The sequence below is a fragment of the Eleutherodactylus coqui genome, chromosome 13, assembly GCF_035609145.1.
Source record: "Eleutherodactylus coqui strain aEleCoq1 chromosome 13, aEleCoq1.hap1, whole genome shotgun sequence".
Classification (NCBI taxonomy): domain Eukaryota; kingdom Metazoa; phylum Chordata; class Amphibia; order Anura; family Eleutherodactylidae; genus Eleutherodactylus; species Eleutherodactylus coqui.
The window spans coordinates 54,916,267-55,204,624 of record NC_089849.1 but is presented as its reverse complement, the minus strand read 5'-3'; the positions used below and the strand labels follow the sequence as shown (position 1 = coordinate 55,204,624).

The 288,358-nt window shown below is 43.9% G+C and overlaps 1 protein-coding gene across 2 annotated transcripts; it reads left to right on the top strand.

Moving 5' to 3' along the window:
• The first annotated feature begins 94,475 nt into the window (after positions 1-94,475).
• Positions 94,476-286,465, top strand: RALY (RALY heterogeneous nuclear ribonucleoprotein). 2 transcript variants are annotated; one of them, XM_066588144.1, is made up of 10 exons: positions 94,476-94,589; positions 170,196-170,264; positions 247,286-247,555; positions 260,980-261,052; positions 268,846-268,893; positions 274,071-274,231; positions 274,314-274,427; positions 276,246-276,391; positions 279,368-279,407; positions 285,466-286,465. In XM_066588144.1, exons 3-9 carry the CDS (start codon positions 247,300-247,302, stop codon positions 279,401-279,403), a joined length of 834 nt encoding a protein of 277 aa, XP_066444241.1. In that variant the 5' UTR covers positions 94,476-94,589; positions 170,196-170,264; positions 247,286-247,299; the 3' UTR covers positions 279,404-279,407; positions 285,466-286,465. The 2 variants fall into 2 exon arrangements, with proteins under 2 accessions (XP_066444241.1, XP_066444242.1); XM_066588145.1 differs by lacking the exon at positions 279,368-279,407.
• The last annotated feature ends 1,893 nt before the right edge of the window (positions 286,466-288,358 follow it).

Below are 288,358 nucleotides of genomic sequence, written 5' to 3'. Positions count from 1 at the left end.
CTCAGGCAGAGAGTTCTACAGTCTCACTGCTCTTACAGTAAAGAACCCTTTTCTATGTTGGTGATGAAACCTGCTTTCTTCTAGACGTAGCGGATGCCCTCTTGTTACCGTCGCAGTCCTGGGTATAAACAGATAATAGGAGAGATCCTAGTATTGTCCTCTAATGTATTTATACATAGTTATTTGATAGGTAATAAACCTAACCTATGCTCGCTGTATTAATATCTCCAGCATTGCTGTCCCAATTGATGCTGGACACATGATCTCATGGTACCAGAGCCGAGGCCAGTGGTTGGCATCAGCAGTCACATGCTTAGTCAGTATATGATCACCTGTCCAGATGCAAATGAAGACTGGTTGGGAAGGGAGCAACGGGGTGGGAGATTAATGGGGTGAGCATATATATTAGGTTTATTATTTAAACCCTCCACACCTTTAGAGTTTTTTTCCCCCCGGACAACCCCTTTTAAAGCTTAGTTCCAGAAATCAGAGGAAAAAACTGTGCAGGTGATTTGTATCAAGGTGTAAAATGAAACAGAAAAATCCCATGTCTTTCTTTCAATGCTGTTATTTCTAAGACTACCAGATATAGGGATTTATATTGAAATGAGAGACGAATGAACTTTTGAAAAGTTCAGTTCGATGGTTTTCCGAAAAAAGTTCAATTCTGTCCGAATTGCTTAGAACCAAGCCGCAACTTGACCAGTACTCCTAAAATAATGATCTTGGGCAAATGGTGGTGATTCTCCAGCGGCTCAGTGGTTAGCACTGTTGCCTTGCAGTCCTAGGGTTCTGGCTTCAAATCTGACGAAGGGCAATATCTGCATGGAGTTTGTATGTTCGAATAGGTGAATATAGATTGTGAGACCCAATGGGGACAGAAAATATCAAGTGATGTAAAGCGCTGTGTAATATATATTATATATGTGTTAATTATGAAACACAGGGAGAGCATACAAACTCCATGCAGATGTTATCACATTTCAACCTAGAACCTCAGCAGTGCAAGCAGAGACGTAAGTTGAAGCTTCTGGGCCCCAATGCAAAACCTGTAACAGGGCCCCCAGCTATAATGTTTTATTCATAGTACTGGGCTCCCTATATTGAGAAGAGAGGCCTTATGGGCCCCTAAGGCTCCTGGGCCTAGGTGCAACCGCATCCCCTGCACCCTCTATAGTTACGCCCCTGAGTATAAGGCTATAGTGCTAACCCCTAAGCCACAGCACCACCCCACCAGGTTCAGCCCACCAGTGGTTCAGGTTCACCGCAAAGTTCAATCAAAAACAGGGTTTGACTATTTTGGTTCACTCAACACTAATTAAAACCAAAGGAGAAAAAACTTTTGGACTACATTTCCCAGTATTTTTTGGTATCTTTATGTTAAAACGTATATTAAAATCTTTGTTACTTATAGGCTATGAATTAGTTCTGCATGGGCTTAATACATCGTCAATGGACAAATACATTGATACTTGATCATTTTTGACAAGATGGAGGAGAGAGTTCTCTCACTATAAATGACCAAAATATGGGGTATGGGAAGGGGGAGTATGGTCTCAATGACCAAATAATCCAGAAAACGGTCCAGAAGTTCTTTATGAAGGAATTAGTCTACACTTGAGGTCTCTTGATCATTGGTGAGCAGTGGTTTTCTTTCCTCAAGTAACAAAGCAAAATCACTGTATGGTCGCAACTCTAGTCACAGATGTAAGAACCCTACAAATATCAAATTTGCAGATTCCTGATCCATTGCCATGGTGATGTATGGGATGCTGGCGTTAAAAAGTGAACTGTTGAATGTTGCTGGGAGTTAACATCATCAAGTCTCATTCACATGTGCCAGTTTTGTCACCGTCATATCTCAAAAATAGGATAAAAACTGCAAAAATAGGACAAGACTAAAGTTTACAGAAACACATGTGAACACAAGACCTTATTAGCATGTGGTGAATGATGTTGCGGCCACCTGGTGACTGTTGAGTGGGACCAATTAGCGCCTCAAAAATGCCCATAGTCTTTGGAAACTTGTCATAGTAGAGCCTGCCCGGAGTCTTGTTCCGATTAATGGACATCACTGTCAATTGTATTTCTCTCTTGAGTAAAACTGGTTGCCTCTTTTTAAATGAAACCCAGACCTGCGATCTGCTGATTGCTGCAAGCCCAGTTCAACACCCCTGATAATCAGCCAAATGATGGGTCCGACTGAGCAAGAAGTGCTTTTGTGATAGGCACTCCGCTTTGGCTCATACAATAAAAATATTCTGCAAAATTATACTTAATGATATTTCTCTATGACACCATGATGTTAGAGTCATCAGAAGAAACTAACGGTAGGTTTGCAGCATTTTTGTTGGTGTTTTTACATCCACTAATTTTTACCATAAAAGCTTTTCTGGTGGTCCAGAACGTATATTTCTGGCCCTTCCATAAATGTCATGTATTTTCTAGATGTGATGTGCAAAGTTGTCTAGTCATTTTGTCATTTGTATTGCACAGCTGCAGGGAGTGAGAGGTTAATGTTTACATGAGACTGGGAGATGCCTGCAATATTGTATCAATGTTTGTCTAGTCATGTGGTATGTGAGATTAAAAAATATGAGTGTTTTGGGTGTGGTAGGTAGTTAGAGAGAGAGATTCTTCTGGGTTCCTGAATAATAGTGCAAGCCACATGGGGTACTTTCAACCCTCATGTGGTGATGAATGGAAGAGGAGGAGCGGTTTTTGAGGATCCACATGCCAGAAATTGTGGAGGAGGGAGGGCCGGAGAGACCAGGTCGAGGTCACCATGCAGAGGTACTATAACCAAGAGTGTCTATGGAGTGTCCCTACTCTTATCCTCCTCCGGAGATTTTCCTCTTCCAGGAGCGTTGACTGTCAGATAACTTGGTCTGCAGGACCAATGTCATCCTGTGTTTTCCTCCCAGATCTTAAGTCTACTCTTTTCCCTGCATGGCCGTCTTGTATCCTTGTGCCTTGTACCAAGTTCATATCAAGTAAAGTTTTGCCAGGCCCTGAACATTCCCAGGAATCTGAGGTACATTACAGAAGTCTGCAGCTCATTTATTTACCACCGAGGGTCATTTCGGTGGGTAATGGAACAGTGGCGTCACCCGTGACAACCTTGTATCCTGTTCTCACGTTTATTTGCCATCCCTCTCCTAGGGGTGTCCAGAAGAGGCCCAGCGGTGCTCTGGCTGATGCTACATGTGTCCCTCCGGGAGAGAACCTGGTAAGTGCCGCCGTGACAAGCGTCCACCTTACGCTCCTCAACGTATGCCCTGTGTCTGGAGTCACCCTCAGGACGCTGCACTGTGAATAGATGTTAGCTGACAGCCAATGCTAAAATGTAAAATGCACTACAAACAATATTTTTTTGCTTGAGGATTGTTTGGCCTTTTGGTGCTCTTTTGGGGTCATTGGCTTGGTTTCATTTTTCTCAAAACGCGCCATACTCTGGGTAAGGTGTATTGTCTGGAATGTTTCCCCTAGGATTCTCAGTGGGACTTCACAAAAAAGCATGGTAAAAATGGCATAATGTGGGGAAATTAGCTTGGGATAGCCTAGGTCTAGGAAACAACACACCTTTAATTGAAGTATCTTTAGTCCGGTGTCACACTGGATATTTATGTGATGAGTGTTGTGATTTTTGTGCATACCTGTGTGTGTTTTACTGTATTTTTGCGTGCGCAAAAAGAAAATGAAAGCATGCTCCTATTAATTTTAATGGGCATTTAATTAAATTAATTAAATATGTGCTATTTTCGTGCTCATGCAACATACCCTTGGGTGAACTAACCCTTTGAAATCAATGGGTTTTATTCACTGCGCACTGCATATGCAAAACTCTGAGTACTTAGAGCTTATTCACACAAACGTGTTTGCACAGCGTATTGCATGTACAAAAATGTGCGCACACGATATGCAGTGAATAGAAGACATTAACTGGGTTTTGCATGCAAAAAAAGTACAATAAAACACGCCATGCTTGCACAAATTGACAATGCCCATTGCACAAATACGCTCCAAGGCAGAGAGAGAGAGACTGTACATTTCCTCTTTTACATCCACCCACTGGGGCAACTAACCTGCTGCCTCACAGAATGATTGGAGTCTGGGAGAAATATACCTCCCATCCACTACAACTCCTATCATCCTATCACAATAGTTTCAAAAAATGCTTAAACAATAAAAAAGTGGCATTTTCTTCAAGCCAAAACCAAAATACTGAAGAAATAAAACAGTGTGAAGGAGGCCTTAGTGTTCTTTTATACTCCGGATGTTAAACCAATAGGGATGTTTTGTATAGAGTATAAGAAATACTGTGGCTGTGGATTTCTGGATGATGCATGGGACAATAGCTTATAGAAGGACGCGAGATTCTATTATAGAGTTTTACACCTTTAATCTTTTTTAGCCTATAGCACAAAGATTCAAGGTTTCAGCAACTTTTGAACACTTGAATGGATGGGAATTGCAGGAAAGAATAAATCAGCGATCAATAAGACGGAGATTTGATGTTTCAAGTTACATAAGACTTCATGTTCCGACGTATAGCCACCTACTTCATGCCTTTAAATATTGTAAAACGTGCAAACAAAGCTCTGCATTTATACAGAAATCTTTGCACTAAAATATTGTGCTACATCTAGAGATGAGCGAGCGTACTCGGAAAAGCACTACTCGCTCGAGTAATTTGCTTTATCCGATTATCGCTGTGCTCGGGGCTAAAGATTCGGGTGCCGGCACGGAGCAGGGAGCTGCAGGGGAGAGCGGGGAGGAACGGAGGTAAGATCTTTCTCTCCCTCTCTCCCGCCCGCTCTCCCCTGCTCCCCGCTGCGACTCACCTGTCAGCCGCAGCGGCACCCGAATCTTCAGGGATGAGCACAGCGATATTCGGATAAAGCAAATTACTCGAACGAGTAGTGCTTTTCCGAGTACGCTCGCTCATCTCTAGCTACATCCAAACTAAAAGTAAAATACCCCAGTTTGGATTAGACATAATATTAAGTCCACATTGGATGAATATACATACAATGCAGATGCGTCAGAAACACAAAAACTAAATAATAATACCAAGAAATGGAGAAACGGGGAAATGTAACTCTAACCTACTAATACAATGACACCCAACCTAAAAGTGGAGTACTCACCATGATGAGGGCGACCCCATGTCAGGAACCTGGGGCGTCCCTGACTTTCCTTAGTTGTTAAAAGGAAAAATGCCAGCTACAATAACCAATCCGCAACACAATACTGAAGAGAAGACAAACCTGATAAATGGATGTTATACACAAGCTGAGATAACTAGTAGTCACCAAAAGTGTCCCAGATAGCTATAACATTGAGCCAACTTATTTGTTGATGAGCCCTGACTGGAAACAAGAGGACTTTTGGACATTCACTTTGAGAACTAGATGTCCAGCGGGTTTGAATCGAAGGCCTGATTTCTCATATCAGTATTAATATGGTGACATGACTGTTTCTGGAACATCTATTGGATTTCAGATGCCGTGCTGTTCACAGATGTGCTATAATGAATGTCATTCTGTTATTGGCTGGGACTTTTGTTCCCACAATGGGAACAATGGTTTTTGTATAAAAACATGAAATTTAAATAAAAACATTGTTTCTATGCTGAAATCCATGGAAGTGCCAGAGTTTTGTTTCTATAACTGTTTACGGTGTACCTGCACCCGTCCGTGCACCCCGCAGGAAGTGTATCCATGCAGTGAGCTGGCATTTAGAGTTGCACGTAGATTAAGGTAGACGAACACTTTGGGTAAAGCTTATTCCTAATAGAAGCCTAGGGGGCATGCATGACATGGGTATTCAGAGAACATCAGCCACAATCCCTATCTCTCCGTCCCTTAGCTAAAATCCCTCATCAAAAATCCCTAAGTCACCACCACTCAGGATTAAGGGCAGGGGTGTAACTATAGGGAATGTGGCTGCACCCAGGCCCAGGAGCCTTAGGGGGCCCATAAGGCCTCTCTTGTACATATAGGGAGCCCAGTACTGTGAATAAAGCATTATAGTTGGGGCCCTGTTACAGGTTTTGCATTGGGAACCCAAAGCTTCAAGTTACACCTCTGGTTAAGGGTACTTTTACATGGGACGACCTGTAGGGCCACAGATGCCCAACAGCTTGTCCCAGCAATAGTTGACTAAATGGATGGAGCCTGAGTGTGAAGGGGATCATTTCGGCCTGCTTGCCTTCATTCACAGTATGTAAGTAGCCGTTCATTAGTGAATGACTGCTTGATTAAGCTAAACGATACGTCGTTCAGTTTTCTGCATGCAGAAACTAAATGACGAATGAGAAGTGAAAGACTTCTCATTCAGTCGGGGCATGCATTTACACTGAACCATAAGCATTCAGAATCTCGCTGGAACGCGGGAATTCGAACAATAATCGTTCCGTGCAAAAGCAGCTTAAGACAGTTCATTAGTTTTGCCTGGAGGGCTCCTTTAACACTATATCAAAATACAGCAAAACTTGGGATGTACCAAGAAAGTTTTCAATAAGTCATCTTCGAACTCTGCCAAGTAGTATTAAAACTACTCCTGATGCTTCCAGACACAAACCCAACACTTCCTAGAACTACTATCACCCAGCAAACAGGTTACATTTTCCAGCCATTGGCCTGCAGATTAAGGAATATTTGCTGTAAAAAGTAGGATGCCGTGCCAAGTTGTCTACAGCGTATCATTCAGCCATGCACCTCTGACGCAGCTCTGGTTGTGGAGGGGTTAACAAGTTCCCATGAAACATCATCAGGACACACAATTCCCTTGATTTATATTCCTTTCAGGGTTTTAAGATCTACGTTATCACATCATACTGTATAATAACAGCGCAGTAATTGTTTTGGCGGATCCTTCCCAGCACTTAATTATGCTGCTGTCACTTGCTGGCCTCTGTCTCACACAATAACCTTGCCGCGGCAGAATAGCCAGGCGAGGCAATCAACAAAGGGATTCAGACTGACATGACAAGAAGTGGCAAATATGAGTCCTCTAAAGCTGTTTTAGGAATGGAGTCTTTCAATCCCTGTGTCACCCCCTCAGAAGTGCCAAAAGAATATTATAGGTTTATTTCATGGAACGATCAAAGAGCACAATTGAAAGTGATTTTTATCAAGAATTATGAAGTTCTGTAATCAAAGTATTCCTTGTCCGGCTGTCATAACCCGTCTTCATAAATACAAGGCTGGTATGAATCCACTGAATTATGTATTATTATGTTAAACTCGTCAGAGGGTGAATGTTGGCTTGCTCCATCATTCAATTTTGTTTGCAGTTTATTGATGACATCAATGTAACATCTAAACATCAGGATTCATAGTATTGCTGGAGCTGGCCTTGGTGCTGAAATTCACATTAGTACTGAAGGATTAGCTGTCTGCTGCTGAAAGAGGGCCTGTCACTGGAAGAAGTCAGCAGGGTAAACTACATAGCTCTGCAGCCGCAGCCCCGCTGACTCTATTCCTATCTACTTACCTCCCCACCACTCGCTGTCAATCAAGTCCAACATCAACCACTGGGAGTGAGTGGTGGGGACCACCAGTGCCGTTTTAACAGTATTATGGACCCCTGGGAAAAGCAGTGTACTGGAGCCCCTACGACAACTACTCACAGGAAAACAAAATGGGGATGCAGGAGGCATGGGATGACGTCAAGAAAACTTAGGAGAACCAGCAAGTTAGTAACCGGTGACCTTGACCAGAGAACTGGAAATCTAAGTCTCTAGGATCCATTTTCCTCTTGCACTGTAGACATCTCTTTGTTCATTGTGCCAGGCTACTTTACACTGGAAGGTAACGAGACGACGTACTGTGCTTCACATAACTTCTATCATTTTATTATAGAAGTTATGGATAATTTACAATAGGAATTATGGGTAATTTGAAAATGAAACAGAAAGCGTCAAAAGTAAAGTCTTCACACATGGCATAGACAGATTGGAGCCAAGTTCAAATCCCGCCACACAACATTATCATATATGATACAAGGTGCATTGGAATGTTAACATACAGAGATTAGTATGGGGCCACTATGCTTGTAGGGCCCCTGGGCAAGTGCCCATCAGGCCCATGTGTTAAGATAGCACTAGGGACCACCCATTTGGTACATTATGAGTGATGGGAACTAGACCTCAGAAAAGCCTATCTGGCTGAAGGGAGGGGAGTATGGAAAAAAAAAATGGGGATAGTGTCAGCTTTAAAGAAGTACTACTGATGAGCCAGTGCTGAGGATCCAATGGCTACCACCAGACTGTTGAAGGCAATCAGCAACCATTTCCCATATTATGACTTGCAGCATCTGAGTGGTGATGCCAGGAGTATGGCATGTGGAAGAAAATCCTGGCAGCATGTAGAAGTGCTATATAAAATGCACTCCTTGTTCTCCCATCACACAGAGACAGCAACGTTTTGGCCGTGAGGCTTGAGAAAGGCATCACGGCCGAAATGTTGCTGTCGCTGTATGATGGGAGAATAAAGAGTGCATTTTATATAACACCTCTACATGCTGCCAGGAATTTCTTCTATATTACATGGACTTCTGTGGGAGTGCGGTTCGGACTCTTGGCTGTTGCATTTGGTGGCCCTACCCAGATTGGGTTTTTCTGGTGCTGCTGATACACTTTGTTATTTTGCCAGTATGGCATGTAACCGCTGCAGCCACTAATTAGCTGCAACAACCATGTTGTAAGTCATTTGTAAGAAAAGACCTAGAGGACCGCAGGAGCTGCAGCTCTAGATAGCCAGGTGGATGAATAGATGAATAGCGCTTCTTTTATTGTTTTAAAAGATTTGTGGGCATTTAAAAAAAAAATGTCATAGTTGGATAACTCTCTAAGTGTGCTCACCAGCGTGGAAGTGGGGAGGTATTTGAGTTACCTGTGTACTTACCTTTGTACCTGGTAAGGAGTTTTTCTAATCTGCATTAGTTAGCGAAGTTGCTGTCTCTGGACCTTGAGAATTTAAGCGCTGGATCTGTGCCTGTATTATGTCTGCAGTACCCTGTTCCTAAAGCAAGTCCTAAAAGCTGTGTACTGGAATCTTACATCTGTGCTCTCTGCTGGTACCCCAATTTCTGCCTGCTCTGAGTTGCATACTTTACTCTGCTATTTCTGAAGTGCTGACTCAGCTCTACTACGTTTTTGAACCTTGAATCTTAATCCCGCATTGTGGTTCCTTAAAGGCTTTGTCCAGTTGTCAAATATTGATGGCCTATCTGTAGGACAGGTCATCAATAGTAGACTGTTGGAGGTCCGCCAACTGGGATCCCTAATGATGAGTTGTTGTCTGCGCTGATGGGCTTTGGCACTGAGATGATTTCTGTAAGAAGCAGACTGCTCCAGTTTCACTGCAGTGGCCAGATCTGATATTACATGCAATGTTCCATTGAAGTGCATGAGAACATAGTCTGCAATACCAAGCCTGGCCACTGCAGTGGGAACAGAGCTGTCTGCTTCCTGCAGAAATTAACTTAGTTCATGAGTGCACTGTCCAGAGAACAGCTGATCAACAGGGGTCTGGACAGTGGACCCCAACAATCTATTATCGATGGCCTATAAGCCATCAATACTTTACAACTAGACGACTCCTTTAACCTTAGGACCTGGGGGTGTACCCTGAATCTTGTAACCTGTGTTGCTGCTGAGACCTCACTGCAGAACATGAATTGTCTGGTTGTCTTCCGGTTGGTTGTTCTTGATCAGTGGACTCAGCTTTGCTAATCCCCCAAACATTCTGCACCCCAGCACTCTAAAGTCTGGACCTCTGCTATATTCCTTTTTCCTGTACTGTGTGTCTGAGTTAATCCAGAGACTGCAGCCATCTCAGTGGAAAATGTTACTCCAAAATCCCCTTGAAGTCTGGCTATGCAGTGAGCCAAACCATACAAATCAGACTACTTGTTACACACACGGAGACCATCAATGAGTTTCTAAATTCAAAATTCCTCAAACTCAGGGTTGGATGTGCTCAACAGATCCGCTGGTGAGTGCAGGCTCTGACATAATAATGGGCCCAAAAGACAGAAATATGGAGTTGATTGAATCTGCTTCCTACAGTTGACTCACACATAACCTATTTGACCTTATCGATGATCTGTTCTGCTTATGTAATGCAGTGGTGTACAAAGAAGAGAAGGGGCCCAGAGCAAACATACAAATGGGCCCCTTATTAAGGTGTTGGTTGTAGGCACTCAGGACAGAAGGGTCTGGTGTTTATTTACCTCTCCACTCTCTTTCCATGATCCTTAAGACATTTCCCCACCCCCTTGTCTTTGAGCACTTCAGTTCTTCTGGAGAGGGGAATCCTGCACTGGTTCCGGCCAACCAGTATAAATGGGGGTGAGACCAATAATCACCTCTCCCCATGAGCCCCATAGCACTCTCATGGTCTGCCTCTATGTATGCCTTTGCTGTAATGATATGATGCAATTCAAAATGGACATACACAGTTTTTGTATACTTAGAGGGTAGACTGTCAGGACCATTTCCTCTACTAAGCCCCCCAAAAAACAATCTAACATTGCAAACGTATAGACATCTGAAGGAATACATCAAATATCTAGACAAGTATATCTAAGAGTCAAAGCATGACTATGCAAGTAGAATATAAAAATGCTAAGCTCTGCCCGAAGGACCACAGGTTTGGCTAATGCAGGAAGTCTTGGCTTTTACTCTACATCCAACTTTTTCCCGGATGCTATGTAGTCTCTCAATGATAAATATTTAAAGTAATCTGTAGTACTGTGAAAAAGTTTTAGGCGGGTGCGGAAAAAAAAAGTTGAAAAGAGTTCTTTTCAAAAAAACATTGCGTCTGATTGGCTCCAAATTAATTCTGCAGCAAGACAACAAGAGTTGTTCCACCAATAGAAGTTATCACCTCTTCACAGGACAGGGTGCAACTAGCTGATCGATGTGGGATTGATCTCCAAGACCCCCACTGATCCTGAGAACAGGGGTCCTAAAGATCCCTACATGCTGGGCAAATATGTGCATTGCCACTCCATTTCACTGGGCCTTGAACTTGGCTATCTCTGGCAGTCCCAGCAAAAATGTGACCAGTCCTTTGGTACAGATAGAAATTTTTAAAACTGCAATACATTATGCCAAGCAAATAAGTGACTTTTGATGTGCGGAGGAGAGCAGCGCTGTGGTCTATGTGAAACCGTGACATGATTACAATGAATTTTTAACGAGTGGCTTCCAATTTCATATCGATGACTAAAGTGTTAGATCACTTTATCTTCAGTAGTCATTTGGCTTCTCCGCATTATATTATTTACACCTGGCACGGCGGCAGTTCTTGTTGTATTTTCACCTCCCTGTAATTTACCTTCCCTTCGTTAATATGCAAATTCTCTAAATTGGGTACTGAGAAAATTGGATTTCCAGCAACAGTTGGTCCAAGCATTACAACAGGCCGGTAAATCTGCATATAAATAGTGCTGAGAAAAGCGTGTAACCGATAACAATTGAGCACAAATAAGATGGAGTTCGGAAATTATCCTCTTGGGACAGCATTTGTTAGATTAATGCTCCACTTTTAAACAGTATAAAAAAACCAACATGGTACAAATGCGTATCACTGGAGAGCTGTATTTACCTCTTGTCTCTCCGTCTTTCCCTCTAACTTATTGTATCTGTGACTAATGTTCTTCAGAAATCTCCCGCACACGCTCCATCTTCACTCTACGCTGTTTTCTCAGAGTAATGACACTTTGTAACTACTATTGTTTCTGCATCCTTAAACATCCAGCAGCTTAGTTCTAGATTTTTTATGATCATCCTTAAATTTGGGCTATTATGCTTTTAACTAATTAAATAAGTCTTTAGCAATACAAATACTATATGTATGCCAATGTTTTCGGAGGATCTGAGGTATGGCGATATGTTAGATAACGCAGAAGTCATTGGGACTACTATATTTCTGGACTTTGAGTATACAATGTATTAAAAGGGTTTTCCAGGAAAATACTGTTGATGACCTATGATCAGGATAGGTTATCAATAATTCATTGGCTGGGGTCCACCGATCTAGACCCTGGCTGATCGGGCTTCCTGCTGTCAGCAACGCAAAACATATGAGAGGTGCAGTTACAAGCTGCTCTCTACTTCCGGTTGCAGTATCGATGATGTCCTGACAGTGGAACATGTGACTGCTGCAACTAATCACCAGTGAGCTGGTGGAAGAGGAGTGTGTGTGGTGGTGGTGGTGGGGGGGGGGGGTTGATTGGGTGAAGTATGACTTCTTTTAAGTTTTTCTAATAAGCTAAGCAAATTTCCAAAACTTTATCTTGCCTGGATAACCTTCTAAACTTTCCCTAGTGATGACTATATCACTAGTGATTATAATCATTAAGGGGTTGTACAAATCCCTTCCAAAACAGCTGATCACACTGACCTTAGCTCTCAGCATCTCCAACAATCAGCTAATTTTGCTGGGGGAAGGTGAGGTCAGCTACACATTTCCTCTGCGATGGCCACTATGGGGTAAATATACTTTTACAGGACAGCCATTCATTTGAATGACTATCCTGCAACAGCAGAATGGAGGAAGGTCCACCAGAAAGGAAGCCGTTCTTACAGAGCATTTCTCCATTCTGGGTCGTAAAGGTGGATTCCAAGCAGGGAACCCAACTCTACGATATTCATCTGCCCTAATAGGGCACTTAAACAAGAGATCCTATCTTGGCACAACCTCAAACTGTCTATGCAGTAAAATGTTACCCCTGGATAAAAAGATGGGAGCTCCATGTTCTATAAGGTTATGAAAAAAAAATTATATTGCAATTTCAGGTTTATTTAGAAAAATATATAGCGTTCAAGGAAGGAAATTCACTTTAAAGTTAGACGTTAAAGGGGTTGTCCGGAATTAGAGAAACAGCTGATTTCCTCCAAAAATAGTGTCAAACATATCCCCATTCACTTTAGTGGAGCTAAGCTGCTACACCGGACACAACTCATGGACGGAGATCATACATTTTGGACAATCCATTTTTTTGGAAGGGACCCTTGCTGATAAACTGATTACAGAGTCTCCTGCTGCTGGGAAACCCAATCATCAAATGTAATCTATGAGGAAATCTGGAAGTTAGCACACGGAAAGCAAATTTCCATACAGTAAAATCATTCTAAATAGAAATCACCAGTGAGGGAAAGATTTTTAGACAATTGCCATAAATATGCGGAGTAAAATGAGTCTCAGAGATCTACTTTAATTAAACTTTCTGGAGTTTTTGTTTTCATGTTTACATGGACAAGTATTATACGTCTCCCAGCTGAAAATGTTCCAACTTAATGGATTTGTAGAGAGGGGCCAATGGAGTTTATGGTTCTTGTTATGTTATGTTATGTAACATTTTGTTGAAGCAGTGTCTTACATTTGTATGTAACAAAAAAAATCATAATATTTCCCTTAAAGAATGGTGAAAGGCGTGGGATGCGTAAGAGCACGGCGCGGTGCTTGCACTGTACACAGGAGGACTGAAGTGGTTCGGCCACCGCATCAGAGACCCTGGGCCTGAAGCACACTATTGGTGTAAAGAATTCCTGCACGACTGCCTTGGACCGCTACCTACACAATTTTACCACAACAGTTCAAAAGTTTGGCATGCAACAAGAGCGTTATTTTGAGGAACGCCACTCCTGTTAGTATTTTTTTTACTGCTACCACATCAGCATACAGGATATTCATCTATACAGCAATGGGGCCATTTGGAAGAGGAGTTAGGTCACTTTTCACACTATCCCACCAAAGAGCCGAGCCTGCCCCTCGTAGAAGACTGATCCCCTGAGCCTATGTCAGACTGGGAGCCCATTCCATCTAGCCCACCACTGTCATTCACAGATTCAATGGGGGAAAAATAATCACAAAATGTTCAGTCCCTCTACTAATGCTCCTAATACTTCTACCTAATCCCGGAGCAATACCTGTATCTGTCTAGCTCTACTGAGTACACTGATTGCACGTATGAACACTTATATAGGACTTGCCATAAGTTTTGTATAGGAACAGACTTTTAACATTTTTTTCCCAATCGTTTGTTAATAACCCGGTAAAGTAGGATTTTCAGCAGACTAAATGAAACTCCGGATATTTGGCTCTGTTTGAAGACCCAAGTGACCGGTGTTCCCAATTACTGTAGCATCCAGATCTCACATTCCGGAGATGAAGCCATCATTTGAGTGTTGAAAAGGCTCTTGCTTTGAGGCTAAAGACTTTAATTCTGTTCATTGGTTTAAGTAAACTCAATTTTTCTTTCTCTTTGGGGTTGTGTTCACCCCATTAAAACTAAGTGGTGCAAAAATGCAACGCTACCAAAATAATAATCAAGAGGATTTAGTAATTAGTTGATATTTTGGCCAAAATACATAAGCTCATGACTTGCATTAAGAGGCTTCAATGCACTGGTGTAACTATAGGGGATGCGGTTGCACCTGGCCCAGGAGCCTTAGGGGGCCCATAAGGCCTCTCTTCTCCATATAGGGAGCCAAGTACTATGAATAAAGCATTAGAGTTGGGGGCCCTGTTACAGGTTTTGCATTGGGGCCCAGGAGCTTCAAGGTATGGCCTCTGCGTTAAGGGGTTAAGTGAAGTTGGGGGGCCCCAAGATAAACTTTTGCACCCGGGTCCATGAGCCTTTAGCTACGCCCCTGCCTCAATGTCTTGCAAGTCCCTACAACTACCAATTCCTTGCAGCATACAGAAAGGAAAAATGCTGTGCTTTTGTGCAGGGAATTGGTGGTTTTATGTAACTTTGTATCCCTGTATCACTAAGTAAAGCCCTTTTCTGAGATTTTTTTTAACTAGTTTGGATCCTATTTTCTGTAACATATGAAAAGTCCCATTCGCTGCAATGTAATTGTAACTGTGAAACAAGAAAAATTAGGGAAAAAAAGGAAGCCCTCATTCTAACTTCAAGGGTGTCCTCTGTCCTGTGTCCGGCCCTGTTAGTCACCCCTCCATTTATTTTCATTGACACAGAGAAGGATGTTCAGTGAGGTTTACAATCCCAGAGCTGCCTACTGCACTAGCAATATGGCGTTTGGATTGGGCAGGGGAAAAAAAACAGAAATTCTGCCAAGTATTTTTTAGTTGTCGTTCACCAAACTGGCATACATTTAACATGGCCAGTTTCAGATGAGTGTATTGCAAAACATCTGTGATACAAATCGGAGGTGTTACGCATGATATTATACCCACATGTCATCAGTATTTGATCTGTATTTGCTTTCTTATTAGATGCCATTGGTTATACCGTGTTTCCCCAAAAATAAGACAGTGTCTTATATTAATTTTTGTTCAAAAAGGTTTATCTTTTTTACATGTGCCTGGACACTATTTAAATTGACTTTTTTAATTAACTGTTAGCAGGGCTTAATTTTGGATTAGGGCTTATATTTCAAGCATCCTCAAAAAGCCTGAAAAATCATTTTGCATCCTCAAAAATTCTGGAAAATCATGCTATGTCTTATTTTCAGGGTATGTCTTATTTTCAGGGAAACAGGGTATTTTCTACTGGACAAATACTGATCTCTACTTGCCAATAGAAAATAAATACCAATACAGAGGCAAAAACAGACAAATATAGGTCATGTGTTTTTAAAAGCAAAATATGGCCATGGGAATAGATGCATAGACTTACACTCACTCCGTATTACAGTCTGCGAAAAACATAGAAATAAAATATGCTTCTTAGGGAGCAACTTACTAGGAACTTATTCCAGCTTGTGGCTGGCATAGATTTCCATCTGGTACACAGAGGTGCCGCCAGAAGAGCCAAATGTATTAAGAGGCTTGCATCCCTAAATACATTTGTTGCTATGAGCCCAGCGCACAGCTCACTTTGACTGGCGTATGAAATGCTATCCTAAGTAAATAGGGCCAATTGTTTTCTTTTTAATGTTTTTTAATAGAGATGAGCGAACGTACTCGCCCGAGCTTGATACTCGTTCGAGTATTAGCGTGTTCGAGATGCTCGTTACTAGAGGCGAGCACCACGCGATGTTCGAGTTACTTTCACTTCCATCTCTGAGACGTTAGCGCGCTTTTCTGGCCAATTGAAAGACAGGGAAGGCATTACAACTTCCCCCTGCGACGTTCAAGCCCTATACCACCCCCCTGCAGTGAGTGGCTGGCGAGATCAGGTGTCACCCGAGTATAAAAATCGGCCCCTCCCGCGGCTCGCCACAGATGTGTTGTGAGATAGCTGAGGGACAGTGCTATTGGTGCCGAAGCTGCTGTAGGGAGAGTGTTAGGAGTTAGTGTAGGCTTCAAGAACCCCAACGGTCCTTCTTAGGGCCACATCTAACAGTGTGCAGTAGTGTGGAGGCTGCTTTTAGCAGTGTTGCACTTTTTTTTTTTTTTGCTATATCGGCCGTGCAGAGCATTGCGCCCTGCAGTAATACTACAGGGACAGAAGTGGTGGTTAGGCAGGGAGAGTGTTAGGAGTTAGTGTAGGCTTCAAGAACCCCAACGGTCCTTCTTAGGGCCACATCTAACCGTGTGCAGTAGTGTGGAGGCTGCTTTTAGCAGTGTTGCACTTTTTTTTTTGCTATATCGGCCGTGCAGAGCATTGCGCCTTGCAGTAATACTACAGGGACAGAATTGTGTAGGCAGGGCCAGAAGACATATATAGATTGAATATACGCAGTGGTCCTTTTGAAAAAAATATTTGAAAAAAAACTATTTGGCCTGCCTGTCACTCTGCTCAGTGTTCTGGGTCTGTGTCTGCTGCGGGTTGTAGTTCTCCAAATAAATACGCAGCCAGCTAAGTGTTACAGCAGGCTTGCGCAAAATTATTTCCTGGCTCTGAAATCACCGCTCTGTTGCACTTAATAACAGAAAGTGCAACACTGCAGTTCCGTGACACACACATCAGGGACAGAATTGTGTAGGCAGGGCCAGAAGACATATATAGATTGAATATACGCAGTGGTCCTTTTGAAAAAAATATTTGAAAAAAAACTATTTGGCCTGCCTGTCACTCTGCTCAGTGTTCTGGGTCTGTGTCTGCTGCGGGTTGTAGTTCTCCAAATAAATACGCAGCCAGCTAAGTGTTACAGCAGGCTTGCGCAAAATTATTTCCTGGCGTTCCGTAAGCGAACTCAGCCTCCAACCACAGGCCAATAAGCGGCACATTAAATTACAGTGTTGTGTTTCTGCATTCCTGGTAATACAGCATGCTGAGGGGTAGGGGTAGGCCTAGAGGACGTGGGCGCGGCCGAGGACGCGGAGGCCCTAGTCCGGGTGTGGGCACAGGCCGAGCTCCTGATCCAGGTGTATCGCAGCCGGCTGCTGCGGGATTAGGAGAGAGGCACGTTTCTGGCGTCCCCACATTCATAGCACATTTAATGGGTCCACGCGGTAGACCCTTATTAGAAAATGAGCAGTGTGAGCAGGTCCTGTCGTGGATGGCAGAAAGTGCTTCGAGCAACCTATCGTCCACCCAGAGTTCTGCGCCGTCCACTGCTGCAACTCAGAATCCTCTGGCTGCTGCTCCTCCTTCCTCCCAGCCTCCTCACTCCATGAAAATGAGACATTCTGAGGAGCGGGCAGACTCCCAGGAACTGTTCTCGGGCCCCTGCTCAGATTGGGCAGCAGTGGTTCCTCTCCCACCAGAGGAGTTTATCGTGACTGATGCCCAACCATTGCAAAGTTCCCGGGGTCCGGGGGATGAGGCTGGGGACTTCCAGCAACTGTCTCAAGACCTTTCAGTGGGTGAGGAGGCCGATGACGATGAGACACAGTTGTCTATCAGTGAGGTAGTAGTAAGGGCATTAAGTCCGAGGGAGGAGCGCACCGAGGATTCTGAGGAAGAGCAGCAGGAGGACGATGAAGTGACTGACCCCACCTGGTTTGCTACGCCTACTGAGGACAGGTCTTCAGAGGGGGAGGCAAGGGCAGCAGCAGGGCAGGTTGCAAGAGGCAGTGCGGTGTCCAGGGGTAGAGGCAGGGCCAGACCGAATAATCCACCAACTGTTTCCCAAAGCGCCCCCTCGCGCCATGCCACCCTGCAGAGGCCGAGGTGCTCAAAGGTCTGGCAGTTTTTCACTGCAGACGACCGACGAACAGTGGTGTGCAACCTTTGTCGCGCCAAGATCAGCCGGGGAGCCACCACCAGCAGCCTCACCACCACCAGCATGCGCAGACATATGATGGCCAAGCACCCCACAAGGTGGGACGAAGGCCGTTCACCGCCTCCGGTTTGCACCGCTGCCTCTCCCCCTGTGCCCCAACCTGCCACTGAGATCCAACCCCGCTCTGAGGACACAGGCACTACCGTCTCCTGGCCTGCACCCACACCCTCACCTCCGCTGTCCTCGGCCCCATCCACCAATGTCTCTCAGCGCACCGTCCAGCCGTCGCTAGTGCAAGTGTTTGAGCGCAAGTACGCCGCCACGCACACGCACGCTCAAGCGTTAAACGTCCACATAGCCAAATTTATCAGCCTGGAGATGCTGCCGTATAGGGTTGTGGAAACAGAGTCCTTCAAAAGTATGATGGCGGCGGCGGCGGCCCCGCGCTACTCAGTTCCCAGTCGCCACTACTTTTCCCGATGTGCCGTCCCAGCCCTGCATGACCACGTCTCCCGCAACATTGTACGCGCCCTCACCAACGCGGTTACTGCCAAGGTCCACTTAACAACGGACATGTGGACAAGCACAGGCGGGCAGGGCCACTATATCTCCCTGACGGCACATTGGGTGAATTTAGTGGAGGCTGGGACCAAGTCAGAGCCTGGGACCGCTCACGTCCTACCCACCCCCAGAATTGCGGGCCCCAGCTCAGTGCTGGTATCTGTGGCGGTGTATGCTTCCTCCACTAAACCACCCTCCTCCTCCTCCATCTCCGCAACCTCTGTCTCGCAATCAAGATGTGTCAGCAGCAGCACGTCGCCAGCAGTCGGTGTCGCGCGGCGTGGCAGCACAGCAGTGGGCAAGCGTCAGCAGGCCGTGCTGAAACTACTCAGCTTAGGAGATAAGAGGCACACGGCCCACAAACTGCTGCAGGGTCTGACAGAGCAGACCGACCTCTGGCTTGCGCCGCTGAGCCTCCAACCGGGCATGGTCGTCTGTGACAACGGACGTAACCTGGTGGCGGCTCTGCAGCTCGGCAGCCTCACGCACGTGCCATGCCTGGCCCACGTCTTTAATTTGGTGGTTCAGCACTTTCTGAAAAGCTACCCTCGCTTGTCAGACCTGCTTGGAAAGGTGCGCCGGCTCTGCGCACATTTCCGCAAGTCCCACACGGACGCTGCCACCCTGCGCACCCTGCAACATAGGTTTAATCTGCCAGTGCACCGACTGCTGTGCGACGTGCCCACACGGTGGAACTCTACGCTCCACATGTTGGTCAGGCTCTATGAGCAGCGTAGAGCTATAGTGGAATACCAACTCCAACATGGGCGGCGCAGTGGGAGTCAGCCTCCTCAATTATTTTCAGAAGAGTGGGCCTGGTTGGCAGACATCTGCCAGGTCCTTGGAAACTTTGAGGAGTCTACCCAGGTGGTGAGTGGCGATGCTGCAATCATTAGCGTCACCATTCCTCTGCTATGCCTCTTGAGAAGTTCCCTGCAAAGCATAAAGGCAGACGCTTTGCACTCGGAAACAGAGTCGGGGGAAGACAGTATGTCGCTGGATAGTCAGAGCACCCTCCTGTCTATATCTCAGCGCGGTGAGGAGGAGGAGGGGGAAGACACAGCTTGGCCCACTGGTGAGGGTAGACATGCTGCTGGCCTGTCATCCTTTCAGCGTGTATGGCCTGAGGAGGAGGATCCTGAAAGTGATCTTCCTAGTGAGGACAGCCATGTGTTGCGTACAGGTACCCTGGCACACATGGCTGACTTCATGTTAGGATGCCTTTCTCGTGACCCTCGCGTTACACGCATTCTGGCCACTATGGATTACTGGGTGTACACACTGCTCGACCCACGGTATAAGGAGAACCTTTCCACTCTCATACCCGAAGAGGAAAGGGGTTCGAGAGTGTTGCTATACCACAGGGCGCTGGTGGACAAACTGATGGTAAAATTCCCATACGACAGCGGTAGTGGCAGAAGGCGCAGTTCCGAGGGCCAGGTAGCAGGGGAGGCGCGGAGATCAGGCAGGATGTACAGCACAGGCAGGCCAACACTCTTTAAGGCCCTTGACAGCTTTATGGCTGCCCAGCAAGACTGTGTCACCGCTCCCCAGTCACGGCTGAGTCGGCAGGAGCACTGTAAAAGGATGGTGAGGGAGTACGTAGCCGATCGCACGACCGTCCTCCGTGACGCCTCTGCCCCCTACAACTACTTTCTATTTTCTAAACAATTTTTATACGTTTCAATGCTCATTAAAGCATTGAAACTTTCACCTCAACCAATTTTTATTTTAACTGGGCTGCCTCCAGGCCTAGTTACCAATTAAGCCACATTAACCAAAGCGATTAATGGGTTTCACCTGCCCTCTTGGTTGGCCATGGCCAATTTTTCTGATGTACATTAGTACTGTTGATACAGCAATTTTTGTGGGCCCTCGCCTACAGTGTAATCAAATGAATTTTTAGCCCACCTGCATTACAGCTGAAGTTACATCCGCTGTATTGGGCAATGCAATGGGATATTTTTATGTACCGCCGGTGGCTTCCTGGCACCCACCCATGCTGTGGGTCCACAGGGAGTTGTAAATGCATCTGTTTCCACTTCTAAAGAACCCCAGTCTGACTGGGGCATGCAGTGTGGGCCGAAGCCCACCTGCATTAAACATGACATTACTACCTCAGCTGTGATGGGCACTGCAATGGGATATTTTTATGTACCGCCGGTGGCTTCCTGGCACCCACCCATGTTGTCGGTCCACAGGGAGTTGTAAATGCATCTGTTTCCACTTCTAAAGAACCCCAGTCTGACTGGGGCATGCAGTGTGGGCCGAAGCCCACCTGCATTAAGCACGACATTACTACCTCAGCTGTGTTGGGCAATGCAATGGGATATTTTTATGTACCGCCGGTGGGTTCCAGGGAGCCACCCATGCTGTCGGTCCACAGGGAGTTGTAAATGCATCTGTTTCCACTTCTAAAGAACCCCAGTCTGACTGGGGCATGCAGTGTGGGCCGAAGCCCACCTGCATTAAGCACGACATTACTACCTCAGCTGTGTTGGGCAATGCAATGGGATATTTTTATGTACCGCCGGTGGGTTCCAGGGAGCCACCCATGCTGTGGGTGCACACGGAATTCCCATTGCGTGTGCATTGCGGAGAATGAATAGTGTGTGGCACATAGGTTCCCCATTGCTATGCCCATGTGTGCAGCTCCAGATGGAGGTGTCACAGGATTGGATTTCTCATTGCTTCTGTACAGCATTGTGGGCTATCGCCCCGCCCCTTTTAAAGAGGGTCGCTGCCTAGCCGTGCCAACCCTCTGCAGTGTGTGCCTGCTTTTCCTGTGGCAGACGCACTTCTAAATAGACATGAGGGTGGCGTGGCATGAGGGCAGCTGAAGGCTGGGCAGGGACAGTTTGGTGTGCGCTGTGGACACTGGGTCGTGTGGGGGGGGGGTGGGGAATTGGCAGTATGTAACCCAGGAGAAGTGGCAGCGGAGTGTCATGCAGGCAGTTATTGTGCTTTGTTGGAGGTAGTGTGGTGCTTAGCTAAGGTATGCATTGCTAATGAGGGCTTTTCAGAAGTAAAAATTGTTGGCAGGGGGGGGGCACTCTTGCCGCTATTGTGGCTTAATAGTGGGACCTGGGAACTTGAGATGCAGCCCAACATGTAGCCCCTCGCCTGCCCTATCCGTTTCTGTGTCGTTCCCATCACTTTCTTGAATTGCCCTGATTTTCACAAATGAAAACCTTAGCGAGCATCGGCGATATACAAAAATGCTCGAGTCGCCCATTGACTTCAATGGGGTTCGTTACTCGAAACGAACCCTCGAGCATCGCGAAAAATTCGTCTCGAGTAACGAGCACCCGAGCATTTTGGTTCTCGCTCATCTCTATTTTTTAACTAAATTTTAGTTAACTTTTTGTTTTTACACATTTTTTGTCCCTCAAGGGGATTTCAAAATGTGATTCCTTGATCCTGAATATCTTATACTGCACTAGTTATTTATTGCAGTGTAATATGCTTTTGACAACTTTCCTTTTAGCCCTTGCCAGTCTAATCAGGCCTCCTCTTGCCGTGGCACACTGTGATGTTTTTGAGTTGAAGGTGACCGCAGGTGGCGAGTGCCCGTATGTGTGGTAGAAGGGGAGGACAGATCAAGTGTCACAGTGAGGCAGCGGACTTGTAGGACTGGTGAAAGTGTGCAGCCAATGATTGCAATTAGAGGCTTAGCTAAAGGCTCAGGGGCCCAGATGCAAATGGGGGCCCTCCCACAACTTTCCACCGCATCATTGGATTGCTTAAGAAGCCCATTGATGCAATACTAGCTGGCGGGGGCATTGCTAGAATCTGAAAAGATTAGGCAGATGCTAAATGTAGAGGGCCCCAATGCAAAATCTGTAACATGGACCCCCAACTATCCATGTGCCATTTATAACACTGGTGTTTTCGCACATGATAGAGGGGCCTTTGGGCCCTGTAAGGCTCCAGGGCCCGGTACTGACTGCTACCTCTGCACCATCTATAGCTACGCCCCTGATTGCAATTAATAAATCTGTTGGGGTTTGTTGAGTGCGATGAGGGGAAAGATAATAAGTTCTGTTTTCTCCATGCTGAGCTTTAGGCCACTTTCACATGACCGAGAAACTTGCGTGTGATTTGTGCGTTGTGAAATGCACAAATCTTACATGAATATGAACTCCATTCTTTTGAATTAGATCATACACATGAGAGATTTCTTCCTGCATTGTGCAGCAGAAAAAAACTTGTGGCCTTTCTTTGGGCGGTCCCTCGGAAAGCCTCGCCCATTGCTTAAAATGGGGCCGGAGAAAACATTGCATGGCGTGCGAGGTGTATGTGAGTGCGATGCGATGTTTCCATTGAAAACAATGGGAAACACTTGCTGATCCTACAACACTTGCCGGATTGTTCCTGCCCTGAAGTGATCCGAGTTGTTTTTTAAACAAAAATGCCTCTCATCCATGGGGACATTGCATGTGCTTGATATCGGACCAATAACGTGCTCGGCTATGTGAAATTAGCCTTAGAAAGAAGAAAAAGAAGAAGGAACATCCACTATCCTACTAAAAGTAATGGACACCTGAGCTAGATTCAATAGTAGTATTTATTTACAGATGTTAATACTTAATGTAGCGCCCTAATAACATCGGATACTCTCCATAGTATACTTTCTACTAATGTCTGATACACTTCAGCTGGTATTTTCTTCCATTCATCCTACAATCGTCTGGGGAGTGCTTTCAAGAAAGATGGATGCTGTCCATAATTTCTAACCCGATGTTCCAGTTCGGCCCAGAGATGTCCAGCTGGATTCAGGTCGGGACTCTGTGCCGCCAGCCCAATCATGGAATATCCATATCCGCAAACCAACATAAAACAGTGTTGTCTTCTTGTAAGTATGGCTGACCATTCCCAGAGTATTACCACATTGTTGTCAGCACACTATTGTCTAGAATGTCATGGCACACCTCCTATGTTCATGGTTCTTGCCACTACAACCAACAGACTGAGACTATGCCATACTCCACCATACTTAACTGTTGATGCAACACACTAAGGCAGAAGGTTTTACCCTGGCATCCTTCACCCCCAGGTACCTCCATCAGGTTTGAAGATGGAGTAGCGTAATTCATACCACCATAGAACGCTCTTCCAGTACTCAAATATCCAATGGCGACACCATTGTAGATGGGCCGATGTATTGTGCTTTGTGATGGATGTCTTCTGTGCAGCAGCATAACCCATACATCCAATAGTCTGAAGTTTCCACTACAGGCTATGGCTGACGCTTTCAAGGGTCTGCATCTTATGTACATGGCTTGGGACACATGACACCCTACTAAGATATAATCTATTCTACTGATAGGGATGTACAAATACTTTTGGGAGGATAGCGTGTAGCCAATAGATACATTCTGGGATTCTGTATTGCAGAGAGGTAACATTTCGGCCAGAGTGGTAAATTTGGGTGTCATCAGTGGTACTGAAAGTCATGGGATTGTATGAGCTGACCTAGACCAACGATCATAGCACCATCCATTATTACTATGTATCCACTGAGAGAATCATTCTCTATGGCACATTTCTATAATTCAGCTGTCTTTTTAAAGATCCAGTCATATAGAAGTTTTCATCCTGTGTGTGATAAATTAATGTGTGTTTTACTTTAATATCAAGTCAGTAAATTCCTGTTTATTGGAGTGCAGAGAAAATATTTGTCAGCTCATTTTGGCTCAATATTTACCTGCAAAACCTATTCCATGTTTCTGACAGAGGAGACAAGCCTGATGTATGAGTTCCTCTTACAAAATTTCCTGCTGTAATACAGAGAATCAAATTCAAGAGGCATCTCTACCAGTTCTTCATGAAACACAAGGTCTACAGCGAAGGACCAGATATCTCCAGGGACTGCCTGGGACTCCGGCACACGTCTCATATATGCTCTAAGGTAGAATCCATCTCTGATCTCCATCAGTTATCACTCAGAGCATGAATTTTTCATCCCCAGTCCTACACATACGTGACAATGTGCTTGGCAGCACAACCACCGCAGTAATATCACAGCTTTTACTCCACTCATCTTCTTCACTTTTAACCCAGGAGTTTCATATATAACTAAAAGGATCTCATTCCATCTAAAGAAATTCAATTAGAGCATATAAACTATCAATATGTGCACCTATATATATCCCCGGCAAACGTAAAAGCAGGAATTAGTCAAAAAGAAACAAAAAGGGTTATAAAAAAGTGCAGTAAAGATGTGAAATACTGTGTGGGGATATCAATGATTACAATAACAGGCTTAATATATGAAGTTGCCTTGCTCCTTGTTCTTCCTGTCCAATGGTCGGGGAGTTTGCCGGATCATGGCAATAATTTTGAGTGTCATTTATCAAAACCAATCAAAGTTCCACTTTCCTGGTTTTAGGGTGTTTTCACACCTGCATTGGGGGTTCAATTTCCTGCGCCATCCAAGGAACAGGAAAGGGGCATCCCCGTGGTGAACGGTTCAATCTCTAGATGGAACCGAACAGTGCTGGATGGACCCTATTGACTATAATGTGGTCCATCTGCTTTCCGCCCAGCTGCCCGGCTTTTGGACAGAAGAAAAAGCACTGCGTGCAGATGTGAAACCGGCCTTATTAAGACGTGTGGGTACGATTGCAATCCGTAAAGAACTGGCTGATTTTTTGTATGATTTTCATGTGTTTTTGCTTTTCTCATCCACAAATGTCATTCATGGGTCAGAAGGGGTAAAGTTTCTGCTTAGTGAAACCACCTACTAGGTGTGAGGAGACTTATAAGGCCATGCATGCTTCTCTTGGAAATATGCAAATGAGAAAAAGTCTGACATTGACTTACAGGAATGCAGCCTTCTAATAGGTGGTGCTGTAGAGGCTTTGTTCCATTTTTTATTTGCATACATTTCCCAAAGAAGCATTAATGTCCTTAAAAGTCTCACGCCTACTAGATGCTCTCCCTAAGGAGAAACTATACCCCTCCTGACACACGTCATAGGCCTCCCACCCAGCAAGCTACTACACACTGATGAGGGGCAATAACACTAAAGCAGTCTGTCTGTACATGGTTATCTTTTCCTCCTGGAGAAGACTCTGGCTTAGGCTTATATTCCCAGTCATTGTTACATGGTCTGTTAAAAGGTCTGACATTGACTTGCAGGAACCCATCTTTCTGATAGGTGGCGCTGTAGAGGCATTGTTCTACCTTCCCATTTGCATCTGTTTTTTCTGTGCATAATAAATTCTGCAGAAACAGGTCATAACTGGGAAAAGTTGACATGGTGGTCTGAGCCAGTTGGAGAAAAGAGAAACTAAACAACTTCAGATGGAGAGGATGCCACCTGTGATCATTGGGTATAATGGTATTGTAATCAATTTTATGAGTAGGTATACATTGCTATATGGTTACTGTACGGTGTTAATATTGGGCTTTGCATTATGTTTTTTTGAGTAGCAGAAAAAAAAATTGATACTCACCTATTCCAGCGTCTCCCCATCCAGTGATGCAGTACCAGTTGCTTGGAAACCTGAAAGAAGCATTGAGCAGCCATGTGCCATTCATTGTGCACGTGACTGTTCAGCCAATCACCAGCTTCACCTGTGTTTCTTCCATAACCTGTGATTGACTGATTGGTCATGTAACAATGAACGGCACATGACCACCTTCTTCTGGGTTTTGAGCGGCAGGTACTAGGACTGCAGCGCTGGATTGGGAAATGCCAGAATAAGTGTGTATTCATTGTTTCTTCATTTCACACTATTTTAAGCCCGTAAGATTTTTTTAATCTCCCAGAAAAGCCCTTTAAGCTTTTTTTTAATCCATTGAGCTGCATTTCCTCTCCCTGCCACCCTTATATGCTGATAATATTACTCAGTCACTATGTGGTGATAATGGTAGTGGTCTTGGTAAGGTGGTATTATTTGGGGCGCATATAATGGCCTTAGTGGTAATATTGGTCATTATATAATACATGTGGTTCAATAACAGTATGGAGGTAATGTTGTGTATCATATGTAAAAATACATAAGAAAATAAAATACTAAACAGTAACAGATAATTTGATCATAGACTAACAGAACACAAGTCTGAGAAAAAAACTGTGGCTCAAAATGAATTAGAAGTAGAGATGAGCGAATGCACTCGTTTCGAGTAATTACTCGATCGAGCATCGCTATTTTCGAGTACTTCCGTACTCGGGTGAAAAGATTCGAGGAGCACCGGGGGGCGGGGGGAGGCGTGGCGGAGCGGGGGGTAGCAGCAGGGAACAGGGGGAGCTTTCTTTCTCTCTCCCTCTCCCCCCCCCGCTCCCCCACTCCCAGCTGCAACCCCCCACTCACCCACGGCGCCCCCCGAATCTTTTCACCCAAGTACGGAAGTACTCGAAAATCGCGGTGCTCGAGTGAAAAAGGGGCGTGGCCGAGTATGTTCACTCATCTCTAATTAGAAGTGTTCCAAAATACTAATTGTCTACGAAAGGATACATTCAAGGCAAAGGAGCAGCTAGGCTTTCCTTCACATGAGGAATGGAAAAGTGCCTCTACAGCATCTATTGGAAGGAGACTTCTCCATAAGTTAATGTTTGACCTTTTAACAGGCATTGACAACATGACTGAAGATTAGAGATGAGTGAGCACGCTAGGATAAGTCAGTTACTCGAGCAAGCCTCGCTCTTCTCGAGTAACTGCATTTTTGTCCGAGTGTGCTCGGGGGGCAACGGGGGATAGCGGGGGAGAGAGTGAAAGAGACCGTCCCCCCCCCCCCCGTCCCCCCTCCCGAGCACGCTCGGACAAGAGTGCAGTTAATCGAGAAGAGCGAGGCTCGCTCGAGTAACTGACTTATCCGAGTGTGCTCATTCATCTCTACTGAAGATATAAGCTGAAACTAGAGTCCTCTCTAAAGAAAAAGACACCCAACTGTAGACAGGCTGTTTCGAGGTGTTTGCCCCTCATAACTTGAGAGCTGTGGAGATACAGTAGTTTTCCATCGCCTTTTTTCTTATTTTGCAATCTTAGCCGTGGCTTTCTTACTAACACTCTACCTGTCAAACCTGCAGATATGAGAAGTCTTCTCTTCACGGTTGAAATGGAAACTTGTTTATGTTTTGCTGTATTACGTTGTGCTTGAAGATTTTGTGCTTTGAGGTGCCGATCACACAAACTGTTGACTCTCAAAAAGTTGTCATCTGATTTTGAAGTGGCCCTTGGTCTGCCAGACTCTTCCTGTCAGAGTTTCCTTCAGTTTCCAAGTGCTTTTGATGGTATAGAAAACTGTACTGACTGCCACCTTGGCTTTTTTAGCTATTTCTCTTTAGACCTACCCTTTTAAGGTTATAATTGTGTGTCTTCTTTTGGTTAATTGCCTTTTTCTTGACATTATGATTGAAGAGCAAAACTATAGAAAGTCTACCTTAGAGGATGTTGTAATGCAGTCTGTTCCAATACTGGTGATATAGAATCAAAGGGTTTGAAAGTACTCTACAAAAGTTGACACCTGTAGGAGTAGTTTGCATCCAATTTCAAACCATAATTTGTTTTGTGTCGTGCAGAGCAGCTATCCCTGATGTGTCTCCTGAAAAAAAAGCCCTTTGGTTAAAATGATAAATTCAGACTATTGTTGCGTTTCAGGTTAAAACTTCATAATATTTTTATGTTTTTAACCTACTTTTGAACCTTTCAACCATTTCACATTGTTTGCTGGACTTGAATTGTGTTAAAGGGGTTGTCTCGCGGCAGCAAGTGGGGTTATACACTTCTGTATGGCCATATTAATGCACTTTGTAATATACATCGTGCATTAAATATGAGCCATACAGAAGTTATTCACTTACCTGCTCCGTTGCTAGCGTCCCCGTCTCCATGGATCCGTCTAATTCTGATGTCTTCTGGCGTTTTTAGACGCGCTTGCACAGTCCGTGCTTCTGGCTGGTGAATGGGGCCGCTCGTGCCGGAGAGCTGGTCACCGCGTCGTCATCGTAGCTCCGCTCCGTCACGTGTGCCGATTCCAGCCAATCAGGAGGCTGGAATCGGCAATGGAACGCACAGAGCCCATAGTGCACCTTGGGAGAAGACCCATGGTGCACCATGGGAGAAAACCGCAGTGCATCCCTGGGAAAGGACCGGCGGCCATCTTAGGGAGAAGATTTTTATAACTCCATATTTCGTCAGATCGGTGAGTAGCAAGCGGTTTAAAAACCGCTTTAAATTGCTATTTTATGCCAGGGGGGTGACAGGGGGAATGGGGTAATGTAAAATTTTGATGTTTGCCGCGAGACAACCCCTTTAATGTCAGAAATAAGTGGAAAAATTGAAATGTTCTAAAACTTTTGACTGGTAAGTGGTAATGTATCATACATGTAACATATTTACTGAAATATAGCATGCCTTCTACTTCTGTATTCCAACCTTCAGTTCTGTGTCCCCCATGCTTCTGAAGGACATATGAGAGCAATACAAATAGTGCATGTCAAGGTGAGGTGTGACAATGATCTGATCAGAAGTTTCCTCTTGCTAAGTGCATTTTCAGAAAGACACAGTAAGGACAAAGCTGGTGTCTCCAAGGAAAGTGTCCACTGTGCAAACAAGTACAGGACATATAAAGGGCACTCTGCTTTTACATCTGTGGGTTTTAATCTCATTACAAGAGGAAACTCCATGCATTATGTCATAACATATTGACTTTAGATGCATTCCTACAGTCACATTTATGAAGCCAAGCCTACAACATTGGTTTGCAATTTACGAGCCTAGACTCCAGTTTTACAACTTGCAGCAGAAATACAGTATTTGGACACAACGTACAAGCTGTATTATGTGGACTCTGACAGCACTTCCTCCCAACCTCTTCATACACATACACACTCAGATAGCATACGTCATCTTTTAATGGGGAATGGAGGATAAACTCTTCCAGATCCCTGTCACATCCACCCCGGACGCTTCCGCTCCGGAACCCAAAATCTTCACGTAAACGTACACACGCTAAGCATCAACAGTAAAGGAACTGCGGAACTACAAATGGTACTCATGGACAGACATAACTCATGACTAACAAATGCTCAAAACACTCACCTGCATATTTGCACACATAGCCAGATGGAATAACTATAGAATGTAAGAGGCATTAGTTCATATTTTGGCCAAGATACTTAAGCCCATGAGCCCACTTCAAGGGTCCTCATTGTCTCGCATTGTCCCTTCTCTCACAAGGCAACTACCTCCAGGAGTCCTGCCTGCAAGCGGGGCAATTGTCCCAAAATAGAGACGGACCTACACTGGAACCTAAGAACCTAACTAGACCAGAGATGGTAAATAAACCAAAGCAGGGCAGGATACAGTTTACACCAACACACCAGGGTTTTCATACAACACAGAACAGAGCTGTTCATAACACATGCCTGGCCACCAGCACAGACACACAACACATCATGCATGAAAGCAAAGCCCCAGGGTGTTAGGAAACCAGCATCCTCTAGCAGAGGGGCGGGTATATATGTGCAGCAGACCAGTGGGAATTAGCTGGCTGGAGACTCTAAACCTAGCAAATTCAATTATCCCTCAGCTGTGAAGCTGGAAACCCGTAGACCGATAGGTCCCAGCAGCACAACCTACCAATCCCTCTGGCACAGCACAGGAACGAAGAATTGGGTATGTTGGATTTTTACGAACATCTACCATTGGGTGAGGGCTTGGACAGTCTTCATACATGATAGTCGCCAGATTTCACCAAAAACAGTGGTCCAGCCAATTTTAGTCTGCTGTATATAGGCACCCTTTCCAATGATACACTTCTACTGGTCTGTATCTGATTTGGAAGTCTTGTATAATGAAAAACAACATGTGAATATTACCTTACACAAAAATCCTAGCGAAACGCCAAGTGTGATCATATTCCCCTGGGTGGTGCTTTCTGTCAGCTCACCTCAGCCTTTCTTGTTGATAAAGGTCGTATAAACCAGAACATTGGACTAACGCTTTGGCTGTTATACTAATCTACTAATTATACTATCCACACCTTGAATCTAATATTTCTTCAGATTGTGAGTGATATACGCGATACATCTACTGAAAAATAAATAATGCAAAGATGACGAAAAAGAAGCACCTGAGGTCCCTGAGAGGAAGAGCATTACTTAAAACAAGCCAAAACACTCACCCGAAAGAGCTGTGAACAACACAGCAATGGACACGCTAGTGACTGCTGGCGGCTGCCGGCTCCGCTCGGTGCTACGACACGTGTAGACTCCCTGGTGCGCGCCATCCTGAGCGCCCAGCCCTGTTCCCGCACAATGAATAAATGAGTGCTGAGGCGCGTGTTCTGCTTGTACTGTATTTGTTGCAGCCTTGTTTACAAACACCTGTGCATCTAATTTATTTGTATCAAGAATCTGTTTATTATTGCACTTACCGTTAGAAATACAGTGAAGAAACTTGCCTTTATGCACCTCGAAGCCAAAAGGCGCCAGTTCATATTGGGTGTTGTAGGTTCACAACTTCTGTAAAGCTACTACATTGAGGCCTCCTTCACACAACTGTATGCGTTTTTATGAAGATTTGCTGCAATCGAGTCCCGATCTTTATTCGCGTATTTCATGCCATTCTACAGCGTATAGGTGAAGAAATATGCCGCGATTGTCAGAAATCCTCAGAACGACTATTAATGAATAATTAGGCGAGCAGTCTTCTTTTTCCCATGTTGTACACAGGGTAACTCCCTCCCTCTCCCTTTTCCAGCTGCCATAGAAGTCTATGGGCAAGACCTATTTTTCACATGGTGTATAAAACCGGCAACCGAGAATGGTCGTGTATGTGCTATTTTATGCGGCAAACAATCGTTCATCTGAAGTCATTGAAATCCAATGCATCACATGGTCGCGTTTTTTTTGCCTCCCATAGACCTCTATGGCGCTCTTTGGTGTGCAAATGCGCATAATTTAGAGCAGATCCTTTTTTTTATGCCCATGAGAACTGCGCACGCCGAAAAAATAAATTAGAATAAACCTATTGATATCAACGGGTGCCATTCTCAACATTTTGCATGTAGGATTTTCCGTGTGCAAAAACGCGCTAAAATAACGCTTGTGTGAAGGAGCGCTAAAAGCATTTTTACACAGACGTGGACCCATTGCATGGCACACTGGAACACCATACATTACATGTCCTATTCGTATGTGAGACTTACACAAAAATAGGACCATCGGTCCAAGTGAAAAATAGTTCATGTGCATGAATCCATTCAAATGAGTGAGTTCTTTTCCAGTGCAAGTTCTATTCATATCACAATCGGATGGAACTCACGTGAGAATATTACCATGTGAATAAGCCTTTAAAGGCTTTACAGGAGTCGTACAGTTGTAAACTATTGATAGCCTATCTGTAAGAGAAGTCATAAATAGTAGATCAGCTAGGATTTGCCACCCATCAATCGACGATTCGCCGAATCATTGTGCTTATACACAAATCAGATTGCTACAGCAAGCAGACCGCTCCATTCTCACTGCAGTGGCCAAGCTTGGTATTACAGTCAAGGTTCCCATTGGCATGAATGGAAATTTTATCTGTAATGCCAAACTGGGCCACTGCAGTAACAACGGTGCTATTTGCTTCATGCAGAAATCAAGCACAATGATCTGTGATCAGCAGAAATCCCAGGTGGTGAATCCCCGCCAATCACTACTGAAGGCCTATTTTACAATTATACAACCCTCTTAAGCAGTTGTCTCATAAAGACAACCCCTCTCCACATGCCGTATTAGGGGACACATATATCATAGATGGGGTCCCATACTAGGCTGTACTTGCATTAAGTGGATGGCCATTCATTTGAATGACTGCCATGTAATACTACATTTCTCCAACAACACAAATGTCTTAGGGAACGGTTCTCCATAGGCAAAACCAGCTGTTAGCCATAGGTGCTGGGAGTGGGACCATTGGTCCCACTGCCTGCATTTCGCAAAGTGATGACTCTGATAAGACAGCCTTTAGGCTGCTTTTAGACGGGTGAAATTAGCTCACATTATGCACCACAAAATACAGTAAATTCCACACCAAAATCCACAGCCTCCATGCTAATTTTAATGCGGAATTGAAAATGGCTTAACCCTTTCCAATCCGCTGTCTGACATCTTCCTACATTTTGAATTTAGCTTGTACAGCTCCAATGTCAGAAGACGTCCGACGGGGTATTCTTACCGTCTATTGCCAGCCACTCCCCTGTCGGAGCCTCTCTGGCGCACACACACTGACTTCAGCCACCAGGTGGCACTGTTGTATAACAGCAAAAAGAGAAAGCCTTTTAGGAAACCCTGAATCCAAAACTGGATGGGCAAGGGTTAATTCTGCTGTCAATTTCACATCAAAATTTGCAGGTAGGCCTGCAAATTTAGTAGCAGAATTCCTCAGTGGCAGATTAAGCCATGTCTTTTGGTGCATATTATAGGCTATTTCTGCCCGTGAGAAAACAGCATATAGGAAAACTCCGCTCCCAAAATATTTCTCAGTTTACCTCTGCAGGAAATACTTCACTTATTCTGTGCCTGCTGTCAGTTGCATCATAGATTTTTTTTGCCATTCGTGTTTATAGCTGCATTAAAAAAAATGTATTAGTCGCCTCTTGGAAACAAAACAGGCTTCATTTTGCCTGCGCTCAGTAAATAGTTTTGTGATCGTAAATTGTACTAACTAATAACCAGAATACCCATAATGCATTGCACATTGCTAACAGAGAAATGACATTTTGAATGCCAGTGAAGTATATGGACAATCCATATAAGATAAGCAAGGGACAAGTTTGCAAACCGACTATAGGAAATATGAAGAGCTAAATGGTACGTAAAAAGCTGGAATAAAAAGGCTTGAAAGCAGTTTTTCCTTTAACAGGCTACAACCGTGTTCAGAGATGCAAGTGGAATGCAGGCGTTTTGTGGAAGCCATGCTGATGAGAACCGTTACATCATTTTCATCCATCCTCTCTGTAACACACTTAGAATATCCCTCCTGATGCATGTTTAAGAGCATTTAGGACTTCATTTATGGCGGAGTCAAATGTTTGTACCATAGGTGGTATAGCTCTTCTTCCACTAATGATCGCTTCGTTTTGGAAACGGATGCATAGGGTGTAAAGCTCCCGCCTTCAAGTGTGTCTGCAGTCTAAATTGGAAACTCACAGAAATGATTTTGTGTTCTGGCAGTCTAATTATATTTTGTTAAAGCATAGTTTATAGAAAACGTGTATTCCCCATCAGAGACGTAACTTGAAGCTCCTGGGCACCAATGCAAAACCTGTAACAGGGCCCTTAAGCTATAATACTTTCTTCATAGTCCTGGGATTCCAAAATGGAGAAGAGAGGCCTCATGCCGCCCCCCCCCCCCCTAATGGCTCCTGGGCCCAGGTGCAACTGCATCCCCTGCATCCCCTATAGTTACGCCCCTGTTCCGCATGCAATAGCAGTGCTGGAGGTTTGTGTTGTATGGTCCCTTTGTTGTGCCTTCTGGAAGTATAGGGATAAGTTGACAACTGGGTGTCAGCATTCTCCTTGTCAATGGAGTATGTTATACACACTGTAGCATTGTCGATACTAATGTAGAAGTGGAGAAAAGCAAATGGGCAGAGCGCCCGGAAAAGAGGCCAGTGAGAATTATTGTGCTTATGTATTGGAATAGGGTAGAGGTGAAAAGACAAAAAAGTATGGCTATGAGATATAGCAGGTCTAGTATGATGGATAAAACAGCGTCTTTGAATTTGAAAAAGTAGTAAAGAAAACTAGGATTCAGGCACGACCTACGGTCGATTTAGTCTCATAGAACTATGGAGTCCAAATAAATGTATCGGGTGCCAAATAACGGTTTTGTAGAATTGAGCCAATGGGGTAGAATCCAAATAACACTTTTATTTTGTAAAATCAAACCAGCAATATAACGCGTTTCGAGGTACGCAGACCTCTTCCTCAGACAGCTGGGTAACTGTTCTTTATAGAAAATTATAGTTATAGAGAAAAAATAAATGGGAAAAAAATGAACTTATGGACAGAAAAATAGTAACCAAGGGCAAGAAAAATCATAGAAAGAAACTGAAAAAACCCAATAATAATCAATAAAGGATTAGGCTAAAATAAATAGTTGGGTAAAAGTAAAAAATGTTTAGTTTCAAAATTCTTTATTCAGGAAGCAAACAAGATAAGTACAGCTTTACAGATTCTCTCAATTTGGTCTTCCCTCGCAGGGGATACTGTGGAATGTCCTACAGGCATCTTAAACTAATAAAAATATCTCTAATAAGTACTTATACTTAACCTAATATCTATTTCTTTTCTCTTGCATTTTAATTATATTAACTAACTTGTATAATATCTGTTTTCAAAGATTTTGTCAAATAAACCAATAAACAATAACTAAGTTCAACTTTGGTCGTCACTCATTCGTGCTCACAATATTGTGGACCTTTTTTCTTTTTTTACTTTTTTTTTTAATTACTATTTGTTTATGCAATTATTCAGGTCGACTGGAGGACGTGTCGGAATCCTGGTATATCTATCATGCTTATCCAGGGTTCCCAGATCTCCCCGTATTTTTCTAGTGTGTCCGTCCCTATTGCATGTAATCTTTCGTATAGTGCAATTCGGGAGACTCTCTCCGTAACCTCCTGAATGGACAGAGTTCTTTGCTTCCATCTGGATGCGATATGACTTCTTGCTGCCATACATATTACCTGAATCAGCTTATGTGCCCGGTATCTGACACCTGGTTGTCGGTCGCCGAGGAGAAACTCTGTTGGAGACTTGTGCAGGGGGCCTATAAATAGCCTCTGTAGAAGCCTGTGGACCTGTGCCCACAGCCTCTTCACTACTGGGCATGTCCACCAAACATGGGCTTGGGTGCCTACCTCCGCACAGCCTCTAAAACAAAGGGGTGAGACTGATTGGTAGATTTGGTGTAATCTATTCGGAACTAGGTGCGTTCAGTGGAGAATCTTTATGGATGTCTCCATCAAGGTCACCTGCTGGCTCCCCTTTGCAATTGTCTCGCAGCATTGCTTCCATCTTTCAGGTGGCATGTGTATATTTAGATCCTTCTCCCATTTTTCCATATATGGTAACCTGCCTTCTCCCTCCGGTGTGTCCAGCATGTTGTATATCATGGACAGGGCGCCCCTTCTCATCGGGTCCCTCATACAAAGTCTCTCGAACGCGGTTAAGTCCGGAAAGACTTGTGGAAGTTTGAGCGAGCCTAGGAAATGGTAAACTTGATTAATTCTAAAATTCTCGGATGTGGGGGGAGGGGGGGGGTCGAATTTAGTTTTAAATTGACTAACTGTCAGTAGCCTCGAATTTTCTATTAGATGGTGTATGTTTGTGACTTCATTCATTTTCCACCACTTAAAATGTACCAGATCTTTACTGGTGGGGAAGTTTTCATTTGTAATTATTGGTAGAAGCCTAGATGGGCTGGTTGACAGTTTGTGCTTGTGTCTAGTCTCCCTCCAGATACTCAATGAGTGATATGAGAGGGGGCTCTTTTCTAACAGGTTTGTTTTATAGGGCCTTTAGACCAGGTCAGTTCCCTGGGGGTGAGTGGATTTAATTTGGCTTCTTCCATGCTGACCCAGAGGGGTGCTTTTGCTCCCCCTAGGGTTTCAATCCATTGCGCTAGTCTCGCTGCTGTGTAATATTTCTTTAAGTTAGGGACTGAGAGGCCTCCCTGACTCTTATGGAGATACATGGTTTTGTTCTTTATTCTCTGTCGTTTGTTGGCCCATATAAATTTAAAAATCCTTTTCTGGAAGTTGCTCAGTGCCTCACTCGGGATGGGGATAGGGAGGGTTCAGAATAGATATAATATTCGTGGCAGGGTGTTCATTTTTACCGCGTGGATCCTACCTATCCACGAGAGCATTGGGTCATCCCATTTTTCTAGCTCCGCGGTTAGTTTCTTTATTAGGGGTGGGTAGTTGCATTTGTATAATGTGGAAAGTGAGGGGGTCAAATTAATTCCCAGATATGGGATGTACTGGGGTTGTTGTTTAAACCCAAAGTTTAAGTCTATTAATTTTGTTAGTGGTGTGGGCGTGTTTATGTGGGTTATGTCACTTTTATCCGCATTTACTTTTAGCCCCGTTAGGTTTGCCCATTTATCCAATATATTCATTAAGTTGGGTTTGCCCATTTATCCAATATATTCATTAAGTTGGTATATTCATCATGTTAGGGGCTGGGTGATTGTAAGCAGCATGTCATCTGCAAACAGGCTTAGCTTGTATTCGTTGCTTCCAAGGGTTACTCCTCTTATGTTTGGATTTCTTCTTATGGCAATCGCTAGCGGTTCCATGGCAAGTGCAAAAAGTGCCGGGGAAAGCGGGCCTCCCTGTCGGGTGCCTCGCCTTATGGAGATTGGTGTTTCTTTAGTTGTCGGAAGCTTAAGTAAAGTAGTGTGTAGGGAGTATAAGGATTTTATCGCCTGTAGGAATTCTCCCTCAAACCCCATATGTCTTAGCATTGTAAATAAGTAATCCCAGGATAAGGAATCGAAAGCCTTCTCAATATCTAGTGCTAGTAGGGTTAGTTGGCTGTTGTTCCTCTGGGCTTGATCCACAATGTTAAGAACTTTTCGAATGTTGTCCGGTGCCTGCCTCTGAGGGATGAACCCTACTTGATCCTTATGTATTAGTTTGGGGAGAAGTTGGTTCAGTCGTTTTGCTAATATACCCGTGAAGATTTTATAATCTAAGTTTAGCAATGATATCGGTCTGTAGTTTTTCGGGGATAGGGGGTCCTTGTTTGCTTTAGGTATTACGGTCAGATTAGAGTTGAGGAACTCTTTTGGTGGAATTTGCCCTTCCCATAGGGTTTGGAACATTTCTCTTAGGGGCTCAGTTAGTGTGTCCTTGTATTTTTTGTAATATATGGCTGTGAGGCCATCTGGGCCTGGAGCTTTCCCTGGTTTTAACTTATCGATAGCTTCCGCTACTTCTTCATTGGAGATGGGGATATTTAATGCTTCCCTCTGCCCTTGGGAGATGGCGGGGATTGGGAGCGAATCCATGAATTCGTTCCTTTGGCTTTCGTTTCCTCCTCTATGTTCCTGGTACAGAGAGGTGTAGAAGTTGACAAATGTGTCGTAAATTTTGTTCGGGTTTGTTGTTGTAGTGTTATGGGGGGGTATACAATTTGAATACTGAATTGAGTCCCTGTGTGTCCCGTAGTTTTGCAGCCAGCAGTCTATCCGGTTTGTTAGCGAATTTATAGTATTTGTACTTGGTCCACTGTAGCGCTCTCTCTACTTTTTCTGATAACAGGGTGTTTAATTGAATTCCTTTGTGGTTGCCCCTGAAGGGTTGCGCTGGTTGAGGTCCTCCAGGAGGAACAGCCTTCTCTCCAGCGCTTGAAATGCTTTTGATTTTTCTTTCTTTTTCTGGGAGGAAAGTTGGATTAGTTGCCCACGAATGTATGCTTTATGGGAAAGCCAGACCCATTGCGGTTTGGCTTCCGGGCCCTTATTCAGATTGAAGAATTGTGTGATTTGGTTAGCTATTTTATTTGAGCTAATTGGATCTTTCACTAGAGCCTCATTTAGCCTCCATCTGTATATGTTCTTTGCTATTCTCCCTAAGTCTATCTCACATAAAACCATGTCATGATCAGACCATGTGCATGGGAGGTGTCTAACGGTTGTAAGTTGTGGGAGGAGAGACGTCGATGTCAACACGTAACCTAGTCTTGAGTATGTCTGGTTGGGCACGGAGAAAAAGGTGTATCCCCTATCTTTACCTCGTATCTCTCTCCAGGAGTCCGCCAATCTATGTTGTTCTAATTTGCTGTCCCACTCTTTTCTTTGTTTGACTGAAAATCTATCTGGGGTGTTGCTCGATCTATCCAGTGTCCCGTGGAAGGGGAAGTTAAAGTCCCCTGCCCACAGTACCCTGTGGTGTGGGAATCTCGTTAATTGATGCGCTACTTTTTTCATCGTGGGCCAGGGGTTTTCCGCTGGGGCATACATATTAACTATCAGTAGAGGTTGGTCCCGTAGTAATCCCCATGTGAGACAATATCTACCTTCTTGCTCACTTTCTGAATGAATCTCCTGGAGAGGGAACGAGTTGTGCAAAAGTGTCATTACGCCTCTGTGCTTTTTGCCCGCTGTGGCTGTAAAGTTTCTTGAGTAATTCCGATTAATGTACCTGGGGGCCGAGTTGTGGTAAAAATGTGTTTCCCGTATACATAGTATATCTGGTTTATGTTTAGCATATGTTATGAGGGCCTTTCTCCTTTTGCATGGGGAGTTAAATCCTCTTACATTGTGTGATATTAAGCATACCATTTGTTGGCCTGGTCTAGGCTTGCTAGGATATTTTCGTCAGGGGCACCCCCTCCACACCGCTGTTGTCCTCCAGTTCGACCTTTTTTGTGAATGACGACCTGTGGTCTTAATTCAGAATTGTTAACAAACACATTTACAAATAAAACAACTTTTCCCCTTTGACTTTGGGAAGTCATTGGGGTACAACGTGACTTACATTTAACTAGGGTCCTAAAACCCTTTTGGCCAGAGAGTGGGTTAGTTTCGCCCTTCAGCGATTCGTCCATCTCTGGGGAACTCAACAACTAATATACCATCGGTACACCTAGGCATCAAACACATAAACTGGAAAAGCTCTCAACTTTAGTAGGTTCAATTTCGTTTCCCCTCCATGTAGAAGCATTCTTGAGTAATTTTCTAAGGGCTGTCCCCCGCCCGCTCCCCTGTAACTCTCACACCTGGATTTTTTTCATTTTTTTTATTTTTTAGCTTTTGCGTGTGTGAAGGGGGGTCTCTCACCCTCCCGTCTTCTTAAAGTCTCATCTCACGTCACCCCCCCTACCGGTTATCAGGTGCGGCCCCACGGAGAGTCCCAGACATCTGTTGCGATTCGTCTCACCCGAGGTCAGGGCTGGTTGGAGCCGCTGCTTCCTGAGGTGCGATCTCGGGGTCTTGGTCTGTCTTGTCTTGGGTGTGGAGTGAACCAGGAGCGTCTGGGGCGAGGGCGCACTCTTCCAGTCTCTTGTGATCTTTCTACTGGAATCTGCGCTCTTTCTAGGGCCTCATAGGCCTCATCCAGGGTTTTCGCTACGTATGATCTGCCAGGGTTTTGGAAGAGGATCGCAAAAGGAAACGCTTATTTGTACCTCACGTTGGCCGAGATTAGGGCTTGAGTGATTGGTCGGAATGCTCTTCGTTTTGCCAATGTTGATAGGGCGATATCCGCGTATAGTTGGACTGTGGGGGACATCCCCGGGAGCGGGGTGAGGTCTCTGGCCGCTGCCAGGAGCTGGTCTCTCACTTCGCTGTAATGGAGCTTGAGCACCACATCCCTGGGCATCTCGGAGTTCGGGGGTTTGGCCAGCGCCTTATGAATTCGATCAATTCTAAGTGACGCTTGATCGATCTGGGGCAGAATCGCTGAGAAGAGATTGGTTGCCGTTTCTTTCAGAGCTGTTATTGACTCTGGTAGACCTCGTATTCTAATATTTGATCGCCGGGATCTATTCTCGAGATCCTCGAATTTGGCCTCCAGCAGGTCGTATTTGGTCTCTAATTCCGAAACATAGCTGCGATCTGATTCCATGGTGTCAATTATATCTTCTGTTTTCTTTTCCAGTTCTTCAGTCCTCTGCCCCAGGTCTCGGATCTGTTCGGTGAAATCTTTTATCGCTGATGAAAGTTCTGTTCTGAAAATTTTTGTCATCTTGTCTGTCATCTTTTCTATCAACTTGGATTAATCTGAGGTGTCTTTCCTGGTCGCCATCCCATCTTCCTCTGCGTCGGTATCTGAGGGGGTTCTGGAAGTGGCGGGGGTGGGTGAGTCCATATGAGGCTGGGATGCGAACATGTTCAGTAGAGTGCCTTTGGATGGGGTTTTTGCTGATTTACCTTTGGTTTTAGTCATTCTTCTCTGCTAGTTAAGTGGTGTCGCCAAAGGATGCTGCTGGATCTTGGTCTAAATAACTTATAGCATGATGCAGGTGACCCGATGGAGCAGAGACTAGGGGTTCATTCTCCCGTGGATCTAGCTCTGCTTAAGCGTTGAGTGAGGACTTGTAGCTGGGCAGGGGGTTGGAGTCTGCGCTGTTGCATAAGCCGGCTGGCAGGGGAGCGTAGAACTTTAGTCAGAAACAGTCTATTGTGGTTTGCGTGCAGTTTCTCTTTAAAGTTTGTTTTATTGGGGGGTGAGGGTTCCCCTGTGTCAACGTTAGGGGTTTATGGCTGTTTGAGGTCTGCTGGTGGAGTGGCCTGCTTTCCCTTTAGCGACGGGTGGGATCTTTAGTTGTCTCCCGCTGGGCTTCTCTGAGCCCCTGGCTGGCCTCAGTGTATATTTTATGGCAGCTTCCCTTGTGGGGTCTTGGGGGGAGGGGAGGGGGGGTCTCCCTCTTCCTGTCGGGTGTTAATAGAGCCCCTGTGCCCGTTATGGGCTCCGATCTTGCCGGTGGTGGGGTGGTGGGGACTCCTCTTCAGCCCCTGCCGTTAGCCTCTTACACTGTCTTCTTCCCCCTCCTGATCTTCACCTTACTTCCCGCCTGCCGTGTTCTGCCGCTTATCCTCTCCTTCTGGTTTCCTTTTTTCTTTCTTCTCACACCAGCGCCTGAGCCCTGCAGTCTTCTCCGCCTCCCCTCTGCCTTGCCGACCGCTCTGACCTCTCTTCTAGGTGCCGCTGGGCCTCCTCCTGCCGTGGTGGGTGAGCGGTATTCTCTCGGCGCTTCTCCTCCTCACTTCCGGTTTCGCGGCCTCCCGTACTCCAGCCCGCGGCTTCTGGCCTGCCCGCAGGCCGCAACTCGTCTCCGCACGGATCCGGGCTAGGGTGGGCTCTAAATGTGCCTCTCGCTCTGGGGAAGCAGACCGCTAGGTTTTCGGTCGCTGCTTCCCGGTACAGCGCTGCGAAATCGGAGTTTTAGACTCCCTCTGTGGAGGAGCGCTGGAGCCCGCGTCTAGTCTCCTCTCCCGCCAAGCCACGCCCCGTAAAAAATGTTTAGACTGTAGAATGCATTTCATGTAAAACATAAACTGAATATACACTTCAAATAGTTACATATAAGACAAAAAATAGGCTGACATATGGTGTCAGGGCTGAAAATGTAATTAGGAGTTCCTTTGTTGTTGACAAAACATACCGGCTAGAATATGGTAAAATATTGCAAAGTATCTTTTGACAATGTGAGCCGATCCATATAAAGTATAAATTACTGTTACTGCATAAAATTACCTTCCCACAGAAAAAATAGTCAAATGGGTGTAATGGATTTATCCATATACAGATACTTTATATGGCTTCAAAACACTGGTGAAGAGAGGGGGTGGAGTGTTGTGGTAGTTGTAAATCTGGGTAGTCACAAAGTATGAAATACTTGGCAGCTACTTTATTTGATGCTAAATCATCTTGTCCTAGCACTCATAGTAAAGCATTAGGGCGCATTCAGACGACCGTATATCAGCTGGGTTTTCACGCCCAGCCGATATACGGTGTCTCTTTCTGCAGGGGAGGAGGCTGGAAGAGCGGGGATCAGTGCTCTGAGCTCCCGCCCCCTCTCTGCCTCCTCTCCACCCCCTGCACTATTTTCAATGAGGAGAGGCAGGATGGGGGCAGAGCTAATTCCCGGAACTTAGCCCCGCCTCCTCTCATTGCAAATAGTGCAGGGGGGCGGAGAGGAGGCAGAGAGGGGGCGGAATCTCAGAGCACTGCTCCCGGCTCTTCCAGCCTCCTCCCCCTGCAGAGAGAGACGCCGTATATCGGCCGGCGTGAATACCCAGCCGATGTACAGCCGTCTGAATGCGCCCTTAAACTGTGCAGAAACACACCCTAAAGAAAAATGGGATGGTAACACCCAGTTGTCAATTTATTCATATATTACCAGAAGGAATAACAGAATGGCCCTAAACAGAGTTTTAAGAAGAGATACTTTACAATTGTTATTTTCTAGTGAACACAAACATTTACAAGACATATCGGGAGAGCAGACATATCTTTTAAAATTTACTGCGGTTCTATCAAATAGTCATTAATGAAAATAATGTTGCTATATGAATGATTTGAGATATAATAATAATCATCATCATCATACTCATAATACAGGCGATTAGAACTAATGTGCTAAAAGCCAGGATGCAACAATCTATAATAGATGCAAAATGCCAACTCTGTAAAGAAGCCGAGGAAACAATTGGCCAAACACATTGCACAGATTGAGTACAAATAAAGACACGATTCGGTGGCAAAGATGATTCATTGGAACCTCTGCAAAAACTACTATCTGACCACAACAAAGAACTGGTGGGACCATAAGCCCCAAAAAGTGGTTGAAAGGGAAGCAATAAAAATACTGTGGGATGTCCGTATAGAGATAGGCAAAGGGCCCTTTCAGACTGCAGTCAAGTGAGAATCTGAACGATAATCGTTTAGTGCAAATGCCGGCAGCAACCCAACTATGAGGCCTCCCTCACACATTTTCAGTGTTTAGCGCTGCGCTTTCAGAGTGCAGACCAACAATAAGGGTAAAGCAGCAGGGAATAAGATAATTGTTAATGGTGGCTCTGCTGCTCCCCTAAAAACGCATACAATCGTGATCTGGCTAGACTAACTAACCCTGCCCATGCTCTACCTTTTATATTCGAAGTCCCCACCAATCTTAAGCTAAGGGAAAGCTAACTAGCCAATCCCAGATCTAGCTAGAGATGACTGACAGGTGTGAGAGCAGGTTAGGGTGCATTCTGTACAGTCAAACAGTGTTGGGTGGTAGGAACATCAAAGATTAACCCATTATCAACCATTTAAAGTAATACACATTCTGAAGATGTATAAGGTTTAGAGATGAGCGAACGTACTCAGTAAGGGCGATTTTGCAGAGGGGAGTGGGGGTAGCAGCGGGGAACAGGGGGGAGCCCTCTCTCCCTCTCCTCCCCCCCCCCACTCCCCGCTGCAACCCCCCGCTCACCCACAGCGCACCCGAGTACTTTTCACCCGAGTAGTGAAGTACTCGAAAATCGTGGTGCTCGATTGCGAAATCGCCCTTACCGAGTACGTTCGCTCATCTCTAATAAGGTTTTCTTTGTTTTGTCATTAGCATTACATGTATAACCTTAGTTGTGATGCATGCGTTCCTTTAGCTATACAACACTTTTGGGTGAATGGGTGTGAATGCTTCTTTGCTTTTCTCATTAGGCTGGCCACCTAATGCTTTTTCTATCCCTTTTTCTTTCCTGGGAACCATGTACTACAGCTAAGGGAAATGGTCTGAGTAAAATGCATTATGTTTTGTTTGAACTTACCTGCACTGGTGGAGCTGCAGCGTGATGTCTGCTCTGAGGATATAGAGGCAGACCAGGAGCAAATGAATGACTTTATAGGACTCCGGAAAAGGATTGTGGGAGGATTCACTGCTATAAAGGCTGAGCAATTAGTGTGGAGTTCAGTGCAGTTCTTTTGTTAGTTGAGCCAGGACTATGTGAGGAACATGTCTATGGACTTTCTGTTTGCCATGTAAAGATGGACTGCTTTAAATAAACGCCTATATGCTTTGCAAGAACTGGGTCTATGGCTCTTTGAATTACCCATCCTCACACACATATCTTTTCACACATTTACAACTATATATACACACTTTGCATGAGGTAGCAGTAGAATTGCTGTGGAACCCCCAACTCTGGGGTACTACACATACCCAATTTGACAAGAAGAAGATGTGGTTTGTCAACATTGCTCTACCTGGTGATGACAGAGTAGATAAGAAACAACAATAGACAATATGAAGATGCATCATCTTTGGCACAAGCGGCAGTGGTAATCCCAATTGTTATCGACACATTGGAAGCTGAGCCTGAAGACCTTGACCAACATTCGAAACAACTTAGTATCGACAAAATTAACATCTGTCAGTTACAAAAGGCCGAACCACTGGTCTCTGCAAGCATTTGACATTGATATACAACGTCATCCTAGGTTCCTGGGTGGTTTTTGACATGTTACAAGATCTTACAGTCCATGAGGAAATAAAGGTGACACATAGGACCCCGATGGTAATTAAATTCCAAGGTTGGTGCCCATTATTTATTTTTTACAAGTCGTACTAATGGCCGGTATAAAATAATTGATCCATGTGAGCACCTCGGCCAGGCAGCAGCCATGGCAGCAAGCACTTTACTCACTGAAGCAGGTCCGCTCTGGCCACCGTGGTTGTTGTACACAAAGACCTTGCCCTGGCATCTGGCTGGGTACCGTAAGTACAGGATTTCAGACAGGGGGGAGGAAGCAGGGTCTCTGAGTACAGTAGCCTTGGCAGACGGATTCAGTAAGTAAACTACTTCCTGCCATGCTTGTTGTTCAGGGCTGAGGAGGGCACATTATTACCATTGCGGTCACTAACAGTGCACTATTAGTATTGGCGCCACCATCATTGTGCTTGCTCGCTCAGTGTGATGCAGGTGCAGTGACGGTGGAACGCATGATGTCTCACTACTCATGGATGGATTGGCTTTTGAACAATGGATAGGGAGAGAGCCTGGACCAGAGGCCGTGGTAGATGGCTCATCAGACGGTACACCGCTAATCTGCATATGGCGCGGGCTAAACATAAAAGCTGATGTCTGAATAATGGAGACATTGTGAGAAGAATTAAAACTATCAGTATATTCAACATACCATTGCACATTTTATAGTTTTAACAGTTTATAGCCCAAACATAGGTGACATGCCTTCTTCAAACAGTTTTCGAGAAAGAAGTCTCCACTGTCTTGGGTCTACAGCGCAGCATAAAAGAGTCCTGTATACTCACAGTGGAATCTTACAACAGTCCCAGCCGGTTACCGGCAGTATGGAGAAGTAAAGACCCCAGAAGTGCAGAGGAGTAACCACTCTGACTCAGGAATGCAGGAAGGGCATAGCTCCCTACTTTTGCCCACAGGGCATGTAGAACTGGTTATCCATGCTTGCCTTCTGCTTCCTCAAAAGCCGCCAAATTCTGCCTTTCTCTCAGAAGCAAGTCAGAGATATCACTGCATGAGATGAGCAGCTGTACCTTGAAGTCCCTATTTGCACAACTGGTACAGACTCTATGGCATCTTAAAGAAACAGTTCAAACAAAACAAGACAAATAGACCTGAATAACAGGTACTCCCTTACACAAAGTGCATTAGGGTGTATGAGGTGGGGGTGAGGTACTGGAGGATGAAAGAATCAAGTTCTTAGACAAAAAGAGTAAATGGACTCAAGAGCAGGATTATGGAATGTGATCGGCCTCTATAAAGAAATGTGTTTTTAGGGCACACTTAAAACTGGGTTCTGGGAATCTGTACTACTACTCATTATGAATTGACTGTATGTTCTTGAAGGCTTCCCAGGGGAAGAGTGATAGTGATCTTAGGCCAAATGTAACTGTGATACACTTGATTTTGATTGATAAAATGCATTTGAGGAGTATTTATCACTTGCTTTGCTACTCTTGGCGGCCCTATACCTAAATGTTAAGGAGTGCCCAACTGACCAAGGGGCTGTGTGTGCGCCATCTGTTCTCAGGCCCTTGCGTATTGTCAATAGTATTTTATTCAATAGGTGAGCGTCTGACCGTTGTAGACATACTATACACAATCAAGTAAAATGAGTATGGTAGATAGATGGTCACTCTAAAATACAGGAGAGACCGATTAGATTCATATTCATAATATAACATTTCAACTATAACAAAGTGCTCCATAAATTGGATTTCCAATCAACAGATTCCATGCCTGTATATTCTCCTCCAATCATGAATAAATTAGTATGCGACTACTTTGTCCTTCCCATTTCTGCATGCTAGTGTTCTGCCTTTGTGTTTACTAGTCTCTGTTCCTTCTGTTTTCCTGCCAGTCTATTTTGGTGCCTGAGCCAGTCTATTTGTTTGATTGCCCGCCAATGCCAAGTTGTCCACAAGCCAGAGTCTATGTGTAAACATCTCTGTATTCTTTCCAGTCTTTCAGATTGTCTTGCATTGCAATAGCTCTGCTACTGTCCAAACAAATCATCATACAGAAAAGACATATGGGAAATATATTTGTTTTCCTGTCCATTGACTACTACCTATGGTTACACTGGAGCAGCTCTTGTTATACCGCATGCTGGTCATTCTGGATAACAAGCAGAACTCGGCACGGTGTAGAATTCCAATAATTAAACACTTGTTTCTAAAAAGTTGGTCTAACCGATAAAAACTCAGAAGCCCTGTCACGTCACACCTTTGCACCAGCCGAAGCGACATCCAGCTAATCAAACTTTCAGAGAGATAGTATATAAGGACATAACAAACGAAGTGCAACAATTAGTGATAACAGGAAGATACCATATATACTCGAGTATAAGCCTAGTTTTTCAGTACATTTTTTTTGTGCTGAAAAAGCCCCCCTCGGCTTATATTCGAGTGAGGGAAGGGTTAAAAAAAAACAACTCCATACTCTACTCCCAGCCGGCGAATGTGTCCCCGGCGGCGATGCGGCAAGCTGCTGGAAATCTCCCCGCTGTCATCCCCCGCCGTCCTCTCTGCTCAGCTCTGTCATCCCCTGCTATCAACGCTGTGATTGGATCGAGCACCAGCCAATCACAGCCAGTGCTTGATCATTCACAACCAATCGCAAGCTGCTTTAAAATTTTCCCCACTGTCATCTCCCTGCTCGGCTTTCAAATCCCCCGCTGGCAGCGCTGTGTAAGTAAGCACTGTGATTGGATTGAATGCCGGCTGTGATTGGCTGGTGCTCAATCCAATCACAGCGCTTACTTACACAGCACTGACAGAGATGGCAGAGCCGAGCAGAGAGGACGGCGGGGATGACAGCGGGGGGAATTCACGCAGGTTGTCGCACAGACACAGACACCAGCTGGGAGGTGAGTATGGAGGTTTTTTTTTTACACAGTATATACTCGAGTATAGCTCGGCTTATACTCGAGTCAATAAGTTTTCCCAGTTTTTTATGGCAAAACTTATTGACTCGGCTTATACGCGGGTCGGCTAATACTCCAGTATATAAGGTATATTATATTTGTCCCAGCAATCGAAACCCGATAGAACACATTTTAATGTTCTATCCAAGATATAACCCTCACCGCTTGCCATGTATATTTCAAATTTACTGTAGAGATGGAGTTTATTTTGGCTGTTAAGGTAAAAACTTTAGCTTTAGATTGACAGTATTCAACCCCTATAATGTACATGATGGCATAACAAAAGAGACAGATTGTCAAAACACGGACACGTGCTTAAAATTCCGGATTCAAGACTGCAGTCGGGAAAATGCTATACATTTTTGTAACTTCACTATTTGCTAAAAATGGCAGGACTTGGATTCTGTTAGACGTCCTAAAACAACCTTCTCTTTCAAAACCTCCTCTTATCTGTCTCGAGATCTGATGTCTTGTACTTCTGCATCTTCCAACTCTGACCTTTTGCTTCATTCCTGGTTCCTGTGCTTTCTCCCTGCTTGTACAGTCTCAGCTGTAAACTACCGATCCCGTCTGTTGGCCATATTTTTTTACTTTGGACTTCATCATCTGGCTTTCAGCTCTGGCCTCTGTCTATGTGTTGACCTCGCCTTTGAGAGTTGTTACTGTGCTGTGGTTACTACTAGACAGAGAGTATTGTAGAGACCACAACTTGGAGACTAACCTACTGTAAAGATCATATCTCCATGAGGAAGTTGGGTTTTACAGAATCAGAAAAACATGCCTACTTTCTTTCAAAACTAGTACCATACCTGTTCAAAGATTGTGAATGGTATTGCCGCACAGTTCTGTAAGACAATGGTGGAACACCTCCACTGGGATGCTGAGATTTTATATAAGGTGTCAATTAAAGGTTCTGTAGAATATTTGTGGGCCCAATTGTCAGGGTTGGGAAAGGAGGGCACACAAGCATGACAGGGCAGTGTGGGCATATACAGTACGGACGAAAGAGCATCGTATGTCTCATGTGTTGCTGGGGAGTAATATACATTGCTGTTGGGGCATACTAGTATGACACACTGTGGAAGCTTTCTGGAGTATCCAGAGAGAGGGTGGAGCAGTGGAGTGCCCTATGGCTGGGCTTTGGGCATCGGTCCTAATATAGATTCCCACATGGGTGTTGCTGCAGAAAGAGGCCAGAATCTGGTGATGCAAGGTAAGAGGGAATGGCATAAGGGTATCCTATACCACATGAATCCAGATTGTCAGACAGAGTCACATGACCATTGCGCATCTGTAGGCAAGATACTGAAGGGGTTGACCAAGGTGCAGGATGAGGTATGTCTCTATCAACCAGGGGGGCTACTGCCAGAGTTGCATCCAGTGAGGCCATGGCTGGAGCCATTGGAGCCTCGGTTGTCTGAGCAGGCAAATGATTACTGAAGGGTACTGTTAGGCGGGTACAGAGAAATGACTGTGAGTCCCTAAAAACCACCCACCCCTCTAACCCTACCTACTTGCCTCGCCCTGGCTAAACTCAGGGGGACAACTGGGCGTCGGTCCCTATACTGTCTAGGGATAACCTAATACTATAGGGGAAGAAGGAGCACAAAAACTAAGGAAGATACTACCACAGGGAAACACAAAAGGCTCAATAAAACTACAGCAAGGGAAAACAAGGGTTAAAGCACAAGGACTAAGAGGACCAGAGAGACCTAGTTAACCTCACTAGATAAAAACACTGGCAATAAAACTTGCCAGTTGCTGCCTCTTATCCCTAGCAAAGGGGCGGAGCCAATGACATGCTGGTGGGTGGAGGAAGAAGACCCATCCACTCATATCAGAAAAGGCTCCCAGAGCCGCGCGGCTGCCCTAAAGGAACGGGTGCCGGACCCGGAGGAAGAACGCTGGGCCTGGACCCCCACAGCAGGACTGGCGTGCTGCCGAGACCCGACCACGCTGCTGGTAAGTTTCCTCCTAACATTACCCACCCTTTTACTGGGGACCTCCGGAACCCCGATCATAGGGGCAGGTTTCCGAGGGAACCTCCTATGAAAAAAGCGCACAAGACGAGGAGCATGAACTTCTCTGGATGGAACCCAAGAATGTTCCTCCGGACCAAATCCCTTCCATGCAATGAGATACTGAAGGAAACCACGAAGCATCCTTGAGTCTAGTATCCTCTCCACCTCGTACTCTAATTCTCTCTGAACGAGGGTGGGCGGTGGGGGACCGGAGGTGGGCACCACCGCAGGAATGAATTCCTTCAATAATGTCTTGTGGAACACCTTATGGACTCTCCAGGTTTTGGGCAAATCTAACTCATAGGCCATCGGGTTGATGACCTGAGTAATAACAAATGGTCCCACAAACAGAGGCATGAACTTAGAGGAAGGTACCTTTAATTTAAGGTTCTTGGTAGACAAGTATACCAATTGACCCACTGAAAAAGGCTGAGAAATAGTACACCTCTTTCTGCTACGATCCTGCATTTCATTACATGCCTTTTCGATATTAATACACACATTATTCCAAATCTTTTGAAATTCCTGAATACGATCCTCTACTGCCGGAACGTTAGATTCAAGAGAATTGAAAGTTGAGAATCAAGGATGCAGACCGAAATTACAGAAAAACTGAGTCATCATGGTGGCTTTACCATCTCCCACCTGGAGGGTAACCGGGGACATGTCCAAGGGGCGCAGGTTAAATGTCCAAGGGGCGCAGGCAGACTATATTAAATGAGGAAACCCATGAGTGGATTACCTGAGCTCTTCTTGTCACCGTTCCTTCCTCTGTGGTGATCTCTCCGTAGAATAAATAAGAGTCCACACATGGGGTAGAATTCAAAAGGCCAAACTGGGAATGGTTGGTGAAGCTGTTTACTGAGAAACTTGAAATAACATTTCACAACAGTCCTTTTTATATGCACCGGCAAGAATAGTGAGGGTTCAGAACACATGAAGTGACAGGGCTGAAACATGGAAGAAACAGGGTGACTTACACAGCCTAGTTATCTGTGGTTCCCTGGTCCCGGACTCCATTCCTTGAGAAACTCCACCAACACTCTACCGGTCCACTCTCATGGATCTTTGCAACCTTTTCACCTCATACCGCACCGCAGGCAAACTCCATTTGTACTCCACAGAAACAGGGGAAGGAGAAGAAGGGGTTTGTGGCATCAATGGGGTATTCGCTTAGCCCCTTCTGTCTTTTCTTGTACTCAGACTAAAGGTATCTGAGTACAGGCCAGGCTCTCCACAAACTAAAGTCAACCCCAACCAAAAGAAAAGACCTCTCTCACACACCTTGCATCCACATATATAAAACAAGGTCACATGACATACAAATAGATACTTTTCCAGACAGTAACCCATTCAGTGCTGCAAAGGTGCAATACACATCATATTCATACACATAGAAGACAGTGGAGAACCACAAGACAACATAGACCATCCAGAAACTTCCAGAACACATGTGTACATTAACTTCTGTACACTACTCCAACAAGACAGGAGATGCTCTTAGGACTTAACGGGACTAAATCACGTCTATGTGATGTGGCCATGATAATCACGGCCACATAACGGGCCGAAACGAAACTATTAATTTCAATGGTTTTTTTATCATTAGCAGTTTTCTCACCCATTAATAGTACAGGTGAGAAAAGATGGGACTTGTAGAATTAACTATGTGCAGGAAAGCTAGGGCACGACCTATCTTTCTGCTGTTTTTTTCAAACATGTTTGCTATGGCGTGGAGTTTGAATGGCCCGATAATAAAAATATTTAAAAAGACGGTTTATGTGAAACTACGCTCCGTAGTGTTTTTGCCCTTAGAGTATCTCGCTGATCGCATGGTGGACCCTTTAAAAGTTGGACTGGCTAAGTGCAACATCCATCACTGTATGGTTCTAGGTTTAAGTTACCTAGATTGTATCCACCGCTTTATATGGAGCTACGGCTGACCCATCCATATCACGGCACATCTAGCTGTATCATGACCTGTTTATCTCGTATCATTAGAGTCTATGCATCAAACAATGAATCCAGCTGTAGTTTACCGATCTCTTCCATTGCAGATCCAACCCTACTACTCTCTCCTTTGCCCTTTCCATTCAGCAGGAGTTCACTCTTTCAGCATACACCCTGATATAAGTTGACTCCCTGCGTAGTCTACATCCTCGCTGCTCTTTCCATCTTGTTAAATCAGTGCTGATCAAAACGCAGCTATTCAATGCATTCGCCCATAATTTCCACTGTCACATCATTTTTTCTCATTTGTAATTTTAATTGCTAAAAAAATTCATCACAAAATGATGGGATAATAAACTAGCGAAAAAAACATGTGCCAAGGACATAAAAAACACGAACATCTGCAGCGAGAAGAAAAATCACAATTTAAGGAATTTGAGATGGCTCAGTTTGTTCAAGTTCTGCAAACTATTCATCAAAAGATTAAGTTTCTACTTAATTTATCCGCACAATTATTATGCAAGAGGAAAGAGACTTCAATGAGAAGAAGGTATACTCTCACTTGAAGTGTAACCACAGGAGAGCGGATAACTTGCTGCTCAGTGGGGGCCTCACTGGTGAGACATCCCCCCCACTGATCGGGAGAACAGGACTCCAGTGTTTCTTGTCATTGCGTGAGTTGCTTATCCCCCCACAATGATGTTGCTCTAAATGGAGTGCTGGCTGCACAAGTGCGGTCAGTGCTCTATTTATTTCAATGGGAGAGATGGAAATACCCAAGCGGATTGCTGCTCGGGTACTAGGCAGTGCCATTGAAAGGGAATGGAGCACTGGTTTGCTTGCACGACCAGCGCTCCTGGCAGTCTCCTCCTCAATGTGGCGGGGTACAATTGAAGCAGCCATAGACAGGGAAGGTGGTGGCGTCTCCGACAATGGATGGTAAAGCATGGGTTCTGCTTTTAATTTGACACTCCTCCGGGCTCTGGGGTCAGGTAGCCCTCCTGTCTCTCCATCTCCCTAAGGCAGCTGCAGCCTAACGGCCAGGTTGGTGTCAACTGTACGTATCCCAGAGCATTGGCATCCCTCTTCATGTAATCAGAGTCAGGACGGCCCGATTTCATGCTTATAAAACATAACTTTTATGAAATAGAATGGTGAGTATAAATAGTCTTTGGGTTCCCTGGGGCCCGTTATCTAGTTACTGTTTGCAGCAGTTAAAGATTTAACTGTTGCAAACAATAACTAGATAACAGTGCTAAACAAGGTCCCTTAAGGCCCATTTAGGCACAAAGATGATGGCTTTTGAGCGATCATTTTGCATAAACTACTTCTTGGTACTAATGCCTATTAGTACCAATTAGTAGCGTGTGAGCTGCTGGGAGCTGTATTCAGGGAACAGACCACCCGCTGTTCGCTGAATACTTTTGCTTTGTTCTGCTGGTGGGGCTGACAGCTGAGAACAGCTGAGGCAATGTTATCAGCTGTTATCAGCGCTCCTTGGGCAGAACACAGCCTGTGGTCCTGCTTATCAGCTCTTCTGCTGAACAACTGATTTCAGGCAGAACTGCATTCCATCGTTCGGCAGAAAACTGAAAGATGGGCACATTTAGACACAACAATTATTGCTCAAGAGATGGCTTTTGAGAGCATTTTGAGCAATAATCGTTGTGTCTAAAAGGGCCTTTAGTCAGGGTCTCTCCCTTGGGTTTTGGAGATGACGGAGTAGTCCCGCAGTACTTGTACCTCTGTTGCGGGGCTGCAGATGGGAAGGAGTTGGAGGTGTAGGACACAAACGCTCAGGCCACGCGCATTCCTCAGTATTGGTCAGCGAAGGTAATATCGCTTTCTCTGTACACAGTCACAAAACAGGGGCAAAGAAGCTGTTCCACCACCAGGGGCGTAACTATAGAGGATGCAAGGGATGCAGTTGCACCCGAGCCCAGGAGCCTTAGGGGGCCCATAAGGCCTCTCTTCTCCATATAGGGAGCCCAGTACTATGAATAAAGCATTATAGTTGGGGGCTCTGTTACAGGTTTCGTATTGGGGCCCAGAAGCTTCAAGTTACGCCTCTGTCCACCACAAATCTTCATGGTAATAATGTCTGATGCTGTGGCTAATAAGCCCCAGTTTCTGTGTCCAATTTTGGAAAGCCAGTGGTCATACGGTCAGTTAAGCTTTAGGAGAAAACACTACCAGAGGCAAATTGCTATCCGTGCGTCATTGCGGGTAATCACATCCAGCTATATGCCCAAAATATGCTCCAGGGCTAGCTAATACAACTTGAGCCCCCTTTAATAAGGGAGAGTGGCAGCTGCAGCCTGGGAACCTCTGGGTCCCAGAAGTCGAGTGTAGTAAAGAGACTGTCCCTTTTGCAAGTTTCAGAATTCCGAATGCTGTCTGGCCCAAAACAATGAGTCCCTGTAAATAAAGTGCTGCGTACAAAAATTGAACATGCTGAGATTTTTACATCTCGCAGCATCGAGACGTGTAAAGAGACCCACTGAAAAGAATGAAATCGCCCATGTGAATGCACCCTCAAAGGCACAAAAAATGCCACATGGCATGATGGAAAGCAGATGGACCCCACTGTAGAGAAACAACAATTTTGCTTTGGCTACGCCAACTGGTGAGGACAGAACATGCATATATACATGCCGTATTTTTCCGTGTATAAGACAAATATTTTGCTTGAAAATCGCACCCCGTCTTATACACAGGATGTAAGTTTTCGTTGGAAACGATCCGATGAAAACTTACATGAATGTCGGCTCACAGGTGTGCGGGAGCCATTAGGGCTCCATCAGAATACCGAAGTGAGGAGGCAGAGCAGCGGCGTGCAGAGCAGAAGCGTGGAGAAGCAGGGCAGCGACGCGGCTAGGTGAGTATGCCTGCACCCTTACACACACACAACACATATACAGTACATACATACATACATACATACAAACACAGTCTGCTCACCAGCCATCTCCTCTCAGCACTGCCTGGCCGGTCTTCTGTCTCCTGCGCTTGGTCCCCATAGCAACCTGTAAACAGCAACCTCTCGCGAGACAGCGGGGGTGCTGTGAAGAACTACAGAGACCTGTCAGGCAGCACGGAGAGGACGGTCCAGTGAGTATAACAGGGACCTATAGTGGGATATAGCATAGAACAATACTATGTACAGTTTTATGTTTAAAATCTTTTTTTTCAGAATTTTGGGTGGGAAATTAGGGGGTGCGTCTTATACATGGGGCGTCTTATACATGGAAAAATACGGCCAGCCGATATATGCTACCATGTGATGCACGAGCTTGATGTATATGCCGTTGGGTGGGGAGAGACAGCTTAGCCCTGCTAAGCTGTCTCCCCCTTCCCCTCACCGGCTCACCTCCTCTCTCCTCCCCGCTGTTTGCAATGGAAGTGGGTGGGGTGGGGCGGAGCTAAGCTCTCAACCCTCCCCTAGTCTGCAGCCAGCAATGGGAGGGGCTGAGCTTAGCTCCACCCCTGTCTTACCCCTGCCATTACAAACAGAGGCAAGGGGCAAAGAGAAGAAGAGAAAAGGGAGGGAGTTTAGCAGTCATGCTGCTAAACTCCCTCCCACCTCTCTTCTCCGGCCGCTGTCATTGGCTCCCATAGTTTCCTGCCCGGCTGGCTGCTTTTACACTGCGGTAATACGCTTGTGTGATCTGATGCATTGGAATCCAATGCATCGGATGGTAGCGTATATCGGTCGGCCATGAAAACGCCGGCCAATATCTGCTCATGTGAATAAGCCCTAAGGCTGTATTAATATGGGCAAGTGCAGTTTTCGTCAGTGAAACAGTGACCATTTTCTATGCAATTTTCAACCACATTTATCACACCCATGAAAAACATACGTTTTTATCCCGCGCTTTTTTCTGCTTTGCACTTTGTGGTTGTTTTTTTCATGTGTTCCTCATATTAACCTGCCTTAAAACTGCATTGCACTCGCGTTAAATTACATGCAAATCGCATGGCATGAGATTGTGAAGCTTTTTTTTTTTAACGCTCTCATAGAAAATAATAAGAGCTTCTTGAAGAAGAATCGCACAAAAATACGAAATTCAATTCTTTTTCTAACTTGGACTACCAGTCTGAGAAAAAAAATCGCTTGTGTGAATTAACCGATTCAAATGAATGGGTCCTTTTACCGTGTGAGTCTTGTCCATCTTAGAATCATGCAGAACTTACACGGGAAAATCACCCATGGGTACACACCCTAAGGCCAAAAACACATGGGTACATGGCTACCACACTCGCTGCTACAGAGCATAGTTGCGCATAAGCAAAGTAAAAAAAATTTTTTTATTGCGCATGTTTTAAAAAAAACGTGAAGAAAGGTCTTTCTTTTACGTATCCTAATCCTAACAATGGAGACGAAACCATTGAAATCATTCCGCATAATGGGACAAAATCACGCCCAACTGTTTAAGCCCGCAGGCCGCTGTCACGGGGCTGAGAAAATCACTCGCGAAATACACAAACGTAGCACAAATATGCATTCTTTTGAATGGAGTCATATACACGAGCGATGTGGTGCAGGGGGGAAAAAATTTGCTTTGTGACTCGCCCATTGTTTTCAATCGAGTTTCACGGCCCAATATCCCGCTCGCCTGTGTGTAGGTAGCCTAAGGTCATACTCACACGGGCGTAAGCGCAAAAACGCACATCATAGCGTGAACTTTTGCACAGTGAACTTTGCACTATTTCGTCCATATCAGCGCATTTTACTTATTTTTTGCACTACCGTGGACTGTTCACATTGTCGCGGATGATTTAAAAGGAACCTAATTAGTCCCCGGTGTTTTTGATTCCCTGTAAAATCGTTCAGCGTATTGCACAATTACGCGGGTATCGGGTGTCTTTAATGCGCAAAACACACTCATGTAAGTCCGCCTTTATCTCGTGTTCTCTGCATCCTCCGTGCATCATGCAACATTTTGTTACTTGTTTGCAAAGATGACTTTGAGCAGACTGTTGGTTTCGCAGGACATTTACCGGAAGGGCTTCTTTTAGCGGGTGGTTGAGAGCGTCTTTCGTAATCAGTATTAACTGAAGTCTATATCCAGCTCAATCACAGAGTTTGCAGGAGAATCGCACTCCTCAATCCATCATAAATAGGCCTTTATAATACAATATAATCCACTTCACAAGCTGCCTGACAGTACTTTGGCGGCTCCCTCCCTCCCCGCTCGCTCATCAGCTGAGGTTAGGAGGCTGACTGCAGTGTTTATGATGCGAAGGAGGACAGCTGGAACCGAGAAGACTTGGAGAATAAGGTACTAAAATAAATATATTTTATGGAACGTCACCATTTTATTCTCCCAGATGTCTCAAGCATAGAGAAGAAGCCATTGCATACAGGATAACCAAAGTGTTTATTATAAGGCCACGGTGTGATTACACCTCCGCTGGCTCCCAGACATTACACAGAAAGAGCATTCACAGCATGCAAATACAGAAAGCATAGACTGATTCCGCCATACTTTACAATATTGGTTATAGTAATGCCTTCACTGGGCACAATAAGCAAAGACCAGATGGCATTGGCAGTCTTGTATTACGGTCTAAATGTAGCCATTAGAAGGCAATATACATAACAGATTATCAATACAGTGGATTATGGGCTATATTAGTAAACAAGATAATAGGCATTCCATCTATCATACTGTAAATCCTGTACGTTACGCCAATTATATCCGAACATTGCAGGATTTGCTGAAACAAAAAAGAAACTTATTTGAAATAGATGTACAAGAGGAATGGGTTAGTGGACTTCAGGGCTCCATATTTAGTTGTGCTCTCTAACATCTATATTAAAATGTAACATAAAAACTAATTTCCTAAAGCGGCAAAGATAATTTACTGCATTTTGCGGATCATAAGAAAAATCCTACTATGGAGCGAGTGTCTCTTTAGTCCAAAAACTGGGTGTTACAGAGTGCAGGGATGACACCAATCACAAACGTCACCACCAGTATGTCAGACTTTTCGCGGTTAAACGCAGGCATTGCAAGGTATGCATTTTTGAATTTTCCTTCACACTCTCGGATACGAATTGCGTATTCCGCGAGTGGAAGAAAAATCACAGCATGCTCTATTTTACCACGGGATCCGCGTGGACGGCCTCCATTGATGTCAATGAGGGCATCTGACCTGCAGCCCATACACAATTAACATTGCGTATGGGCTGCGGGTACCTGCGTCTTTGCTAAGCGACGGTGCAGGAAATACAGACAAATAGAAAAAGCCCCTGTACTGCGCATGACTGCCCATGAGCCTCCGTGGTCATCCGCTATGAGTTAGGCTGCCTGCACACGGCAGAGCTGGATTCCACATGCAGAATCCTGCAGTGGAATCTGGCTCTGTGTACCTGTCAGTTGTCTTCTTTTTCTGTATTGTCGATAGTCCGGACGGTTCGCCGTTGGGCATGCGCCTTACAGATTTTGCTGCACCGTCGCGAGGCGATGACACGGGTCTCACAACCTTCCCGCACTGTTAAGGGAAGGGCCACGGATCAGATGGCTTCCATTGACTTCAATGGAAGCCGTCCATGCGGAGCCTAGAGGAAAATGGAGCTTGCTGCGATTTTTCCTCCAGGAGCGCAAATCACAATTGATTTCTGCTCGTGTGCAGGAAGCAGCTGTTCTCCTTAAGCCTCTTTCACCTGGCTGGCCAATATATGCTACGACCTGATGCATTGAATTCCAGTGCATCAGATCGCATGGCCGTATTCCCAAGGCATGAAAGCGCCCGGTCGGGCTAGTATAGCGCCAAGTGCTTTCACGCCAGCCCACATAGATAGTCCTGGAACTGTCTTTTGGGCTGAAATACATCGGCTGCTGCATGGGCTCCTATGGGAGCCAATGACAGTGGATGGAGAAGGGAGGTGGGAGGGAGTTTAGCAGCGTGACTGCTAAACTCCCTCCCTCTTCTCTCCTCCTCTCTCTTTCCCTCCAGCTGTTTGCAATGGAAGGGAGTGGGACGGGGCGTAACTAAGCTCCGCCCTGCCACTGCCCCCTCTCATTGAAAACAGGAGGAGACAGAGGAGGTGAGCTGGCGAGGGGGAGGGAGGGGAGGCCCAATGGCATTGCAGGTTCGGCATGCATGTGCAGGGCCCATGCTGTCTCAATGGGCACACAAACGTTTTATTTGTGTGCCCATTTACACGTTTTTATTGCACAAGTGGGCGCACGTGAAAATGCCTACAGCTGTGTGAAAGTGCCTATAGGCTGTAACAACCGTTTTTGTGGTGCGGACACCAACTGCAGATTCCACAATGCAAATCCGCCCGTATGTAGCCGGCCTTAAATGAGGTACGCAGGATCACCAGCTCGGCTCACAGCCAGAATCTACTGCAGGCCTCCTGCATGCAGAACCCGATCTGCTCGTGTGAGCCCGGCCTGTGTTCCAATTTTTTGTATATGTTTAACAAAGGGCATTAACCCAAAACGTTGCAACTGTGTACTTAGTGTGAACATCTGGACTGTTTCAAATAAACCTAATGAGCAATTAAAAACCCCGCAGTGTGTGCTGCCCAACTGTTTTTTTCTGATACCGATAGACCTGGGATGGAGGAACTCTGGGACACGGCACCACGTCTGATCTGCATGAGGGAGTGCTGCCAAACGCAGTTTTAGTCGGACCAAGATGTAATTAATGTCCACAATGGACCCATATAGACACATATTATATCACCTGATCGTGGTGAACACAAGATAATGGTAACAGAAATATGGAAATGGGATCACTATCCCTAACCTATTTGGGCATGGCATACACTGCCTAGAAGGAGGCCAGCCTAACATCAGGAACCTAGGTGGCCTAGTCTGTCCCTAGATGGCAGATAGGGAAGAAGTTTAATGAAGATGGAAAGAGCAATGTATAAACATAGTACAAGATAGAAGTGAACAAGCCCCACACAGAAAAAATAGCCACAAGTACTTACTGACACGTTTCCACTGCCTCACCAAACATCTCAGACAGAACAATGATTAGACCACCAGAGACTCAAATATGAATCCCCTTTTCTACTCCACACAACCAGAGAATCAAAAAATAACCTCCTCTACTCTAGACCACCAAGGATGGCATCTTACCCTAGACCATCAAGAACAAACATTAACTCACTTTTTGAATCAAGGACCACCAAAGAATGAAACAACCCTTTTTCTACACTAAGCTAGCAGCGAATCAAATGACAGCCCTCTCTTCTTCCTTAGACAAACAGGAAATGAATTATTAACCTCCATCATGTACACTAGATCACTAATGAGGGTAGACTGACCAACGCCACCAGGGAGTCAAGTATTAACCTGCTTTTCTATACTACACCACCAGAGAATCACATATTAACCACTTCTTCTCCCCTAGACGACCAAGGAAAGGGAAATTACCCTAGATCACAAGTAAATAACATATTACTACTCTAGATAACCATACTGTAGATGATGATAGTAATGCCACCACTATTTTAGACCATAAGGGAATTCGTAATTAGTCTACGTTTATTTCTTTATTTTCCAAACTTAGATGTCTCATTTAGTCCACTGTATTTAAAAGTATAAAAAATATGGTAGTTATCAATTGGTACAAGGATGAACTAAGAGTGGTCATGGGCGCCATAGTTTTAAAACACTTGCGCGGGTGTCATGTTACAGCCAGCACACTGTCAAGTCTTTGCCAACACACCTTTGCTTCTGTGGGTTCTATCCTGACTAGTTAGGGTTAACATCTCCTGTGCTTACTAGTTTAGGTTAATTAGTTCTGCAGCTGTTAGCTGATGTGTGGCTGGTGATTGACAGTTCTGTTAGTCTATCAGCTTCTCCCTCTTACCCATACAATCCAGCTCTTCCTGGCCGGTAGTTGCTGATGATTGTCAGTGTTCCCTGAGCAGTCGGCTTGCTCAGTGATCCTGTGTGTCTGGCTTTTGTGTTTGGGTTTGTTCTCTGTTGTGTCTGTTTATCTGGTATTCTGTTGTTCTTTTCTTTTAGTTATTGTCAGTCAATGTTTCTTCCTTGGTTGTCTGTACTCTGATTCCCCTCAGTCCTCATGGAAGAAGTGAGGTTCCCCCTTTCGGGACGGGTGCTCCACTGCAAGGTGCATTCAGTCTGAGGAGTTCAGAGTGCCCCATTCTGTTCATTCCCTCTGATTTCTGTTCATCCTGCGTCTAGCCAGCAGTATAGCAAGCTTACACGTCAGTTCTGGCTACCCTCGTACCACGTGACCTCAGGGTTTTGTAAGCAGTTCGGGATGGACGTAACAACAGGGTTAATAATAGCTTTTTTTTCAGAGAACATATCCTTTCTTCTTATCATTTTCCATCTGAGACTTATCAAACTGTAAGCTAAACATGACAGAAGCAACCACAATAAGATGGAAATGTAGTTTCTCTAGGACACAATAAGATCTACCTAGATGACCCAGAATGTTAGGATTTGTGAAGCAATGGGCATATGTCACTGAAGAAAAGAGGCAACTTATATCAACCTATGACTTGAGCTCACTGCTGTCATCACAACACTCACGTCTGGAGGAGGAATGGAAATGACATCACAGTATGACAGCAGATGGCTGCAGGTCACTGAACATGGGAATGCCAGGAAAAATAAACCAGAAGTCACATTACAAGACTTAATATATGCAACTATCAAAGAAATATGCTTATTAAGATTATTTTACAATTTTAGAATTATGCAGTCTGTGCAGTTATGGGCTCCATGGTATGTAATTGGTCAATTGGAAACATTTTAACAAGCACAGTATAATGTATTAGAGACAGGAGCAGAGCTCAATGGATACCCAAAGTCTTACGTGCTGTACATCACTAGTACTGTGGTATCACCATTCTTGTATTAGTTGATGACTGAGGAATGGGGTTCCAGGATGCCACCCTGCAGGAGGAGAAGGTTTCAATCAGCAGGAGCCATTATTTTGGTTCCCTGCTTGACTTGATGGTGGATATAGTGGTGCCAAGTGTACTTGCACTGCAGCCTCTGCTGGTGGAGTTTAGGCGCATCATTAAATCCATGTGTTTTTGTCACCTTCAGGCGGAGTAAGTGCAGTGGTATACATGCGCAGTAGGAAGAACCACTACTGAGAGATGACAGAGATCTGGGCCTGTTCACTCTCCATGGAGCATGTTGATGTTGTCCGGTTGTGAACTATTGATGGATTATCCTTGGAAGAAGGCTTCTTTGCTCACATATTGTCCCTATCCTTAGTATAGGTCATCAATGGTAGATCAGTAGAGTTCTGCCACTTAGGATCCCTGCTAAATCAGCTGATTACTGGAATGATGTGCTTGTACTGATTCTGATTTCTGCAGGAAGAAGACAGCTCTGTACCCATTGCAGTGGTCTAGATTAGTATTACATGCAAAACTGTCTTTCACTTCAATGGGAACTTTGCCTGCAGTAGCAAAATAGGCCACTATAGTGGGAATGGAGCTGTCTGCTTCCTTCAGAAATCCCCTCCATGGACAAACGTACCGGTCCAGCGAAAAACTAGTAGGCAAGGATCTCATGAGGCAGCCCCAACCATCTACTACTACTGGCCTATTCTAAGGATAGTTAGTCATCCAATAGTTTACAACTGGGCAACTCCTTTAAATTACAACACAACCCAATTCTGTAGTGAACCTACCTCCTGCGCGTAGCAATAGTGCAAGTATCACAGGGTGGTCAGAATGACAAAGCTTGTGCGACTACGAATACTGTTCAAGTTTATTTGCATGCTGTGCTATTACTACTAGTTAAAGTGGTACTCTTATAGAGGCAGCTTCCTCTGCAAAAGACTCTGGGCTTGTACTGTGTTGATCACATGCTAGTCAGCGACTACTTTCAAGTGTTAACAGTGTACATGCTACATGTGTGCAACTCTGGGTGGTAGGGAGTTGATCCTGAGCTAGGTAGTGGCCCAATGGTTGCAAAGACTCTTCGAAACTCCAGAGTAACCTTACACAGTGTCTGGTACAAGCAGCAAACAATGTCTAGGTGGGGTTTGCTGTAGAAGGGGTCAGCCTCTCTTTAAGCAATAGTAGCACTGTTGGTTCGGGGAGATATGGAAGCAATCTTGGTCACAATCTAACTTGCTTGTGGATTTGTGATGTGGCACAGCAAGTGTTTTCTGCAGAGTTCTACAACTGTTCCTCTGACACATTGTTTCCCACCTAGTGCGCATGTAGCTGCCTAAACATTGTACAGCTGTAAGTGGCTGTAATGAATAAGTATTAAGAAGAAATAAAACACTGTCGATTCTGCATAAATGCGTCTGCAATATTCCAGTGGGGTGTAACCCCATTACACACAGATATGAATGTGTAAATACATTGTGGCCCCCAAGTGCAATGACAACTGAACCATCTGCAATCCTTGTGGGTGAGTCATTTAGGACATTTAAATGCCACTGACGGAATTAAAGGGGTTGTCCCGCGCCGAAACGTTTGTTTGTTTTTTTTCAATAGGCCCCCCGTTCGGCGTGAGACAAACCCAATGCATGTGTTAAAAAAAAAAAAGTTTAGTACTTACCCGAATCCCCGCGCTGCAGCGACTTCTTCCTTACCTTAGTAAGATGGCCGCCGGGATCTTCACCCACAATGCACCGCGGGTCTTCTCCCATGGTGCACCGTGGACTCTGTGCGGTCCATTGCCGATTCCAGCCTCCTGATTGGCTGGAATCGGCACACGTGACGGGGCGGAGCTACGAGGACCAGCTCTCTGGCACGAGCGGCCCGATTCACCAGGGAGAAGACCGGACTGCGCAAGCGCGTCTAATCGGGCGATTAGACGCTGAAATTAGACGGCACCATGGAGACGAGGACGCTAGCAACAGAACAGGTAAGTGAATAACTTCTGTATGGCTCATAATTAATGCACAATGTACATTACAAAGTGCATTAATATAGCCATACAGAAGTGTATAACCCCACTTGCTTTAAGTTATCTGGGACCATCATGTATCTCAGCCTATTAAACATGCCTTGGGTATGTTTTAATAGAATGCCTGCAGAAATACAATATACTGAAATACTAAAGTATTACAGTATATTGTATAAGCAATGAAACAGGACTAAGATGGGACAAAAAAAGTAAAAAATAAGTGAAATAACTTTAAATTATTAGAAAAAATATTAAAAGTTTTATAAAAATCAAACAAGAAAATAAAAATATTTGGTATCACTGCATCCATTAAAGTCTAAGCTATTAATATAATGCATTACTTATCCTTAATGGTCAATGCCATCAGATTAAAAAAATGCACACGCAAACTTAAGGGCTTATTCAGACGTATGTATATCGGCCGGGTTTTCACACCCGGACGATATACGTTGTCCCTATCTGCAGGGGGAGGAGGTGGGACAGGACAGGAGCAGTGCATTGAGCTCCTGTCCCCTCTCCGCCCTGTCTCCGCCCCTCCCATTGCAAACCGTGGCGAGGGGGGCAGGAGCTCAGTGCACTGCACCCGGCCTCGCTCACCTCCTCCCCCTGCAGAGAGGGACAGCGTATATTGGCCGGGCGTGAAAACCCGGATGAAATACACACATCTGAATAAGCCCTAAAAGTGCTTTTTGGTCACCCCATCTCCAAGAGAAAAAAAGTGATCGAAAAGTCCTATATACCCCAATATGGTACCAATATAAACTAGAAGTCATTCCGCACACAAAAAACAAGCCTTTACACTGCTACATTGACAAAATTATAAAAAAAAGTTATGGTGGTCAGAAGAAGTTGACAGAAAAAATATAATTTTTTCTAGATTTTTTTTTTTAAGTATTCCAAAAAAAGTCTATATTAATTTGGTATTGCTCTAGTTCTAGCGAATAGAGAATAAAGTTGTCATTTTTGCTACAGTGTGTGTGTAAAGGGGGTAGAAGTTGTTAGTGTTCCATGCTAAATGCTGTGTTTCTTTTTTCTTTGTGCTCCTGTCTCTTTAAGAGGGAGCAAGAAGGAAGAAATAGAACTGTGCAGGAAGAATAGACAGGAAGTAGTTGAGAGAGGTGTTTGGTGTGGGACAGAGGTTGGAGCAGGAGTCTCTCCTGGCGTATTGCAGTGTCACAGATACAGTCCTAAGGACAGTTCCCTCCGGGAGAAAGAGATACAGTTTACTGAGAAGCTTGCAAAGAGTGCAGAGAGAAGCTTATCTGTAGATGGAGGGAAAGGGAGTTGTACCCAGTTTGTGCTGCAGTAGCAGTCACAGTTCTACGGACAGGATCCTCTGGATAAAGAGTAAGGCCGGCTTCACACAGGCGTATGTGCATTTGTTCAGAACGAACATTGCTTTTTTTGTATGCGCATCGGTATATTTTACTGTAATCACAATTACGCCTACAAAATTGAAATGGCTAAATAGTCTAATGAGTACAAGATGTGATTTTTTTCTTCTGCTCAGCTACCCAGTGTTTCACACATCTGCTAGCATATTGCGCATCCCCATTGACTTCTATGGGGAGTTTTAGTGTACAGATACGCAGGAAAATAGTGCCTGCTGCAAGTTTTTTTTGCGCGACAGAAAAGTGCAAGAAAAATATGCACATGTGAACGAACTCATTGAAATCAATGGATTGTATTCACTGCGTATTGCGCACGCAAATTTGGTGTGTGCAAATGCAGCCATGTCGATCAGCAAAAGTTAAGATGCCTAAAAGGCTCAAGGTGCAGCAGCTCCATTCCCTTCTCTCCGAGACGCTAAATCCACGCCAGCGGACTTAGAAGAGAGTCATTCCCGATCATCTGGAAAAAGAGTTATTACAGGTATCCCATGCTATATGTGTTCAGCAAGGGCTACTCCTGCGCCTATGTACAGATGACCCGGGGAGCCCCGAATCCGCTGCCTGCGGTTCCTTTTATGTATGCTACAAAAACAAGGTCCACCCCCCCCCCCCCCCTCCAAATAAAAAAAAAAAAAAAGTCACTCTTGCATTTTTTTACTATTGCACTCGACTTAGGGTAAGAAAATTGCGCAATATTCGCCTGATGCAATAGCCAATTAAAAAGCAGATTAGAAAACCAATGACTTACAATGGTTTCCTTCCCATCTGTGAAGTTTTCACTGATGCGATGTTGAGAGCACAAAAAAAATCACACCATGCTCTATCTTTCTGCATTGTGCTATTGTTTTATTTTTTTTATCTCCCATGTTCCCATATGGAGGCTTCTTTTAATCGCAACGCAACAAATGCGCCATGCTATTTTAACATTAGAAAGTCCCATTGACTTTTGCAATAAAAAATCGTGCAATTATAATCGTGGGTGGCAGCGATGCGATGCAAGATTGTTAAAAAAAAAAAAGAAACCATCGCTGGCGCTCAAAAATCCCGGGAAACAAAGACGTAATTTTGCCGTGATTTTCTTGCTGCAAAATCGCAATCGCCCATGTGAAACCAGCCTTCGGTATGTTAAATAGTACTACTAAAAAATACAACTCGTCACATAAAAAAAAACAAGCCCCCAGACATCTATGTTGATGGTAAAAATAAAAACGTTCCAATTTTTTTTTTTAATGCAGGGAGGAGAAAACAAAAATAAAAAAAATTATAAAAAATGCCCATGTCCTCAAGGGGTTAATTATAGGAATAAAGATGAGCAAATCCTTAAATATTTTATCTTTGATTTTCCAAACGTCTCCAACCCTAATGAATCCCGAGCCCCAGAGATTCTTCCCAAGGATTCAGTCTGTATGCGGTCTGATTAATTCCATCTGGTTGCTTCTCTGCGCACTTTGATCAGTCTATATAATGTATATAATGATTCCAGTGCCTCGTTACTGCTGTGTATTTGTTTATGCTCTTTCATTACGTCTTCCGTTGCCGCTAGCATTGTATGAGTGCAGCGCTCGCACGAGATACTTTTATCTTTGTGTGAACATCAGTAAAGCTGAGAAAACATATGCTGACCCTGTGGTTGTGGATCGAATTTTGCGAGTTGGCTGTGAAATAATGAAAGGTGCTGCTTGCAGATGACTGAAGAGGCTGGAGGGTCAGCGAGGACGCAGGCGGCGCTGTCACTTACTAATCACACACCTAAAGGTGTTACGTTTTATCTAAGTAAAGCTACATCACTGCATAAAAACTCTGCAATTTGCAACATAATTTCTGTTCCCAGCCGTTTCTGATAACATAAAGTAGTCGCGAGTTGTCACAGTGTATCAGTTTGCAGAATTCTTAGGGCAGCCGCAATTTGTGAGCACTTATCCGCTACCGATACAGTGCGACCACCTCATCAGCGCTGCGAATACTGTAGTTAGAACTCTTCTTCAGCTTTTGCTTGTTTGCATTCACAGATAACAATTACAGCATGTGTGGATTTCAACAGGGCCGACCTATTGTTCCCACTGAAGAGACATCGCCGCCAAAGTTGTCTGGCAGCAGCTAATTCTCCTCTCCCCATGCATGTCGAGCCGAGCGTGCGTGTTTATGATGGAGTCAAGAGACATAGCTATGCCGAAAGTGTGTACGGCCAACAGCTATCTCAAGTGTACGGCCAGCTGATGCTGCCAATAGACACAAAAGCTCACTGCTACTCTGATCTAATGATATTTGTAGTCTGTGAGACGTTTAAAGGCGCCGTCAATTGGGATGTCCGACCAGCTATCGTTGTCCCATAGCGATTCATTTGAGCTTTTGGCGGGAGATGCCGATTACTAAGACGAAATAACATTAGGGGAGATATCAACAGAGCGAGTAGGATGATCGTAGTTTCCCTTTTAGATGACCTGCTTCTTCGGCTGTCCTCTCGCTATGCGATCTTAGCACCCATCTGTGGAAATATCTTGCAGACAATATTACTTTCCATAGTCAGCATGTTGGACATAATACAGGGCCTTTATCTATGGTTTCCATGATTTTGACCCACAAATAATAGCAATGTTTAGGGTGTATTATCAAGGGGTATCCTCCAGGCTTCCCTTATAATGCTCCCCACCATTTTATTGTTATTCAACCTCTGTATATGTAGCTTTAAGGGAAGGAGTCTGGAGTCTCTCCAGGCATGTGGAAATGCGAGCCACACCATCTTGTAAAGTTCAATGGGCACCCGAACAGCTATAGAGACAGATGTTGGTCTTACAAAGCGAAGCACTTATAACCTGGTAATACCGGCAACTTCGTGAGGTACCGGTGGTATGATGGTTCACTTACCAATGATGAACCAGGGAGGAAGAAGATTTGAGCACCAGACTCAAATAGATCAGACGCAGGGTAGTTCCTATTTAAGGCTTCTATTTCTCAATGGGGCTTGGGTGAGGCTTGCTCCATGTCTGACGCAGTACAGGACCAGGACCAGAGGCAGGCTGTTCGAAAGGAGAGACTGATACCTTAATACAGATTGTTGTATCAGTTATCTCCAAGGACCAGAAATGGATTGAGCGTGTTGGTTGCACTTGTTGTGCCTTAGAAACATATATTACATGAACTGTACCCTGGCATCCGCACCGGAGCTTCCTAAGTTAACCTGTTCTGTTGCTGGAAAATAAAGTTCCCTAGTCTAAAAGCCACCATGCACCGCCCTGATTTCCCTTCTCTACCGGAGCAAGATGTCGCCAGGGCTAGACTCTGGGGAATATAGCTGCCTTGTAGAGGCCAAAGCCATAGATGGGCCACTGGTGCTCATCTGGGGTAATTGCCAGCGCACTCGACTAGTGCATTACCCCAGGGAAGGCCCTGCCCATCCAGAACTGGTGCCTACGGTGCCGTTACATGGTTCTGCAACATTATTTGTGATGTGATTTTGTAAACATCTTAGGAGCCAGCCGAGCAAATACTCATTTGTAGGCAGATTGCATCTTCTATCATTTATTGGCAGCAGAACTCCTCCTGTAGACAGGGGATGTGCTCCCAACAATAATAGAAATGAAGGGCTGCATGAATGATTGCAAGTCATGAAAGATGATGTGTGCAGCCATTTAGCTTGACAATGGCTCAGCGTAAAAGTTCTTTATCCAAGCCCCCTCCGGCATTCATTACAGGCAGTCTATCTGCCCCTGGAAAGTAGGGTCCCATGGAGCGGATGCCATGTGACAGATGTGGCTGGATTGCAGTATGGACAAGAGCCCTGCAATCCAACGAAGCTTCCAAATAGATTGTTAATGGTGTCTTCACTCTTAATGGCCGTTAGGTTTTAGGTAAACTGCACAGCCATTAACAACCCACAGCCAGGTAACGCTCAATTCATTTGCAAAAACGACTTGCATGATGGTGAGCGCCATACTTGCCCATGGATTGAATTTGGTATTGCAGCCTATCTCCCTTTCACTTCAATGGAGCTGAGCTGCAATACCAAACATAACCCTACGGACAAGGGTGGCGCTTTGTTTGCAAGAAAGCAGCCATGTTCTTCTAACCCTGGACAACCACTTTAACAATAAGACAAATAGTGCATCTGCACCAGGCCCTCTGGCAGCGGCACTTCAGTATCCTCAGGATGTTGATACAGTTGAAAAGTATTACAGGGCTCCAAAAGTAACAAAACAACAAATACTCACCTCTTGAGTGCTTAACCGCTCCAGTCTTTAGGTCTTTATTCTCTTTCTGGGTCCAGCGATCACGTGCCCATCTAAGCACATGACCATCCAGCCAACATTAGTCAAGTCACCTGCTTAGACAGCCACGTCACCATTGGACCCAGAAGTAAGTGGAGACTGTGGGGAAACTGGATGGGGTTGTGCAGCCAGCAGAATTAAGTGATTATATCTTTTTATTCTTTTGAGCTTCAAAAACTTTGGGAACAGAAGGAGTGGGACTATGGCATAGAGGGGTGGGGTGATGCCCGAGATAATATCCTTGCACTGGACCCACTAGGGTACCTAAAAGCCGCTGCAAGCAGGCATTGTATGCATGTGAACTTGAGCGGGTCTCTGGTTCTCTCCTGCTTTGTCTGCTGCAATCCCCTGCCAGCACCAATTCCACCCTTGACCGAGTCCTGGCACTGCTGACTCTTCCATGACCGGGCAAAGGAGAAATATCCAATCCAAGTATGGAGTAATCTTACAGCATATGCATTTGTTTAATTATGCAAAATAGCTGAGTAAGAATTATTAGTGGTAGCGGTCTCCTATGTTAACCCTTTCCAATCCACTGTTTGACCTCTGAAGACATTATGATTTAAGGCTGTACGGCTCCAATGTTGGAAGACATCTGTCGGGGTTCTCTTACTGTATATTGCCAGCCTCTCTGCTGTCGGAGCCTATCCAACGTGTCACCTCATGCAGTACTGGCTTTAGCCAGCATATAGCGCCGTTGTATAACGGCAGAAAAAGAGTAAGCCCCCTAGGAAAACCAGGATACAAATTGGATTGCAAAGGGTTAATACCATCAAATTAGGTGGCTATCTGCCTGGTGGCAATCCTAGCTATATCTATCTCTCCATAGATCAGTGCCGCCAACCCCCTTGACTGCTCACAAACCTATTTACTCATTATTTTGGTCCTGCTATGCGAACATTACCATTAATCTAGCCAACTTTGCAGACTGGTTATTTGCGAAGTATTTTTCTTACTGTAGGATAATTGATCGCTAACATGCATTTGCATTGTACACAAATTTAAATGTCAAGCAGTACAAAGCGTTCAGTCCGATGTTGACTTCAAAATTACTTCAGCAGCGAAAGGTTTAAGGTGCCAAGAAAAGAAAGTTTAATACAATCCCAGAGGAAAATGAATATAACAAAAGCCACTCCAGAAGGAAAGTAGGCTTAACCACCTTAATTAAACCTCCTCGTTATGATTTGGATCACTCGTGCAGAAGGAGATTAGGAGTGAAGAAACGGACGAGCGGGGGAAAAGAGATTCATTCCGAGGGATCTGTGACATTTCCGCTAATGAAGGAACCTTTCTGGGTGCTCCCCGTGCGGAATGATTTGAGTGGATTGAAATTGACGGGTGCAGTTCTGCTACATGTGTTGGGTAATTAACCCTTCAGGCTGGAGAAGGCGGGTGGCTTGTTTGTTAATGGAGCTGTCTCGGTGACGAGTGATGGCCACTTTGTTAGGATTGTTAACAAGTAGGAGTAAGAGAAGAGTTAGTCAGAATAGGAATTGTGTGTTGTGTTGTGCATTAATAGACTCTTAAAGGACCAAGCTAGAAATAGGATTTGAAGCTACATTTCAACAGACTGAAGATAGTCACCGAGGCTGTGTGGACATAGTGTTAATGGCTTGTGTCGAAGGTATACACTCATGATGTACAGTATACGTCCATAGAATGCCATCGAGTGGTATATGTTAGCTCATTGTAAAAAAAAAAAATGGATACTATACAGTGGTGGACCTCTGTATTCCCATTCCGGCCAACAACAGTTCCTTTAGCACCTGCTGCAGTTTCACCACACACTTCTTGACTGGCACCAAACATTGCCCCCATATAGGCACCCTTCCGCCCCTTTCTACCAGTGTTGGGGTGCAGTGTTACCTATCCAGAACTGGGCTTTTCCTGGACCCGCATTGATGCCGACTACCAGAAAACTACAATTTCAGCTGCCCATCTACCCCAAGAGGGCATGGCAGCGCCATCACATGCTGCAATCTGCAAGCCCACTGTACCATGGACCACAAAGTGCATAGATATTGTGGGGGCAGTACAATAAAGACAAATGTTCCTTTAGACATCTTTCATAAGAGTGTGGTGCAGGGTGACTTTTTTGTGAACCAACCTGTATAACGCCAATCAACATTTTCTTAAAGTGGTATGCCTACTGGATATCCCTTTTCATGAAGGGCAAATTGGTCTATTACTGCATCTGTATTAGGACTTTTGAACTAGCAGCATCATACTGCATATACCTGTAATGCTCTTAACTCGTGTGACCAGACTCACGCCAGGAACTGTAATACAGGTGCAAAAATGTGCTTGCATTACGCTCCTGTGAAATTGGCCCTAAGCTGGCCCTGCAGCTAAGATAAAAGTTGGGCTAAAGTCTTATTTATAAGCTTTTTTTTGCTGAGCCAAGTCAGAAAGAATAGAGTTCGGTCAACAGTTATTTCTGGTGTAAGGTCGGTTTACATACAGGGAGGCAATTTTAGAAAGAAAACTTTACTAAACGAAAGCAATGGTTAAATGATTGAGCCCCATATGAGGGCTCGTTATGCGTAAACATTGCATCAAACACACGGCATTACAAATAATGATTGAGCATATCACCTTTACATTACTTGTCAAGTGTGGCAGAAGCAAGTTACCTGCCCAACTGCTCTATATGCCTGATACCTACTCCACTACCTGTAGTCTATAATGCCCCATAGGAGCCGCGTCTCTTCACACAGGATGCCTGACATAATGTCTTAGCAGTGTGCACACCTATATGTCGGGGCCAGACTTAAGGCCCATTGACATACAAAGATAATCTTTCAAACGATTAAAAGTTTTACCGATCTTTTTGCATAAAGTGTTAATGACCACTGAGGGCCATTAACACTTTATCATCTTCATTTGCATGTAAATGGGCCTCCACCAGCTGTTTGCTGAGCCTAGCATTAATCACACACCCAGCTGTCTGTGCACACAGCTTCATGGTTCTCATTGGGGGGGGTCAGAAGAATACAATGTTAACTACCGGCTCCCCGTGGAGATAACAACATGCTGTCTACTGACAGATGAAACAAACTGCTTTATCTCCAGTAGCTGAACAATGGATTTTAAGTTCACCTTAAAAATCATTGCTCAAACGAAGTGCACGATGCCCGTGTTAACATGTAACGATTATGGCTCAAATTCAGTTGTTTGAACGAATTTTGAGCAATAATCATTGCGTGTAAGTGGGCCTTTACACTTTGTTGGCGGGAGGTATGACCTCGAGTGACTCCAATTACTGGTGCCAGGAAGAGTCATCGTCAACCATGTGCACTGCTCCTTGTTAGAGTTCTGATTCAGCTGCCCTGCTAGTTTGGGCCACAATGCCACTGCTTTCTTACTGGCTCCATGCTAGCCCAGTTCTCCCAGCATCTCAGGCCACACAGTCTATCAGCTCCCGGCTCTCCATCCTGTGCCAACTCCTCTCAGCTATTCCAATGAAAACGGCCATTTTGATGCAGCCAATATACCACTTTAAGGCTGCTGTGGTCTCTGCTGCCGGCATCCACACTGTCTAGCTGATCTGACTCATTCACTGCTGGAACCAATACTACTTAAGGTGCAGCTTAAATATTATTCATAGGACGCCTACAGCACCAAGACCATTCCCGAGTGTTTTGGACTGGGGTCAGGGCTGTATCTTTCCAGCACCTCTTCTGCTCGGCACTTCCAGTGCCTCCCCTCCTCTCAGCGCTGCCAGTGCTATGCCATTCCCAGCTCTTTGACGCCGCACAAGCAGGGGGAAGAGGACCTTCAACGGGCACTCACAATACCTGTCTCTTCAGCGGTTAGCTAAGTTCCTCAGTCTCCACATTCCCTTCCTGGCCTCATCACTAGCAGTAGGGCCTAACATGTCCTAAGCATCCGCTTGTCATGGCGGCCATGAGCTGCTAGTAGGAGACACTGCTCATTCCTCTTACAGTAGCACGTAGAATCAACGGCTCCAAGCTACAGAGCCAAAGGCACTCTGTGTACCACCGCATGGCAGCCCATATAGGAATGCAGTTGGAGTTTGGAAATAGCCGTCCCTAGAAGCAACAATTCTAGGGGAGAATGCTTCTGCAATACAACATGTGATGGAGAATAACTCCATATGAAATGGGAGGTATGCTGATACTGTATGGCCCTATTGAGTTCTACGGATGCCTAATATGACTGTGTTCATGAACTCTTAAAGGGATATTCTATTCTTGAACGTTTATCGCATATCCACAGGATATCCAAAATAAGAGTATAGACCAGCGCTCTTACATCTAGTAATATCCTGCTTTATTAATAACTTAAGACATACAAAGAGTAACGTAAACCAATAATATCATGGTCCCACATGTTTCTGTCTACATGGGTCCTTACTCATGGCTGACATGAATAACGACCCTTGTGGTCAAAAATGCATATACACATGACATCATCAGTTAGCGTTACTGTTAATATGTCCTAAATAATTAATAAGGAATGATTTTACTGGAGACAAGAGTGCTGGTCTATACACTTGTTTTGGATCTGTGGATCTGGCTGGTTGGAACACAGCTGTAGACCATGTACCTAAATATTGGTGAACCAATCCTTTACTTTTCTTATATCCACGTGATATGCCATAAAAGTCTGATAGATGCAGGCCCTAGTTTTGGGACCAGCAACTATCTCAAAATCTGAGCTCCCCAGTTCGGCTGTATGCAGTGGTTGGGAATATGGAAACAGTCACATTGTTTACAGAACTCCCCAAGAAGTCAATGTAAGCTATGCTGTTTCTGCAGCTCATGAGCAGTCCACCTCCGATTAAAGTCAGTGGGAAACCTGAGACATCCACGCCACAAAAAAAAAAAACACCCACGGAAATAATGAGCATTAGTTCTGTGGATTCTGAAAAAGTGGGTGGATTAGCCACACATGGATTAGCCCCATTGAAATGGGGCTAATCCTTGTGTGAATCCACAGCACTTCACAATGCAAAAATCCAAGTGTCAACCTCAGATTTCCACCATGGCTCCTGTAGTAAATACATCTCGGACTTGTAATATGCAAATTGGGCCAATGACCATAATAGCCTTGTTCAGCTCTATCTATATTCTCAGAAACCTGATTTAACTGCCTAGATGCCAGCTAGGAGAGGGTGCAATATAAATGACTATAGGCCTTTGCTGCAATGGAAAATGCAAAGCACATACCTATAACACAGACGCCCCACGTGCCGGTAATAAGAGAATTTAATGAAGCTGTAATGCGTTCATTTCTCCTCTCCCTGGGACCTTCCTTTCTCCCTTCTCTGTCTCTAAGAAGATAAACAGACAGATAGATTAAAGGCACGAGGGAGATGGAGGTGGACGCAAGAGACGAGAGCTTGGGAAACCGAGAGGAGAGGAAGGAAGAGGAGAGCTGGTGGAGAAAAGGGAGGAGGAAAGCTAGAAAGAGACAGAGATGGATAAACAAGCGGTGAAAAATGACACAGGAGACACGAAGAATAAGATGATAGATAATGGACAGAATACAGCAAGCCTACCACAAAGTATCCAATACATAGAGCATATAATAATCGAAATAAATATATTTATTAATTATAATATATATAGATTATATAATAAATAAGATAATATATATAAAATGGATAAAATGGATTTTAGCCTTTACAAAAGACTCATAGAGATGGAGATAAAAGAGTCCAAAATTCCAACACAATGCAGATCTGTAATGTGCGTAGTGCGAGGCTCCACAAAGCCTTATACAACAATAGTAAAGCGATACCACAAAGCCATTGTCATTGCGGGTCTATGTGATCCGTGTGGACGCTTGATCACGTCTCCTTCCACATGTATCAATGCAATTGTTGCATACAACAATAAGAAATGTGAACATAACCTTGATAAGCACGATATGAAAAAAGTAATTCAATAATGCAAAAGAGATATTGGCTGGAATCTGAAATGACATAAATTCAGCACGACGCTTAGAGAGGTATGATAAATAAAAAGGTCTTGACACATATGGAGTTGAAAGATATAGAGATGTATTCAGGACAAAGAAAATATTTTTGAAAAGACCGTAAAGGAAGGAATGCACATAAAAAGATAATACATATTAACACACATGAATGTCCTGTGTCCCTGGTGTGAAGTCACTATTCGTATCTCTGAAACTAAAGCAAATGTATATATACACTCTTGGCAATAAAATAATCAAACACCCCGGCGGTGAGCACTAGGCCTTGGCCTCCTTAGATGCGGCAAAGGCAGGCATTCCATTCGATTGAATGGCCCTTTCTTCTGCAGCTTTTACAGAGATTCGGCTTCATTCATTGGATAACCTTATTGTAAAAATCCTCCCTAGCAGCAATTTCTATTAATGGGTCCTGCTCCCCCTACTTCTATTTACATAGAGGAACTAGACAGGGGTGTCCCCTGTCCCCCATATTATTTGCTCTGGCCATTGAACCACTAGCTATGATGATACGAGAGTCTGGGTTATACAGAGGTGTCGATGTAGGGGATAAAGAAGGTTGGGGGGCTTTATATGCTGCCGATCTCCTGCTTTTCTTGGCGGACCCTGAGGCAACCTTCCCCCATGGGATAAACCTTATTAACATATCTGGTGATTTTTTTCGGGCCTGCAAATCATCTGGCTAAGTTGGCCCTGATGCCTGTTTCCAGTAGGAGCCACTTGGGTGATACTGACTCACTCTGCGGCCTCCAGATCTCAAAACAGTTTAAATACCTGGGGATACAGATAACCAATGATGTGGGAAGGTCTCTGGAGCTAGACGTATTCCCCCTAATTGACCTATTCAAGTCTAAGTTTAAGATATGGGTCTCTCTACCGCTCTCAATAGCAGGTCATATTAAACTTATCAAACTGATAGTACTACCGAAGTGCCTCTATGTATCCCGACCCACTTCTTTAAATCTATGCAGACCCTGATGTCCTCCTTTATATGGGGAAATTCCCGTCCCAAATTACGACTTTTTATGCTTCAGAGACTGAAGCAAGATGCGGGTGCTGCCCTACCAGACCTGTTCCTCTACTATGTGGCCAGCCAGCTAATTCATCTATAAGGCTGGTTGAGTGATGACCCCCTCCCCAACTTGGAGGCACATTATTTAAAAATCCCTAGATTGTGGCCCCTGTTGGAATCTCCTTCTATTCTAACAGGCAAAATGTTACCAATTCATAAGTTGGCCTCACAGATCTAGTGGCAGGCCAAGTCAATTGGCTGTTTCACAGACATAGTAGCTGACACTTGGCATAACCCTGGACTTCTGGAAGTGCTCCGACAGGAGGATGCCCGGGTTTGGGAGCAATACGGTATTCGACCCTGGAAGATCTCTGTCCAAAGAATACCTTGTCCGCATTTGAGCAGCTACAAGGCAAATATGGTCTGCCTCGCGCCCACTTCTATAGATTCCTCCATGCTAGACACGCTTTACAGGTGCAGTTTCCACCGCCCAGTCTTGCTATTTCCCATTATCCCATAATAGCCATCTTCTGTTCTCAGGGCCCCCAAGGCTTATATCGGTACTGTACTCCCACCTCATCTCACTACGAATCTCTCAAGATATACCCTCTGCCCTGTTGAAATAGAGGACACCAGTACCGACACTGAGGATACATTCCAAGAGCTCTTGGAATCTCCTCTATATGTATCTCCAGCAGCCAATAATAAAATGATCCAGCTGTATATAGTGGACCAGTGCTATCTCACTCCAGCAAGATTGTATAAAATGGGCAGAACACAATCTACAAACTGCATTAGGTGTTCCTGTGAGTATTCCGATTTTTGGCTTATGATGTGGGAGTGTCCTGTTGTTGAAAATTTTGGGGGCGAGATCACTGGTCTTCTCTCTGAACTTTCAGGGGTCCCTGTCCCCCCGAGCCCAGAGATTTGTCTTTTTGGAATACTGGACGAAGAAAGCTGGCAGCACCACATTAAAACTTTTTGAGAGTCATTGTTCCTCGCCAGAAAGACGATTGCATTGCAGTAGATGGATTGTAAGAACCCCTCACTCTCAATGTGGAGGAAATTAGTCAACTCGGTGGTGCCATATAATTATATAGTCTACAAGGGACATAAGTGTCCTGGGAAATTTGAGAAAGCGTGGTGACTGGGGTGTAATTCTCCCCTCACGTTATATTCACCTCAATTAATGTCTACATCTATCCAAAAGCTTTGGCGTACTCCCTAGAGGGCCTGCATTCTGGAGACGAGACCTGTGGCCTCTAGGACTTAGCTTGATTATCTGACCAGACTTTATGAACTTGTTTCCTCTGTTCTGATGTATTAGGGCTCATGCCCACGGCCGTGACGGACTCCGCCAGCGGAATATCACAGCGGAGTTTGCCACGGCCCCTCTCAAAAACCCCATACTTACCCCTCCGGATCCGCCGTATGCATACCGCATGGAGGGCCGGTGCGCATGCACAGTACAATGCATGACGCGCCAGCTGTATCAGATGACGCAGATGGCAGTGGGCGTCTATTGACTACAATGGAAGCTGGTCGGGCGTATTCCCGCGGCATTTAGGACATGCTGCGGTTTATTTCACGCTGCGGAATTCCGCGATGGAAATTCGCAGCGTGAACATTGAGCTATTAGGTTCAATAGAACCTAATAGCTGTGGGGCAACGCCATGGATTTCCACCACGTAGAATGTGGCAGAAATCCAGCTATGGGCATTAGCCCTTAGGGAGGCTAAACCCCTAATCGTACTGTAATGTGAATTACTTATGTGCTGCACTTGTTTATGCTTGTATGTTTTTATGCTACTCAAATTTCAATAAAACGAGTTAAAAAAAGAAAAAAAAACAGACACCAAAAAGTTGACATTTTGCTGCAAAACTCAGCATGCAATTACATCTCAGGCAGATATACAAATGATTAGAGTTGTGGTGTGATTAGTGGAACAGTCTTGCCACCTGAGGACCTAAATGTGTATGTACCATTTATAGCCACCCTCTGCTTTCTATCACTGACCAGTTATTTACCCTCTTACACACATTCTCGCCCAGACCAAGCAGTCTCATCTTATATACAACCTTTTATGCGGCACAGTATCAAACTCTTTGGAAAAATCCAGATACACAAGATCCAGTGACTCTCCCGAGTCCATTGGATGGAGCTGAACTACAATACGAGATACAGACCATGGACAGATGTGGTGCTGTTTTTAGAAACATAACAGACCCTTTTACATAATCCTGGATAAACCCTTTTAACTGGGCTCCTTTTCACTTTCATATGCTAGTCACAGACTGAAAAAACTTGTAGGCCAGAAGTAAAGGGCAAGTTTTTTAGTGAAGGTTCTGGGAAACTACTGGGTTTTAATGCCAAAGGAACGTCCTCCAGGATTTCTTAAAATAAGAATATCCACATTGAATTTGCAAACTCTAAAATGTGTTGGCCCAGATTTACTAAGATAGTTATTTCATTCACCTTTACTGATGGAGCCCAAATTAACTTCACCATGATAACTTTCCGCAATAAGTTATCTATCTCAAGCCATTAAAAAAAACTATATTAACACAATTGTAAAGAAATTGAAAGGGCAAATAAACTGTAGCACAAAAAGCTATCATGATGCATTTAGAGTCATAATGAACTTGTCTGCCTCAGTGTTACAGTCTTTTCCTGTCATCCAGCCAGTTTGTCCTTAAAGGGGTTTTGACCTAAAAAAAAATCTATACTTACCTATTCCTTCCCTGTCAGTTTCCCTAGCACATCTTCTCCTACCTGAGCTTCTGAAGTGCCCCGGGTCACCTCACCGCAAGCCCCAGCTGTCTTGTTATGAGGGCTGCATTCCTCACATTCCTTCCGGTTGGGTCAGAGAAGGTCAGGTCCCTGTGCTGTAGAGTTCACTGGCTAGGAAGGAATTGTAATCTATTTCAGAGTCAGCTCGCATGAGCAATCTCTGAAGCAGATAGGCAGTTCCCCTGCTGGCCTGTGAGCTGTGACCTAACGTACATTGGCTGGCAGGCAAAAGACTGCCAACCAATGTAGGTAACCTCACAGGAAGGAGAAGAATCAGGCAGATGAAGGTGAAGTGACCCCTCTGGACTGCAGGAGACAGGAGAAGATGGGGGAGGTGAAGATCTGGTAAATAGACTGATGGGGGAGGAAGAAATAAGTATAGAATTTTGTCTTTTTTAGTGACAGAACCCCTTTAAGTGTACAGAAGGAATAAGGAAGTATGAGTAGATCACAAGGCACACTGATATAATGAATATTAAAATATTATAGCCATCTATATTGAAACATGCATAAACCAGACATAAACAATCAAAAGCATCTTTATATAATAAATACGCAAGCCCAAGTAAAGCCACTTATGCGGTAATGACAATAGTAATAAAATATATAATATGCTACCATAAACTCCCTAAAGGCTGTTTTTTGGTTCATTTCTTATCATGTTTACTCAGGGGATCTGTTATCTCTGCGTTTGGGACTTTTTTATGTTTTTAATTGTTTATGCCTGTTTTCTTCTGTGTGTGTAATATATTGTGTATGACACATTTTAGCACCTATGGATTTGTTAGCTGTGCCTTTCTCTCTACATTTGTATTTAAGGCCTCATTCACACAAGCGTTGCGCTTTCACACTTGCCACATCCCGACCAAAAAACACATGAACGGGAGAAAACTGCGACGGAGGCGCGATCAAAATTTGCGTTTTCTCACCCATTCACACAAGCAGCTGTGGCGTATTAGTGAAACTATACGCCACAGCCCAGAAATCACTTGTTCTGCAAAAATCCTCGGAATGACTTCTAATGGCTTAATAGAGCTAGCTGTAAGCTTTTCACAGCATTGGACACTTCTAGACTCCATCCCCCTTCCTTTTTTAACAGCTCCCACAGGAGTCTATGGGAGCTGCCAGTGTATATTGGTCGAAAGATAGGGCAAGACCTATCCTAAAAATAGTTCATTAACAGTTGATCGTCTGGGATCCTCGGCTCAGGACCTCAACCAATCAGCTGATTGTGCACCCCCTGACAGCAATATAAATACATGGTGGTCAGAGTGGAAGCAGATACTCCCACTGCTGCACGGTGGCTGGTGCTCTATAAAGGTTTGTTGACTTCTACCTCTGCCGAAAGATCAGAAGAGAGACATGTATGTCTACTACCAGGATGCAAGAGAGATAGGTAAAGTGGAATACACAGGAAGTCCAGTAATTTTCCCATCTCGCCATTGACCCTTCATAAGAGAATTAGAAAGCACCTAGTGTCTCAGGAAGTTCCATCATCAATTACTTGGAATTTGCTTATGTTGTTCCTTTAGCATAAAGTCATTATAAATGAAGAGTAAGGAGAATTAGTCAACTTGTCTCTTCTTAAATTACACTTACAGTAAATGCGGAAACAAAAATATATGTATACTGTGAAGTCATTGTTGACCTATATATCGAATTGTGGACAAAGCAAAATTTAGTCTTAAGTAGGGATGAGCAAGCGTACTCGCTAAGGACAAATACTTGAGCGAGTATTGCCTTTTGCGAGTACCTGCCCGCTCGTCTCAAAAGATTCGGGTGCTGGTGGTGGAGAGCGGTGAGTTGCGGGAGTGAGCAGGGGGGAGAGAGTGAGAGAGAGATCTCCCCCCGTTCCTCCCTGCTCTCCCACGCCGCTCCCCGCCCCCCGCCGGCACCCGAATCTTTTGAGACGAGCGGGCAGGTACTCGCAAAAGGCAATACTCGCTTGAGTATTTGCCCTTAGCGAGTACGCTCGCTCATCTCTAGTCTTAAGGACCGGAGGAATGTTTCTTATCTCCTCGAGTTCCCATAGCCATAACTCCTTTATGTTTCTATTTTCATCGCTGCAGGATGTGTTGATTTTCCGAGAGAATTGTTGTAGAACTTTTAGACTTCTTCTTCAGGTACATTTAAATTAGCGTTTCGTTTTTATGATTTTTTTTCTATACTGGTGCCGTGCATTAAACTCAATTTGTAATTTTTTTGTTCACACCGTTCATTAATAACAACACATTAGCTTTAGAATACAGGGTTGTTATGGATACAAGGATATAAAATATGTATATGTCTTATTGTTTTTTAGTGATTGTCGCTTAATACAAATTGCTAATTTAAAATAATGTGTTCTTCTATTTTTACATGCACGATCAGGTTTTTTAGTTACATTATGTTTATTCAATTTTACAATGTATTTAATCCCAACAGGCAATTTTCGTATTTGTTATTACTAGCTGTAATGCATTACTGCCTATGCATGTTAAATGCATAAGTACTTGTTAGGGTATACTCAAGGTATACCTACCTGCAACAGGTATTATTTCTGGTCAGTCCTGTGTATGGTATTGAAAACATTCAGCCCTGGTGCCAACAAGGTGAAACTAAAGGAACCCTTCTCACTATTTACACTCCATTTGTGGTGCAATTGTGCATCTAGAGAGTTGATCCTAGCCATTATAGCAGAAGTTCGGCTATTAGTCGCAGTTGACTCTAGTGGTGATAGCAAGGACACAGCTTTAGTGCCTATATGATCATCAGGATATATAATTATGTCCTAATTATGGCCTCATATTTTTCATTCAAGTTCAAAACTGAGGACATTGCAAATGAGAGAAGAACTATGTACTGTATGTTACATCTCCCATCTGAATTAGCTAACGTAATTGCTCATATCATTGCTAGATCTCTTTAGGCATAAACACTACCATGGGTATAAACTCAAGGGTTATCCTACACTAATGGGGCTGTCTGGGAGTAGAAAAAAGAAAAGGTTTACTTTTTTCCCATATAGTGCAACCCTTCTGTGTGTTTGGTGTCGCCATCTTCACCACCCAAGAATGTTGCCCAGGTTCTGGATGGATTTACAAGCACCGCTTTGCTTTTGCGCCATAAATCTGTACAAAAAGAGTCATAAAACCAGTGTCTGTAAACATAACTAGACATGAGAAAAAAGGGAGTGTGGTTTTGGGATGTGACTTCAGTCTTGGATGTGATTTGCCACTGAGGATAGGAGCCTCAATCAGCCAATGTCTTCTCCTCTTCCGAATTCTGCTCTAGATGCTCAAGTATGTGTTGCATTGGGCCAATATCACGAAAATTATTGTGAATCAGGGCAGCCAATTCTGACTCCCACTAAAGTCAATGGTAGTAAAAAGTAGGTTCCTTAATTTGCCCTCCAGAGGGTCCCCAATGCAGCCAAAGCCCCCCAAATCGCATTGGAATTCAGCCACACATCTGGGAAACACTATGATCCTCACAAATATTGGTCAAAGTAGTGTACAGTGTTGTAGGGGTCAATCATAGCACACGTGTGTCACTGAAAACAGAAGAAGGCCCACATAGGGTCTCCTAGATCAAAAATTGTGCCATGGAAGGCAGCAGGTGGGTTGCTTGTTTTAAAAGCAATGTCATAAAGTTTGCAAAGGGCAAATTCTACCACATAAATAGACTAGCCAAGCATGGGCCTGCTCCAAGAAAAAGCTATAGAGCTATAGCTATTTCTTGTGCTTTAGTAATTTTTTTTCTGGGAGTTGGAGGAGGAGGGTGGTGAGGAGGGAACAGACGAAACATTGGACTATGACTTTCAGCTTCATGCCCAATCTGCAGGACATTGACCCAGTGTGCTGTTAAGGATATGTAATACCCCTGGCCATAGGTGTAACATAAAGCTGCTGGGCCCCAACACAAAATCTGTAACAGGGCCCTCAAATAAAATGCTTTATTCCTAGTACCGGGCTCCTTATATGGAGAAGAAAGGCCTTATAAGCCCCTTAAGACTCCTGGGCCCGGGTGCAACCTCATCCTCTGCACACCCTATAGTTATGCACATGCCCTTGGCCATGCTTGCTGGACAACATGTCTGTGGTCAGGTGTACCCTACTACTGACAGTGTTCTTCGATGCCAGGAACACATTATTTACATAATGGTACAGGACAGGGATGGCTTTTGGGGCAAACAAATGGCAACTGGTATTATTGAAGCATTATGTTGCGGAAGACATCTGTTTCAACTAGCCTGAAGGGCAGCATTTCCATTTCAAACAGCTGTTCTCGTAGATGGTTGGAGTGGTATTCTATTTTAGATTCCCATGGCTGGGAATGGAGGGCTGGCTGCTGACCTGGGATACACTAGAATATGGGGTAGATGTCAATGTCCGAGAAGGTGATGGTCAACTTTGCTTTCTGTTTTCCACTCCTGGCCCTGAAGCCTGCAACCCGATCATCAATCACAGAGGAGAGGCCTGAAGTGGTTGTGCTACTGCCCCTACACAAAACTGCCTCTCTGTGTTCAGAGGTTACTACATGAACATGGAGGAAGAGGCAGCTACAGCAGTGGAAGAGCGAGCAGGATGGGGCTGACTCTTTGCCTCCTGGCCCAGGTGGGCTCTCCAAGGCAGTGGGTGGTGGGAGTACATGTGACTGTTCATACATGTTGTGTTGAGGTTGTTTACGTTCTTGCAGTGATTTAAACACTTACAGCAGATCGTACAAATGACCGCTCTTCAGTCATCTCGTGTGATTTCAAAGAACGCCCAGGTCCTGTGACAGACCTAGCTGTGGGCCTGATGTTGGTGCTGCTGGGATGAGTAGTAACTGATGATGACGGCACAGCCCTTATGTTTGTCTGAAATACCCTCCTCCCTATCTTAGCATAGCACTGCCCCGAAACCCTTACCTCTTCCTCCTCCCCCTACGAGCTGCTATCATGACTCTCCCTGTCTGTCCATGTTGGGTCAAGAGCCTCATCATGTTCTACTTCCTCTTCCTCTTCATCGTCCTTCTCCCCCCGAGTAGACTTTATGTCACAGTGAGCCCCGGGAGCTGGCACCTCCATCTCCACACCCCTCCCGAGTACACATCGCCTGTGAAGGGCTGACTGTGGACACTGACCCACCCTCATCCTCCTTGCATCAGTGCATTCAGGTCTTCTCCCTCTAATTGTTTAGCCTGCCCGGTTGACATACAAGACACCTAATAATCAAACAGCTGCTCAGACTGATCCACGTGGACTGCTTCGGAGTATGTGAGGGATTTGGCACTGAGTGAAGTAGAGGGGTGGATGCTCATGGCCAACTGGTGCAGAATAACTGCTGTATGCCTGTGGTGGTACTTGATGCATGCTGTGTCATCCACTCTATGATCTGTTCTACATACAGCAGATGTAATACATTGGCAGAAACACTTCTAAGGAATGGCAGTGAACTTACCTTGCTTCCTTCAGAACATGGAGCTGTTGCTTCCATGGGAGCTGCTTGAAGTGCCAACCCATTGCTTTCTTCATATTTCCTTTTTATTTAGTTGACTGTTTAGTCTAGTTACATGTAAGCACCTTGCTGATTGGCTGCACGCTGAATTCTGCAGCAGGCATTAAGGGGAAATGTAATTTTCCAGTGATTTTAACCAAAAGTCAGTTTGGACTTACCAAATTCAATTTAGCTAAAATCGGGGCACTTATAGCACCTGGCCAATCAAAACGAGCAACACTAGTCACTGTGGCTCCTGGTCCAGTGACGTCACCTGTCAGAGGCTGTGGCTCCAAAATCACACTCGGTGTGATGGTAAGTATATTTCTTTCATATACTTTTAGGCACAGGATGCCCATAGCTACGGTATATAAAAGTATTATCTCGGACACCCCCTTAATGGCCTGTGTATAGCGTTGCAACTCATCCACATTTAATTGAATTTCATTCGAATAGCACAGCATGCTATTCTGCTTTGTCCTGGATTTTCGACCTGATCTGCCATAGAGTCTCCAATGCAGATGTGAACAGAGCCTAATTGTAGTGAGGTTTCTGGAAAAAAAATTGGCCCATTTTTCTAATGTCACACCAGCTACCACTATAAAATGTGATTGCATGAGCAATGTACAGTGTGAACACTCAGCCCCACCGCAGGATTACCTTACTGAGCGCAGCAATGTACTTCAGTACTTTCCGAGTCATAGAGACAATGAAATAAATGACAAAGGCGAAAAAATAGAATAAAAGCTTGTGCCAGAGCAGAAAAGCCAGACTCCACTGACTGCTGTAATAACTTCATAAATAATTAGCAGTTGGAGACAGACTCCAGAACACCGTCTGGGCCCTCTCCTTCCCGTCACCTCACCCATAGAGATACAAGGCCACATGAAGCTCAGGTCCCAGCTCCATTAACAGAGATAGCTGTAAGTGTCTCTATATAAGGCGATGACTTACATGCCTGTTCCTCCCCTCGATGGTCACGCTGTATGGCTATGTGACAACCTGACATGTGATCTGATCATTAGTAGGATTATGCAAAGGGTTTTATGTGCTCTGAATTTTCAGTAGGACATGAGTGTGAATTGGACAACATGGAGTCAATCATTCCTGTGTTGACAAGCTAGGGCTAGTAAAAAGCTTGAAGATGTCTTATTAGGCCTAACATACAGTATGAATTTCAATTGCCACAGTTGTGCGTACAACAAAGCAGGCATCAGATGCAACATTACTGGGGTGGAATGGCAGAAAAAATCATAGCCAACCATGGACCACACTTCTCCCCTACTCATAGGTCATTTCCTTCTTCTCCTTCTGTACCCCCCCCCCCCACCCCCCTCAAATCAATAAATAAAGAATGTATATATTTTTTTAAAAATTGCGACCATCAGAAGCATTCGATTCCAATGTGTTCATTCAGATGGCTGATTATTAGCCACGTGAAAACATCCGTCCGGCAAAAATAGGACATCAACGGCCGAATATGCCAGCCGATGTTTTGATGCAGCCGGAAAATATATGTCTTGCCCTATCTTTCGGATGTGATCAGCTAGCAGCTCCCATAGGCTTCTATGGTTGCTGTCGGCAAAGGAAGGGGGAGGGAGTTTAGCACACTGTTAAACCAAGTCAGCTGACTCTATTGAGCCTTTAGAAGTAAATCCAAGGATCTCTCCCAACCGAAGGAATATGGGCTACGGTGTTTATACACCGCATTCAGCCGTATGAACGCACGACAAAATGCAAATTTTCGCTGTTTTCCAGGCCTCTTTCACCGGACTGTATGCGTTTTTACATTTGCCCGATCGTGCCTAAAAGTCACATGAAAGACGAATAGCCGCTATCAAGTCCCAATCTTAATTAGCGTATATCGGCCATTCACATGGGGGGCTCTGCAGGAAGGAAATGCCTCGATCGGAAGAAATCCTTGGAGTAACTGCTAATGCTTTACATAGAACCAGCTGTAATCTTTTCCCAGCGTTGGACGCAGCTAAACTCCCTTTTTTCCAACTCCCATAGAAGTCTATGGCAGCCTACAGCGTATCTCAGCAAAAGATAGGGCAAGACCTATCTTTTCACACACCACATAAAACTGGTTGCCGTTTTCAGTCACCAATGTTCTATTTTTCCCAATGCGCCAATTTGTTTTGTGTGTGTGTGCCCTAAAATCGTTCATCTGAAGGAATACATTGGAATCCAATGTATCAGATGGTCACGATTTTTTGACGCGGCTACAATAGCTGTGTCTATACGGTCGTGTGAATAAGGCCTGAATGGAACAGAGCTGCAATACCAAACACCAACCATGGACAGGAATGGCGCCACTTGTGGGGAACTAGAAAATTTCTGCAGACAGCCATAGTTTAAAATACCAAATTGTAACACATTTTGGATACATACTGAGAAAACAAGTAAGAAGTTTAATCTAACAGGAAATCTAGGACTGACCTGTCTTTATAAGAAACACATTTCCATGCTTCCTTATAAAGGCCCAGAGACCTAACCTGTCAGGTACAATGTACAGAATGCAGCGAGCGTAGAGTACGGCTCCTATTTTTAGTACATACCAGCAGAATATAATGATTGTGCCACTATAAAACACTGTTCATCTTATGGAGAAGTTAATCATAATGAGGATCAGATTACATTTCAGGCAGAGAGGTGACTGATAGGAACTGGAATATACAGGATTTCATTTATGAAGAAAAATGTGTTAGGCTGCTTGTCCACGGGCGTTGCAGTATGTACCGCTGCCCCGGAGCAGGAGCCGGCAGGCGCATCCCCGCTGTCAGATAGGCTGCCTGCAGAGAATTGCGGCAAATCGCAGCATGCTGCGAATTGCTGCCCGCGAGTTGAGAATCGCAATGATTCTTCGCTCGTGGACAGGGGGGGAAACGCTATGGAGAGCTTTCACTGTGATCCCCGCGGCCGGATTATCGCTGCAGGGAACACAATGAAAACCCGCCCGTGGATAGGCAGCCTTAATCTCCAAATCTTAACCACCATAATGTAGTATCATGGTTTGTAAGGCTGGAAAATGACATATGGCCATCTATATCACCTGTAGAGGACCTATCTCACGGGCCGGAATAGGGCGTACGGCGCATTGCAAGCCGCAGGAAATTCTGCACCAAAGTTTGCGGATTTTGATGAGGAATTAAAAATGGCTTAAAACCTGCTTGGAATTCTACATCAAATTCGCAGTTATACCTGCGGCGTAATTCTGGCCCGTGTAAAAGTCCCCTTATCCTACGATGTAGGGATGCTGGGTTAGACTGCCATTACAGATGAGCGAGTATACTCGCTAAGGCACATTACTCGAGTGAGTAGTGCCTTAGCCGAGTATCTCCCCGCTCATCTCTAAAGATTCGAGGGCCGGCGCGGGTGAGAGGTGAGTTGCGGTGGGGAGTGGGGTGGAGAGAGGGAGAGAGAGATCTCCCCTCCGTTCCTCCCCGCTCTCCCCCGCCGCTCCCCGCTTCCGCCGGCCCCCGAATCTTTAGAGACAAGCGGGGAGATGCTCGGCTAAGGCACTACTCGCTCGAGTAATATGCCTTAGCGAGTATACTTGCTCATCTCTAACTGCCATGCCTTGGCCTCACCTGAGGAATATGGTTCTGGGGGCTTTCTAGGTGCTCTATACAGAATACGCGCATGTCCACTTTTATGTACCTCCTATACTGTGTTGTTATCATTGAGCAAACGGGGCATATAGTATTTTATAGTCTCCTATATACAGTTGCAATCAAAATGATTTAATCCCTGTTGCAATTTAGGTTTGTTTGCCAAATGTACAAACTTTCAGCTGTTTGCAAAAAAAAAAAAAACAATCAAATAATTTAAACAGCTCGACACAACTAAAATAACAAGTTGTTCTGCAACTCAACACAAAACGCCACTTTTAATGACTGTAGCAGTCTGAGAATTACCCAACCCCTTCATGACAAGCGTCCTTAGTACTTAGTAGAGTGCCTTCTGCTGTTATGACCTGCTGCAAGGATGATGCATTTCCAGACCCCAGCTTCTGACAGCGTTCCTGAGGAATCTTACTCCATTCCCCCTCGGCAATGGCCTCCAGTTCACTAATATTCCCCAGTAGTAAATCAGCTCCAAATAGGCATGTTTGTTGCTAAACATTTAGGGCACGTTATTGTGTCAGAACCCGAGCCCAAAGAGGCTCCTCTCTTACCCTGATGGACTAGTCAAACCCTATAGGTATGCACAGTAATATATAGGGGGTGGACAAAAATATGGAAACACCGTGGGATTTTAATCATAAGCATTGAGCTGCCCTTTTGACCTCTGCTTGGCTGAGAGCTTTCCCACCAAATTTGTGTTTACTTTATTATATGACCTCCACTTAAAATCGATCTCTGCATGTCGTATTGAAATATGATTTATAATCCCATGTAACTTAAGGCATGCATTAGTACAGTGTTTCCATATTTTTGTCCACCTCCTGTACATTGCCCTTAATACTGCTTAAACTCCTAGTACATAACAAAATTAGATTCTCAGTAGAATGATATTTATCTAAAACTACAGATGTAGTTCACACATTTAGAGATGAAGCTTGAATATCTTGGTCCCCAGTGCAACATCTACCGCCAGAACTTTTAAAATAATATCACCGTATGTTATGCATATAGAATCTATATACATTATGAAACAAATCTATATGTAGTGAGATAGCTCTGCCAGCATGGAAAGAGTATTGAACTTTCAGAACAGGTGCATACATACAATAGATGTAGCCCAAACAGTTGCTATCGGATCCTTGTCATAGGCCTGTGCTATTGGGCGACTAGACAACGTAAAGGTCTCCCCTATCCAGACAATCTACATTGATTGCGAACAAAGAATGAGATAATGGGCAATGATGTCCTGGGTGGCAAATAATGGGGATCTTGGCTGTTGTCCCCTGTTTTCTGTTACTAATTAAAGGCCCTTTCACGTGCAACGTTTATCGCGGAAAGTAAGCGATAATCGTTACATGTAAATGTGGGTATTGTGCACTTTTCGTTTGAACAATGGATTTTAGCCCACATTAAATCCATCATTCAGCTGCTGAAAGACTGAGCAAATTCCTTCCATTTGAAGGAATTTCGCTCATCTTTCAAAAGACTGCACCATAAGGGCGAGCACCCACTGGCGTTTGCGTTTTCCGCGGGAAAAAAACGCAGCGTTTTCGCCGCGTTTTTCGCGGCATTTTTCGCGGCGTTTTCGCGGCTTTTCCATTAATTTCCATGGAGAAAAATAAGGACACATATGCAACTGACAGTTCCTATGTTAAAAACGCAAACGCAACGCAAAAAAAACGCCAGTGGACAGGAACACATGTTATCTCTATGCCTGTGCAGGAAAAACGCAAAACGCAGGTAAAAAAACGCCAGTGGGTGCTCGCCCTAACAGTGTACTGATCGTGTTTGCTTTTCATACAAAATACGTACACTGTGTACTCTGCCAGGAGGACAACAATGAAATCTGCAGCCAGATGTTTGCTCAGCTGGGTATGTGTTTAACACACGCCCAGCTGAGCAAACAGCAACTGGAGTAAAATGAAGATGATTAAAGGTCCTTTTACATGCAAATGAGGATGATTAAAGCCATTAACACTTTATGTAAATACATCATTAAATCATTCAATATTTCAGACCTTTTAAAGATGATCTTGGTGTTTAAAAGGACCTTTAGAAGTCATTGCACACCAATGTCTGATAATATAGCCTTCCCACGGGGTTCAGTAAACTATAGGCCACCAATGTGTTAGGGCCTCATCACAACTGCTAGATCTGCAGCAGATTGTGCACATTACTTCAGATAAGTTTGCATTATTACCTACATGCACAAAAATGGAGATCTGTCCTTATGGGTTATATTTGCTAATTACAGTAGGACTCGTGTGTCTATCTAGTAGACCAAAGGAAAAGATAGTGTAAATGCTTTAACTTGTATGACATTTCAAATGTAATTAAAACTTAGGCTTATCCATTGAGGGATTTCAAATACAGTTAATCCTTGATACATTTCTATAAACATAATTGCTCGTTATGAGTGAGTGTCTGGGATAATAAAAGAGGAGCGGCTATATTTACTGTTGTTTCCCTGCAGTCCATCAGGACACATTTATATATCGTTTAGCACATCCTGACATTGGCAGCCTGTATTCTGCTGACTCTCTAGCAAAGTAATAACTGGAATCTGTCGAAAGTTCTTTATTATTAGATCAATCTTTCCTATAAAAGGATAAAAATAGTAGGCATATCCGAGTGAACCTCTGCTTCAGACCTCATGACATGGCTTGCTTATTAAGCTTAGCCAAGTGAAATGCGTGTCGGGGCATCCTTTTTCTTGGATGCTCTGCATCTTCGTTAGGCTATCACCATGAACTAGGGTAAGCAGTAAAATGTATGTATATTCTCTTCTATGTTGTTATTTATTAGAGATGAGCAAATATACTCGTTTCGAGTAATTACTCGATCAAGCACCGCGATTTTCGAGCACTTTCGTACCCGGGTGAAAAGATTCGGGAGGCGCCGGGGGGCGGGGGGAGGCGTGGCGTGGCGGAGCGGGGGTAGCAGCGGGGAACAGGGGGGAGCCCTCTCTCTCTCCCTCTTCCCCCCACTCCCCGCTGCAACCCCCCACTCACCCACGGCGCCCCCCGAATCTTTTCGCCCGAGTACGGAAGTACTCGAAAATTGCGTCGCTCGGGCGAAAAAGGGGCGTGGCCGAGTACGCTCACTCATCTCTATTATTTATTACTCTTCTGGCACTTTTGTTTTGCAGTATGTCGCTTTATTTAGTTGGGTACTTTAGGTGTATTACTTGATATATTTGCTGTGTGTAATATTGGGGGGCAAATTTATCCTTTTGAGGTGCCCTGCACCACTTCCTATTTGCTTCTTTCTATGATATGTATTTGTATTATGTGATAATTTAATGAAAATAAAATTGTTATCTTTTTCATATATTTTTCGATTTCTTCTTTTTGTTTGGTTTTCTTGTTAAATGGAAGGATTGGCATTACTATTAATTTGGAGGTTTTCTGTTCAGCTATATTTACTGTTTCCCTGCAGTCTGTAAGGAGGACACATTTCTATATCATTCAGTACACTCTGTGTGTGCCGTGACATTGGCAGCCTGTACTCTGTTGTCTCTTTAGCATAGCAATAGCTGTGATCTGTTGATATTTCTTTATTATCACATCAATCCTTCTTAGAAAAGCATTTCTGGGTGTATTCAAGTGAACCTCCGCTTTTGCCCTCTAACCAACAACTGCATAAATGTACAAACTGCACTTGTGAAGTTACATATGATACGATATTCTTGACCATATGTTTCCTAATGGTGTTCTGTATAGGCAACATACAAATTCCACGCACTTCCATATGATGCCCATATGAGTTCCTTGCACTTCCATAGGTTTTTTATGGTATGCTGTTCGCGTACTGTCTAAATTCCAAAGCATTTCCTCCTATAAAACCAGTCCTCCTTGCCATGAGTCTACAGTAAAGAAGTGGTAACCGTTTTTACCCTGCTCCTTATACAGGGGTGTAAATTTCAGTCTTCATTAACTTCTACAAGGAAAGAAAAATCAGCATTCATATAGCATCAGACAGAGCATGGCACTTTTTTTTCTTATGACAGCAAATAGGGTACATACAGGAACTCTTCTATATAGGATATATAGTGTCACAAGGAGGTAGAGAATAAGGTACAGATGTAGCAAAGTTTAACCCAACTCTTTAAGACATTAAGATGACTTTCTGTGCAACAGTTTATTTGCTGTCACGTCTGTCCAAAAATGCTGACAAAATTAGGGTGATACTATAGCAGTCTGGACAGGTGTAATTATAGGAGACTAATGATAGTTGGCTGCAGAATCAGACAAAACACAGGGGTACAGATCTGAATGATACACTATGAACCTCCCCAATTGGATCCACCTTAAGGCGAAGCACTTGTCCCAAAAAGACCGATACCACTGCTTGTATGAGGCAAGGTCCAAAGTAAGAAAGGAATTGGGGAACTGGATTGCGGACTATGGAAGACTGAACATTGAACACTGACAACAGACTAGAGATGAGCGAACGTGCTCGGCCCCGCCCCTTTTTCGCCCGAATACCGCGATTTTCGAGTACTTCACTACTCGGGTGAAAAGTACTCAGGTGCGCCAGGGCGGGGAGAGGTGTGGCGGCGTGGGGGGTAGCAGCGGGGAACAGGGGGGAGCCCTCTCTCTCTCCCTCTCCCCCCCCCCCACTCCCCGCTGCAACCCCCCGCGCCGCCACGGCGACCCCCGAATTTTTTCGCCCGAGTACGGAAGTACTCGAAAATCGCGGTATTCGGGCGAAAAAGGGGCGTGGCCGAGCACGTTCGCTCATCTCTACAATAGACAGATAAACTGATTGTACAAATAAGAGTTGTTGATCCAGAGATTAGTCGAATTTCCAGATTGGAGTTAAGGCCCTTTAAGACACAACAATTTTCGTGCAAAAATCACTCAAATCCATCTTTTGAGCAAATCGTTGTGTCTAACTGCACTGACATCGCGTAGTTTTCGTTAAGCCGTCGCTGATCTTTCAGCATGCTGAAAAATCAGCGATCAGTTATCAGGAATTCACAGCGGGATACAGCTGATACTATTGTTTCAGCTGTATCCCGCTCCTGATGACAGGCGGGGTATGAAGAACAGAGCAGTCCAGCTGTGTTTTGCATACCTCACTGGGAGCGCTCAGCTATATAACAGCCGGGCGCTCCGAGCAGAGAACAGCTGGATGCAGAATACAAGCGGGAACACCCTGCTTGTCTTTTGCATCCTCCGCTCCGAGCACAAGGCGATCACTCAACATTTGAGCGATCACCTAGCGCTGTAAGGTGAACACAACGATTATCGCTCGACAATTGCTCAAAAGATTTTTTTAACGATAATCGCTGTGTCTAAACGAGCTTTTAAACAACTCTCATAAGGGTATTAATCAGCTGGCTAGGCTGTCAATCACCAGCCAATCCTTCATCTGAGCAATAGCAGGAAAAAGTTTAACCCCTGATGACCAGGACCGAGTACGCCGGTAGGCACACCACAGGATCCGGAGTTGAAGTAGTGACGTCATCCTGTACTTGATCCTAAGACGTGGAAGAAACCAAAACCAGCAATGCTGTAACATTTGCCCTTTCCATTGCTTTACAAGAAGTTAGCTTTTCCGTGGCTTGAGATAAATTGCAGAAAGTTATCGCAGTCAAGTTACACTGCTATATCTGTAACATTACCCCTGTATTACAGCTCTTTACCCAAAGAAACCAGTGCATTATGTGCATACTGCATTGTTTTAGAAACATGGCACATCTGTTTCCATTCTTCATTTTTGTCTACAAACAGAATTGTAGCAGGTTTGACTTTTGTGAAATATTTCCTCCCTCCCACCCCATGCAACCTGTCACACAAAGTGAAAAACAAGCAAGCAAAACTGTAAATATCTACAACATCCTCCCCTCATTATACAGGCTTCTTACTTCTGATGGTTAATACTATGCCCAATGTATGACTATTGTGCAACGATTTTAAATGTGCCGCAACGACTTCAACGTCTCGACCATCATGATGAAGAATCTGTTTTAAAAACATCACCTTTAATACAATGGGTCCCAATGTACCGAGCACTTAGCAATTATTCTCCTGTGTGAATGTATGCATTCATTTGTATTCCTGCATTAAGCACACAGGCGCTCACATGCCCAAAGACACACAAATGAACCCAAGTCTAACAGGCATACAAATAGTGTTATTTTGTCTTGATTAATCATGCACAGACAGCTCACACAAGCAGATCCACCTCTCTCCCCCTCCTTTCTCATCTGAAGCTCAACATTATACAGCTCCAGCTATTTAATAAGGCATCAACTGGACTTGATCATGACTGGAGCAAGGAGCAGGGATGCGAGGGATGAAAGGAGAAGAAAATGACATCCAGTGTTACTTAGCATTCACTAATGTAGCTGTAAGAGTAATTGCTTAAACCGTCTACCGTAAATGATATTAGAGCTGCAAATACAGCCTAGATTACTAGTGGCCTGAAATACCTTGGATGCCCTGCCACCCCCACTTCACTACAATGGTTTGATCCAGTGGGTAGTATGCAGCCTCTAGTCCCTTGATGCTGTTACTTTGTATCCAGCCTGGTACAGCAGCTGATACATTGTATCTGAGCATCTGCCCTTTTCCACACTTACTCCTACCTCTTCTCCTACCCTCCTTCTATTAACTCTTCTTCTTGTGACCTTTTTACCTCTGACATTTTCTTGCTCGGTGAGTACTTTTTTGCTTTTTTTTACATTCTTTATTTTTCTTTTTTTGTTTTTTGTTTTTTTTTTCCTTCTTAAAAAAAAGGGACTAAATCACTAAATCATCCACCAGTTTTGCTGTGTACTGTATTCTAATGAATGTCGCAACTTTTAGGCTCTGACGTTTTTGTTTATTCCTTCTAGGAAAGCAAAAGGGATATTTTTCCTTTAAAAAGCTCAAATCATTTTGGACTCATTGCTTGTTTTATTTGAATGATATAGGAAAATGGTTAAAATCTTTTCTTTTTTTTTTCTTTATTGCAACCTTGTTTTCTTTTCTTTGCTTTATTTTTTTCTTTTTTTTTTCAATATTTTTAATCTTGTTTGAAAGAAAATGAATTGCAATTGTTTTTTTTTTTCTGGACAATTATAAGTAAATGTATTTGTGTGGATACCTCTGGCTTATCAATGTGACAATTATTTTTCTTTTTTACTTTGTGACACCAAGATATTTTATATCTGATACCAATAGAACATTGACAATGCTTAATGGACACCTCTGGTGACATACAGGCCTGTATTGCATTGCTCGACACCCAATTGATGGCCTTTTTTTCCAGGTGCTAAGGGTTAACTTTGATACATTATGGAACAAATGTTAATAATTGCATTATAAGTTGTTAAACCGTTGGAGTGAATTGCAATAAATGATACATGAAAGAGATAGCACTTTTGTATGGATTTTTGCAAACATTAGAGATATCAAAGGGCAGGATGAATATTTAAGTCTTTGGTGTTGCTGTATTTGTGGCTGGATTTTTACACTTTGTAGGGTTTTATCCAGAAATATCTCAAACTAACAGCATTGCCTAGTGGGGTAGAGGGAATACCGAGAAGAATTCTTCCAGTACAGCATTTGATACAGTCATAATATCTATAGAGATGCCTCTTATTAAATTATCTCTATGCCCTACCTTGTTAGTAATAGGATAAAAGCATCTATAGATTTGTATTATCTCTCACCTGAATGGAACATCGCAGTCCAAAATGCAAATGCATGTCTATTGGACTTCATTTAAAGGGTGGCTTAGATCGGAATATTCGTGTTTTATTTGACTATTGCTACAAGCATTTAAGTGCTGAATGTATTGTTGTATCAGTGACAGGGTCTCTAGTTGTCAGATCCTGCTACGTCCATCCTAGTGAGGAGGTAATTGCATTTATGTTGCTCTTTTTTCTTCTGCCTGAGCACAAATTAAGAATGTGGGTGTGATGAGGGAGAGAAGGGAAGACGGCAGGAATGAACAAGAAGAATTGAAAAGTTCACCTTGGCATTGTGTATCTGGACACCCATAGCAATGCATAGTGTTGTATATGTCAGTATGTCAGTCATCCGTATGAAGAACAGCTACAGGGAAATAAACTTTTTGCTGCAGCAAATAAGGCAGGACAATTATATTACATTTAAAATAATGCACATTAAATGTCTACCGTGTATTCTACTACTCAACATATCTGAAAGTTCAATATATTCTGGATGCAGGGTGGGCCTAACAGTTGTGCAATTGTGTCATCGCTACTAGCCTGGGTATCTGAAGCATGCAGCTTTGATCCAGGACTTGGTGTCTGCACCTTTGAAAGGGACAGAACGCATCGACCTTCCTTAATTAATTAATCTGGAAGTGCCAGCTCCCTGGCAGTGTTATTTGGGCATTTTTTCCTTACATTATTTGGGTACTATTTGGGAGAGAGTGTCATTGGATGGTATCGCACAGCGCACTATGCAACCTAAGGGTGCATACACATGGATGAGAGTGAGTCATGCCCTACACTCTTGGGTATGACACGCATCACACAGCACACTCCATCCGTGTTCTGTGCGATGTGTGGAAGACTTGCATCAAAAAAGAACATGCGATTTTTCCATCTCGCAGCATTGAAAAGAAAGGGCTCTTTTTTAATGTGAGTTTTGTGCATCTAACAATGTCTTGGAGGGGTTTTACCAGAAATACATAAGGATAGGGCTTAACTTGCTGATTGTTGGGAGTCTCGCCACTGAGCTCTCCACCAATCCCGAGAACAGAACTCATGTTTTTCCAGTCCTCCTCAGTGAGGGCTTACTGCACCCCCTACAGTAAGGAGGAGAATGAATGGACGGATGGTCAGGCAAGCATGCTTCGGCTCCATTTACTTTCAATTGGACTGCAGAGATAGCTGAGCGGCAAGTGTTCGGGTATTTCGGTCAGCCCTATTGAAATGAATGGAGCGTTGACAGCGCATACTCAGCCAGCACTCCATTTACTGTGACATCACTGAGAGGAAAGGGAAGCTTTCCCACAGAGAAGTGAAGAGGGGAAATTGGACGCCCATCATCAGAATCATTGGGGGTCTCAATCATGAGACCCCCAACAATCAGCAAGTTATTCTCTAGGCTTTGGATACAGGATAACTTGTAATTCCAGTACAACCCCTTTAATATTTATTTTAATAATGGATTAATATTACATGGGTCATGCAGACACCCCAGCTGCAGCCAAAAGTGTATGGTAGCAGGTGGCCACTTACGTGCACCACCGCTTCATTGACTTTAATCAGACCACCAATAGATAGCTGAGTCAGACGCGGCTTGGTTGTCTGCATGACAGGTAAAACTGTTCATGAAACAACCCCTTTAATATTTCATCTGCTAGCAGTTGACCATAACTATATGTAATAATTTGTAGGGGGGAAACATTTTGGGGCTGTGAAAATTCATAAGGATGTTATACAAGCAAGTGTGGAGGACCGGAGAGACAGTGGAGGTTGCTGTGAGTGCGCGTTCCTCCCACCCAGGCCTAGGTTCTTTGGTCAGTTTCCGGATGAAGGTCAGAGTGAGTTGAGCAGTCAGTTAGTGAGGATGCAGACCAGGATTCTGCCGGTATGGCCTGGCCCCTACGGGACACCAGTGCCATCCGAACTATGGACAGTTGTGTTTACGCTTCTGGTGAGATCTTCTGAATGGTGCTCACATACTGCCTCTCTCCTCCTCCCTTACACGGCCGGTAGCCGGTTCCAGAATACCTCCATTCTCACATCTTGCTGAAAAGGAAAGAACTTCAGCTAGGATATATTTTGACAGCCCTCTGAAGGTAACAGGGGGACTTAGTACAGTCTGTGGGTACCATAGCGGATATGGCCAGTAAGGCCTTCAATGGAGACGAAAGTGGGACTTTATACACATGGTCAGAGATGGTCTAAAGACTATTCTAGGACTCAGTGGGAGCGCTTTTATTTATGATTAACCACCTGTTGTGGACCCACTTATTATTGTACCATTATTAAAAGTTCTAATCATCTGAGAAGACATGAGTCTCCATACATGGCACAACCTACAACTCCAATGACATCGGCCCCATTGTTGGCAAGGGACATAAGCCAACCACCATTTCAGCCACTCCTTTCAGGTTCATAGAAGAACCTGATAAAGGTTCCATGTCTAAGTCCTCTGCACACACATAGGCCTCATGCTGCACTGATTTGACTACATACAGTACTGCGCAAAAGTTTTAGGCAGGTGCGGATAAAATGCTGCAAAGTAAGAATGCTTTCAAAATAGTTTATTTTTGTCAAAGTGAATGGACAAAGGAGAAATCTAATTCAAATCAATATTTGGTGTGACGGCCCTTTCCCTTCAAAGCATCATCATTTCTTCTAGGGACAATTGCACACAATTTTTTAAGGAACTCGGCAAGGAGGTTGTTCCAGAAATCTTGAAGAACTAACCAGAGATGTTCTGTGAATATTGGCTTGCTCAAAACCCTCTGTCTCTTCATGTAATTCAGGACAGACCAAATGATGATGAGATCAGGGCTCTGTGAGGCTATAGCATCACTTCCAGGACTCCTTGTTCTTCTTTATGCTGAACATAGTTGGTAATGACATTGGCTGTATGTTTAGGGTTGTTGTCCTTCAGGATAAATTTGGAGCCAATGAGACGCCTTCTATTTTTGAAAAAAATATTTTTTTTGCATCACTTTTTGCACACCTGTCTAAAACTTTTGCACAATACATGTATATTAACTACTAAAGGAGCATGGACTGTAGCATGCAATAATGTTATCATGATCTCCATCCTCCGTGTTCTTCTTGTATCCCAGAATCTCATGGATAGTAATCGCTGGGAATTTTATGACTTGGAAGGGTCAGCTGAAAATTGAGTAATTAGTCACATAATCTGGGCCCTGGCATGTATTGTTTGAGGGACTGTGTAGTTCTGTTTTCTTCACAATAAAACCTGCTCCTACTGGGTAATAGGGACTGATATTACATCTGCTACCTATTGTACAAGGTGTTAGCAGGTAACCTATGCCAGTAGATTACTTACTTCTTACAACTCATATATGTGTATAATACATTATTAGATTTGTCAAATAGACACATTCTGAACACTCTATATGAAACGGAGAGAAAGCCAAAAATGATTCTATAGAGGACTTGGTAAAGGGAACATATTAATCATATTTTGCAAAGGGCAAATATGCTAAGAGTATTTTAGAATATGACAAAATACAATGGTCATCTAGGAATGAGATAGATAGATAGAGAGAGAGATAGATAGATAGATAGATAGATAGATAGATAGATAGATAGATAGATAGATAGATATGAGAGAGATAGAGAGATAGATAGATAGATATGAGATAGATAGATATGAGAGAGATAGAGAGATAGATAGATACCAAAAGTATCTGTGGGGTACTTGTGTGTGTATATGTATGTATATGTATGTATATGTATGTGTATATATATATATATATATATATATATATATATATATATATATATATATATATATATATATATATATATAATGGTGATTGCATATAATTTCCACGTAGTTGTTGCCCTGGTTTCAAACCCATGGCCAGGTTCCACCACCATTATAGACAGGGATTCTTTACTGTAAGAGCAACAAGACTATAGAACCCTTTGCCACAGGATGTTGTGATGATTCATTTGCTGGAGTTCAATGGCCTTCAGATGTCTTTATAAAAGACATGATATGACCTGCGTAGTACGTAAGACTGAAAAAAGACGCATGTCCATGCAGTTCAACCTATTATCCTGCAGAGTTGATCCAGAGGAAGGCAAAAAAATCCTATAAGCTAGAAGCCAATTTTCCTCATTTAAGGGAAAAAATTCCTCCCCGACTCCAATCTGGCAATCAGAATAATCCCTGGTTCTACAACCCCTCTGAAGTAATCAGTGACAATATAACATGTAATATTATTGCACTCAAAAAAGGCGTCCAGGCCCCTGTTGTACTCTTAAAAAAAAATTAAATCTTGTTATTTGTATAGCGCCAACTTATTCTGCAGTGCTTTCAGCTCATTTATTGATTATCCCCCACCAAGCTGGGTACTTATTTTACCGACCTCAGAAGGATGGAAGGCTTAGTCAACCTTGAGCTGGCTACCTAAACCATGCAGGGATTGAACTCACAACCTTCAGGTCATGAGCAAGAGCTTAGGACTGCATTTCTATTGCCTTAAGGCTCTGCCTTTGTTTTAGTGACTTTGCTATCACCACGTCCTTGCGAACAGAGTTCCATAGACTCACTGCTCTTACAGTAAAGAACCCCCTTCTGTCTCGGTGTAGAAACCTTGTTTCCTCTAGATGTATAGGTCACCCCCCTGTTTCAGTAAGGGCTTAGTCAGACGGGCGTTTTTTGCCGCGATTTGCGCATGCGCATGCGTCCGGCGATTTTTTTAAAACCATTGCTTCGCAATGGTATCGGACACATGAGCGCTTTTTATGTGCTCGTCCGAAAAATTATAGAACAAAAAATCGCAGATCGCACCTATCTGCGATCTGCGATTCCTGTTCGCTTCTGTATATGCGCTCAATGGGGCCGGCGGCAGCAGCGCCGACCCCATTGAGAACATATAGAAGACAAATCATTCTTCTCTGCCACAGCTGTAACAGCTGTGGCAGAGAAGAACGATGTTTGCCCATTGAATTCAATGGAGCGGCAATACAGCCGCTCCATTGAAAGCAATGGGCTGCCGGCGTGCGTGGGGTTAATTGTCGGGAAGGGGTTAAATATATAAACCCTTCCCTGCAATTCATGCTAAAATGTGTTAAAATAAAAAAAAATTGTATACTCACCTTTCCACTGCAGCCGGAGTCCAGCCGCGGCCGCTGTCAGTTCTCCTGAACTGCTTCTCGGCACTATTCAGCCGGCGGGGCTTTAAAATCCCCGCCTGCTGAATGATCTGCTCTGATTGGTCACAGCCTGACCAATCAGAGGCCGGTTTCACTCACACACCCATTCATGAATTCATGAATGGGTGAGTGACTGCTGCCTCTCAGCGCTGAGCCAATCAGGGGCAGGTCTGACTCACATCCATTCATGAATTCATGAATGGGTGTGAGTGAGGCATGCCTCTGATTGGCTCAGCGCTGAGCCAATCAGGGGGCAGGTCTGACTCACACCCCCTTCACACCCACTGCAGGACGGCTGCCCGGAGCTGCAGGCAGAAGGTGAGAATGCAATTTTTTTTTATTTTAACACATTTTAGGATGAATTGCAGGTAAGGGCTTATATATTTAAGCCCTTACCGACAATTCATCCCGGGCTCGCCCGCAGCGCATTGCTTTCAATGGAGACGGCTGTATTGCCGTCTCCATTGAATGCAACGCGCTGGACAGCTCCGGCCCGTTTCTAATGAAACGCGGCTAGGAGCAGATTTTCGGGCGATTTGCGGGCGACTTGCGCGCACCGGTCACGCGATTTGCGGATGCGCATCCGTCATGCGATCCGCAAATCGCGGCAAAAAACGCCCGTCTGACTAAGGCCTCACTGTTTTTTGTGCTAAATTGCTGTAGATTGGCTGTTGATCGAGGGATTTATTCCGTATGTTGAGCCCGAAAGGAGTTTTTGCCCTCATTTGAAGAAATTGGCAAATGCCTCTTAACGTAAGGGCTTTTGCTTTCCTGTGAATCAATGCTGTTGATTACAGGTTGGACTTGATAGACCTCTAGCAACATGTAACTATGAATGGCACAGCATTATAGGACAACAGGACTTTCGACTTAGCAATCATGCCACATTATAAATGACGTAACTTTTTTGCTCTATGACTTTTATCAACTGCTATAGATCTGAAATAACCTGAAGGACTCTCCATATGACCATTGGGGACACACATCAATCGGATGTTATAGGGCTTTTATAGCAAGATAGCTATGCTGCCAATTATATGTTCCCTCTTGAACGATTTATCCTTATTTGTGGCTTAAAGGCTATGCAAACCTTTGTGCATGAAAAATCAATACACACATACCTTACCTTACTTCGCTGCAGAAAAAAAGTGATGCATTTATGTGTTATTTGCATTGAGTTTTCTTTCTGATGCATTAAGAAAGCATCATACTTGATTTACAAACTCTCCTACATTCATGTACTTGCACAACTGTCAGCTTCTCTTCTCCTCTCCTCTTTCAGAGACTATGTAGCATTACAACACCCACTCAATACTACACAGCTATTTCTCCATCTATCTAATCCTTTATTTGAGTAGCTGCTGGCCATGTTTCCCCTCGCTACTGATATGAGCAGAAAAATTACCAGGAGGGATTTACAGCCCTCTGTAATAAAAGCTTTCCCTGTTCTCTGTCCTCCTGATCTCCTCCACCATCCCGGCACTGTCATACAGCCCTCTGTAATAGTAGCGTTCTCTGTTATCTGTCGTCCTGATCTCTTCCACCATCCTGACACTGTCATACAGCTCTCTGTAATAGTAGCTTTCTCTGTTCTCTGTCGTCCGGATCTCCTACATCATCTTTCAGCACTGGAGCATAGAAGGTACCCAAAGTGTCTGCAGGATACAGTGGAAAGTCACATTTTGTATTAGGACATAAAGGTTGCTGGTTTTATTTTCCAAAGAGCCTTTGAAAAATAATAGGTGGAAACTGATGATTAGTTGCTATGAGTTATTACTGCACATTTGTGCAGTTTTGATAGCAACCCCCTGACCCATTGACTGTAGGTTTAGAAGTTGAGGTTTAGAATTATAACCTCTGTGTAATCCCGTCGACAAATACATGTTAAAATGTTTTCCTACAATTAGTACTTAATGAACGCCTTGAAAAGTAAACCAAATACCCACTGGGGACACGCTACTGCGATGTGCTGAGACGACAGCTTGATAGCACTCTACTGCCTACAACAGATGTCTATCTCTGACATGTAAATAATGGACAGGATTGCGGCTGAATGATATTATATGACAGTTTCTTTTGAAGTGGAAGCACATATGCACATTAGAATGGTACGCCGTAGTATATTAGCATTGGATTTCTACTAAATTAAACTTGAAGCATTATATTTACCAGTCCTGGTTATAGTACAGTATAATGAAGAAGAGATGGATGAGTAATCCTCTGCTGGGAATAAAACAGGGTAGAACTGATAAACTTATAGTGAAGTTTATCATCCCTGAGCTGCTTCTATGAATACTCCCAATTTGTGAGAGTTAGAATACTTGTCTGACAAAACCAGCAAAGTTATTTTTTAATAACCGGTTCAAACAATTGCTAGTATACAAAGATGTAATATGAAGCTTTCAGACCCCAAAAAAATCAGTACCAGATGGCGCAGTGGCCATTTTTTAATTTACTGATGTCTTCCTATATTGGTGAGTGGCCACTGGGATCCATTAGGTACCTGGGCCAAGTTGCAAGTGTGACCTCTGCACCCACGAAATGACCTTGTTGTTGCACAATGTTGCAAAGGCCTATTTCCTTCAAAATGGTGAATATGAGGTGGTCCATACATAGAATTGATCACATAGGGCACCTCTATACCTATGAGGATCTATTTAGTTGCAAGCTTGTATACTATGTAATAACATGCGCTAGTGGGCTGCACTCCGGTTGTGCTTGTTTCTGATTTGGTCTAGTTTTTGTTACGACTATTGGTCTATTGGAAGTTGAATGGTTTTGAAGATCTGTGGCCTATGAAGTTCATCAATACATTTTAAGGGCTCAGTCACACGGGCGCTTCGGCACCCGTGTTACTGCAGGTAGCAGACGGCCGTACTTGAAGATGGACGTCTCTCTGCCGCACCGGAGGAAAGGACACGTGATTGGCTTCATTGCCAGTCATGTGTTCTTTTATCAGCGCTGTAGAGAGACGTCCGTCTTCAGGTACGGCCGTCTTCTGACTGTCAGTCACATGGGCGCATCGGCGCCGGTGTATGGGTGCCGATGCACCCGTGTGACTGAGCAGTTAGAAGACCGCCATGCCTGAAGATGGATGTCTCTCTGCAGCGCTGATGAAGGAACACATGACCGGCAATGAAGCCGGTCACATGTTCTTTCCTCCGGCGCTGCAGAGAGACGTCCGTCTTCAGGTACGGCCATCTGCTACCTGCAGTAACACGGGCACCGAAGCGCCCGTGTGACTGAGGCCTAAAGGATTATCCAACACTAAATATTGACTACCCATCTTTAGGATTGACCATCAATATCAGGAAAGGATCCAATTCCTGGCACTTTTGCAGATCAGATGATTGAAGGGTCCACGTTGCTGTGGCCTCTTCTCTGGCCTATGATGTCACGTTCCACTAAGTGCATGGCCTATGGGCAGCTCAGTTCTATTCAAGTGCAATACCAGGCAACCCACTATGAAATCAACAGAAATCAACAGCCTGGCATACAGTAAAGAGGCTGCAGCACCCTTCAAATAGATGACAGGCCAGTCTGCTGGGAGTGCAACCCCCACCAATCTAATCTCCTTAAGTATTGTGCATCCCCATTGACTTCTATGGGTTTGGTGCACAAATGTGCAGGAAAATAGAGTATTTGCCTCTTTTTTTCGCGGTTGAAATGTGCACGCAAAATATGTGCATGTGAATAAGCCCATTGAAATGAATAGGTTCTGTTCACTGTGTATTACAAGTGTGCGCAAATATGGCCGGAGCACAAATTACACTATCGCTCAGCAACATGTCAGTAAATATGTTGTTTGGACTTCGGAGATACTTGGCAGGCTATATAGTTTATTGTTGTCATGGTATAATCTTGAACATCACATGTCTGTCACAATAATAGCAGAAGATTGAATTATGCTGACAAACTAGCAATATGTCCATTTATACGGTCTGGAAATCGGATTTTTTTACATGGAAGAAAATGTGCTTTTGGTTCAGTTTCTGCTAAATTTCTAACTAGAACCATCAAGGCCATTTTACTTGTAGCAAGTATCGTGCGAATAACCGTTAGATCAAATGGGGTGCGCGATAATTGTTAGGTGTAAATGCGTGCAGGAAACGAACAAACAGCGACAAATCGTTAGATTATCACTAGAGATGAGTGAACGTACTCGTTAAGGGCGATTTCGCAACAAGCATCACTATTTTCGAGTACCTGACTACTCGGGTGAAAAGATTCGGGGGGCGCCGGGGGTGAGCGGGGGGTTGCAAAGGGGAGTGGGGGGGGGGAGAGAGAGCTCCCCCCTGTTCCCCACTGCTACCCCCCGCTCCACCACACCGCCCCCCGGCACCCCCCGAATCTTTTAATCCGAGTAGTCAGGTACTCAAAAATAGCGATGCTCGATTGCGAAATCGCCCTTAACGAGTACGTTCACTCATCTCTAATTATCACTGATTGGATCTTTTATGCAAACCTGAAAATCATTGTTAATTTGCCGCGGCATCGTTTGATATAAACAGGCGTCGTATGATTTGCCGAATAGAAACCAGTGGCAGGAGGGCCGACTAGAGACGTGGTTATGATCCAATGAGCGATCAAAACTACCCAATTATGCAGGTTAGCATACGATATAGAATCACTGCCTCACCGCTGATTGCATGCTCCTTCCGATTTATCTTGTGGTCTTAAAGGGCCTTATGATTGGCTTCATCCTGATCAATCTCCTCTGGCAAGGGCCAAGTATCGATATCACAATTGTCTATGTTAGATTGGGTGACAAAAGGGATTATTGGGATGTTCAAATCAGGAGGAAGGCAACTGCATTACTAAATAAGACACTTAGAGTGAGTGTCCTTCTTTTTACACTTTGACAGTTTTAGGTCATTCTGTGCTGATTCACTTCGGAAAATATATATTTTTAAAGAGATAGAAGCTCCAAACTACCTGCATAGAGAATGAAATCAAAATTCCCGCTTCCAGCAGGCACCATTAGGGGAGAGATGATGGCATATTTCACTATTGAGTTCTGTGCATATACAGTAAGCTTATAGTATTGCAAAAAGTATTTAATGTTATGTCTATGTAAGGGATTTAGAGCTGAGTCTTGAAAAAAAAATGGATTTGGGAGCACTATCAATCACTATAAATATTCAGTAGACATCTCATTATCACTGCAGGCAGGATTACAATGAAAGGTAACACCTATAATATAGATAACACAGAATACACCATTCACAATAGGTGATGGTCACAGCTCACCTCCTCCACCTTCCTGCACAATAACCTCTGCACAGGCCACACAACACCACTCCTGAGGATAGACCATCGATTTTTAGATGCTGGATAATCCCTTTTCAATAGGCTTTGCAACATGACTAGAGATGTGAGTCAAATGAGAGTACCTGAATACATACAGCTATTTGGGGGTTCTTGCCCCCTCATCAGTGCACAGTAGAATTCTGGTTGGCTAGGGGAGAGGCCATTCGGATGAGCCCCGTTGCAAGGCCTAGTTAAAGGTCAGATAACACGTACAGATAGTTGGCCATTCCTAATTAAATTGTGCGGTTTGGTTGAGTTTTTTCTTATGCTTATGGGGGCTTTAACACTTATGGGCATCATCTTGGGCTGCAGATTTTCCGGGAATGTCTTATTTTGCTTACTCTTTTGACTGCAAATAACAAACTCCGAACAGATCAAAAACTGTCTAATTTTACATAGAATGGTCTCCGCTTAAAAGGTTCTCAATCATCTGATTCACTGCATTCATTCTGCGTGTCCCTGGTTTTGTTCTGCCGTCAGTCCCATCTTTCTGAAACCAAGTGTGTCAGAGGCACCCGGCTTATTATATATGACAGTGATTAGATACTTAGTGCTTGGAAGAAGTATCTGCAAGGACTGGGTCACTTGGGTCTGAAAGTCTGCGTGACCTTGAGCTTGTTTGCTGATCCTCGACGTAATGACTGTTCTTAACCCTTGATTCTATATAAATGCCAAATAAACCATGAAATCCTGAAGTACAAGGATTCTTAGCCTATACAGTTCTGTCCAATTTATCATTTATACCTTCACAATACCGCTTAAAGTCAAGTAGAAATCCTTTAGTCTTCTACAAATGTACACTATGTTACTTTGACAGTCACGGATATAGCAAATTACCATGGGGCCTACTTTTCTTAACATGTCCGATTTTCCAGAAGGTTTAATAATCCGGCACCTGTCGGGTCCAATGGATGTTATCGAAAGGAAGGAGTTTATTTAGTACTATCATAAATTCATGGGGACCACAGACCAATTTGCAGTTAGTTGGCAGTCGTATTGCATAGTTGACATAAGGAATAAAATGTGACATTTAAACTACTTGAAAGGCTTAGACTCTTTGTCTCGGTGGTAGAAGCCTAAATATACAATGAACAAGGTCTGCAAGACAGATTCTGCCCATACAATACAGGGTCAGAGTGATTCTACAGACAGCCGCTCTTTACAAATTTGGCAAAGTTTAACTTGACTGCGATCACTTTCTGCAGAAGTATCTGCGTTATCGCAGAACGCCAGTGGCTACTGCTCATGCGCGACGGAGTGCCGTCTAGCACATCCGCAGCACCAATGACTCCGTAGAGAAGACTCCGGACAGGTACGCAGGGGTTAGCAACCAGGCACTGGGGCGAACTCCACTGTAGGAACCCCGCATGCGGGATCCAACCCGCCTGTGCAGATGGCCTTAAGGGTTTTGTCCTATTGCAAGCTCTTCATGGCCTATCCTTAAGATAGGCCATCACTAATAGATTGGTGGGAGTCTGATGGTTAGGATCAGCTGTTCTCTGGGCTAGTGTGCTCATTCGCTGGGCTGATTACTGCAGGAAGCAGGCAGCATTGTTTCTACTGTAATTCACTTCAATGGGAAGTTTGCCTGTTAGACCAAGCCTCAGCACTACACTGGGAATGGAGCTGTCTACTTCCTGCACAAATTAGCTTAGTGCACAAGCATGCTATCCTGGCAAACAGCTGATTGGTGGTGATCCAGGACATCCGACCCCTGACAAACTACTATTGATGGCCTATCCTGGGCATAGGCCATCAATTGTTTTTAACTTCACAACCCATTTAAGCCATTGAAAAGCAGCTGTCATATCTTAAAGCAACCCTCTAGTTTCGGGACAACGTTTTGCCATCTTAAACGGCTGAAAATAGGATCCTAAACCAGTGGATTGGAGGGACATTGGCAGAAAGAACAGCAGGTAGTAAACCTCATCCTCCAGTCCTGGAACAGAAATTTGTCTTGAATCTGGAGGGTTGCTTTAACACAGTAAAAGCCATTGAAAATATTTTGCAAGGGCAAATAAACAGTTGGACAGAGTCAAGTTAAACTTTGCTACATCTGTAGCCCACAGATACAATGCATATGCTCTAAATGCCACACAGTGACCATCACGTTTCACATGGAAGTGGTGATGTTAATGGGGTTGTCCAGAGCTTAGAAAATAGTCTGCTTTTCTCTAAACACAAAACAAAAGTTCTCTAAATTTAACCCTTTCCAATCCAATTAGTATCCTGGTTTTCCTAGGGGGCTTACTCTCTTTCTGCCGTTATACAACGGTGCTATATGCTGGCTAAAGCCAGTACTGCATGAGGTGACACGTTGGATAGGCTCCGACAGCAGAGAGGCTGGCAATATACAGTAAGAGAACCCCGACGGACGTCTTCCAACATCGGAGCTGTACAGCCTTAAATCATGATGTCTTCAGACATCAGACTGGAGTGGAAAGGCAAAATATTAAACAACTGAAACCTTCCAAATACTAAAAAAAGTGTTTGCAGCAAAAAGGTGACCAGACATTCACTGGCCATTTGCCATTATTATCTACAGTTGCAAGAAAAAGTAAGTGAACCCTTTGGAGTCACCTGGATTTTTACATTGGTTACTAATAAAATGTGGTCTGATTGTTCTCTGAGGCTGCTTTCACATGGATGAGAAAATCACACAAGACGCACAAATCTCGCACAAATACACATGAGCGATGTTTTCCTGCATCGCACTGCGGTGCGGCGGCGTGATGCAGGAAACAAATCATGGCATGTCCTATCTTCCTGCATGTTCTCGCATCACAGCGCCCATTGACTTCAATGGGGCCGGCGGCAGCATCGTGCCATGTTCTAGGTGCACGCGATGCGATGTGAGGCCTGCCATTGTTTTCAATGGGAGAAACTCTGTGATCCTACACTTTTTCTTGCAACTGTATGTGAAATAAGGGAACACCCATGTGAGCACATTCTGCTGTCTCAATGTGGCCTGTTCACTCGCTAAAATGTTAGGAGGGGGTAGAACTCATGAAAATAAGGATAGAAGGTCTGCAGTGAGAGCACTAAAGGGCAGAATGCAGCCACAGGGCTGTCAGTTGTCTATCACTGTCATAAATCTACCCGCTTGGATAATTGCACTTTTCTATGTAACCTTCTACTGCAGCTCTAGAACTCCCAGGCTTAGCTTGGATATGAAATGTTTGCCGGTAAGGGTAGATTCACACACAGCAGATTTGTTACAGAAATTTCTATAACTACCCTTCATGGCCACCAAAAAAACTCTTCAAAGAACTTTACATTGTGTCACCAGGAGTTTTAAGTGACCCATCAATGAGGCAGTGGCAGCCATACATATAAACACACATTGGAGACAGCATAAGACGACTTTTATAACACTGCAGGTCAGATACAGCGGCCCAGCTATAGTATGCCTCTTAACAATGCAGTTCTACAGTGATTACAGTGCAGTTGCCCCCAGTGATCACAGGTGATGTCTCATCTGATTGGTATTGTTCATTTTCCCTTTTCTTCTCTATCCGGGCCCAGACCGCCAGGAAGACTGCTTGAAAAAATAATTTGTCTTTTCATAATTTCTTCATCCCGACGCTACCCCAGTGCCTTTCTGTGTCTCCTTATAGTAGTAGTGCCCGCTCTTGTACCCTATACTGTACTAGTGTCCATTGTTGAGCCTTGTAAAGCAATAGTGCCTCGAAACAGTAATATTGGTCTCATGGTGCCCACCACAAGAAATAATTCCCCTTTCTAGTCCTCTTCAAAGGCATATTTGCTCCCTTTCTGTGCCCGCCTTTTACTTCTTTTGGCCCCTCATGCTATTTGTGCCCCCCCCCCCTGCCCCCTCATTTTCCTTATGGCCTCCTTTCTATGCCTCCCTTATGATCAGTGTGGCACCCTGTAGTCTCACACCCTTTCTAAAGTTCTGGCCAGGAAAATAACCTCTCATTCCATCATTCACATGCCATGCTGCAGCCTGTCAACGTGCTTCAGAGAGAATAGTACATTCTGTTCCCTCCTCCCCTCTCCTGTTCTCAGTATAGTGTATATGGTCTGGAGGAGGGAGGAGGAGCTAGTCTGTGCCATACTCAGAGATACTGCTGCAGGGCCGCAGTGTGAGCAATGGAGCAAGATGTTATCTTCTTGGACGGAGCTTAAGGGAAAACTGCGACTGTGGTAATGGAACCTTTGGCCCGCCACCAGGCTGAGGGGCCCTGTTGCAATTGCAACCCCTGAGACCCTTACAGCTGTGCTGCTGTTTGGTGGCAAGCACCTGGATTACTACAAGTCTCATTCAGATGAATAAAACAGTCACAGAAATTTTGGCCACTGGTCTGCCACCTTTAATATTTTCAGCATCAACTATTGAACCAATAGCTCCTGGATCGCCACATATCAAACCACCAAAGAACTGCTCTGATTTGGCTAATTCACATATTGAAGAAGAAATGAAGTTCATAATTTTTAAAGGAGTATTTGCATCTCAGCATATCCAAGGGATATGTCATGAAAGTAAGATAAGTGCGGTCCCACCTCTGGGACCTGCATGTATATCTAGCTGTTGCCCTCATCACCCCCAGACTAGTTGTACAGGGTTTCAACCGGTGAGGCCTTGGCTGGAGCCATAGAAGCTCCAGCTGTCTGAGCAAGAGTGTGACTATTGAAAGTTACACTGTCACTCATGGCTGATGCTGGACAAACTTAACAACAATCCGTCCACTTATTATAAAGCAAAGTCCAGAACCGGTGGAGAAACAGACAAAGATTAACACAATAGCACTAGGGGAGTCCTTGTATTCCAAGGCCGTACTCGGTCGTAAATCTTTGGTACATAACTATTTATAATGCAGTTCAAAGACCCATCCAGCTGTGTGTTCTTTAGCAATTCATTGTATCCAGCAGGGGCGTAAGTAAAGGCTCAGGGGCCCTGATGCAAAAGGTGAGCTGGGGTCCCCCCCTCTATCTGTATCTGTACCCATACCCATACCTAAACCATGCTACATAGAGACATAACTTGAAGCTTCTGGGCCCCCTGGCAAAACCTGTAACAGGGCCCCAACTATAATGCTTTGTTCATAGTACTGGGCTCCCTATATGGAGAAGAGAGGCCTTATGGGCCCCCTAAGACTCCTGGGCCCGGGTGCAACCGCATCCCCTGCATCCCCTATAGTTACGCCCCTGGTATCCAGTGTGGTAACCACAGATAAAGTAAATCACTTAGTAGCTTTTCAGTGAGTCTTTTCTTGAGAGATAGGTACCTTCTACATAAAAGCTCTGCAGCGCACACCCGTTCAGGAATGGGGGAGGATCCAGAAGTAGAATGAGGATGGTACCCGTGGCACTCACCCCATTATCAATGCAGACATACGGCAAATGGCGCTGGTAACCTGTAAGTTGCAGAACTTCAGGTCTGCGTCTCATCTCCTAAGCCTCCTGCCTTGCTCTGATCTCTGGCCAGATACCAACCAGAGATCGAAGTAAGGGTGGGAGAAGTGCATCATCTACAATCTTCTCTCCCCTTCAGGTTCTCCAAACTCTGTTTCTGTTAAAGTGGTACAAACTTATATAAAACAAGCATGTCCCAAGCAATACCTTTTTGGTCAGGATTACAGAAACAGCAGGTTTTGCTACCCAGTTTCTGTAACTCCCATAGAAGTCAGTAAAAGTTATGCAAATAGCATAGCACAGTGAGCCAACCTGTTTCTGTAACTCCGAAGTCATGTAAACAGCACTATTCACTCTGCTACGCTTTTGTGTTAATTACTCTGACTATGGGAGTACAGAGCCGAGTTGGGTCAAGATGAGATCACTTTTTTAACTCTTTGTTCATCTACATTCTTTCACAGCATAACGTAAAACAAAATGCCCTCCGTGAAAGAGGAAGGGCCTATAGGGTGGAACTCAACAGAGAGGATAAGTGGCAGATGTCATGCCATGCCACTCAACTATATGTCCATATAATAAACAGTTTATGTGGACGCACAAGCTACTGGGATGGCACCACAAGGCAGGTAGAATGTGTGTCTGTCGTGGCACAGCTGCGGGGAAAGACAGGAGATCATAATCAGGGTCCATTGGGGGTTCACCGGCTCCCTGGGGGCTGGGCCAAGTCTACATGCAGATGTAAGGTTAGGAATGTGGACAATGTAAATGACACTGCTACAAATTAATCCCTATACATACAGAGAAGCAAAGCTCCTTAACACTGAAACTGCACAAAGCTCACATAATAGAATATACGATTACAGTAGTATGACAGCAATTAAAAAATGTAATATGCTCTTCTGGAGCTATTATCTTAATACCGATTTCATATCAATCCTCTAACGGACATCTTAATAGATACTTTACTTTCAATTAATTTAATAAGCTTTACAATGGGTAATGCTTCTCAATAAGAACCAATTTTCACTTTGCCCCATGAACTGCCCTTTTATCCAATAATCAATCACGTAATGCGCCTTCTTTTGCATTTCAAAGGTTATCACCAAAAGGGAAAATGGATAATAAACAGCGCAGTCCGTGCAGCTAAAAATATAGAAACATTAAAAAATACAAATGCATGATCCATTCCAGTGTATTAATAATAGCACTTAATAACAATAATGTGTGTCTTAAGACTGCTGGTCTTCAAAGCATGAACATCTTCAAGAGATCAATAGGCACTTAGTGGAGTTTCCTATTAAAGGGGTTGTCCGGATACCGGAGAACATCCCTTCAATAGCGCTCACTGTAGGAAAATAACAAAGAAAGCACTACGTACCCTTTTGTAGTCCCGCTGTTGTCCCAGTGTTTCCTGTGACAGCTGATGTCACCGGAAGTCTGCTGACCACAGCAGTCAATCGGAGGCTGCATCATCATATTCCTAAACTCCAGGCATCACGATGCTCAGGATGTGAGCATCAATACCCAGAGAACGAGCCATGACAATGTAGCCTCTGATTGGCTGCAGCGTTCACCTAACTTCCGGTGATGTCAACTGTTGCAAGAAACACTGGGACAACAGCGGGACTACAGTGCTGGATGCCAGCGGCTGCGGAGAGGTAAGTAGTGCTTTCTTTGTTATTTTCCTACAGTGTGCACTCTTCAAGGGATGTTCTCTGGTAACTGGACAACCACTTTAAAGACATAGGATAGTAGATAAATGTCTGATTATTGCGAATCCCGGGATAGGCATACCTGAGTGCCGCATGTGTATGGAGCAGCAGTGCACAACATGCTCGACTGTCATTCTATTCACTTCTATGGGATGGAGCAAGATTGCCTAGCACATAGATTTCCACCTGTCTAATAGAACTGAATGGAGCGGTGGTAAAGCATGGGTACCATCACTCCATTTATATACGGCACTCGGGTGTGCCGGTCTCAGGATTCCCAGCAATCAGACATTTATCTCCTATCCTATGGACAGGGAATAAATGTGTTTAATAGGAAAACCCCTCTAATTAACACTCCAGGTAAAACTGATATACTCTGACTGTGATACAGATGTAGTAGTACTAATGCATCTCGCCTTAGCGCTACTGAGATACGGTGGTGCAGCTACGCTACTTGTGTAGCGTGGCTGCCGTTCAAACTGAATAGATACAGAAATAGTGTAGCGGTGCCAGGCTGTCTACACAGGTGCCAACCAGTAGGGTTGGCACTGCTATATCTGTAAGTCTGAGAGGGTGGAGCACAAATCGAAGAACATCAAAGATAAAATTAATGCATCCTGCAAACCTTACACTGGGTATAACACACAAGGGTGTATTTGCCACTAGGCACATCATGGTGCGTGCCTAGTGGAACATGATTTGGGAGTAGGTAGGTCTTTGTATTAACATTCTCAACTTTTTTTATGGTAACTGCTATTGAGGCTTCCCTTTTTCTGCAGCCACCAATCTTCTGGGTGTGTGACTGTGTTGCTGTACAAAGCATTAGTTCTGACAGTTCCTGGGTTTGCACAGTAAGGGGAGCGCAGGTCAGGGTTTAACAATTTTTGGACAAATCATAAAAATAGGGCATTTTTTCCAGTGCCTCTAGAAAAAAAATAGATGTGTTCACGGTTCTTATGAGGATGGTGGAACTTGAGCCGGTTCTCGTGATTGTACTTGTCATCATTTTACAATTCACAGTAAATGCTGGTAATGAGTTCATATCACCCGTCCCGTGATTCAGAAGGCCGGGCAGCCTAATTAGTCCCTGGTGTTATCAATTTCACTGCAAAATTGTGCAACGAAGTGCGTAATATCACAGGGATCGAGTGTGCATTGGTACACCTCCATAAACTCTTATGGTGCCTTTGGCGCGGAAATGCATACAAAAATAGAGCACATCACTTTTTTGGGGGGGAAACGTGTTCGTGTGAAGTCGCCGAAATATACATGTTTCACTTATAATCTTTAGCATTCAGCATGGTTTTCCAGTTTGTCAGTAAAGATGTTGGTTCTCTATGATGTTTTGATACATTGTCTAGAAGAAAGTAAAACTTTAAACTGGCAACCCTGACACAGGAATTCTGGCAGCACTGGGAGGTAACTTTATATGTCACAGCCAATATGTGAGGTGTAATGCTATTGCCCAGTGGTTCCAGCTTCTCTGCACTCTAGACATTGGTAGATCCGCATTTGTACCACATCTCCTGACTCTGCATGCCATGGGTAATGGAAATTACACATTCATAGGCAATTGATTGGCAAGGCGGTGCAAACAGCAATGGCAGTAGAGAGGGTAGTAGCAGTGGCAGTAGAGAGGGCAATGACAGTAGAGAGGGTAGTAATAGTGGCAGTAGAGAGGGCAATGACAGTAGAGAGGGTAGTAGCAGTGGCAGTAGAGAGGGCAATGACAGTAGAGAGGGTAGTAGCAGTGGCAGTAGAGAGGGTAGTAGCAGTGGCAGTAGAGAGGGCAATGGCAGTAGAGAGGGTAGTAGCAGTGGCAGTAGAGAGGGTAGTAGCAGTGGCAGTAGAGAGGGCAATGGCAGTAGAGAGGGCAATGGCAGTTGCATTGAACAGCAGTAGAAAGGAATGTTTTAATGTTGTGTGCTGCCCTCTAAATCCAGCGCCGAGCCCAACAGTAGCAACTGATCCCCAAAATGAGGAATTCTCACTTCTCTAGTGCCCTTTTCCCCTAGCTGCCTGCTACATTCCCTCCTCTACCACATTTGGAAAGATGTACGTATGCCTCTATGTAGTTGGTGTGCCTATAAGTGTGCAGCGTGTGTGTATGTGACAGGTTTATTTAGGTGCAGGTAATATTATTTGGTGTGACTGCATTGACACCTGACCTGAATTTCATAACTAAGTTGTAGGGCAGCATAAACTCTAAACACAGCCCTGATAACAGAGTATATCACTAAATACCCTTCAACCTGCTGCATCATTTAGTTAAGTAGGAAAGGTAATGTGATGGAGAACCTACCTATCTGACAGTTTGAGTGATCACTTTGCAGAAGCTGCTAATGGACACTAATGCCAATTAGCAGCTTATTAGCTTAATTGGCATGTAAAAGAGCCACCCTTTACTGTATGCAGGGAACAGCAGGTGGTCTGTTATCTGTATACAGCCCTTTGTTCTGCTGCAGGGCTGCAAGCTGAATACAATGTTATCAGTGCTCCAGTGGAAACACACAGCATGTTGACCCTGCTATTAGCTCTCAGTCCGGAGGATGGATTTTAAACTCAACTAAAAATCATTGTTTGGAAGAAAAGAAAATGATGGTAGCATCTACACACAATAATTATCACACAAAAGGCTTTGTTTGAGTGAATTTTAAGTGATAATCATTGCATGTAAATGGGGCTTTAGTTTGCTAAACCCCCTTTACTGTGTGTTCGCTGTCCTGGTGTTGCAGAGTTTGTTTAAGAGTTTATGCAAATAAGGGAGATGGAATAATACCTCCACAACGCCACCTATTAGAAGGCAGCATTCCTTCAAATCAATGTTAGACTCTTTAAACAAGCCTTGTAATAATGACTAGGAATTGAAAGCCAAACCAGATTCCATGCACAGACAGCTGTTTAGGGTGTTTGCCCTTCATTAGTGTGCAGTAGGTTTCTGGCTTTGCTAGTGAGAGGCTTGTGATGTGGGTCAGGAACACTATCATTTTTCCTTAGGGAAAGCAGTGAGTGAGGAGACTTAAAAGCTCATTCATGCTCCTCTGGGTAATAAGTAAATAAGGGAGATGGAACAATACCTACACAGCACCACCTATTGGAAGGCAGCATTCCTTCAAATCAATGTTAGACTCTTTATACAAGCCTTGTAACAATGACTAGGAATTGAAAGCCAAACCAGATTCCATGCACAGACACCTGTTTCAGGGTGTTTGCCCTCACCACTGGTCTCTCACTAGCAAAACCAGAAAACCTACTTCTTATGTTCGTGAGGGCAACTAAGCACCGGGCTCACACGAACGTGACCCGCAACTGGGTGGGCACCCTGGACAGGAAAACTGACCCTGTGCTGAAGGGAAGATGACTAGGCCCTACCTACAAGCGAGGCTATTACCTCGATAAAGGCAGCCCCATGCTGGAACCTCGGCCCTGGCTCTCCCAAAATAGGTGGTACATGGAACCAGAACAAGTACAGACAAACCCAATGCTCAAAGCGGTAACTAACACATGATGAACACATTTACTTCTCAACCTCACACACTAAAGCAGATGGTAAAGCTGAATATAAAAGCGAGAGATTAGTTTCTACATTGGCCAATGAACTAAAGCCGCAAGGCCACGATCAAGGCTCCTTGTGTCTTCCGGTCTCAACTCTAGCAAGACACAAAATCAGGGAGCACAGGACACAAAACACATAGCAAGCTGCAAGCTCACATGACACAAACACAGGCAGACAAGACTGAGGAAATACAGCTTCCTCTAGCAGAGGGGCTGAGGTATATATCTACCCTCAAACCCAGAGTATTGGCTGACTAGAACAACCACACCCAGCTAGCTCAATTAACCCCTACCTGTGAAGGTGTACTCCTGGAACACTGAAATACAACACAGGGTCCAGCAGCACAACCTGACACTACTGCACACTGACGAAGGGCAAACACCCCAAAACAGCTGACTGCATGGACACCACATGGATCCATTATAGCCAAGGCTCTTCATTGATAGTCTGGGTGAAAAAAAATCACAGCATTTGCTATTCTGATTCACATCATGGACAAGAATTGGACATGCAAGTCCACTGCCTGTGGTGATCGGAGGTAACAAAGACGAGATGTTCGTGTGCTGTCCAATGTAAATTCTGCCCGAGAATCTCAGGTGCAACACTCATACGACCGTGTGAATGAAACCTTATGGGGTACATAGATCTATTTAAGAGACCTGTTCCATACATACATCTTTCATTTATTGGGTTTTATCCAGATATATATGGCAGGTTAAAAGGCATCTGTTTCAGAATGGCCCTTATATATCTTACTAGACCGTGACAACAAATGTGTTGCAACCTCCAAACTAAGACCAGGGAGCAGGACCCTCTTGCTTTTGTGACTCGTGCTACTTGTAATATGTATGAAAACGTCTAAGACAAATTTTGGAAGGGTAGACAACAGGGAAGACGTTTCATCCCTTTATTCCACTTGGGAATAGAGTAAGATACAATGGAAATACTACAGGTACTCTTAGAAAATCCCTGATCTCCATTCTACTGGCACGTTTATTTTACTGCTCGAAATTAATGAAAGTTCTTTCAAAGAGAACAATGCATGCAATAACATTCAGTAAATGGAGATCAGATATTAAATTAGCTGCTGAGTACTTGTTACTATGCCTGTGCCACATAATATGGTAATGGTTGCTCGAAACAATTTGAAGTAAAGAAAACTGCAGGTCATATTAACAGGCTTTTTAATTAAAGAGCAGCTATACGACTATAGTAACATTAAATGCCATGGAAAAGGAAGAGTCAGCATTTACACTTTACTACTTTAAGATCGCTGTCTGTGCTTACTGGGCAGATTATATACAGAGCACAATGTCATAACGATGATTCAAAAACCTTTAGTAGATACATAGGTCAGGTCTACCAAACTTCCCAAAATATGAGGGTACATTATCCAGACAAGACCAGGTACACTCGGAATAATAACTTTTTTCCTTTTAATGCACAGCATAATTGAGAAACCCTAAACCCCAGGCATACCCATTCTCTAGTATACCTATGGAAAGAGGGATCCTTGCCAAGCATTTCCTATGGAGCCTTAGAGGGGTGCAAGCTACCTTACCAACAGTTCAGATTTACTGTGGATTAAATGGTCCATGGCCTCATGCTATAATATGCATTTGGTTTTCATAAGTCCACAAGACCAAGATTTGATTAGCTCCAATTTAAAGGGGATCTCCTCTAAGATGTCCATATACCCTTAACCTTTTCCAATCCACTGCCTGACGTCTTCCTACATTCTGATTGAAGCTTGTACAGCTCCAATGTTAAAAGACGTCCGACAGGGTATTCTTACTGTCTATTGCCAGCCTCTCTGCTGTCGGAGCCTCTCTGGCACACTCGTACTGGCTTTAGCCAGCAGATGGCACCGTTGTATAGCAGCAAAAAGAGAAAACCTTTTAGGAAACCCTGAATCCAAAATTGGATTGAAAAGGGTTAATATACACTGGAAGGACACGTTAGTGGAGGCACCCATCTAGTAGAGCATTGAACCTCCTTTGTTCTTCAAAGTAAAAGCAATTCCTTGTGATATAGGTGTTAACATAGTTCTGCTTAGGCCAATATTCTTTGTAGCCTTCTGCTTACCTTTCTTGATACAAATTAGATGGAGGTGCTGACCCTGGGAAGAAGGGTTCATCGATTCACACTGCTTGTACCAAATTCTGACGTCCCATCAGCATGTGCAACAGAAATCTGGGTTCATCTAACCAGTTATCCAATTTTTTGCCTACTAGAGTCTTACTTTTTTGTTTCTCTTGGACAGCAATAGCATTGGAACAGGTCAGTGCTGTTACAGCCCATCCGTGCTAAGGCATGACAAGTTGTGCCTTTGGATACATTAGTTAGTACATCAGGCTTGTATTCGGATACAATTAGCTTGAGTATACACTGCCTGTTCATCAGAAGAATTCTTGACATCCCTCTCTGACCCCTTTCGGCAACAAACTGCTACGTCCACTATATTTCCTGAATTTTTTTCCTCAATTGCAACATGCTCCATTTACTTTCCACACCAATGGATGAGAAAAGTCCATAGCGTTAGCTTGTATGAAATTCTGGCCCCAGCAAGTCTAGCACTGATGACCAAATCTTATTAGAAGACGTTCAGATTGCTAGATTTTCCCATTCCTATGTGGATTCACACCCAAGCTGATCCACAAAAAACAGGTTGACTTGATTTTATGCTCATTTTGAGGTCATGGGTCCAATATCCATACAGGGAAACTCCAGTCATGACGGGACAGGTGGCCATCGGTGTAGTTCCACTTCCCGCCCTTAACTTTTTTGTAGAGGAATTACTGTTCTTGCCCTTTAATTTCATGTGATAGTTCAGAATGGTTGAATGCACATTGTAGCAAGGGAATATCCAAAGCAGCACTTCTACATTAATAAGTAAAATGGATGACTCTGCACCTCCTGCCAAAGGTCATACTAAAATACTTTCATGCATCATTGCCTAATGCATACACGTGAGTAGAAAACATACGGTACACCCAAAAACAACTGAATAAACAAATCCTCTGACCTCTTTATATATTGAAAGGCTAAAGGATCACATTGAAAGCCAATGTCTCGCAAACCAAGTCAGTAGGCATTACACTTCATTCCATCAACTCAAGAGTGATTACCGACCTCATTAAGATGTACAGATGTGTTTACCCTTATCTTAACTCTAATTTCGTTAAAGCCTGCAATTTCCCATGAAACCAATTCAATACAATATCATAATATGCTGGCAAAACCCTTGAATTCTGCAACTCCCATCACACCAAACTACAGGGTGGACGCATATAGGATAGAGATCTCATGACCGGTTATCGCGAAACCATATTGTTTTGAAAAACTGGTTCTCATGCCACAAATATCTGAACATATCCAGTCAAGATGAAAGGTGAGGATGGACACATCTGTATAAGGTCATGATACACCTCAACTAACAGAAGGGGAGCCAATACAGAGCTCAAAATGCCCCCCTTCATAATGCTACTGCAATTGCCACCCAGGACAAGAGGACCACATGTTTACTTCCACCTAAACCCTATTTCACTACTTTTGGACTAAATCAATACTTTTTCATCTGCTAACAATGCAATTTCTATGTACAGGGGAGTCTTTAGCAGGTTCTTACCACTCACTAGTAAATGTGGTGGTCCCAACCAGGATTAGAGCACCCTCTCTGGAATAATCATGGCTCACCAGCCCTGTCAGATTCGGACCGGGGTGACATCACAGCATCTGCCCCAGCCCATGTGATCCACATGCCAGTGCATTTTCAGTGTCATTCTGGCATTGGATGCTGAGATCAGCATTTCTAGGCTGGTGTGTGTATGAATTGGTTGGTTGAGAGGTATGTATTCCAGGAAGCCAATCATTGCCTGTCTGTACACATTTATTCTGGCTCCTCCTCATGGAGGATGCTGGTTATACTTCTAGTCTGTAGGTGTTTCTGGTCAAGATGGCGGCTCCTGTCCTATTCCACTGTTGGATAAGTTTGTTTGGTCTTAAGGACATTTAGGACATTGTAACCTTTATCTCCTGACTAATTACTATTTTTGCACTGGTTCATTGTGTGCTTAACATTTATACCATTTATATTGCTAATCATTGTAGCAAACATTATCCCTGTCGTCCAACTATGGAGACTCAGGGTCGCCTTGGGTTCTTGACGTGGGGTTGCCCTCGTAAGGGCGAGTGCTCCACTCTTAGCTAGGGTCTTATCACATTAACAGGTTAGAGTTAGATTTCTTAATCCTCCCTGTTTTAGTTTTACTATTTATATTTTGTGTTCTCTGCATTAGTATATTGTGTGCATAATGGTCCTTTTGGGACAACAAATTAGCGTATGTTGAATCCAGATGAGGTGTTTTACGTCCAGCTCAGATGTAACACCTGATTGATAATGCAGGCTTTAATGAGCAATAAAATTAATTTTATCTAAATCATGTGTTTGCTAGGGGTACACTGACTCACAACTACAGCCTTTTAACTAGTATCATGTGCCTAGCAAGCAGCCTGATCCATATACTCAGGTGTATAGCTCAAAGCCTTAGGCCATGTTCACACAAGTTAAAATCCAATGCAGATCAACCACATAATCAACAGCAGAAAACTAACACTGAGCTTTAGATTTCCGCCCTGGATTTGCATTGACAGGTGCCATGGATCCACATGTATATTAGCCCCTTTCAATGGGGCTAATTCACGTGCATATAACCTGAAGTAGAATCTGCATCAAGAAGTGATACAAATTTAGTATAACTTATACAGCATGGATTCCTATTCAAATGAATGAGATGTGAATTGGACAAAGAATTGACATAGATTTAGCTTCAAATACTGTGTTATATATACATTATATACACTGCTCTTTCCATTTGCATTAAATATCTTTCATATCCTCCATCTACAGACATACTAGGCCCACTAGGTGGCCACCCCTATCAAGTCGATTGTCCTGCTTCTGAGTAGGGTCTGCCACACTAAAGTTGGTTAGGGGTAGCATTCCCATCCCCATATTTCTGTTACCGTTATTTGCCCTATGTTGAGTTCCCCGTGATATATGTCTATATTAGACCATTGTAGACCTTTATTATGTCTTGCATTGATGTGTTGGTGATATGTGTGAGGGGAGCCATACTTGCACCATGCATGAACATGCCGCTAACATAGAAAAATCATGCACACAGAATGTTTTTTAGTTTATCGCGTTAGGAAGGCAGTTTAATAGAAGAGACGACGGTTATGAGAAAATACAAACATTCAACCCACTCCAAATGAAAATTGGAAGCAACTGCGTGTAATAATTCTACTGAGTGCAGTAAACAATAGCAATGCAAAACCTGATAGCTAAAGGCTGATGTTGTACTATGGTTAACGCCAATTTAAAGCTCCAGATAAAGTGACACTAAAAAGTCACAACAATGTTGGCGTAATATAATAAGCGCATCGGCATCTCACAGAGCAACATCAATTTCTATTCTACTCTCTAGCAAACAAGACCCCTTTACCTGTCTCTTTCGGAGAATTTTGCACACAAAGGTTAAATAGCATTTATATGACTATGAGTCATGCACAATAATGTGATATGAGCCTCAGATCAGCTCAGATATTCTCATGTTCCGAAGAAGAAAACTGAAATGCGTCTGGTGACAAACACTCTGCGCTTCAGACACACACGACTATATAACAATCTTACTGTAGCCCGGGGCCTGTACATTTGAATAATACAAACTCAGCCTCCGTGTCTCTGAAGTTCTGTTTTCACAGTATGTCACTGATTTAGGAATTCAAATGTACTGTCCCACTTAACTCCATAATAGTCAGGTTTGCCTTAGAAACTAGCAGCATTACTATAAAGCAGTGGCGGCCACATAGTAGAACATAGTCTACTGGTAGACGTCAGAACATGGAATACTAGATATGAGTGTTGGGTTACCAAGCTATTCTCTGGTGGGCTTCAATGTGAGAGTGGAAAAACTGTCACTTCATTGGTTCATAATAGTCTACTTGTACCCATTTCTAGTAAAATGTTCATTGGTGAATATTAGGACTCAAGTAAATTGAGTCTCAACTTGCGCTAACTGGTGTGGGGTTTACTTCCATATACCCATATATGCTCCCTCAAGAGCATCACTGTGATATATGAAGAAGGTATGTTCGTTGAGCATATATAATAAGTAACTGAAACTAACGCAAAAGTCGGTAAAGCCTGTTGGTTTTGATGGGATTAGCCAAACAATGTTCTTAAGAGCCACCTGACTCTTATCAGGCAGAAGATGTCAAGGGAAGAAGAATTGGCATATTGAATGTTAACATGCGTGAGAGCACACAAGGGTGTGGGAAGCCTTAAATAGGCCACATAATGGGAAAAACCAAGGAAATGAGTGATGGAATACCTCTACAGTCCTATTGTAAGGCCTGTTGCAAGTTGGACATTGACTGATAGGGTTGCCACCATTCCAATAGGTAGCACTGTGGAGTATTAGTTCATCACTCATTTGCATAGATTTTTCCCAGGGAGCATTGCATGGTCTATACAAGACTCCCTACACCCTACTGGTGCTCGCCATTGAAATGTACATGTACTCTTTGCAGGGCGTACATGATTGCGGTAGAATTGGGAAAAATAACTGTTGGCCAAACTAATGTTGTTTCATGAGTATCGCCACCTTGCAAAGGTTGTCCAGTGGCTTTAATTTGTTTTAGCCAATACTGGAATTCTACAAAATAACAAATGATACTGCACTAATTTCTTTTGCTCCCTTCCCGCCTCCTGTTATCCCAGTCTCCACTTACCTTCCAGCGACTGGTCGCATCCTGTCTAATCGTGTGACAACTGTGACTACTTTCTGGCCCAAACATTTGTACCATGCTGTGCTACCTGGAAGTGAGTGGAGACCAGAGCGGGAGGTTGGGGGTCTGAAAGAAGTGAGCATAGTCTACATGTTCACAGCATTCCCTTTAATTGTGTCTGCTATCATGGTTACACTGAATTTGGGGACTTATGAAAAAGGGCCATTGGAAAAAAATTGCTGCAACATCCTTTGCATATCACAGATACTCTACCAATCCCTAGTCCCCTTGTGAAATACCTAATCTTCCACAAAAAGTAGATCCTATACTTTAAACATTTGGCCACTTCTGTTAAGGAGTACAATGTGCTATGAGTAATGTTATAAGCTAGAAATTATCAGCAACCAACATCATGACAAAGTGTCTAAAGGCACCTATGTGTAATTTTACCTATCCATCAAAAATGGAAGATTACATTATTCCTTTCCCAGGAGCTCCTTGAAGTGCCCGTTTCTTACTTATTTACAGATAACACATACATTGATGGAGTTTACATCCCCAAAGTTAACCAGGGAGGCTTCCCTATGTTAATCCTTGTTCACAATAGTGTCAAGGCTTCCGTTCATAGCAGAACCCATGGCACAGTGATAGATCAGTTATTTGCAGACAGATCCAGACAATGAAGATCTTGTAGACTTTTTGTGTCTAGTGCTGAAAAAATGGCAGAGCACCTCTAGGGCATACTAACATGGGTCAGCTAATGTGAATGTGTACTTGTAGAACAATATGCAGTTAGCGCTGACTACCCAGGGAATGCTGTATCACAAAGGTGTGAGCATCGTGTGGGTACTAGGGTTTATCACCGTGCAAGAACTGAAATGTGGCACAACTTTGTTTAAGTAAAGAATGGTCCAAGTCAAGAAATAAAAGCTTAACTTCTCTTTAATGAAACCCGCTGGTCAAGTCAAGCTTTGATCTCCTGACTTGGATAGTTCTCTACTTATAAAACATCAGACCACATCCCAGATTTTGTTCTGTGTTACTCCAAATAGCGCCTGTAAACTTTTTGTAATGGTTGTGGTATTCTTGAGTACAGAATGCAATATTCTCGACATTAAGGCCGGAAAGGCCAACGAACCCCCCAACAGAGGCTCTCAAGCCATAGTCTTCGATATGTGAAAAGTCTAAATATTATCGGCCATTAAATAGCAGAGGCAAGTAGTATAAGAGGTGGATTTATATATACAGTACTTTCTGCAGGTTAACAAGAAGAGGGAGCAAAGAAAGTGGAGGAATTTGTGACTACAGAATCAGACTATACATAGGGTTTGGTTTACAGTCTATACCTTGGAGACACATGTCTGCATACGTGCTATATACAGAAAATGGTAGGATTCTTTTTTAACCCAAAAGACCTTTTTACGGCAGTTGTTAAGGGGCCTTATTATGATGCATGTAGTTTTTATGGTGCTGCATAAGAAGCCTGGATCGGGTGTCCCATCCCAGGAGCAGCAGGGGCCCGGGCTGTCATGAGTAGCAGAGACTGGAGATACAGCCAATCGCTACTACTTACCCCTTTGCATGCTCCGGTCAATGTGATAGGGGACTCCCTCCGTCACCCACCGGACCCCTGCAATGTGATCACAAGGGTTGCTGTGGTCCCCAGAGGTTTGAAGATGGCCTTCAGGTTCGCCATCTACTGAAGCATTGTAGTATATTATACAAACTATCTAACATTATGAATTTCAAGTACCCCAGTGAGACAAACATTAAAGTTAAAAATACAAAAAAATAAAACAGTCAAAACTCCATTTTTATCCACTTAGTATATAAAAACACACACATATAAAATCACCATAAATTTGGCATCGCTGGGTTTGTAATGACCCAGGTAAAAAAAAATTACATTAGTTAACATATATATGCCAAGGGAAAAAAATTAACATGTTTGTGTGAAAAAGTTGTAGAAAAAAAAGCAAAATCAATTGACGTAATCATACTCACCTGCAGAACTGATTTAACATGTCATTTATACGACTCGGTGAATGCCGAAAAGAAAGAAAGAAAACATGCCAAAATTGTGAAGGGCTTATTCAGACGGGCGTATATCGGTCGGGTTTTCACGGCCGGCCGATATATGCTGTCTCTTTGCAAGGAGAGGAGGCGTGATGGAAGCAGTGCACTGAGCTCTCGCCTTCTCTCCGCCCCTTGCCACTGTTTTCAATGGGGCGGAGCTAATTTCCGCCCCCTCCCACTGCAAACAGTGGCGAGGGGCGGAGAGAGGGCGAGAGCTCAGTGCACTAGCTCCCGACCCATCCCGCCTCCTCCCCTTGCACAGAGGGGTAGCGTATATTGGCTGGGCGTGAAAACCCGACCGATATACGCCCGTCTAAATGAGCCCAAAAACGCTATAGAAATAAAATACAAAACACTGAGGTGGAATTTCTTTTTTTTTCCAATCCCACTGCAAAAAAAAAGTAATAAAAATTATACAATTCATTATATATACCCAAAATGATGTCATTAAAAAATACTTGTTCCACAAAAAACAAGTCCTCCTATGGCTATGGTGATGGAAAAATGAAAAGGTTATAGCTCTAGGAATGTGATATGCCAAAAACTGAAAAATGACTTGGTCATTAACCCCGTATCACCACAGGATGCAAGTTTACGACCTTGCTGCCTGATACTTAAGGTAACAGGATATAAACTTAGGTCCTTAGATGCTGAGCCCGTGCCATCTGCAGTGGGAGCCAGCTGTGACTGTCAGACAGTCTACCGCTCTTAAGCCCTTACAAGCCATAATCAATGCTAATCACGGCATGCAAAAGGTACACAGAGTGTGTTCCCTTTGTGATGTCATTGCAGAAGGCTGATGAGTTGCCATAGCAACCAGACATCATTGCCTGGCAGCCATGTCTTCCATGGCATATGATCGCTAGCAATAGCAACAATACTGCAGTGTATCATAGTGATCATTTGATCATGGGTTCAAGTCCTCTACAGGGACATAAAAAAAATCTATCAAAAATAAAAAAAAGTGTACAAAATTAGTAGTAATCTCCCCCCCCCCCCAAAATAGCAATAAAAACTACAGCTCGTCACGCAAAAAACAAGCTCTCATATGGCCATGTTGAAGGTCAAATAAAAAAAGTGATGGTTATTGAAAAGGGTAGATGAAAATCTCCAAACAATCGTTGCATCCTTAAGCCCAAAATAGGCCATGTCATTAAGGGGTTAAGGTGCAAACAGGCTTCAGGGTTAATGAGGAAAAATTGCAACGTTGCTTCATTGTTTATGGTAGATGCACTGAACCTATTAAAAAACTGATTGTAAAACTTTACTACATGACTTTTAAAAAGATAAAAAAATAACGGGGATATTGTCATTTTTACGATGATTTCATAAATAAAGCCTTCCCTTGTTATCAGTTTACTACAATAGAGATAATGAACATAATTAACTATCAACAAGCAAGATATGCAAATAGGACATGGTAGTTTGCATAGCTGAGGGTGACACCGTTTTGTTTGAGATACACGCCAAATCCGACTTATTACTTACATCCCATCTTTTGGAATGCCGTATTGTAGAGATTATACTTCATAGGAACTCAAATATCTTTATGAAATAATTAGAATGGTTTCTCATTTTTGTAAATTAAAGTGGAAAAACACCTGAAATTTTTTGCTTTCACACCCTTTATTTCAGAGAAATGGAGATGAAAGCTTAAGGACAGCAAAAATTAGTCAGGATTTTACCCACTGGAAGCAAACTTCACTTGGGCGTCATACACATATCCAGATTATGGCTCTATACAACCTCTGAGTTCACCAAAGCTATTATTGGGCCCCTTTAGGCTTCTACACAGCCTCATTATAAGGCCTCTCTCCCACAAGCGTATATCAGCCGTTCGTTTTCACAGCCAGCTGATGTATGTTGTGAACTGATGCATTGGAGTCCAATGCATCAGATCACATGGCCGTATTCCTGAGACCTAAAAGCCCCCCGGTCAGGTCAATATAGCGCCGGGCATTTTTACGTCGGACCCAAAAGATAGTCCTGGAACTATCTTTTGGGCCGGAATACCTCGACCGCTGCATGAGCTCCTATGGGAGCCCATGACAGTGGTCAGAGGAGGGAGGGAGGTTAGCAGTGTGGCTGCTAAACTCCCTCCCTCTGTTCCCCTCCTCCCTTGCAGGCTCACCCCTGCTCTCCTCCCTGCTACCTCTTTGCAATGAGAGGGGGTCGAGCTAGCCCCCCCTCCCTGCCCCTTGTCCACAGCCAGCAATGGGAGGAGGTAGGATGGGGCGGTGCTTAACTCCGCCCCCTCCCATTGCAAAGAACGAGCGGCGAGGATAGCAGAGGTGAGCCTGCGAGGGTAAGGGAGGGGAAAAGGGCGATGACATGGTGATCTCGGTGTATATGCACCAGGGCCTATGCCGTGTGAACAGGTGCACAAATGGTAGATCTGTGCGCCCGTTCAGGAGTTTCTATGCCGCAGATGGTAGCGTATATCGGACGGCTGTGAAAACACCAGCCGATATAAGCTCGTGGAAAAAAAGGCCTAAGGCTGGTTCCACACAAGCGTTTTATTGCTGCAATTTTACCGCGATAAAACGCTGGCCAAAAATCGCAAACATCTGATGCATTGGATTCAGTAAATACGGCCGACTGGAAAAGATAGCACATATGGTCCTGCCCCCTCCCTTGGCTTGCAGTCAGGAAGGGGTGGAAAGGGGGAGGGAGTTTTGCAGAGCTGAACCTTCTCTCCCCGCCCAACAGCATCCCAGCCTGCGGTGTATACTCTCCACACGCAGGCCATCTGAATGGGCGTTTAAATGGGAGATGCAGCCATGACTTGGGTACGGCTGCCTCTCGTTCATGCGTTTTTCAGCCGGGGATCGGGGAGGGGGGGAAAGACAGGTTTATTGCTCAACTTTGAAACTCAAAGTGTGACCAACAAACTTAGATGAGACAGAGGTGGGGAAAATGCATATAGTAACAAATGGAGTCAATGTAGATCAATATGGAGACAAGGACAATGTGGAGACATACCATTCACAACAGAGTTATAACATGAAATCAACATGGAGCACAGCAATAATCTAGGGATGACCAAACACATTAGATTACTGTAGCCCTAATGATTGGCTAAAAGCTATCTTTTCTGACACCTCCATCCTCAGTTCGGCTGAAGGTGTTTATGCTCTGAATGTAGAGAGGGAAGAAATCCGCAGACAGATCATCATCAGATCATCTGGTGGTGGTTTATCTCCCAAACAACAAAAAGATCAGACAGTTGAACTCCAACTGCCATATCCTTATCTCCCCCAATATCTGCTTTCGAAGGTGAGTTAGGAGGCTGCCATACACATTAGATGATCAAATGGTGCCACCAAAATTGGTGGGTTCATCTAATATACCTCTAATGTGTATGGCAACCCTTGGTTTACCCTGGTAAGATTTGCTATTTAAACACAACACAAGTCTATTATCAGAGAGAAGAACTCTCTTCTCAGTCAGCTTTGGTCACCATTGTGTATCCTTAGGGGTCTCCTTGTGCCACTGTATAGCCTTCTTCTCACTATACCATATGCCTGAGGCCTGAGACTCAATAACCATTACAAGAAGGTCTACTATACCAGTCACATAACTCAATTCTGTTCAATCAAGAATGATATTCAGCTATTCTATGGATTTTTATGCTCCATACAGATCTATTGATTATTGCTTCCTTGAGTTCACTCAGGTTCATCTTGGTGTCACATTTCACAATATCAAGACAATACGTTCTTGGGTGGTCTTTCCTCCTAATTCCATGGCATAGTCAAAGTAAGATAATTTCTGCTTGTTGATCTTTGCTCCTAGCAATGTCTTTGGCTTGATGAGATCCCAGGACTTCTTTGTTGACGATTCACACTGTCGACTGGTTGTGCAACAATCTCCAACATCACAACAGGCGTCAATCTTTCTTCTATCTTCTTGATTATTCGAGTATCACAGTTATAGGTAGCTATGGGGAAGACAATCACAATGACTTGCTTGGCTTTAGTTGCATTGCTAATATCCTTACTTTTCCATTCATGTTCCCCATTGCTTTCTGTCTGAGAGCTAATAGGCTATGAAGTTCAGCTATTCTGTCCCCTTTCAGTCTTGGAACCGAGGAAAATAAAGTCCTAGATTGTGTCAATTTCTTCATTGTAGACCTTTATGCTACATATTCAATTTTCAGAGGTCATCATCACCCTTATTTTCTTGATTGTCAGTCTCAACCCTATCTCCTCACTTTCTTCTTGAATCATGAGTCAGCCCAGATCTTTTCTGTTTTCAGCAAGTAGAGTGGTATCATTGGCATATTTGAGATTGTTGATGTTTCTGCTGTTACTGCTTTTCTTATGACTGCTTCTGCATACATATCATATAAAATGTCTCTATTGATTCAACAGGACAATGTAAAACTAAAGGAAAACATTTTGGCTACCGAGCATTTTCCAAGCCAACTCTGTGTGGTTACAATGTTTCCTTTTAACCTCCTACTACCCTGTTGGATCAATAAAGAATGACTTTGCATATGACTCATACAATGGATCATCTTTTTGCACTGTCGTACAGAAAACAGAATGATATGTCCATTCTCGAACTGCCCCCCATGTGCCCATCATGTTGCACACTGTTTAAACCACTTACTTGACTTCTTAGCTAAACAGAAGAACAAGGATTGAGTTCTAGTTCCTTCAAAATAGAGCCAGAAGGTGTAGGAGTTGAGAGCTTGATCATATACACTGGTTTTGAACTGTTCCCACTGGGGTTTGTCTGCGAGGAGTAAAATTAGACACCATTAAAACAGTTGAAGAGTGAAGAGCGAGTCTTCAGAAGGACTCTAAATGGAGACCAATGTGAATAGTTGGTTTTTATAGACGCTCTGCACTTTTCGCTCGCAGTTAAGGCAGAATGTTAGAGGCAACTTATTTTCTAACACTAGGGGAAAAAAAGAACAAGAACCAAGAACTATCCCTGCTAGAACATTACTTAAAAGTTCACGACTGTTTTAATGTGGGCCTTGCAAGATCAACGATGATTTCTTTGCTACTTTGAATTAGGCATAGTCCTGAAATATGTACTTTGAGAACACGGAGCAGGGATATAAAAGCCTAAATATCTTAGATCTTTTGCAGGAAAGACATCTGTACAATGCAATGAAAAGAAATTGAATAGGCAGTTTTATGATAACAGAACATGTCCTTCTTTAACATCAAAAGACCATCGCTTCTGCCCCCACATGAAAGAAATTTGTTCCTAGCACAAAAGCCCCCACCCCATTCTCTGGAGCCTCACTCTAGAATTTTCTGCTGTGTCGGAGATACCCTGCAGGGCCTGACATGGAGAGTTTGTGTCTCCTACAGACTGTGTATCCTGCTGTCCACAGACATCAACATCAGAAACCAGGCGTATTGCAAAAAAAAAACACAACCTCCTCTGATCTTCAGCAAAGGCTGCAAAAGAAAAAAAAATAAAATGTCCCCTTCTTACGGGTTTAAAACAGTCAACATATCCACAAACCAAAGCGTGCAGAGTAATGCGTGGCATGTTGGTTTTCAACGAGTAAACTCATTATGCACACCATGTAAAAATAAACACATATGTCAAACTGATATAGTAATCATGTGCGCACATGTTACAATACGCAGAAGTGGTGTACGGAAGGGAGGGAGATAAAGCATTGCATACAAATGGACTTTGCCAGATCTATGGTCAATACGATGCTGCTGCACCACTAGATGACACTGCGTTATGGTAATTTTATGCCGTCTGGTGGATGAATCTATAAATCGTATTTCAATATATGTACAACGCATTAGCTTTGCCTCAGGGGTGGATATAGAGTGCAAAGGGACCTCTGCAAAGAATATGGCAGGGCCCCTTCCTCTCCCCGTAGCAAATTTACCAAAACAGGTGATGCCTCCTCTGATTATAGTCCTCCGTTTTCCCTTTTCTTTTCCATCTAGACTCTATGAAGACGTCTTCATGACTTGTGTCTGTACACTGTAATCTTGCTGCAACCTCAAATTCCCTTCTCAGTGTCATACAGTAATATTTTACTATTATGCTCCCCCTTCATAATGACCATTTTCTTTCTTTCTAAAATTATAATGCCCTCCTCAGTGCCCCTAAAAATCTGTTGTGCCCCCTCTGTACCTTCATAAAGCTGAATGCCCCCACAAAGGTGCAATGTCCCCACAGTGCCCGCATATAACTGTTGTGCCCCTATATAGCAATCGTATCCTAATGGTGCCTGTACAGAGCTGTAGTGTTCCAACGATTGCTACGCATACAGTAGGTATAGTGCCCCTATAGTGCCCCCATATAGCTATAGTGTCCCCACAAAGCGGAATTGTCCCAACGATGGCCCCATGTAGCTGTAGTGTCTCCGTAGTGCCTCAGAATGGGTATAGTGTCCCCCACAATGCCTTTACAAGCTGTGGTGCCCCTACAAAGCTTTAGTGCCCGCACACAGCTGTAATGTTCCAACAGTGTGCCATATAGCCGTAGTAACCCCATAGTGCCTTAACATAGCTAATATCCCCCATAGTACTCCACAGAGTCTAGCATTTCTCACAGTGCCTCCATATAGTCTAGCAAGCATCCTCCACAGTACCCCTATACAGTCTAGTGCCTCCCACAGTACCCCCATACAGTCTAGTGTGCTCCACGTTAACCCACCCCCATGGTGCAATTATGCCCCATACTAGCCAATAATCAGGATGGACTTCCTCATTCAAGTGTATACTACTGGCTGGGCAGCCTGACTTCTCCCCCTAATGTCCTCATCAGTATAGTATGAGCTGGTAGGGGAGTTAAGATGATCAGCCAACAATATCAGCGTGAATAAGTAAATCGGTCCTAATTACTGGCTGCTGGAGAGGAGTTGAGTTGCAGCACAGGGATAGGCGGGGGGAGGTGACAGCACCTCTTACTGCCACAATGGTGAGAGGGGCCTATGGGTGCTCTTGGCTTAGAGGCCCAGTCACAACTGTGACCCCTGCGATTGGCCCCCAACCCCCTAGGCCCCTCTGCAGTCAAACCAGCTGCACAGGTGGTATACCTTAAAGGGGTAGTCCCATCCTGGCAAGTCATCGACAATGTGGGGGTCCAGCCACGGGACCCCCACCAATCCAGAAAAAATTGTGCCCAATGTGTCCCAAATTTTTTGACAGTGGTGAGTGAGCATGAGCACCATCATACCATTCACTTTAAGGGGACTGCCGGAGATATTCGAGTTCAGGCACTCGGAAATCTGGAGGTCCCATTGAAGTGAATGGGACCAATTCACTTCAATGGGATTGCTAAGCATTTGATTTCAGCTATGTCTGGTACTTCCCATTGAAGTGAATATCATGGTAACAAGAATTGCTTGGCCACCAATGTCAAACTCCAGGGATGTGCTGGGGGCAATATCTCTGGCAGACCCACTGACCAGCAAATTATCCCCTATCCTGTGGATAGAGAATTACTTGCCAAAATAGGAATACCCCTTTATAGAGGACCTGCAATCTCTCCTGACATCTGTTTTTGCAAAGTTCTTACATTCCCCATGAAATAACCATTTTGGAGCATCAATGTTATTCTATCATCTCACTTAGACATTTATTAATAAATTGACAACTGGGTGTTACCATTCCCCTTGTCAAAGGGGTGTGTCCCTACAGCACTAAAAATGATTGAACAATGACAGACTGTGTAGAGACCACACCCCGACTGGTAACATTCATTTACTCATTCGATTTATTCATACATTTCTAGGAGGCATAACAAAGGAACAGCAAAAACAGTCCTAAGAAAAGATACTCCTGACTTCTTCTTACCTTAGGAAGAATACAAGTATTTACAAACACAGAACACAGGTCCTCATTAATGACACCATTGATTGTCTTCCGCGTGGTGTAACATTCCTCTACACTCTGCTTGTTGGATTGTATCATTTAGTGTGTGGAAGCTGCTTATCTTGGTTCAGGCAGTACTGTCATTCCGTCATTTACCTTCAGCCTGGTAGTGATGGTGATGTGATAGTATTTAGTTACGGAGCCCATGGTTTCTCGTCACCAGCTGAGCATAGTCTGTTGGCCTGACAATGTTTCAGAATATGTTTTCATACAGTAAAAGGCAACAAAAGAAAGAAAGTATCAAAATCCACGTGTGATGCAAGACTGCAGATGTGTTTAGCATTTGATTTTCAGTTTAAAGTGGGTTTACCTTCGCCCACTAACATTTACTTTCAGGTATAATTGCTTTCTTATATTTTTTAGACTTGGGAAATTTCATAGACAGAAATAAAATAGGCCACAGTTTCTTAGTCACCCATGCTGAGTAAGTCATTTACTCTGCATGGCTTTTCATGAAGTATTAAAAAAAAAAAGCCATGCTCTCCTCTTAGTTTGCCCTTGCATGATTTGCTACTTCCACATGACACAAACAAGTCTATTATCAGAGTGAAGATCTCCTCCGTCAGCTCTAGCACCATTTGGTGTCACCATCAATTATATCTGATGCTCTGAGTAAACAGCACTAGGATGTCCACTGACCTCACCTGACAAGAGGAACAGATTGATGTTCGCGCACCATACTGTACATATTATTGCATCCCCAGAAGAAAATAATCAGAGAAAATGGAGATTGTCAGATGCCTCATATTTATTTAATTACCAACTTCACAGTCAACCAGACGCCTCAAAGAAAAGCCTTCATCTTGCTGCAAGAATGTTCTGTTATCGAGTCATTTTGATGATGCCCAACTTTTTCATATTGTGGAATTAGGGGGCAGTCGGCACAAGAAATTTACAGAACAAGCAGATTTTACTAATGCATATACAAACAGCAATAAAACTATCAGGTCAGTAAACATTATACACTGTCGCGGAACCCTTATGTTAATTTCAGGCACATAGTAAAATAAAATAACCCGTGCATGTCCTTGGAGAATGGAAGGGAAAAGTACCTTGACACACAAGGAGAAAATACAAACTCCATACGAAGGCTGGACATCCCTTCTTGGACCATGATCTCTCTTGGACAGAAGTAAAATCCAGATTGAAGGATCTGGATAATCAGCATATGGGTAGACTTTGGCTTAGGAGTGCTGTAAAAAGTATGGACCTTCTCAAGAACAAGTCATGACAGGCAGAAGTACAGTAGCTTTAGCCATGGCCACATAATACCACCTGGCATTAAACAGCAGAACTTGATTTTACCTATGGCAATCACATTTCCTGGGTACTAACTGTGTCTCCCAGTACTCAGATAACCCCAGGAGAATGGAGAGTCCTTTGAGAATGGAAGGGAAAAGTACTTTGACACACAAGGAGAACATACAAACGCCATACGAAGGCTGGACATCCCATCTTGGACCATGATCTCTCCTGGCCAGAATTAAAATCCAGCTTGAATGATCACAGGGAGTCATGAGTGAAGTTTTCAAAAGTGCAATTCGACCTCTTTGCCAAACTTTCGCAAAAAGTTCAGTTTCATTTAAATTCGATCAAACGAAACCAAAAGTTCACCAAAACCCCTATAACCGGTGCATACTGGGCTTTTTTGTCTCTTAGACAGTTTTATACACCAGTTTGCAGGACTAATGTTGAATGAGCCGAACTAGTTTTGTTAAAAGCTCAGTTTAGCTTTGTGCCAAACCTAACTTTTAGCAAAGTTCAACCAGAAATAAGGTTCTACTGGTTTGGTATACTCAACACTAGTCACAGGAATAATAGATATAAAGCATGTATCAGCACAATAGAAAATGCTAAACACAAAACTAGGGACTCGCCATTAGATGACAGGGATATAAAGTGATGGTAACTAGATAATGAGGATGACGATGATACTGAAACTGACAATGGAGACTGGAGCAGATGGTATGCAACAGAAATAGCAACCAGAGAAATCCTATCCCCAACACTAGCTCTCCCTATGTCTTTTCCTAATCTCTCACTGACACTGACCCTAACACCAGACACCACTGTCCCTAATTAGCCCTCAGTTGTCCCTACTGGTGATCGTTGAATACTGTCCCTGAGAAAAGAGAACAGTAAGATCCAGACAAGAAGCCATACAAGTAAGCTGGATAATGAACCAAGGCTAGGCAGATATAAGCAAAGAATGAGCAGACAAACCAGAGGCTAGGAAGCAAGACTGCACTTCATAACCACAGGAAAAAGAGCATGCTGGGGAGTACAAACTAGATTAGAACAAAGTACTAGACCTTTAGCAAGGAATACAGAATTAAACACACTTGTTACTGCTATAACGAGCAATCACACAGCAGAAACCAGGGATACTTAATTGTAGACTGGCCAATGAGGAACTCCTCCCTAAACGAGTTTGCTGAGCATTGAGGTCAGCTAATCCACTTCAATGGATCAGCTATAGGAACATTCGCATAGCTACTGTTCCAACAAAAGGGTAGGAAGCAGAAAATGATGATCCAGTGGGAGAATTCCTGCTAGTTGTAATAGACCACCACATAGTTGCAGAAAAAAACATAGATGTATTAAGATTATCACACATTATGAAGTGATACTGGTCGCATATCCCAGCAGCTATGGCCATCATCCTAGAAAAATAATGCGTAATTAGTTACAACCTGGTTCTCCCTCAATGCTACTATAGTTCCTGAAACAGATTGAGTTGTTTTGCCAAAATACTGGGAAAAAAAGTGTTAATCCTTGTTATCCTAATTGGTCATTGATCCCATTCTTCTACATTGGGACCTTGGGGACAGAATTGCTCAGCGGATTAGCTGAAGCTCTGCCTGAGGCATATATTCATGATTAGCTTGATGTCACACAAAATGCTTGGGATTTTTAGTAGCTCAAGCCTCAAACATTTCACCACATATTCGAAATAGATATTTAGGTCTATCTGCACTCTTTACTCTCTTTAATGGACCAATAAAGGGTGATGACATTATGCCCATGAGCAATTCGGTATGTTCTTGTGAATTGGTATCTTAAATTATTGCACATATACATCATGTAGATTGTGTGGTGCTTATGAACCCTGTGAAGTGAAGACCCAACTCAGGTTGAGCCTATCTCTAATGTCATGAGCATTGTAAACATTTTGTAACTACTACGTTAGCAAACAAGCATACAGATAGATAATTAACCTAGAGAGCTACAATGTATGGGCAAGAGTTAACTAGCACTTAACTCACCCGTCCAGAAATTGAGGTGTGGTGGCCTCAACCAGAAGTAGTTACACATGGAAGATTTCATACACACGCTATAAACACAATACCAATCCAATGGATGGAATGGATCTTCTGTTGTAAACATTTCTGCAACAAATTAGTCTTGTATGATTACACTTCAACCATGGCGCCATGAGTTAGCTGATATCTTCATATTATTATAAGTAGTGTTGAGCGAACTTTGCAAAAGTTCAGTTCAGCCAGTTCACCAAATTTCGGCAAAAAGTTTGGTTCAGTCCAAATTAGTTTCAACCAAACTGTAACTTCACCAATACCCCTAAAACTCATGTATAACACTATCTGAAAGCTATTCAAGTCCTGTATAACACTCCTAGGTCACCTTGGGGTATATCTAAATACTTTATAAGATAACGTTAAAGTCAATGAAAAAAAAGAAAACGAAGAGGAGGAAGAAAAAAAGGAGAGGAAAAGGAGGGGAAAAAAAGAGGAGGAAGAAAATGAAACGTAAGAAGAGAAGGAAAAGGGAAAAGGAAGAGGAAGAAGAAAAGGAAGAGGAGAAAGGAAAAGTAATAGGAAGGGGAAGAAGGAAAAGGAAGAAGAGTTTTCTTCATTTTCCTCTTTTACTTTTTCCTCTTCATCTTCCTTCTTCCCATTCCTTGTATCTTTTTCACTTCTTCCTCCTCCTCCTCCTCCTCCTCCTCCTCCTCTTCCTCCTCCTCCTCTTCTTCCTCATCTTCTTCTTGTGGGTTGGCCCAAGATGAACCATCCGAGGTTCTGAATCACGCCAAACTAAAGTTTTAACAAAGTTCAACTTAAAATAGGGTTCTGCTGTTTCAGGTCACTCAACACTAATTATAAGGCTAAATTCACATCTGCACTGGGAATTCAGTTTTCCTGCTCCATTATGGGAGCACAAAAATGGAATTCCCTGGATAAAAAGTTCAGTCTCGGAACAAAGCTCTGCAAAATGGACCCCATATAATGGGGTCCATTTGGTTCCTGTACCTGTCCGACATTTTTACTGGATGAAAAAGTCCTGACTGCACAACTTTTTCATCTGGCATGTCATGCTGGATCTGTGCCGGAGGCTCTAAATGGAGCCTTTGATGCAGATGTGAATAGGTATTCAAGTATAAATGTATTGATGAATTAAAAGTTTCATTTTAATCTGAGCACTAAGGGAAACTATTAGACACAGCAAGAATATATTCAAAAATAGAAGATGAGACTGAATAAGATAAGTGATGATAAAGGAAATGAGAGCTCATCTGCATGCTTCACATAAGGATTTGGCAGGTGCGGATCTTGAATATTTGCAATGTGTTGATACCATGGAAATAGGCAGCAGTCATCAGCAATTATGTTGTTTTTCACTCGCTTAACAAGTAATACCAGAAAGAAATATCATATTTGTCTGGGTCAGTCAATGGGAATGCGAACAGACTAGAACATTACAGGGTTTGTTGTGTCGGTCGGAAACATAAGACATGAATGGTTTCTTGGAAGGATCTTCAGCACAGTCTTTCTCTTAGGCCAGAATCTTTGATGTATGTTGACCTGCTGGGTCATATTACCATGGAAACTGCTCACTAGGTTTTCTTAACTATTTATTTTGCTTTAATATTGTATTTTTTGCCATTTCAATGGTTACTATGCGATTAAATGTATTCTCAAATACACCTTATATACCATCTATAATAATCAGGATGCCAAACTTAAGGGCTATGGATACCTTTAGGAGGGCAATTTTTCACCTAACTGCATCTATTTTGGGCTGACAATCATTTTTGCAATAGGGTTTGATTTTAAAAAATCTGCCCTGTTTGTCTTCTGCAGCTTCTGCATACCATTGCATATAGAAACCGCAGTCTAAGTCTCAATAGGAGATCTGTCAGTGAAGCTGGACTGATGCTTAGTTTCCCTCTGTTCTCTCCTCTCCTGCATCTTCTTATCAGTTAATTTGTGACCACAGCAAAGTTTATCTGTGTTTTGTTAATAAATTAGCTGAAAGACTCTGTCAGCCTCACTGACAGATCTACTATTGAGGGCTCTTTCACAGGGCCGTAGGCATTTTTACGTGCGCCTGCCAGCACCATAGAAATGCATGAATGGGTGCACAAATTTAATGCTTGTGCACCTGTTTACACAGCATGGGCCCCGATGCATACACGCCGAGCCCGCAATACCATTGGGCCTCCCCTCCCTCCCCTCTGCCGACTTACCTCCTCTCTCCACCTGCCTGGCTGTGTGCAATTAGAGGGGGCGGGCGAGGTTGAAGCTAAGCTCCCACCCCCTCCCCTTGTCTGCAGCCAGTAATGGGAGGGAGTGGGACAGAGCAGAGCTTAACTCCGCCCCCATCCCGCCCCCTCTCATTGCAAACAGCCGGAGGGGAGAAGAGAGGAAGAGAGAGTAGGGAGGGAGTTTAGCAGTCACGTTGCTAAACTACCTCCTTTTCCCCATCGATGGCATTGGCTCCCATAGGAGCCAATGCAGCGGCCGATGTATTCCGTCCCGAAAGATAGTTCCAGGACTATCTTTTCGGCGCCCGGCACTATATTGGCTTGGTCGAGTGCTTTCACGCTGCGAGAATATGGCCACGTGATCTGATGCATTGGAATCAGATCAGATCATAGCATATATTGGCCAGCCGTGAAAACGGCGGCTGATATATGCTCGTGTGAATAAGTCCTAAGGCTATTATAGTAGGAGTGTGACTGTTCGACAGTAAACAGCTGAGCACTGTCTCTCTGCACAGGATAACCAGTACAACTTCATATAGGCCGATATATGCTTATGTGAAAGAGGCCTCAGACTAAGGGCTCTTTCACACGGGCATAGGCGTTTTTACATTCGCCCGCCGACAATGTAAAAACGGGGGAACGTGTGCACAAATCTAATGTTTGTGTGCCTGTTCAGACGGCCCGGGGCCCAGCACATAAACACCGAACCCACAATGCTGTCAGGCAGGGGGAGACAGTTAAGCTCTGCCAAGCTATCTCCCCCTTCCCTCCTCTTTGCTGGCGGGACAGGGCGGGGACTAGTGTGCTAAGCTCCCGCCCCCTCTCCACCCCTTGTCAGCAGCCAGCAATCGGAAAGGGTGGAACGGGGCGGAAGCTTATCAACTAGCTCCGTCCCTATCCCGTTCCTCCCACTGTAAACAGCCGGCAAGAGGCAGAGAGGAGGGGAGAAGGGGGTGGGAGTTTAGCAGTCACGCTGCTAAACTCCCTTCCACCTCCCTTCTCCGGCAGCTGTCATTGGCTCCCATAGGAGTCTATGGCAGCAGACGTATTCTGGCCTGGAAAGATAGTTCCAGGATTATCTTGCCTGCCCGGCGTAAAAGCGCCTAGTGCTATATTGGCCGGCCGGGCGCTTTTACGCTGCAGGAATATGCTCGTCTGATTGGAATCCAATGCATGAGATGGTAGTGTATATCGGCCGGCCGTGAAAATGGCAGCCGATATACACTTGTGTGAATAAAGCCTTAGACTGCAGTGTCTATATATAGTGATATGTAGAAGCTGCAGAAGAAAAATGGTGTAAAATTTGTAATTAAAACCTATTACAAAAATGATGGTCAGCCCAAAATACATGCATGTAAGTGGATAAAATGTTGTCTCCCCAGAAGTCCATAGCCTTTAGCAACCAAAAGACTTGATCAACCATTAAGGAACATCACCAATATGCCTTCACGCTGCCTATTTGGTCAGACGAAACATGTACGATAAACACGATGGTGAAAGAGACAAGAGCGCTCCCTGTACGGCATCTTTCTTGCCCAGGATTGCCTGACATTCTTCCATTCACATCATATCCTTGACAGATGCAGCTGTTTCAAGGATAAGATCTGCTGAAGACGTTGGCCGAAATTTGTTAAGACAGGCATTTCCCATTCTTGTCATAATGTAAAGTGCACTGGAGTAAGATGTCCCATATTTATTAATAGGCACACACACATGACACATCTTCGGCAGTCCGTGCGTCAGAAAATCAAATCTGCTCCAGTTATGAGCTGGTGTAGATTGGCGCAATCATTTTTGCCAACTTTGAGTGTAAATGGTAGTGAATCTGTTAGAGAGGGAGGCCACGCTGCTCACACTAGGCACCACCCACCTTTGGTGAGCACAATGGCAAAATTTTTAAAAGGTTGCAAATTTTTCCACAAGAAAGGCGTGGGCCAAAGGTAAAGTGGAGGAACTGCGCATGGAAGCCAATCAGATTCTTATTTCAATTTCCAGCTTGTATGTTTGACATCTTCTGTGCAGGTGGGGGGGGGGGGGGGGGTAAGCAGCTGCAATAGACTAAGGTTGTATTTACATGGTGAATTTGACTTTGGTCAGTGAATGACGTTTTATGCTATTTTTATACACTTTTATACCACGTTTTTATCACCGCACGTTAGCTGTGCGGATTTTGGTGCCACAAGAGGGCATATTCTGCAACATTTTTGTGGAATATTCTATCCCATGTGAAAGCGCTCTAAGGGCTTATTCAGACGGGCGTATATCGGTCGGGTTTTCATGCCAGGCCGAAATACGCTACCCCTCTCTGCAAGGGGAGAAGGCGGGGTGGGCCGGGAGCTAGTGCACTGAGCTCCCACCCCCTCTCCACCCCTCGCCACTGTTTGCAATGGGAGGGAGCGGAACAGGATGGAACTTAGCTCTAAAACATGGTCGTGGACAGGAGTCCTTAAATGAATGACTAAAACAGTCATTCATTGGGTGAAATTTTGAAATGTAATAATTATTTATAGTTTTAGCCAATGACAATCCATCATTGTCCAGAAAGATGTCAGCCATGTTTGACATTTTGGTGCAAAGGCCTGATGAAAGATCTTTCATCCGCACGCAATATTTCTTTAAAGGACCATTTGTCCGTTGGTAATGTATGGCTACAATAAGTGATTGTATTGGCCAGTCTGGCTGCATCTGCAAAACAATTCGGGCTCGGTCAGATGAGCGGATATCTGCGCGGAAAAAAAACACACCGCGTGTGCGGGCAAAAATCCGCACCTACAAAAGATAGAACATGTGGGTGGCAATGGACGTGTTCATGCTGATTTTTTTCTGCACGCGGTGCATTTCTTTTTGCGCGTGGAAAAAAGCACGGATTTCCGCTTGTCTGACCAAGTCCTCCCCCCGCCAAACAATTGTTTGTTCAATGGTTGTTCAGCCATCAGACTGATCCAATATCACATGTATTGCCACCTGTAGAGTTTATGTTCATTGCATTAGAACTTAAATACATTCGCATGAGCATCGTTTTCGTGCAGAATAGGCTTGAGAAAAAAAATCGCCGCTATCCTCACGAAAAATAGCACAAATTTTCACGTGCAGAAGAAGCGAGCTTCATGAATGAAAATCATGCAAATACTGGAGCAGCGTGTTGCTTGTAAAAAGCACGACTGGTACAGTAGAAGATCGCAATCCCCTGCCGTAGCTGTGACAGCTGCGCTGGGGGGTTCCTTCAGCCCCGCGTGGATGCGAAGCTGTCACAAAGCAGCAGTTTCCACATGTTGTTAATGAATGTCGCCGGCCCCACTTAGGCCTCATGTCCACTAGCTAAATGGAATTGCGGATTCCGCAGCGGATTTTGCCCATAGGGAATCATTGGCCTTCCGCTGTCCATTAATATGATTTTTGCACCCGCGGATGGCATTTTAAAAGAATTGCGTTTTTCACGCGCGGGAGAAAAAATGCGGCATGGTCCATACTGCCGCGGATTCCGCACGGATCGGCAACATTGCTATCACATTGATAGCAATGTGTGCGGATATCTGCATGCAAAAAAATACCATTTAAAGCAAATCCGCGCGGAATCCGCCGCGGAAATCCTTCATCAATGTGATAGCAATGTTTCGATCCGCGCGGAATCCACGGCAGAATGGAGCATGATTTCTATTCCATTTAGCTAGTGGACATGAGGCCTAAAAACAGTAGGAGAAGATTGCGATCTCTTGCCGTGCCTATAACAGCCGCAACAAGGATGAGAGGAATCTCTGCACTGATGCGAAGCTGTTTTCATGTGAAAATGCCTTGCATCCAGGTGTTTTCAGAAGGATGGCGAGAGCAAAATCGAGCTATAAATTATGCCCGATATCACTCTCGCTAGTGTGAAGGAGCCTAGAGGGATGAAGCCCCGCAGGGCTTCGGGATTTCCCCATAGCAGGGAGAGAGAGAGTGGGGCTATGGGGGATTAACCCATAGCTCTGCTCTCTCTCTCCCTGCTCTGGGGATTCACAAGGGATATCACCTTACTGAAGAAAGAGAGGGTGGGGCTACAAAGAGGGGGTGGGGCTAGAGACAGGGCAGGACTAGAGGGCTTCTTCCAGGGATTCCCCCATAGCAAGTCAAGAGGGGGTGGGGCTAAAGGTGTGGGGCAAGAGGGTGGAGCCCTCTAGTTCTGCCACCACTCTCAGGGATGCCTTTGGGGAGGCCCTGTAACCCTGCCCCCTCTCTCTCCGTACTATGTGGAAATCCCTTAGGGAGAGAGGTGGAGGGAGTTACCTACTGCCCCGGCTGCTAGGGAGTTGCCCAGCAGCAGGGTTGGAGGAACGGTTAGAACAGGTGTCTAGGAATGGTTAGAGGCCGGCATAAACTTTACTTGAAATCTTGAAAACAGTCAATACAAGGCAGTTCAATTGTAGATTTTACAGTGCAGGCAAATGGCTCTAGAACGTAGTACCTCCACACGGCTCTCATAAGCTCAGGGATGCACATGTGTGAACAGGGATTATTTATCTTGCAGTACCTCCACCCCGATTTGGAAACGCATGTGTGTGACAATTAAAGGGTGTACCTCTACGCGGTGATCCAAACCTCAGCTAGCCATGTAGGAAAATTAGGAGATTAGATATTACCTCTCCACTGGCCTTGAAAGAAAGTATCTACTTACAAATGCTCTCTCACTCTTGGGGGCTCACTCCACTTTCACCCCATCACTCACAACATGGGAAACCTCTCCTCCCCTTCCATACTTCAGTACACGGTAACTGAAGGTGTCCCCATGTACTTCGACCTTCTGAATAGCAACACTCCTGAAGACATGGACCCTTTCCCTCTCTTAAGCATTCACTTTTATAACATTCTCTCATACCACATGACATGACATAACTGATACATTTACATGCAGGCTTTGTATTTTACAGACATTAACCTCTGAAGTGCTGCAGCTGTGCAGCACACATACTGGAAATGACAAGACAGTTTTGCACAGTGCATCAACATAAAACATACATGTATGACATTCATGGAAGGGACCAGGATGAAGTACTGGGTCACTACACCATCTGATGCATCAGATCACACAGTCTTATTCCTGCGGCAGGAAGGAAAGTCCTGGAACAATCTTCCAGGCTGGACTACGGACGCTGCCATAGAATTCTATGGGAGCCAATGACAACAGCTGGAGAAGGAAGGTGGGAGGGAGTTTAGCAGCATGACTGCTAAACTCCAACCTCCTTCTCTCCTCCTCTCTCCTCCCCTCCGGCTGTTTGTTCCACCCCATCCAGCCCCCTCCCATTGTTGGCTTTGGACAAGGGGTGGGGCAGGAGCTTATCCCCGCCCGCCCCTTCTCATTGCAAATAGCTGGAGGGGAGAAGAGAGGAGGTGTGCCGGCGAGGGGGAGGGAAAGGGGAGATAGCTTAGCAGACAGCATATACGCTGAGCCCAAGCATCAGATGGTAGCGTAAATTTGCCAGCCGTGAAAAGGCCGTCCAATATATGCTAATGTGAATAATCCCTCAGGCAGAGAGTTCCAGTCTCACTGCTCTTACAGTAAAGAACTCCCTTCTATGTCGGTTTAGAATCCTTCTTTCCTCTAGATGTAGAGGGCTTCCCCTTGTGACAGTCCTGGGTATAAATACATCATGGGAGATACCATTGCTTTGACCTCTGATATATTTATACATGGTTATTAACCAGGAACTTCTCTGCTTATATCTTTTCCCGTTGAGAAGCACAGAATGGAAAATTTGCAGCAGTCTGTCCATCTTGTACTGAAAGCAGCTTGTTTTTACACCATGATTCAGTGTTAACTAAGAGGCAGTTAAAACTGCAATTAGCTGCACAATTCCAATTACCAGAGCTGCACAGCAATTAGTTCCAGTGCGCTCGTTAGTTGTGCGGCAGGGTAATTACATTGCTGTAATTACTTGTATCCACGCAGATTGCCATCAGTAAGCTGGGAATATGCACACTGCAAGAGCCATGGCACATTGGCTCATCTGGTGGAATCAGGAGGCTTTTAACAATGCTATATTGTAGGCACTTCTGACTGTTACCATAGAAGGGAGGACTAATAAAAACAGACATTTCAGCTGAAGGCAGTTAAAGTGGTTGTCTGAACTATTGATGATGTATCCTCAGGATAGGTGTTCAATAGTTGATTGGTGGGAGTCCACCACTTGGCTCTGTCCACACTTACAGTGGGCCTGATGACAGCTAATTGTTGGTGGTCCAGAGTAGTGGACCCCCGTGAATCAACTATTGATAACCGATTCTGGGGACAGGTCATCAATAATTAAAACCTGGGGAACCACTTTAATTAGCGCAAATTAACTAAAAGTGGATGTCATTAGGCATCCAATTCAGGTACCGTTATGCCCTTCCTTTTCCAAATCTGACCCCACACCACTACCACTCATCGACCCACTGTTTCTGTCTCTTCAGTATCTGCTACTAGTATATCATAGAATGGTTGAGTTGGAAGGGACCTCCAGAGTCATCGAGTCCAACCCCCTGCTCAGTGCAGGATCACTAAATCATCCCAGACAGATATTTGTCCAGCCTTTGTTTGAACACTTCCATTGAAGGAGAACTCACCACCTCCCATGGCAACCTGTTCCGCTCATTGATCACCCTCAGGACTCTTTTACACGAGCGTATATCAGCCGCTGATTTCACGGTTGGACGATATACACTATGTTCTCATGCATTGGATTCCAATGCATCAGATCACATGGCCGTATTCCTGCAGCGTAAAAGCGTCCGGCCGGGCCAATATATCACCTGCCACCCTTACGCCGGGCTGAAAAGATGGTCCTGGAAATATATTTCCATCCGGAATACGTCAGCCGCTGCATGGACTCCTATGGGAGCCAATGACAGCAGCCAGAAAAGGGGGTGGGAGGGAGTTTAGCAGCGTGACTGCTAAACTACTTCCCCCTTCTCTCCTCATCTCTCCTCCCCTCCGGCTGTTTGCAATGGGAGGGGTCATGGTGGATGCAGAGCTAAGCTCCACCCCATTCTATTGTTGGCTCTAGACAACGGGGTGGGGTGGGTGCTTAGCTCCACCCCTGTCCCGCCCCCTACCATTTCAAACAGCCAGAGGGAAGGAGAGAGGAGGGGAGACGGCAAGGGGGAGGGAAGGGGAGGACAAATAAGCTGTCTTCCCACACCCAATGGCATTGCGGCCTCGGCATATATACTCCAGGGCTGTGCTGTCTGAACGAGTGCACAAACGTTAGATTTGTGCACCTGTTCACGTGTTTTTTTGGCACCGGTGGACGCACGTAAAAATTCCTACGGCCGTGTGAAAGAGCCCCTACTGTCAGAAATTTCTCTCTAATATTTAATCTGTCTCCTCCCTTGAAGTTTAATCCCATTGCTTCTAGTCTTTCTCAAGATCCCACCCTCTCCCCGCCCCTTGTCTATAGCCATCAATGGGAGGAGGCGGGCCCGTACCACACTTAGCTCTGCCCCCCCCTTCCTCACATTGCAGAGAGTCAGCAGGGAGGAGAAGAGAGGTAAGCCTACGATGGGGAGGGAGGGAAAAGGGGCGACGGCATGGTAGTCTCGGCGCATATGCGCCGGGACCCATGCCATCTGAACGGGTGCACAAACGTTTGATTTGTGCACCCGTTCACCAGTTTTATCTCTATCTATCTATCTATTTTTGTGCTCAAGTAACAAAATTGGTGCTATATATATGCAGTTCATTGTAAATGTGTTATAGCAAAGAGCTGGTTGTTTTGCTGGTGTAAATTCCAGATCTACAGGTTATTTTTATCGCAGCGTGACGTGTCTGTGAAAACACAGATGCTTTGAGGCATTGCTGTTCTACCAAAAGAACTAAGAAATGCCATTTACAAGTGTCTTGTTTTATGTTGGTACAAGTCAGCAACAGCTAAGCTCAGATGGACTTTGCTTAGGGGCCACCGGATGGATAGTGCTTGCATGGACTAGCAGGATTACGTAGCTACATCATTTCTAGATTTATCAAGAAGGCTGCGGTGAAGGTTTACAAATGAAGATATTAGCCTCCTGCTTGTATAAAGTGAAGTTAGATTGTTGCTGCATTGACAAGCATATATCTGATGTGTATATGTTGTATTGTGTAATATTAAAGGAGACAAAACTTGTAGAATTCCTTTCCTATCCTTTCCTATTCTTAGGCCATGCTCACATGAACGGGTTAGATTCTGCTTGCGGATATCTGCAGCGGAAGACCTGCATATGATTGCGTATGGTCGTGTTTGCGTGTAGTTTTCTGCATGGGTGTACAGAGTTTGACAGCATATTGTCCGTGCAGAAGAACAAATGCAAGCAGGGAATGGCATCACAAGGTAGCCCAACTCCCTGGAAACACCCTTCTATCACTCAGAGGACCACCCAGATGACATTTCCTTGTGCTGTCGTGGTGAGAGCTATTCTGAGAACCGGTACTTGTGTAGTATGTCTCCTCCAGAAGACATGGATTGGTCAGGCTGAGCTACAGGTAACGTCCGGGTCACACCCACAGCCGCTGATTGGCTCCCACACATGCCCATGTCCGTACATCTTATATACGTCTCCCCATACACATATATACTGGCCATCCCCCTAACAGCTCACGCATCTCCGCTGCCCCACTGTCCTCCGCTGGACCCACTCTCACCGTCCATACTGCACCCCCCCCCCTTCCTTGTCTCCGGGTTATATGTCTCCTCTCCCTGTGTACTGGGCCATCCCCCTGACAGCTCACACATCTCCACTCCCACCCTGTCCCCACTTGCCCTGCTCTCACAGTCCATGCCGCGCCCCCCCCCCCCCCTACCCGGGTTGTAAGCCTGCTCTCCCTGCGTACCGGTCAATCCCCCTGACAGCTCACACATCACTGCTCCCCCCTGTCCCTCACCAGCTCTGCTCTCACTGTCTGTGCCGCACCTCCCCCACCTCTCCGGGCTGTAAGTCTCCTCTCCCAGCATACTGGGCCAACCCCCTGACAGCTCACACATCTCTGCTCCCCCCCCCCCCCCCCCCCGCTGTCCCCCACTTGCCCCGCTCTCACTGTCCATGCCACGCCACCCCCCTCTCCAGGTTGTAAGTCTCCTCTCTCAACTGCACACAGTTCCTGGGGGGAGATGCTAAGCTCTGAGCTCGCTCGGACGTGGGCGTGGGAAATCTGTGAAGTTGTGTGTGCGGGGGAACCAATCAGCAGCTTTGGGTGTGACCTGGGTGTTACCTGTAGCTCAGCCTGGCCCACTCATGTCTTCCAGTGGAGACATACTACACTAGTACCCTGAGTGCTTTCAGAACAGGATGCTGCTCCCTGGGCTCGGCTGATTTATGCTACTTTTTTTGGAAGTAGTACAAACCATTTTGAAAAAAAACACTTATTCTTCTTGAGGAAGAGCTTAGAAGAATAAGCGGAAGTTGCAGACAGCATACTGGATGATGTGTTGCTCTCCTGACACTGTCCTGCATTGTCTGCAGACAAATTCCTTCTTTCTTTTACCATTTGTTATTCGGTGTCCTAGCAACTTGCAAGCAAATCTGTGTCCATATGCAATGTAATTGCATATGTACTGCTGGTCGAACGCATCCATAGAGATATAAAAATCAAATTTAAAAATCCTGTTATTTGTATAGCACCAACTTATTCCACAGCGCTTTCAGGTAACCATGTGGGGACTAAACGTGCAAGCTTCTGGTCATGAGCAAGAGCTTAGGACTGCATTTCTGTTGCCTCAGCACTCTGTGCTACACGGTGCTCATAGATCCATGGAGCTCATCCACGTGGAACCTGCAGTAAAATAGAGCATGCTGAGGTTTTTCTTCCTCTCACTGAATCCGCAATTGTGAGTGAACTGGTGAAAGGCAATGCATTTAAATGCCCGCGAATCATACATGGGGACGGTGATCACGGAATCCGCAATTCATATCTGGTCACATGAGACTGGCCTTAAAGAGTACCTGCAGTTTTCCGTACAAAGTACTCCTGCTCATTCGGCTGTTTTCGGCTCCTTCCGGCAGCTGAAGATAGCCCCATATAACACTTATATAGCGCTATATGAAGCCGTCTTCAGCTGCTGGAAGGAGCCGAAAAAGAATGACGGAGCAGAAGTTCTCTTAAGGTGAAAGTTCAGGCACTATGTAATTTCCCTTGGATATAACCAGTGCTGCTTCTGCCTTCTGTCACTGAAATAACACAAATGGGCATTTTTACGAGGACAGTGGTTGTGTGGCTGATGGCCCATTTATGTGTATGTGAAGGCTATAAGCGTGGTGAGCGGGAATAGCCGGGACTGGAAGCACCAGGAGAAGTTGCACTGGGCCTTAGGCCCTTGACATTATTGGGTTTGCTCCATCCCTTCTTTTTTCCCCTTTTCTCCATTTATGTGAATGGGCATTTTTAACCTCTTCCCGTTGAAGCCATTTTTCGGTTTTCATTTTCTTTTTTTTCCTCCCCAATTTAGAAAAAGTATAGCTTTTTAATTGCATAGCTACATAAGGGCTTGTTTTTTTGTGGAAAGAACCAGCTTCATACACAGATGTCTGACATGTACTATACATGTATGGTACACGTCGGGAAGGGGTTAAAGCCTAAAGCTATCTTTCCATTTAAAATAAAAAAATAGTATTGATTAAAAATATGCAACCATTTTGTATCTACTGCTTTTATGTAGGCCTATGTGTCACCATGGTTACAGACTACAAACAAAACCTGTGTAGTCTGAGGCCAGTTTCACATCTGCATCAGAACCTTCAGCTTGAGGTTCCGTCACAGATTCGGCTCACAATACCAGAAGAAAAAGCACTGTCCAAATGCTGGGCAGAAAGCAGACGGACCCCATTATAGTCAATGGGGGCCATCCAGCGCAGTTCGGGGTCCGTCCAAAGACGGAACCATTCGGCCACTAGGATTCCCCTTTCCTGCTACCTGAATGGAGCAGGAAAGTGAAATCTCCAACAAAGGTGTGAAACCACCCTGATTCTGCGGTCATACTTCCCTCTATACATTTAATATGTTAATAAAAGTAGTAGACACTTAGAAGGGTCAGAAGTAAGGCTTTACGATAAAACTGCACAGAGTTTGGAATATGCAACGAAGGAGACCTAATGATCCACACAGGGGATGTAGACACAAAAGAGTCATTTAAAAAAAAATCCTATTTGCAAAGTTAAATAATTTTGAAATATGCTTAAACCTCTGAGAAGTGGCTGCAACGGTCTCAGTTATAACTTATTCCATCCTACAAACATGTTGCTAAGTTATTAAAAGTAGATTCATGTACATTAAATTCCGCCATCACTTCAATTCAAAGTGCATACATCTTGGATTCCATAGACTGGCACTAGGAGGCTGGCATCATACTTTCCACTGACATTCTGAACGTGCGCAAAGTAAAAGATGAGAAATCAAGAAGCAATCTTTTTACTTCTCTCTGTTGGTGTCCTGGAATAGCTTCTTCTAGTGAAAGAAACCATTAGCAAAACAGCCAGCTGACTTACTGGCTTTAACTAAACACCACCTTCCATGCAGTTTTCATACTGCTTTATGGAGAAACAAGCTAGCTATTATACCAATTATAAAGCACAAACGTTTATACGAACTTTTTTTTCCCAATCATTTGCCTGTGTGACTACGCCTACGATCAGCCGACACACGAGCAAATGAGTGGCTGATCGGATGTTTATGCAGGTATAAAAATTCTTCCTCTTTGATAACACATCCTTCCATGTAAATGGGATGCGCTGCCAAAAAAAGGAATCTCTATGGGAATGAACCCAATGTACCCTATTAACATTAGTGAGCATTAACTAATAGAATCAATGACTACCAATATACATGCTATATTGTCAATCAGCACTGGTTACTGGGCAGAATATCTGCCTATGTAAAAAGCCTCAATAATGGTAATGCCCAATAAATGTATACAGTGCAGTTCTATATTTTGCATATTTAAAGGGAACCTGTCATCAAGTTTTTATAATGCAATCTAAGCTAATGTTGTAGTAATCCTGATCCTGCAATGCAATAGCGCTAAACAATGTATTTGTAGGTGCACCGGTGCCTCTATAATCTTCACTGGGCGTTTTCCCAGCTGGTATGCAAATGAGAGGAGAAGAGTCAGATTTTAGGAGAAGAGTCAGATTTTAGGAGAAGAGTCCGATTTTTCTCCACTCACCAGTGGCAGACACGCCTCCCAGGTTTCATGGACAGGCATGCAAATTTTGTTCAGGACTTCTTCCCACGACCGAGTTTGCATAGGTATTTGCCAGCACAAAACACAGAAAATAGAACCCATTAATTTCAATGGATTCGTTCTCATCAGCGCGTTTTACGTACACATTTTGTGCTCATGGGAAAAAGTAGAACCTGCTCTATTTTCATGCGTATTTGCGCACCAAGGGCTCCATAAAAGTCTCTGTGAGGTGTGCAAATACGCAATGAGAAGTGTGAAACACTGTGCATAATGCAGGGAAAAAAACACATCTGGACCTCATTAGCCTAATTAGCGTTTAAAACCATGGTAAGCGTGTCACGGACCTGCGTGCGCGAAAGGTAGAGTACTATGCACAGACACACGCACAAATGTAACTCGCAGCTTCATTCTTCATCCTGTTATCTGCTGCTATATTCCACCTAATGTACGTAAACCATGTGTGCAGCAGGTAGTTTACTTACATTAGGCGGAATATAGCTGCAGACAACAGGATGAAGAATGAAGCTGCTGGACTGTTGGTCCGTGATAAACTAATGGTCAACAGAGCGCAGGTGGATTATGCTTAGTGAGTCAGCGCAGGTCCAGGAGGTTGACAGTTTGCAAGTGCAGACATCCCCTTACTGAGACTTAATAAAATTTGCATGCCTGTCCATCGAACCTGGGAGGCGTGCCTCCTGCTGGTTGTGAAGATAATCTGACTGTTCTGCTAAAATCTGACCCTTTTCCACTTATTTGCATACCATCTTCAAGTGAAGATTATAATGGTACCAGTGCACCTACAAATATATTGTTTAGTGCTATTGCATCCTCTATATCAGAACTACTACAACATTAGCTTAGATTGCATTATGAAAACCTGATGACAGGTTCCTTATAATGGTACAAACAATACAAGTTTTTAGTTTTTTAGTTTTATCTGTTGTGGGTTTACATTGAGTATACACTACATGTTTGTCTTCTTAGGGACCTTTCACATAGGTGGAAAATTTTCTGCTGGAACACAACAGAATTTGCCCATGCAGAGTTCTAAATCAAAATCCGCTAACTGTAAATTTTGGTGCAGAATTGCAAGCCGATTTAAGTCATTTTCATTCTGCATTAAAATCCGCACGGAGTCGTGAACAAGGGTTGTCGGCAGGGTCACACCCTTTCCCCTGATTTTTTTTTTTTCAACCTGCAAGAAACAAACTCATGAGAGTGAACCATTCGAAATCAATGGGTTTACTTGGTCATGTTTTTCAGGCGTTATTTTCATGCCTACAAAATGTCATGCCAGCACGGTCATACGTTTAAGCCTTGTATACTCACATAAAACTCATAGAAAACGCATATACGGTATATACATAAAGCAGAATTTTGGTGACTGGCGGACTGTCCGACACCAAAATATGTATTGATCCTTTTCTGTATTCATATATATTTGATTGTTTGTATTAGCAATTTTTTCTATATACATATGTTTCCTATGAGTTTTATGTGAGTATAACCTGGAGATGTATATTAAACTTTTTCTAAAGCACACTACACTCAGGAGTGCCCCGTGCCTTTATGCTGCCTGAAGCGAAGTGTGAAATGGCGCCTGCCAACGGAAAAAAAAGCAAAAAAACACACAGACATTTTACAGACATTGAAAGTGCCAATACACAAGATATCCAAAACATATTAAAAGCATTGAGACTTGTCTGAAGTGTCAGAGTAATAGTGCCCTCCTTAGACGTCCCACTAATAGTGACCCCTTAATAGTCTCAGTAGTAATAGTGACCCCATTAGTGGTCTCAGAAGTAATAGTGATCCCATTAGTGGCCCAAGTAGTAATAGTTAACCCTCCTTTAATGGTCTCAGAAGTAATAGTTACCACGTTAGTGACTCCAGTAGTAATAGCGACCCCTTAATGGTTTCAATAGTAATAGTGAAGCCGTTGGTGGCCCCTATAGTGATTGTGGCCCCCAGTAGTAATAGTGTTCCCGTTAGTGGTTCCAGAAGTAATAGTGGCCCCCATAGAGGCCCCAGTAAAAATAGCACCTGTTAGTTTCCCCAGTAGTAATAGTGATATAAAGTAATAAAGTGCGTCTGACAGTCATCCCAGCAATAATCGCTTAGTGAATGGAGGTAGAGTGGGCCACGGATCATTCCAGACCACCTGCCTCCACCCACAGTAAACAGACAGTCATTCATAGTCGTTCTAAACTCTCACTCACGACCTGAAAGTTGCAGGTTCAATCCCCGCTTGGCTCAGGTAGCCGGCTCAAGGTTGACTCAGCTTCCATCCTTCCAAGGTCAGTAAAATGATTATCCAGCTTGCTGGGGGGTAATGAACAAATATCTGGAAGCGCTGCAGAAGAAGTTGGTGCTATGCAAATAACAAGCCCCTTACCCCTTACCCACATCATGTGAGAAAAGACGCTCATGTGAATAAACCCATTAAAATCAGTGGGTTGTATGCACTGCGTATTACATGTACAAAAATGCAGTAGTATTGCACAGCACAAATACGCTTGTGTGAACAAGCCCTAAGAGAATGACTGCAAGGTATTTCTGATGTAGTAGAGACCTTTTCCTCTTTACTATGTGCATTGGACAGAGGGAAAATGAAGATGGACGTTTTCTAATATCTCCAGATGAGAGAAGATAAGAGCATATTATACCCTCAGGTCAATAAATACAAGCCAGATTACAACAAATGCCTCCAAAAAGTGAAAGTTTGTATTTAAAGTGCAGTTCTAAATAATGAAAAGCTTTCATATCAGCAGCCTGGAGGTATTCATGACAGGATAAATCAATGTTATAGGGGCTATCTAGACTCCATCCACATCCTCACACTAGTTGTCTTTAAGCATTTGGCAGTTGCACATAAATTACGCAGAAGACAAGCAGCTCTGTGTTACATTGTTATGGCGTCTTTACATTCAATGAGAGGTTACAGGGACGGCTGTTACTACGGGCAGACCAAAATCATTGGCGTATTTATCATGTCAACTTGTGTACATATTAAAAATAGGTTATTGTGAGCTGATTGTTAACGGGAATCTGTCACCATCGTTTTACAGCCCTCACGGGGAGCATCATAAGGTAATGACAGTCACACCGATTAAAGTGATATGTCTGCTGTGTGTATCTGTGCAGTAGTTTGGAAGAAACTTACATTTTATAAGTAGCAGACAGATACAGAACTAGTCCTCCATATTCATGAGCTGCAGCTAGCCACGCCCACTGCACCCTCCAGCCAATGATTGGCACAGTAATAGACAAGACAGCTGTCAATCAATAGCTGGAGGGCGGGGTGGGTGCCTCTAGTTTATGGCTCATGAATATCCAGGACTACTTAGGTATTCCTCTATGCATGATGAAATGCAAGTTTCTCCAAAACTACTGCACAGATCTACATCGCAGACATATCACTGTAATCAGTGTGACAGACACTACATTATGCTGCCATGAGAGAGGGATGGAAAAAGATGATGACAGAGTTTCTTTAAGGCTGATTCACACAGTTTTTTGGAAACATGCCACACTTTTAGTGGCAAATTTCCAAGTGCTCCAACCAAATATAGCTGCAGGTTAATAGTAGCTTTTTCTGGTGTCTTTCTATAGGCTTCTTAGGAGGAAAAATTTAATTTAATAAAAATGCATAACTAAATAAAAAATGAAAAAGCGTAACCGTGCCGCCTGTTCGCTGCATTCCCTGTTTTCGCCACTCTATTCATTTCAACAGGACTGACGGAAATAGCTGAGCGCTTGTAATCTCTGGCAATCCCATTTAAAATTAATGGAACAGCACTGGAGACCAGCACTCCTGTCCTTCTCCTCCTCACTGCGGGGGGTGCATTAAGCCCAAATGATGGAGGAAGGGGGACACAGAACCTCTTTTCCTGAGGTTGGTGTGGATGACAAGTCCTATCTTTTCTTGGGTGCAGTGTTAGGCCTCCATCACACAGGTGCTCTCCACACAGGTCCTCAGCCAATCACAGGCAGCTGTCGCCCGTCATTCATTCAGCGTGAGCGCCTCACCAATCACAATCAGCTCTTTCAGCAGCAGGGATTTTAAATCCCTGCTGCTCAAAGAACAGGACCACAGAGCCGGGGACAGCGCAGAGAAGACACAGCTGAGCCCCGGAAGCTGAAGGGAGGTATCTTTTTTTTTTTCTTTTTACATGCCCTTTACTGGTTTTTCAGGGAAGGGCTTATGTTTAAAGCCCTTCCCTGAAAACCTATGACGGGGTACCGGCAGCAGGATCCTCTACCGCAGCTGTCATGTGTGACAGCTGCGGTAGGGAATTGAAGAATTCTTCTGCTGCATCTGTCACAGATATGGCAGGTGCAGCAGGGAATTCTTTTTACTAGGGGGGGTAAAGAAAACATCTGCTGCATGCGGCAGATGTGTTCTGCATCCCCACGGGGGACACGGCAGCGGCAGAGAGGTAAGTTTTTTTTTATTTATTTATTTATTTTTTACACTAAAATTATTGTTTTTCAGGGAAGGGGTTATATGTAAAGCCCTTCCATGAAAAACAATTCAGGGGTGCCATCAGACCATTGTCTTCAATGGAGCTGCCGGCAGTAGCTGTGGCTCCATTGAAGACATGTGGGGAGGAGAGGGTAAAATTTTCTCAAGCACATAATGGTGCTCGCTTGAGTAACGAGTACTCTCGAGTATGCTAATGCTCAAATGAGCATCAAGCTCAGACGAGCATGCTCGCTCATCTCTAATACTTACCTATTCCTCCTCAGGCCGTCTTCTTATCGCATCTTCTTCTCGCTGACCTTCTCCAGTCCCCCGGGTCCCCTCACCTCCAGCCATCCGGCTCATCTTCTTCTTGTTATGGAGAGTTCTTTCTCTGCATTCTTCTTCCGGCAGGTCAGTGTAGGTTACATCACAGGTGAAGTAACGTTCACTGCCTGGGAAGGAATGCCGATCTATTGCCGAGACAGCGCACATGCATAGTCTCTGCAACAGATCGGCACTCCTTGATAGGCTATGAACCCTACGTCACTAGTACACTGCTCAGCAGAAAGGAGACTGCAGAAAATAGATGCTTCTTCACTGGAAGATGAAGAATCGTCCGGCTTGTGGTGAGGTGACCCGGCGGGACTGCAGGAGATAGGAGAAGATCGGTGGGGAGAAGATACAGTAAGAAGACTGATGGGGGAGGAATGGGTGAGTATAGCATTTTTGTTTTCTAATGGCAGAACCCCTTAAAGTTTAGGTTAACTTTGGATATTAATCATTATGTAAGCCATAGTTTGGGTGAACGTTTAGTAATAGTAGGGGCATACCCAAGGCACAAGTTGGTACCTAAAGGCTCATGAGAAGTATATTTGGTGCTGGAAACATACTAGTTCTCTATGGGATGTGATACATACATAGATACGTATGAAAGTAACTCATGTTTGTGTAGCAGCAAAGTCTTAATGTCCAAAATTCACCTTCTATGAACTTTGAATCCCTCAGATCAAAAAGCTATGTTCTATGAAATCTTATTACAATGGGATATTTCTGCAACTAGGACATGTGTCGGGTTTTACAGTCAAATTCGTTTTGCTGGCTAGATTTCGCTAGGAATGTAGTGAATGGAGATCCAGCAGGGAGAAACCGGCCTCCAATGATTGAGGTCACTGCCTCATATGTTTCACTGTGGGGGCTCCAAACTACTTTCAAATTTACAGAAAGGTGTAGGAATCTCACAAAAGCAAGCAGAGCTAGCGGTGGAGTGCGGCTCGACAGTAGAATAAACGGGTTATCCGACAGTTTAAGAAATTATACTAGCTGCAGAAAATGTTATAGCAAAAAAAAAAAATCTGTTAACCCTTTAGTGACTGCCAATCACTTTTTTACGGCGGTCCCTAAGGGGCTTTAACCCCTCCTGGCTGTAGCTACTTTTCATTTTCTTTTGTTACTCCCCACTTTCAAAACAATCATAGCTCCTTTATGTTTCCGGTTACATAAGTACATGATTGCTTGTTTTTTTATGGGGCAAGTTGTATTTTTGATTGGTATCATTTTACATATCATATAATGTGCTGGAAAACTGAAGCAAAGTGGGAAAAATGGGGAAAAAAATGCAACTGCACAAATATTTGGGGGTGGTTTGCTTTTATAGTGTGCATGGTGTAGTAAATATAACATGTTGTCTTTATTCTGTGGGTCGGTACGATTACCGCGATACCAAATTTAGAGAGTTTTTTTTTACATAGTATAAGCTAAAAAAATAAAATACTTTTAAAAATTGCTTTCTGTCCCCATCTTTTCTTCCTCATAAGGGCGCCCACCCACTGGCGTTTTTTTACCTGCGTTTTGCGTTTTGCGTTTTTCCTGCACAGGCATAGAGATAACATGTGTTCCTGTCCACTGGCGTTTTTTTTTGCGTTGCGTTTGCGTTTTTAACATAGGAACTGTCAGTTGCATATGTGTCCTTATTTTTCTCCTAATGCACCCATGAAAGTCAATCGAAATTAATGGAAAAGCCGCGAAAACGCCGCGAAAACGTTTTTTTGGTCGATCGGGTTGTATAAATGCTCGTTTTTTTTGAGCAGTGACCGGTAGCTTTTATTAAAACCATTTTGAGGTACATATGACTTTTGGATCGTTTTTTATTAAATTTATTCTTCGATATGGGGTGACCAAAAAACTAAATTCTAACATTGCGTATATTTTTTTTCTAATTGCATTCATTTTGCGGGATTTATAATGTGATATATAAGATATCTTAGTAAACAGGATTTTTGCAGACTCAGCTGTACTGCATTTTTCTTTTTTTTTTCATGAGATGACTAGGATGGATGAGGGGGTTAAAACTTTTACTACCTTTTTATTTTTTCTAGGGGAGCTTTAACTTCTGATCGCTGGATCGCCCATACAGTATAATGCAATAACATAGTACTGCATTATACTGCGTTCTGACGGGCATGTCTTGATAGGTAATCATTCATCGCAGACCTGGGGGCCTTCAGAAGGCTCCATGCTGCTATAACAATGGATCGGAACCCCCAATTGCATTGTGAATCGGGCATTCCGGACCCCGGAACGCCAAACGCAGCATCTAAATGTTGATGTTAGAATTGACAGTTGCATTTAAAGGGTTAACAGCCACGATTGGCAAGAACACTAATCACACCTGTTAAAAATGGCTGACACCCACCATGTATATAGTGGGCTTGGCTGCAGAGCCCACCCCATACACAGACACCCAATGTGCTTTGTACATGTACAGCACATGTAGGGACGGGTTTAGCCCAGCATAGCTCTCCAATGACATAATGTCTAATGACAACCATACTTCTGTTCTAATGACCAAGATTGAAAAAACTTGGATCTTGTCCTTTTAACCCCGTAGATCAGGGGCGTAACAATAGAGGATGCAGGGGATGCGGTTGAACCCGGGCCCAGGAGCCTTAGGGGGCCCATAAGGCCTCAGTTCTCCATATAGGGAGCCCAGTACTATGAATAAAGCATTATAGTTTGAGGCCCTGTTACAGGTTTTGCATCGGGGCCCAGGAGCTTCAAGTTATGCCTCTGCCGTAGATGATCTAGTTGATTTCAAACATCGAGGGTCTTTACCCAATCGACCCCTGCATGACACGATCAATGGGTTGCTAAAGCAGTTAAAAGCCATGGGGTTCTGTAAGTTGTCCTAAAGGTCCATAGCACCATCCATTACTAATATGATGATGAGTTTTAGAAAGTGGGAAGATAAGAAGGAGGACACAACTTCTGGATAGCACAGAAGTAATATCTTGGCCATAGAGGTGGATTTGTGTGTCATCCCTGTAAAGGTGGTACTGAAAGCCATGGGATTATATGTCCTAAAGGAATAGATTGAGAAAAGTAGGGGTCTTAGGAGCCTATAGAAAACATACAAGTAATATGAAGAAGATGGCAACACACCATGCCGGCACCTAAGTTGTCAAGATCTGGAGTGAATAGGCCAGCAATACCCACATCATTTCAATAAAAATCTGAATTTTCAATATCACCTGCAGTAAGACTTGAAGAAAAGCTGCAATCATCCTATCAACCACATGAAATGGCTTCTAACAGCCGCAAAGAAATTCCATATCCTATCTAAAGACATTAAAAGTATTTCCATATTCTTCTAAGTACTCTTCCTTTTAGAATTGTATTTCTGAATGCTATAGCAGCTCTATTATGTAATGACACTTTTTTTTTTTGTTCGGCATCCCTTTAAGATAAGTATGACTATATAAAAAGTAGACTCATCGGAAAGCTATAATGCATTTACCCTGATGTACGGCGATGCAGTCATCCTCTACCCATTTAATGCTGTTCTTTTATTAAAGATCAATTTAAATGCCCGACCGGCAGACTGCTTACAAAATATACTTTGTGCATTTGGAGAGAACGTGTCCCCAGGATAGCCTCCATCTACATTAGAGCAAGAGCTCAGTCAAATGCCAGGAAGGACTGTTACATAAGCTGGTTTCGCCCCATGACCTGCACTTTCTACATTTTCTTGATGGGGGGAGGGGGTGCTGCAAACTAGAGGTACGGCAAAGTATAACATGACATTAAATACATTATTATAACTTTTTCCGTGCCAAGGTTTTTTTATTACCCCCTCAATTACTTTACTTTAATTTATGGTTTTAAGAGAAATTGTCACAGAAAGTTATCAAAGACAAGTTATGCTACGTTTAGACGTCATGATTATCATTAAAAAAATCGTTAAAATGAGCGAAGATGAAAAATAATTGTTCGGTTAAAGCATGAGACAACAACGAATGAGAATCGCGTTTTTCATTCAACCTCGTTCAGTTTCAGCAGGACTAAAAATCATTGTTGGATCGTTCACTTCTGCTTATAGAAATGTGGAACACTGACCGAGATATGAGCAATTCTCAACAATAATCAGTTTGCACGGTGCGCTACCGCGGATTGGTCACGTCGGTGTGAGACACACCAGCACAGAGGCTTAACTTGGAGCTTCTGGGCCCCAGTGCAAAACCTGTAACAGGGCCCCCAACTGTAATGCTTTGCTCATAGTACTGGGCGCCCTATATGGAGAAGAGAGACCTTATGGGCCCCCTAAGGCTCCTGGGCCCGGGTGCAACTGCATCCCCTGCATCCTCTATAGTTATGCCCCTGCACCAGCACTGTGATTTAAAAGGCTGAGTGAGTAAGCCCTAAATGCATGCGGCAACTGATCATTGTTCAGCTTCTGCATGCATAAAAACTGGACGACAATCGGCAAACAGGAAGTCGTTCATCTATGAGCAACTGCCTGTTTACTCTGAATGAAGCTGAGCGGGCCAGAATGATCACTCTCCCGCTTTGCCTCTATTCACTGTAAAAGAGCCCTTAGGGCTACTTCAGACAAGCGCAAGCGCAGAAATGTTCACAATAGTGCAACTTTTTGTGCTGTGAAGCTCGCATCATGTGTCGTTGCGCTTTTTACTGTCCTTTTGCGCTTACGGGGACCATTCATATCAGCACCATGATTTAAAAGGCTGTGCAGCCTAATTAGCACCCAGTGTTTTTGCATTTACCCACCCCTATAGACAGCTATGGTGCCTTTGGTGCACTAATGCACACCTAAATAGAGCATGTCGCTTTTTTTTTTGCACGTGAAATGCGTGTGAAAAGGGGAAGTGAGAATAAAGCCATTGAAGACAATGGCTTCTATTCCCTGCGCAACGCGTGCACAGACTCTGTGTGGGCAAATGCACCCGTGTGAGTAAGCTCTTTAACTCTGTAATGCACCCAGGGGCATATCGTGGTACACAAGTGGGGCCGAACATTTAAAGTGATATTCCATTATGAAGTAAGTAAAGCTTAATTATTATAGAATGAAAAATATGCCATTTTCTAATATACTTTGTTTCCATTTCTCACCATTTTTAATGTCAATGGATACAAACTTTCTTATTTACATTCGCAGACTGAAATTTATATAATATGACTTACATCAGAGACCAGGGGAGTAAATTTACAGGGGACTTCCTACAATTTGCATAAACATTCTGGGCAGGGAATTGGCTAAAGAAAAGAAAAATAAGCAATACTCACCTGTTAAATGGCCCCACATTCTAACGCAGCTGCCTGATCCCCGCCACTCTGGACCTGGAAGCTGCTGTGGTCCCATACCATTCATTATTCGCACTACCGCTGCAGTCAATCACTGACTTCATGAACAGTACATGACCACTGCAGCAGCTTCAGGGACCGGAGCAGCAGGGATCGGGGCAGGTGTGCTGCATCGGCACAGAAACATATAATGTGTAAGGCCGAAAAAAGATACATGTCCATCCAGTTCAGTCTATTACCCCCAATGTTCATCCAGAGGATGGGATCTTCCATGTCAAAATTTCACATGCAGATTTTTCCCATTGACCACACCAAAAATCTACATAAAAAGACACAAATTTTGACACAGTTTTTAGAGGCGGGATTCACATACAATTTTTCCACAATGAATTCCGCCATGTGAACATACCCTTAGCCCATTCCCTGGCCAAAAAACGTTAACAGGTTGTACCAGAATTTCGAGTTATCCCCTATCCATAGTGACATCACTGGAACGCTGGCCACACATTTACGATCAAACTTCAGTTATTTCAATGGAAATACCCGAGGGGGTGCTGCTCAAATATCCCAGCAGTCCCATTGAAAGGGAAGGAAGTCCTGGTGTGTCTCTCAGAAGTGAGACCCACACCGATAAGCAAATTTTTCCTACCCTTTGGATAGGGGATAACTTGAAACTCTGGTACAAGCCCTTTAAACTAGTGGACCACAATGCAAAATCTGTAATAGAACTCCCCAGCTACCATGTGCCCCCTAGGCACCATGGAATTAAGTATAAGTGCTCCTTCTGCCCTTGCCATAGCTATGCCCCTACTGCCAATGTAGAATTCAATTCACTGCATTTCAGTAGAAAAATCTGTGCTCCATTTAGGAAGAAAAAGCTACACAAATATAGTTTCTAGAAAAGTAAGCAAAGTAGGATACGGCCAGCATTTAGGCGCTGACTGGCTGTGGCCCTCACAATAAGCGCAGTCTATAGACAGAAAGTATTTTTAACTTGGCATGTTGGGATTTGGAGAAAATGCAATGAAGTGCTGACAGATAGGCAGCTCCGTTCTCCTGTAAGAAGCTGACCTTTCTGCAAAGGGAGCTGTGTGAAGGAGATAAGAATATTTAACAGCAATTAATGTCATGTCAGATGGGAAGAAACAAGAGGCAGAATCAGGCAGACAGAGCCCAGAGTTCCCACCTGCAGATACCAGAAATGTCACCAAGGTCCTATCTGCATCATCGCCCGGGGACACAGGAGAAGAAACAGGACTGAGGTTATATAAACTGAAATCCACACCTCCGATTCAGAGGCACAAGACATCTATAAAATACGTGGTGGCATTGTTATGGGGTGAAAGGGGTGCAACATTGTTATATAGACTCCACTATCAAGAAATAATGGACAAAAGATTCAAAAATAGAGCAAGGGATATAAAATTCTTCAAGTTCCTGTCAGTACAAGGCACGCAAGTGGTCTAGTCTATTCTGGGATTCAGTCAAAAATAGCCTACAGCCTGATGACGGGCTGGCAGTAAAACTAGAGAACATCAAAAATTTGCAAGTTGTCCATGGTTATTTTTGGATAGTTGCTCATTCAATTCCCTAAGGTTTTATACAGAACACCTCCAAACTGGGAAACAAACTTTTAGGGGGATGTCTAGGGTGATAAAAAACAAAACAGTATTTCATTTCAAAAATAGCAGTACTTTGGTCAATGGGCTGTCAGGAACTGCAGCTTTTCCGAATTAAAGCTCTCCCATTGATTTCAATGCAACAAGCTGCCGGCAACCCCGCAATGATTTTCGGGGAAGGGCTTTAAATATAAGCCCTTCCCTGAAAATCATCCCTAGCTGTAGTAAAATATATATAAAAAAAAATACTCACCTGTCCGCGCTTCCGGGGCTCAGGTGTATCTAGCCACCACTTTTTCTCCATGCACTGCTCTGAAGCTTTCAGCAGGAGGGAATTTAAACAGCGCTTTGTTGCATGGGGAGCTCAATTAGGGCTGGGTGGGGTGGTAAAGGAAATGTGGCACAGGATGTGTACAGAAGGGCGTCATTTGAGGGCGGGGATTAAATTAGGAGAGTTGGTATGCTTCTTTGAAGAGGTGGGTCTTTAGGACGTCAGGGATTATCTGGATGTCTTTGGGTAGAGCATTCCTCAGGGTCAGTGCTGCTCTAGTGAAGTCCTGGAGGCGAGCATGTGAGGTTCGTATAAGGGGGATGTCTCATCTGACTGTGTTGGCAGAGCGAAGTGCACTGGCTGGGTGATGCATGGACAGGAGGGAGATGATGTATGGTGGCGCAGCCCCATGGAGAGCTCTGTTAGTGTGGATAATGAGTTTAAATTACATTCTGTAATACATGGGCAGCCAGTGCAGCGACTGGCAATGTTCGGAGGTGTCCATATGAGTGTTGAGTGAATCAAAACAGTTGAACACCAACCCAAACCTCAAGTGGTTCATCTCTGCCGAACCCACTAAAACTTCTTTGTTTTTTTCTTCCCTACTTCTACTTTCTTCATTCTTCTGTATACAGGACTTTTATGGCTTTTAGTCACTGCTATTCACCAGTTCAAGGGGCATTGGTTCAAATTAATTCAGACTGAACCAAACAATTTGCCTAAATTTGGCGAATCGGCCCAACCAAATTTTGAAAAGTTCGGCCATAACTATCCATAACTTTAATATTTAAATTTTCAAGAAAGGCATCAAGACTCGTCAGTTATCCCATCACGACATATTGGGGCAGAGAGTTCCATAGTCTCACTGCTCGTACAGTAAAGAAGCTGGTCTATGAGTATGATGAAACCTTTTTTCCTCTAGATGTATAGGATGCCCCCCTACCATGGTTACAGGGCAAGGTGTAAAAAGATCATTAGAAAGATCTCTCTACTGGCCATTTAAATATTTGTACATTTTTATTAGAGCGACCTTAAGCTGTCTTTTTTCCAAACGGAAACTTGTCTTGGTATCACAAACTACTCATTCCTTAACAACCTTGATCACCCTCTTCTTCACCCACCTTAGTTCAGTTATCTCCTTCTTGGGATAGTATCTTGATTCGGCAAAACCCCAGGACTGTTGGGTTCCATGGAAAGCTCCTTTGGTCGAATCAGACATCGTTTGGCTAGATCCACAATTTGTTAAATTCTTGTTTTTGAATTTTTTATAATTACTGGGAGTATTTGAGTGATTTCAAGCTGTTAACAACACCGGACAAAATCCTAAAGCTGCATCGAGTGATCCTAAGAAGGACACATAATTATTTCCTGGAGCTACTGGAGAGTCTCTTGAAGAGTTATTTACATGGCCGCTTTGCTTCGCACACATCTCAGACACCCTCTAGTGCTTTTTTCTCTACGTAGGATCTTTGAGGAAGTTGATTAATGAGGTGGACAAGCGATTACACCAGGGATTAATTAGTGTTTGCGTTTAGTGATAGAGCACTGGACCCAGCTGGTCTTCAGATATTTCCTGCTCATCCATCTTCCACCGCTGTGATGCGTTAGCAGACAAAGGGAAGATCCCTCTTCATATTGCATGATTATCTGAGACTGCTCACTGTCTGGCAGCACTTATCTATAACCGCAAGTCAATATCCATCTTTTAGAGCAATGGTTTCCAGATCTGAATTCCGCTGCAGAGAATATACCGTTATGGTTGGCATTTCCGCACTAATGACAGGAAGATTCCGAAAAAAGCATTCAAAGTTCACCGGGCACAGCTCTTCTCTTCTGTCCCATCCGATGGGGACAATCAATAATCTATAGGCATACCTCACTGACTCTGTGCCACAACTTTGAATTATGTTTGTTGAATGGCTAGGCTCAAGGCACCAGATGAGCAGCCCTTAGATAACATGTATACTGATGTGGGTGACTCTACAAAGGTAGGGCAAACGTAATGGAAGAACCTAGCACGCGTCCATTAGCAGATTTTTTTTTTTGTAACATCTTTTCTTTCCTGCTTTGTGTTGGTAAATTATAAAATTGGAAGAGATAATGTGAAAAGCTAAAAGCATGACTTCATTCACATAAACAGCTAATGTCAAAAACTAAAGTGAGATGCTTTTGTGCAAGAGGAAAGCTGCGCTTTTGCAGAACTTCCTAAGATTACTGTATAAATAGCAATTAGGAGATTTCTAAAGCATAATAACTAAAAGTCCTCCCTCCCTTCTGAAACTATTTAATACATTACTCATTCTCTATCAACAGAAACACAACAAAGATATCCAGAAGTCGTGCATCATCTTAGAATTATAGAACGGCAAGCTTCTTAAAGGACTTTATCTGGTATTAGCAAAGTGGATTTTTTTCTTCAAAAACAGCACCACACTTGCCCTTGTGGCTCTTGTTGGTATTGCAGCTCATCATAATTAGACTGACCTGCAGTAGCAGACAAAGTCCATAGATAACAGTGGTGCTGCTTATGGAAATATAGAATAGACCCTTTTTTGTAACCCCTGACAACCTCTTTATACATTTTAGAAGTACTCAGCTCTTGGATAGGTGTATGTTTGGTGATGTGCAGCTACTATTCATTGTCAGAAACCAGAGCAACAGAAACAGCTGTGTATGCTAAGTTGGTGGTTTTTGTAATTCTCATTGACTGTAATAGATGAGAAAGGTTTAAAGGGGTTGTCCAACAAAGCAAATGTATCTCCCATATACGGGAGAGGACCTCAATTGATCACAAGAATTGGAGCTCCATTGATCATAAGAAAGGTGGTCACTAGAGATGAGCAAGCATACTCTGTAAGGACAGATACTCGAGCGAGTATTGTCCTTACCGAGTACCTGCCTGCTCGCCCGCAAAGAATCGGGTGCCGGCGGGGGTGAGCGCTGTGTTGCGGGAGTGAGCAGGAGGGAGCAGGGGGGAGAGAGATCTCCCCCCCCCCCCCCCCGTTCCGCCACAACGCACCCTGCTCCCCGACGGCACCCGAATCTTTGCGGGCGAGTAGGCAGGTACTCGGTAAGGGCGATACTGTTTCTGGTCGAACCTTGCTAAAAGCTTGGTTCAGGTTTGTGCCAAATCAACATTTTAATACAGATCGACCCTAAACAGGGTTCTACAGGTTTGGTTTGCTCAACACTACACAGGACCCCTGTTTCTGAGACTCGTGGGGATCCCAGCGGTTAAACCCCAACTAATCAAATACCCATCTCCCATTCTGTGGATAGACGATAAGTTTGTTTTGTGGCACAATGCCTTTAAGTAGTCCAAGGAAGACATGGGCCTTTCAATGTAATAGTTGATTGGCAGTCAAGTGCACATTTAAGGCCTCCATCAAATGGTAGGGAGACCATCAATAATATAGAATAGACATATTAATTGCTTGTGCGGGATTTTGGCATTTTGACTACTGAACTATGACTAGATTAGTGTCTCTGCTCAAGATATTGATGCCAGTAGTAAAAGCGCAATTAGAAATGTTTTACATCATTTCCAAACATGCATTTTGCACCATTGAGGAGGGGAGTAGAGATAAGCCCTTAATTTGGATATCTCTAGTGCTGATGGTCGTGTTGAACAAAACCATAATATGTGATAGGAAAATTTGAGGTTTAGCAGCCTCCAAAAGCTTCATGTAGGTCAGAGGAATCCACATAGATGAAGAATTATTTAGAATGTTGGCATTGATCCGAGTCCAATTGAAAGGTTTAGGATCCATCATAGTCCATTAAAAAAAAGAACACTTCACTTACATACAAGTGTAAACTTAACCTTACTTTGTCGTCTTCTTTGTTCTTAAGCACAGATCAATACACGCCTACATCTCAAGGGAGTATTTCCAATAACATTATATTAAGGAATTGCTGTTCCTTTGAAGCGGCTTCAAAAGTATATTTCTTCTTTCATTTAAAATGAATAGTTATAACACCTGCCTATGGCTTCAATATTCTTGAAATACATAGAATAAATGCCACTTGCTACCTGAACCTCTATAGCATCTGTACAAGAATAATTTCTTTATGTTGCCTAGCCGTATTCCAACTGCAAAAGATCACTTCTGCCATTAACATGAGTGGGTTCACCCACATCATTTTCCCAAGTGTGGGTTAGGTCCTAAGGGACGTGTTTAGTAGCTTGTTATACCTCTGCCCCAGAGGAAGAAAGATTCACTGGATGGTTTCTAATTCCAACGTCAGATCAGATGCAACTTGTCAGACAGCTGCCAGAGGCCTCTCTGTGATGCTGAAAACTGCTTATGTGTGATATGACGGAGACAGACCGTGTAGGAACCGTAATTGTGTGCATGTACAACTGTATAGGGTTTGTATGTGCTTTTATAGGCACAGTAAGTTGTGACATTGTTATATGAAAGGGGTGCGGGTTATGTCACCAATGAATATTTAAACAAATCTCATGTATTCATTAGAATAAAGTGCTTTGTAACAGTGGCTCAATCAATGTCAAATGGGGGCAGTAAAGGTCATGGCTGTCCTGAGAGTCATAACTCATGATCAAGAATACTGTTGATCAGTATTTACTGACTCTATAGAGCGCTGTATGCTCATTCAGCCAACAGCTATCTTTCCCAACCACCACATACACATGCACACTCTGTTTGGGTGAGCGTGAATGTGTCTGAATGTTGAAAGCGGGAAACATCTGTAGCAAGATACCTCTGGCAGCAGCTTATCTCCTGAGAACAAAAGGATCGGGCCGTTGAAATCCAACTGTCCAATTCTTATTGGGCAGTTGCCGCCGAGGAAGAGTTGGTTGGCCACCATGCACAGTAGATGATTGGCTCGTCCTGCCAAAATCAGCAGGCTGTACTGATATAGATCTAGTATGTATGGACATCCTAAAACTCAAAGCATACACTAAAGATCCATTTAGGGATATGGATGTTATTCCACTTTCTACAGATGTAATCAAGTTTAACTTTAAGGAGTTGTTTGGTTACTGGGCAATATTGCCCCTCTGGCTCCAACTGTAGCCAAGTACTTTTCTTCCTTGGCTACATCTGAATACCTTGCTTCAGAAATGCTGATATCTCAGAGTCTCGTCCCATCTGCTGTCTCCTGATCATAAAACTGTCATTGTGTACATAGAGGAGCTTTGAAGAGAGTCGTGCCCATGTTGGTCCAATCCCCTTTGCTATTATGGAAAGGACGTGGAGAGGGAAAGAAACACCAAGCACTAAAATGAAAGGCCCATTTTAATCTTTGCTATGGAATTCCCTTCTTGTATGCACACCACTGATAATGCACACCTAATTTCCACACCTTTGAGAAAACCTACAGGAAACCCATACATAATTAGTTGAAAACAAGTTTCTCAATCTTCCAAATGGCCTTCCTGTAGAGATGAGCGAACCTACTCATTTAGGGCATTTTTGCACTTGAGCACCGCTTTTTCTGAGTAACTGACTACTCGGACGAAAAGATTCGGGGGGCGCCGGGGGTGAGCGAGGGGTTGCAGAGGGGAGTGGGGGGAGGAAAGAGAGAAAGCTCCCCCCTGTTCCCCACTGCTACCCCCCCCCCCCCCGCTCCACCACGCCGCCCCCGCCCCCTGAATCTTTTCGTCCGAGTAGTGAGTTACTCGGAAAAAGCGGTGCTCGAGTGCAAAATCGCCCTAAACCAGTAGGTTCACTCATCTTTACCTTCCTGTAATGACTGTAATGTATATGTATAAGAGAAAGGTCCTGTGACTGCGATGGGGCACCAAGCTCAGGGAAGTAAGAACTGTAGCAGGATTCCACCTCTCCAAAGGCACCATAACACTAACTAGGGATTAGGGGAAACAACACAAAAGTCATGCCACCTTCCTTTCCAAAGCATATATGAAAGGAAAGTGGGAGACTAATAAGAGTTTGTCGCTTTAGTCTAGAAAAGGCGAAGTGACTTGAAACAGCATGTGAAAGGTGGAACTATTTAGATTTTTGATATGACAGACTTTTACAATCTGCTACATGCATTCCCCAAGCTGTGCAGAGGGCCAGGTAATAGCAAGGGTACAGAAAGGCATGTATCCTAGTGCTTCCACCACCTTAGTGACCTAGACAGCCTCCACAATCAAATATCTCTAACAGTTGTTCAGTGATTCTATCCAGCCGAGAAGAAGTAGAAAGATGACCACCACTGATGTGTGTGGTTTTCATTTTATAAGTCAATTCATTAGCTTGCCAGTCAACGTAAGGGATAGTACCACAATCTAAAGTTATCCCTATCCATTGGAGTCTCCGTCTGATCCAGAGAATGACGTTCTCGTCGTTTCCCACGTGAATGGAGTGAAGAGAGAGCATGCACACTGCCAATCCATTCACTGCAAGAACAGTATCTGATACTCAGCACTCAGTATACTCAGCACCCCCCAATATTGAAATGAATTGAGTGTTTTCCACTTCCTTCATGCAGAAACAGTCTGGACCCCTGTTCTTGGGATTGGTGAGGGTCCCAGTGGTCAGACCCCATGGATCACACAATTATTCCCTATCCTGTGAATAGGCAATAACCTTACATTTTGGTACAATCCATTTACTTCCTTGAGTAGAGAGGGCCACAGCTACCTCACCTATATGCGCTATGATAGCGGGATCAGGTAGGGTCTGAGTACCCTGATCATGTGCGTAAATATTTTGATCATGGGCCATCGCCAATTTAATTAATTTAGTTAATTTAACTCTGGCTGCACATTGTAACTTCTCAAGTAGCATTGGTGGATTACTAAACTTCTTACAAAAAGAGTAATAAAGCCTCATGGTCTATAAGCAAAGCACTATTCATGCGTGGTATTCCAATAATTTTGCATTAAGTAAATCTCCTTGAACTACCAGAGACTAATCTTCCCACCTTGGAAACCTCCACTTTTATCATAGTAGAGGACACAATGGCTTCTATGTAGTATATAAGAATATATTCATACAGTGAACCCATCACCCTCTCACATTGAACGCTGTTGGTTTAGTAATATAACGACATTCTGAACTAAAATTTTCAGAATACAAGATGGATTTCTGCTCTCTTATAAAATACCGTTATTCTAAGTTGGCATTTTTTTTCCTTCTGTCTACAGGTGTCATAAGCACTCAGTTGTGTCTTCAGATCAAATATCTCCCTGCATTTGTTAGACAATCCATACCAGGTAAGAGAGAACATATGGCATATTCCATTTACTGTCAGCAGTGGCCTTTGCCTAGGGCGACACAGATTTCATAGAAGTAGAAACGTAGCCAAATTTCCGCTTAATGGCAATTTACTGCTGATTCTCCTATTGCAGAGAGCTAACATAGCTGACAACATACCCATCCCTGTAGGTTTTACTGGGACAGATTTCAAAATAAGCAATGGTATGGAAGAGCATAAAAGCCTTCATCCGGGTTGCTTCATGATTCATTGTGGGTCATAAATCAGGTTGTTTATGAGGAGAAATTTACTGAATGGCATGAACAACGAGCATCAAATCAACTGATGGCAGTGTCAGGGAGCATTACATTTGGGTTTGGTTACTCATTAATCAAGATTCAATGTCCCTGGGTAATTGCCAGATGCTCGGTTAATTCCGTCTTTCAAGTTTGTAATTCCATCTGCACTCCATAGAAACAAACATAACATTAACATCTATCACACAAATTAAGATTATAGAATATATTTGTGCATGGGGTTCCATCAGCACAACGATTTATGCAACAAAATGAGGAATTGATGTTGCAGAATCCCATTTTTCTGATATCAGTAACTATTTAAAGGGGTTGTGTGGGATGGGAAAGACATGGCTGCTTTTTCTTCACCAAAACAGTGCCACACCTGTCCATGGGTTGTGTGTGCCTTATTACTACCCTTCCTCATTCTCTATATGGGGAGTAGTCAGAATACAACTTGAAGGAGTTGCACCAACATTTGAAGTTATAAGAAAATTTTAACTTTCTGATTTGTGTAGGGGCCAACTGCAGGTATACCCCCCAGTCACAAGAAAAGGGGGGAACACTTAGGTCCCTAAGGAAATAAATGGAGTGTCACTTGAACATGAACATTCCTGCTCTATTCATGTCAATGGGACTGTCGGAGACAATGGAGGTCTTGTATTCCATTATTTCCAGGAGTCCCAATGAAGTGAATGGAGCAGTAGTAAAAAGGCTTAACAATCTCTCCATTTATTTGGAGACACTTGAGAGTGGTGGGGTCCAATCTATTAGACCTACAGCAATCAAAAAGTTATGTCCTATTCTGTGGCTAGGGAATAACATTAAATGATGGCACAACTACTTGAAAGGGTTATGCCAACATTTGAAGTTATGAGAAAGCTAACTTTATGATTGGGACTGCTGGGACCCCACTCCAATAATGATAAAGGGAGTCCTTAACTAGTGGATTGTCAGTAGGTCATGTGTTTTTTTTTTTTTGGTTTTTTTTTGCGCTATGCATTTCAATAGGGCTGCTGGAGACAGTTGAGCTTTTGTACTCAGTTATCTCCAACAGTCCCATTGATATGAATAGAGCAGGAAGACACAGACCTTTCCATTCTTTTGGGGGGGAACAAGACTGTCATTTTTGAGAATAGTGAGAGTTCCATCCATTCGACCCCCACCAGTCAAAAACCTATCCCCTATCCTGCCTATCCTGTGGATAGGGGATAACATTAAATTTCAGCGAACCCCCTTCAGTACCGCTATAGTGCCATAATGTGATATAATTTCCCAATAACAGAACTATATAGTGCTCTAATGATCTCCATAAACAGTCTCTAAATAATACTACATGACATGACATGAGTTTCTGAAAAGTAGTGAAAATAAGGCGAAAATGTTTTTACATTTATTAGTTATTGTTTCCTTAAATCAACTCTACTAAAAGCTGCAAAGCAGAATTAATCACACAACCTCGGCACAGGTTCGGCTAAGCACTCAAGCATACCTCCAGCTAGAAATAAAAGCTTGTTTGCATTCCTAAATCCTCAGGTTCAGTAGTTGTGTGAGATCTTTCTGTTGCTGAATTTTTTGTTGCGCTTCAGACTTTTTATGCCTTCCTTTTCTTGGAGAAAATAATTTGTCGGTCATATTACTTTCTATGGAGTTAGTTTCTCTAGTACTTATAAAGGGTCTTCTTACAGGTCTCCCCAGCAGTCAATCACAGTCAAGCTTACAACTAATATGGTTGCACTTCCTGTTGTCCTTCACAAAAATGTCCACCACAACTAAATGCAACATTTCTGCTAGTAAAAGAAACGTAATTATAAAGCTTTGGCCACTTCCAAGTTAGTAATATAGAGCCAATTTCTAAGACTGCCCATAAACTATGACCTGGATTCCTTACAAACAAATGCAGTAGTTTCATTGTGCATCTGAGGAAAATTAACCCTTTGGATATTTTTGTTTTAAAGGAACTTTCTAGGAGAAAAAACAATTAGCCACCTATTCTCTAGATATGTCACCAAAAACAGATCAGCAGTGGTCTGCCACATGGAACCTCCAATGATCAGCTGGAACTGTCAAAACGTGGTCAGTAGTGCGGTGGCCTGGTTTGGTAGTGCAACTCTCCCCCACTATACTGCAGATGGTAGTTTGACAGTGCCAGACAGCCACAGCTAATTCTCATAAGATGGTCATCGAAGTCCTGAGTGGCAAACCGCTGCCAATTTGCTATTGGTCAAGAAATAGAAGAAGAAGAATTGGGCAGAGCTGCCTTGTTGGAAAGTCTATGGTGGAAATGGTGCACTAATGAGCTGAGATTGAGAGGAGTGACCAGGCAATCATAATAAAGGTGCTGCCGGCCTGGTACGCTGTTCAACCAACGGTCCAGTTAGCATTGATTATCATAGAAATTAAGATAAAAAATAGCCAGTTTTCTGCCATGACCTATTTATTTGGAGTCCTTTTAACATGACGAGTAGAGACAGTTATATAAGGTCAATTCAAAGTGCTTTATTGGAAACCAGGGAGTAACATGTTTCCAGATACGCAGACCACTTCATCAGACAACTGGAGGGGTATATAACTGCACATTCAAATCACCTGGTCCAATAATGGTGAGACAGATACAACACAGACCAAGGCCGAACATATAGATGGCCGACGGCAGGAGAGAGATGTTGCTTCTAGAGATGAGCGAACACCAAAATGTTCGGGTGTTCGTTATTCGTAACGAACTTCCCGTGATGCTCGAGGGTTCGTTTCGAACAACGAACCCCATTGAAGTCAATGGGCGACCAGAACATTTTTGTATTTCGCCGATGCTCGCTAAGGTTTTCATGTGTGAAAATCTGGGCAATTCAGGAAAGTGATGGGAATGACACAGTGACGGATAGGGCAGGCGAGGGGCTACATGTTGGGCTGCATCCTAAGTTCACAGGTCCCACTATTAAGCCACAATAGCGGCAAGAGTGGGCCCCCCCCCCTCCCAACAACTTTTACTTCTGAAAAGCGCTCATTAGCATGGCATACCTTTGCTAAGCACCACACTACCTCCAACAAAGCACAATCACTGCCTGCATGACACTCCACTGCCACTTCTCCTGGGTTACATGCTGCCCAACCGCCCCCCCTCCCCCCCACAGCGCACACCAAAGTGTCCCTGGGCAGCCTTCAGCTGCCCTCATGCCACACCACGCTCATGTCTATTTAGAATTGCGTCTGCCATGACGAGGGACCGCAGGCACACACTGCAGAGGTTGGCACGGCTAGGCAGCGACCCTCTTTAAAAGTTGGGGAGCGATAGCCCACAATGCTGTACAGAAGCAATGAGAAATAGAATCCTGTGCCACCGCCATCAGGAGCTGCACACGTGGGCATAGCAATGGGGAACCTATGTGCCACACACTATTCATTCTGTCAAGGTGTCTGCATGCCCCAGTCAGACTGGTAATATGCACCTTAACAGTAACCGCGTTGGTGGTAATGTGGTGGTGACTGCGGACCTAGTAGCACGGTTGTATTTTGTTGGTTTTCGGAATGTGGCCAGGATTAAGTAGGCCGTGGCGGGGGGATGGTGGGGGGGCTCTCTTGTAGTGTCGGTAAAGGTGAAATTCTTGGACTGCCACCAGACGAACCAATGCAAAGGCATTTGCCAACAATGTTTTCCCTGTTGGAGGAGGAGGGGGATGTTTTTGAGGCACTACGTGTCCTCTCCACGTGTCCGTGGTTATATGCACCTTAACAGTAACCGCGTTGGTGGTAATGTGGTGGTGACTGCGGACCTAGTAGCACGGTTGTATTTTGTTGGTTTTCGGAATGTGGCCAGGATTAAGTAGGCCGTGGCGGGGGGATGGTGGGGGGGCTCTCTTGTAGTGTCGGTAAAGGTGAAATTCTTGGACTGCCACCAGACGAACCAATGCAAAGGCATTTGCCAACAATGTTTTCCCTGTTGGAGGAGGAGGGGGATGTTTTTGAGGCACTACGTGTCCTCTCCACGTGTCCGTGGTTATATGCACCTTAACAGTAACCGCGTTGGTGGTAATGTGGTGGTGACTGCGGACCTAGTAGCACGGTTGTATTTTGTTGGTTTTCGGAATGTGGCCAGGATTAAGTAGGCCGTGGCGGGGGGATGGTGGGGGGGCTCTCTTGTAGTGTCGGTAAAGGTGAAATTCTTGGACTGCCACCAGACGAACCAATGCAAAGGCATTTGCCAACAATGTTTTCCCTGTTGGAGGAGGAGGGGGATGTTTTTGAGGCACTACGTGTCCTCTCCACGTGTCCGTTCCATGTCAGCAATAGTAGCACTCAAGACAGGCCCCAGTAACAATTCTGAAGCAGCAGTATAGCGGGAGCGCAGTCTTCGTTCCATGTAAGCAATAGTAGCACTCAAGACAGGCCCCAGTAACAATTCTGAAGCAGCAGTATAGCGGGAGCGCAGTCTTCGTTCCATGTAAGCAATAGTAGCACTCAAGACAGGCCCCAGTAACAATTCTGAAGCAGCAGTATAGCGGGAGCGCAGTCTTCGTTCCATGTAAGCAATAGTAGCACTCAAGACAGGCCCCAGTAACAATTCTGAAGCAGCAGTATAGCGGGAGCGCAGTCTTCGTTCCATGTAAGCAATGGTTAATGTGGCTTAAGTGGTAACTAGGCCTGTAGGCAGCCCAGTGTAACGAAAAATTGGTTCAAGTTAAAGTTCCAACGCTTTTAAGCGCATTGAAACTTATAAAAATTGTTAAGAAAAATTATTTGAGTGAGCCTTGTGGCCCTAAGAAAAATTGCCCGTTCAGCGTGATTACGTGAGGTTTCAGGAGGAGGAGCAGGAGGAGGAGGAGGAATATTAGACACAGATTGATGAAGCAGAAATGTCCCCGTTTTGGATGGTGAGAGAGAACGTAGCTTCCATCCGCGGGTGCAGCCTACGTATTGCTTACGTATCGCTGCTGTCCGCTGGTGGAGAACAGAAGTCTGGGGAAATCCAGCCTTTGTTCATCTTGATGAGTGTTAGCCTGTCGGCACTGTCGGTTGACAAGCGGCTACGCTTATCTGTGATGATTCCCCCAGCCGCATTAAACACCCTTTCCGACAAGACACTAGCCGCAGGACAAGCAAGCACCTCAAGGGCATACAGCGCTAGTTCAGGCCACGTGTCCAGCTTCGACACCCAGTAGTTGTAGGGGGCAGAGGCGTCACCAAGGATGGTCGTGCGATCCGCTACGTACTCCCTCACCATCCTTTTACAGTGCTCCCGCCGACTCAGCCGTGACTGGGGAGCGGTGACATAGTCTTGGTGGGGAGCCATAAAGCTGGCCAGGCCCTTAAAGACTGTTGCACTGCCTGGGATGTACATGCTGCTCGATCTCCGCACCTCCCCTGCTACCTTGCCCTCGGTACTGCGCCTTCTGCCACTAGCGCTGTCGGCTGGGAATTTTACCATCAGCTTGTCCGCAAGGGTCCTGTGGTATAGCAACACTCTCGAACCCCTTTCCTCTTCGGGAATCAGAGTGGGCAGGTTCTCCTTATACCGTGGATCGAGCAGTGTGTACACCCAGTAATCCGTCGTGGCCAGAATGCGTGCAACGCGAGGGTCACGAGAAAGGCATCCTAACATGAAGTCAGCCATGTGTGCCAGGGTACCAGTACGCAACACATGGCTGTCCTCACTAGGAAGATCACTTTCAGGATCCTCCTCCTCCTCCTCCTCCTCCTCAGGCCATACACGCTGAAAGGATGACAGGCAATCAGCCGGTGTACCGTCAGCAGCGGCCCAAGCTGTCTCTTCCCCCTCCTCCTCATCCTCCTCATGCTCCTCCTCCTCCTCCTGTACGCGCTGAGAAATAGACAGGAGGGTGCCCTGACTATCCAGCGGCATACTGTCTTCCCCCGCCCCCGTTTCCGAGCGCAAAGCAGCTGCCTTTATGGTTTGCAGGGAATTTCTCAAGATGCATAGCAGAGGAATGGTGACGCTAATGATTGTAGCATCGCCGCTCACCACCTGGGTAGACTCCTCAAAATTACCAAGGACATGGCAGATGTCTGCCAACCAGGCCCACTCTTCTGAAAGGAATTGAGGAGGCTGACTCCCACTGCGCCGCCCATGTTGGAGTTGGTATTCGACTATAGCTCTCCGTTGTTCATAGAGCCTGGCCAACATGTGGAGCGTAGAGTTCCACCGTGTGGGCACGTCGCACAGCAGTCGGTGCACTGGCAGCTTAAAGTGATGTTGCAGGGTGCGCAGGGTGGCAGCGTCCGTGTGGGACTTGCAGAAATGTGCGCAGAGCCGGCGCGCCTTTACGAGCAGGTCTGACAAGCGTGGGTAGCTTTTCAGAAAGCGCTGAACCACCAAATTAAAGACGTGGGCCAGGCATGGCACGTGCGTGAGGCTGCCGAGCTGCAGAGCCGCCACCAGGTTACGGCCGTTGTCACACACGACCATGCCCGGTTGGAGGCTCAGCGGCGCAAGCCAGCGGTCGGTCTGCTGTGTCAGACCCTGCAGCAGTTCGTGGGCCGTGTGCCTCTTATCGCCTAAGCTGAGTAGTTTCAGCACGGCCTGCTGACGCTTGCCCACCGCTGTGCTGCCACACCGCGCGACACCGACTGCTGGCGACATGCTGCTGCTAACACATCTTGATTGCGAGACAGAGGAGGAGGAGGAGGAGGAGGAGGGTGCTTTAGTGGAGGAAGCATACACCTCCGCAGATACCAGCACCGAGCTGGGGCCCGCAATTCTGGGGGTGGGTAGGACGTGAGCGGTCCCAGGCTCTGACTCTGTCCCAGCCTCCACTAAATTCACCCAATGTGCCGTCAGGGAGATGTAGTGGCCCTGCCCGCCTGTGCTTGTCCACGTGTCCGTAGTTAAGTGGACCGTGGCAGTAACCGCGTTGGTGAGGGCGCGTACAATGTTGCGGGAGACGTGGTCGTGCAGGGCTGGGACGGCACATCGGGAAAAGTAGTGGCGACTGGGAACTGAGTAGCGCGGGGCCGCCGCCTCCATGATACTTTTGAAGGACTCCGTTTCCACAACCCTATACGGCAGCATCTCAAGGCTGATGAATTTTGCGATGCGGACGGTTAACGTTTGAGCGTGCGGGTGCGTGGCGGCGTACTTGCGCTTGCGCTCGAACACTTGCGCAAGTGACGGCTGGACGGTGCGCTGAACTACACTGCTGGATGGGGCCGAGGACAGCGGAGATGAGGGTGTGGGTGCAGGCCATGAGGCGGTAGTGCCTGTGTCCTGAGAGGGGGGTTGCATCTCAGTGGCAGGTTGGGGCACAGGGGGAGAGGCAGGGGTGCAAACCGGAGGCGCTGAACGGCCTTCGTCCCACCTTGTGGGGTGCTTGGCCATCATATGTCTGCGCATGGTGGTGAGGCTGTTGGTGTTGGCTCCCCGGCTGAGCTTTGCGCAACAAAGGTTGCACACCACTGTTCGTCGGTCGTCAGGCGTCTCTGTGAAAAACTGCCAGACCTTAGAGCACCTCGGCCTCTGCAGGGTGGCATGGCGCGAGGGGGCGCTTTGGGAAACACTTGGTGGATTATTCGGTCTGGCCCTGCCTCTACCCCTGCCTCTACCCCTGGCCACCGCACTGCCTCTTGCAACCTGCCCTGCTGATGCCCTTGACTCCCCCTCTGAAGACCTGTCCTCCTGAGTAAGCGTTGCACACCAGGTGGGGTCAGTCACCTCATCGTCCTGCTGCTCTTCCTCCGAATCCTCTGTGCGCTGCTCCCTCGGACTTACTGCCCTTACTACTACCTCACTGCAAGACAACTGTGTATGATCGTCATCGTCCTCCTCACCCACAGAAAGTTGTTGAGACAGTTGGCGGAAGTCCCCAGCCTCATCCCCCGGACCCCGGGAACTTTCGAATGGTTGGGCATCAGTCACGATAAACTCCTCTGGTGGGAGAGGAACCGCTGCTGCCCAATCTGAGCAGGGGCCCGAGAACAGTTCCTGGGAGTGTTCCCGCTCCTGAGCAGGTGTCATTGTAGTGGAGTGAGGAGGCTGGGAGGAAGGAGGAGCAGCAGACAGAGGATTCGGATTTGCAGCAGTGGACGGCGCAGAACTGCGTGTTGACGATAGGTTGCTCGAAGCACTTTCTGCCATCCAGGACAGGACCTGCTCACACTGCTCATTTTCTAATAACCGTCTCCCGCGTGGACCCATTAATTGGGCGATGAATGTGGGGACGCCAGAAACGTGCCTCTCTCCTAATCGCGCAGCAGTCGGCTGCGACACACCGGGATCAGGAGCTCGGCCTGTGCCCACACCCTGACTTGGCCCTCCGCGTCCTCGGCCGCGTCCACGTCCTCTAGGCCTACCCCTACCCCTCAGCATGCTGTATTACCAGTGATTTAATTTCACAGGCAGGAAATAAATTGGCGCAAGACTGCAGGCCAAATATAATTTTTGCACTTTTTGGAAAACGAAAGGCCCCACTGCCTCTAGTGAATGAATAATCTAAGTTTAATAACTGTGCTGTGTCCCTGCTTATGTGTCACAGAACGTGAGGGTAGCAGAGTTATTATAACTCTGGCAGAGCAGGAATTTTTTTTCCCAATTAAGGAAAGCAAATGGCGAAGCCAGCAGTAAAGCGTAGCTGGGTGCGTATGATTTAGCAATGTTTTTCACGCAGCTCACACGTGTCCACAGGCGTTAGGACGGACAGAGGCTGGACAAATAGATTTGTTTTCAGTTTTTTCCCACCAAAAGGCAGCACTGCGTATATTCAATGAACATGAGAAGTTTAATAACTGTGCTGTGTCCCTGCTTATGTGTCACAGAACGTGAGGGTAGCAGAGTTATTATAACTCTGGCAGAGCAGGAATTTTTTTTCCCAATTAAGGAAAGCAAATGGCGAAGCCAGCAGTAAAGCGTAGCTGGGTGCGTATGATTTAGCAATGTTTTTCACGCAGCTCACACGTGTCCACCGCCCGTAAGGACGGACACAGGCTGGACAAATAGATTTGTTTTCAGTTTTTTCCCACCAAAAGGCAGCACTGCGTATATTCAATGAACATGAGAAGTTTAATAACTGTGCTGTGTCCCTGCTTATGTGTCACAGAACGTGAGGGTAGCAGAGTTATTATAACTCTGGCAGAGCAGGAATTTTTTTTCCCAATTAAGGAAAGCAAATGGCGAAGCCAGCAGTAAAGCGTAGCTGGGTGCGTATGATTTAGCAATGTTTTTCACGCAGCTCACACGTGTCCACAGGCGTTAGGACGGACAGAGGCTGGACAAATAGATTTGTTTTCAGTTTTTTCCCACCAAAAGGCAGCACTGCGTATATTCAATGAACATGAGAAGTTTAATAACTGTGCTGTGTCCCTGCTTATGTGTCACAGAACGTGAGGGTAGCAGAGTTATTATAACTCTGGCAGAGCAGGAATTTTTTTTCCCAATTAAGGAAAGCAAATGGCGAAGCCAGCAGTAAAGCGTAGCTGGGTGCGTATGATTTAGCAATGTTTTTCACGCAGCTCACACGTGTCCACCGCCCGTAAGGACGGACACAGGCTGGACAAATAGATTTGTTTCCACTTGTTTTTCCACCAAAAGGCAGCACTGCGTATATTCTATGAATAATAACTGTGTTGTGGCCCTGCCTATACAATTCTTTCCCTGCAGTATCAATGGAGGGTGGAATGCTCTGCAGAGGCGATTTTGAGAAGCCCAAAAAAAATGCAGCACAGCTAACAGCAGCCTGAACAGTACTGCACACGGATAAATATGGCCCTAGAAAGGACCGTTGAGGTTCTTGAAGGCTACACTCACTCCTAACACTCTCCCTGCCTATGCAGCACTTCTGTCCCTAATGCCAGGTGCAACGCTCTGCAGAGCCGATTTTGAGAAAAAAAAAATGCCACTGCTAACAGCAGCCAACACACAGCTATCAGTGGCCCTAATAAGGACCTTTGGGGGGTCTTGAAGCCTACACTAACTACCAATTCTTTCCCTACAGCAGCTCCGGTATAAACAGCACTGTCCCTCATCTAACTCACACCGCATCTGAGGCGAGCCGCGGGAGGGGCCGACTTTTATATTAGGCGAACACCTGATCTCGCCAGCCACTCACAGCAGGGGGGTGGTATAGGGCTTAAACGTTGCAGGGGGAAGTTGTAATGCCTTCCCTGTCTTTCAATTGGCCAGAAAAGCGCGCTAACGTCTCAGGGAAGGAAGTGAAAGTAACCAGAACACCGCATGGTGTTCGTTACGAATAACGAACATCCCGAACACCCTAATATTCGCACGAATATCAAGCTCGGACGAACGCGTTCGCTCATCTCTAGTTGCTTCAAGACCCGTTAAAATGGTCCTGAGAATGCACAGGTATTTAACAGGATGGCGGCGATCAGCTATTCTGCCATTGATGACCTATCCTGATATTGGATCGTCAGTAGTTGTTCTGGAAAACCCCTTTAATTACTCAACCAGCTTTCAGTATATTATGCATCAAAATTCATAAAATGAGCATCAGGCATAAAGATTGTCACCAACCTCCCAAATTAATGTAATGACCCCATTGATAAATACTAGTAGATAAGGCAATAGAAGGCCATTTCTGAGTGCCTATGTCACTGTAAATATAAGCTACGGCATGTATCTTTCTGATACCAGTGAACTTGGACAAATAGTACAGACGCCTTTTATATACTCTCGGTAACCTTTTCCCTTCAGCTCAGTGTACAGATGAGGTTATTTTTTTATAAGAAGAGTGAGAGTGGTAATGATGAAAATATCGATCCCTCAACAAAAGAGAGAGGGGAAAAACTTTAATCAAGCGCATCTGCCTGCCCAACCCAGAGGGAGCTCGAAAAAAAATAAAGCACAGCCTACCTAAAACAGTACCCCTGCCTAAATGAACCTGCCCATCGGATGGATGAGAAAACCCAATCTCATCCATCATCACTGCAAAGAGGGGACTGAGCGTCCACAAGGAGGGGTGTGGGGGGGATTGGGAGACTGATGATCCTGCTGGTACATGAGAGGAGAAATGATTTAGGAACATATACCATTTTCCACATTACTAAGGTAGATATATCATGTTCACTTTTAGAGAGTGTTATGGACTATACATAATTGTAAAAGGTTTATAAAACATTAAAACACAGCCTGGTGCTACATTTTTAAAAAATATTGCAAACTGTAGCATTAGATTATAGAGGGGGGGGGGGGGGGAGTATATTTTTAACCCTTTCAAACTGAGTGTATTCTGCAGGAATATTTCAATTCGTTTTCATGACGTTTCGATGACTTGGGATACATAAAACAGCAATTCCGCCATTATTATTTTGCATTAGAAATTTTGCGCTATTCACTGTGCAGCATATATAACATGTTAGGGTCTCTAAGATTACAGCAATACCAAATATGTTGAATTTTTTTATATTTGACTATTTTTTAAGGTTGGGCGACCTGAACCAGTAGAACCCTGCTAAAAAATTCAGTTAGCACAAACCCAAACTGAGTTTTGAGCAACATTCAACCCGAAACAGGGTTCTATTGGTTTGGTTTGCTCAATACTGGTCCGGAACATTGGTGTGTATACCACTGTCTAAGAGCCAGAGTATTATAAGCTGTTTTCATTGGCTCTTGGACAGTGTTATACACCAGTTTTAGGGATTTTTGTGAACTTCCAATTCAGTTCAAACTAACTTGGACCGAACTAAAAACTTTTTGCAAAAGTTCAATGAACTGGCCGAAGCAAACTTTTCAAAAGTTCGCTCATCAGTAGTAATTTTTCGCAATAATAGCAAATCTTATGGATAAAAAAACATTTTAATCTCACTGCATTCCAAGAGCCATTCCATTTTTATTCTTTACATCATTCGCTGTGTGATTTAAAAAAAAAAAAATTAGATATTATTATTATATATGTTTCATTAAAATTACAGTAATACCATGTATGCTTTTTTCTATTTATACTTTTGCAAAATAAATAATTTTTTAATGGGAAAGGGGTTTTATTTTTTTAATGTTAATGCTATTTTTAATATATATTATTAAACCTTATTTAATATATTTTTTCCTATTAGGGAACTTCACAATGCAAATGTTTGACCACTTCTATAATGCTTTGCATTATTGCCTGACAGTAACAAGCTGACAGCCAATCTAGTAGGCATATAATCATAACAGGTCTAGGGGCCTTTGCTATGTTCTTAACTGCCAGTGCGGGCAATCAGCACCCTGTGTTGAACCAATAGGGTGACAGAAGGCGCCCCTTTCCTCTGCCTAATCACCTAGACATCGCAGCATTAAAGGGGTTAAAGAAAGAGGATTGGATTTCTATAATTTCGATCCCAGCCATTGCAACAAGATATTGGCTGTCTAGTACAGCTGACATCTGCTGTGGATGAGGCAGTCATAGCCTCATTGGACCTACTGTAACTTTAAGTCCATTTGCAGGAAGGAGTCATAAAAAAATGTACAGTTACATTTTAATGTGAGAAGGGGTTCAAGTTTAATTCCAATTTTCATTAAATTAGAGGAGAATTGCTTAAAGGGGTTTTCTGAGATTGCATTAATATATTCCTAAAGTACATTACATTTCTTAAGTTACATTAATTGTTAAGTTCCTGAAAAGAACGTTAAAAGTATTCTTTATTAGGTCTAACGTACCTTATCAGACTAGAATAGGAAAAAGAGAGAACAGTGGAGATTGTGGCAATACCCTTCAACGATCGGTACTAGAGATGAGCAAGCATGCTCGTTTAAGAGCGAGAGAGAGAGAGTGAGAGGGATCTCTCTCTCACTCTCTCTCTCCCTCCACTCCCCCTTCCGCATGGTGCTCGGCCGAGTAATCAGTTACTCAAAAATATCAATGCTCGATCGAGCATCAGGCTTAAACGAGCGTGCTCGCTCATCTCTAATCAGTACTAATCTGCTTCAATACAGTACCCAGCTCAAAATAGCTATCCTAAAAAAATCTCATAACCATCCAATGTGTTTCTATACCGCCCTTGATTAGATTGTTAAATTGGAAATTGGATCTAAAAAAAAAGTGAGATGGAAAGCATCCTCTAATATTTCTTTATGGTAGGAAATGGTTCCTCTCTCTTTCGTGCCAAGCTCTGATCCTACTTCAATCACAAACGACATACGAGAAACAAATATGGAAGGGATTTGCCTTACATGAGTACAGTTCGCAACTTCACCACAAAATTCAGCTTGGAACTTGACCTACAGTACTAGGTATGAATGCGCTCTGGCTCTTTTAGCTCATAGAGATTGCCTAGTGGTTGATCTTTTTTTTTCTCTTGAAAGAACAGAATATGGTTTAATTTAAAAATATAATAAACATTTCAATATTTGTTAGGTTTTTTTTCTCATGTTTTTCAACAAGCGCTTAATTAACACCAAGGCCATTCACGTGGAAAATTAATTGAATAAACTTAAGCTCATCCTTATCTCAAATGGGGTGAAGGTGGCAATTATTATAGAGTAATATTTAAAACATGGCAATGCAAAAATGAAAAAGAAATAAGCAATGCAAATTAAAAGCAGACCACTAAGTCACAGCAATTAATACGTGCAAAGCAAAACGTACAAGTGGATAAGAGAAAAGGAACAATTTTACCAATTCTGCTGGGCTGGATCATGAGGAACTAGCTTGCTGGACCAAGTGGAAACCATTGCAGGTCAGACTGATATCACTCTGCTTAGTGTGCCCTCCAAAATGACTAATATAATCTTGCTTTAGATATAAAGGGATAACACCCCCAAAAAGGACAACCCTCCCCTCCACTACAGTCTAGCTCTTAAAAAAGTCTTAGTTGAACCTTACTGCTATTCTCATCGCATCTTGCTTACTACCAGCATCAAAAGAGGTGGCATAAAAACCATACCACTACCTCATGACATGATAGGCTGCACGAGAAGGGACATATGGCTCATGTGGAACTCTTAAGGAGCCCATATACCTTTAACAGTTGTTGAAGGAATGCTCATTCAACCAACAGCTATTCCTCCTGACTTTCCCATATATATGAATGCTCTGTTCAGCCAAGTGATTGTTCTTTTCATGGGGGCGGTGAAGAAAACCCGACAGCTCTGGTAATGATTTATATTGGGGAAGAACAAAAGAAGCAGGCATTAAAATTCAGCATGCCCAATCCTTCTTATCCCCAACATCTTCTGACCAGGGAAAGTTGGGAGACCCCTATACACGTTGATCCTTCTGAAATTGGCCACTTTAGATAACTTTTGCCTAATGTATACGGGGGCCTGTAAGTCATGTATAATGTATAACTAGAATTATTTTCCTTTGTGATTAAAGGGAATCAGATCTAGATTTAAAGAGGCACTAACATCTCAGGCATCTTCTCTACTAGCTTGTGTTAGTCTCAGAATTTCTGTAATATACTCGCATTAAAAATTTTACTGCTTTGCCACTGTAAATCATGTTTGAAGTGGCTGCCATTAGGGTCTCCCTTCCAGCTTCTCTACAATCCACTCCTTGTTGTTAGGTGCAGAGCTTTTGGACTAACAAGGATACATGGACATTTTCATAGCAACAGGGGGAGGGACTACCTTCACAGGCAGCCTCCATGCACTTACAGCCTGCAGACTGACATATCTGCAGACACTGTGACAACAATCTCCATAGTCTTTGCCTTTCCTGTTGTTACACCTTGTGGATGTGTGTGCACAATACACGCACATTATAGTGCACCATCTGGCCAAAATGTCTCTAAATGCCAGATTGTCCTGGGAAAGCAGAGAGGCAGGCATTCAGATACTGTCTTCCTGCTGATTGGACCAGAGACAGTGCATTGCAACATGGGAAATAAAAGCAAGGAAGTCAGGACAGTGAACTACTGCCAGCATGCTAGGCGTACTACATATGCCCTCCATGAAAGTGGATTGCAAGCAGCAGAACAACAGAAAAATGGGGAAGATCACCAGAAAATCAGAACTTACAGACATGAAACAGGGTGCAAACAGCAGCAAATGAGTGGGTAAGGAGAGCCTGGCATATTTTAGAAAATGTTGATAGCTCAGGTCTGCTTTAAAAGCAAAGCCAGTTCTGTGGAGAGATCACACGAAACTTGTGAAAGCCATAAAAATACCTCCTCTCAACAGTGGGTTATCTGTTATCATAGGACCAGAATACTCTTCAGCGATTTTTGCAAACGTTGCTAGAGGTGTGTAGTACCAACCCTGGAATAGTTTGATATAGTACAGAAGTGATAACCCATGCTGTGGATTTATGCACTCTTGTGTCGGTGCAATGTGCCAAGAGTCTATATCAAAAAATTGCCTTGAGTCCCTTTTCCATTTTAAATTGTGCATTGCATCTCGAAGGACATGTCCTTGTCCATAGTAGCATAATAGTTCAAAAGAAGAGACGGTTTAGAAAGTATCCCTTTAACCAAAACCCTGTATAGGACCTGTTACAGGCAACGTCTAATTGGCAAGAAGTGCTTGAAGTCCTACACCAGAGGTGGTCAGCTGGGCAGTGAAAGAGTTACATTTTGGGAGGTACAAGCATGTTGATTTGTGTCACCACGATCCACTTTGTACGTGTCCTTGGCAGACACAAACACAGTTCGGTCACAGCAGGGAATATCCCTGTCACAGGACTCTATTAGGCGTCCCGCGTGCTTAATTTACATAATGAGACTGATTTGCATAGGCAACTTGTGTAGTGAGTAGTTTATTTGTCTTGGATATGGCCAGCGCTCATTCCCAGATATGTAACGTCTCGCCAGTTGGCAGGATTGCTGATGTTAGTTCCTCGCTGCAAAACAGACTGATGGATTAAAATATGCCACTTTTATTTCCAGAAATCTCATAGTGAGATCTATTCTCAGCAACAATCTCTCTACAGCACCCATTTTTAAATGTTAACGATATATGCATTAGATGCCTCGAGGCAGTCGAGACTATTGCAGTGCTGAAGCAAGGGAAAGATATTTTATCGGATAGGATTTTAGCCAGGAACTAGCCGTCTTATTATGTTTATTTTAGGTTTCACTCTGTATCACGGTTTGTCTCTAAAACTGTAGTAGTTATGTAGTATAAATGGAGTTATTCAATAAAGAAGCACAAGAAACATCACTCACTCTACCTCAGATATAGTAGCTACCAAACCCAAAACATACAGTGAAACTCTCCAAAAGACCTCGTCATTGGAAAGATCAGCCTGTTATCTAGACCAGATCTTTTCTGACAACCTTCTGCAAACGTTGCTAGAGGTGTGTAGTACCTATACGTATGTATGCTGCCATCTTCCTTGACAAGACCTGCCCTCTACAAGACAACTTTTCAATATAGTTTTTGGCAAGTCATCTCGTAGAGGTTTCAATAAAGTATAGACATCTCTGTGCAAGAATCATAGAATGGTAGAGTTGGAAGGGACCTCCAGGATCATCTGGTCCAACCTCTGCTCAGTGAAAGATTCACTAAGTAATCTCAGACAGATATTTGTCTATCCTCTGTTTGAAGACTTCCATTGAAGTAGAACTTACCACCTCCCGTGGTAACCTGTTCCACTCATTGGTCACTGTCACTGTCAGAAAGTTTTTTTCTAATATCTAATTTGTGTCTCCTCTCTTTCTGTTTCATCCCATTGCTTCTAGTCTTTCCTTGTGTAAATGAGAATAGGGCTGATCCCTCTGGACTGTGACAGCCCTTCAGATATTTGTAGACCGCTATTAAGTCTCCTCTCAGCCTTCTTTTTTGCAAGCTAAACATTGCTAGATCCTTTAATGGTTCCTCATAAGACATGATTTGCAGACCGCTCACCATCTTGGTAGCTCTTCTCTGAACTTGCTTTAGTTTGTCAATGTCTTTTTTAAAGTGGGGTTCCCAGAACTGGACATAGTATTCCAGATGAGGTCTGACTAAGGAAGAGTAGAGGGGGTTAATTAACTCACGTGATCTAGACGATATGTTTCTCTTAATACATCCCAGAATTGTATTTGCCTTTTTGACTGCTGCATCACATAGTTGACTAATGTTCAGTCTATGATCTATTAGTATACCCACGTCTGTTTCACATGTGCTGCTGCTTAGCCCAATTCCTCCCATTCTGTATGTGCTTTTTAAATTTTTCTTGCCCAGATGTAGGACTTTGCATTTCTCATTGTTAAATACCATTCTGTTAGTCGCTGAAAAGTTATTCATGCTTTTCTAGATCTTTTTGAATACTCTCTCTCTCCCCTAGTGTTAGTTATCTTTCCTAGCTGAGTCATCAGCAAATTTGATCAGTTTCCCATCAATTTCCCCCTCCAGATCATTTCTAAAAATGTAGAACAACACTGGGCCTAGGACATAGCCTTGTGGTACCCCACTTGATACATTCTTCCACTTGGATGTGCAGCCATTTATAACCACTCTTTGAGTACGATCACTCAGCCAGTTGTGAATCCACCAAACAGTTGCCTTGTCAATCCTATATTTGGTCATTTTTTTTCAATAAGTATAGTATGAGATACTTTGTAAAATACTTTACTAAAGTCAAGTTATAGTATATCCACTGCATTTTCCTGATCAACCCAGTCATTGATTCTGTCATGAAAGGAAATTAGATTAATCTGGCATGACTTGTTTGTAACAAATCAATGCTGGCTCTGGTTAATTACTGCATTCTCATCCAAGTACTTGCATACATGCTGTTTAATAATTTGTTCAAAGATCTTTCCCGGTATAGAAGTCAAGCTTACAGGCATGTAGTTTCCTGGATCCACCTTCTTCCCTTTTGCCCTTTTCCAATCTTCTGAGACTTGTCCTGTTCTCCAGAAGTTCTCAAAGATTATGGCAAGTGGTTCATCAATTATCTCTGCTGCTTCTTTCAGTATCCTAGTATGTAACTCATCTGGACTTTGAGACTTGAATTCATTTAAGTTAGCTGTGTGTTCCCTCACCATCTCTCTGCTTATAGATAGCCTGCATTCTTTTATTGACCCAATAGCACCGGGAAGATCAGTTAATGTTACATCTACTTTCTGAGAGAAAACCCATACAAAATAGGAATTTAAACGTTCATCCTTCTCAACATCATTCTTAACCAGTTCACCATTGGTTAAGAACAAGGTTATATGAAAGGGGCTGTCTAGACATGTAGTTTTTGAACCTCCAATTAAAGCCCAGTTCCAATGCCGGGTAATGTGGAATAGATTCTGTCTGTACCTGTCATATCATCAAAGGGAGATGGCTGTTCCTCTTATCTTAATAAGCCAGCCTCCTTCTCTGTCTCTGCATTGGCTGTGTAGAATTCTGGATCTTTCACATTAGCACAGAGTGCCTATGGGTGTGTGATATGGACCTGTAGGTACTCCGCATGGCATCATATGGTACCAGATGCTGGCTGGCGAATTTTAGCCTGGAAGTCAGGCAGAGAACACTGACCCATGATTAGCAGCCTATCCTTGCGGTATGTTCCCATATAGTGGATGTACTGTGGATTTTCTGGAGCAGAAAAAGAGCACAGCAAATCTACACCATGTGATTTTTATGCATATTTTTGTGCATATCCATGGATCTGCACCAAAATCTGTATAAATTGCACCAAAAGATGCTGTTTTTTGCACTGATTTTTGGTTTGGATTTGCTGCAAATTTTTTCTCCACAGCAAATCCACTACATGTGAATGCAGCCATAGGATGAAACGCTCATATTGGGGCTGCCTGCACTCAAGCAAACCATGGTCACTCAAATTACTGGCAAAATTGTGCAGCCATTGGTTACTGTGGGTGGGTGTAGTTTAGCCATGTGCAACCAGCTGCATCATGTTTTTCCACCCTTAACTTGCTTATAAATATGTCAGCAGAACAAACCTCAATGCATAAATATACAGCACCGGAACCAAGAGCATAACATAATTACAGCACAGGAACCAAGCTTATAACATAAATACAGTACCGGAACCAAGCTCTATACATAGATACAATACCAGAACTAACCTCAGTATATTATACAGCTCCATAGCCGAGCTTATAACATAAAATCAGCACTAGAGCCCCCCCAAAAAATTGTATATATATCCTATAAGTCAACTTTTATCATGCAGCGGGCTTAGATACAGTGGCTCAGTTTTAGTATACCTAAATATAACACATTTACCATATAATGTTCTTAAATACTGGTTCTACATAGTGATAGTGATTACAATGCAGTTACCTCCAGCGATCACAGGTTGTCTGTTTTTTTTAATCTGGATTCAATATTCTTCTCTCTGGGTCCAGACAACCATTGAAACTTCTATCCACCACAACTCACCTCTGCACACTCTCCCCATCCTTCTGCTGCAACTTCTAATCAATTTTTTATTGCCCTCCACCTCATAGTAATAATGTGGTCCCACTTAATAATAGGACACTGTATGTGGCCCTATTGGGGCCCCACATGGAAATATAAATACTATGGGCCCTACTTAGTAAAAAGACCCTGTATGGGTCTCCACTTAGTACTAGGATCCCCTATGGAGCTTCAGTTAGTACTAAGACCCCCTATGAGGCCCAACTTAGTAATAGGATTCCACTGGGAACTTCCACTTAGTAATAGGACACCTTCTGTAGCCCCAAATAGTAATAGTGAACTCCTGTGTGCCTTAAATAGTATAGGGCTTCTCTGTAGCCAGTGGTTTAGATCACTGACATTAATACATAGCTTAGGGCCACATAGCCCCACACTTAATACTCTGGCTGCTGGAAGGGGTTAAATTCATTCATGCACTCACTTAGGTGCGCTGCCCTTTGTTGCTGGTTCAATCTCTCATAGCTTAGCTTTTTCAGTACTTTCCCTGCCCGGCCCTGGCACTTGCTGTATTCTCAACAATGAAGTCTGAGGGAGGACTGAAGAAGCTAATCTCTGAGAGTTCAAACCAGTGACCAAGGGCAGCGCATCTGATTGAGTGCATGAATGAATTTAACCCGTTCCAGTGGCCAGAGTATTAGGTGTGGGGCCAGACGGCCCTGAACATACACTGGAGACCCAGTCTGGAGGGAAAATGATGCCTCCCTGGCCCAGCATGTCTCTGTATGGAACCTTTACAAGGTACTTTATTCTTTCTTAGAGGTATTCGTACTTACTGTACAAGCATGACTTCAATGATAGGGCAAATGAATGCTATGCCTATACTATAGCTTGTTATGGACCCATACTGTGCATTCGTGTGCCTGTGATTTTAGACAGAGCAAAACAAGGTTTTCAATAATGGCTTTTTTGCATATCAAATAGATTTTGAATACAGCCATGTGCATTTGGAATAAGGATGAAACCCAGCCACTAGAACTTCCAAGATACTGTACGAGCTGAATAGAAAAAGAAAAAGACAGGCAAGCTCCCTAAAGCAATAAGGTTTTGATATCTGGTTTACTAAAACTAACCTTGAGCGGCTGTACTAAATAGGCACAAAAATACTGAGAGTTTTAGGGTGTTCCGTTCAGATCGGTACTCCAGTGTTGTGTCCATTGCTCCATCTAGCTACCATTATTCTCCCAGATACTCACCTGTCCAAACTGTCCTGGTATCCCGCTCACCCTAGTATCGTCAGCAGTCCTGGACAAACATGACAGTACCTAATTTAGTTTATTATGCCTTATAGTCCTCATTCTCATAGATACCTATGGTACCTGAACCTAACTCCTTCACTTAGATAAAAATAAAGACCTCTTAAGAGTCCTATTTGACCAAACGAATTACCTTCTTCCCAGTATTGTGATGTACCACCATCACAATTACAACAAAACCTATCTAAGAAAGGAGAGAACTGGATGGCAGAAAGGTAGCAGTTTTAAATATGGGAGATTTCTTATGCTCTAAGATAAAAAAAGGAAAGCACAATAATAAATGAATTAAAGTAATTAAAGGTATAATTACAGTGAGACATGCCAACAGAAAGCTAGACAAATCCCAGGAGTCAGGTTACTGTTGTACCTACTAGTGCCTTGGGTTAATTGTATTGACGCCTATGATGAACATCATTCTTGGCTCTCAGAGCCCCGTTGGCGCCTAGATTTTACACTGATCCCCTTGTAAGATCCATGTTATCCATTTTTGCATAAATATATTCTAATTTAAAGCACATTACATCCAGTATTTTACCAATTATGACTAATAAATAGTAGCGTTTATTTAGTGCCAACTGAATAGTAACTAATTGGTTTAATTTTAGATTTCCTACAAATTGTTATCTTCGAGATATTCCATATTTTAAGTCACTTTTTTAGTTTGTATTATGTCTGTAATATAGACCACGTATTGTCATTTATGGTTTTGTTTATGCTCATGTGTATCAAGCATGTCATAATAACTAGGGAAGAAGCCCATACTCCTTAAGGGCTCAGTCACACGGGCGTTTATTGCCGCGATTTGCGCATGCGCATGCGTCCGGCGATTTTTTAAAACCATTGCTTTGCAATGGTATCAGACACATGAGCGCTTTTTATGCGCTCGTCCGATAAATTAGAGAACAGAAATCGCAGATCGCACCTATCTGCGATCTGCGATTCCTGTTCTCTTCTCTATATGCGCTCAATGGGGCCGGTGGCAGCAGCGCCGACCCCAATGAGAACATATAGAAGATAAATCATTCTTCTCTGCCACAGCTGGAACAGCTGTGGCAGAGAAGAACGATGTTTGCCCATTGAATTCAATGGAGCGGCAATACAGCCGCTCCATTGAAAGCAATGGGCTGCCGGCGTGCGCGGGGTTAATTGTCGGGAAGGGGTTAAATATATAACCCCTTTCCTGCAATGCATCCTGAAAAGTGAAAAAATAAAAAAAAAGGATGTACTCACCTGCTCCCGGCAGCCTGAGATCCCCGCGGCGGTCCTGCAGTGGGTGTGAAGGGGGTGTGACTCAGGCTTGCCCCTGATTGGCTCAGCCTGAGCCAATCAGAGGCTGATCTCAGTCACACCCATTCATGAATTCATGAATGGGTGTGACTGAGACTTGCTTCTGATTGGCTCAGCGCTGAGCCAATCAGGGGCAAGCCTGAGTCGCACCCCCTTCACACCCACTGCAGGCCGGCCGCCGGGATCTCCAGCTGCCGGGAGCAGGTAAGTACATACATTTTTTTTATTTTTTCACTTTTCAGGATGCATTGCAGGAAAGGGGTTATATATTTAACCCCTTCCCGACAATTCATCCCACACTCGCCCGCAGCGCTTGCATTCAATGGAGCCGCTGTATTGCCGTCTCCATTGAATGCAATGCGCTGGACAGCTCCGGCCCGTTTCTAATGAAACGCGGCTAGGAGCAGATTTTTGGGCCGATTTTTCGGCGCCGGTCACGCAATTTGCGCATGCGCATACGTCATGCGATGCGCAAATCGCGTGAAAAAACGCCCGTGTGACTAAGGCCTCAGAGAGTAATGTTTGTAGACAACTGGTCCAAAACAGGAAAGTCCAAAATATGTGTGTCAAAAACACACATAGGAAAGACAGCATTAAAGACCAAGTTTGAGAAGGCTTGAAAAGTATCCAATCATTGTATAGCTTGTGGGACCCTATTGGGAACAAGGCTTGATGTGAGTGATAACAATCTGTGGACAGCATTATAGAAGTTGTGATGTGCCAGCCACAATCAGGCAATTGAGCCCGGGTGGAATAATGACATCAGCCCCGGTCCACATGATGCATTGCTGGGCAGTGGCTCTTTTCTGTTCTGGCAGAAGGCCCTTAGGTGCCGTCTGTCAGAAATAACTCAGTCTTTAATGTTCCATTCTTCTCTTCCCTGCTTCAGCATCTCCTGTGATGTCTGGACTGATTGGCCGACACGGAGGTGTTTTCCCTAGCTGGCCAATCAACCATTATGAATGTGCATTTGTTCCAGTCCCGCCCCTACATGGGCGCCTGTTATTCCCTGACTTCATGCTGTTCAGACCTCTGTCTGTTTTTCTCTTGTCAGAATGCAGTTTTGTTCATGTTTGAGTCCTGCCTTGTCTGAACCCTCTGTCCGATTGGTAGTCGATGCTCGAATCCTTACTTCTGTCTGAATTATGTCTTGTCTGTGATTGGTTAGGCAATGGACTCCTGTCAGCTCATTTTCTTTGGCTATTGATTCTGTGGGGGTCTTACTCTCTTTAAACTTCTTTTGTGTCCTTGATCTAGTAAAAGACTAGGCCTCCTAGGTTTGAGATGTGATACTACCCCTTTAGGGGCAATCCTCTGACTTTCAGGCAGGGTCCGCCACATTTTTTACCTCTTTTGTGTTTTCCACATTCTTGTGAATATGTATGTTACATGAATATATTGGTCCGCTGTAGACATAAATTAAGTCTAAACTAACGTGTAAGTGACATCCATGAGGGGCACCGCACTTGCTTCCTGCAAAATACGGGTTACAGGAAATAAGTAGCTGAGATTTTAAGGGTTATGCACATTCCATCACTGGTGTGTTAGGTAAAAGTAACCATCTAGAAATATTTAGTCCAATCTAATAAATGCTGGAGACCTATCATGCAGTCTGAACCCTAAAGCCATGCTCGACTTGAAGCTTATGGATCTCTATGCAAAATCTATACCAGAGCCCACACTTACTATGTGCCATTTCTAATACTGGAGGCTCCTAATGCAGTAGAGGAGCCTTAAGGCTCCCTTAGATACAAGTGCCTGAGTGCAGCTGCTACCTCATGCCCCCTATAATTACGTCACTGAAAGGGAATGTATGGAATATCCATTCTAACAGAGCTGTCTACGGGGAATTGCTGTTTTTGTGTTAATTTCCTTTTTTTCAAAGTTACAAGTCTAATATGAAAACTGACTCTTTTTTTCATTTTAATTGCTTCCAAATTACATCATCTTGAAGTCATCTTCTAAAAAAAAATGATGACCTTATCAGCCAGCCACAAATTTATTTTGGTATCAGAAACCAGCGGTATTTCAGCAAGCTAATTACTACTCTAATCTCGGGATCTTTCTAAAGGGAAATAAACTTGTACAACTTTTCCCTTTACCAAGATTTCTTCCTCGGTTAAAGCACAAGAACATAAGTGATCTGCTATATAATGTAATCATGGGTTAAGAAAGGTTAGAAAGAAGCGATGCCATCTATTATACGAGCCTCTTCAGTACACAGTGGCCCCAAAGAGATTTTATTTTTTGACCAGGACAATGCCCACCTACTCTTCTGCCTGGCACAGATCCGATAGCCTAAACAGATTGCAATTCAAAGAAATGCGCTCTTCAAACACCACAGCCAGGGAACTGCTGCCAAAATGTAATTACCTTCAGCAAAGGCTGCTTTTGTTTTAATTAAAGGTACAAACGAGCCTCCAGCAGATGGGAGATGTTTGGTGTTATGGGAAGAAATGGTCCCTCAACTTAACTCTTTCTTTGGAAAAACAAAGCAAAGACAAAAATCCATTTGTTCTATGACTTTGGTAGCATTCGGGGTTGTCTTAACACATGACAATTGTCTTTATTGGGGATATTAGAGGAGGTAATGTTCAGACTTGACCTTCACAAACAGAGTATTTGGCAGTTTTTCAAAAATAGATGCCAAAAGTGATGGTGATTCCGTAAGAAATGAGGACATTCCCAAAACAGCACAATGAGAAAAAAAAAAATCTAAAGCAATAACTGAGAAGCAATTAATTCTCCGACTGATACAACCACTACAGGAGCCCAAGAGAACACATATGATATGGATATACAGATGTATTTTTCTTTAGCTTGGCTCTAATGCAATGTGATAGCATGGTGTGCCGTATTATCGGGGTGGCTTATTTACAATGGGTTTTGTTGTGTTAAAATAAGAGAACAATAGCTTTTTCATGGGTTAAGATAAGATACGTTTCTGCACCCTGATATCACAATCAAATAAAATGTGCTGCATGTGTAGGCTGTGCGACTATTGGATTGTAGGGAAAACTAGACCACTAGAGTAGAAAATTGTTTCAAAGCTTGACCTCCTGGCAGTAAAGTGATGCAGTCTACAAACATTGAATTTTTCACTTCAGTCGGTAAAGGAAACCCATCTGGTTAAAAAAAAATATCAAAATCAAACATACATAAAAATGTAAGTTTGTGTTACTCCATAAAAGGTAATCACTGCTTATCTGTATTTAGCATCCTACTGGAAGGCATGATTAAAGAAATCTACTATAGAAAACAGTAAAAAACTGTTGCTTGCATGGTCATTAGTGTTTCCCTACACATCATGAATTAAAAGGAGTATTCCGGTGATTCAAACTGAAAGCTATATGCTTCATAAGGCAATAACATTGTAATTTTGTACTACACCCGCGGGGATGAAGGAATCCTCTGCCACGGCTGTCACAGCTGTGGTAGAAGTCCGTGGTGATGCTATCCTATTTCTTTCAATGGGGCGAGCACTGCTGCGGCCCCATTGAAAGCAGTTGGTTTGCAGCAATGATTTTCAGGGAAGGGCTTGAAATATAAGCCCTTCCCTGAAAATCATAGCAAGCTGTAAAAAAAAAAAAAGACTAACTCACCTAGAAGAGCCATCTGGCTCTTCTCTCCAACTCCGGCAGTCTTCTTCTCTGTTCTAGAGGCTGGGGATTGAAAAATCCCTGCCTCCAGAAAGCGCTGCCTCTGATTGGCTGAGCGCTGTGGCCAAGCAGAGGCAGTGCCTAGCCGTCATTGAAGCATCATGGTCTTCTGCCACAGCTGTGACAACCGCGACAGCTGTGGCAGAGGATTCCTTCATCCCCGTGGTCCCCGCGGGGGTAAAGGAATCCCCTGCCATAGCTGTCACAGCTGTGTCAGGGGAGCGCAATGTTCTCCCTATGTTTTCAACGGGGTTAGTGCTGCTGCCGCTGGCCCCATTAAAAACAATGGGAGATATTGCCCATTCTTCTTTGCGATGTGAGATTACATTGAAAACATCACAAAGGAGAATGAAACCATTGAAAATCATTGGTTTCATTATCGTGCATTTTCACTCACTCTCGCATGGCAAGGCTATTGTATAACAAGTGGGTGTCGAGCCTTAGTGAGGGCTGAACAATCGGTATTTAAACTGAACAATTATCAAACGAGCTAACAATGATTTTCATGAATGATAAGCAAAAGAATTATCATTCATCATTTGATCATTGGTCGTGTTTACTTTGAACGATTATCGTTCAAATTTGAACGATCTAACAATTTATTTTAACAATAGCCATTCTGTCTAAGCGCACCTTTATTCACCACTTGTTGTTGCTGTTAGCCATTTAGTTGTCCATGACCCTCGGCAACCCTAAAGGCTCCCTCCCTCCATGTTTTTCGTTTTGCCCTGCTTCTTTCAGTTGTGTGATATCGATACCAGTATCCGCTTTGACAGTATCGGCCATCGTGTCCTTTGGCAGCCAGGTCTTCTTTCGCCACTGATGTGTCCAACCATTATAGATTTTTCTATCAACTCTACTCGCATTACATGGCCAAAGTATGTGAGTCTGAGTCCGGTCATCTTGCCCTCCAGTGATATATCGGGTCTTATACGATTCAGGACTTCTCTGTTCACCACAAGGGACACCAATAAATGTGAAACCCATTGTCTCAGCCCAGTCTTCGGAAATCAATGTATGAATTAGATCTTTACAGATTGTGCAGTTTGTCTAGATAGCAAGTGTGTGTATATGTTTGATGTTAGTCCTCCAGGTCTTTGAAACCTGAGTACACCATTAAGTGGGCATGTGGAAAAAGGAAGAAGAATGACACTGAATTGGAAGTAAGAGCATGGTGGAATTGAAAATAGTGAAAGGAGGCTTGCTGCAGCAGTTAGCGTTGCGATATTTTAGTATCCATGGGTCGGAAGGGGTGCATTTTCTCCTTGTGGTGTAAGTAATGCTAAAAAGCTATGCAGTGCTCCTCTGGGAAATTTGGTATGCAAATGAGAGATGTTAAAATGCCTTGGCAGCTCCAAATATTAGAAGCCTGAGGCATTGTAACATCTTCCATTCACACTTGTAGGAAAGCTGCCTTCTAGTAGGTGGTGCTTGAAAATGTGGAGTGGCAAGAGTGTCTGCTCAGTTAAACCCATTGTTTATTTAGAATATGGTTGTTCTCTAATGTTAAACGTGTTTATTGGAGACAGACAATCTGAGCTTGATATTGGTAGAGAAGGAGAAGATCATACCTGTCTTTCTAGGTGGTCTCAGACTCCTGACATTCCAAGATAGGACTTGCAAACTAGCTATCGGGACAGTAGAGGGCATGAGAACAGGATAAACATGGTGCAACTGATGTGAAGCAAGTAAAAAGGCACATTGAACAATAACCAACAAGCATTTGTGTTGCGATGGACATTGGGGTGTACATCAAGTATATAATCTTTGGTCTACATACATAACAAAGACAACAATGGTAGTTATGTTTCATTGCGCGTAAGGGAGAATATGATTCTTAATTAAGGAACCATATGTATTCATACATGGATAACATTTACACCTGGACCCTGGTTCCAAAGGAGGAACAAAAGCCCATCTGCCTAATAGGGAAACATCAACATTATAATTTGTATATGGCAGGTGGGACCCTGTAAGGAGGTAGTGCTGACCAGAGTTTATAGCCACTGGTACAGTTGCTCGGAGTGTCACTCGCAAAGCCTGGTCTGAGATGCAGCATGGATAGCCAACCAAGTGTCGGATGAAGACAGTCACTTGCCAGCATCGGTTCGAGGCTCCCTTCACTGGCCACAGTAATGGCCTGGGATAGCAGAAAGAGGCACCAGTTCAGTTCGCCCAATCCCCTGCCAGAGAGCAGTGGCATGGTGCGGAGTCTGATAGACACATGCAGGTGCCATTTTGGTGTAGCCTCAACATTCTTGGCGCAGCTAGACGTTGCATAAAAGGAATTTTGTGCTTTACCACCAAGGGGTGTAGTGAACGCATCAGGAAAATGCAGTCTAAGCAGCTGTGCGCTGCCCAGCAGCACATAGGAGGGGTACAGCAGCATGTAAATGAAACCCAGCACAAATGCCTGCAATATGGTGGCTGCCGTGGAAGACAGAGAGCAGCGAGAGGGCCCTGAGGAAGGTTTCTGTAGCTGCAGAAACAAAAGGGTCCGATGACCAGGGGCCAAACATGTCAAGCCGCGTGGAAGGAGACGGAGTCAGTTCCCACGAGGGACTCAGTTCTCGAAAAAGCAGGTGGTACCATAGACTCGAGATGAGGACAGCTACGGGATATGTATGGGTTTTACTACTGATGCATTTTCCATCAAGATAATGCTTGGATGCACACAACAAGGGTGTCACAGGAATGCCTACAGAATATTGCCAAACTTCCATGGATTTATAACCAATAGTACCTGTATGGGACAGCCTACGTATTTGCACAATCTAGAGGATCAGTTACAGCAAATGTAGACTAAAATTCTGCAGGTTACCATACAGAACCTGTGTGTCTCCATGCCTGTCCCATATAACACCTTGTAGCCAAACTAGAGGTGGTACAACAGGGTACTAGAGCCTCCATGCTCACCCATATAACACCTTGTAGCCAAACTAGAGGCGGTCCAACAGGGTACTAGAGTCTCCATGTCTGCCAGTATTACATCTTGTATCCAAGCTATAGGCGGTACAACATAGTACTAGAGCCTCCATGTCACCCGTACCACATCTTGTATCCAAGCTAGATGTGGTACAACAGGGTACTACAGCTTCCATACCCACCCGTATCACTTCCTGTATCCAAGCTAGAGGTGGCCCAACAGTGTACTAGACCCTCCATGCCCGCCTGTATCACATCTTATACCCAGTCTAGAGGTGGCCCAACAGGGTAGTAGAGCCTACCTTCAAGGGGTTAGTCTTCTGCAATAAATTATCCCTTTGCTCTGATGTTGTAATCACTTACTTTTGTTAACGTTACAATCACACAGAGAAAGTTTCATTTGATTCCAACAACGTCTTTAGGTGCCTGATTTTTTTGACAATGAGTGTATATATTATACGTGTGAATTGCTGTTAATATACCATCCTGTTTAAGCATTGCATGCCCTCATATGGAATATTACACATCCTGTTTAATCATGTGGGCAACTAAGCACAAAGGTGCCCACACGATCGTGACCAAAAAGCACACATGGGGGTTTCGGACAACTGGCCCTGTGCTACAGTGAGGATGACATGGCCCTACCTGAGCGGGGAACATCGCCCTGATAAAGGGCGGCCCAGCGATCTTCAGAACTGGGCCCTAGCTGCACCTAGGAACCACGCCACCAGAACAGGACACATACACATGCCACATGACAGGGACAGAACAACAGGACACATAGAGCCAGAAAACACAGCATACAGCAGCCAAAATGCAACCACTAGTAGCAGGTAGTAAAGTTGAATATAAATACTATGTATTAGTTGACATTTTGATCAAAACGTGAAAGCTAGCAGGCCATTTCACGGCTCCTGGCTATACCTCTAGTCCCTACACTAACCAGGAGTCCAGCGGCACTGGATACAGTTCACACCGCAAGCTGCAACAGCACAGACAACAGGACACAAGTCAGACAACATGCTGCACAGGACAGAGAACAGGACACACTGCAAACTGTACTGGACAGATAACAAGATACAGGTCGCACAACAAGCTGTACAGGACAGACAACAGGATACTGGCTTATAGGCACTGGTTTAAAGGCACTGGCTTACAGCAGACTACAACATATAGTGCAAATCACACAAACTCCACCCAGAGCTCACATGCACACAGATGAAACTCACAGCAAGTCTAACAGTGTCCTCATACCAGGGCGATAGACAGTCAGCCACTGAGCTGACATAGGGAACTGTGTCAGGGATCCACCAACTGACACACAGACGAGACATAAGACGTTTGGAGGCCGCGCCTGCCAGGGGAAGGGAAAAGGGTTCTGCATGTGCTACAGACAAGGACTACAGGTGTCCAAACCGTCTTTGGGAAGCAGAGAGGCACAAAGGACCTACATGCAAACAGCTCTGAGTGGGAACAAAACAGATACATCCAAACAGTACAAACACCAGCCCCAACTACTGACTGGGTTTATATGTGCTGCAGGCTAAGGGGGATTGGCTGCTAGAGAATACCACACCCAGCCAGCTTAATTAACCCTCACCTGTGGAGCAGTGCTGCTAGGAACCTTAGTACTACACATCCCAGCAGCACACCCTGACACATCCATGTTTAAGTAAAGCTTATTATTAGTTTCAGAAAAAAATTGGCTTCTGTCTCCGTCTGTCAGCTATTACACCATCCTGAACATGAGCCACACACCATCACCCCCCGCGACAGTCTCATTACAGATCTTGCAATCTGGCACAGGAACTTCACGTTTTACTGTAGTGTGCAGTTTGTTCATCGTAGAAGCTTCAACAACTCCAACGCACTAAGCCAGCTTATAAGTGTTCACCAGGAGAGAATGGGACAATCCTAAGGTCCATGGCAGAGATGATGTAGAGAGTTTAATATTTAGAGTTTTTAGAAGCCTATACGTATTATTGTTGACAAGTTAAGTTTTACTGTTGTCTGGGAGTTGTTTTGTGCATGGCGTAGATGTTACGTGGTTTCAGGCTGAACTTACTGAACTCTTTTTAAGGAGAAAAGGTCAATGAAAAAAAATCACCTGGGAAACAAAATCAGTCAAAAAAGTAAACTGGTAAAAAGCAACTGAGGTAAATATTAAATGTCAGTAAAGGTCAACTGACTCAAAGCAGTTTAGTTATCTGTAAGACATAAGTAGGCTTTTAGAAGGTTTTAGCGGTGTACTTTAGAGGAGGTTGCAGCCCAATGTGCGAGTCTGAAACTCTAAAGACAACTTTTATCTCTGCAGGAAGAATCAAAAACGAGCGTAGGTTCATTAGAAGAATTAAAGAACATGTCACCAGTCAATACAAGCGCTTGAGTTCAAGTTGTTAACAACGTTGCTTATTCATCTCTTCGTTATACGAGGGCTTATTGAAAAGTAATGAGACTGCTTCGATTTGTTTATAGGTCGTAGATCTGGCAACAAAGTGCTTTCTCTCAGGGCTCTCTGACACAGGGGTATGGGGTCTACGTATTACGCACGTACACAGTACACAGGGCAAAAACACTGCTATGGAGCATAATAGCAGATGAACCGTTTTTTTGGACTATTCAAACTCCAGTTTGAAAAAAAAAGTGGGAAGATAGGCCCTGCCCTACCTTTCTCGCATGTAGTATTAACTACATGTGATAAAGCTAGGGCAAGTCCTATCTCTGCTCGTGCATAGTAATAATGCATGGCAATCCCGATAGTGGAAATGAAATCATTGAAATCATTAGTTTTGTTTTATCCCATTATATCGCCATGATTATCAGGGCTGCATAACGGAAACTAATGAAACCATTGATTTCAATGGTTTCTTGTCCACTATTGGGATTTTCGGGCATTAATATTACGCTAAAGAAAAGATAGGACTTGCCCTATCTTCCAGCTTTTTTTTTAAACTCACGTGGAATAGCGCAGAGTTTAGAAAGGTACAAAAAAAAAAGATTTTTACCTTGTTCATGCACAACTATGCTCCGTAGCGGCATACACCCATGTACAGAAGTCCTTAGACAGAGTTATACACCAGTGTTCATTACTAGTATTGAGTGAAACCAGTAGAACCCTATTTCGGGTAGAACTTTGCCAAAAGATCTGTTCAGGTTTGTGCCGAACTGAACTTTTAGCAAAGTTCGACCGGAAACCGGGTTCTACTGGTTTGCTTCACTCAACATTACTGAAGAGTATGATTGTCCAATGGTAGGTTCAGACACGTTGATGCTTGAAGTTCACCAACACCTGTGCAATGTTGCCAAATCTTCCACCTAGAAAGAAAATGTATAAACACTCATTACTTTTTAATTGGCCTTCGTATCTGTTTTTAAGAAGGTTAAATAGTTTATGACCCATAAGAGGTTGACACCCTTCCTTCAAGATTCTCGAAATGCAATGTTGATTGGTTATGGAAGTTTTTCTCTGGTGTTTTGGCATAACCAGCACATATTTCCCGTGAAAAGTCTGAGTTATAATGAGTGTCACAATGCTTGCCATTTTAGACCTTTCCAAGCGAGTGATTTAACTAAGGAACTTTTTTTGGATTTTTCTTCACCAATTTGGAACTTCAAGACCTTTTACAGTGGCAGATTTTATTTTATGAGGAAATACTCTTTAACATTACATGGTTTGAAATGCCACCACTATACTATATTCTGTATAAATTATTGTCACCCACAGAATCAAGAAAAATCTACACTGAAACATTCTTCAGATGTAAAACCAAGGTTATCTGCTTTATAAAACCCATTTCTGTCTGAGAGATCTCTAAATGATATGTTGATAATGGGTGGTCCCCTGTGGCATCACGTCAAAATGAAGCATTATATGATAAAATCAATGGACCATCCATGTAAAGCACAGAAGCACTCAGTCCTTCACAATGGAAGATGTTTCTTGTAGCAGTTCTATAGATGTAGCAAAACTTAACTTAAATTGTAGCTATGAGTGTAGGGTTATCTTAACACAACAAAAAACATTGAAAAGCTATTGAAAAGGCACAAAAAACATACTGAAATCCATTTTCAGGGTGCCTTGCTGATGTCACCAAATACGTCCCCCATCTTGCATACAGACAGCAGTTTAATTAATTGCCTGCATTTCATGACCTAGCCATATATAAAATGACAAATCTCATTCCGGCAGTGGAGAGGGACTTCAAATTGCGGCACTATAAGGGCATACTGTTTAGCAGCTTGAGATCAGCATTTCCCCATGGCCGTGGGGATGCATCCACAATGGATCGCAGCTCTGCAGCTCATGTTGGACAAGCAGGAAACCACTGCAGCAGTACCACTACCTGTGGCAGGGGAAGCCTAACAGAGGTGTGGCATCATTTCTTCCATACCAACACAGCCTGCAGTTAAAGCACAGGGTAGGACCAACGGTCACAGGCAGCACTTATCCATGATAGTCCAAGAGCATTTCAGCTCCTGCATGGATGTACTCAGACATGGTGTTGGCCCCTTTGACTTTTGGGTGTCTAAGTTGGATGAGTGGCCCGAGCTTGTAAAATATGCTTTAGAGGTGCATGCCTGCTCCGCTGCCAATATGATATCAGAAAGGGTGTTCAGCACAGCTGCGGGTGTGATAAATGATAGACGCATCCGTTGGATGTTTATAAGAAAGTACCAGGCATGGATTTCACCTGACGTCTGCACCCCATGGCAAATTTAACTGATTAGTTAGCACACTGATGATTTTTACTCACATATGACTAAATTATAGAAAAGACCACACTGTGCCCCCAAGGTGCTGTTGCTGTTGGCGGTGGTACTGCTGCTGTTTTTCTTCTACTTCTGCCATGTTTCCTACTTCTATTTTCCTCCCCAAATTAAAAATATGGAAATACAGAGCTACAGCTCTCATGTTTCCATGAGGAGCACACACTTACTGCTGCTGGTGGTGGTGGAACTGCTGCTGCTCTTTTTCTCCTGCTTCCACCATGTTTCCTCCTCCTTAGAATCCTAGAATAGTAGAGTTGGAAGGGACCTCCAGGGTCATCGGGTCCAACCTCCTGCTCAGTGCCTTCTCCCAAAACAAAAACTTTCTAAAGCACAAGACCCAGCTATAGTTCTACAACCTTTCCTTGGAGAAGGCCCGTGCTTGGCTGTTCTGTTCACCTGGTAGAATTTGTCCTTTGCTAAATTTATGACATTGCTTTTAAAACAAGCAGCACACTTGCTGTCTCCCTTAGCGTAATTTTTCATGACTGTACTGCTTTTCCTTGGAGGAGGAGTAGGTGGCCACTGCTTGAGTGTTCTGTTCGCCTTGCAGAATTTGTCCTTGTAAAATTTATAACATTGCTTTTAAAACAAGCAGCACACCTGATGTCTTTCTTATCGCAATTTTTGATCTAGGAGAACCTATGTGGGCCTTCCTTTGTTTTTAGTGACACCTGTGTACCATGATTGATTCCTACACTATTTTGACCAGGGTGTGGGAGAAGAACAGTGTTCCCCAAATGTGTGACTGTAATCAATTTGGGGGCTTTGACTGCATTGGGGACCTTCTGGATTATGTAAATTAGTTAACCCAATTTTTACTCTTATTGACTTTAATGGGAGTTGGAATCCACTGTCCTGATTCATGATGATACCCACACAAACTAATAATTCCACTAATCACTCATCATTACACAGGACCCCTGTTATCAGGATAGGTGATTGTCTCAGTGGTGAGACATCCACCGATTAGCAGGTTATTCCCTATAGATAAACCAGCCAAATTCATACAAAGTTTAAGGCAACATTGTTTTTAACTCAGTGGTGACAAACAATCTTGTCTGATTTAGAAAAGATGTTTTTAAAAAATCATATTAAAAGGATGTGACAGGTCCTCTCTTACACTTGCATTGAAGAGGACCTGTCACATCCTCTGTCCAGCGGGACGGGCTAAACATCTTTACAGCTGCATCTGCATTGATTCCTTTGGTGTTTTTGTTTTGTTTTCAAATCTCTTCCTTTAATTTGCCTACAATGGCTCCAGGTACTTTTGTCCTCTGTCAAGTGGGCTTTCTCCAGCACCTAGTGTTAGTAGCTGAAATGACATGCTATTGACACTGGGTGGTGGAGACCATTTATTTAACAGTGGACTAGTATCAGGCTCCGAAAAGGAACCAGAATCATTTCAGGTGAACGGGAAGGGAGACTAAAACCAAAATAAAGACACCAAAGGAATCAGCGGGGATGTGGCTGTAAAATTATGCAGCCTGTCCCACTGGTCAGAAGACGTGGCAGGTCCTCTTTAATAATTCTGGACCTTCATGTGTGAGCCAGGGCAGAGAGTAGCTACAAAGTGCGCCTTTCATTTCACAGGACCCGACATATTCATGCATTGCACTGATAAAATGCTGATTGCAATGAGGTGTGTGTAATACTTTATTTTGCCTGTGGGAGTGCTGCAGGTAAATTGGACACTTACTGCCAGGTCCTCCCAGATTATAGCTGATCTCTGGGAGGCTTGGCAGAGAAACACACAGAACATTTTTTATGAAATACTGCTCTGCCTGCAAAGCCACTTGATATAGGATCTGTTACAACAGTGTCTCAGAGGAACATGAGAAATGTTTTGTCATTTTGAGATAATCCTATACATACATCACAAAATTTTCTTCAAGAATAATGACACCTGTAGCTATTTGAGGCTAATGCTTAGAGTAGTAAAAAAAAGGCTGCTGCATTTCAATACTAGTGTCCTATATTATAATAACAATAGCGTATTTGAGTAAAAAAGCATGGATGCGCTACATGATGGTATGATGCACGGAACCCTGAGGGACCTGAAACATAGATTTTAATTTTGTTTTGTGGCTCCTGTAGGAGATAAAGAGTAAAACCCAATTACAAAGCTGAAGAGTAGCATGTGAGATGCAGAAATCCAATTTCCATGTCTCTATAAAGGCTCATTTACATGCAACGATTATCGCTCAAATTTAATTCAAACGATAGCATATGAGCGATCATCGTTGCGTGTAAACGCTGCCATCGTTTACTTTTCGGCTGAACGACGATTTTAAGGTGAGCTTAAAATCCATCGTTCTGCAGGAGAGAAGATAACAGGGACAGCACGCTGTGTTCTGCATGGGAGTCAGAGATTACTTTATATACTGCTGACAGCCCATGTGAGAACAAAGGCGCTGTGTGCATAGCTCAGACTACATGCTGTGCTCTGCAAACAGCTCCAGGAGGCCCTTTTATACGCAAATTAAGCTAATAAAGTATTAATAGACATAAGTTTCCATTAACACTTTATGCAAAATGATCGCTAAAACTGTCATTTTTTCAATCGTTTGAAAGATTGTCTTTGCATGTAAATGAGCCCTAAATCTTGTGGGACCGCTGCTATGACTGAAGTAAGGAAAGCATACCCAAAGTGGTCTCCTTTTGCTACAATAGGGACAGATCATCCAGGAAGAGAAGTCATCCACCATCATCTACAGGAGATTCAGGTACTGATCTGTATTGAGAGTCTCTGGAATTAATACAGGTCCAATGAGGTAATCCCACTAAATTCACACTGAAATTTGCATTGCCTTCCGATTGGGTTGTGCTCTTACTAGTAATTGGCATTGCATCTGCACTGAATCACCGCTTCGCTATTCCCTAACGTAGTCCAGCAATGACAGCATCAGCACTATCGAACAGCTCCATGCATGTTTCATAGCAGAAGGAGGCTACTTCGAGTATCGAGTATACTTTCCTTACTTCAGTCATAGCAGATTTCTGCTTCTCACATGCTACTCTTCAACTTTGCAAATGTTTTTTACTCATAGTAACATAGTATGTTAGGCTGAAGGAAGACAATGTCCATCTAGTTCAGCCTGTTTTAACCTTCCCCTTGTTGGTCCAGAGGAAGGCAAAAAAAAAAACAATGAGCCAATTTAGCTCATTTGGAGGAAAGAAAAAACCTTCCTGACTCCATAATGGCAGCCGGAGTAATCCCTGGATCAACATTTGACATCATCAACCCTACTGGTCGCCTAATGTCTATATCCTGTAATATCATAGTGCTCTAGTAATGCATCTAGTCCCCTCTTAAAGTCTTCTATGGATTTTGCCATCACCACATCCTCAGGCAGAGAGTTCCACGGTCTCACTGCTCTTACAGTAAAGAACCCTTTTCTGTCTTAGTGATAAAACCTGCTTTCTTCTACACATAGCGGATGCCCTCTTGTTACTGACACAGACCTGGGTATAAGCAGATCATGGGAGAGATCCTTGTATTGTCCCCTCATGTATTTATACATAGTTATTTGATCACCCCTTAGCCGTCTTTTTTCCAGGGTAAATAATCCCAGTTTTGATAGCCTCTCTTGGTATCCCAGTCCTCTCATTCCGTTTATTAATTTAGTTGCCCTTGTTTGAACCCCCCAAGTACTGCTACACCTTTCCTGAGCGCCGGTGTCCAGAACTATACGCAGTATTCCATGTGAGGTCTGACAAGTGCCTTATACAGTGGAAGACTAATGTTCTCGTCCCTCGCCCCTATACCTCTTTTACGGTACCTCAAAACTCCATTAGCTTTTGCAGCAGCTGATTGGCATTGACTGCTCCAGTTAAGTCTACAGTCCACTAGTACCCCCAGGTCTTTTTCCATATCCCTTTTCCCTAGCAGTACCTCAGTACCCTCTCTCTCTTACACAGACCACAACACAAAATTAAAATCTATGGCCCGGGGCTCCCAGGGGTCCATGCACCATCCCATTGTGCGGTACATCCAAGCCTTCCTATTCAAATAAGCTACTGTTATGTTAATATAGGACACCAGTATTCACATATAGCGTTTGATCTTTTTGACTACACTCTGTATATCTGGAACCATTTGGTAGCTCAACGGGCTATGACTCACAGCAATGTGTTTTCATCCAAATAATAGGCTTCCTTTGCCACAACATTACTGCGCAGTTTTCCCCGTACCGGAGGATTTTAAACACCATTGACATCACACAGATTAAAAACAAATTTGGAAACAAGTGATAGTGGCATAAAAGCCATTTAGGAAACTCTAGTTGATGAGCGGGCACCTGGAGTCGCTAATGACCAAATATTTCTACACGCAAATTTCAATGCATCAACAAGTGTTCCATTTAAGTAGGGTTGCGAAAAACAAATTGCACAACGTAATTATGATTTTTGTATCCAGCTAGTTAGAGATGGATCTGTTCTGCCCTCTCCGTGATTTAATCTAGCTGCCGGAAAAATACAGCGATCTGCCTGCACAGCTCAGCAAACCACAGCGAGCGACCCATTAAATCATTCAGAGACAGCCGTACACTTTATCATCTAGTACGAGGACCAGATGCTATTAGGAGTGAAAGAAGGGAGAAAGCATTAACCCTTGTGGGCCGATACTGCGAATCTTGCCTCTTCAAGACATAGAACATCTTAAAATAACGTCCCATTTTCTTCTGAAGGGAAGAATTGATTCCGATTATCAACGAAATGTTCAAGTATGGAAGCTAATTCAAGGCAAAGTAAGCAAGATGTGCCACAAACGTCTCATTAGGAATCATCTTCATGTACTGAGCGATCAAAACATGAAGCTAATGGTTTCTAGAATGGTTTGATTGAACGCTTTAGAGTTTCAGTCCAGCACTATACAGTGAATTACTTCACATGATGTTTAGGCCGGGTACATATGCGCTTTTGCGCTGCGTTTTTGCAGAATGGGCGTTGCTTATTTGAGCACATAACTACATTTTTGCACGTGCAAATCGCGCGCCAAAAAATACGCACTGATGCTCTCTGCCATTGAAATGGCAATTGGTTTCATAACTTCAAAATTTTCTCTTTCCCTGCGCAAATGTGCAGGAAAAAAGAACACGCTGCTTTTTTTTTTTTGCTCATGCAAAATACGGGCATGTGAAAAAACCAATGAACTCAATGGGCTTTATTTTCTGCATATTGCGCACGCAAATACGCTTATGTGAATCCAGCCTGAGGGCTAAAACAGATTGGCGCATTTGTAAATACGCTCATCGCTACCAATCGTATTAGCACAAGATACAGGAAAATTTCGCTATATTGCTTACCGGTAAAAATAAATAATAAAAAATTTTAAAATAAAAAAAAAAAGCAAGAAGATAGGCCGTGCCCAATCTTTCTCGCACATAGAAAAATTATCCCGCTGGCGAAAACGAAACTATTGAAATGAATGGTTTCATTATATCATGTCTTGTATTTCATTATCAGAAATATGAGATGGTATTTGTCTAATTTAACCCCTTCATGATTGCAGACCTTTTTTTATTTTATCATCTTCTTTTTTTTCCCCCCCACTTTCAAAAAATCCTAGTTTTTTTTTTTCCCCTCAGATATATGAGCGCAGGATGAGTTGTATTTTTCAATGGTATCATTTAACGTGCTGGAGAACGAAAAATCTGTACATGGGGAGACATGGGGGAAAAAATGCAATTGCATCATTTTGGCAGTATTTTGCTTTGACGACATTCTCAGTGCAGTAAAAACGACATGTTATCTCTATTCTGTGGCTCAATATGATTACAGCCGTACCGAATGTATAAGGCCTCATGTCCACGGGGAAAATCAAATCTGCTCCGGATTTGTAACGCGGATTTGGGCCGCGGATGCAGTGCGGATGAGCTTAAAATAGTATTTTATTGCATGCGGATGACACGCGGATGCGTTTTTTTCACGCGTGTATGCACGCGGATGGCATTTTTGCATCTGCGCGTGAAAAAAAATGCAAGGCCACTGAAAAAGAAGCCAAACTTGTAATCCGCATGCAGATTTCACGCACCCAAATAAATGGCATTTAACACCCGCAGCGGATTTCCCGCACCCCATAGAGATCAATGGGGCCATCCGGAGCGTGATCCGCACCTAAATGGAGCATGTCCATTTTTTTTCATGCTCCATGATTTTTCTAATTCACATTTATTGACCATCCGCGGGTATTTAGCTACCCGCGGGTGGTCAATGCATTCCTATGGGGCGCGGATCCGCGCGCGGGTGATCCGCTGCGGATTTTAATTATTATTTTCCCCGTGGACATGAGGCCTAAAGGTTTTTTTAATGTAGTAGAACTTAAAAACATAAAATACTGTTTAACAAAAATTGTTTTCTGTCGCCATTTTTTTGACCTCATAATTTTGTGCTTTCATGGTTCGGGTTGTACAAGGACTTGTTTTTTGTGCAGTGACCTGATGTTTTTATTAATACCATTTTAGCATACATAATGACTTTTTGATCGCTTTATTGCCATGTGGGCTTAACCCTTTCCAATCCACTGTCTGACGTCTAAAGACATTATGATTTAAGGCTGTACAGCTCCGATGTAGGAAGACGTCCGTCAGGCTCCTCTTACTGTATATTGCCAGCCTCTCTGCTGTCGGAGCCTATCCAACGTGTCACCTCATGCAGTACTGGCTTTAGCCAGCAGATAGTGCCGTTGTATAACAGCAGAAAAAAGAGTAAGCCCCCTAGGAAAACCAGTATACAAATTGGATTGGAAAGGGTTAATAATGTGATATAATAATCTGGACTTTTGTGGATGCAACTATAACAATTTTTTCATTTAAAAAAAATATTTTTGATGAGATGACTGGGAAAGGGGAGAGTTTTAAACATGTAATATTTTTAATTTTTTTAAATAATAAAATAAAATTATTTAACTGATTTTGACATTTTTATTTAGTTCCCACGGGGTTTAAAGGGGTTGTCTCACGAAATCAAGTGGGTCTATACACTTCTGTATGGCCATATTAATGCACTTTGTAATATACATCGTGCATTAATTATGAGCCATACAGAAGTTATTCACTTACCTGCTCCGTTGCTAGCGTCCCCGTCTCCATGGATCCGTCTAATTTCGCTTTCTTCTGGCGTTTTTAGACGCGCTTGCGCTGTGCGGTCTTCTTCCTGGTGAATGGGGCCGCTCGTGCCGGAGAGCTGGTCCTCGTAGCTCCGCCCCGTCACGTGTGCCGATTCCAGCCAATCAGGAGGCTGGAATCGGCAATGGACCGCACAGAGCCCACAGTGCACCATGGGAAAGGACCCGCGGTGCATCGTGGGTGAAGATCCCGGCGGCCATCTTGGTGAAGGAAGAAGTAGGAAGAAGGAAGACGTCGCAGAGCGGGGATTCGGGTAAGTAATATGTTTTGTTTTTTTTAACACATCCATTGGGGTTGTCCTGCGCCGAACGGGGGGCCTATGGAAAAAAAGAAAAAACCGTTTCGGCGCGAGACAACCCCTTTAATCGCTCATACAATATAGTGAAATACCACAGTATTGCATTATACAGTATTGTGACTGGCAGTCTATCAAGACATGCAACAGTCACGCCTTGATAGGCAATCATGAATGGCATCATGGCTGTTGTTGGTGAGTGTCAGCTGTTAACGATGGCTGTCACCCGCCATGTAGGTGTCACAGGAGGTGGTGAGTGACACAGGTATCCGAATACGAGGCGGACTCAGAAGTTACAAAAATATATTTATTACAACTATTAATGTCAAAGCAATTTAAGTTCGTACGATTAATAGTCAATTAAACAAGTTGTGTGTTTTAAAGTTTCCATTCCAAAGTCCTGATGCTAACTAACTAGTACTAAGATGCAGAATGTGACCTGGACGCAGACGTATCAATGACCCTTGATGTGCATTCATTCATTTTAATCTCCACTGTCATTCCATCTGAGGTCCTGCTATTCTCTCTGCAGGTTGGATAAGGTTGATCAAGGCATATTTCTGAGATCTGCATCCTATAATAAAGAGCTCTGGACAGGCAGTAAGATACATGACTTGTGCTTCTGCCAACATGGCCGTGGCACATGGGGTGGGGAAGTAGGTCAAGATATGTGACAGGCTCAAAACTGCTAGAGCCAAGATGGAGAAGCAGTAGCTTTGGGATCACTTGTGATAGTTTTTTTTTACTCTGCAACTCATCTAGACTGATGATAAATCAACATCTACTTACATCATTTTTTTCAATCCAACACCCATTGACCACAAGGATGAAGAATGATCACGATGAGGCCGGTGAACAAAAATGATCATGAAGATTGATGCACATGAAGATTGATACAGTGCACCATGATGGTTCTTTTGTCGCAAGCTTTTTTTGATTAAGCACTGAACAACTCATTTACAAATGTTTTTCAACGCTGCGTAGACAAATGGCTGTGCACTATATCATCGGTTGGGCAATAAAACATGCTATAATTGTAAATGTATGCTGATTTATTTATTTTCTGCTACTTATATAGTACCATTAAAAATATGAATGAAGCTTGCCTTTAGGGTCTACAAGGGTCATGAACTTGTAAAAGCAAGAACAATATAGTACTAACATACGTTACAATATTGTTCACAGACTGTTGTCACTCACGTCAGTCCCTTTTCTCAGTTGGGCTTCCTGTCAAACTAGAGTCAATTAAGCTATGAGTTTTTGGAGTGTGGGAGTAAGGGCGGACACCCACTGGCGATATTTTTTATCTTGCGCTGCGAGAGCAAGTGCAAACACTCGCAGCGCAAGAAAGACGCCGGAATGAGACCGGGATATTGCCAGTCTTTTCAATGGGGCCAGCGGCAGCAGCACTAGCCCCATTGAAAAGATATGGAGAATACCGCGGACTTCTGCCACAACAGTGAGAGAGTCAGCGGTTGCTACTATAGTCCATCTCACGACTCACAAAAGAGAATGCAGATGATAATGGCGGTATTGAGTGTACCACTCTGCTGTTTGTGGTTGGGGATGGGCCACCTGTTCTCTTTTTGCCCCTCATCCGGGCACCAGTGACGGTCATGTGATCGGCACCAGTCATGTTTGTCACAAGTGGCCAATCCCCAACCACAAATGGCGGATTTATACACTGAATGCCGCTGTTATCGGCTGCATTGTCTTCGTGGGGCAGTTCCTGCAGTTTGAGAGAAGCAGTTACAAGGAACCGTCTCTGTAAGAGCCATCCACCATCGCATTCTGCTCTTGTATTATGTGGCCTGCGAACTCAAAGCTGTAACTACTAGAGGGTGTTTTCACTAGTAAAGTTTTACAAGCATGTGGCCAACTCTACTTATTTACTACCACATCGGTTGCTGTCTAATAATCCATGTAATCAGGACTTCTTTTGACACTTTCCTCAGACTGTACCTCTGTAAGCACTCCAGTACTTCACCTTCTTCCCTCCATGTTGATCCATGCACAAACCTGACCGACCAGTTATATCAGTCAAGGTCCTTGTATTTTTGACAGCGAGAATAGCTCTGCAGACTGTACTATACTTGAAACTGTTACGGTAGCCATTAATGCCATTGTGAACAGAGCCTTAATCATGGTAAATCTAAACCTGGACTTTTATCAAGTTGGGCTCAAAGGTGTTGCCAGGATGAAAAAATGATTCTGCTTCTTTACAGAAACAATGCCACTCTAGTTTATGGGCTGCACTTGGTATTGCAGCTTAGTTCCAATTCCAGTGAATAGGGCTAAACCGCAGACCTAGTTTTCTAATCTTGGACAACTCTAACCCCTTGCTGACATGCAACCAAGTTAGATGTTTGTATTTGAAGTAGGCTTGGGAGCTGAACTTGCTACATATGTAAGGGGGAAGCGCTGATTACTCTCCCCCTTGAGGTCTGCAGTGGCTTTGAGTTGCACACTAACAAGCACCCTCTCTTAAGATGACCAAAGGTCCTGGAACTCAATAGACACTGCAGACTGAGGTCTTCCCCAGCAAGGCTCGGAAATTTACTAGAGAACAGTTAAAGGAGATGTCCCGCGCCGAAACGGGTTTTTTTTTTTTTTAACCCCCCCCCCGTTCGGCGCGAGACAACCCCGATGCAGGGGTTAAAAAAACCACCCGCACAGCGCTTACCTGAATCCCGGCGGTCCGGCGTCTTCATACTCACCTGCTGAAGATGGCCGCCGGGATCTTCTACCTTCGTGGACCGCAGCTCTTCTGTGCGGTCCACTGCCGATTCCAGCCTCCTGATTGGCTGGAATCGGCACGTGACGGGGCGGAGCTACACGGAGCCGCTCTCTGGCACGAGCGGCTCCATAGAAGACTGCTGAAGACCCGGACTGCGCAAGCGCAGCTAATTTGGCCATCGGAGGCCAAAAATTAGTCGGCTCCATGGAGACGAGGACGCTAGCAACGGAGCAGGTAAGTATAAAACTTTTTATAACTTCTGTATGGCTCATAATTAATGCACAATGTACATTACAAAGTGCATTATTATGGCCATACAGAAGTGTATAGACCCACTTGCTGCCTCGGGACATCTCCTTTAAGGAGCACAGTGTGTGTTTGAGAAAGAACATAGGGAGCTGGTTAGTGAAAGTAGCTGCAGGACAGGAGAGACGTCCTGCAGTTGGAGTACACCAGAGTCAGTGGCAATGCAGAAGGAGCAGAGTAACGAAGCTGTGTGAGTAACCCAGGAACTGTTGTGGAAGAAATGGCAGTGCAGAGAAGGGTGAGGCAGCTGTGACCAGAAAGAGGAGTTGGCAGTGGACATTGGGAGTTTCGTAAGTGAGGAGAATCCTCAGTAAAAACCACACGTGTGCACACTGACATAGAAAATGAGAGGGACTATGCAATCCCTGCTAGTCCTAACACATCATCAAGTCATATCTCAGTAAACTCACGAGTTCGATCACATTGTGAAAGTACAAGAACATTTTCAAAGTTGAGTCAGAGAACTACAGGAACTTTCCAGTTTTTGTGATGTTTTTCTCACTGAAGTATTATCTTTCTGTTTCTCTTAAGCCCCATTTACACATAAGGATTATCACTCAAAATTTACTCAAACAATGTCTTTTGAGCAATAATTGTTGCATGTAAATGCTACCATCATTTGCTTTTGACCTGAACGATGATTTTTAGTTGAGCTTAAAATCCATCCTTCGGCCAGAGAACTGATAGCAGGAACCTCATGCTGTGTTTCTCCACGGGAGCACTGATAACATTGTATTCAGCTGCAGTCCCACAGCAGAACAAATGAATGCACAAATCTCGCACAAATATGAAGCCCATTCATTTGAATGGAGTGATATACATGAAAAAATTGTGGCATGTTCTATCGTCCATTGTTTTCAACGGGACAGGAAAACACATTGCACAGCATGCAAAGTGCACACAACTGCAATGCAAGGTTTCTCATTGAAAAAAAATGGTAAACGCTTGCTGATCCTCCGGTGTGGCTGAAAGCCGCACTGGCAGATCGCAACCTTACAGAAGTGACGTGAGGCGTTTTTGACACAAAAACGCCTCGCATTCACAAGAACATTACACCTGCTCAAGCGCTATATGGTGCCGAGTTTCACGGTTCGATATCGTGCTTGGTTTTGTGTAGGAAGCCTTAGGGTATATTCATGCGAACACTTTTTTCACACGTACGTTGCAGCCGATTACAGTATGAATGGAGCTCACACAAAATGTAAAAAAATCGCAGGTTTACAAGTGCAAAATTGGGCCAAGTTTCTCAGATGGATATCACACTCCCCGGTTTGAATAGACCCTCAATATATAATTCCATAAAAATTGGAAACAACTTGAAGTTCAGATCTTCTATTACAATTATCCTAAATGTAAATTTTACGGAAAATGATAAAATCCGAGTCAAACTGTGGGAGCTGGATAGCACATGTGCAACCAACTGTGCTTCCTGGCACTTGTGCCTGTTTGCAGGCAGCTGCACATTGCTGAAGCAGTCTCAGTTAACCAGCACCTGCATAGCCTAACGCTCCATCAAGCGCATAACTGTGAACACACTGACTCAACGACTGGCTCTACAGCTTCAGGTCAGCAGAATCAAGCTTCTGAGAGTTGGATGCTTGAGGAAAAATCTATATATGACAAAATCTAAGTAATTTAAGGCCGCTAGCTCGAAATTATAACACAGTATAGTGGGAAAAACTAGATATAATGCGGAATAAGACAGAACTGTCACCCTGAATTGGCATTCAAAGACCCCGAGGCAGGTTCTTCAGGAATTATCATGTTTCCCCCAAAATAAGACACTGTCTTATATTAATTTTTGCCCCAAAAGAGGCACAGTGTCTTATTTTTGAGGGGGTGGGGCGGGGGGGGGGGGGGGATTATACTCACCTGGCCCGCGTCGTCTCCATGCCTCACAATGGTTTACGGCGGTTCTGCGGTAAACTGCAGTGTCCACCGCTCTGACATCTCAGCGTCTTCCTGGTGATGGCAAAGTGAACGCTGTGATTTGATCGAGCACCAGCCAATTACAGCCGGCGCTCGATGAGCCAATCACAGCCACTCAGTAAATGACATCACTGAACGGCTGTCATTGGCTCATCGAGCGCCGGCTGTGATTGGCTGGCACTCGATCCAATCACAATGCTTGCTTTGCTCGGGGGGTATTCAAAGCCCCGTCACCAGAAAGAAGCTGAGATGTCAGAGAGGAGGACACTGCAGAGACTATTGCAAGGCATGGGGACACCGCGGACCAGGTGAGTATTGATTTTTTTTATGCAGGTTAGCTAGGCCTTATTTTGGGGGTAGGGCTTATATTTCAAGCCTCCCCAAAAACCGAGGTAGGTCTTACTGTTGGGGTAGGTCCTATTATCGGGGAAACACGGTATAGCTTCTTTAATATGTATAGATACATACATGTTCAGTGGAATGATTTCCCAAGACTAAACCCCCAACAAAAGGATACATATTCTCTTATACACTCTGCATAAAGACATTCTTTCGTTATCTTAAAGCAAACTGATTGGTTACATTATTAGGCTTCCTTTACACAAGTGGATATCGGCTGCGCTTTCACGGACAGTCGATATACGCTGCCTATCTGATGCATTGAATTACAATGCATCAGCTGAGATGGGTGTATTCCTGCGGCATAAAAGCGCCCGGCTGCCCAAGATAGCACATACGGAGCGCATTTTGGCCAGGTGCTTTAATGCCAGCCAGGAAAGATAGCTCAGGAACTATCTTCTCGCCAGAATACGGCAGCAGCTCCCATTGACTCCTATAGGAGCCTATGACAGCTGTTGGAGAAGGGAGGTGGGAGGGAGTTCAGCAGCATGTCTCCAACCCTAACCCCCTTCCCTCCTTCTCTCCGCCACTTGCCTTCTGTTTGCAGTGGAGGGGGCGGGACGGGAGCTAGTTGTTGAGCTCTTGCCCCATCCCGCCGCCCCTCCAATTTCTGATAGCTGACAAGGGGCGGAGAGGGGGCGGAAGCTTAGCACACTAGCTCCCGTCCCACTACCTCCCCTTGCCATGAGCCGGCAATCTGGGTTCAGTGTATATGTGCCGGACCCAGGCCTTCTGAACGGGTGCACAAATGGCAGAATTATGTACCCGTTCACGCAATTTTTGGTTGCGCTGTGGCAGTGAAACAGTTGCCCCAAAATCGCTATTCTCGTATGAATAAGCCCTTACACAGGCACAGTAATTTTTTAACCCTACAACTGCTGTCTTATCTCTTGACCTACTTTTTACAACACCCTACATCTTACTTGCGTTAACTCTTTCTTAATCAAATACCAGCTACCACAACGCAACATTACATGTGTGGATTTTCCTATAACAAGGCACACACCTTTGCAGTAATAGTCCGCTTCCACCTGGGACACAAAATCGCGCGATATTCTTGAGATGCGACATCACCACAAATCGCATGTATGTGAAGCCCATGGTTTCCAATGGGTTGCTTCATGTGAGCGATGTTTTGTAGTCTGCGACATTGTGAGAATACAAAATCGCGGCATGCTCTATATAGCCGCAATTTGCGGTGTTTGTAGCCCATGTTTCCATATGGAGCCTTCCTTTGTATTGCATCACACAAAAACGCGGTTTTCGTGCAGTGCTGTCATTGATTCATTGAATGGCAGTGATTGGTTCATCGAGCGATGGCTCTGGTTGGCTGAGCCGCAGCGCTTGAGAACCAATCACAGCCAGCACTTCCTGGAGGAGGCGGGATTTTAAACCTCCAATCTAGAAAGGGCTTCCTGAAGACTGCAGAAAAAGAGTCCCAGAGCTGTAGAGGAGATGCGTACCAGAGCTGACAGCGCCTGATAGGTGATGCAGTTTTTATTTTTGATGCATATAGGGCTTATTATCACGGTAGGGCTTACATTTCAAGAAAATCACAGAACACAGATGGGATATTGCTGCGATTTTCTCGAAGCGATATTGCATTGCCCCATGTGGAAGCGGCTTTAAGCATGTATTGCTAATAATCACAAAAAACACTGATCCTTATGTGCCCTGTAGAAAATAGTAGAAAAAAACGGACAAAAAGAGGTCATGCTGCGTTTTTTCAAAATGGCCATGAAAAATACGGCCATGTGAAAAGGTAGATATAATTATATTAGCTCCATATTACAGTATGCAAAACACAGAGCAAATACTGAGTTGAAATATACTCATCTGGAAATGGCCTTTGGCCACCTTCACACATGGCGTAGTCGCTCTGGGCTTTTCGCATCAGTAAACCTGCAGAAAATATGAGCCTAATCCGCAACTAAATGGTGTAGATTTGGCTACGTTCTTAATTGCAAATCTGCTGCTGGATTTAACGCTTGTATTGCAAAGGTTGAATTTCACATCATGCATCCGCAGCATAAACAGACATTCTGCAGATTTAGAATATGCACTGTTTTTCAAAAACGCTGCAGATTCATTGCGGAAAATTTCCGCACCATGTGAAGGTGATTTCTGTATAGAAATTTACTGTAAGAGCAGTGAGACGTTGGAGCTCTTGAGTGTTACAATATTCCATGTTATAGTGACTGACTACTTCAGAAGGGTCAGTGATCCAAGGATTATTCTGATTGCCAGATTGGAGTCGGGAATTAATTTTTTCCCTTAAATGAGGAAAATTGGCTTTTACATCATTGGGGGTTTTTTTGCCTTTCTCTGGATCAACATTGGGGGATAATAGGCTGAACTGGATGGAAATATGCCTCTTTTTGGCCCAACATACTATGTTAAATTAACCCACGGTGCAGATTTTTAATAAAATGGGAGAGAAATATTCATGGATATTTTCTCACAGGTGAAAAAAGATAACTACTAGAGATGAGCGAGCACGCTCGGATAAAGCAGTTACTCGAGTGAGATTCGCTCTTCTCGAGTATTTGCTTACTGGTACGAGGGGGGGGGGGCGTCGGGGGTAGCAGGGGGGAGAGAGAGATATCTCTCTCACTCTCCCCCCCACTGCCCCATGCCGCCCGCTGCTCACCCCTGCCCCCCACTGCCCCCCCCCCCCCCCGAGCACACTCGGACCAGTATGCAGTTACTCGAAAAGAGCGATGCTCGCTCGAGTAACTGCTTTATCCGAGCGTGCTCGCTGATCTCTAATAACTACCCATAGTCTCTTTAAGGTAATGACTTACATGTATAGGTTTATTGAGATTGTGTATTACACTCAAGTTGGTTGAGTACAGAAGAGATGTAACATGTAATCATTTCAATAAAAAAAACAATATTGGAATAAATTGGTTGCCAACAATCTCAGCTTCCTGCACAAGTTTATTATGGAAAGACCGGCTTTATAGCATGAAATGCAGCCCTATGAAGTGAAATACTGTACAGACATTCAGTAAAGATAATTTATCACTACAACCCCATGGTGTCGGCTTAATGCGGTTATCCCATGAAAATCATTTATCACCTATCCACATGCGCATGTATGACTGCATTGCAGTCACGATCTATAGAGATAGCCAAACACTTGGCTTGACTATCAACCTCAGCCCCATAGAAGTACACTAGCTTACCGAAAGTATTTGGACACCCCTATCAGCAGAATGGTTCATGTGTTATTAACATGTCATGTGTCCCGAACCATGCTACTTATGGTATGATGCAGACCCTTGGAGAGGTCCACCATAGTTTTCAATTGGAACTGCATGCTATTGGATATACGGGTTATGCTTCTGCACACAAGCTGTACATAACAAAATTGCAATACATCAGTCCGTCTGCAATGGTACAAGAAGCGTTTGCCTTTGTATAGTTGAGTAATGGAAGAATCTACTATGCAGTGACGTACCTGGGTATGAAGAATGCCTGGGGAACGCCTTTTGCCATTCATAGAATGGTAGAGTTGGAAGGGACCTCCAGGGTCATCGGGTCCAACCCCCTGCTCAGTGCAGGATTACCTAAATCATCCCAGACAGATGTCTGTCCAGCTCGTGTTTGAACAATTTCATTGAAGGAGAACTCAATACCTCCCATGGCAACCTGTTCCACTCATTGATGACCTATACAGTCATCTCTTTGTGGAAAGGCCTTGCATATTTCAGCACACAATGCTAAACCCCATACTACATTCATCACAGCAGCAGGGCTTCACAGAAGGACAAATATCTGTCTGGGATGATTTAATAATCCTGCACTGAACAGGGGGTTGGACCTGATGACCCTGGAGGTCCCTTCCAACTCTACCATTCTATGATTCTATAAGAAGAGTCCGGGTAATGAACCGCCTGCCTACAGTCCAGACCATTCATCAATAGAAAACATTTGGAGCATTGTGAAATGAAAAATCCAGAAGAGACGACCCAGGACTGTTGGGCAGCTAGAATCCTACATCAGAAACTTGAAACTCCAGCACTTGGTCTCCTCACTTTCCAGACATTTACAGACTGTTGTAAAAAGAAGAAGGGATACTACACAAGGGCAGACCCAGTCCTGCCCCAACTTTTTTTTGAGATGTGTTGCTGCCATCTCTTTCCAAATTAATTTTTTTTAAAGAAATGGAAAAATGTCTTGCTGTCGCCTTCTGATATGTGTTAGATGTTCCACTGTGAATAAAATATGGTTCATTGAGACTGCCAAGTCATTGCATTCCTTTTTTTTAATTATTTTAATTGCATTTTAGACAGAGTCTCAACTTTTTTGGAATTGGGGTTGTAGTGACATATATAAATAAATACTACTTTTGATTCTTGCTCAGGTGTCCAATTACCTTTGGTAAGAAACTGTTACTGCAGCTGTGGTTACTCATGTTTGACCACTGTATAAATCATTCGATGGACTCGATGAGTGCGTTCTCCTGATCCCTGTGGTCCAAGTGGTCAGACCGCTAGCGATCAATCATTTTTCACTTATGCTGTAGTTAAGTTAAAAGTCATTTTCATGTGAAAACCCATTTTAAGGAAGGTTAATATATATTTACACCATCCATATCATTCATCTCTTCTGCATACTTATGATGAATGATACTTTTGTGAAAGAACAACCTTATTGAAGACACAAGAAGCAAAAACATAACTATGATAATGCCTATATCGCCGGAGGGTATTCTTAAAGTGTAGGTAATGCCAGTCATTAAAGGGGTTGTCCCGAGGCAGCAAGTGGGTCTATACACTTCTGCATGGCCATAATAATGCACTTTGTAATGTACATTGTGCATTAATTATGAGCCATACAGAAGTTATAAAAAGTTTTATACTTACCTGCTCCGTTGCTGGCGTCCTCGTCTCCATGGTGCCGACTAATTTTCGCCCTCCGATGGCCAAATTAGCCGCGCTTGCGCAGTCCGGGTCTTCTCCTCTTCTCTATGGGGCTCCGTGTAGCTCCGTGTAGCTCCGCCCCGTCACGTGCCGATTCCAGCCAATCAGGAGGCTGGAATCGGCAATGGACCGCACAGAAGCCCTGCGGTCCATGAAGACAGAGGATCCTGGCGGCCATCTTCAGCAGGTGAGTATGAAGACGCCGGACCGCCGGGATTCAGGTAAGCGCTGTGCGGGTGGGTTTTTTAACCCCTGCATCGGGGTTGTCTCGCGCCGAACGGGGGGGGGGTTTAAAAAAAAAAAAAAACCCGTTTCGGCGCGGGACATCTCCTTTAAGTGTGGTAAGTGGGGCCTGTGGGCCCCCTTGGCTTTGTGGCTAGGTCGCAACTGCGACCCTTGTGACCCCTATATCTACACCACTGCTCAGAGGTGCTCTTTGTAGTAGCTCCCCCAATGGCTCATAAGCCATAAGGAAATGGGTTGTCCCATCTTGGGAGCATCTTTAGTGATTGCTAAAGTATAATAGCATTTTAATGCATAAATTAGATAGTAATTCTTTATTGCATGGTATTAATGCGATTTTCATTGCTTTTGGATTAATGTTAAATAATTTGGTCTATAGTAATGCTAATTTTATGACATCATTTTAATGCTAATGGGCAGTATTGATAATATTTTATACGATTTTTATTGTGTGGGTGGTATTAATTGTTCATTGTACTGCATGATATTAATACCAATTTTATGATGTTGTACAAATGCTAATTTTATGTGGTTATCATTTTCTTGTAGAATATTAATGCTAATGTAATTGCATAATAATTGTGCTTATTTTATTACATGATAAAAATGCTAATTTTATTGCATACTTAATTATTAATAGTATTAGCAGTTATTTTATTTTGTGGGATGAGCTCTTTATGGCCCAATAGTTACTATCACTATATATTAGAAGTGTTTACATTGGAATATTGGAACTTTTGTTTCTTTTATTGCAAAGTTGTTGCTATTGGCAATAAATGTGAGTTAATTGTGAAGTCAGAATTAGGAATGGTGACCTATTAAATGCAAGTAGTCTATAAAATAGAATAAAGGGATTTTTCCAAATCTGAGAAGCCCCTTTTATTAAACCAAAATGCCTTAAAAAGGCATTTAACAAAAGTTCTTCTGACAGGCATATGTTATGTCCATGTGCTATCAGTGTATGCCATGAACAGCCCATGGACCCATTAGAGCCTACAAGGTTATTCATATGGGGGAGTTTTCCCACAGACAGATGGACCATGTGAAAAAAAAAACTGCATGTCCTATTCTGGTCCATATCATGGAAGAGAATAGGACCTGCAATGTCCACCGTCCTAAAGATCAGACCACACACAGACGGGTCTGACGTCCGAGGTGAGTTGCACTCGAGAATCTGATGCACAATGCATATACGGTCATCTGAATGAGGCCTAATACTGGGAAGACAAGGTCCAGCGGGCTGCTTGAAGTTAGAACACACCCATTCACAGTGAACAATGGCTGCACGATTTTGCGGACATTATCAATAGTGGAGAGAGAAGGAAATGCATGTGCCAGCTTGACTCCCATTGAAGTCAATAGTAGAGCTGCACTGCTGCAGCACTTCCTCCCCTGGACAGGAGCAAGAAGTGCTGCAGCAGGACAGCTCTCCCATTGATTTCAAAGGGGACCGACTCCCCTGTCCGCTGATCACAACATCCGGCCCGCTGTTCAGTGCAACTGATGGATGATGGTCCAGACCCCTGTCCATCAACTACTGATGACCTATCCAGAGGACAGGTCATCATTTGAATTGAGCCCAGTATAGTATAATAATGGCCATAGTATAATAATTCAGGCTCAGTACAAGATGGCTTCCTTTACACATTTTTTCTGCTATTTTCGTAAAAAAGAAAAAAAAAAGATAAAAATTTACATGCGATTTTTTTTGGGGGATACTGCTCATGTTTTTGACAGGTGGTCTTTTCGGTGGCAACTTTTTGGTCACACATAGGGGTTTTTTTTGTTAGTTTTTTGTCTATAAAAAGGAAAGGGGAAATGCCAGACTCAGTATGCAGATTTTAAAAGAGCGCCACGAACCCCAAAAGAAATGCTGTGACTGAATAGGAAATTTTAGTGAGCAACATCTTTCTATACAGGGAAACAAAATATATTGATATATAATCAACTCTGTAGATGCCAAAATGGCACTTCTTTGACATCCGTCTGGCCAATAGGAATCTATGGACGCTTTCGCCGTACGTGCCAGGAGCACGAATGCTGAACAAACATTGTAAAAACAGTGAGGATGAACCCTAATGTGCACCGTTCAAGATGAGTCCAGGCTAAATAAGTCTAATGGTATAATAGAATCATTACACCTGTCATGGGCTATGTCACATCTTCTGTAAGGGTGCGGGCAGACGAGCGTAGGCGTATTTACGTTCGCACGAGCGCAACGTATAATCGCCCGAGCGATCGTTTTTCACCGATCACGACCAGAGCTAGAAAGCGTATTTTTGTTTGTTCCTACTTTGCAAACGGTCTTTTCGGCGATCGAATATGCGTTGGCGCGTATTTCGGTCGCATATGTTCCGTTTTTTTTCGAATTGCCGTTTTTACGCGCCGTAAAATCGCCCATGTGAACGAATACATTCGAAACCATTGCCTCAGATGGTCACGTATATACGTTTGGTCGCAAAAACGCGCCGTTTATGCGCTCGTCTGCCCGCACCCTAAGGCATATCATATAATTAAGCTGTATGGGAATGAGTGTAATTACCAAATTATCTTGTCTATTAATTATGCGGCAATATTACCACAAAACTACACGGTGAAAGAGTGACAAGCCTTATTTCTGTCACCGTGGAAACAGATGAAGCCTGTAGGCCTCACTCCGCCATGGAGATGCAGTTACTATAGAAACCACGAATCAGCCCTATTATTAGTTAATAGGACTGGTATTGTAGTCTACGATATTTGATTTGAAGTGGAGATTAGAGAGAAGGTTAAGCTGCACCTTTTGGCTTCGGGAGACTGTCAGATAGGAAAAGACGAACAGTACTAATCTTATTTTCTGACATACCCATGCAACATACTTAACCCCTTAGTGACCAAGCCTGTTTGCGCCTTAATGACCAGGCAAAATTTGGGAAATCTGGCATGTGTCGCTTTAGCATAGAATAACTCCGTAAAGATTTTGCATATCCAAGTGACTCTGACATTGTTTTTTTGCCCCATATTGTACTTAATGTGGGTTGCAAAAATAGACTGATAGAATTTATGTATATTTATAAAAAATGCCAAAATTGCAGAGAATGCTTAAAAAATTGTCATTTTTTTTAAAATATTTTCAACTGCCATATGTCAAATATGTGCACACATACTGTACAAATTTTTGATGAGATATATAAATTTCCATCTGTTTACTTTATTCTGGAAGCACATTTGAAAAACTTTAGTTTTTTTAACCATTTAGTAGATGCACAAATTTAACATCAATTATAATAATTATTAACATATGAAGGAACATTTTGTTTTCCTGCAGCAAGCCAAGATTGCAAAGGCTCATAAGTGTTAGAATGATAGATACCCCCACAAATGACCCCATTTAAAAAAATATATCCCTTAATGTATTCACTGAGGCATGTCATGAGTTTTTTTTTTACCACACAGTGTTTTTTAGGAGTTAATGCAATTTATAGAAAAAATAAAATAAAATTTCATCTATTAAATAAAGAAAATAAACAGAATTAAAATCACAGATGTGAGAGAAAAAATGTACAAAGACATAACTCACAGAAAAAGAAGCCAAATATTCACCACCTGATAAACTGCAGGGTAGGTTCAATCACCATATACCCTAGTGGCATGCAGTATCCGCATGTAAGAGTGTGATGCTGCCTCAACTGTATAACAACCCACCAAACAAAAAAAATTGAGAAAGAAGAAATAAAAAGTGAACAGGGGCGTTCTTCACTTTGTGGGTGAAGGGGGTGATCAGGGTATAGGAGAGGGGGGATCACAGCAAAGCACATAATTAATAGCTGTATATCTCACTCCTCCCACAAAAGCACTCAGTGAGGAGTGAGAAATAAACAGCACTAATCCTGCACTGTATTTACTAAACAAATGAAATGGATTGCTGTGATAGGTGTACCACAGTGAACCATGTGACCAGGGACCAATGACAATGGTCCCTGGTGGTTGCAATTTGCCAGCTGCTGCCAAATCTTAAGCTGTGCAGATCTCCGGTGGGGGAATGGAAGGGGGATGAAGATTGGTGACGGAGAACATTCAAGGAGGTCTCCAGTAATGTGTTTTGTCTCCTCTCACCGATTGGAACAGTGAGAGGAGATAAAACCTTAAGAACTTTCACTTTTTCATTGACTTGCTCTGATCGCCGTTATTCAATAAACAGCCTCTGGTCACTGCTCCATGTACTTTGCTACCTTCTGTAGTTGAAAGCAGGGAGCTGTCACTCTTCCCAGCCCCGCAACTTTAGTCTAAAATGACATCGCTTCAGAATAAAAACCCTTATCGGCCACCATCAATACACATATTGGCAGTCATTAAGGGGTTAGTAGGAGAGATCGGCAATATACAATAAATGCCCACTTGATGCAACACAATTGGATTTCACTGCTAAGATAAAGAGTTTTCCCACAACTTAAAATTGCTTCACAAGTCCTTTCTGGTAGCTGATGACCAGGACATGTGACTGCTGCAGCCAATCAATGACCACAGCAGTGACTTCTATAGCTAGTGATTGGCTCTGCAGTAGTCACATGTGTTGGTCAGCAGCAACCAGGAAGGGAAAAGTAGTTTTGAAGCAATTTAAAGCTGTGGAAAGCCCCTTTAAGGACAATAGACTGGATGCCATCAGTAAACATTATCATCGGATATGGTGTAGCTGTAGCGGACTACCTCATTACACCATTATGGCTGCTAAACCCTGAGCAATGATATGTTATATGACTCTTGGACCAAATAAACACAGGGTTACACATCATTGGGTTAACAATTTCCCTTCCTGCTATAAACACTCGTGCTGTATAATGCACAGAGGAGTCGGAATATAGACATGAATATACTCATTTTATTATTTAATTAAAAAGGCAGTGAAATGAATGACTATAAACAAACACATTAAATATTCATACCATCATTGAGAGCGAATGATAGCGAAATAATGAATGCGAACCATTATATTCACCATCCAATCTAAACTGACCTTAGATGCATATGAATATGTTCCCTTCTCCCACAATTCTTCTTTAATATACCCTATTTAAAGCGATTTCCTTACGGCCTTTTTACACAAAACAATTGTCAGGCGATTAATCATTCCAATGTTATCGCTCCTATGCTTTCAAACAGGGGCAATGATCACTCAGTGAATAGAGGTAGAGGGGTGGAGCTCGCTGGAGATCTCTTCTGGCCGGCCATGTCCATTCACAGTAAACAGACAGTCGTTCATAGTGCTGTCAACAGTGCAGTGGCCTAGTTTAGTACTACAGGCACAGCTCATATATATATATATATATATATATATATATATATATATATATATATATATATATATATATATATATATATATATATATATATATATATATATAAAATGCGTGTATATATTTTTTCACAGTAAACAGACAGTTTACAATGGCCTAGTTTGGTACCACAGGCACAGCTCCTCTAGATAGATAGATAGATAGATAGATAGATAGATAAATAGATAGATAGATAGATAGATAGAGAGAGAGGAGAGAGACACTGTGGTACTAAACTAGTACCAGTAACTGTTTTATATATATATATACACACATGTATATATAAATATTTTCTTTTACTTTTTTTTTATTCTCCTTTTCCTAAATATGAGAGCTTATGGGTGACAGTTTGCCACTGGTAGGCGTTAGAGATGAGTGAGCATACTCTTTAAGGCAATCTACTCGAGAGAGCATCGCCTTTTTTGAGTACCTGTTGGCTCGTCCCTGAAGATTCGGGGGGGCTGCAGGGTGGCGGAGGGGAGCAGGGTGGAGAGTGAGCCAGCAGGTACCTAAAAAAGGCGATGCTCTCTCGAGTAAATTGCTTTAACGAGTATGCTCGCTCATCTCTAGTAGGCATCCATCAGAGGTCTCCAATAAAAAAAAAAAGTATACATTGCACCTATACTTGTTTTTTAGCATAGGATTCTATGGCTAACAGCCAATGGGTGGCCAGTGGATACATACATTTTTTATTCAAGTTTTTCTGTCTTCTGTCATACTGTATAACTCGGGATATGTTGGTTGGGAGACAAGTGTAGGAAGAACACGTTGGTACATCAACAATGTTTTCATAGCCAATAACATTGGATGGAATAGGGCTGCTAGGTCTAAAGTAGACTAGTTGTTCTACAGTATATTGATATAGACCTACATTAAGCACACCGCTAACTAGCATATGAGCTGTAAAGAGCTACAGCGCTGGCGGCATGCTGTGCATGTCAAAAAGAATGTATTGCAATCATTTTGTCATGAAAGTTTGCTATTAGCATTAAGTCTGAAATATACATGGAAGAATCAACTGCGTAGCAATAATGTCCTTTAATCCAAAAGCTCATTAAGAGCTTGTTAGAGTGAAGAGGAAAAGGTAATCATTAGCGGGAGCCAAAACGTGTAATGAATAGCATATAGAAAGGACTCTATATCATTTCAAGTCTGACTTGGATCACACACAGCGGCCACCTCTTGCGCTTGGTGCCATGAACCTGTACTGCTTCTCAGATCCAAGAAGAAATAGTTGGGAACTTCAAAGAAACAAGGCACCTTACATCCCCCAATTATGTTGTTTTTGGAACTTTGCGCACTGTGTCAGTGCGTGGGGACTATATTAGTTGATGAATTTAGATGTACCCTACTGGGCACAACATTTTAAAAAAGTTTGACGATGCTGATATCAGTGATCACTATCAAGAGAGGAATTATCGTCTTTAGTACACCAGGGGTTCAATGACTGCTGCTGTAGAGAACATGTGCTCACTACAGTTTGCTAAAAAAGACCATCTAGTTCATGGGTGTTTCAGTATGGACATCCTAAATTAAAGAGGTTGTCGAAACAGCTAAATAATTTTTTTATAAAGTCAGTGACTGCTAAAAAAATAATAAAGGAGTCTATATATACTCATTGCGTCTTCACTGACAGTCAAGTCTCCCTCTGGCTACACTCGAGTATCCCTCTGGCTACAGCTGGCCACCTGGTGTCTAAAGCACATAGCCACTACTGTCCAATGTAGAGATTAATTGTCCACAGATCTCACCAGTTGAGATGGCACGTGACCACTTTACCCAGGAGTAGATGAAGACAGAGGGTAGTATTGGGAATCCAGCCTTTTATGGTATGAGCCGAATCATTTGGCTCAGCTCACCAAACAAGGCTTTTCAGCACCTGGACAGCTCTTCATTATAGGCTCGTAGAGTTGGGAGGAGGGCAGGACAATAGATAAAAGTACTCAGAAATTGTTATACAGAGCTTTTATGGTTCTCAGGCTTCTTTCACATGAGCGCATATCAGACGGCGTTTTCACGGCCGGCCGATATGCGCTGTGATCTGGTGCAGTGGATTCCAAGGCATCAGATCACATAGGCGTATTTGTGAGACTTAAAAACGCCCGGCCAAGCCAATATAGTGCCGGGCATTTTTACATCGGAGCCAAAACATAGTTCGAGAACTATGCTTTGGCCGGAATATGTCCAGCCGCTGCACTGGCTCCTATGGGAGCCCATGGCAGGGCCGTAGCTAGGAAGGAGTTTAGCATCATGGCTGCTAAACGCCCTCCCTCTGTTCTCCCCCCACCTGTGCAGGCTCACCTCTCTTCCTCCCCTCTTGTTTTGTGCAATGGAAAGGGGGTGGGATGGGATGGAGCTAAGCAGCGGTCCGCCCCACCTCCTCCCATTGATGCTATGAACAAGGGGTAGGGTGGGGGCGGAGCTAAGTGCCCACCCTCTCCCCGTCCCTTGTCCATAGGGATCACCAGGCCAAATAAACGGGCGCACAAACGTTTGATTTGTGCGCCCGTTCACCAGATTTTTTACTAACAATGTAGCGTATATCCGCCGGCTATAAAAACGTCCGGCTAATATACGCTCATGTGAAAGAAGCCTTACACAGTATTATATACCAGTGTTCAGGACTAGTGTTGAGTGCACGGAAGCAGTAGAATCCTGTTTCAGGTAGAACTTTGCTAAAAGCTCAGTTCAGGTTAGTGCTTAACCAAACATTTAGCAAAATTTGACCCAAAACAGGGTTCTACTGATTCAGTTCGCTCAACACTATTGCCTATCATGGTAATGATTCACTATCTAGTCCCATAGACACCTGGGCAAAAAAAATATTGCTGCAAACGTCATAAAGGTGTGATGGTAAGCAAAAACTCTACGTAATCTAAAGTTGATAGCTGGTTTATTTGTAGCACTTGGTGGGACACAACAGAGTTATGTAGACATAGTATCATACTAGATTTATCATATATCTATTCTCCTAGAATTTCTAGAGAGTAGAGACTTGGACAGACAATGAGTAGTGCATGCAGGTTGCGCCTTGCCTGCTGCAATCTCCTGCTGGCACCAATTTCACACATGACCATGTCCTATTATCCAATCTAAATAAGAAGTAACCTGCCTGTGTGACTTACACACAATTGCTACCACTTGTTATAGATAATTAAAAACGATTACCAACACTGACCTCCCATTGTTAATACGAGCACGACTAATGGTTGCCAGGTGGGAAACGTACAGTACTCCTCTCTATGCACCAACCAGTATAGATGGAGTATTTCCAATGAATCTATGACAATGTCACCTGTAAGCAAAGGCCTAGCAGAAAATTTAACGCTGGTCTAAAGGTCTCCAAATTACAAGCTCAAAAGCTAGTAAAACCTTAGGGAGAGCCACAGCTATCGACAAAAGACTGAACTATAAGTTCTCGCCTGAAGTTTTAACCCTTTCCAATCCAATTTGTATCTTGATTTTCCTAGGGTGCTTTCTCTTTTTCTGCCGTTATACAACAGCGCTATATGCTGGCTAAAGCCAGTACTGCATGAGGTGACATGTTGGATGGGCTTCGACAGCAGAGAGGCTGTCAATATACAGTAAGAGAACCCCGATGAACGTCTTCCAACATCGGAGCTATACAGCCTTAAATCATAATGTCTTTGGACGTCAGAAAGGGTTGGATTGGAAAGGGTTAAAGGAACCTTCCATGGCAATTTTATAACTTTCTCAAATGTGCGGTAAACAGCACTATAAACCACTATAGTTATTATAGGTTCAGTGCCAATGTTGTGTTTAGTAGTCTTCTCCATTGTCTGTACGGCCCTCTGGTCTTCAACTTGGCCATTGATGGAGAGGCACGTAACGAGACCGGTCATTAGCAGACTGGTCTCCATTGAATGACACTATGCACGACATGGAAAACTAGTGCAAGCACGCTGCTATTCCATGGATGCCATTGATGGAAGCGTCTGGTCACATGCCTCTTCATCAGCAGCTATGTTGAGGATCAAAGCCCCATGAAGTAGTCAACACTTCTCATCACGACCTGTAATTATATATGTGGCCAACCTTTTTAAGTCTGCCTTGATATTGGCAAATACAAATGCTCATTTAGAGTCCATTCATAGCATGAAGTAGATGAGTTTAATAAGGGGTCCACATATCCCGTATCCATGCGCAGTCCGTTGTATTGTGTACTCCTCCTCTCAGACTGCAGATACATTGCGGGCACACACTGCACAGATCAATGTCTCTCATTCATCAGCTGAAATCCCATAATTGGGTGATTTAATAATACATTTCTAAAAGCTTTGCCTCTTGTCAGGAAATGATTTTCATTTAACAAGCCATCAGTTCACTGAGTGTTTTTTATGCTTAATTGATGACTGACACATTCAGACTGAGCCCAAAATCTAATCATTTGCCTTCCTTTCGGTTTTAATAAATTGCTCATTGTAACAGTTTTAATTTCCTACAGAAGCAGAACACGGTCGCGACAAGGTTGTAACAGTAACCGCGTACTCCGAGGTCAATAGATGACTTATTTCTACAACCGAGGCAATGAGTAAAAAGTGCAATAAAACAGTTCATTCCACATGTGTATTAGCAGCTATATGAAGTAATACACAATATCCATTATCTAAGGAGTATGTGTTATACCTTACCTGGTAAGACCTAAGTTACACAGCAGCACTATTGGGAATGGCTCGTTAGTGCTGTTGCCCTGCAGCATCGGCGACCTGGATGCAAATCCTACCAAGGACAATATCTGTATGGAGTTTGTACGTATCTGTGTATTTTCTGTTTTCCCTCCACATATCAAAAACAGTTCATAGGTTTACTGGTATTAGATCAAATAGGCTTTAGTCGGTGTCTCGAATTGGAAAATTAGAATGTGAGTCCCATTGGGGAAAGAGATTGATGTGAATGGGGCAATGTCTGTGCAGCGCTGCAGAATATGTTGCTGCCATATAAGCTTTGGGAAATAAGTATTTCATGCACACAGACGTATTTTCTGTCTGTATTACGTCCAGATTTATTTATGGACTTGATACAGAAAGCATACAACACTATTGATTTGCATTGGTGTATTCAGACAGTATTATATGTGTGTATTTTACTTACATGAAAAAATCCCAGCATGCCTTATTTTGGTCCGTATTACGGACCAAAATCACTCATTAACGCTTTCCAATCCAATTTGTATCCTGGTTTTCCTAGGGGGCTTACTCTTTTTCTGCCGTTATACAATGGCGCTATCTGCTGGCTAAAGCCAGTACTGCATGAGGTGACACGTTGGATAGGCTCTGACGGCAGAGAGGCTGGCAATATACAGTAAGAGAACTCCGACGGACGTCTACCAACATCGGAGCTGTACAGCCTTAAATCATAATGTCTTCACAGGTTAGACAGTGGATTGGAAAGGGTTAAAGTCTATGGGACAGTGTAGAAACACAATGGGACCTTTAAAGCGAATATGAACCTCAAGGGAGTCACAGACACGAGTGATGTTTGTCGCATGGTCAATGGGACCTTTAATGCATTGCGCGGCTCTCACATGCTGTGCGATGTGCACATGAGTGCCATGCGAGGTTTCCTATTAAAATCAATGGGAAACAATTCCGATCGTCTATCGCGTGTGAATCTCACACGAGATGATGAGAATTTCACAGATGCCAGGCGTTTTAGAATGAAAAGCACCTCGCATCCGCGGGTAGATCGCACATTCACGAGCGCAATATCGGGCTGTTTCTCGGCCTGGTATCTCGCTCGCCGTGTGTAGGTAGCCTATAAAGTGGTTGTCTTGGATTTTATTTTATTTTTTGGGAGACAGAGTGATTGCCTTAGGGTGGTTCCATCTGCGCCTGGGGTTTCACTTTCTTGCTCATTTCAGGAAGGAAAGGGGAATCCCTGTGGCCGAATAGCTTCTTCTTGAGATGAAACCGAAAAAACAGGACATCAGCTGCTGAAATAATATAGGACCTTACCTATCTTTGGTGCGCAAAGTGCATGTTGGTCATAAAATAAGTTGCCCCGGCACACAATGCACCTATTACATGAAGCCACTCTGGTCTCTACATGTATTAGGCACATCTCAGTATCGCCATCCAACCTGGTATACATTTCTGGCATATTTAACGCCAGTTTCTGGTGCAAATTATTCATAAATCTGTCAGTCTGAGGTGGCCAGGCCCACCCTAAAAGCCTCACCCACTTTTCAGAAAAGTAGCAAGACCAGCAAAAAAAGCCTAAAAGTCACTCACAAACTTTTGTGCAAGGTGGACATGCACAAAAATTGTATACTTTTTTATGTCAAAATTCTGCTGTAGAAGTTTTCTTTTATAAATGTCCTCCACATTGTAAATTTCTATTGAATGATGACAGTAATTTTTGTAAAAGACACAACAGGAAGCCCAGAAACATAAATAATCAACATTTTGTTAGTATGTTCAAACAAAAAAGCAACAGTTTTACCATTAGTCTCTGAGAAGTCAATTCAAAAGTGACAACCAATATGGTTGGATACCCTTATTAACATGATTAAAGCAGATGGGCAGCAACTAAATACAAAAAATTCAGTGACTGCTAAGAAAATAATAAAGGAACCTGTACGCGTCTGTTATGTTTGCCGCTCTGCTCCGATTCACTCCCGCTAGCGATGGGTGGTTTATGAATGAGACAGCTTTAGGAGCTGGTTACTTTACATAAACATGGGAGCCAGAAGTGTCTCTTTCAATGGCCTTTATATTTGCGTTCAGTGGTCCCTCATTCTGTTCTGCCCTCTAATCTGACTCTGTAGAGATAGGAGAAGGACAGGATAGTGAGCAGACAGGCAGCCTCTCCTCTCCCCTTCTTCATAGTACAGCATATGAGCCATACTATGAAGGTAGAGGGGGAGAGAAGAAGCTGCCAATCCGCTGTCCTGCCCTCCTCTCAACTCTCCGAGCCTATAATGAAGGCCCATCCTGGAGCTGAAAAAGCCTTCTCTTTTTGGGGAGCCGAGCCAAATGATTTGACTCACACCATAAAGGATTGGACTTCCCATCATGACCCCATGCCTCCATCTGATCATGGGTAGAATGGTCACATCTTGTCTCAGCCTTGCGAGATCTGTGGACAATCACTGGTCTCCACTTTGGACAGTAGTGGTCACTTACTTAGACAACACGTGCCTAGCTGTGCCTAGAATTTAGGTGAGACTGAGAAGACTGGAGTGTCACTGACTTTATAAAAAATACATTTAGTGGCCGGACAACCCCTTTAATTTAGTGTGTCCATACTGAAGCACCCATGAACTAGATTTGTCTTTTTTAGTGAGCAGACAGGCAGCCTCTCCTCTCCCCTTCTTCATAGTACAGCATATGAGCCATACTATGAAGGTAGAGGGGGAGAGAAGAAGCTGCCAATCCGCTGTCCTGCCCTCCTCTCAACTCTCCGAGCCTATAATGAAGACCCATCCTGGAGCTGAAAAAGCCTTCTCTTTTTGGGGAGTCGAGCCAAATGATTCAACTCACACCATAAAGGATTGGACTTCCCATCATGACCCCATGCCTCCATCTGATCTTGGGTAGAATGGTCACATCTTGTCTCAGCCTTGCGAGATCTGTGGACCATCACTGGTCTCCACTTTGGACAGTAGTGGTCACTTGCTTAGACAACACGTGCCTAGCTGTGCCTAGAATTTAGGTGAGACTGAGAAGACTGGAGTGTCACTGACTTTATAAAAAATACATTTAGTGGCCGGACAACCCCTTTAATTTAGTGTGTCCATACTGAAGCACCCATGAGCTAGATTGTCTTTTTTAGCAAACTGATGCCAACACTTGTTCTCTTTGCAGCAGTCATCTAACCCTGGGTGTATTAGATGTGAAGTCTACATAAAGCAGGTCTTATCTAGGCTATACACTAATCTGTAATAATACAGCCACATAATATATTTACAACCGAGTGTAAATCCACTGAGAATGAGGCAGATAATCTGTAATAAGAACCGTTGCAGGCTGCAAATGTTTATCTGCTAAAGCAAATAATGATGGCCAAATAATCCCATCCAAGACTAAAAGCCCCCTGATGCACAAGGCCTTGATCTGAGCTCGTAGTGTGTTTTAATCAGCCCCTTTCCCTCTTTTGGCAGTCTTGGCTGTTTTCATTGATATAGTGTTAATCTGCCAACATTTCCCATTTTAATGTACGCCCCAGCAACAATGCTTAAAGGGCTTGTCACCAAATGGCTGTCAATGCAGCCTGTGTAAACCCGTCCTAGGTTGGGATAATTCATGTGTCGATCAGAAAGGGGAGGGGATGGGTCTGGGGTGGGGCTACAGACACTATTCAGAATAGTATAGCATAAGGGACCTTCCGCACGGGATGGGATATTGGTGCAATTTTGGTCGGAATTGAAAATAGAAGAATCTTGATGGCAATTCTGCATCAAAATCTGCAGTTAGTAGTTCGGATTTTGGTGCGGAATTCAGGGACGACATATTCCGAAACATTGTTGCGGAGTATTCCATCCTGTGTGAAAGGCCCCTTAGGCCTCACGGTCCCACTCTGCACATAAAATATCTCATCCTGGGATGAGTTTCCATAGGCTACATTGCTAGCAGCCATTTTGTGCCATTCCTGGAAACCCCTTTATTGCATTCGCACATCGCGGAAATGCTGCGGTTTTGTTGTGGAATTCCCTCAGCAAATCTGCAGTAAAACCATAGGTTAGAGTTACTGTACAGTTACAGCAGAAAATCAGCAGCAGTTTTCTTTGCTCTAAATGTGACCAATATTTGCTTTAATCCCATTCACTTTAATAGTAAACGTTTCCACCGTGTGTTTTACGCAGTGTTTTCGCAATGTGTGAATGCACCCTTAAAGGGGTTTTCCTATCCAAGACAAACCCTGTCAGAATGCAGCCCCAGGTTAAACAGCATGTATGCAAGTGCTTGGATGAGAATGGAGTAATTATTAACCAAAGCCAGCTTGGGTTTGTAACAAACATGTCATGCTAGATAAATCTAATTTTCTTCAATGACTGACTGGGTGGATCAGGATAATACGGTAGATATAGAATATCTTGCCTTTGGTAAAACATTTGACAAAGTACCTCATACCATCCTTATTGAAAAACCAACCAAATATGGGATCAACAAGTCATCTTTCAGTTGGATTCACAACTGGCTGAGTGATGGTACTTAAAGAGTGGTCATAAATGGCTGCACATCCAAGTGGAAGAATGTATCAAGTGGGATACCACAAGGCTCTGTCCTGGGCCCAGTGTTGTTCAACATTTTTTATAAATGATCTGGAGGTGGGAATTAATGGGAAACTGATCAAATTTGCTGAAGACACAAAGCTAGGAGGGTTAGCTAACACTAGGGAAGAGAGAGGGGATTCAAAAAGATCTAGAAAAGCTTGAACAGTGGGCGGCGACCAACAGAATGGTATTTAACAAGGAGAAATGCAAAATACTATATCTGAGCAAGAAAAGTGAAAAAAAAAACACAAAGAATAGGAGGAATTTGGCTAAAGCAGCAGCACATATAAAAAGACTTGTACATACTAATAGATCACAGACTGAACATGAGTCAACAATGTGATTCAGCTGCCAAAAAGTCAAACACAATTCTGGGATGTATTAAGAGAAGCATAGAGTCTAGATCATGTGAGGTCATTATTCCCCTCTACTCTTCCTTGGTCAGACCTCATATAGAATACTGTGTCTGGTTGTGGAAACCCCAATTTAAAAAATACATTGACAAGCGGGAGCAAGTTCAGAGAAGAGCTACCAGGATGGTGAGCGGCCTGCAAACCATGTTCTATGAGGAATGGTTGAAGGATCTGAGAATGTTTAGCTTGCAAAAAAAGAAGGCTGAGAGGAGACTTAATATCTGTCTACAAATATCTGAAGGGCTGTCACAGTGTGGAGGGATCAGTCCTATTCCAAATTGCACAAGGAAAAACTAGAAGCAATGGGATGAAACTGAAAGGGAGGAGACACAAATTAGATATTAGAAAAAACTTTCTGACAATGAGGGTGATCAATGAGTGGAAGAGGTTGCCACGGGAGGTGGAGAATTCTCCTTTAATGAAAGTCTTCAAACAAAGGTTGGACAGACATCTGTCTGGGATGATTTAGTGAATCTTGCATTGAGCAGGGGGCTGGACCCGATGACCCTGGAGGTCCCTTCCAACTCTACAATTCTAAAATTATATGATATTGATGAGGTGATACATGGCCAACTAGGAATATTTCAGTTTTCAGTATTTTCTATTATACATTCATGGAAAGGGGTATGCCCAAAACTTATTTTTATCACCAATTTATAGGCTAGGTGAGTCCTCCACTGATCCCAAAAATGTGAGTCCTGTGTCCCCATCACCTCCTCACTACAGGCTCACTGCATCTCCCAAAGTGAGCTGGAGATTGTTTGGAGTGTTAGCTGAGTAGTGATGCACCATTCACTTTAATGGGCTGACCGGAGTACAAGCGCTTGGCCATCTCCGAGAGTCCCATTGAAGATGAACGAAGCAGCACTGCACATGCTCGACTGCTGTGCCATTCATGCTCCTCACTGCAAGGGGTGCAGTGAGCTCACAGTTATGTGAAGCCCCTTTCTCAGGATCGGAGGGGGTCTCAGTGTTAAGACCCTCACAGATAAGACTTTTTTCACATTCCCCATGGAAAAATGATAAAAGTCAATTTTAGGAATACTCCTGATTTCCATAAACACAGTAAAATTACAATGATGCAGTTGAAATGTAACCAATCACAATAGTTATTTCCAATTACCTCAGAAGTATACCATATGAATGGCATAGTGCCCCAAGCAGGTGGTAGTTAGAAACTCTAGAGCATATGTGTCAAACACAAGGCTCATGGCCCGAATCTGGCCTGGCACTTCATGTTATGTGGGCCACGATGAGGTCCAGATGTAGATGGACTGGCTCTCCCTTTTCCCTGGAGGACACACCCACCGCTTGGCAGAGGGGGCAGCGCCCGGGACAGGGAGCAGGTGCTATCTCGGATTCGGAGCTCCGACACTCACACCCACACTGTTCTGTTCAGAAACTCACAGGTGGTGGCCTGGCCCTACGAGGGCACCCTACCCATATCCAAGATAGTAAGGTCACTGCTAAAGAGGTGGAAGGGGAAAAATACCATTATAGTGCATAAAGCTCCATAGCCATGTTAAGGAGCAATTACATCTAGGGCTCATTCACACGGGCGTATGCAGTTTTGGTCTATGCATGCGTACATATATGCAGTGAATACATACGTATAATGCATATTCAGTGCATATTTTCATGATCCCATTGACTTGCTGTGATTTTTTTGACGGGGGAAAAACTCAATACACCTGAATGATTTTCCCCTTGGTGAAATTGAGTTTGACAACCCTGCACTAGAGGAAGGGGATTAGGGAATGTGGTATTGCTAACCTGCACCAGGTCTACATTTTATTCTTTGCCATGGAACCTATACCTTTATTCCTCTGCTTATGGGAATCTTGAGACACCGTGTCCCAGTTATCAGCGTTGGTCCTGCTGACATTAATGAGGTAGAAGAACAAATTACTTGTCCTATTGCTCATAAATGTGTGTCTGGCCTGATGTGCAGGTCACCGTTTGTGGCAAGGATACAAATCAATAAAGGCATGCACAAATTACACTGCAGGTTTATTAAGGGAAAGTTAATGAGATATTGAGAATATCATGTACTGGTTGTTCTATATCTCTCACCAGGTCTAAACAGGACCTGACATTACTTATACTAGCCGCCTTATTTTTCTATACAGCAAAAGCAGATTTTATATAAAACCAGACAGTGACAATTTCCACAGTCCAAATTACTCACAGTTAACCTGACAAGTGGCTCAAAATGTGATTTACGTGCCTACAAAGGCTGCAGTGTGATCACGGTTAGGTCACAATGACTCAAAGTATTGTCATGGAGAACAGACAGACTAACTATTTAGGACGCATGTGGAGTTTATGGCCACGGGTGGTCCAAAGTGCCTTTGTAAGCTCCTTAAAGGGGTTGTCCTTAGGGATGAGCGAGTATACTCGCTAAGGCACTACTCGCTCATCCCTAAAGATTCGGGGGCCGCCGCAGCTGACAGGTGAGTTGCGGCGGGAAGCAGGGGAGAGCGGACGGGAGAGAGGGAGAGATCTCGTCCTACCACTTAAAATTCCTTCACAACCACTTTGTCCTTCCTGGTTGCTGCTAACAAGGACATGTGACTGCAGCAGCCAATCACTGACTGCAGAAGGTTACTGCTCTGGCCATTATTTAAAAACGCAGTATGACCTATTTTTACCGCTTTTGCCTCCGAATTGGTAGTCTTCTCTGTTGGGCAAATACAGATCAGTATTTATCCAGTAAAAAATAAAACCAATGATCATAAATATGGAGGCAAATACTGATGAAATACTGGTGACATATGGTTGTAATGTCAGCTGTAACATGTCTGTAATATGGATCCATAATTCACTTGTCTAAAACTAGCCTTAACCCTTTCCAATGCACTGTCTGACCTCTGAAGACATTATGATTTAAGGCTGTACAGCTCCGATGTTCGAAGACATCCGTCGGGGTTCTGTTACTGTATATTGCCAGCCTCTCTGCTGCCAGAGCCTATCCAATGTGTCACCTCATGCAGTACTGGCTTTAGCCAGCAGATAGCACCGTTGTATAATGGCAGAAAAAGAGTAAGCCCCCTAGGAAAACCAGGATACAAATTGGATTTGAAAGGGTTAAAGGGATTTCACACAGAAACAAGTTAACTTGCTGATTGGTGGGGATCCGACCATTGGGACATCCATCAATCCTGAGAGCAAGACTCTAGAGCATCCTCAAATGGATGGTATTTCCACCTCTTTCATTTCAACGGGACCACCAGAAATAGTCATTTCAAGTGCTTGGCTATCTCCAGTGGTCCCAATGAATTGAATAAAGCGGCAATATACATGTGCGCCGTCCACGCCATTCATTCAGGAATGCTCTGGAAAGACATTCTTGGGATTGGTGGGGTCTCAGTGTTCGAATCTTCACCAATCCATTAGTTATTCTCTATCTGGGGATAAGGAATAAATTGTATTCATGGTACAATCCTTTCAATCAAAAAAAGTTGTATTTGTAGTCGGCATGTTAATTCATATTTTTGAGAATGTATTCCAGCGGAGGAGTAGAGGTTTAGCAAAAAAGTTTGAGATCCAGTGCTGCTCTTGGCAGCCAATCCTTTACCCTTTGCTTGGATATAATCTAGTTTTTGCCAAAAAATACAAACTACAAGTACAGCCAACAAGGTCTTAGGGTAAGGCCACACGGGGTGGCATTGACGTGCATCCATTAACATTGATTGTTGACGATTAGCAACTGAAAGTGCTATTTATCTGGCAAATCATGCGGCCATTTAACAATCAGGTTTAAAACCGCAGAGCTCACGGTTGTCAGCTGCATTGTGGTGGGGCAGATGTCCAACCTCAAAAAAGCCCAGAACTGTTGAGTGTTTGGAATCTAAAACTTAACCCCTACAAAAGGTATTTTTTAGGAACTCTTTTCAATTAGCTCCTGGGATTTGTCCATCCCTGCAATTTATGTGAATGTGTAGTGATGCAGGATAATTCAATCTTCTAAAACATCTCACTAATTGTCTTGTAAAAGCCCGAAGAGTATGACATGTTTATTTCAATTTCCAGTTAGTTATCGCTTTATAAACAATGTAAGCAGCCAAGCATACACCCTACAGAATAGTAGAAGTGACATCTCTCAGATTTGCTTCTGTTACACTGATAGATGAATACATGAACGTGGTGTGGCAAATGTACCAACGTGGTATAGAGGCGTTGTACAGTTAAAAGAATTTGTTGTAAACCATGTTATGTACGCATTGTGCATTTTCTAACGTCTACTACTTGAGGCATATGCAGCTCTTAAATGGATCCTGGTTCTCCACTTGACCTGGTTCTACTTTTCTCTTGCAGAGTGGGCACCAAGAAATATGGGTATTCAAATTGTTCTTTCTTAAACACCAGGGCTTTGAACTTGGTAGCCAATGCAGCAAACTACTGGTCCTTCTTGTAAAGCAAAGTTCTACATCCTCAGCTATATTGGTTACAACATAATCTGATGGCATCACCCTCGCTACCGTAGAAAATGTTAAATGATTTGCCAAGTATTATTCCGAACTATACCAGTATAAGCTCTGCAAAAGGGAAGCAGATATAGAGTAAATTACCTTAAATTACCTGAGACTAGATGTGTCCATGCTAGATTAAGATATGGCATTCGAAGAACTAGAACCGCTCATAGCCTGTATCAACAATTTCAAGTCTTCTGAGCTTGACATGTTACCTAAAGAAATGTATGTCCATCATAAAGGTATTTTACTTCCGGCTCTTTTGCATAGCTTCCAAAATTCACTTCTGGGGGGCATACTTCGACTTCCACTGTGATTCATCTTTTGAAACCTGATATGGATCTCCTAGAATGTGGCTTGTATGGCCCAATGACTTTGTTCTGATTACGAAATGTTCACTAAAATCATGGCCAGTAGGCTTAATTCTGTCATCTTCTCCTTGGTACATCAGTTACTTGCTGCTTAAATACATATAGGATTTTTGCCCAAAATGTATATAATGGGTATATATTATCTACACCACTCATCAGTGTCAGTCACTGATCAAAAGGCAAACGACTGCAATTGGTAGCTTCCCATTCTTTAGAGGGACTAGGCAAGGGTGCCAGCTCCCTCCTGTACTCTTTCCCAGCGGCGTAGCTAAAGACTCATGGGCTCGGGTGCGAAATTGTATCTTGGGGCCCCCCAACTTTTTTAACCCCTTAAAGGGGTTGTCTCAAGGAAGCAGTGAATTTTTTTTTTGCCCAGTCCCCCTAATTAAGCATACATTACTAAGCCCCCCTGTAAATGACTTTTCTAGCTGGTTTGTACTTACAGTTCCAGCGTTTCAGCAACTTATAAAAATTTTCCCAAGATGGCCGCCGGCTCTTTTCCCGTCGCTTGCTGTAGCCCGACGTGCGCGCTCCCGAGATGCTACCAGCTGTGTCTCCCTGACAACCAGACGCCGCGCAGCCGCCGACCGGACCCCGGGATTGAACGCGGCCGACCACGGCACACAGTCACCCACCGCCAGGCAGCAGGTAACCGGTGCTAGGCCTCGGCCCCCCTGCGCTAGACCCCGGCTCCCCTGCGCTAGACCCGGCCCCCCCGCGCTAGACCCCGGCCCCCCCGCGCTAGACCCCGGCTCCCCCGCACTAGACCCTGACAACAGACGAAGGCCCCTCGGCCCAGCGGCAGTCCCCTCGGCCCAGCGGCAGTCCCCTCAAGACAGGTGAAGGTCCCGGGCCACAGCGGTAGGCCCCGGAGCCCAGCGCTAGGTTCCGGAGCCCAGCGGTAGGTTCCGGAGCCCAGCACTAGGCTCCGGAGCCCAGCGCTAGGCTCCGGAGCCCAGCGCTAGGACACCCGGAGGGGCCCACGCCTGTTAGTGACACATCACCACCGACCCATCACTTACCTGGACGGCTTCTCGGGACAGCTGGACGGCTTCTCGAGACAGCTGGACGGCTGGGCGGCTTCTCGGGACAGCTGGGCGGTTCAAGTTACTGCACCCCTCTCTAAGAGAGGATGGTACAGAATGGCCGCTCCAGCGCGCTCCCGAGAAGTAACAGCTCTTCTGCGCATGCGCAGAAGAGCTGTAGCGGCTAGCAGGCTGAAGCGGCTCGTGCTGAGAGCAGAAGACCGGACTGCGCAAGCGCGTCTAAAAAAGCAAGCTGCCAGCGAATTTAGACGGAACCATGGAGACGAGGACGCTAGCAACGGAGCAGGTAAGTGAATAACTTCTGTATGGCTCATATTTAATGCACGATGTATATTACAAAGTGCATTAATATGGCCATACAGAAGTGTATAACCCCACTTGATTTCGCGAGACAACCCCTTTAATGCAGAGGCGTAACTTGAAGCTCCTGGGTCCCAATGCAAAACCTGTAACAGGGCCCCCAACTGTAATGCTTTATTCATAGTACTAGGCTCCCTATATGAAGGAGAGGCCTTATGGGCCCCCTAAGGCTCCTGGGGCTGGGTGCAACCGCATCCACTGCATTCCCTATAGTTCCACCAGTGCTCTTTCCCCTTTCCATAGATGCCATATCCATCAAACTCTAAAATGATCCTACTTACTTGGGTTTCACTGTTGACCCTCAAGGAAACAGAATAGGCCTATACACAGATGATATTAGATATGATGCTATTCCTTATTAATCCTTCAAGATGACATTACCCTCACAGGTGAATTTGGCTATCTGTCAGGCCTTTGTATAAATTAGACCAATTTATTTTCACAAAGGTCTTCTGAGAATGTAACCATTATATTTATCTGGGGTAGCCTGTGCTCTAAAGAGTCTAGGCACTCTGACTTTTATCTCTATTTCCTGGCTTGACTGTCTTAAATATCTAAATACAGTAAGTCTTACCTATGCACTTATCGAATTTGGAACATCCTTTAATAACACTGCATGAATGTCCAGAATGTTTACATCGTTTTTGATTTTGACACTCTCCCTCAAATGAAACTTCCTCCATTACATCATATGGCTGTTCAAGTATGGAAAGCTGCAAAATCAATATCCGTATTTAGAGATATAATAGCCAACATTGTCCTATGACACCTCTCCAGATTACATCATACTTCTGCAATTCCACAAGCTTCCTTATGTGCTAAATTCCGGATTGTTGCCCTAAACGGTTTGTATGAGAATAAGGTCTTATTCTCCTATACTGATCTACAAAGCAAATTGAATTTACCTAGATTCTATTTCTTCCATTCTCTTTATTATCTTTATTAGTGATGAGCGAGCTTTTGAAAAGTTCAGTTTGGTCAATTTTGGTTCGATCTGAATTAGTTCGGACAGGACATTCGCCAAAACCCCCAAAACTGATGTATAACAGTGTCTAAAAGCCATAAGAGCCCTGTATAACACTCTGAGAGTGTTATACCGGGCTTTATGGCTCTTAGACAGTGTTATACACCAGTGTTCCGGTCTAGTATTGAGCAAACTGAACAAGTAGAACCCTGTTTCACGTAGAACTTTGCTAAAAGCTCAATGCAGGTAATGCTAAACCAAACTTTTAGTAAAGTTGGACCCGAAACAAGGTTCTACTGGTTCGGTTCACTCAACACTAACCTTTATAGCTACATTATGCTTTAAATACACAATTTCTTGAACCAAGGCAACCTGTTTCACCTTATCCCTTGATCAAAATGTTATAATCCTAGAGCTCAAGGGGACTAACTTCCACTTTATATACCCACTTGACATAAGCTGTCATAAAATAACACATAACCCATTGAAAATAATGCGAGCGAGTAGTGCCTTAGCCGAGTATCTTCCCGCTCGTCTCTAAAGATTCGGGGGCCGGCGGGGGAGAGCGAGGAGGAACGGAGGGGAGATCTCTCTCTCCCTCTCCACCCCCCACCCCCCACTCCCCGCCGCAACTCACCTGTCACCCGCACCGGCCCCCGAATCTTTAGAGACGAGCGGGGAGATACTTGGCTAAGGCACTACTCGCTCGAGTAATGTGCCTTAGCGAGTATACTCGCTCACCTCTAATCTCTACCCATCAATAAAAAATCTGATTTTCCTATAAGTTAATATTCGACCTTTCAACGGTCCTTAGCAACATGACTGAGGATATAAGCCAAACCAGATCCTTCTCCATAAAGAAAAGACACCCATCTACAGGCAAGTGTTTCAGGGTGTTTGTCCCTTGTCAATGTAGAGCAAGGTATTGGTTGGCTGGATGAGAAGTCTTTAATGTGGGTCTGGAAAAGTACCTCCATAGTGCCACCTACTAGAAAAGTGTCTGCAGATGGGTGTCTTTTCCTTCTGGATAAAACAATAATTTGGCTTATATCTCAGTCATATTGTGAAGGCCTGCTGAAAGATCAAACATTGACTTTTAGGTACTTTTCCATCCCCTATTTGCATACTTTTTCCTAAGGAGCATTGCATGGCCTATATATGACTCCCTACATCAATTTGTTGCTCTCCTCAAGGAGAAACGTTAACCTACCCCCACCCCTTAGACCATCCATCAATAACAAACTCAATCATATCTTAACCCCACTGTTCTGCAGAAAATGGGTTGTTTCCCTAATACGGCATGCCCAAGATGCCATGAGCTAGGTGCTGACTTTGGGACATGACGTGGTATTGTCCCCTTATTGTACACTTTAGTAGCCTGGTCACTGCCTTCCTGTCATATCTTCTGTCTTGTCTTGTGGGTCTTTTTCAGGTAGATGGGTAGACAAATTACCTACACAGATTCCTATGCAAGTCTTTTCCCCTTGCTATCTATAGCATTACGATGCTGCACCTCACTGCGTGGGAACTGCGGGTCAACCGGATGCTTTCCTTTGAAGCCGTCATATGTAAAACCACAGCTACGATGCTAAATTTGATAGAAACTGGAACCTTTGGTGTAATTCGCCTCTTACTATCTCCTCAGTGCTGGCACTGTGCCTATTCTCTTAGAAATAATTGAAAGATATCCAAAAATACGTATTCTTCCAGCCGAGGACTCACAGACATATAATCATTGTAATGATGGCTTCTCTCATTTTTGTATATACGATATTGTGTTCTTATCTCAGTTGGACAATTGTTTACATATTACTCTCCTATGTACATCTTCTTTCGGCTTCGTGTTATGATGTTCTTTTGTACATTCGCAATGAAATGAGATTAAAAGAAAAAATAGGTTTTGGCAAAAAACTGCTATTCTGTAATTTTTGAAATGCAGAGTGCTAATGCAAATTTCAGAAAAATGTCCATTCAGTATTGTGTAGTATAACATCAGTCATCTATGATGGAAAAAAACTGCAGTAACCAAAATATCCCAGAATTGTATCACTTAAAGAGATTTTACAGCATTTGAGAAAAATAATCTGTTCTTTTCCCCCTGGAACAGCGCCACTTATGTCAACAGGCTGTGTTTGGTGTTGCAAGTCCTCCCTAATCAAATGAATAGGGCAGAGCTGCAATACGACACACAATTTGTGGGCAAGAGTAGATCTGTGTTTTTTTTTTCTAATCATGGAAAACTCCTTTAATTCCCTAATCTGTGGAAAGGTTATCATGCAAAATAAGGCTTCTTAGTAGAGATGAGCGAACGTGCTCGTTTAGGACAATTACTCGTTCGAGCATAGCTTTTTTTGAGTAACTGCCTACTCGGGTGAAAAGATTCAGGGGGCGCTGGGGGCAGCAGGGTGGAGCGGGTGGTAGCAGGGGGGAACAGTGGGGAGCTTTCTCTCTCTCCCCCCACACCCCACACCCCACCGCAACCCCCAGCACCCCCCGAATCTTTTCCCCCGATTAGGCAGTTACTCGAAAAAAGCGATGCTCGAACGAGTAATTGCTCTAAACGAGCACGTTCGCTCATCTCTAGTTCTTAGGTCACACCTTTCATTTTCCAACCACTCTTTAAAAAAGGTGAAACTTTTGTCTTACATGTTTTTTTTACATAATTCCTTCTGCGATGCAATTTGAACCCTGATTGCCTATTTTAGGCTTAAATCATCATTAAAGAATTATTGAGGTCTACAGAGGTTCAGGTGTACTTCATGTTTTTCATATATTGGGGCTTATTTACTATTGGAAATTCAACAGTTTTCTGGTGCAAAAAAAAGGGAGTGGAGGTGGCATTACCTAAATTACACCAAAAATTGCATCAACATTTTGACACAATTTTTGGCATTAAGCCAACTAATAGTTGGTCGAAACTTAGACTAGACAGTCCTAAAATTTGACAGATTTATCATTCTACAAAGCGATTGTGATAAATCTGGTGCATTTGAAGACTGTTTACATTTTAGATAGTGTTATGGTACTTTTACACAGGCTAACAGTCGTCTGAGTGATCGCTCAAAAGAGTGATTACAGGTGACTGTTGTCCCATGTAAAAACGGAAACCGACAGGGCAAGTGAGTGAGAATCACTCACTTTTCGGAGTTGATTGGCTTTCAGCTCACCTATAAAACAAGCAACTGTCAGCCCATATAAACGGGGAGTCGTTCATCTATTAACGACTGCCTGTATATTCTGAATGCAGGCAGGTCACTGGAAGAGATATCCGGCACACTCCGCCTCCATTCAGTGAATGATTATTGCTCCTGTGTGATAGCACAAGAGCAATAATCGTTGGGATGCCCAACAGTCATCCCATGTAACAGTACCCTTAGTAAATAAGCCTTATTGCATACCAAACATTATGTCATAACCAACAAGACAAAAACAAACCTATTCCTGACACTTAACTTCTTCCTTTATATTTCCAGCCTCCGGGGAGAAAATGTCCCTGAAAGCCGCTACAAGTAACATCACCAACAAAAATGATCCCAAGTCCCTTAATTCAAGAGTCTTCATTGGCAACCTAAACACGGCAGTGGTGAAGAAGAGTGATGTAGAGTCAATCTTCTCGAAGTACGGGCGCGTCGTTGGCTGCTCAGTGCATAAAGGATATGCGTTTGTACAGTATATGAACGAGAGGCACGCACGGGGTGCGGTACTTGGGGAGAATGGACGTGTTCTGGCTGGACAGACACTAGGTATGTAAAACATGCCCTAGCAATTGGATGCACTAGTGGATTATTGACCCCTTGTTCTTCGTATACTTTATACTGTATGTCTTGCATGCGCTACCCCATTCACTAAGTGACTACTGTATATAAACTATTTGCTCTAAGCTTCTTCTGCTGCTCATAGGACACAAATACTCCGCATTGTACATTTACTATTGGAGATTATATACTAATACTTAGGTTACATTTGTGTATATCAATGGAAGTTTCTTTCCGTTGAGGATCAAACATCTGATATTTTTTCCCATGGCCACTATAGGGTTACTCCGTGCTATAATCCATTAGCAAGCACCTCCTCATAATGAATAGGGCCACTGGATTGCCCAAAGTAGAGCATTGTAACATAGTTGAGCAGCGGAAGGAACTGTTTATCTTGAGAAGTACTTTAGTGAATATCCCTTAATGTGTGTACAGCAAAACTGTCCTCCAGATACAAGTGACATATTATGTGTGAACAGCTAAGGTCACTTTGTAAATATGAAATAAGTGGATGTGAACATGTTTTCTTCTTTATGCTTGAAGACTTTCACACCTTTAGGGTTTACCAATGCCTCTAAGAGGTTTTGTAGAGAGTTTTCCCAGCTTCTCGGACCATACATTAATGTTAACTGAATGTTCAAAAGACATTGGGAATTCTGTATGTCTCGAAGAATAAAATGGTCTTACATATAACAACCAAAGGTCAACTTTAAAGGTGTGTTCCCACCTTGACTAAACATGGCCACGATGGGAGCACGCTTCTGTAAAATGTAGTTGGGATTCCCGAAGCAGACGAACACAGTAGGCTATGCTGTTTATATAACCCCCGATAGAAGTCAATGGGAGTTACGCAAACTCCTGAGTTACGGAAATGCAGCATCCCGTAGGGTAACTCAGGATACGAGGCACATGCTGAGGAGATGAGAGGGTAAAGCTGTCACGATGGCACTTACCAGACTCCTCCCCAGAGGGACACGTGCAGCCTTGGCCAGAGTATCGCTGAGCCTCCTCCAGACACCCCTAAGAGAGGGATGGACAATATACATGCCGTAGAACTTTAGATTGTCGTGTGACGCCACCGTTCCTTTACTCTCTGAAATGAACTTCGGCGATAATAAAGAGAGTCCACGCACGTTTCGGTGTTTAAGTACCTCAGTCCCTGGGAATGGTGAGGGCCTGGCAAAACTTTACTGGAAAACTTGGACACTTCAGAATTTTAAGAATACACCGGTGCAGACAAGACAAAAGAAGGGAGGTCAGGAAGGAACTCAGGATGATATCGGCCCTACAGTCTCCGTTATCTGTATGGTGCCACTCCTGGAAGGGGTAGGGGACAAACTCTCCTCAGACACACACAGATAAAGTACCTCTGCACGGTGATCTTGACTTGCTTCTGTACTCATGCTCTCACTCTCTCCTTACTCTCTACTGGCTCCTGGCATTGGGGTACTGAAGATATCCATCTTTCTCTTCCATCCTCTTCACCACATGAGGGTTGAAGGTACCCCTATGTGGGTAGCTCTACACTCCTCTCCTAACCGTTGAAGATTCTGGACCTTACCTTGCTCTCCAACACTCATACTAAGGCTTCCTGCAGACTTCTGGGTCAGATCCCGCTGCAAGAATTCTCGCAGTGGGATGCTAGCCGTGCCCCTGCAGTGACCAGTGTGGCTCAACTGCTCCCAGCGGCTCCCCTCTCTGCTATGTGCTGGCTGCTGCCCAGCTAGCGCATGCGCAGAACAGAGCTGGAGCAACACTTGTGTTTCTGTACAGGCCTCTGCAAGGCTCGCACAGAAATAGGACATGCCGCAATTTGTTTACCGCGCATGTTTTCATGTGGTCAAATTGCGGCTGTCTGCATGGGATTGCATTATCTAATGCAATCCTATGGAACCGAGCACAGGTAGAAATTATGCGGGAAATCCCGCCATAGAATTTCTGCCCGTGTGCAGGAGGCCTAAGGCCTCATATCCACTGGGAAATTCAGGCCCGCGCGGATTCTCCATGCAGAATCCCGCAGCGGGTCCCACCTTTCCCGCAGACATGAGGCCTGAAAATAAGATTTAACTTACCTGTCCGGATGCTGCAGATCTGGCCTTCGTCGCAGCCGGATCTTCTTTCTTCGGGCTGGCAGATGTGCTCGGCACACCGGAAGCATGCCGCGCGCATGCGCCGGGCACATCTTTTTCTTTCTTTGAACTCCTGCTCTCCCACGGCACAGCAGAAATACAGCTGTGGGTGTGCCACGGAGCGGACGGCTCCCATAGGCTTCAATGGAAGCCGCGGGAGACCCACACGAAATGAAGAATACTGCGAGTGTTTTCCCGCACATGCAATCCATGCGGCAGGGAAAAATGACATACGCAAGTATTTAATTACCTGTGGGTGTCCAATGCATCCCTATGGGCGTGGATCACGCGTGCGGGACACCCGCACGGATTTACTAAATCCATTTTACTAGTGGACATGAGGCCTAATAGTCTCTCACATACCTCGTGACAGGACATAAATTGATACATTTGCAGACATCTCCCAGTCTCATGCAGACATTAACCCTTCATCTGCTGCAGCTGTGCAATACACATAACAAGAGACAAGACAGTTTTCATAGTGCATCCACACAAAGGACATGACATGTATGACGTTTATGGAGGGGCCAGGAATAAATGTTCTGGGGCACTACAGAAACACCGAAGCTCAATGTGCTACACTGTTTGCATAAGTCTCATTAACTTCTATGGAGTTATGGAAACAACGTAGCACAGCCCACTTGGCTGTTACCATCATAATATGCATATTGACTGCTGCAGAGCTTCATACTACGCATGTACATTGCTGCAGAGCTTCTTACTAAAAATGTACACTGCTGAGGAGCTTCATAATACGTATGTCCACTGCTGAGGAGCTTCATAATACACATGTCCACTGCTGAAGAGCTTCATAATACACATGTCCACTGCTGAGGAGCTTCATAATACACATGTCCACTGCTGAGGAGCTTAATAATACACATGTCCACTGCTGAGGAGCTTAATAATACACATGTTCACTGCTGAGGAGCTTCATAATACACATGTCCACTGCTGAAGAGCTTCATAATACACATGTCCACTGCTGAGGAGCTTCATAATACACATGTTCACTGCTGAGGAGCTTAATAATACACATGTTCACTGCTGAGGAGCTTCATAATACACATGTCCACTGCTGAAGAGCTTCATAATACACATGTCCACTGCTGAGGAGCTTCATAATACACATGTTCACTGCTGAGGAGCTTCATAATACACATGTTCACTGCTGAGGAGCTTCATAATACACATGTTCACTGCTGAAGAGCTTCATAATATGCATGTCCACTGCTGCAGTGTTGCATAATGCACATGTCCACTACTGTGGAACCTCATAATACAATACTTTGTGTGGTTATCTGGTGAGGAAATAAAGTGATGTGATCAATGCAATGTATAAGGCCAGGCTTGCTGAGTTATTACAGAGGTGTCCGAGGAGGATAGTAGTACGAATTATCAACAGTAACTAGAAATTCCTAGTACTACTAGGACTTTTTGACTGCTCTTTAAGGCTTGGGCTACACAGTGAATTTTAGTCATGAAAAGGGATGCGCAACCACAAATCGCTGTGTAGCTCTGCAATGTCGCATTCACGTTCAGAGCATTGCGGTTGCGATGAGTTGCAGGTTGCTGCAGGTCACTAAAAATCCAGCCTTGATGGATCTTTTGCAACCTGCAGTTGTGTCAACCTCTAATTTGGAACCCTGTTGACATGAAAATGAGTGTGATGTTGCAGGGCTTTACAGCGATTTTGGGTTGTGCAGCTGCTATCGCGACCAAAAGTAGCTGTTTAGCCATACAGAGACACAGAAGGAATATAGTACAGTCAGATATTAAGCACTATATTACTGCTTTGTGTCAGTGAGTTAGAGAGGAGGCTGAAAGGAGTAGTAGTACTGTACCTCAGGCAAGGCAGTGGACATAGTAGTAATTGTCAGTGTGTGTACTGTATAATTGTATGTGCATATACAGGGAGTGGACAAAAATATGGAAACACCGTACAAAATGCATGCCTTACGTTACATGGGATTATAAATCATATTTCCATAAGATATGTAGAGATGATTTTAAGTGGAGGTAATATGATGCAGATGCTGCCGAGCAAGAAGGTTTCATTGGTCAGAGGTTTAAGCCACTCAGATGCTGCTACCAGCTGCTCCCAAAACCACCCAGAGCAGGGCAAGAGGTGAAGTAAACACAAATTTGGCAGAAAAGCTCTCAGCTAAGCAGGGGTCAAAAGGGCAGCTCAGTGCTAATGAATAAAATCCTATGCATTTCCTATGGTGCTTCCTATTTTTGTCCAGACCCTGTATGTAATTGTATACACATAAGTGCTTTTTTATTGTGGTATAAAACACTGGTGAACAGTGGAGTGTCTGCTGCTCCTCCTGTTATCTTCTATATACATGGAGGAGGCAAGTCAGAGGGGAGACACAGCCAGCACATCACTCCCTTCCTCCTTCTCCTCTTCTTACTCTCATGATGCCTCCAATGCAGAACAGAAGAAAATGAAGTGCTGCACTGTGCAGAGAGCAGTATGTAAAGACTAGGAAGCTGCTTGGCTGAGCCTGTGCCCATTCCCCTCCTTGATCCTAATGGTGCCCGGGACAGCTGCCCTACTTGACCTACCCCCCTCACTACACCCCTGGTTTGGCTCTAACCTACTGATGCAAGGAGACCCTACTTAAAAGCGGAACAATTGCCCTGATAAGGGTGACCCCATGTCACGAGCCCAAGGCATCCCTGACTCTCCCTAGTTGGAAAGAGGGATAATGGTTGCTATATAGAATATCAACATGTGCAAAGTAGATGTTACACAAGCACACAATGAATTAGATGTAAAATCAATGCAAAAGATAATTGTCAGGAAGTTACAACATCCCAGATAGCATAAACACCAAGCAGGCTTATCTGAAATGTGAGACAGGACAGGAGTTGCTGATTTGACCAGAAATGCCTGCAAATAAGCCTAACTGGCGTCCTCACTGAGGAGGAGTCAGAATAAATATGTACAGACAAGTGCTGACTAGCCAGCTAGGACACACGCCTCCAAACCAACCAATCCATGCACACGCCAGCAGAGAAGTGCTCGTGTTGGCTCATGACACTGAGCATGCGCTGGCGTGTGGATCACATGGACCAGGGCTGACTCCGTGACATCACCCCGGTCCCAATCAGACACGGCTGGTGAGCCGTGACAACTTGATTGTCAAAAAAACGAGATGTGTCAAGATAATCTGTGGTGGTGAGATCATGGTTGGATGTAATGTTTATCTTGTCATGGGCTCATTTTGGATAAAATATCTATTCTGAACTTCTTAGTCAAAGCAATGTTGTAAATTTAGTTTTTATGTTCTCTTTGGACAAACTCGGCTAATTATTGCAGTTTATATTGTAAATAAGACACTTAATGATAGATTACGCTCATGATAATCATTATGTATTAGATCAAAGGGTTTAACTATGACAAGCCTTCTTGGCTGGCTTTTGACACCGGCTCTGTATAACCAAACATGTATTTTTAAAGCAAATATTAACCTGTTAGTTTAACTTGATGAAGCCGAAACTGACAAAACCGACTGGGAGACACTGATCTACAGTAGTTTTCTGCGACTTGTCTTTTAGATGCTGCATACAGTGGATATAAAAAGTCAAAATTTTTGTCATTTAAAAAAATCTGACAAAGATGGGTCATTTCAGATTTATTTACCATATATACTCGAGTATAAGCCTAGTTTTTCAGCACATTTTTATGCTGAAAAAGCCCCCCTCGGCTTATACTGGAGTGAGGTAAAAGAAAAACAACTACAAAAATCCTGCAATACTCACCTCCCAGTCTGCGTCTGTTTCCCAGACGCGATGGTCTCCCCGGCGGTGTGGCAAGCTGCTTGAGAATTCTCCCCGTTGTCATCTCCCTGCTCAGCTTTGAATTCCCCGCGCTGTGTAGATAAGCACTGTGATTGGATCAAGCACCAACCAATCACAGCCGGTGCTCAATTATTCACAGCCATTTAGCGGATGACATCACTAAATGGCTGTGATTGGTTTATCGAGCGCCGGCTATGATTGGTTGGCGCTCTATCCAATCACAACGCTTACTTACACAGTGCTGACGGCGAGGAAATTCAAAGCAGAGCAGGGAGAATTCTCAAGCAGCTTGCCGCACCGCCGGGGGGACCATCGCGCCAGGGACACAGACGCCGGCTCGGAGGTGAGTATTGCATTTTTTCTTTACCTAGTATATACTCATCTATAGCTCAGCTTATACTCGAGTCAATAAGTTTTACCATTTTTTTGTAAAAATATACTCGACTAATACTCGAGTATATACGGTAATTGAAAAACAAACTAAAATCTTTTAAGGTGGAAAAATTAAAAAGAAAAAAACTAAAATAATGTGGTTGCATAAATATACACACACTAAAACTAATCCTTTGTTGGCGTTCCCTTTGACTTTATATCAGCATTCAGTCTTTTTGGGTAGGTGTTTATCAGCATGGCACATCTTGACTTGCCAGTCTTTGCCCACTCATCCTTGCAAAAGCCCTCCAAATCTGTCACATAACAAGGACATCTTGCGTGTTTCGAGGCCTTCTGGTCAACCCACAGATTTTCAATGGGATTCAGGTCTAGGCTCTGGCTGGGCCATTCTAAAACTTTGACCTTCTTGTGGCTAAGCCATTCTTTTGTTGATTTAGAGGTATGCTTTGGGTCGTTGTCATACTGAAAGGTGAAATTAATCTTCAGCTTCAACGTTTTAGCAGAAATCTGAAGGTTTTGTGCCAAAATGGACTAATATTTGGAACTTTTTATAATTTCCTCCACCTTGACTAAAGCCCCAGTTCCAGCAACAGAAAAACAGCCCCAAAGCATAATGCTGCCTCCACCATCTTCACTGCGGGTGTGGTATTCCTTTGGTGATGCGCACTGTTGGCTTTGTGCCAAACATACCTTTTAGAATTATGGTCTCTGGACTAATTGTCTTCTGGTGTTTTCATAAATTTTTGAGGGATGTCCAGTTCTTGGTAATGTCACTGTTGTGCCAAATTTAATCTCTTTCTTGATGACCGTCTTCACTGTGTTCCATGGTATATGTTCGGAATTAGCCAATCACACTAAACTCATGATAAATAGTAGTCAGTACTCTGCTGCCATTGCAGCATCCGAGGAGCAGGCCCCAGCCTATGAGACAGCAGGGTATAGATGTAGGCCTTGTCACGGTAGCTCTATCGTCTCCCACCCAGAGAGTAGCCAGGGACACATCCAAGGGGTCGAGAGAAGGCTATTAAATAAGTGAACCTACTTGTGGTTTACCTTAGTCCATGTGTCACGTGTGATGCCACCATTCATTCCTCCATGGTGAATTCACCATGATGGAATAAAGAATCCACATGCAGGGTTAGAAGTTAAAAGCAGAACCGGGAACAGTTGGTAAAGCCGTTTTACTTGAACACAACTTGAACAAATCCAATACAGTCCAGAACAGTGTACATCCACTGGCAATATACTTAGTGTAGAACACATGATGTGACAGGGAGGAAACATTGGAGTAACTTTCACAGGCTAAGTTATATGTGGGCCTCTGTTCTTGGACACCTTCTTACGAAAACTCACCGACTCTCTACTGATACACACTCACGGAGTAGAAGAACACACACCATGCTGCACAGTGGGGACTCACAATTCTTGTGGCTTTTTACTCCCTTATTCTTCCAGGCAGGGAAGGAGGGGTCCACAATACTCGTCCACTATCCTTTCAGCCTCTTCCATATTCTCTACACACAGACTAAAGGGGTCTGTGTGCAGACCAGCTCCTCTCAGGACAGACAAATAGGATGTACCTTGCATCCACGTATATAAAACAAGGTCACATGACATACAAAGAGATACTTTTCCAGATATAACACAGACTGTAACTCACTCAGTGCGGCAGCTATGCAATACACATCATATCCACTCATATGGAACACATTGACAATACACAGAAGAACAAGACAACATAGACCATTCAGAAACATCCAGAAAGTTCCACACATCAACTTTAGTACACTACACCATTATTTACAGTGATTCTGATTTACTCCATATAAAGTTCGGCTCTTCTGGTAGAATTTTACTGCCATTTTCTTAGTTACATTTTTCAGCAAAAGCCATAAAGAGCTTACAGCACATCAAAGGGATCTGATTGTAGAAAGGTATCAGTCAGGAGAAGGGGACCAAAAAACTTCCAAGGCATTACATGTACCATATACTCTAGCAAACCCCTGCAGCCCTCTGCACATTGCCTCCTGAATATCTTGAATGTGACTGTGTTACTAATACAGTATTTCAGGATTTGGGGCCCCATTTCTAACTTTGCCCAGGGCCACACTTCCTCTAAAACCAGCCCTGACATGTATGAACCTCTTATCATAAGATGTTGCGCTATGTCCCCATTGACATAGTGCAACAATCAAATGCAGTGAGCTGTTTGTTGGACTGATTTTAGCTTCAGACTTGGATTTGATCTGCTCTTGGCGCCCGTAGCATCTGAGGAATGGAGTCTCTCATATGTTGGTTACACAGCAGCGAGGTGAAAGCTGTGCTCGGATTATTTGGAAATTGAAGATGTGACATTCATGTAGTGGTGAGATTTAAACTCGATTTTACTTTGAAGCTGGAGCTCCGAGACATACTTGAATTGAGATAAAACATTTTACAACCTTACTGTGGAGATGCAGACCATTCCAAATACTCATATTGACCCTTGTTCACCACCTAAAGTGCCTAAAATGGGAACATGGATGTCAAAACTGGACCATGGAGCAGTTTTGACATCCACGTGTGGATGGCCGGTGAGGCAGTATGATGCTCTGGGCAATGTTCTACTGGGAACCCTTGAGTCCTGGCATTCATGTGATGATACGTTGACACGTACCATCTACCTGAATACTGTACAGACCAAGAACTTAGCGGCATTGCTTAATATCAGTGGTTTCATTCAGTAGGATAATGAGCCCTGCCGAACTGCAAAAAATGTTCAGGAATGGTTTGAGGAACATGGCAGAAGTATAGTCAAGTCTGTAAAAGATTTTCACTTCAAGTTTTTTCCATATCTTCTCTATTTTATGGGCCAGATCAGTGTCTTCCATTGTCTACATGCTGTGCAGAATCTTTTACGACTCTCCTACTAGACAATTACTGCCACAACTCAGCTGTCTACGACCTTAACCTTAGTCTTCAATTAAACCTACTATTGTGAGGAGCAGATTTCAATACTACTGATCTGCTCTTTGCCGAAAGGTAAAGTAGACTTGTTAACTTTTCAAGAATATAAGCAGTGCCATTATGTTCACAGCATTTTATTTCACAAAAAACATATGTCAATGTGTTCCCGGAGAATGACTTTTAAGGTCTTAGTTAAACCCCTGTAATATTTGCATATACTTGCTGATATTACCCAAAGGTCTTCATTAAAAAGTCCTTTGTATTAGTTTAGCAAAGCTCATCAGCTTCCAGGTCTCTCACATAATTGGAGCTAAAAGACACTCAAGATAAATTTCCTTTCATCTCCTCGGTACATTATATCCTCTCTCAGATTGCTATGCGCATTTCGCCGCTGTTAGAGAAAGGCCTACAGATTATAGATCCAACAGCTTCTCCCAAGCAAATATTATAAGACGACACCGAGACTGTGACTTGGTCGATGTGGGCAGAACAGTAAATCTTCCGAATGACTCCTCAGGATGTTTTAAATCTGTCTCCGAAAGGCAATGCAGGATTCTCCACTCTATGATATGCTTGCCCTCCCTGGCCTGGCAGCGCCTGGTATAATATACGGCGGGTTCCCCTCTGGTTGGCACACACAGTCATGCTCACATTACTGCTGTAGAGATGCTTGTCAGCTTCATGCCATGATTTGCAGGGTAGTGGCTGGAGCAAGCAGCAACTCATACATCAGAGAGGCCATGGCAAGGTCAGCATTTGAGACATGATCACGAGAACAGAAGACGGAGTATTTATAACGCTAGACAATGATTGTCAACGCTTGTAGAGCAACTGGCAATCAAGAGAATGTCTTCTAATGGTCATGGAAGTGACTTATCTATAAAGGACTATTTCTTTGTGCCTTTCTTAAGAAACTAAATGCAGCATTGCTGCAAACCAGCTGACGGGAGTGATGACATTTGTGGCTGTCTACCAATGAGTTGTCATGTGCGTACATACATGCTACCATTTGAGCCCTTCAAAGGGCTTGTACTAAAATCAACTTTTACCACCTATACATAGGATAGATGATAAAAGTTTGGTTGGTCAGGGTCTCACCACCTAGACCCCTAATGATCTTGAGAACAGGGGTCCCATGTCCCTCCTCACTATGGGCTTACTGGCAATGGAGTGATGGTTACACATGCGCGGTACCACACCATTCATTTTCAGTGGGACTCATGGAGATAGTTGAGTATAAGCACTTGGCTATCAATCAGCCTTCAATGACCTATTGTAGGGATAGGAGATAAAAGGTGATTCTAATATAACCCCTTTTGCAACAAAAAAGACAGTAGGACAAAAATGATACCATTATTTGGATAGTAGGCACCATGGTGGCTCAGTGGTTAGCACAGTTGCCTTGCAATACAGGGGTCTTGAGTTAAAATCCCACCAAGAACAGGGTTTTCTCCTGGTACTCTGGTTTCCCCCCATATTCCAAAAACATACTAATAGGTGAACATGGACTGTGAGTCCCAATGTGGAATACCAAGAGCAGAGCTGAGGGAGTAGGTGTCAAATAAATATTCAGTTATCATTCAAGTAGCAATACCAGACATCCCAGGGTGCTGTTTCAGAGAAACGAAGGCCCTTTTCTAGAAAATCCCTTTAAGAGATCTGTAATTATTGTATTATTACTATATATTATAGTAATTATTGCGGTTCACGGTTATTAGGTGGGTCAGGAATTCAGGTGTTAAGGCTCATGTACATGGCTGGATTACAGCTCAGTTTTGTATGGAGTTGTAACAGGGCTCTCAAAGTGGTCTTACTGTACCTCCATATATCTCAGATTCCATATGCAGCTTTTTTGTTGGTTTCCGTAGGAATCCAACTGAAAACATTGTTGCCCGCTCATATATAGAGACATTCTACCCTAGAAGCAATGCTTACTAGGAAGGTGTGTAGCCTCTGTGCAATGGCTTACAGGCTTCTGCCACATGCATGAGCCATTGGATTGTTTCAATAAAAGGAAAGTTGATTCATTGAGGCATCTTGTGAAATCTGATGTTGGGCTGATCATGACATTTTCATACCTTGTTGTTGGATTTAAAGACACCACAACTCATGGGAACAAGATGCCATTTTATCATTACTCATGAAATTACGATCTAGCACATTGGAGCATCTGTTCCCGTCTGCCCATACCTTGGTCTCAATGACCAAAAGCATCTAGAAGCTAATAGTAACATTACTAGCATAAAACTCTAGTGAAGCATCCATGCTATAGTAGGACCATTAAAAAGAGACACGGGCATCCAACAAGGTCGTTTTGTTCATACCGATGGATGTAGTGTGTAACTGGGGTAAAGTGGGACAACCAGAGGAAGGGATTCAGAAGCCCCACCACAAAATTACAGATGTAGCAAAGTTTAGCTTGACAGTGATAACTTTCTACGAAAGTTATTTTAGCTCAAGACATTAAAAAACTATTGTAATCATATCTTAAAGGCTATGGACAACCTTGGGGGACAATCTTTTTAGGGTTTGAATAAGGATTTTGCACTGTTTTTCTTCTGCGGCCTCTACATATCACTGTATACAGACACTGCAGTCTAAGGGTACTATAGAAAGAGACAACTATCACTCCTGTGCTTTCACACGGAAGAGTTAGGCGTTCAGTGAGTGCAGGCGGAGTGCATGGAAGTATTCTGTGAACAAGCAGTTGTTTAAAGATGAATGACTGTCTGTTCACACTGAGAAAGTAGTCGCTCGCTAGTTGTTTCACTTTAGGGAGCTGAAAAGAAGTGACTAACAACTAGTGATCAATTTTTCACTCAGTACCCTGCCTGGTCCCACGTTTACACAGCTGTAAAGTGTGTAACTATAGCTGAATTTTACTCATTCAAGCGATTTTTCATCCATATAAAAGTACGCTAAGTGTCAATGGGAGATCCATCAGTGAGGCTGAACTGAGGTTGTAAGGTCCTTTTAAAGGAATCAAAGATTGAAAGATTTAGCGATCTATTTGCCTAAAGTGTTAATGGCCTTTAACACTTTATCATCTTCATTTCCATGTAAAAGGGCCACCACCAGTTGTTTGCAGAGCCCAGTGTGTTTAAACACACACCCAACTGTGCAAACAGCTGCATTGATCTCCTCTAGGTTGCTGGTAGATTCCATTGTTCTCCTCGTGGTTAGTGTAAACATGTCGCAGGGAGAAAATCCTGCAGTCTTTTAAAAATGAGCGAAATACATTGAAATGGAATGTATTTTCTCAGTCTTTCAGTGGCTGAACGATGGATTTCAAGTGAACCAAAACCCATCATTCAAACTAAAAGTGCACGATGCCCGTGTCTATATGTAACGATTATTGCTCATTTTCAGTACTTAAGGAATTTTGAGTGATAATCATTTGTGTAGATGGGCCTTTAGTTTTGAGCACTTATAGCCACCTGCAGACGGCTGGGTCGGATCCTGCTGCAAGAATTCTCACAGCGGGATGCGGTCCCGTGCCCGTGCAGAGGCCTGTGGCTCACCCGCTCCTGGCGTCTTCGATCTCCTGCTAAGCACCGACTGCCGGCCAGCCGGCGCATGTGCAGGGTGGATCCGGCCTGGCACTACTGACATTTCTGTGCGGGCCTCTGCGAGACCCGCACAGAAATAGAACATGCCGCGATTTGTTTTCTGCGTGTGTTTTCACACGGAAAAATCGCGGCTGTGTGCATAGGATTGCATTTTGCAATGCAATCCTATGCAGGCGGACACAGGCGGAAATTCTGCGGGAAAACCTGGTGCAGAATTACCGCCCATGTGCTGGGGGCACAGAAAGTTATCCTAACGTGTTAAGAATCGAGTTAAACTTTTCTGTATCTGTATGCACAATAATTGCATGTCTATACAGCTCATAGCATGAATTCTACCAGGTTATTTCTGGATCAACTATGTAAGAATTGGCCTTAAAAGCTTCAATTTGTATCATTCTCTCCTGGACTGCTGGGTCATTAAGAAGTGAATCAAATCACATTGGAATATCTTGTTTTATGGCCATAAAAAAGCAAGGACACTCTGACGATTTCACATAAAAAAATTATGCAAATTACAAGTAATAATATTTCCAGAACATTCAGTGTAACCTAACTTTCTCAACAGATATCAATATGGCTGGGGAGCCCAAGCCTCACAGACCCAAGGGACTGAAACGTGCAACTGCTGCGCTGTACAGGTAAGAGACTAGTGCAAACACCAATGAATAAAAAACATGGTGCAAAAAAATGTCCCCCATTATTGGGGTATTTTGGCTAATATGCACTAAACATCCCCTGCTGCAACAATCTGCAACACAAGTATCGTTCTCCGACTCCAGAAGTCATGCACAGGCAGAAGAAGCTACGTGGAAGCAGCCAATAAGTGTTGTATTTAACCTCCTGGAGAGGTTTGGACGAGATGTGTGTGTTGTGTGCTAATATGTGTATTACCCAGGGGGCATATTTATGGGCACCAGCTAGCTGCACAGAACTATGCAATTTTAGCATAGCATGTGTCATATTCATCAACAGCAAAGCAGCTACCCACCCTCCAAATCTTAACACTTTCAAATCCGATTTTGGGTTCAGGGTTTCCTAAAAGGCTTTCTCTTTATACAACGGTGCCATCTGCTGGCTAAAGCCAGTGTGTGTGCGCCAAAGAGGCTCCGACAGTGGAGTGGCTGGCAATAGACGGTAAGAATACCCTGTTGGACGTCTTCTGACATTGGAGCTGTACAAGCTTCAATCAGAATGTAGGAAGACATCAGACAGTGGATTGGAAAGGGTTAATAGAAGTGGGGAGAGGGGCTTGATAAATATAGCCTTCAACTTGAAGTTTATTCTTTTCAAAGTAATTACATCGATAAATAAGCTCCAGTATTATTACAATGGGAGGAATTTATAAAGCAACTTGCACCACAAAAAAAAAGCCAAACGTTGTGACATAATAACTGTATAAAAAAACCTTTTTCCGCTTCTCTTGTCAATTTACAAAAAAGTGGGCAGGGCTTAATGGGTAGTGGGTGGCCTCCCACAGACTGCCAAATGCATCGGTTTTATTAAGAGTCATGCAACTCTTACTAAATTTGGTACATTTTGCTCCGGTACACTTAGATGGAGTCTGCTAGAGGAGGGACTGCCATGGGATTTGTGCTATTCTGGCAGCTTTTATGAGGCTGGCACTGTGGGCACTACTATGAGTTCTATCAGTATACTCTTAAAGTTATGACTTGGGGTCATTTAGAAAGTGTATTCAAGGATGAGACGCAGAAATACATGACGTGGCGAACTGCAAAAACACATGCGCCTATCCCACTTAACCAATTAACTCTCCAATTTGAAAGAGAATAAGAAAAAAAGTCAGGCTGCTATACCTCGATTTTAGTAGCACGGGTGGAGATTGCCAACCTGCCAAGAAAAGCATTTGAGATAACGAATAGAGATGAGTGAGCACGCTCATTTAAAGCTGATGCTCGATCGAGTATCGGTCTTGTCGAGTAACTGATTACTCGACCGAGCACCATTCGGGGGGGGGGGGGGGGGCGGGGGGAGAGTGCAAGAGGCATGAGATCTCTCTCTCTCTCCCCCCCTGCTCCCCCTCGCTGCCCTCTGCCCCCCCCCCCTGCATGGTGCTCGGTCTAGTAATCAGTTACTCAACAAGACCGATACTCGATCGAGCATCAGCCTTAAACCAGCGTGCTCGCTCATCTCTAATAACAAACATTGGAGAATGCTAGAGCTTTTTGTTTTTCATTTAAAGGGGTTTTCTGGGACTGCCATAGTAATAATTAGAGATGAGCGAACACCAAAATGTTCGGGTGTTCGTTATTCGTAACGAACTTCCCGTGATGCTCGAGGGTTCGTTTCGAACAACGAACCCCATTGAAGTCAATGGGCGACCGGAACATTTTTGTATTTCGCCGATGCTCGCTAAGGTTTTCATGTGTGAAAATCTGGGCAATTCAGGAAAGTGATGGGAATGACACAGTGACGGATAGGGCAGGCGAGGGGCTACATGGTGGGCTGCATCTCAAGTTCACAGGTCCCACTATTAAGCCACAATAGCGGCAAGAGTGCCCCCCCCCCCCCCCCACTGTCAGCATAAAGATCGTCCTCCTCTGGCACAGCTGTAACAGCTGTAGCAGAGAAGAACGATGTTTGCCCATTGAATTCAATGGAGCGGCAATACAGCCGACTCCACTGAATGCAATGGGCTGCCGGCGATCGCAGGATGAATGGTCGGAAAGGGGTTAAATATATAACCCCTTTCCTGCAATTCATCCAGAAATGTGTTACACTAAAAATATATACCGGCGTATAAGGCGACCGGGCGTATAAGACGACCCCCCAACTGTCACCTTATACGCCGGTAATACAGTGGAGCAAAGAATAAAAAGCATTACTTACGTTTTTAGATGATCTGCGGCGCTCCTGCAGGCTGTCACTCCCTCCTAATCCACGGCAGACAAGCTTTCTCTATGAAAGGCTTTAAATCCCCGCCTCCAGAAACACAGCCAATCACAGCCATTCAATGACATCATTGTCATTGGCTGTGATTGGCTGAAGGCACATGTGCTTCTGGAGGCAGGGATTTAAAGCCTTTCATAGAGAAAGCTTGTCTGCCGTGGACCAGGAGGGAGTGACAGCCTGCAGGAGCGCCGCAGATCATCTAAAAACGTAAGTAATGCTTTTTATTCTTTGCTCCACTGTATTACCGGCGTATAAGGTGACAGTTGGGGGGTCGTCTTATACGCCCGGTCGCCTTATACGCCGGTATATATTTTTAGTGTAACACATTTCTGGATGAATTGCAGGAAAGGGGTTATATATTTAACCCCTTTCCGACCATTCATCCTGCGATCGCCGGCAGCCCATTGCATTCAGTGGAGTCGGCTGTATTGCCGGTTCCATTGAATTCAATGGGCAAACATCGTTCTTCTCTGCTACAGCTGTTACAGCTGTGCCAGAGAAGAAGGATTTGTCTTCTATATGTTCTCAATGGGGTCAGCGCTGCTGCCGCTGGCCCCATTGAGCGCATATAGAATGCATCCATAGCGAGCAGCGGGAGGGGCAGATTTCAATACTCGGGTGACACCTTATCTCCCCAGCCACTCACAGCAGGGGGGTGGTATAGGGCTTAAACGTTGCAGGGGGAAGTTGTAATGCCTTCCCTGTCTTTATATTGGCCAAAAAAAAGCGCTAACGTCTCAGGGAAGAAAGTTTAATTTACCAGAACACCGCATGGTGTTCGTTACGAATAACGAACATCCCGAACACCCTAATATTCGCACGAATAGCAAGCTCGGACGAACGCGTTCGCTCATCTCTAGTAATAATCTATCCTCAGTATAGGTTGTCACTAGTTGATCGGTGAGGATCTGATGCTTGGAATCCCGGTCAATGAGCTGATGAGCACCACTGTCATTTCAGTGTATACCAAGCACAGCGCCTTACGTTGTATAGTGGCTGTGCCTGGTATTGCAGCTCAGTCCTCTTCACTTGAATGGGACTAAGTTGCTCTCAGCTCATGTGACTGATGAACATGGTGTCACAGGCCTGAGAATAGGTCGCTGCACTCACCAGCCTGTTCAATCAGCGGATCAGCAGTGGTCTTGAGCAATGAATTCCCACCGATCATCTATTGATGACCTATCCAGAGGTCATTCTGAACTTGGTCCTGGAAAACCCCCTTAAGTTAACTTGTGTGAGTTGCAATACCACAGACAACCCATGCACAACAGTGGCGCTCTTTCGGGAAGAAAAGCAGACCCTTTTTTCTCATTCTGGACAGCTCCGATCTTAAGTGTCACACACCAAACATACTTACTGATCTTGCCTAATAGACAGTGTAAACTTAGATGAGACCGTTTAAAAATGCACCAAATTTATCACAGTGGCTCCTGCTGAATGATACATTTTTTGCACTTTGTTACACTTTTATCTAACTTTACACCACCTGTCGATTGACTTAGTTTGCGATAACGTTTTGGTGCACATTGCTGCATTTAAAGCATGCGACCATTCCTAGGAAGCCACACCCCATTTTCACTAAGGCACGCCCCTTTGTCACTTGATGCAAGATTTTGCACCACATTTAGCGCATTTTACGACAAGTTCTAGGCACAGTCGCATCAGCAATAAATGCGCTCCATTATCTATGTTTAACTGGTGGTCCAGTAATTACGGCTGGGAGCTCAAACAAGAGATCTTTCAATTGTGGCTTGTGGGTGGCCACTGCTGAGAAGCGACACAGAACCCTGAATTACATACTACAAAGCAAGCTGTAACCCTATTTGCACAAGGTTGAGATTTCCTTTAGCTATAAAAGAATTATCATGCTACAATTATCTTTTAAAACCAATTAGAGAGGCTGAAAGGATAAAAGAAATCGGTAGCGGTTTTGCAGTTTATTTCAGAGGCAATTAAAATCATTATTGGATTTCTCATATTAAGGATTTATCGGGGCCTTGGTAGAAAAAAAATCCAAAACCCAATCCCATTAAATCGTAAAATCTTGCCGCTTTGAGCGTAAATTACAGATGACTTCAAAAGAGAATTGGTTAAACAGCATCATTACAGTAACCCACATCTTGCTGCGCAAAGGCCAAGGATCAAATCCGAGCTTGTGAAAGAAGTGTGATGCAAAGTATTTAATATGCAGTTCATACTGACAACACAAATACAAGGGACACCCTGTCCCCATCTCAAGCCATGCGATAAACCTCTATAGCTCGGAAAGCAAACAGCCAAACATGTGGCTGAATCAACAATATCCTAGAATTGGTAAGGCTTTGTGCACACAAGAGCGCCATGTGCAAGAGGCTTACTGAACATGATGCTACTCTACGGTGCTCCACAAAGTAAGGCAATGGAGGCGGCTCCTTGACGGATGTGCATGTCGAACTGTATGCTATTGCATATATTTCCCAGAGGAGCTTGCATGGCCTTATAAGTCTCCTCACTCACCTTCTAGGTGCTCTCCTTAAAGAGTGATGATATCCCTCCTGACTCACTCTATAAGCCTCTCACTAGCCAAGCCAGAATCCTACTGTACACTGATGAGGAGCAAAACCCCGAAACAGCTGTCTGTGTATGGATTCTGGCTTTTGGTCAATTCCCAATCACTATTCTAAAGACCTGTATAAAAGGTCTGACACTGATTTACTGAAATGCTGCCATCCAATAGGTGGTGCTGCAGAGGTATTCTTCCATCTTCATTATTTGCATAATTGTATGCTACCGTGTTTCCCCGAAAATAAGACAGTGTCTTATATTAATTTTTGTTCAAAAGGGTTTAACTTTTTTACATGTATAGCTGCCTGGACACTATTTAAATTGGCTTTTTTAATTATCTGTCAGCAGGGCTTAATTTTAGAGTAGGGCTTATATTTCAAGCATCCTCAAAAAGCCTGAAAAATCATTTTGCATCCTCAAACATTCTGGAAAATCATGCTATGTCTTAAATTTAGGGCATGTCTTATTTTCAGGGAAACAGGGTATTGACATGCTTTTGTCATTTATGCTTTATTTTATATGCACCACATGCACCCAGGCATAACTAGAAGTTCTTAGGCCCCAATGCAAGATCTATAACAGGACCCCCTACCTAACGTGCTATTTATAATACCGGTTTCTTCTTATGTGACGGAAGGGTCTTTGGGGTCCTTAAGGCTTCAAGGCCCGGTAGTGACTGCTCCAGCTACACCCCCTATAGCTACGTCCTGCACTCACATAAGCATTGCCTAATTTATTAAAGGGAGTCACTTCCTGCCAATAGATGATAGCAAATAACATAAGGAATAAAAGAATTACAGGAGGCAGTGTAGCCAAGACGGATATTGATTGCTGGAGCCATTATAGTTGTGCACCGTTGCTGTGTGCATCAACTCCTCAGTGTTACTAGTATGGAGGATGGAGGGTCCGACTAACACCATAAACAACCACAATGGGTCTGAGACAGCAGGCAAGAGCTTTTTCGAAACCTTGGGATTGTGATCAGCGATGTTGGCAACATGTCAGAGATAGTGCAGACAGATACCAGGGCATGGGCAAGGAGGAAGTGAATAAACCGTATATTTATTAAGCAAACACCCTGGAAGTCACTGCAACCAAACCACCTATATTAAATTGAATTGCCTCTCCATAAGGAGAAGAAATTAATTGATTGCATTGAACTTTGTGTGCCTTAAGGCCCTTTTACACACAACGATTATCGCTAAAAATCCGCTCAAAAGCCAACTTTTGAGCAATAATCGTTGTGTGTAAATGTGCGCCCATCGTGCACTTTTCGTCCATCGCTGACTTCAGGTCCGCATAAAAATCCTCGTCCCTCAGGATGATAAGATAAGACAGACCTATGCTGTGTTCCCTGCAGGCAACGCTGATAACATTCTTCAAGAAGTTAAACTTGTTCCCACATAGTGTCTCAATCTCTTTGCGACTATTCCGGAAAAGGTTCCTGTCTGCCCAAACCCTTGGGACCGTATTTACAGACTTACATTGCCATACAAGGTCTGTGCATGCAACTCTACTGTGTGTCCTTAACATAGAGAAAACTATCTTAGAATGTAGCTAGTTGCATGGGTGCAGAGATTAGGGGACCCATAAGGTCTCTTCTTCCCACATAAGGAGCCCGGTAGTATAAATGAGGCATTAAAGTTGGAAGCCCCCTGTTACCGATTTTGTATCGGCTTTAAGTTGAATATAGAACACATATTCTTTGATGAAAGAATTGCCTCTCCATAAGGAGAAGAAATTAATTGATTGCACTGAACTTTGTGTGCCTAAAGGCCCTTTTACACACAACGATTATCGCTAAAAATCCGCTCAAAAGCCAACTTTTGAGCAATACTCTTTGTGTGTAAATGTGCGCCCATCGTGCACTTTTCGTCCATCGCTGACTTCAGGTCCGCATAAAAATCCTCGTCCCTCAGGATGATAAGATAAGACAGACCGTATGCTGTGTTCCCTGCAGGCAGAGCTGATAACATTCTTCAACAGCTGTTAACAGCCACTGTCCCACTAGAGAACAAAAGCAATGTATTTAGAGAACAGACCACCTACTGTTCTCTAAATACATGCAATGAAATACTAAAGGGCTGATTAGCCCATTAGTACATATGCAAAATGATTGCTCAAAACTGTCAGTTTCTGACGAATTTTGAGCAATCATCTGTGTGTGTAAATGCACCTTAAGACACAATTACCCTTGAGTATGCCTGCTACAGAGACCGGTCTCTCATTAGACCCAGTAAGGCCTAGCAACGTTTCTCAGTGTGACCAATTTATGTTCTGTACAAAACAACAGTAAAGTGTTCAAGAAGTTAAACTTGTTCCCACATAGTGTCTCAATCTCTTTGGGACTATTCTGGAAAGGGTTCCTGTCTGCCCAAACCCTTGGGACCGTATTTACAGACTTACGTTGCCATACAAGGTCTGTGCATGCAACTCTACTGCGTGTCCTTAACATAGAGAAAACTATCTTAGAATGTAGCTAGTTGCATGGGTGCAGAGATTAGGGGACCCATAAGGTCTCTTCTTCCCACATAAGGAGCCCGGTAGTATAAATGAGGCATTAAAGTTGGAAGCCCCCTGTTACCGATTTTGCATCGGCTTCAAGTTGAATATAGAACACATGTTCTTTGATGAAAGCGAGAAAGAAACGTATTCTCCCCAGCTTGATTCTAGAGAGTGCTTCGAAAATGTGACCGGAATACCAGAAGAGTCTTCCAGCAGACAACAGGTTAAATATAAATGACATCTCTAATGTGTAATTTAGTGCTCTGCAGATACCAGGGGCAGTGCTGTGAAGTAGACTGGATGGAAGGCTCAGGGGGAATCCTATGGGGAATAGGGGTAATGTGTACATGAAATAGGCTGCAGGAGATACTTTGCTGCGCCGACACTTCTCCTCATGCCTTCCCACCTGGCTCCAAGACTCTTTTTGGTCCAGTGTGCTTGGAATTTAAAATTCTCTCTATTCTCTCCACAGCGGCTACGATTTTGACTTTGATTACTACAGAGATGACTTTTATGAGAGGTGAGTGAAGCTGCGCGGATGCACTCTGACCTATTTTTGTTCATCGTCACAGTATGAGTTGCATTCAAGCGGCAGGGAAGGAGGCGAAAAATCAGAGCCTTACCAAATGCAATCACATCTCTGCATTATCAGGCGGCACAACGGGAAGGACGCCACTAATGTGCTCACTCCCCCCAACCAACCCAGATACAAAGAGCTCTCTGGACGTGGTAATCAGATTTAGGAGTGCGAGCAAAGGGCGTTACGGGGGTATGAGCGCGCTGGAGATCCTAACGTCTCTCATCTCACGATTTCCAAGGAAGGGTCCCAAGAAAGTAGACTAATCTTGCTTCCGACCATAGTGTATAGGGATGTATGACTAGGGTCATCATAATGAAGGCATTAGGAGCTCCTTCATTTGTGCATGCAAAATTTGCGCAGAGAATAAAATCCATTATTTTCCTTCCTCCTTTCCTAGAAGTCTATGGGAGGGGGGCAAATGTGCAATACACTGCGTGAGAACACATCTAGATCTCATTAGGCTAAATAGCCGATTAAATTGCGGTGTGTTCATCTGCCGCATGCAAATAAACATGCAATGCTCGCAGAAAAAGTACATTAAAATGTGCCGGTACACGTGCAAAATATGTTGTACTGAGGTGTGCAAATATGCTTGTATGTAGGAGCCCTAAATATGAGCTATGTACATATATAACAACCTATATGTGCAGGGTGCTTCACATGGGTACCGTATGTGCCTGGGCGTGAAAACACGGTGTATATGTGCTTACGGGAATAAAGCCTAAGGGCTTATTCACACGTCTGTATATCGGCCGGGTTTTCACGTCCGGCTGATATACAGTGTCCCTTTCTGTAGGAGGAGCAGGCAGGCTGGGCCGGGAGCAGTGCACTGAGCTCCCGCCCCCTCCCTGCCCTCTTTCCGCCCCTCGCCACTATTTGCAATGGGAAGGGGCGGGGTGGGCTGAACTTAGCTTCGCCCCCGTCCTGCATCTCCCATTGCAATCAGTGGTGAGGGGCGGAGAGGGGGCGGGAGCTCAGTGCACTGCTTCCCGCTTGCCTACTCCCCCTGCAGAAAGGGACACCGTATATCGGCCGGGCGTGAAAACACCGCCGATATACGGACGTGTGAATAAACCTTTAGCAAAATGAAATTTCTCCAACTCAGAGGCCTCTGGAGGGCGTTCATCTTCTCCAAATGAGATAAAATTTGGACAACAGCCACTTCAGATGATGCGCTCGCCATATGTAAAAAAATATATATATTAAAAAAGTCGTTGATAGGTGGCGCTGTAGCGCATCAGGTCTACCATGAGGGACGGCATGTTACAACAATTGGAGGCTCTTTCATACAAGCGTTGTTTTAACGCTCAGATAGCTGCGCTAAAACAGTGAATGAATAGCAGCCGTGAGCACGGCGCAGCTGCTATTAGCGAGTATGCTGCTCCACCTCCCATAGGAATGTCCTATCTTTTGACGGAGAAATTTTTTCAACGCGTCAAAAAATCATTCATCTAAAAGAAGCGTAGGAAACCATGGGTTCTTTTACATGCGATTTTTTTTACGCACCTACTCAGCATCAAAACGACGCTTGTGTGACTGTCTGCGTTCAGCAGGGGAGGGCGTTGTTGGAAACCAAAGGAGACTTATTGAACATTTGCAGTGTGATTTGCATAGCTACAGCGCCACCTATCAGCGACTTTTTTACTAGCATTTTTTTCATAAATGGCAAGCGCATCGCTGAAGTTACCGATATTCGAATTTCATCTCTTTGGAGCAGCAGAACGGCCTCCGAGTTGAGGAAGTTTCATTTTGATAACCCTATACAACCAAAGCCATTAAAGGTCAGCCATATTTTTCAGCACTATACAAGGGCATATGTACCATAGAAGCGTGTAAGCCAGTTGGGTCACCGGTTGAACACAAGGTGGCACTCAAGGAATGGACCAAGACAGGGGTGTAACTATAGGGGATGTGGTTGCACCTGAGCCCACGACCCTTAGGGGGCCCATAAGGCTTCTCTTCTCCATACAGGGAGCCCAGTACTATGAATAAAGCATTATAGTTGGGGGTCCCTATTATAGGTTTTGCATTGGGGTCCCGAATCTTCAAATTACACCTCTGGACCGAGACTTAGCAACTTGATCTTTACTGCTTGCAGGAACTGGCCACAACAATAGGACAATGAATACTTACAAGGCTGGTATGGCCAACAGTCTGACCAGTGGTAATATCTTCCCTTGGGGGTAGATAAGAAGTGGCTACTAGGCTTAGGCCGCTTGTACTATTATGGGCTCATGATCGCTTATTATCACCAGGGCGCTCTTCACCAGTTTTTGTATTCAGCCCACAGACTGACACACTCCACTGCAATACCCTCCACACTGCCTTAGCATGATATTCTTCCATACTACACCGCACATTCTGCCAGAAACTGGATTCCAATGTATAACCTCCTGTAAGTGCCATGTGGGTGAAGCAACACTCTTAGATCTCCTGGCGCCCCCAAGCTACCCTGCCATCTTGGTGTTCCCCTAACAATCGTTATGTACTAATGGGTTTTAATGGGTTCCTTCACATTTCCCTATTTTGAGCACACATTTCGGTCTCGCACAAAACCCCCCCAAAAAAACACACGTTCTATTTCTACGCGTCTTAGAAGTCAATGGGGTGTGTGCAATATGCAAGGAGATGTGGGAAACACTGCGTAAGGCCCAATGTCTACTTGCATGCACGGATTCCATCTGCTGAATCCCGCAGCGGATTCCAGCCGTGCCCGCGGAAATTGACAGGAAAATACATTTTCTCACCTGTCCAGATCCAGCGCGGGTTTGCTCGTGCCTGCCGGATCTTCTTTCATCAGCATGGCGGATGCGTCCGGATTTTTTTTTAATCTCTTGCTTTCCAGCGTGTCCACAGTGACAGCTGCGGGCTGTCCGCGGATCGAATGGCTTCCATTGAATGGAAGCCGTCCCGTGGGATCTGCAGAAAAATGGAGCATGCTGTGATTTCTTTCCGCTCGTGCGATCCGTACACCGGGAAAAAAAAATCACATCCGCGTACTTTTAGGTGAGCTGAAAGATAGTGACTAGCAAACAAATGCTCGCTTGCTCGCTCGAGCGATTATTCGGATGGTAGTCATCCCTTAGACAACATCATCTGATCATCTTTTGCTCCCCCTGCAGTGCTCTGAGGATAGACGTCTCAGAGACGGTAAAACCTTTGCCCATAATTTGCCCCCTTTTGACAAATCTATTCTAGCATTTTCCCCACGGACTATGTCTGTGCAGGAAATACTGGAGCAGAACATTAGGATATCAGCAGCAGAACGCCTATACTTTGAATGAGTCTCCGATTTGGCCTCTTGTATGGGTATTATTAGATGTCCATATCAGTCTAGAACTGGAGGACAGAATTTAACTCACCCCCAACCTACCCTTCAGGGGGCTTCGTACCTCTTCATTAAACAGCAGGTGACACAAAATCGAGCCATTGTGTAAACGGTATCATCGTTATAATATCCGTTGGACGGGCAGAGATCAGCCGTTCTCGTTGGCTTTAAATAGTTCATATACAAACACTCAGACACTGTCATTTTCTAAGTAACCAAGGGTGTCAAGCATGGGGGATAAAAAATAAGGAGAAATTTATCTGCAAAATGGTCATCTGCGCCACAGCCACTTTAACTGCAGCTTAGTCGCGGATAACACTAGTAGCCATGGAGTCACAGCTCCCCCTGCTGGCAGATGGAAGAAAAGCTCATCGAAGACAAAAATAAAGTTGGCAACCATTTCGATGGTGTCATGCTAATTATTGATTACTGTACTTGTGGGCCTCTGTATGATGTTCTGTCTGAAGCACACAAAACATTGTGACGTACTCCATCGAAAACTGTGTGTCCAGAAGAGCTTTCAGAAGCATTACTTCTCCAAACACACAGAATATGGCCAAGGATGTACAACTCTGTCCTAAAGAAACCCTATAGGCTCCATAGTCAGGTCATGAGCCTGTAAAGGGGTCGTACCAGAACTCAGTTTTAGCACCTATCCACAGGATAGGTGATAGAAGTCTGATCAGTGGTGGTTCATCGTTGGGATCCCAAGCAATCAAGAGAACAGGGGTCCCGTGTTCCCCTCTCTTCTCACTGTGGGATCACTGTTCCCTCCGCAGTGAGGAGGAGACTGAATGGAGGAGCAGTCGCAGATGCGCGGCGCTACTAGGATTAATTTTCAGTAGGACTGCCGGAGATAACTGAGAGTTTGTACTCTGCTATTTCCATTAGCCCCATTGAAACCGCAGCTCCATTCAATCTGATGTCACTGTGGGTGGGGGCAGTACCAGGAAGAGGGGGACACGGGACTGCCATTCTTGGGCCCCCACTGATCAGACTTTTATCACCTGTCCTATGGATAGGTGGTAAAAGGGGATTCTGGTACAACCCTTTTAATATATAAGGAGAGAATGGCCTGTCCCATGTGAACTTTTAATCTATAAGAGTTGGATAGAGGTAGTCATGTGTACAAGACATAAAGGATGAGATGAATTGCATGGAAGGCTACAATATGATCTACCCTATTAGGACTTATGAACGTTATGAAGGAGTTGGGCATTATATGGACGGACATTTCTTTGAATGTCTGGCCAGATGTGGCTTCTCCATTCTGTTGACCTTCAGTGATCGACTGATCAATGTGTCGGCTTCCATTTGACAAGGCGTAGTCTTTTTGAGGCAACCTCTTTAAAAATTATACTAAGCTAAAGTTTGCAAAAAACGACCTGCTAAAATTCTTCAACGTGTGTATGTAAGTGTTCCTTAAATGTTACTTGAAGTTATCAGAACTGAAGATATGGAGCAGAGACGTAACTTGAAGCTTCTGGGCCCCAATGCAAAACCTGTAACAGGGCCCTCAACTATAATGCTTTATTCATAGTACTGGGTTCCCTATATGGAGAAGAGAGGTCTTATGGGCCCCCTAAGGCTCCTGGGCCCGGGTGCAACCGCATCCCCTGCACTCCCTATAGTTACGTCAGTGTATGGGAGATAAATTCAGAGAAAATGGGGGCAGAGATTTTTTCAGCTTCTCTCCATCTACTTACATGGAACAATACATTGTAACAGTACTGCACAGCAAAGGGACACAAAGTAGATAACACAACTTCTTTGTATCTCTTCTGCACAGGTTGTTTGAGTATCGAGGCAGAGTGTCGCCTGCTCCTCGGGCAGTGCCAGTGAAACGCCCGCGGGTTACAGTGCCTCTTGTACGACGAGTGAAATCAGCTCTCCCAGTCAAACTGTTAGCTAGATCAGCAGCCATTACAGGGAACGCAGCTAAGCTGAGATGTAAGTATGGATTTAGGACCTGGGAAGTGGTTATCATTGTGGTCTGGCAAAAAGTATTGTTTGTATTCCTTTTTATTTGTAGTAAGAAGCAATGAGATTCAGACCATCAAGTCAGAGCTCACACAGATCAAGACAAACATTGACGCCCTGTTGGGAAGGTTGGAGCAGATAACAGATGAACAAAAGCCATGCGCAGGTTTGTTGAGTGTGAATTGGATGGTCTTCATGAAAGTAACGCTCCTCTGCCGCAGTGAAAACAATGGGTGATGCGCTGGCACGCCCATAGATAAGACTTCTCGCATTTTTTTCCTTCCCTGCGATGAAGAAAAAAAGTCACTGGTGTGTAGAAACCCTATTCAAAAGAATAGTGTTCATATTCGTGCGAGATTTGTGCGTCTCGCAATGCAGGAATCTCGCGCGATATGCTATTTTTTACACAAACAATAAAATCACACAATTTTCCAGCGATGCAGAAGTGCGTGAAATCACTGCCATATGAAGCCCATGTTTGTTAACCCCTCAAGGACCAGGCTGTTTTGTACCGTAAGGACCAGACACTTTTTAGGGATTTTACTCATGTGGTGGTTTTACTGCCCTATTTTTTTTCCTTTAGCTATCAAAATTACTTTTGCTGTGTTCTTTTCCCGTGACATATAGGGAGATTTTTTTAAATATCTTTTTTACTGACTTTTTTTCCCGTTTTTTTTAGTTTTATTGGGGGTAAAAAGCATTTCTAGTTATTTTTTTTAACTGATATTCTTACACTAAAATAAAGTATGAGAATGGGTTCCTCATTTTGTTCCGGACGTTTTGATATATAATATGTATGGTTTTGGATTACAGGGCGCTTATAGCGACGTTTTAGGTTGACGGTTTTGGGATATTTTCTTTCTTATGTATGTATTGTTTTATTCTAGAATTTTGTCTTTCTGATGTATGTAATTGTGTTTTTTACTATCTATGTCCCCCCTGACATCCAGTTACAGGGGAAAACATCACCTGTGGTGACATTAGTCACTGGCAGAGCTGGCCAGGGTCTAGTATGACCCTCCAGCTCTGCTGTAGCAGGGAACCCTGGTGGTCACATGACTCCCGGAGGCATATTTTTATAGTCCACAAGACTTCTGCTCGATTCGCAACGTGATTGGTTGCTTGGTGAATCAGCCAACCCAAACAACCAATCCCTGTGAATCAGCCAACCCAAGCAATCAATCACTGTGAATCAGCCAACCCAAACAACCAATCAGGTTGCTGGAATTGTGAATCAGCCCACCCAAACAACCAGTCAGGTTGCGAATCGAGCAGAAGTCTTGTGGAATATAAAAATATGCCTCCCCGGAGTGAAAGTTACACTTTACTTTCACTTTTCAGTACACAGCGCTCATTGAGCGCTGTGTACTGGGGGAAAGAAAAGTCAGAAAGGGTTAAATACCCCTCCTGCCTTCTTCTTAGGATTATCAGCTATTACTTACAGCTGATAATCCATTCCTGCCTCTGATTGATTGCAGAGCAGGAGACTTAAAGCGCCTGGTCCTAAAGGGGTTAATATCTTCCTTCACATGTGCAATGTTTTCACTCATGCGATGTGGCGTGAAAAAAAATTGCGGCATGTGCTATCTTGCTGCAATAACCTTTTTTTTCTCCCATGTTTCCCTATGGGGGAGGGGGCTCCAAAATTTCACAGCGCACAAACTTGCAATGTTCGTGCAATGCATTTCTAACATTATCAACTCATGTTGTCGTCTATCATGCGAGAAAAACGCAGGATGTGCGATGCTTTTTGGGTGACAGAAGCCCCCTCTGCCTGCCATCTGCTTACATGCTGCAGTTATTATTGACAGATGCCGGGATCTGAGGTTTCTCTGCTCCTGGCTGTTAGAGCAGGAGCCTGGCGGTCAGTCGTCAGCCAACCACCACCTTAGAAAGATGTATGTGCAGGTTTAAAGCCCATTAGTGAGGTCAGTACAAAGGCGTATTGCAGTCTCTAATGGATTATATCTGTTGCTCACCCCAGCCATAGCATCAAGGAAGAAATCGGACTGCAGCCGGAGTGAATTCTCCCTAGATGACAGCACATCAGAAGCGGGCGACACGGTCACAGATGAGCCTCTTAATGGAGACGAAGAAGAGCTTGTACATGAGGACAGCACAGATGACCTGGTATGAGCGGCATTGTAAGAGACCAGGACAGCAAACACTACATATGAACATGTGGGAGTTAGCCACCGAAGTTGGCTTAATGGCATGTGTTGTACAAATCAGCATAGAAACAATCGCCACATATACACTCTTCAGAAGACCGCTAAATAATAGGCTATAAGACTTTATTCATATGGGTGCATGCAATTCATGAAAAACACACCAATTTTTACTGCATGTTTTTTGGTATGTGTGGACATTTTTTACATCTGTGCTGCATCCTTATTCATTGTCTATTGGCAACATGTATAAAAAGCACAGTGAATACGCCTGTAACACCCATTTTCATTGTATTTTTTTTACACTCCCATAGACTTTCATGGCAATTTTAGTCAGTGATACCTGTGATACGTCATGAGGGCTTACTCACTTGAGCGTATATTGGCCGGCCATGAAAACAGCCTGCCGATACATGCTACTATGTGATTCGGGGCTCGGTGTATTGCATCGGGTGGGGAAAGACAGCTTAGCTGTCTTCCTCTTTCTTCCCCCTCGCCGGCTCTCTGAATGAGGCGGAGGCAGGACGGGGCGGATGCTAGTGTGCTGAGCTCCAGACAGCCCTCTCCACCCCTTGCCACTGTTTGCAATGAGAGGGGCGGGATTGGGCAGAGAGGAGAAGAGAAGGGGGATGGAGTTTAGCAGTCACACTGCTAAGCTCCCTCCCACCTCCCTTCTCCTGCAGCTGTCATTGGCTCCCATAGGAGTCTATGCAGCCGCCGCCACTGGCGTGAAAGCGCCCCACCAGGTGCTTTTACATTGCGGAAATACACCCCTGTGCACTGATGCATTGTAAACCAATGAATCAGAGAGGTTGCGTTGATCAGCCCAAGCGTGAAAACCCGGCTGATATACACCCGTTTGAATAAGCCCTGAAATAGTACATGCTGCAGGCTTTTTTTATCGCGTGTAAAATACGCACATCCAAGTACACCAATTTAATTTGCTAGGTCGTTATTCAGTCTGTCTTCAGTCTGTAAAAAATACGGACTGAAAATGGACAGAAGGTACACCTGTGTAAATGGGCACTAAAGCAAATTGTATCTGCGCCAAAACTATATAGACCTGATGATGCATATATAGAAAACAGGTATCTACCCAACCAATCTACGTGGTCCCTAATCAATGCACACAAAATAGAGAATGCAAATAGAGAATCTGAGCGCAAACCGCCATTGAAATAAAGGCATATGATTACTGGGAATTCCTGTATTTGTCTACTGTCCTATACTGGTGAGGTTGGACTGTATGCTGTATATTGCATGTGATATACTACTTGGAAAATACTATACATTTTTGTCTGTCCATGTTTGGATTTTTTACTCATGCCATTGAATATTAGTTTTTTTGCCTGTTTTCACCTGAGCTGGTGACGTCACCGCTAGTTGTTGGCTCCCATGCAAAGCGTTTAGACAGGCAGATCACCGCAGACCTCTCACTCAGTGCTTCACCTCCTCTGTGTAAGCACTGAGCGGGGAACGTTTACACGCAGCAAGAGGTGAGCGAAGCAGCAATAACTTTTATGCTGGTTGAAAGTGAGTGACAAACAAAAAGTAAATGGAAGCTACTGCGCAAATATGGACAATTCCTGCTTATTCTATTGCATACTTAGGAGTCCAGTGGGTGTTCCTACTCAGTGGGAGAGCTGGATAGGACCACCCACTGGACTCCTCCTATACAGTAGAAAGAACAAGGTTGTAAATGAATAAATTACAACTGCACCAGTCTTTCCAGGGATTGGACTAAATATTTTCCAGATTGAACTGCATGTACAATGTGACAAGTTCCCTTTGAGGCTTCGTTCCTACGAATGTATATTGGCCGCCGTTTTCACAGCCAGGCTATACATGCTACCATCTCAGGCATAAAAGCTCATGAACGGGCGCACAAATCTAACATTTGTGCGCCCGTTCACACAGCATGGGCCCCGTCGCATAAACGTTGAGCCTTCCCCTCGCCGGCTCACCTCTTCTCTCCTCCTCTCCGGCTGATTGCAATGGAAGGGGGCAGAGCTAAGCGCCACCCTGTCCCGCCTCCTCCCATTGCTGGCTGCGGACAAGGGGCGGGAGTTGAGCTAAAGTCACATCATCTCCTCTCACTGCTGCCTGTGAACAAAGGGCTGGAGATTAGGTTAAACTCCCTCCCATCTCCCTTCTCTGGCCGCTGTCATTGGCTTCCATAGGAGCCCATGCAGCGGTCGACGTATTCCGGCCCAAAAGATAGTTCCAGGACTATCTTTTGGGCCTGGCGTAAAAATGCCCACCACTATATTGGCCAGCCGGGCACTTTTACATCGCGGCAATACGGCCATGTGATCTGATGCATTGGAATCCAATGCATCAGATCACAGCGTATACCAACCGGCCATGAAAACGGTTGGCCGATATACGCTCGTGGGAAAGAGCCCTAAGGCTGGGGCTCCGCAGTGACTTATCAAATCCAAAATTGCGCCACAAAATCACATAACATTTTTCACACGATTCAATATAGGCAGAACCTAGAGGAGAGGGTGCCCATGCCAAATAAAAGAATGTATAATTCTACTGTTGCAGATTCCGAGAAGCTCATCGGGCTCCCCCACCACCACCACTACCACCACCCAACTTCCTTCCCATCCTCTGTAGGATAAATGTCCCTCTGGCTGTTTCCCCTGTATCGCTAACACCTAAACTATAATACACTTGTATCCAGTAACGAAGCTACCGCTACTGGTGTAATTACCAGTTTCCTCGTTATCTTTTCCATCCTTCACAAAGAAGAAAAACTCTTCTAGGTAACCTTCCATCATTAAAATTCTGAGGCTAAAATCTCACTTGACGCAACCTTCATTTACCTTGGCCTAGAACGGCCGCTATCTGGAAGATAAACGAGCTTGGTAATTAACGGTAGGCACAGCGGACAGGAGGTCGGCCTCACTGATTTCACATCTTTGTCTTACAGGAGAATAGCCACTATACAAACTCATCTCTCCACTAACAAGGTACGCCAGGACGCCGCTAAATGTCAATTCAATCTTATAGTAGATTCTTAATAACCCGCTAATTATTCTGGATTATTTCTACCTCCACAGCTATGAAAGGGAAAACTTTTTATTCCGTATCTCAGTTTTCAACATAATATCCAATTTCCTGGGTAATTCCCTTAATGTCAAGAGGGGAAAAGTGGCCATTTCATCACTTGAATAAAGGAGCTCTTATCTTTATACAGAATGAGACGCGTTACTATATTACTTTCTACATAGGCAATTACTACTTATTGATTAGTCTAATGGCCCTTGTAGACCAAACGAGAGCCTCCCGATTCGTGTTTCATCACCTGCTTGTTTACGCTCATGCAGCCTGTGTAGACAGGCGAATCATCATTGGGAATCGTGACCTTCTCGTTGGGTGTTGCACATTGTTATGTAAACACTGAGCGGGGACTGTTAAAAACACGAAGAGGAGCCAACAAGCCAACAATGGTTTTTATGCCGGGTGAAACTGAATGCCCAATGAGTACACAAATCTGGTTTGTCGTTCAGTTCTTGTCTCGCTTTTAAACCGAAGGTTTTATTATTGACTTTCATTCGATTTTTATAACAATATCATTCCGTCTAAAATGCTCCTTAAGGGCTCGTTCAGACGGGCGCTGTTTTTGCGTATTATATGCACGTGAAAAGATTGTGCGTGAACGGGTGAATTCCAGCTATTTTAATTAGCCCGTTCACATGATTGGAGGTGCGTGTAATCCTGCTGCCATAGGAGTCTACGGAAAGCATGCACCAAAGATGGGTCAGGTCCGATCTATTCTCGCAACACGGACCTTAAATGTGAGCCTTGCAGTTCATGTCCTATCTTTGACAAGGATTTAGCGTGTCTAAAATTCATTCATCTGAATGCTTCTATAGGAAACCATTGACTCATTCACACAGGCGTATTCAGTTTCAGGACTCCTTTACACGGGCGATGCAATTCTTGGCCACAAAGTGGCCGAAAATCACATTGGACGGGAGGCAGCTGCAATGGGAGGCTAAACTCCGTCCCTCTCTCCGTCCCTTGCTGGCTACAGGAAGAGAGAGGGGGTGGGAGCTAGACTGTTAAACTCCCGCCCCCTCTCTGCCCCTTTCTGGCTGCTGGCAAGTGGAGGTGGTGGAATGGGGCTGAAGCTAGTGTGCTAATCTCCCGCCCCCTCCCTTTGCCCATAGCAAGCAAAGGGTGGAGAGGGGGAGCGACGGGGAGGGGAGTTTAGCAGAGCCGTTGCTAAACTCCCTCCCAAGTGCCTTTTCTGGCAGCTCGCATAGGCTCCCATAGGAGTCTATGGGACCGGCCAACGTATTCTGGCCAAAAGATAGGTCTAGGCCTATCTTTTCCGGTTGGTGTTAGAAGGGCCGTCCAGAATGCGCTCCGTGTGTTCTACCTTTTCCGTTCGGCCGATTTTGCGCCCCTAAAAATCACCCATCTGAACATCTGCGATCCTCAAGCACAGATTTCACGCATGTCAGAGGTTCGCAAGTCCTTCCATTGATTTCAATAAAAAACATCACATCGAACTCGTAGGCACGTCACACATCACACAATGTCTTTTAAAGTCCATTGAAAACAACTGGCGACGCGCTCCCAAGGAATGCCAAAAGATGGAACATGCAGTGATTTTCATCCTCGTAGCATCACTATGAGAGGGGGGGAAAAATCGCTCATGTGCATAAGAGCATTCAAAAGAATGGAGTACATATTCGTGTGAGTTTTGTGCTTGTGAATGTAGCCTCAGACTGTCTATATTCAGTGATATGTAGAAACTGAGAAGACAAATTGTGCAAAATTTGTACTTATTCCCGTTGCAAAAATTATTATAAGACCAAAATACATGCATTTAGGTAAAAAGAATTGTTGAGGAGAAGCTGTAGGAATCCAAGTCTGTGCTCACCGGCGGCACATCCACTTTTCCTACAAGGTTCGGGAAAAACGAAAAGTTGGCAGTTTTTTCCACTGAAGAAAGCCGGACCTAAAATGAGCCATGCAGATAGCCCCACTGGCTTTATCTCATGACAGGTCCTCTTTAAAGCACTACTATGGAAAAAAATCTGCAACTGGTAAATATATCTATCCTTGGACCTCATGCATATGGCAAAGTTGTACACAGAACCTATACCCAAACATTCATAGTCCTTACAGTTTGGTAGCTTTGTACGGCCACTTTTACACGGGATGATCGTTGGGCTCTAAAGCACCCGACAGTCATCCCAACAGTTATGGCGCCTGTGCTTTCAATGCACTCATCGAATGGAGGCAGAGCGACCGGAGATCCTTCTCAGCCACCCACCTCCATTCAGAGTAAACAGGCAGATGTTCATAGATGAAGGACTGCCTGTTTGAACGGGTTGACAGTCACTTGGTTTGTAGGTGAGCTAAAAACAAAGCATCTCCAAAAAGAGGGCGATACCCACTCTCTTGCCCTGTTGGGTGTTTATATGGGATAACAGTCGCCAGTAATTGCTCCTTTGAACAATCACTCCGGCCATGTAATCAGCCCATGTAAAAGTACCCTAAAACGCCATACTCTCACTAGTAATTATCACTTAAACACCTCTGCAGTACAGCATTAGGCTTCTTTCACATGAGCGCATATCGGCTGGACGATCACATGGGCGTATTTGTGAGACGTAAAAGCGCCCGGCCAAGCCAATATAGCGCCGGGCGTTTCTACGTCACCCCATCTCCACACCATTCGCAATCTGATTGGTTGTTTGGATTTACTCATTCACGGTAATTGGTTATTATTTGGGTTGGCTGATTCATGGTAATTGGTTATTTGGTTTGGCTGATTCACGGTGATTGGTTGTTTAGGTTGGCTCGAGTAGAGGTGGTGTTTAATAGTGATATATGCGCACGGAGGAAGAGGAGGGGAAATGGGAGATGGCCTGGTGAGGTGGGCACATTTGCGCTGGCCTCACCGGGCCATATAAATGGGCACACAAACGTTTGATTTGTGCGTCCGTTCACCACTTTTTTCGCCCCCAATGTAGCGTATATCGGCCAGCCATAAAAACAGTCAGCCAGTATCCGCTCGTGTAAAAGAAGCCTTAGGCCTTAGTCACACGGGCGTTTTTTCACGCGATTTGCGCATCGCATGACGGATGCGCATGCGCAAATCGCGTGACCGGCGCCGAAAAATCGGCCCAAAAATCGCCCGAAAATCTGCTCCTAGCCGCGTTTCATTAGAAACGGGCCGGAGCTGTCCAGCGCATTGGATTAAATGGAGACGGCAATACAGCGGCTCCATTGAATGCAAGCGCTGCGGGCGAGTGTGGGATGAATTGTCGGGAAGGGGTTAAATATATAACCCCTTTCCTGCAATGCATCCTGAAAAGTGAAAAATTAAAAAAAATGTATGTACTTACCTGCTCCCGTCAGCTGGAGATCCAGGCGGCCAGCCTGCAGTGGGTGTGAAGGGGGTGTGACTCAGGCTTGCCCCTGATTGGCTCAGCGCTGAGCCAATCAGAAGCAAGTCTCAGTCACACCCATTCATGAATTCATGAATGGGTGTGACTGAGATCAGCCTCTGATTGGCTGAGGCTGAGCCAATCAGGGGCAAGCCTGAGTCACACCCCCTTCACACCCACTGCAGGCCGGCCGCCGGGATCTCCAGCTGCCGGGAGCAGGTAAGTACATACATTTTTTTTATTTTTTCACTTTTCAGGATGCATTGCAGGAAAGGGGTTATATATTTAACCCCTTCCCGACAATTAACCCCGCGCACGCCGGCAGCCCATTGGTTTCAATGGAGCGGCTGTATTGCCGCTCCATTGAATTCAATGGGCAAACATCGTTCTTCTCTGCCACAGCTGTTCCAGCTGTGGCAGAGAAGAATGATTTGTCTTCTATATGTTCTCATTGGGGTCGGCGCTGCTGCCGCCGGCCCCATTGAGCGCATATAGAGAAGAGAACAGGAATCGCAGATCGCAGATAGGTGCGATCTGCGATTTCTGTTCTCTAATTTATCGGACGAGCGCATAAAAAGCGCTCATGTGTCCGATACCATTGCAAAGCAATGGTTTTAAAAAATCGCCGGACGCATGCGCATGCGCAAATCGCGGCAATAAACGCCCGTGTGACTAAGGCCTTAGATTGAACATGAGCCATTTTTTACTTTTTTTGAATAAGTAAAAACATAAATTAAGGACCCATCAAGTCTCATGCAGACAGCTGTGTTACGACCCAGTCTTGTATGAAACCATTAGTATGGCACCTGCAGGGGTACAAGGTGCCTTACTGTATGCTTGATGTCATGCCTGTCAAACATATGAAGTTCAAATTCTAGGTAAATCTTACTCCATAATCTGGCTTAGTTGGATGCCATTTAATGGAGTGATTCTCTCCTAAGGGCTCCTTCACATGAGCGTATGCGTTTTACGTTCACTCAGACGCGCCATGAATTCACATGAATGCACATTTTCTGCGATCAAGTCCTGAGCTTAATTAGCGTTTTCTCTTTCATTCACACGGCTGGGTGTGACGTATTAGCAAAAAATATGTCGCGGCCGAGAAATTCAGAATTATCTATTCACCCAGCGTATAATAGCAGGCGCGGATTTCGGTCGTGTATCTTCTATTTTGTACGCTCTGCATATTCACCTATATGAATGAATGCATTGGAAACCAATGCCTCAGATGGTAATATATATCGGTTGGTCGTGAAATTGCGCTTACATAGCAGCGTATATACACTCGTGTGAATAAAGCCACAGACTGCTTCTAGATTTCATCATGACATCAGCCCCAACCCTCATGATTGCACCGTTGACGAATGCTCCATGTCATTCGGCACTCTATTACAGAAAGTGGCTCCTTCCTATCACTGGGGAAGTTCCCTTAGGTGTTGTTTGTCGGGAATCCCTCAGGGTTTAATGTTTTCTTCTTCTCTTTCCTACTACAATATCTCCTGTGGTGTATGGACTGATTGGCCAACAGGGACGTGTTTTCCCTAGCTGGCTAATTGTCCATTATGGAAGTGTATATAGCCTCAGCCTGCACATGGTTGCTGGTTAATTACTTGCCCAAGGTGTCTGGCGTGACAGCGGTCGTCTGGTGATACTTTTATTGTGGGGTTTATTCACCTTTGCCTAGCTCTGATATGTATATATATATCCATCTGGGTTTACAACCCGCAGTGGCCTTGTTATTGTACCCAACCAGGGTGTCTGTTTAGGGAACGTCCTTCCCTGTCAGACTTGTGGAAGTCACAGTTTGGTCCGCACCGGACTTCAGGCTTGCAGATCCCATCAGCACAGTGTGTCTGGAGGTTTTATCTCCTGCAGACACACCCATACAGTTGTACCTGATGATTAGCACACAGAATGCTTGTTTTACAGCCCTCCGCAGGCCATTCTGTGTATTGCCTTGCCACTATATATATATAAACAGACACCCTGGTTGGGTACGATAACAAGGCCACTGCGGGTTGTAAACCCAGATAGAGAGTAAAGAAGTTCTCAGGACTTCAAAGCCAGAGGGGTAAATGAACTGTGTTGATATGAGAATGTTAATGCTATGGCACTAGGTCGATGTAGTGAGGGATGTACAATGTCTAGTCAGTGGTCAGTTGACCAGGTTTTGTGGTGTGTTTCGGTGTATGTGCAGTTTGGAAATACTGTAAACCATTGGTGTGTGCAATAAAGCTGGCAGACGCCAAAGAGGTAAAGAAGTCCGGTTGTCCAGTGTCTCTGTGAGTGTGCGCAATCCATCTTAGGTGAAGAGCATGGCAATCCTACCTAATGACTAATCTCCTAGTTGTCACAATATATACAACATTTCCATCTACTATATATACTTCCCTATCCTCCAACTAGGGACAGGCTAGGCTGCCTAGTTTCGAGACGTGGGGCTATGGCTATCACGATCATGTGATTTTAGGTAGGGCCGACCTAATTCATGAGTATGTTTATCCATTGCAGACATTATTCGCGTGACGGGTTGGTTACGTCCATGAGAGCCCTGCATGAATGTAACAATAGTATTATGCGGTCATTTCGTATAACAGTCATTTCTATTTTGTCCTTGCAGCTCCACGAGACGGCTAGTGATGTGTGAGGAGTAATGGCCACAGTTCTGTATATGGACTCCTATGTTCTGCCTCCCTGAGAAACCAGAGTGTTGGCTGGATTTTCAGAAGATGTAAAGACATGAAGTATTATTTATCATTTTATAAGATGAGACAGCAGTGACCAGTCCGGTGAAGGAAGCTCACACCATTACCTGCACCATCGGAAAGCCAAAGGCCGAACCTTCAGTCATATGTTGTAATAATGTATGATCCCTACTGACTGTTAGTACTCTTTACACCAGGCACATAGCTAGGAGGCACTGGTGGGGCATGTCTGCTGGGTTCCAACAAGTCACTGCCTTGCCATGAAATTTAGACACAGGGACAGAAAGTCTCTGTTGAAGTTTTAGAGATGATTCTGGAATTTGGCAACCACGTTAAACGATGATTAACCCAACAAATGTGATGGATGGAGAACTGGGTGGTGATATCATTAGGCAATGATACCGTGCAGATGTCTTATGGAAGGGCTCCACGTAGCAGCCGTCACACAGCTGGCTTGTAGCCAAGAATCCTGCTGTCCTGCAAGTCAGTGCAGCTAGCAAATCAATTAAGAGTTAATTGGTTGCAGGTTATTAATGGCCAAGATGTTTGCCGAAACCTATTAGCAATGAACAGCCAGCTAACCCCTAATTAATTTGTTAGGTGAGTCCACTTGTAGGACGGTACAGCTTTTGGGCACAACCAAACCACATCTCAGCTACAATGCGGGACCCTACCCTGGGGGTGAAACCTCATGGTGCAATTTGCCACACCCACAGTGTGGCTATTTGCCATAGCAGATGGGCATGGTTTGGCCACATCATGTGGTTTCACCGAAAAGCCGTTATTACAGTGTGCAGCTAAGGCTAGCCATTTAGGATTGTATCTGCATTTGCAAGCTCAACCTGACAATTATCGGCAAAACATGAGCCCTAGCGGCAACCACTTAGACTCATGGATGGGTGCTTTCTAAGGATGAGCGAGTATACTCACTAAGGCACTACTCGTTCGAGTAATGTGCCTTAGACGAGTATCTCCCTGCTCGTCCTTAAAGATTCGGGGGCCGCCGCGGGGCGGGGAGCTGCGGGAGAGAGCAGGGAGGAACGGAAGGGAGATCTCTCTCTCCCGCCCGCTCTCCCCTGCGACTCACCTGTCAGCCGCGGCGGTCCCCGAATCTTTATGGACGAGCGGGGAGATACTCGTCTAAGGCACATTACTTGAACAAGTAGTACCTTAGCAAGTATACTCGCTCATCCTTAGTGCTTTCACATGTGGCGGTAAATTCTGCCATGGCCAAATCCACACCAAAATCCGTATTTCTTACATGTGGATTTGACTCAGAAGTGCTTTGGATTTACGAAGGGAATGTTGGTGTAAATTTGGCAGTGAAACAATTTTCCGCCACTTGTGAAAGCATCCTAATAGCTTCCTACAACTAAGGCTAACTTCACATGGGCGAGTGTGATATCATGCTCACCAACTTTTCACTTTGCTGCGGACGCAAGGCAAGGACCCATTGAAAACAATAGGCAATGTGATGCGAGGGTACGCCTAATGATAGGATGTGCCACGATTTTTTTCCCTGCATCGCATTGTGATGTGGGAAAAAAAAAAAGCGCACATGTGTATGACCCCATTCATATGAAAATCACACCATGTGAAGATTGGCTAAGGCACACTACTGACCGCTAATTAATGGGTTGCACCAAGACTTTCAGCCTCAGCCAGGCATTTAGCTGTTAATAGCAAGCATTAGCGGCACTTGTATAATAGCGCCCTAAGGCCTTGTTCACACAAGCGTGGTTTTAGCGTAGCATAGGCGTGTGAAAAGATCACGGCTATACTGCTAAAAATAGCGTGAACGGGTGATTTCCGGCGATTACGTCTCCAGCTTAAATTAGCAGTGAAATTGCCCGTTCACACGATCAGAGCTACGTGGTGCATGTTATCCAACTCCCATAGGAGTCTATGGAAACTCCTGCGCAGCTCGCACCAAAGATAGGTCAGGTCCTATGTATTCACGCACCACTGACCTTAGATGCGGGCATTGCACACGCATGTCCTATCTATGTTAGGTGCGAGTATTTTGCGCGTCTACAACTCCAGTTCTTCATCTGAATGGTTCTATAGGAAACCATTGGTTCTATTAGACGCGATCTTTTCACGCGCCTATTCTGCGCTAAAAGCATGCTCGTGTGAACGAGGCCCAAAGGTTAAGAACATATGGTCTGACACTGCACACAGCCAAAGTCAAGCTCCCCCCACGGTGGCCAATGGTTGCATAATTTTACCATTAGCCACTGTGGGTGGGTAGGGTTTGACTACAGGTCTACTTAGCCATATATTGGGGCTGTGTGCTGTCCCTTGTATTTCATGGACAGCACAGAGCACCATAATACCCTATAAGGCTATCCATATAGGCGATTTTTCATACGGACCCAAAATATCCTGAAGGCCAAGTCAGATGACAGATTACAACGCATATGTACAATACCAATAAATGGGTATCATTTAGGGTAAGGCCTCATTCACAGAGGCGTATGGAATTTTGGTCTGGCGAAAAGTGCACCCTTTTCACTGCATGTGTATGTTACTTATTTGGTGACTTTTTCGTGTGTTTGCACGTTTTTTTTACGTCTGTATTTATTGTATATTTCACACGTACGAAAAAAAAATGCAAGAACGCCCAATTGATGTCACTTTATTTCCCACTATCTCATAGCAACATGTGTGAAAAAAAAGTTGCTTCGTTTTTATGTGATGCCATAGTTTTTTATGGGCGATTTCATCCTGTGATATGGACCAAAATAGGACATGCTGCAATTTGTATAGCATGCGTAAATTACATACGTAACAAACGAACATCTCAAT

Excerpts from the sequence above, each read along its gene's own strand:
- RALY (XM_066588144.1), top strand. The coding sequence starts at position 247,300 with ATGTCCCTGAAAGCCGCTACAAGTAACATCACCAACAAAAATGATCCC. Across the intron at positions 247,556-260,979 it reads TCTGGCTGGACAGACACTAG|ATATCAATATGGCTGGGGAG; the intron begins GTATGTAAAACA and ends CTTTCTCAACAG. Across the intron at positions 261,053-268,845 it reads GCAACTGCTGCGCTGTACAG|CGGCTACGATTTTGACTTTG; the intron begins GTAAGAGACTAG and ends TTCTCTCCACAG.